Raw genomic sequence first — 243,793 nt, forward strand, 5'->3', positions numbered from 1 at the left:
CAAGTTATAGATATAAGTGTATGCATAGCACGTTGATAAATAAACACATCTGAAGCACAAGTCCGAAGATGTTTGATTTAGTACATGGAGCTGCTGCATGACGACGCGTCAATTACATGTCCCGGTAACAGCCCCTCACTGTGGCTTAGGTTTTTTTTGTTTGTCGAAATCAAGTCACTACAGGTACTAAACGTAATGATGCTTCTGTGAAATCAGAGCCAGTGATTTCCAGGCTTCAGTCAGACTGATCTTAGAGCTCTGACAAAGATGAACTGATCAATTCTTTAGTATTGAAATGAGAGAACAAACACTTTCAGATCAGATTTGATAGTACGACAGTTTGATGATGAGGACCACTGTCTCTATACATCCTGTAAGGCAGTCAGCTGTAATCCAACTTTATTTCCTGAAGACAAGAACACAACAACAGTCGTCTTCACATCAACTCAAACACATGATCACAACAAGCCTCTGGCTGATCTGACTGGCTGACTGTTCTCTTGCTCTTTCTCTGTCTTTCTGTCCGATCCTGAAGTCTGTCACCATTCTCCTTTCACAGTTTCAGTGAGGAAAGCAGCCACTGAGATTGTTGGAGGTTCACCAGGAGATACTGGATCTTTGCTTTGATACTAAATGTGTTTAATACAATGCTGCTGAAACCAGCACGGACTGACTCCAACTCTCCACTGACCTCAGATACTCCAGTCTACAGTGTGGACTCTTCTTCAGATCAGACAGTAGCCTCATGATTGAATAATGCAGGTTGTTTCCTCTCAGATCCAGATCTCTCAGATGGGAGGGGTTGGACTTCAGAGCTGAGTCCAGAGAAGCACAGCTGATCTCTGACAAACTGCAGCCTTTTAAACTGAAAAAAGGATAAATTATGTCACTTTAAAAGACAAAGTTCCTCCTTGAGATCATGTTTCATGATCTGTTCAGAGCTGCAGAGGGTTTAGAATCTAGAAGTTTAGAAAATGGAATCTCCAAACACCTGAACCCAACAGGATGCAGGTTAAAAACTGTCAAATAAAAACAGTGAAAAGAGCTCTCATTATAAATAATATGTTGCCACTTCAATAAAGACATAGTGACTTCACATCTTAAATTCTGCAGTGAATCCATCAATACAAACTCATGTTGTGCAGCCAAACACAAGTAAAAATGCAAAAAGACTAAAACATGACAGCTATATTTTTGGCTTACATGTGCAAAAACTTGAGCAAGAATAAGAAAAGACCTGCATCACTTGCAAGTGTATGGGAGCCTGTAGGGGACTATATTAAAATGATGATGTAAACTTGAAAATGTCATTCTACAATAGCATTATAATTTTCTACATATGAATGCGTTATTTGAGTAAAAATGAAAATGCAATAATCCAATTTGCATTTTAATATACTCATATGGGCATTCTATGGCCATATTAAAATGAAAGTGGAAAAGCTGCTTGACATTTAATTTTCAAAGTCATACCCCACTGTACAGTAGACAATGCTCAAATGTTAATTCGGGTCAAGGCGGGTCTTCAGTTAGGACGTCACTTCTTCGCTCAGTGATTTGGTTCATTAACATTTATAAGTTCTACTGCTGTAGGATGACTGTTAATAGGTCACTTTATCAAGTTTTAAAATTTTTTCATATGATTCCCAATATGTGGTCAGTTTATTCAAATAACAAGAGGAGGGAGATGGAAAGGGTAAGGGTAAGAATATCAGGGTCAGAGCCAATCAGAGGCAGAGTAGGGGCCGATCTTTGCGGAACATCGCCATCCTAGGAAAAAAAACACTTACTGGACATACTCAACTGCCCCACAATGCACAAATGTATTTTTAGAGCTGGATATCGGACCAAAAATGGCGCACATTCAGTTCAATCAGAATTATTCGGCTGGTTCTAGGAGAATCTGAAGTCCAGTCAATTAAAAATATGGGGGGGGGGGGGGGGGGATTCATAACATTATCATAACATGTAATATGAAGTTGGAATGCACTACATACACAATTTGATGTTATACTTAGTATGAATAGTACATCAGTATGCAACTCTGAATACAGCCAGGAGCTATTCACATCACGGTTTATGGGACAGTCGTGACTCAAGGCAGCTAATATAGCAGATAGCATCTACATTACTTTTAAACTTTTTTGGTGCATGTTGTAATAACTTGATTTCCACAAAGTAGACATTTTACACATCATGCTGCTCTAACAGAACCATTTACAACAAGTAACCACTGCATACACACAGCACAGTGCACATGTACACGTTTACTGAGTAAAGGTGCAAATGCAAAGATCAATCTCTGGATTTCAAGGATCAATTATTGATCATTCAAGTAAGAATCACAATTAATCGGAAAATCTATTTTCTCATCCAGCCCTAAAGTTTAAAGGATGTAAACTCATTACACCTGGATCCAGCAGGATGCAGGTTAAAAAACTATCTAATATAAAAGACAAAAAAAAAACAGTGTTTAAGAGGTTCAGAGTGAATTATACAATATCGATTTCTGATGTTATATGAAGGTTTCAAATATGCAGCGCAACATTGTTCTGACACAGTCAATGGACTAAACCACTTAAGAAGAAAATAGACTTTACCATTAAGATACTCAGTATGGATCAATATAATATCAGCTTTATGTCTGCAGTTTAGTGTCACCACGACTTTAACATCATATTCATTTTGGCACAGAACTAACAGAACTAAAAATGGTGTCTGACCTCAGAGTCTCGAGTCTACAGCGTGGACTCTCCAGAAAATCACACAGCAGCTTCACTCCCGAATCCTGTAGCTTGTTGTCACTCAGATCCAACTCTCTCAGATGGGAGGGATTGGACTTCAGAGCTGAGGCCAGAGAAGCACAGCTCATCTCTGACAAACTGCAGCGCCACAATCTGCATAAAGAATAAATGATGTAGATAAAACCCATTTATAATACAATCAGATGTGTTCAGGTTTTAATTGTGTAGTTCAACGTTACTATGTTCTCATCAATGAACTTTTCTCGAAAATGAGTAGAATGACTTTGTCATTGTGTTATTGTGGATCATCATAATGTCAGCCCTCTACAAACATCATCCAATATCACCACAACATTCAGACACCTATTAATGTCAACACTGACTCATAAACAATACTTAAATTTCTCCATTGATCTCTCTGTGGCCCACTGTGTATAAATGGTAAATGGAATGGTAAATGGACTGTACTTGTATAGCGCCTTTCTAGTCTTCCGACCACTCAAAGCGCTTTTTACACTACGAATCACATTCACCCATTCACACACATTCATACGCTGAATGGTACAGGGTCTACCATGCAAGGTCCCAACCTGCCCATCAGTGAAAATCTAATCATTCATACACATCCACACACTGATGGCACAGTGTGTGTGTGCGTGTGTGTTCTAAAGGATCAATAAAAAAATAATAAAGAATTTTTTTTTCCTTCAGCAAGTAAACTTCATCAACTTAAATATTTGTTGATAAGATTGTTGATAAGAAGTACATCTATTAGGTTCAGTTGTAAAACATTAAGATCAACAATAGTAACAAATCAGTGAACTGACCTCAGAGTCTCCAGTCTACAGTGTGGAATCTCCATAAAATCACACAGCAGCTTCACTCCAGAATCCTGCAGCTTGTTGTCACTCAGCTGCAATGCTCTCAGATGGGAGGGGTTGAACTTCAGAGCTGAGACCAGAGAAGCACAGCTTATCTCGGACAAACTGCATGACATCAATCTAAATAAAGAATGTATGATGCAGATTAAAATACATTTATAATCGAATCAGATGTGTTCAGGTTTTAAATGTGTAATTCACCATTACCCTGTCCTAATCAATCAGTGTGTTTACATTCACTGTAGTTACCTGTTTACTGTAAGTCCTTGTGTACATGCAGCAGGTCAGTGATCAGATTTCTCCCCTAAACCTGAACTTATTCTGGAAGCAGGGCTGGAGCTTTTCCTCACAATGTGAGAGTGTCTAAATTTAACAAATATTTAAATGTTCAGGGCTTGAAACCAACGTATTTAGACTTCTACAGGCTGCTTTGTGTTAGTTTCAGTTTTAGTTGGACTTAAGATGGATTTATTTTAAATACAAGGACACATTGCTTCGTGTAATGATCTCTGCTTTCATCCAGCTGCTCTGCTGTTCCTTCATCTGTCTGCAGTCATTTTACCTGCACATGTTCACATGTAAAAAGCTGGTACATGACAGAGAAATCAGAGTTCTACAGGAGAAGTCTACCTGTGGATATCAGGTTTCTTGTTTGTTGTTGTGTAGATAAAATTTAAATTATAATCCAATCAGGTGTGTTCAGGTTTAATATGTGTAATTCAACATTACTGTGTCTCATCAATGAGCTTTTCTCTAAAATGAGTAGAGTGACTTTGTCATTATGTTATTGTGGATCATCATAATGACAGTCTTCTACGGACATCATCCAAATGTTACCACAACATTCAAACACCTATTCATGTCAAAACTGATTATAAAAAGATACTTGCAAAAGACCTGCATTGATCTCTCTGTGTCCCTCTGTGTGTGTGCGTGTGTGTTCTGAAGGATCAATATCAATGATAGGACACCATTCATTAAACACATTAAAATAAACATGAGTGATTTTTTTGTTTTGATCTTTAGCAAGTAATCTTGATCAATTTAAAACAGATATTAGTTGAGAGGATCTTCTGTATAAAGATGTAACTCCAAACAGAAATGAAAAACATTAATTTACTTTAACAACTAACAGTGGGCATTTTTTACAGTTTCTTGAAGAATCAGTCATCTTTTATATGTACAGACTAAATTTTGTACAGTATAAAAAATGAAAATATGGGAAAAAAATACTTCATGGATGTAAGTTATGGATGTAAATTAATTAGTTTCAGTTATTAAACATAAGATCAGTAATAGTAACACACAGTCAGTGAATTGACCTCAGAGTCTTCAGTCTGCAGTGTGGACTCTTCAGAAAATCACACAGCAGCTTCACTCCTGAATCCCGCAGGATGTTGTGACTTAGTTCCAACTCTCTCAGATGGGAGGGGTTGGACTTCAGAGCTGAGACCAGAGAATCACAGCTGATCTCTGACACCTTGCAGTCCCACAATCTGAATAAAGAATAAATGATGTAGATTAAAATACATTTACAATCTAATCAGATGTGTTCAGTTTTTAAATGTGTAGTTCAACATTACTATGTCCTAATCAATGAGCTTTTCCTTAAGATGAGTAGAGTGTCTTTGTATCGTGTTATTGTGCATCATCATAATGTCAGCCTTCTACAGACATCATTTAAATGTCACCACAACATTCAGACACCTATTCATGTAAACACTGTTTTCATAAAATGTTGCAGAACTCAGTCAAGTCTGTAACTAGAGGATCAATATGGAATCAGACATGTTGGACTAAAAACCTGTTCATTATTTATTACATGACCTCCTTCCTGTATTTGATAGTTTAGTGGGTATGTATAATTAAAACATCTTATTTTTGGCATTAATCATTCCTCCTGTCCATACTGACTGTAAAGTGGTATCTTCTTAACACAGCTACACTGTAGGAAATGACTTCATAAGTTCAGCTGCAGCTACTGAGGCTTTGACAGGCTGGTAGACACCCACTTGATTTGTCTAACTCAAAGTTAAAATTCCCTCTTAAGTTATGATCCCTCAACTGCAGCTCAGCAAGGAAACACTGACGAAACACAAAGATACTTACTTGATATGTGTAACTCAGACTTCTGAAGCCTCATATTAGTTTAAACTTGGGAAGTAATTTTTACACAGAAGACTGTGGATTTTGAATTCCTGAAAAAAATTAAATTCTACTGATTTGTACTTGGGCAAATCCTGAAAATGTATGAACCAAACATTTGAAACTTCAGTGAAGGATTTGAATTGAATATATAGAAAAATACTACAAAATCTATAGTCAGTGAAATGACCTCAGAGTCTCCAGTCTACAGTTTGGACTCTCCAGTCCAGCAGACAGCAGGTTCACTCCTGAATCATGCAGGTCATTAGAGCTCAGATCCAGCTCTCTCAGATGGGAGGGGTTGGACTTCAGAGCTGAGGCCACAACTTCACAGTGAGTCTCCGAGAGTCCACAGTGAGAAAGTCTGTCATGAAACATATATTCCAACATATGTTATCATGAAAGAGGACACTTTATATTTACTACATTTGATGACAAGACAGTTTGAGATTCCCTATTTTGATTAAAATTTGCTCTTCACATCAGTGGTTCAGCTAATCATTCAAAGCAAATCAATTTTTTTTCTCTGGGGCATTCTATTCCTTTAATGAGAGAGTGACAGTTTAGAGATAAAAGGAAACAAGAGGAGACAGAGACAGGCAATGACATGCAACAAAGGTCCACTGCCTGAATTGAACAGTAGACATTGCGGTTATATGGCATGTGTCTTAACCAGTGGGCTACCAGAGCACTCCTAGTCCAGCTAATCGTATCTCAGTGTGTTTGAATGAAACATCATAACTCTCTCTCATACCTGCAAAATTTTTGTTTTGCTTTAATTTTGCAGATGAAGGGAGAGAAAATGGAAATACATTGAGGCTTCCATAATGAGCACAGTCTGTCTGTATGATCTGATCCCATGTCTGTCTCCACAAAAGTTATCATCAGGCCATCTTGATTGGAAAACCATTTTTACTGTCTACTATTTTTAATTTGACTCAGAGATATTTTTACTCAGTTCGATTCAGTGAACATTTAGTTGAGAAAGATCATCTCTCTTTGCTGGCTACCTGCTGCTGTCAGCTTCACATCGCTAAGCAGGGAAATTTAGTTGACAAACACAAATGAAACAAATGGCTTGACAACATTAGACCTGTACATAATGAAATATTAATGTAATTAAATATTTAGATGTGCATGACAGATGACTGCATCAAGTTTAGTTGTCAACATTCTTTTCTGAGAATCTGAAAAACTGATTCAGCACAAAAACAGAATTAACAAACCAGTAAGAGTGAATTATTTTTAACATGATGTCATCAGAAAGATGTTATCAAGGTCATAAATGCCTGAGCAATGGGACATGTGGAGCAAATGAATTGCCATTACTCAATTAGGGGAGGTTAAAGTTATGGTTTTGTCTTAAAAATAAACTCATCGTCATACAGTCCCTGCAATCAGGTGATTAAATTTAAGCAGCTTATATCAATGATCATTTACTATTTCTCACCAACAAGAGAGAATCACTTCAGAGTTTCTTTATGCGACAAACAGAATATAAGAAAGGCAAGACTATGTAAAATGACTTCCGTCTTTAAAATAAAAAGTTGAGAAATAAAAGGCACCATCGGTTCAACACACTCAGGGGTTGTGTCGCGTATGACCAGTAGTTAACGGAGGCTATGTTGGTTATTGTTAGCAAACTTTAGACATTGTTGTATATCTGACATTACTGAATCAGTTTGTTGATTTGCTGATCACCCATGCTCACAATAAAATGGCTCATAAACCATTAAGAAAAAAAATGATGATGAAAGCAATTCTCTCTGACCTCAAAAATCACCTTTGGAAAATGATACAGATCTTATTTTAAACTCTTAATCATAGTGGTAAAAAAAAAACAGTGTCTGTCTGATTATATATTATTTGTAGAACCTGATAATAACTTTACTACATTCACTGATAACTGTAAAATACTGATATATGTGGTGATAAAATGCTGCTGTGATAAAACCTCAACCGCAACCTCTAAAGTCCTTCAATTGCTTTACCAGGTTTCGAATGACACCTCCATCACCCATAGGAAGGTAAATAGAAGAAAAAACTGTAAAATCCAATTATTACTAGACATATATAGAGTAACTGTGTTCATTACCTTAACAGAATTATTTGCACTCACAACTTTTGAAACAACTCAAGAACATCTGGGAGTAAAGATAACTGACATATTATTTTGGCTGTAAATAAGTAGAGCATAAAGAGTTTTATATTATTTATATTTGAAAAATTAAACTAATGTTAATAACATCTGGACTCACTGAGCCTTTCTGCAGTTCCTCACAGCTGAGATCAGTCTCCGTGCTCCCTCCTCTGATGTGTTGTACTTCTTCAGGTTCAACTCATCCAAAGCCCCCTCTGACATCTGCAGAATGTAGGCCAGAGCTGAGCATTGGATATCAGAGAGTTTCTTCCTTGACCTGTTCTCTGACGTCAGGAACTTTTGTATCTCCCAATGTGCTGAGTGGTCGTTCATCTCCATCAGACAGTGGAAGATGTTGATGCTTCTATCAGGGGAGATATCACAAGTGTTCATCTTCTTCAGCTTGTTGATGACTCTCTGGATGATTATTGGTCTGTTCTCTGTCTGACCCAGCAGGCCTCCTAAGAGACTCTGGTTGGACTCCAGAGAGAGGCCATGAAGGAAGCGAACAAACAGGTCCAGGTGGCCATTTTTACTTCTGAGAGATTTCTTCATGGCTCTCCTCAGGAAGTCATCCGGAGATGGAAAATGGTAATCGTATCTGTCATCATCATCATCGTCATCTTCATCATCATGATCATCACCATGATCATCATAATCATAATCATAATTATCATCTTCATAATCATCATCTTCATCATCATCATCATCATCTTCTTCTTCTTCTTCTTCACAATCATCATCTTCATAATCATCATCTTCATAATCATCTACATCATGCACATATCCCAGGAAGTCCTCCAGAGTCTCTGTGTTGCTGTTGGTGTAACAGTGGTACATGTAGACTGCAGCCAGAAACTCCTGAACGCTCAGATGAACAAAGCAGTAGACTGTTTTCTGGAAGATCACACTCTCTCTTTTGAAGATCTCTGTACAAAATCCTGATAACACAGAGGCCTCTGTGACATCAAGACCACACTGCTCCAGGTCTTCTTGGTAGAACATGATGTTTCCCTTCTCCAGATGTTCAAAAGCCAGTCTCCCCAGCTTCAGAAGAACTTCCCTGTCAGTCTCAATCAGCTCCTGTGGACTCGTCTCATGTCCCTCATCATACTTGTGCTTCTTCCTCTGTGTCTGAACCAGCAGGAAGTGTGAGTACATGTCAGTCAGGGTCTTTGGCAGCTCTCTTCTCTGGTCTGTAGTCAACATGTGCTCCAAAACTCTAGCAATGATCCAGCAGAAGACTGGGATGTGACACATGATGTGGAGGCTCCTGGATGTCTTGATGTGTGAGATGATTTTTCTGGACAGCTCTTCATCACTGAATCTTCTCCTGAAGTACTCCTCCTTCTGGGCATCAGTAAAGCCTTGTACTTCTGTTACCCTATCAACACCTGTAGGAGGGATCTGATTGGCTGCTGCAGGTCGGGAAGTTATCCAGACGAGAGCCGAGGTAAGCAGATTACCCTCGATGAGGTTTGTCAACAGCACACTGACTGATGACTTCTGTGTGATATCAGACACAACATCATTGTTCTTGAAATCCAGTGAAAGTCTGCTTTCATCCAGGCCGTCAAAGATGAACAAAACTTTACAGACAGCAAGCTTCTCTGCTGTGACCTTCTGTAATGTTGGATGGAAAACATGGATCAGCATGAGGAGACTGTACTGCTCATCTTTGATCAAGTTCAGCTCTCTGAACGAAAGCAGAATCACAAGACTGATATCTTGGTTTTCTAAGCCCTCTGCCCAGTCCAGAGTGAATTTCTGCACTGAGAAGGTTTTTCCAACGCCAGCAACACCGTTTGTCAGAACGACTCTGATGTCTTTCTGTTGGTCAGGTAAGACTTTAAAGATGTCGTGACACTTGATTGGAGTGTCATGAATGGTCTTCATCTTGGAAGCTGTTTCAAGTTGCCTCACCTCATGTTGGGTATTAACCTCTTCGCTCTGTCCCTCTGTGATGTAGAGCTCAGTGTAGATCCTGTTGAGGAGGGTTTCACTTCCTGCTTCATCAGTTCCTTCAGTCACACATTCACATCTCCTCCTCAGATTGATCTTATGTGCATTTAAAACCTCCTGCAGACCACTATCTGCTGAAAGAGAAGAAAAAAAGTCAAAAGAGATATGTCTCACTGCATTAATTTTCAGTAGGATAGAGGAGGTAGATTCCTGTCCTGTTTTCAGAGATGATGACATCAGCAGACAGATCTTCAGTCTTACATTGTACAGTGCTGGTCTGACGGTCTGTCTGCAGTCCACAGCTTGTTCTGGATTTTCCTCCACACTGGGGACAGAAGGACGCTCCTGATAAAGCAGACTGGTCCCAGTATGAGGTGATGCACTGTCTGCAGAACCAGTCTCCACAACTGATAGAGACTGGATCCTTCAGGACGTCCTGACACAAAGAACAGCAGGACAGCTGCTCCTCCACAGAAACATCCCTCCTCTTCCTCTCTCTGTGGAAATTAACATATTCTTTATGACACATCACATTAGTGGTGGTCAACCGACAGCTCACAAGTTGCATGCAGCTCTTTCCCTACATAAACCCTACATAACAGACTGTAAGTAAGAAAGAATTTTCTTCAATTAAAAATTTAAAGTCAGCACTTAGCTTCAATCGATAATGTTAAAAACCACAAACGAAGCCAGAAATCTTGGTGTAGTCATGGACTGAGACCTGAATTTCAACAGCCACATTAAGACAATTACAAAGTCAGCCTACTATCACCTAAAGAATATATCGAGAATTAAAGGATGTGTCAGCAAGATTTGGAAAAACTCAACTACTGTAACAGTGTTATACAAATAAACTTGCCTTGCCTAAGTATTTTGATTTCTTTTCTCTTCAGGCTCTGGGCTTCAGCACATTGAGTTTGAAATAAAATATAAAATTAAAATATATACTACAATTGCCAGGATTCAAAGGTAATTAGACAAAAACAATAATGCACTAGCAAAGGCAGACAAGAAGAAGAAGAGTGCAAGCAAGTAAACATTGATGTAAACAATGCAGGATTCAAAACATTAGGTTGAAAAGGTTGCTTTGAAAGCTTTGTGAATGTTTCATGGGGAGGGAAATGGATTCAACACATTTGTTAGACCACAAGAATTCACACACTTGTTTTGGTAAGTAAGTCCATGTAAACATGACTTTTGTTTGTTAACAAGAAAACTCCACAGGGCTCCTTTAACCCTCTTTGAGCTGTTAAAAGTCAGGAAACATAAGTAGGAGGCAATTGAGTAAAACAGAAAAGTCCACTTGTGAAAAATATGAGGCTGCTGCTCTTTTGTCTTGTGTTGTGGTGCTCAACAGAGAGCTCTGGTACATATCTTCATAATGCATTTTTTCATTGTGTTTGTCTCTCACACTGTTTCTGCTATAATCTCTCTTTTACAGTTTTTACTTTTCCCAAACATTGAATGTCAAACTCAGTTTTCTCTGCTGCAGTGGTCAGTCTGCATCAGCTGCAGCAGGCTGTTTGTATACATTTCCATTACCACTTCCCATAGTTTGCGCCTTTAAACAGGAACGCGTTAAGACACATTCTGTATTGCATGAGACCAAACATTCAGTTTTATTCCATTTTACCTGCACAAAACCCTGGTGCAGTCTTTTAGTTTAGACAGACACAATTTCACTTGTTACTAAATCCTTACTAAATATCACCCTGTGTTACCTGCTACTACTTTTGATTTTTTTAAATATTAGTTGAAGCAAGTAATAAACATTTCAAAACAGCAATCAAGCACTCTTTCCACAAAATTAAAGCTATAAATGAGGAAATAATGCTGTCAGTGCTCAAACAACAAAAAGAACAGTTACTATATTAAAAAAAACAGAATTATAAAAGAATATTGTTGTAATGTGGGTTATCAAATGACATTAAAAACTGAATCATCTTCAGGTCAGTTTACAGAAGAAACAGTCTCTTACTTTGTGTCTGAGGGTCCAGGTTCATTACTGAAGCTTACAGGAATACCTTTAGACCAGTCACTCTTCATAGACCGACAGCTGGATATTAGACCCTCTGCTCCGTCCTCCTCTTCCTCAAAATCATTCATCTTCTGGAGTCTGACAGGTAAACCAGTAACACTGGAGACACACACATACACAGTATAATAAGCACACTCCTTCCTCTCAACTTCGTAGCTTCTTATTAGTTTACATAACTTAAACTACAACCATGTGTGTTTTCTGGCCATCACAAAGATAAACTTTGACTCTGGTTTAAATCCAACAAACAGACTTCAGATAAACATCTGTGGGTACATCTCAAGTCTCTTATTTGAGCTATCCTCCCTCCTTGTGCCTCACCTGAACCGAAATTTGTTCCTGGTGCGCCATTTTGACAGGCGTCTCAAGTCTCTTATTTCTGCTCCGAGGAGCGAGGAAACACAAGAGCAGCCTTCACTGGAAGTCTTTTACCAGCTGACATGCCCCCTTATTGGATCTCAGTTATTGAATGGACACTGCAGCTGATCAGACTGATCTGATACATCACTGCAGTTTCATACCGAAGTGGAGACAGATTACAGATTGTATCAGCCACAAAGTTGTATGTTTTATTTGTTTTCTGATTCATCATCTAGTTAAAAAATCTGTTAATTGTTGGTCTGATCAATAAAAGAACCATAAACAACTTTCTTCATTTATTAGAAAGATTTTACTTTTCATGATGTTATTTCCTCCATTAAACTGTTTCTTGCTGACAGACAGACTCTCAGTGAATTAAATTGTACCTATATTAACAGTTAAACACGTTTATATTTTACATCATTTATCGTCATTTCCATTCAGTCACGTGTGAGGCTGAAAATTCCTGAGCGTCGGGTTTGATATGAGTTACATAATTTCCATTTTCCCTGAAACATACCCTGATCATATTCTGGGCTATTTTACACTCACACACATACATACATACATACATATATATATATATATATTCTGCGAGTAGAAATGGGTCCTGTACCTCTGAGCACGACACAGGTGCACACGAATGCAGGTTTTTATTCATGTTTTTTTTTTGTTTTTTTTATGTGTTTGTTAAACAGGTAACAGCTGCAGAGAGAAAACAGCTGCTCTAGCGGTGATAACTGTGCACCTTTATTAGTATTAACACTGTGCACATGTGTGCAGACAAACTCCATCAGAAGTTTCTACAGCCGTTAAAGCGGACTGACAGCTGGTTCAGCTGTGATCAGCTACCGCCGTCATCAGAAACGGACGTCGCTTCACGTGACACTTCAGAGGAAAGCACGTCTCATGTCTCTAAAAACAAATTTCCTCGTTTCCTCTCTCCTCGCTTGGTTTCCTTGCGTCTCTCCATGCATCCACGTCGGGAGAGACTAAGACGCAAGGAAAAGAGCAAGTGAGGGAAACGTGGATGCAATTTAAGAAACTTTAAGACCCTCTGTCGTTCTTCACTTAGACTTCTCTCTATTTTGACCGCACCCGTGTGCCACGTTACATCGCTGTGAGGACGCAGAAACCAAAAAAAGAAAAAAGGAAACAACGTTTGAAGATATCAACACTGTTTAATCAATTAAAAAATTAATCCGAAAAATAATCGGCAGATTGTTCAATAATGACAGTAGCCTAATCATTATTTACAACCCTAATATTAACACTCACTCTGACTTGCTGTTGACTTTAAAATGGAGTTTGAACAGAATGAGTACTTTTACCTTTGCTCCCTCCCGTGTGTGTGTGGGCTCTTCTCATTTCTCTATTTTGTGCCTCCTCGTCTCCTCTCTCCTCCGTCCTCCTGCCTGTGACCAAGAAACTTATAAATAGGTTCTGTGACCCGGAAATCGATCTCACTGCATCATGTTTAAGGATGTTTCAATTCCTAAAATGCATTCCTAGGAGAGAGGAGCGAGGAGGCTTGCTGGAGGAGCTATGAGCGAGGATACACAGGTGTATCCTTAGTTTTTTCGGAACCCGTGCGGTGACGATAAAAGGGGCACACATCTGGAACATACAACCATTTGTAGTGTGTGTGAAATAAAAAATAACAATGTCTGACATCCATACATTCGTGACACATTATGCAACGTTGTGATTTGAATTAAAAGTAAATAGCTACATCAGTTGCCATGAGCACTGTTATGCTAATTTGACAGAGATCATAAAATACAGCTGTAGTCTAAAACAAAACAATGGACAGATGATGCAGCTGTGGCATATGTCATATTTAATTGACATGACAGCTCTGAACCAATTGGCTGTCTCATTTTATTAAATACCTGTTGCCTGGACTCTTCTTTTCTACTGTCTCTTCCTTGCCTCCTCCGCTCGCATCTCAGGTGGGAGGGACTAGGACGCGAGGGGAGGAGGGAAGGGAAGGAATCGAGGATGTACAATGAGAAATGAGAGGAGGGCAGGCATGTATAAAGAGAACTGGATACAGCGTTGGAGGCGGGGCCCCGTTCATTCCTATGAGAGTTGCTCAATGGTCATGAATCCAAAAAACTTCTTCCGCTTTGCTTCCGCATCTGTGCGGCCCATAGGTCAAGCGCACCAGTGACTTTCGCCGGCCGAGGCGGCTACTTCCAGTTTAGCCCTCCAGCTACTTGAATGGGAGTAAAACAATTCAATCGTGAACGCGGGTGACCTACGCTCAACACTGTACCTGAACGCCTCCTGTGCAGACACACGGGGAAACTGATGAGTTTACTACTGCATTTTTCTGTCATTTATGGTTGCATTAGCTTCTCTGTCCTCTCCTCTGCTCTGTTTGTCGGTGTTTGTGTTTAGCTTAGTTTGTAACGTGTATTAAAATTTGTTAAATTGCTCTAAACTTAGCTACTGGCTGAAACATCCCCTCCTCTCAACCAGCAGCAGGAGGATGAGGAGGAGGACAGGATGAAGATACTGACTGATGTCTGTGTTCTGCATTCTTTCTAAACTTCATTAAGTATTTTAACACCTGCTGAAACAAACAAGATGAAAACTGTTGGTTACGTTACCTTTAGATGCTGAAAATAATCTGAATCAAGCTGATGGATGAAGGTGAAATTAATCAGCAGCTTCAGTCAGGAAACCAACCAGAAGAAGATCAAACATGTAACTGACAGCAGGAGTTTTTTAAGGTCTGTTGATTCACAGTCTCAACTGTGTTCATCTTTAACTTGACATGTTCTTTAAGGAAATCTGATCACAGAACAGCAGCTCTGAACTTTGGAACAAAGGATCTGGAGCAAAAGTGAAATTTTAACAGACAGTATAAATCTTTATCAGTTGGATCATAAAGTCTGATTTGTGCCTTTTATTCCAACAAGAAAATAAAAAGTGCTGAGATGGCATTAATGCAGTCTGTTTTATAACTGTGATATGTGCAAAACGGGATGAATAAATTGTTTGTGGATAAGATAAAGAAAAGTTTTAACCATACCATCCCTACAGCTGGCTGCTGGCTGCAGCCTGATTATTGGAGGATGAGAAAATCACAGTTTGAATCCATTCACTATAAGCCTGTTTTAACAATGTTTTGTGATTATTATTTTTTATGGCACACAGTGCGTTTTTTAATAAAGATTGTAATGATAATGGTCCAAAACTGTGTGAAAATGCATTCTTTTTAGTCAAATAACATCAAATTTTTCTTGAGGGAGGACCCCAAACCCTCCATCCAAAACCCCTGTGGACCTTGGAACTGCTTATTTTATTTGACCGCTGCAGGTCTGATTATTTAATCAACTGGATAGCATTATAATAAACAACAACAATCATATCATATCATCAAAATAGCAAAATGGTGCAGAACAAGAAGAAATGCTGCCACTATTCTATTGAACACCTCAGCTATGGATACACATCCTACACAGACTTTTTCCTTAGTAGGCTGCTCTTATTTTCTGTTGGAACAATTAATAAGAATGCTTCTTGTTTGGCACCAAATTTCCGCTTTCTGATTGTCTGCTGTTTGTGATCAATAACAAGACCTAATAAAAGTTTGACTGTCAAATTTCTAACTGTTGCATTTGTTTAACATAAGTATAATCATAAATATAATTTCTGTGTGGTTTTTATGTATGTCCCGATTGGAAATACAGTATTTACTTCAATAGTAGAGATTACTAAATTGAGGGAATGTAAAAAGTATCCTACATACACAGATTAGAAATTTCAATTCATAATTTGAAGTAAAAATTACAAATATGAGGGAATGATTTGTCAGAATTGCTCCTTCTGATGCTTCAATACAGGAATTGGACCTAAAATAGTATTAAAATCTTCTAAAATACTAATAACGGTGGTTTTTATCTGCGTTACCATCTGAGCAAACATTGCAAAAAATAAACAAAAGCCACACAAAATGTGAAGTGTGAAGAAGGTTTGAGAGATTATAAGATTTTAGATCTGAAACAGTATTTAGACCATCATGAAAGGAGATAAAATGATCATAAAATATTACTGAAAAGTTGAATAAATAAATAACTTGTAGAAAGTTGTCAAACATTCTTAATAAAGGTGAGTTTTTTCGAATTTGTTACACGAAAGGACAAGAATGTGACAGTAAAGTGCAAAGAGTGTCCAGGCCAGAACAACTATCCACTGCTGTGAACACATCACACAGCAGAACCTGCAAAGGCAACATGCTAACACAAAGCTAGTAGCCAAAGACTCCTGGACCCAGTGTGATGCTCAAGCTGAGTGTATGCCGACCACAACCATCTGAGCAAACATTGCAAAAAATAAACAAAAGCCAAACAAAATGCTTGAAAACCATCTTTTATTTGATCTTTATTAAACAAAATACACTCCATATCAAACACACCAAGGCATTGCCAGCGAAACTGGCCTCTGAAACACACATACACAGAGAAAAGAGCACATTAAACCAGCCAGTTCCAGTACTAGTTGAGCCATTAAAATATCACTATCTCCTCTGGAGAAAAAACTATTTTGATCAAATCTGACAGAAACTTTGGCTTTTATTTAGCAAGGCTATCCTGAGAGAAAGTCCATCTGATGAGAAAGAGAAATGAAGAGACGGAGGATACAGAGGGAGACGACACAGCAGAGGAATGTGTTTCCATGGTGATGGTTTGGGATAAAACTGACCAGTCAGAGAAGGTTTGTGTGTCCTGTCAAGTCTGACAATGTTCTGTATTTATTTCTTATTGTCAACAAATCCCATGAAAAGACCAAAACTACCAATGAATAGAAGCTAAAAACAAGTGTGAGTGTATCACAAGCTTGATTTGACTTTTTCCTGTGTTCCAAAGAGCTCCATTGTTGTTCAAAAACTATGAAAAACACATCAATGAGCACACACACTGTAGTTTATATGGATTCAATCCCACATACACCATCCTGCTGCCAGAAATACTCACTAGCCACTGAGAATAGCCCCCAACAAAAGCACTACTTCCTCCTGTTGTAAAAACTGGTAAAAACCACAGTTCCCAGCTGTTTTGGGAAATTACTGAGACTTCTTAAAAATGAAACTACATATTTGTGAGATATTTTTTAAGATTTACATCTGCAGGAGGAACACATGAGCTTTGGGTTCAGAGCTACATAGACACGGGAGAAATCTGAAAGTATATTTTTTCATGGGATTTGTTGACAGTAGAGCTGCAAAGGCTGATCAAATTCTGTAAATGTGACTGTGTTTCAGCAAAACATGAAAACAAATTAAGAGAGATTTAGTATTTTCTACATGGAAGTGTGAAGAAGGTTTGAGAGATTATAAGATTTTAGATCTGAAACAGTATTTAGACCATCATTAAAGGAGATAAAATGATCATAAAATATTACTGAAAAGTTGAGTAAATAAATAACTTGTAGAAAGTTGTCAAACATTCTTAATAAAGGTGAGTTTTTTCGAATCTGTTACACGAAAGGACAAGAATGTGACGGTAAAGTGCAAAGAGTGTCCTGGCCAGAACAACTATCCACTGCTGTGAACACATCACACAGCAGAACCTGCAAAGGCAACATGCTAACACAAAGCTAGTAGCCAAAGACTCCTGGACCCAGTGTGATGCTCAAGCTGAGTGTATGCCGACCACAACCAAGCAGCAAAAGCTTGATTTTCAACAGGTAACGTTAACAAAAGCAGAGATGAATAGGCTTGTAGCATCGTACATAATAGAGGAAATGCTGACTGTTTCTACAGTGGAATCTCCGTCTTTCAGAAACATACTCAGCAAAATACAAATAACAGGGAACGGACGGCCACCATCATCAGACAGGAAAACTTTTTCTTTTGTATGTCCTCCTTATTAAGATAGGGATTTGCTCTGATATGTGGGCATATGTAAGGTTTAACGTTATATTGGTAACTGGCAATTACACGACAATGCATCTCAGGCGTTGTTGCAGAGTAATACAAAAGTAATGTAATGAGTAGTGTAATTAATTACCTTTCACAGGGAGTAATTAAGTAAAGTAATGCATTACTTTTTTAAAAAGTAACGAGTAATGTGTAATGCATTACATTTTTTGAGTAACGACCCCAACACCGATTGCGAGTGGTCTGCAGGGGAAGAACGGACACAAAGCAAACAACCAATCACAAATCAGATTCAACTTGCACTGTCACTACTGCAGGTTAGAAGGTGCAGAGGTGTGTGTGTGTGTGTGTTTAAATGAGATAATGATGCTGCACCTGCGATTAGTCAACTGCTGATTCACATAAAATCACTATTGTTCAGAGAAATGATGAAACTCAGTGAAATTAACTTAGTTTTTGGTAAAATAGACATGAGACAACTTCCTCTCACTCTGTATTCAACCAGTGTGTTAATGTGTGTGTGTGTGTGTGTGTGTGTGTCTGTGTATGTATTAAATATTAACCCTCAAATTGAAATCAAAATTAAGTATTAAATTTAAATTAAATCCATCAGTCACCTTTAAACCAAACTGAAAGAGGAAAGAAGGAATTAAGTCTGACATCTTGAAGGCAACTGATTATGTTTAACTGGAAAATTAACTTGAAATTGACCAAATCCAAAATGATTTCACCTAATAACTCCTTTAGTTTCATTATGATTATGATCTGCTGCTTGTCTTATGTTACTATTTTAAACACCTGATAGAAAGTGAACTAAAATCAGGGATTTTGATGCTACATTTGTTGAATCTCAAAGAACTTTTTTAAAAATTATAATCATTTAATCTAGTAATCTCTGTAAGATTGAGATTTCTTCTGCAGAGAGATTTAAATACTGTAAAAGAAACATTTACAGACAAAAAAATAACTGGTCCAGTAACACATTACGATCGACACACATCGTCAAATTATGGTAAAATTCACTAATCACTAACATCTCACCGATGCGATGAAATTCACATATTTGTAAATCCTTTGTAATTCTTTCTATTTGTCTCCACATCAGGGGACATATTTATCAAATTTCTGCAGCAGTTGGATAAATTCTGGCCCTAGTCCTGTGAATGTTATTTTTGATCAGGACATGTCCTTTAACTCCCACATAAAACAGATTTCAAGTACTGCCTTTTTTCACTTACGTAATATTGCAAAAATCAGGCACATCCTTTCTCAAAAAGATGCAGAAAAAACAGTCCACGCATTTGTTACTTCTAGGCTGGATTATTGCAATTCATTATTATCAGGCTGCCCTAACAAGTCTCTAAAGACTCCAGCTGGTCCAGAGTGCAGCTGCACATATGCTGACAAAAACTATAAAAAGAGATCATATTTCTCCCATCTTAGCTTTGCTGCATTGGCTTCCAGTAAAATCCAGAATTGAATTTAAAATCCTTCTCCTCACCTACAAAGCTCTTAATGGTCAGGCACCATCATATCTTAAAGAGCTTATAGTACCCCATTACCCCACTAGAACACTGCGCTCCTAGAATGCAGGCTTACTTGTGGTTCCTACAGTCTCCAAAAGTAGAATGGGAGGCAGAGCCTTCAGCTATCAGGTTCCTTTCCTGTGGAACCATTGTCCAGATTCGGTCCAGGGAGCAGACACCCTCTCTGCATTTAAGAGTAGGCTTAAAACTTTCCTGTTTTATAAAGCTTATAGTTAAGGCCGACCAAGCTCGCCTTTGGACCAGCCCTTAGTTACGCTGCTATAGGCCTTTGTCTCATGCACATGGAGTATGAGGCCAAACACAGGTTGATCCAGAAGCCTAACAGCAAAGACCATATTTATCTATGCTGGTAATCAGCACTAATTCATTTCCCATCACTTGGTGTGAAGTTATAGAAAAACAAGCTGCATTGATACAAATCGTGGCTTTATTTAATTATTCATTTGTTTTGAATCAAATTATCTCACCTACAAGTTTAAATTATATACTTTTTTGTTAAAGCCACCTGCTTGGCTTACCAGTGTTTACTTACAGCCTAATGCAAATGACATATTAAATATCTGTGAAACCATGTTGCTGAACCAAGATAATTTCATGCAGCTGAGTCAAATTACCTGTTATCTTAATTAACATATGGGCTACATTTATTTCTCAGGCTTTCTTTACAGAGAGTTTTGTTACATAACCTTGGTAAGTTACCTGCCTGGTTACCTGCCTATGCAAGTAATATACCAAATTATAACAGTTTAATATTTCCAGCCCAGACTGTGAGAGAACTACAACACGTCGTCGTTATTTCTACTTTGCTGCTCTGACTGTCATAAAACAGTGACGTCTCACTCTCTCCCAGGAGTAATCCTTCTCATGCTGGCAGTCAGAGTAAATTCTCCTCTGCAATTAGTTTTAGTCCTTGGTTAACTCTCAGTGCGATTCTGAGACAATTGATAAATATGGGCCCGGGGTCAGAGTCTAACTTATAACACCTCTTTTCTGCATCAAACAGCTCATGTATAACAAATTTAGAAAGTGCTGACTTCAACAAAATCCAGAGATAACGGTTCAGTTTGTAGTCAGTTAAGAGACTTAAGTGAAGATGACAAAATCCAGATCCAGACTCTAGTCCAGGTGGATCATCAGGATACAGCTGATCCTCTCTCAACACACTCCTCGATGTTCACTCACACTCTTATAGAGATCAGAACACCCTCCAGCTGATGAGAGAAGAAACAACAGAGGTCATAAATCAGTGTTTAGTGAGATTCATTTCATCAGCTGTCAGTCAATCATGCAGCACATTCAGTATAAAGAGCAGCAGGTACTTCAGTCCTGTTCAGACCAGAAGTGGAACAGCTGTTTAGTGTGTTGGAGTGAACACACTGAGCTCCAAGCTCACAGACCTGGAGCGGCTTTTGGTATCAAGTCTGTTTACTCTGCAGATTTCACTGAAGTACACAGAGGAAATAAACTGCTGAGAGTCATGAACACATTACTGCAGAAACAGAGACATTCACTCACCAGTTTACTGATGGATTTACTGTTGATACATGTGAACTGTTACAAAAGTTTAAAAGCTACAGAGTCTCTGTGGGATTTGAATATCTTTCCTGCTGTTAAATCATCACATAACAATCAGTCAGAGCTCTCAACTAAACACCTGCTGTGATTCCTGGACTTCAGCAGAGGTTCTGATTTGTATAAAAACCACATGGTCTAAACATAATGATGGTTCTGTGAAATCAGAGCCAGTGATTTGCAGGCTTCAGTCAGACGGATCTTAAGATGGATTGATCAATTCTTTAGAGTTGAAATGAGAGAACAAACACTTTCAGATCAGATTTGATGGTACGACGGTTTGATGAATGAGGACCACTGTCTCTATACATCTTGTAAGGTTGTCAGCTTTATTTCCTGCTGACATGAACACAACAACAACAGCTGTCTTCACATCAGCTCAAACACATGATAACAACAAATTTCTGGCTGATCTGATTGGCTGACTGTTCTCTCTCTCTCTGCCTTTAGGTCCAATCCTGAAGCCTGTCATCATTCTCCTCTCACAGCTTCAATTAGAAAAGCAGCCACAGAGACGATTGGAGGTTCACCAGGAAATAAGATCTTTGCTTTGATACTAACTGTGTTTAATACAATACTGTTGAAACCAGCACGGACTGACTCCAACTCTCCACTGACCTCAGAGTCTCCAGTCCACAATGTGGACTTTCTTTAAGATCACACAGCAGCTCCACTTCTGGATCCCGCAGTTCGTTGTTACTCAGATGCAGCTCTCTCAGATGGGAGGGGTTGGACTTCAGAGCTGAGGCCTGAGAAACACAGCTGACCTCTGACAACCTGCAGCGACTCAATCTGAATAAAGAATACATTTTAGATAAAAATCCATTTATTATTCAATCGGATTTGTTCAAGTTTTAAATGTGTAGTTCAGCATTACTATGTCCTAATCAATTAGCTTTTCCCTAAAATGAGTAGAGTGACTTTGTCATTGTGTTATTGTGGCTCATCATAATGTCAGCCTTCTTCAGACACCATCCAAATGTCACCACAACATTCAGACAACTATTCATGTCAACACCGATTCATTAAAAATACTTTAAACACCTGCATTGATCTCTGAGTCCCTCTGTGTGTGTGTGTGTGTGTGTGTGTGTGTGTGTGTGTGTGGATCAATCAATCAAAAGACCAATATCAATGATCAGACATTATTCATTAAAACACATTAAAGAATATAATCAAGAAATATTTCCCCTTCAGCAAATAAACGTAATCAATTTAAACAGATACTGGTATATGAAATCAGACATGTTTATACTCTATGATCATGCAGACAGGATCTCCTTCTTCCTGTAGTTGGTAGTTTAGTAGGTATGTGTAATTATAATATGTTATTGGTGGCAGTAATCATTCCACCTGTCCACACTGACTGTAAAGTACTCTCTTAATACAGCTACACTGTAGGAAATGAGTTCATAAGTTCAGCTGAAGCTAATATGAGGCTTTGACAGTCTGGTAGACACCCACTTGATTTGTCTAACTCAAAGTTACAGGCTATTTAGTAAAAAATTCCATCTTTAGTTACAATCCCTCCACTGCAGCTCAGCAAGGAAACACTGAAGAAACAGAAAGATACTTCCTTGATATCAATATTTATTTAAACTAATATGAGGCTTCAGACTTCTGAAGCCTCATATTAGTTTAAACTTGGGAAGTAATTTTTACATAGAACAAGACTGTGGATTTTGAATTCTTGAAAAAAAATTAAATTCTACAGATTTGTTCTTAGGCAAATCACAAAAAGTGAAAAGAACCAAACGTGAAACTTCAGTGAAGGATTTGAATTGAATACATAGAAAAAAAATTACCAAAGCTACAGTCAGTGAATTGACCTCAGAGTCTCCAGTCTACAGTTTGGACTCTCCAATCCAGCTGACAGCAGGTTCACTCCTGAATCATGCAGCTCATTGCATGCAGCTTTCTCCAGAGAAAGAGGAATGCGCCTGCCACCTTTCAGCATATGATGCACCTGGTGCTGGGGGACGTGTCCTGTTGTAATGTATACCTCGATGACGTGGTGTACTCTCAGAATAAAGTAACTAAGTAACTAAAGTTCTTCATTTGTTTTACCAGGTTTGAATGATGCCCCCGTCACCCAAAGGAAGATAAATAGAAGAAAAAACTGTAAAATCCAATAATTACTAGAAATAAATAGAATAACTGTATTCATTAACTTAACAGCTATAAACACAACCAACTGAAAAATCAACATTATTTTGACTCACAGCATTTGAAACAGCTCAAAAACATCTGTGACTAAATACAACTAACATATTGTTTTGGCTATAAAAAAGTAGAGCATTAATGTAACAATAATAAGAATTTTATACTGTTTAGATTTGAAGAACTAAACTGCTAATCTACACTGATTTATCATGCTAATCACATCTGGACTTACAGAGCCTTTCTGCAGTTCCTCACAGCTGGGATCAGTCTGTGTTGTCCTTCCTCTGATGTGTTGTACTTCTTCAGGTCCAACTCATCCAGAACCTCCTCTGACATCTGCAGCATGTAGGCCAGAGCTGAGCAATGGATCTCAGAAAGTTCCTTCTCTGATCTGTTCTCTGACTTCAGGAACTTTTGGATCTCCTGATGTACTGAGCGGTCATTCATCTCCATTAGACAGTGGAAGATGTTGATGCTTCTGTCAGGAGAGATATCCTCACTTTTCATCTTCTTCAGGTTGTTAATGGCTCTCTGGATGAGTTTTGGACTGTTTTTTGTCCGTCCCAGCAGGCCTCCTAAGAGACTCTGGTTGGACTCCAGAGAGAGGCCATGAAGGAAGCGAACAAACAGGTCAAGGTGGCCATTTTTACTTTTGAGAGATTTCTCCATGGCTCTCCTCAGGAAGTCATCCAGGGATGAATCATGGCTATGATTGTTTCTGAAATTAGCTGAAATCTTCTTGAGGAAAGATTTCGGCTTTGATTCCCTGTGTTTGTAGTCTTTTCGCAGGAAGTCCCCCAGTACCTCTGTGTTGCTGTTGGTGTAACAGTGGTACATGTAGACTGCAGCCAGAAACTCCCGAACGCTCAGATGAACAAAGCAGTAGACTGTTTTCTGGAAGATCACACTCTCTCTTTTGAAGATCTCTGTACAAAATCCTGATAACACAGAGGCCTCTGTGACATCAAGACCACACTGCTCCAGGTCTTCTTGGTAGAATATGATGTTTCCTTTCTCCAGATGTTCAAAAGCCAGCCTCCCCAGCTTCAGAAGAACTTCCCTGTCAGCCTCTGTCAGCTCCTGTGGACTCGTCTCATGTCCCTCATCATACTTGTGCTTCTTCCTCTGTGTCTGAACCAGCAAGAAGTGTGAGAACAGGTCAGTCAGGGTCTTGGGCAGCTCTCCTCTCTGGTCTGTAGTCAACATGTGCTCCAGTACTCTAGCAATGATCCAGCAGAAGACTGGGATGTGACACATGATGTGGAGGCTCCTGGATGTCTTGATATGTGAGATGATACTGCTGCACAGCTCTTCATCACTGAATCTCCTCCTGAAATACTCCTCCTTTTGGGCGTCAGTGAAGCCTCGTACTTCTGTTACCCTGTCAACACATGCAAGAAGAATCTGATTGGCTGCTGAAGGTCGAGAAGTTATCCAGACGAGAGCTGAGGCAAGCAGATTCCCCTTGAAGAGGTTTGTCAACAGCACACTGACTGATGATTTCTGTGTGACATCAGACACGACCTCATTGTTCTTGAAATCCAGTGAAAGTCTGCTTTCATCCAGGCCATCAAAGATGAACAAAACTTTATAGATAGCAAGCTTCTCTGCCGAGACCTTCTGTAATGTTGGATGGAAATCATAGATCAGCATGAGGAGACTGTACTGCTCATCTTTGATCAAGTTCAGCTCCCTGAATGAAAGCAGAATCACCAGACTGATATCTTGGTTTTGTAAGCCCTCTGCCCAGTCCAGAGTGAATTTCTGCACTGAGAAGGTTTTTCCAACGCAAGCAACACCGTTTGTCAGAACGACTCTGATGTCTTTCTGTTGTTCAGGTAAGGCTTTAAAAATGTCATGACACTTGATTGGAGCGTCATGGAGGGTCTTCATCCTGGAAGCTGTTTCAAGTTGCCTCACCTCATGTTGGGTATTAACGTCTTCACTCTGTCCCTCTGTGATGTAGAGCTCAGTGTAGATCCTGTTGAGGAGGGTTTCACTTCCTGCTTCATCAGTTCCTTCAGTCACACATTCACATCTCTTCCTCAGACTGATCTTATGTTCATCTAAAACATCCTGCAGACCACTATCTGCTGAAAGAGAAGAAAAAATGGTATTATTAAAAAGAAATATGTCTCACTGCATTCATTTTCAGTACGATAGAGGAGGTCCTGTTTTCAGAGATGATGACATCAGCAGACAGATCTTCAGTCTTACTTTGTACAGTGCTGGTCTGACTGTCTGTCTGCAGTCCAGGTCTTGTTCTGGATCTTTCTGCACACTGAGGACAGGAGGAGTCTCCTGGTAAAGCAGACTGGTCACAGTATGAGGTGATGCACTGTCTGCAGAACCAGTGTCCACAGCTGGTAGAGACTGGATCCTTCAGGACATCCTGACACAAAGAACAGCAGGACAGCTGCTCCTCCACAGACACACCCCTCCTCTTCCTCTCTCTGTGGACATGAACACATTCTTTACGACACATGACATTAGTGGTGGCCAACCAACAGCTCACAAGTTGCATGCAGGTCTTTCCCTACATAAATAGTCCAGGCTGTAAGTATTTGGACAGTTTTTCTGTTCTTTAGGCTCTGGGCTTCAGCATATTCAGTTTGAAATAAAATAATATAAACTACAATTGCAAGGGTTCAAAAGTAATTAGACAGACAATAACAATGTACCAGCAAAGGCAGAGAAGAAGAAGAAGAGTGTAAGCTAGTAAACATGGATGTAAACAATGCAGGATTCAGAATACTAGGTTCAAATGTTGGCTTTGCAACTGTTTCATGAGGAGGGAAATGGGTTTAACACCTTTGTAAGACCAGTAATTGACAAGTAAGTCAATGTAAACATGACCTTTGTTAACAAGAAAACTCCACAGGGCTCCTTCAACCCTCTTTGAGCCATCAAAAGTCAGGAAAAATAAGCAGGAAGCAACTGAGCAAAACAGAAAAGTCCACTTGTGAAAAATAACAGACTGCTGCTCTTTTGTCTTGGGTTGTGGTGCTGAACAGAGAACTCTGGTAAATATCTTCATAATGCATCTTTTCATTTTTGTTTCTCTCTCTAACTGTTTCTGCTATAATCACTCTCTGTCTGTGTGAGTGTGATACAACAGTTTTACAGATTTTACTTTTCCCAAATGTTAAATGTCAGACTGAGTTTCCTCTGCTACAGTGGTCAGTCTGCATTGATAAATCAGCTCCAGCAGGCTGTTTGTATATATTTCCATTACCTCCTCCCATATTTTCTGCCTTTGAACAGGAACGCATTAAGACACATTCTGTATTGCATGAGACCAAACACTCAATTTTATTCCATTTTACCTGCACAAAACCAATCCTTTAGTGAACAAGGACAGACATAATTTGACTTGTTACTAAATCCTTAGTAAATATCACCCTATCTGACTGAATTATCTTCAAGTCAGTTTACAGTGGACACAGTCTCTTACTTTGTGTCTGAGGGTCCAGGTTCATTACTGAAGTTTAGAGATTCATATATAGACTGGTCACTCTTCATAGACAGTTGGCTGGATATTAGAGACTCTGCTCTCTGTCTGTGGTGCTGACCTCTGGAAACAACAAATGTTTTACATACATCATTACTTATCACTAGTTAATCACAACAGCTGATTGCGTTCATATCTCAGTTTAAATTTTTATTTCTATCTACAGCTGAAAACATATGTGAGAGTGAAGAGATTTGAACTTCTACATGTGGAAACACTGTGAAGGAATATGACACACATCCTGAACATTTATTTCCTGTAAACTCATGACGTGTTTGTAGAGTCTGATTGCAATGCTCTTTCAGTCATGCATGTAGTTTGACTGTATTGTTTACAGACATTTTCATGAGCTGCACAGCTTTGATAAATACATCAGGTGACACTTTATATTTAGATGGATAAACTTTCTGCATAAGATCTTCAGACACTCACTAATAGCGGGTGGAGATGGTTGTAGTAGAGTGTGGGTTGTCAGTGGTGTTTGTTTTTAAGTGACATTTCAACACTGAATCATCTTTGGGTCAGTTTACAGTAGCAACAGTCTCTTACTTTGTATCTGAGGGTCCAGATTCATTACTGAAGTTTAGGGAATAACTTTTAGACCGGTCACTCTTCATAGAAAGACAGCTGGATATTAGAGACTCTGCTCCATCATCCTCTTCCTCCAAATCATTCATCTTCTGGAGTCTGAGAGGTAAAACAGTAACATTGGAGACACACATACATACACAGTATAATAAACTCAGTCCTTTCTCTCAAGTTAATGGCTTCTTATTAGTTTACACAACTTTAAATACAACCATGTGTGTTTTCTAGCCATCACAAAGATCAACTTTGACTCTGGTTTAAATCTGTTACATACTTTCCCCCTGCTGGATGGGATATGTATAGCCCAATATTCTATTGACCATTTGTTTGTGCTCTCTCCTAGGTGGCCCTGATCGGATGATTGAGGGGAGGGCCTATAAAGAGGGAAGGAATGTGGCTTGGTCTCTCTCTTTTCCATTTTCCAGCCTGAGCACCAGCAGCTTTGTTCTTGTGTTTGTTCTGTTATATTTTAGTTTTGCCTTTTTTAGTTTCTTGGTTTGGTTAGTGAGTCTGGTAGTCCCATTTTTGTGGCTTTATTTCTGTTAGGTTTAGTTGTTATGTGGATTTAGGTTAGAGAGGAGAGCCCAGATCCTACGGCCCTTTGTGGGTTGGTCTGGGTGTCTCCTCTTCTTTCTATTCTTTTTGGCCAGCTCACCAGCTTTTGTTGTTTTTTTATTAATAAATTTGTGTAATCATTGTGAAATCCTGACCTTTGTTATGCCTTCTGTGGGCGAGCTGTTTTTAGGGGGTCGTAATAAAATCCAACAAACAGACTTCAGATAAACATCTGTGTCATTCTTCATTATGACTTTGCTCTATTTTGGCAGCACCATCGTGCCACGTACCATCACTGCGAGGACGCAGAAACCAGGGAAAGAAAAAAGGACACAACGTCTGAAGATATCAACCTGTGATTTCACATTTTTCTGACAGTTTAATCAACTAAACAATTAATCCAACAAACAATCAGCAGATTGAACAATAATGACAGTAATCATTATTTGCAGCCCTAATATTAACACTCACGCTGCCTCAGACTTGCTGTTTTCCTCCTTGTGCTCTGTCAACTTTAAAGTGGAGCTTGTAAAGAATGAGTACCTTCACCTTTACTCCCTACCTGTGTGTGTGGGGGGGTGTTTGTATATGTGTTGGAGCCATAATGAACTATGAGCTTTGGTTGTTGGCTCCTTCCCACAATGTCTTTACTGGAAATTGTGTGTGTGTGTGTGTGTGTGTGTGTGTGTGTGTGGTTAAGGTTAGGCGTGAATTGGTTATGGTTATTGTTAGGGTTAGGGTTATGCTGTACAAAATGAAGTGAGTCAGTGCAATGTCCTAACAAGAATAACTGTGCAAACTTGACCCAGTGTTACACACAACAAGCTTTCACTAAAAACTGTCACAAATGTTTTGTTTCTTGTACAAAACAATGTGCATATGACATTCATAAGATACACAAGTTGTTAACAATCAGTAACAAAGTGTGACGTGTAAAAAGAGTAGAGTAGATTATAACAAGCTTTAGTTTGGGTAAAAAAAAAACAATAGTAAAATAAAAAATAACACTGAAACTGGGTCAAAACAACCACTTGTCTTGAGAGGCTTTCTGGGTAACATTAAAGGTTTTATATGTAGGATTGTGAAGCAATTTACATGTATTAATTGTTTTCATTACCAATGAGTGAATGGGTAATAATGTAACGTAAAAAAAATAGACTTTCCCCGACTTTTTTTGCTGTCTGTAAGACCCTGTGGACTGATTTCTATGTGAAAGACCTGGGCCGGATTTTCCGCGAAGACCTTGCCTCTCTCCTGCTAACGTCAACAAACCATTGGCATTACCACACAACAACACAACAAAAACGGTGCTTTCCGAGTAGAAGCACCCTGCAGATATTAGCTCTCCAGCTAATGAGACGGCTAGCTGCGTACATCAACCACTACACATTTCACAACAAAACACCCTCGCAATGACAAGTCACCCACTCTCGACCACACACACAGCTAAAACATTATTTCCTCAACAAAGGAGCAGAAAACAAGCTCCAGAGCGATAGCAGAACATAGTTCTTTTGTTTTTCGTGTTGGAAGCCCAAAAGTTGTAATAAGCACACATTGCATAACAAAACTGCAGCTGTTGCTCCCCAGCCACAGCCTGTTGCTCCCTGGTGTCACAAATCAGCTGGTTTTCTGTTAACTTGTTACCTTTGTTTGTAAACATTGGGCATTTCTCATGGCGGCAGCAGATGTTCCAATCACGGAGAGGAAACATTACTGACCTTGCAATGCCTGATTATGATTTTATATCACTCATAATTTCATAGACTGTCCATCTCATTAATTCAGCTTATGGTTTATGGAGTTAAATGAAACTGTGGGATCAGAAATATTCTTAACCATATTTTCTTCAAAATAAAAACTCCCCAACCGGCAGGGGCAGAGCTAGACTCTCACCACAGAAGGGGCAGAGCATTCTTGAGGGGCCCTTCTGATAAAGTCATTTCAAAATTCACAACTGTAAAATAGCTGATATATCCTGTCCATAAACACAAATTGTCAGTTATCGAGCCAAGCAAGCCTATGTCTAAGAAAACATACAGTGAAGCCACTTTGTCAGACAAGTTTGTTCTGAAGAACAAAAAAAGAAAACAGGTTGCCAGTTGCATTCAAATGTTTCAGCACCAAGGACAGCACATGGTGCTCTATATGCATTGATTAACAAACAGTTCAGCACCACCACTGATAGACAGCGACAGGCTGGGTGTACTGTCTCAGTACCATGTCTTTCTTACACAGAAATAACATTAACATAAAATAGACACAGCGGTCTACGACACCACAGGTAATGACACAGACAGGTGCTGAGATGTGGTAAGCATGGAGGTAATCAACAGATTACCAAAATTTAAGATGATAAAGACTGATTATGGATGTTTGTATCTTCATTGAGCACTGAAAAGGTGAGAATGCCCAGTATTTCCCAAGAAAAGAGCATTGCAATCAGAGAAAAATCTAAAAACAATTAATAGAAATTTCCCTTTCAGGTTTTCAGGTACATTGTTGAGTGTAGGTCACCAGTGTTTTGGAAGCACTCAGAGCCCAACATACAATGACTGTAGTTACGTGTGTAAAACAGAGCAAATACTTGCCATGGGCAGTTCAAAACCAGTTTGTCTCATGTGCTCCAACACCGTGATGCTTGTGAAGTGCCACTACAGACAAAGCACAAATCTTTTGAGCAAACACACCCACTAAAATCAAAACTGAAGCTACAGAAAATAAATGATCTAAGAGCTCAGTATTATCTATCCACTTCATTTTAGTACACACATCATTTTATTTTTTTAATGCAGGCCATATTTTACTTGAAATGAGAAAAGAACATGTATTTGCTTACTTGCTTACTTATGAGTACTTAGCCTGTTATTTATATCATCTGTGTATACTAGAATGTTAGTTTCCTCCATGTTGTTGGTGTATATACTCATTCACACCTCACATCAACTGTGAGGTCAATTTTTTTATGTGTTGAAGTGGTGGCTCACAACCAGGCAATTGGCCCATTCCAAACAGGCACATTTTGACACATTCCCATGAGCTAGTGGGAAACATGAATGTATTAACTTTCACTGATGGAAAAGATACTTATAAGATGTTTGATCTGACATCTGATAGAGAAAAGGATGACAATAATGTATATAAAGGCCAGAAAGAAGACAACAGAATTATTTTTCACTTTGCCCAGATAAGATGTAATGTCATTTTAAGCAAAAAAGCACATTGGCCACCCCGCAAGAAGCTGAACCGGCATCAACTTTTGCCAAGGCGCAACCTGACTAGATGGCGTAAATATATGTCATTTTGGGGCAGCTGACATGACACTGGTGGCATATTGTGTTGTTTCTTTTAGGAGGACAGTCTCTTTTTGTTGAAAGTTGGCTAAAATGTTTGTTTTGTTACCGTCACCGACTGTTGATCAGTGGAATAAAAAAAGTCCATAGCACCACTAGTGGTCAGAAACCCCACAGGATACCTGTAAATCAGGGCTAAAACACTAGTTTTGAGCTTTGAGGATTTAGTGTTTCTGACAAAGCAAAGCAAAGCAAATGGATCCAGGATCAGTCTGCCAGGATGAATCAGACTGTCATATCAATACCCATCTAAAACAGTTACACAGACACAGTGGAATGAAACACACCCCTCATTTATTCCAGCTGAACAGTTAAGCATTTAGAGAAAACTAAGTGTCAGAGTTGAAGCATCTTCTGACTCACCAGAGTTGACATTCTTTCACTTGAAGGAGACTTATAAACAGAGAAACAAGCAATAAGATTCACCTTCAGATAAAATCTCTAGAGAGAAAGGACAGCTGCAAGAGGGAAAACTGAACACTTCAAGCTGTCGCTGACTTCAACCACTGAACGCTAGTTTTCAGAGAATCACAACTCAAATTGTAGATAAGCTTATAGGAAAGGAAGTGGTGCAATGTGCAGCTGATTAATGTCCTGTTTGTGTTTTCTGCTTCACAGAGACAGAAAATGGATTCTGAATCAGAGAAGAATCTCTGCTGTCCTGTCTATCATTGAAGATCCTGTTCTTCTGTCGTGTAGCCACAGCTTCTATAAAGCCTGTCTGAGGAGATGGTGGAGAAAGAAACAAACGTGTGACTGTCCTGTTTGTAAGTGTGCGTCTGTAAGGAAACACTCACCTTGTAACTTGGCCTTAAAAAATCTGTGTGAAGACTACTTGCTGGAGAGAGATCAGAGATCTTCAGCAGGGTCTGAGGCTCTCTGCAGTCTGCGTTCTGAGAGACTCAAACTATTCTGTCTGGACCAGCAGAAGCAGTTCATCTGCAGAGCCTATGTTGCACAGCCTATGTGTCAACGGACACATAGGACAATCTGGTTATTTAAAGGTAAATATAATGCACTATCCCCATCAAATCCAGTCTTATTCTTCCAGTGAGGGAGAAGCTCCAGTTCATCTGGACTGTGACAGAGGAATACAGTCGTTCTCTGATCTGAACACACCTTCTCATTCACTGTCAAGGAGAAGCTGTTCCCACATATAGGCACAAGCGATGAAGTCCCACTGAAGATATTACAAGTTAAAGAGCCCAATAATGCTCATTACTATGATGACAGTGATCAAAATGAAGACTTTTGGCATCATATTATTTATGATGATGATGATTGTGAAGGCTGTGGCATTGTTCTTTGTGATTAAATTTGAGGAAGTGACATAAGATTATACTTTTCTTGATTTATGCAGATGTTGCAGAGATGATCCTCTGACTTTTTCTCCCTTGGCACCTTGAGGCTGACATTTTTGTTTTTTATTGAAATATCTCGACAACCTTTGGATGGATTACAGAGAAATTTGGGACAGATATGAAGGGACGGGTTCACACTGGCAATTAGAAGATCCCTTCATAATGCACAAACAATGTAACTGATGGGGGACAAAATCCACAGTCCTCATGTGCAAAAATGTATTTAAAAGTTTATCTGAAGCTAATATGAAGCTTCAGTCAATTTTTACCCAGATACACTTGTTTAGGTGCCACATAGTTAAAATTTCTCTTGAAATATGTCTTCCGGGTTTCATCAGACCTTAATACTCCCTCATTATACAACCTCAGTAGATTGCTTGTTTAGGCCAGCTATGATCAATATCAATTACTGACATATTCAGCTTTATTAATTAATCTCTCAGTTTTTAAGATGATTTGTTCCATGTTGCTGTCATGCATCACCTAAAATTCCTCTATTAAACTTTAGACAGTGATGGCTGGTAGCAGCATTTTAACTTGCATCCTCATACAAAACAGCGCCAAATTTGTCAAAAAAAAAAAAAGTGTCTTTTACGTCATTGCCATCATCATCTTCAATCTCAAAGTGCATATGACTGTCATCATGGATGTCATTGTCATGCCTACAGCTTGATGTACCATTATCTAATTGTAAAGGGTTCTCCAAGGAGTCCCTGTGTCAAGTCAGCGAACCATACCTGAACCCGGAGTTAGCTAGGTTCCTATGCGTTTTGGTATGGTAGTAAAATCTGGAAAGCGTTCGCACAGATAAATTACATTGCACACAAATGGTGCGACCATCTTCATTGACAGTTACCGCTAACTGTTGCTCTGTAAATAACCAGCAACTGTGAATACCGCGAGCATCATCTGTTGTAACGTAACGTTAGTCTGTTAACGGCAGTAACGTTATCTAACTACTATGAGAGGCTGCTGATTTATTAAAGTAGAGTCAAATAACATTGGTTAACGTTACAACGTTAATTTTTCCCGTTTGCCAAGAGCACTCGACACATTTCTGTGTTTGATTAAAGCAACCGGTCATCTCGTTTCCCTACATCACCACTTACTTTCTTATATTTATCAGTTTAATTAACGTTTACTTCGGTTAATTTAGCTGATGTTAAGTTACTCACCAGTCCATATTACCACCACGGAAAACAGCCAGAAAAAGGCTCCAAAGAAACCTCCAACGTCGCAAACAACACGATCCAGACCACAAACTTGAAAATAAAAGAACAAAAGATGCACTTAAAATTTACTTTTAAAAAACTCCGTGTTTACCAAGAGTTTTGCCTCACTCACTTTCCTCCAGTCAATTACTTTCGTTTGTTGTCAACGTTACCAAAGACTCCTCCTGCTTAACAGTTTTTTAACTTACTTTAAAGAGGCAGAGGAACATAAGTCATACGGTCATTCTAGTAACTGTGCAAAGAAAACATTTACGCCAATAAGAGACAGTTGCAACATGAGATGTGCTACTGAATATGCAAAGATAACCCAGGGAAGTTGGGAAGGGGGGATGATTAGTAATGTCACATTTTGGTTCCCTGTGTGCGATGATTGGAGGCTGCTAGGCCCATTTTTATTGTGAGAAATGTGGAAAATGCTGAGACAGTATTTTTCTAGGCTAGGTGCAATTGATACATGTTAGAGGAGTTTGAGACATCATTGTTTCTGAGATGAATCATGCTTTGATTATTACTAAAGTGTCAAGGTCAAACGATGTGGAGTCTAGCAAATAAGCTCCGCATTAGGAGGGGTTATAAGAGGTATATAACATAATGTTTTATGATTTTGCATTAGGTTCTTTATCCCAGGAACAAGGCCTGGGTTTGCTTTGTATTGTTCTTTATGCACAGTAAACCTAATCACGTTGAACTCTACCAGCTTCAAGTGTATTTCTGTGAGTCTTTCTCTTATAAGTTTTGAGTTTAATGCTAAGTTGTGGGTGACCTGAAGATTTATTGGCCCATCTGAAGATTTCCCACGACAAAACAAAAATGATTAAAAAATAATATTTTGTGGATATTAATAACCAGTGTCAGATAACTAGCTAATAACATTTGTGTTCCTTAGCTAAGTTATAAGCAGGTTAACAGTTAACTTATCTTTTTATCTTTTAGCTAAGGTTACAATAAATAACTGTAAGGCAGTGGGGAAAAAGCAAGTAAACTCGGCTAGAAGTGACTATTTGAAAATGTCTCAGTATTACATAAAATAATAATAGGGGAGAACGGGGTAACATGAGCCACTTTTTACATTTGATGATTTTACTTTCAAAATAAAGGTGTATTTGTTTCAAATAATAGTTACTATATACACCTAAGGTTGTTGTGTACCCATGGAAACAAGTTATCTATTTATTATGGTTTTAAAACAATGACCCATCAAGTCATCAAGTTAGTCCTATGGCACAACTTGCCCCAAAGTGGGGGTAAAATGAGCATGGGGATGGGGTAAATTGAGCACTCTACGGGTAAATAGTGCTACCACTAAATACTGATAAAAAAATGTCACAAAATCAAACAATTTTGAGATACTTTTGAACTTTATTAATGCCATTGATTAAACTGTGATCTTTGCGTGTGAGCTACAGAGAGAATGTGTGTGTAAATGTGCTTTTGTGTATACAGACAGGTGACAAATTAAAGGAAAAACCAGTACAGGCCTGAATACTTGATCCCTACAGTGAGGGGATCTGATGGCTCTGTTATGCTTTGGGGGGCATTTCGCTGGCATGGTTTGGGTCCACTTGTCCCTTTAGAGGGAAGGGTCACTGATGATGAAACATTTCTATCCTGATGGGAGTCAATCAATAAATCAATCAATCAATTTTTATTTATATAGCGCCATATCACAACAAAAGTCATCTCAAGGCACTTTTCACATAGAGCAGGTCAAGACCGTACTCTTTAATTTGCAGAGACCCAACAATCACCCCATGAGCAAGCACTTGGCGACAGCGGTGAGGAAAAACTCCCCTTTAACGGGTAGAAACCTCAAGCAGAACCCGGCTCTTGGTGGGCGGCCATCTGCTTTGACCGGTTGGGTTGAGAGAGAGAAAAAGAGGGAAAGGGGGAGGGGGGACAGAAGAACAACAATCATAACAATAACAATAAGTATAAGCATCAATAGCCAGGGAAGGATGCCATCAGGACTGTGAAGGACCGCAAAGGCTCGGCCCAGAACCCAGGGTTTCCTGTGAGATGAGAAAGCACAAAAAAGAAGAAGCAAAGTTATCGACATGCATTGATGTTACATGAATGCATACAGATGGAGAGGAGGAGGAGGAGAGAGGAGCTCAGTGCATCATGGGAAGTCCCCCAGCAGTCTAGGCCTATAGCAGCATAACTAAGGGCTGATCCAAGGCGAGCCTGGTCGGCCCTAACTATAAGCTTTATCAAAAAGGAAAGTTTTAAGCCTACTCTTAGAGAGGGTAGAGAGGGTGTCTGCCCCCCCGGACCCCGGAAATTGTTTTCCCGAAGTGAATTTAATTCTGTTGAAATGTAAAAGGCATAGGACTGAAGATGCAGGAGTTAAGTTTTGAAATCAGTCTTGCTAACTACAACATCTGTACTGTTGCTAAAATAATGCCTTGTTTCAGCAGCAAGTCAACATTTCTGAGAGCGGAGCTGGACTTGTGATTCTGATGCTCCAAATTACACAGTGAGTTTCATTTTACTTTGTTTTATATGACAACATGCCCAAATAACTTAATTTTATGTCAATAATATCCCATCACTGTCTGTGTAGTGTTGTGTACTTGTAGATTTATTACTCTAGTGGCCTATATGAAACACATCAGCAATTTGCAGCAATATCCCAGTCCTTCAGTGTTGCATTCCTGGATGGATGCAACACTGAAGTGTGCTATTTATACTACTACAGTTTATGATACACACTGTTTTTGTTTTTCAGGTGATTCACAGGGATAAACACTGAGAGGCACCCCGTCCTTTCACTGAAGATGGAGAAAGATGACATCAGTCAACCCTTGTGTGTTCCTAAAGAAACTAATGGACTTTTGAATGACGTTAATAAAGTGAGACATAGTTTGAAAGAAACACTTTGAAGTTGTATAATTTGTCTTAACATTTGAAGTCAAAATTCAAATAGCTGTTTATTCACTGTTGTAAATACTGTCTGAGTAATTATGTCAAGTAACAAGGTTTGTGGAAAAAATATTTAACATTTGAACTCACTGTTAGCAGTCAGTTAGTTAAACACAGTGGTCCGCACTGACGTTTCTGCTGCGCTTATTTTATTGCTCTACTAGTGTCTTTGACAAACCAAATCTACTCAACAGTGACATGTTCCATCTTTGGTTAAAGCATGTCTCAGGTTAAAACTATGAATATATTCCTGCACTACCTTCTAACCTTTGTATCCAGGCAGGCACGTGCATATTTGCGACAAGGTGGTTGACTAAAAACATATATACAACTAACTGCATCATTGTTTTATGTCCCAGAGAACCACATGCTAGAGGACGTGAATAAGTGTCATCGCTCTGCAGGAGAAAGATGTTGGCGGTTTGGCACTGCTGGGGCTATTCGTGGCCGTGCTGCCAGAGTTTTCCACCCGGTCACTTCTGAAATGGATAATTATGAACCTGGAGTCTACACAGAGAAGCTACTGGAGGCCATCAAGTGAGGCGCTCCTCACTAACACAGGTACCACACAAACATTATGTATTGAAACCAAGAACAGTAATGTGTTTGTTTCTGCCAATAGACTGTGCACTTACATGCAAGTGATTTGACCAGTTGTTGAGTATTCAGTTGTTGTTGTTGTTGTTGTTAATTGAAAATCACTGTAGTCCTCACTGTTAGTAGTCAGTTACACAATAGTGTGTCGAGTAGTATGTCGTACATTTTGCTGTTTATGGTAAAAATCTGTATGCCAGTATGCCACTGGATGGATTTACAGTAGAGAAGAATTACTGTAGTAACTGAATGTTTTCCCACAAACCTTTTCTATTTACGGTAATATACTGTACACACGCTTTACAGCATCTTACTGTGCATATTACATTAAAGTACTGTTCAAATTACAAAACTCGGTTACAGTGTATCTTTCAACGTTACAGTCGATTTAGAGCCAAAGTTCCTCTTTTTGTTACTATACTTCCACCTGCAGCTCAACAGGGAAACACTGTCCGAGGAAACACAAAGAGGGAATTTGATGCTAAGAAGACTGTAAATGTGTCAGATATCCACTTGATATGACTAACTCAGACTGATGAAGCCTCATATAAGCTTCACATCAACTTTTAAATGACTGTGTGGACACACTGTTGATTTTGGCCTCCATCACTTCCATTGAAAGCACATTTGAAAGGACTCTTAATATCCAGTATGAACATGAGGAATGAGGAATGATTACGAGGAAAACCTCTTTCACTGTTCATATGGACACCTGACTGCTGTTTGAAAAATTGTGAATTGTGAAGCATGCTGATATTAGCATTTAGCTCAAAGCACCACTGTGACTAAGAGCAGCTAAGATGTTGGTGTGGCTGTAGACTCTTATTCCAATTTCCATTTCCCTTGAAGTTGTAAATTAACTAAAAACATGCGCTGGAATAGTCTGCTCAAAGCACATATCATCAGGGGACAGTTTGACACTATATGAACTATGGTGTTTAGAGCTGCAGCAATCAGTCAATTCATCATTTAGTTGATCGAAATTAATTGGCGACTATTTTGATGTATTATTTTTTTTTTAATAAAGGAAGGGTTGGATAAGAGAAGCAAAAAAAAAGTTTCATACGTTGTGTATACTTTGTATATCATTAATAAAAAGACCTACATCAAAACAACATACATTTACTGTGTGATTTCTGTGTATGTCCACCTGGAAATACAGTATTTACTTCAATGGTAGAGATTACTAAATAGAGGGAATGAAAAAAAGTATCCTACATACAAAGATTAGAAATTTCAATTTGAAGTAAAAATTACTAATTTGAGGGAATGACTTATCAAAATTTCTCCTTCTGATGCTTCATTACAGGAATTAGACTTAAAATAGTATTAAAATCTACTAAAATACTAACAAGAAGGTGGTTTTTACCTGCGTTACCATCTGAGCAAACATTGACAAAGATAAACAAGAGCAACACAAAATGCTTGAAAACTATTTTTTATTTGATCTTTATTAAACAAAATACATTCCATATCAAACACACCAAGGCATTGCCAGCGAAACTGGCCTCTGAAATACACATACACAGAGAAAAGAGCACATTAAACCAGCCAGTTCCAGTACCAGTCGAGCCATTAAAATACCACAATCTCCTCTGGTGGAAAAACTATTTTGATCAAATCTGACAGAAACTTTGGCTTTTATTCAGCGACGCCATCCTGAGAGAAAGTCCATCTGATGAGAAAGAGAAATGAAGAGACGGAGGATACAGAGGGAGACGACACAGCGGAGGAATGTGTTTCCATGGTGATGGTTTGGGATAAAACTGACCAGTCAGAGGAGGTTTATGTGTCCCGTCATCCAGATCTGTTGATGACGTAAAGCTATTTTATACATTTAATTACAAGTCTGACAATATTCTGTATTTATTTCTTATTGTCAACAAATCCCATGAAAAGACCAAAACTACCAATGAATAGATGCTACTAACAAGTGTTGTGTGTGTATCAACAGCTTGATTTAGCGTTTTCCTGTGTGCCAAAGAGCTCCACTGTTGTTCAAAAACTATGAAAAATACATCAATGAGCACACACACTGTAGTTTATATGGATTCAATCCCACGTACAACATCCTGCTGCCAGAAATACTCACCAGCCACTGAGAATAGTCCCCAACAAAAGCACTACTTCCTCCTGTTTGAGTAACATTTGCTAAAAACTACAGTTCCCTGTTTTAGGAAATGTCTGAGACTTATAAAAAAAATTAAACTACATATTTGTGAACTGTTTTTAAAGATTTACATCTTCAGGAGGAACAAATGAGCTCTGGGTTGAGCGCCACAGAAATCTGAGAGTATATTTTTTCATGGGATTTGTTGTCAATCAATTAATCAATTGGTTGATTGACACAAAATTAATCTGCAACCATTTTAATAATGAAATAATCATTTGAGTGATTTTTTAAGAAAACATGCCCAACATTTTCTGGTTCCAGCTTCTCATATGTGACGATTTACTGTCTTTCTTTGTCATATATGACAGTGTTCTGTTAGTCAGACAAGACATCACTGTGGTGTCTACGAAATTGTAAATGCAATTTTCTCACAATTATTTTTTAATATTAATCAAGAAAATAATTGGCAGATTAATTGAATGAAAATAATTGTTAGTTTCAGCCCTAGTTGACAATAAGAAAAATACAGAATATTGCCGGCTTTATCCTGCAACAAGGCTTCAATTTAAAAGCATTGAAGTGTGATGTCGTATTAATAGTATTACATTAGATATTTATCTTATATATTCAGATTAGATTTTAGATTTTTGCTGCTGGTATTTAGGATCTTAAACGACACAAACGACACATCTCTTCCTCTTTAATTATCTTCTGTTATGATTGTTATGAGCAATATTTTGGGCTTTAGTGAAGACTTTGCTCTGTGGTCTTTATGCTGTTTCAGGAATGTATACAGTAAATATTTAATTGTTTTTGCTGTGGCAATGTTCAGAATTTAAGGGAATAGTTTGACATTTTGGTAAATATGCGCATTTGCTTTCTTAAAATGTGTAATGTGAAGCTACAGTCAGCAGCCTGTTAGCTTAGTTTAGCATAAAGACTAGAAACAAAAGGAAGCAGTTAGCCTGGCTCTGTCTAAACTAAGGTAACAAAAGCTGCTACAACTATTTATTGTTATGTATTTAAGTTCCCAGAGTCCTGTTGTCACTCTGCTGCAACAGTCCAGCACATAAACCCCCAAATAAAAACACAATTTGTTGTTTTTACACTTTGGTTGTTGCACAGATTTAAAAAACAAGCTATATTGTGTTAACTAGATTTTTTTTTTTCCAATCTTAATGTTAAGCTAAGCTAACCGACTGATAGCTTTATATTTACCCTACAGCCATGAGTGGTGTCGATCTTCACATTTAACTCTCTGCAAGAAAGAGAGTAAGTGTAATTCTCTAAATTTAGAACAATTGCTTTAAACATCCTGAATCAGAACCTTTTATATAAATTCCCAGGTTGAACTGAGGTCACGTCAAGTCCTGGTCAATATTTCTGTGAATTTGTGAGAGGTTACACTGTTTGCACTGTAAAATTACACACATATTTCACATATAAAGCTTTTTAAGGCTGTTCAAATTCTGAAAATGTGACTGTGTTTCAGCAAAAAATTTAAACAAATGAAGAGATTTAGTTTTTTCTACATGGAAGTGTGAAGAAGGTTTGAGAGATTTGAAGATTTAAGATTTGAAACAACATTTAGACCATCATGAAAGGAGATCAAATTAACATAAAATATTATTGAAAAGTTGAATAAATAAATAACTTGTAGAAAGTCGTCAAACATTCTTAATAAAAGGTGCGTTTATGGACACATGAAACAAGCAACAGAGTGAAGGAAAAGAGAAAGTAGAGAAGTGAAAGAGAGACGGATGAAGTATTTCAAATCTCGCAGCAAAAGTGGAAAAAAAAGAGATGAAATAGCAGGTGTGTGTGTGTGTGTGTGTGTGTGTGTGTGTGTGTGTGTGTGTGTGTGTGTGTGTGTGTGTGTGTGTGTGTGTGTGTGTTTCAGTGGAAGGAGAATCCAGACGCCGGCAGACCGCCACACCACTGGCTGATGAACTTCAGGACGTCCTGACACTCTGGACTGTGAGTGGTCTGCAGGGGAAGAATGGACGCAAAACAAAACGACCAATCACAAATCAGATTCAACTCGCGCTGTCACTACAGCAGGTTAGAAGGTGTAGAGATGTGTGTGTGTGTGTGTGTGTGTGTGTGTGTTTAAATGAGATAATGATGCTGCGCCTGCGATTAGTCGACTGCTGATTCACATAAAATCACTGTTGTTCAGAGAGATGATGAAACTCAGTGAAATTAACTTGTAAAAGAGACATGAGACAACTTCCTCTCACTCTGTATTCACCCAGTGTGTTAATGTGTGTGTGTGTTTTTAAATATTAACCCTCAAATTGAAATCAAAATTAAATATTAAATTTAAATTAAATCCATCAGTCGCCTTTAAACCGAAACTGAAAGAGGAAAGAAGGAATTAAGTCTGACATCTTGAAGGCAACTGATTATGTTTAACTGGAAAACTAACTTGAAATTGACCAAATCCAGAATGATTTTCACTCCTTTAGTTTCATTATGATTATGATCCGCTGCTTGTCTGAAATCAGGGGATTTTGCTGCTACATTTGTTGAATCTCAAAGAACTTTTTTTTTAAATTATAGTCCTTATTTAATCTAGTAATCTCAGTAAGATTGAACTCTCTCTTCTGCAGAGAGACTTAAACACTGTAAAAAGAACTCATTATGATCGACACACATCGTCTGGTTATGGTAAAATCAATCACTAACATCTCATAAATGAGTCCAAAATCAAAGGTTTCAACTCCTAAATGGGATGAAATTCACATATTTGTAAATCCTGTGTAATTCTTTCTATTTGTCTCTAGATCAGGGGATATATTTATCAAATTTCTGCAGCAGTTGGATAAATTCGAGCCCTAGTCCTGTGAATGTTGAGCAGAGTTCTGATGTATTAAGGAAACTTAAGGAGGCACAATGATAGATGATATTAATGAGAAGCCTCAGAGTTCAGGATTATCTCAGAGGTCAAACAGACACGATGGTTAATTACACTTTGCTCTTTGCAGTCTTCAAAAGGAGAAACATAACCCCGTCCGGTCTCACCTTTGTAGCCATGAGGAATTTGTTCCAGTCTTCTTTGTTGGCTGCTTTTCCCACAGACGAGAACTCGATCTTATTCCTTAGGACGGGGTAGCCTGGAGGCAGGAACACCACAGAGTTTATAATCTATATATATATATATGTGTGTGTGTACATTCATGCAGCAAGCTGGAAAACAAACCTAGCAGTCAGGTAATGGTACATTTTGATGAGTATGTTGCAGGTGAATCTATATTTTATACCCACAAGGAATCACTAGATTAATCAAAGGGTCACAGGATAGGATGCAGGGATACAAGCTTTTTTCAAGCTTTTCTTTAATTTTTGCTGTATTTTAGTCTCTAAAGTTATTCAAATGAAACAAAATAAACTAAATAAGCTGCAACCTTAGTTGATTAATCGATCAACAGAAAATTAATTGAAAATCAAATTATCATTTTAGTCATTTTTTTTAAGCAAAAATGGCAAAAATAAGCTGGTTTCAGCTTCTCACGCCTGTTGATTTAATGCTTTTCTTTGTCAAACATGATAATAAACTGAATATCTTTGAGACATCTGAAAACGTGACATTTTTCAGTATTTTCTGACATTTTATGGACAAAATGATCAATCAAGAAAATAATCAGTAACTTAACGGGTGGAATATGGAGCGTGTGACGAAGAGTCCTAAATAGACTTTACTTTATTTTAAGGGGTCACAGGCCAAAAAAGGTTGAGAACCACTGTTTTATGTCATATATTCATTTCAAATCCAAGAATAAACCTCCTTGAGACAAAACAAAAGAAAAAATAAAAAAGTAAAAATGAAAACACCTCGACTCCACCACACGTGATGTTTTCAATTAAATGTGATAACAGCCCACTTTTTGCCTAGAAGTGTCTGAGGAACGTTTTCTTTCTATAACTGATTTTTTTAATCTTTCAGCATCTTCATCATTCATCTCTCCTGGACGTCCTGCAGGTGAAACTGAGAAAACACTCGGCCTCTTTTCTTTGTATCAGAATAAACACATATTTCTTTGGAAAATATTTGCAGCAAAGGGATTTAGGTGCACAGGTGAGGCGTTCAGCTGCAAGTATCAGTTCAAACAAACATCATCAAGGGTACGTCATGTCTGTTCAAAAACCATTTGTACAAACAGATTCAAAACATTATTCGTTATTTCTGTCACTGCGCTGCTCTAATGACACGTCGCCGGCTGCTGGATTCATATTCTCTCATTGTGTCAGGTCTCCTCTGACACAGACGCTCCTAAATCTGTTTTTGTTTGCTGATTAAAATTCATGTTTTTACTCTTCGGTAACATTTTTGTGAGTGAAACTCGTCCACAAACGAAGCGGAACATGTCGCCTTATGTCGACATTTTAGGGGCTTTGCTTATGCTAATGATCAGATCTCACAAACACGCACCTACCTGTGAACAGGTGACATTCATCAGGCTGAAACGAGCAATTTACAACGAGTTCAGGCAGTTAAGAGAATTTGTTGAGTCTGACTTGGAAAACTCATCTGCTCACACCTCACAGAAAAACTGTCTGAGAGTTTAAGGAGAAGAATATGAAAATGCTCTTGCATGAGGCTTGTTGTGTTGTATGATTTGACTGGATCACAGCCAGAGAAAAGGCGACAACAACAACAACAACAACAACAACAACAGTAGATTATGAAAGACAGTGTTATTATTTCAACAGGACATATTCTTTCTGTTTCTATTTGGTTCCTGACAGCTGGTTGTTTTAAACAGACTGTTCATGTAATTTTTCATTATACTTATGATTGAAATGTTGTAATTGTCAAATGTGACCTTCTTCAATGAGGCTCTAAACTGGAGTAAAGCGAGTGTGTGTTTGTGTGTGTGTGTGTTTGTGTGTTACCGGTGAGAATACACGGCAGCGAGCGAAGGCCGGTGCTGGCGGCCACTAGTGAGGCTTCGTACGAGTTCCTCTCGTCACGCGGCAGAACCTGCTCCAACCGATGGTCCATGGACACCATCAACACCCAATCACGGATCTGCTCCCGCTGGGCATCCTGCAACACACACACACACACACACACACACACACACACACACACACACACACACACACACACACACACACAGAGGAAGCAGGAAGAGGCTAAGAGTGAAATACTAAAAAAAGACTATTCAAACAACTTTAACATTATTTATTTCAATATCAATTCAACAATCAACAGTTATTTTGATTATCGATTAATCTGTTGATAATTTTCAAATATTTTAATTTGTCCAGCCAAGACTTCAATAGCCAAAGATATTTAATGTCCAAAGGTATAAAAGAATGTTTTTGATGGATAATAAGGCTGCAACAAATGATTATTTTCATTATCGATGAATATGCAGGTTATTTCTTTGACTATTCAATTAATTGTTTGGTCTATAAAAAACAAGAAAAACAGTGAAAAATGCCGATCACAATATCCTAGAGCACAACATGATGTCATTAAATGTGTTGTTTTGTCCAATAAACAGTATGAAAATCCCAAAATATTAAGTTTATTATACTTTAAGACCAGGAAAAGCAGCAAATTCTCACGTTTTAAGAACCTGGAACCAGAGCTGCAATGATCAATCGATTAGTCTACTGACAGAAAATTAATCATCAACTATTTTGCTATTCAATCATTTGTTTTGAGTCATTTTTAAGAAAAAATGTCCAAATTCTCTGATTCCAGCTTCTCAAATGTGAATATTTTCTGGTTTCTTTTGTCCTTTGTGATAATAAACTGAATATCTTCGGGTTGTGAACTGTTGTTCAGGACAAAAGAAGAAATACGTCGATGTTATCTTAAAAAAAGAATAAAAGTGAATAATATGACAGAAAGTTTCTATAAACTGAGATCATTTAAAAGTTTTCAAACACCAAATTTCAGGCTTTTTAAGGACTTTTAAGGACACTGAGATCTCTATAATATGTGTTCTGGCTACTGTGTCTGTTACATTCTGCAGCTGAATACACGGCAACAGATCTGTCATGTGACTGAAGATCAGCTGATGTGGACGCCATCGATGACTTCCTGTTCCTTCCTGAACCTGCTGAAGCTCCGTTACAGTAACAGTAACTTCTACAGCAGCAGACATGACGGTGACACTAACAGTTTGGGAGGTTTCGTGTGTTTTTGTGATGTGTGTGTTTGATGATGTGACGTCTTACGGTGACGCAGAGTTTGGTGGGAACCGGAACTTCAAAGGGAATGTCGGTGTCCATGAAGTCGGAGTGATCCAGAGCGTCCAGGTTTCCCTCGTCGATGGCCTGGAGACAGAAATTAAAAACTGATTACTTTCTTCAGATTACTAAAGAGATATTCATGATGGAAATTATTATATATTTATTGGACAAGATTAATCAAATACTTCACCTGCTAAAACTAACTTTTTCAATGGTGTCGGTTACGATTTCTGATCCATAAAATACTGATTATCAGAGAAGATAAACTGTTATTTTCTGACGCGTTTTTAGAGGCAACAGAGCTACGAATCATTATTAGAAGATATTAAAAAGATAATATCTTCTAATAATGTTAGAAGATCTGATTGATAAAAGCTGTGACACTGTTGTTTTTTAATGGTATGATGGTGCTTTTATCCTTTTATTGTATTTTTCTACTGATCAATCAATCAATTAATCAATCAATCTTTATTTGTACAGCACCTTTCATACAGGTTGGTGCAATTCAAAGTGCTTCTCAGAAGACTGACAAGCTGATAATAAGACAGAACAAAAGTAAACAGTTAAAATGATTTGAGACTAATTCACACAAAAACGATAAAAATTTAATAAAACAGATTAAAATAAAATAAAATAAGATAAAATAGGTAAAGGACAATGACAAAAAAAAGATCAAATTGAAAACTTTAATACAATTAAATAAGTTATTAAATCAAATAAATAATGTCAATATTAAATATTCTAATCAAATCTGGGCTGAAGGTTTAAAGTTTACATCTATTTCTCTACCTGTTGTTGTTTTTATTATTGAACTCTTATGAGTCACTGAAACCAAAAACTCCAACAACCAGGTGTTGATGTGGAGATAAATACTGAACCTTGAACCTTCATGTTTCGGCCTGTAAACGAGCTGTGATAGTTCACTTACATCACACAGATCCAGAAAGTGGTTGAGAAAGATGAAGGCCATGTTCTCCCAGCCGACAGCCTGTCAGGACGAAAAAATATTATATACAATGATATTCATAATAATAATAATAATAATTGTAATCAGGTACAAAACTTCATGTAGAGAAGAAACATATTTCCTGTGATTCACATTCAAGCTTTTTCCAAAAAAATTCCCAAAAATGTACCCAGAACATTAAATCTGTCCTCAGAAGCTAATCATTGAATTATGATTATTAATAAGATGATGCAGTTGCAGAACATGATTTATATCATGACTCAGACTTCCAAAAAAATGACAAAAAACTAAGTTGAATTCAAACATTTCTATATAGTGTTGAAACATCCTTAAATATTGTGAAATGTTGAAATATAATTAAGACATAAGGGGATATTATTAGTTTTCTGGGGTATTCACAGAATATCAAGGAATTTTACCATCTAGAGGTGTATAAACATATAAACACATATCAGGAACATTTTTAGGACACAAGCCTGCACCCAACACTGACACTGAAGAATGAAAGAGACGTTTTAATGAGCACAGAGACTCTATAGAAGTGGAAGAACTACTGCGGTTCCTCGTGGACTCACCCTGCAGGCCAGCCCGGCCTCGTAGAAAGCCTTGTCTGCAGGAACAAGCTCAGTGTGACGCAGCAGCGACACCGACAGCTTCGCCGTTACACTGATCTGAAAAAAATAAACAGCAGAAGAAGAGAGAATTATTAATAACATAAAAGAAGACAATTGTCAACCTGTCACCACCAGCGAGTTCAGATGTGGAGAGAATAATAGTGCACGGAAAGAGGAAAAGTTGACATAGTTATTGAGAAAAAATTATTTGGCTTTTATTTTGGCATAATGACAATTTTGACCTGGTGGTGAGATCTTCCTGCTTTAAAGGACGTCCAAAAGAAACTAATCAAACTGAATTTTCTGCTTTTTAGATCCAATTTAATTTTGCACATGTGAATTAAGCCCAATTTCTTATTGAAAACTAAACTGAGTCTTCTGTCTAGGCAGGAAGATTGCAAGTCAAAGTAAGAATAAAGCTTTCTGGAATCCTCGCTGACTGTTTCTGTGCTTTCGTTTACCAGCTGCTTGACTCCTTTAGCGGCAGATCTTGTGGCGTAGTAGTGAGAGATCAGCAACATCTGTTCAAAGTCTTCATGAGCTGGAGAGTTGTCCTCGGCTGATTTGGAGACGTTATCACACTAAAATTACATGAAAAAACAAACCACTTACACAACTAAATACATGGACTAACTTTGTTTGATGATAATATTATTTGTTTATTGGAGTTTGTTGTTGTTTTACCAGCTGCAGCAAGAAATTGCGGAGGTCGGCCCATATGCGGTAAGCTTCTGGTCCATCAGTGTCAGGAATGTTTATCAGGTCCAGAAACAGGCGCTTGTAGATGTTGAAGTTCTGAGAGTAAAAATTGTGAAATGTATTTATTGGTTAGATATCTGTGCTGGTAAATAAACACACAGAAAAAAGAAAGGCAAGTAAACAAGAGATGTCTCATATCTGTGATTAACAAGTGAAGCGGCTGGTCTTCAAACTCTGTTTTTTTAACATCAAAACACTTGTGGAGAAGATCGAGACAGTAGAGAGACGACAGGAAACGAGAGAAGAAAGAAGCTGATGAGAGATATCGACAGACACCTGATGGTGTTATTTTACACGTTCATCATAGAATCAGTCCTTATTTTTCTCACTGATCTGTTGTGATGGGAATTTAAATGTATGAAACAAGAATCAATCAGGAAACATAGTCAAGGCAGCGAGTAAAATCACTGGTGAAAAGCAGACAAATCACACAGAAATCCTCTCTTTGAGGAATGTCCCTTCTGGTCAGTCATACAGGTTTACATACATTTGGTGAAAACAGTTTGAAGTTTTCATTTATCCCAAATGCAAGAAGTGCTCTTAACGGCCTCTTGGTTCCTCGCACAACTTAGCACTTTATTTCTCATCTTTATTCGTCCTGTTGCTGTTTTCTTTGCTTTAACGTAACATCTTTATTGTCTGAATTGCATGTATAGTACCAGGTACTTGTAATGTCTTAAAGTCTTGTATTGTTGTCATGGTTTTGTGTTATTATGCTGCCTTGCTGCAAAAAGACTTTCCTCTAACGGGACAATAAAGATCTGAACTGATGTGAACAACATGCAGTAAAGGTCTGATGTCAGAGTCAAACTGCAGACGTTGCAGTTATGTGGCATAAACCTTAAACAGTAGTAAGCTACCGGGGGCAGTAACTGTTTAAGTTTCACAAGGCTAGATACACTACAACTTAAATTTTACAGTCTCATTAAGTGTTTTTTTTATATAAATTCAGCTTTAATGGCAATAAGTGGCATTTAGGAAGGTGAGCTGACATGTACTGAAGCACATGTTTGTGAGAAAACCCTAAAGGAGCGTTTGCAGAACTTTATTCAATCCAAGCTTTCAGGCTGATTTGGCAGCAAAACAGTTTGGAAGATAATAAATGAATGGAAGCCTGTGTGTGTGTGTGTGTGTGTGCACCTGAGGGTTAGGTGGTGCTCCATGCTGTATGTAGAGCTGCAGGGCCTTCGGAGCTTCTTCCTCCTTGATGAGGTGTGTGGCGTACAGAGCGACGTACTTATGGAGGATCTTAAAGTTCTGACAAAGAACAAACAAACAAACGTCTCAGGCATAAGAAGAAGAACTGAAGACTAGTTTTTATGACCAGAACCTCTGACCACACGATATTCACTCTGGTGTGAAAGAAAAACGTACTCAGAGAAATATTTACATTCATGCATTTTTACTTATTAAAATCTTCAAACCACATAACACCATCACCAGCTTTTACTCAAAGGTTAATGGTCAAATGGATGGTTCATGAGCAGATTTTTAACCATTTAAAGGCTTTGTCTGTGATCTAAACTTGACATTTCACAGTTCACATTAAATAATAAAGTACCTGTTTAGATGCTGTATCCAGACATTTCTCCCACTGGCCTCTCTCTGCATACATGTCCAGAGCTGCCATGACGTCCACACCCACCAGCTGAACACACACAGTCATACATGTTAAAGAAACGCCTGTCAGTCAGTTAAGTGACATTTTATGCACATTAGATTAATACTATGGCACTATTTTGTCAATAAAATGACTCGTGTTGGATGCAGTGTGTAACAGAGTGTATATATGTACGTACAGAGTCCACTTTGCCTTGGTTCTTGAGGTGCTCTTTGTATTTCTGGTCCACATAGTCCTCATACCTGCGATACAGAGCAAAGATATTTAAAATTTAATATATTTAAGAGATTTTAAGAGTGTTTAAATAAGTTGGTAGCACATTGAAAATACCCAGAATATCTCTCTTCTTCTAGTAAGTAAGTAAAAAGTTTATAAAACTAAAAAATAACATCACAAAAACAACAAGATAGAATTTATAAAACAGCAAAACATCAGTTTAAAAAAACTCATTTGCTTATGAAGAAAAGAGAAAAATCACAGCAGTAGTTCAGTTAATGAGGGTTTTAAATTCTGGTATTTAAGTATTTTAAGTATTGTTAGTATTTTAAGTTCATGTTTAAAATGACATATTTAGTGTCTGATTGTGTTTGTTTCTGATGTTCATTTTGATTTTAGATGCAGTGTCAGTCTTTGCCACTGTGTCACCTGTCAGTCCCTCCAGGATTTCACAGAGTTTTGTTGTGATTATTGAGGCCAAAATGTTTGATTTTGCAGCAGCTTTTCTTAAAAAATTACAACACAATTTGCAATGTTTTATGTGCTCTTATTGCGGTAATTGGGAAAAATTGCACACAAAGGAAAATAAACTGCTACCAATGAAGAGCCATATATAATCACTTCCTTTGATAAAAAGCATCCTGCATATCACAGAAACAACTATATCTCAGTGCTAACTTTGAATGTATTTTCTGAACATGAGAACCATGGGCTGAAATTTATACAAAAAAAAAACCAAACTCTACTTGAGTTCCATTTATAAGCCTTTATTAAACAATCTTTCACCTCACCGCACCCATTCTTATGTTTGAAGTAGATTATATCTTTGCTGCCTGAACAATATCAGCTTTTGTTCTTCTGACTAACTGAATGCAAACCTCATTTGTGAATTTGGCGACTCTTCCTGTCCATGTGTCAAAGTGTCCTTGAGCAAGACACCGAACCCCGCGTTGCTCCGATGGTCAGGTCAGCACCTTGCATGGCAGCTCTGCCGCCATCAGTGTGTGTGTGTGTGTGTGTGTGTGTGTGTGTGTGTGTGTGTGTGTGTGTGTGTATGTGTTTGTGTGTGTGTGTGTGTGTGTGTGTGTGTGTGTGTGTGTGTTTTATAACCTTGGCTCCAGCTCCTTGGCGACTCTCTTGGCTTTGTTCCACTCCTCGCCCTCAATGAAGACATCGATCGCCTCTTTGATTAGGTCCATGTTTAAGTAGAGCTCAGCAGCCTTGAACATGCAAATCCAAACAAACCATTAGTGAAATCAGATGAATTAAATACATTTATATGGTATCTATAAACATCTGAGGCTGATTCATACCAACAATTTATTAAATGTACAAAATATTTACTCTATTGCTCCTTATTATTAATCAAGGCCAAGGTAGTGTGTGTGTGTGTGTGTGTGTGTGTGTGTGTGTGTGTGTGTTGACCTACAGCATTGTACTTCCTCAGCTGTGTCAGGCGAGGTCCGACCACCTGGATCACCTCCACCGCTCGCTCGCCACTGAGGAACTTGATGGACAACTCTGCTGCCTGGCAACACAAACAAACAACACGCACATGTGAAATACAACACTAACAGAACAAACAGGGTTTAAAACAGTCTGATATTTAACGGGGATATGTAAGTGTTTTAACAGAAACAACACAACAACAGAGGATATTAAAAGAGACTGGGAATAGGAGTTAGACATAGAGATACTGGGAGATATTTTGGAGGAGACATTGAAATATGTTCATTCTTTTTCCATCAATGTTAGACACTGTTTAATACTATTTATATATCTATAATACTGTAGATTGCACTACTCAGGAGTAAAGTTACACAAAATATTTTCAGATGTATCTCCAGTGTGTGAGTAGTGTATGTTTTCTGGGCGATGGTCAACACTTCGGTGGAGAGAAGCACACACGAGCCTTTGATGTCTTAATGCTGAGAATGTTTATTGAAGTTATTTGATCAAGGAGAACCATAAACAGCGAACATCCAAGTTGGTGTAACTCAGATGCTGTCTCTTTCCGTTCTCTCCTCTGAAAGTCTGAGTCTTTGGTCTTTAACCCAAGCAGATCGGCCTACAATATGAAAAATTAATTGGTTCACTAGTGCACCAGTGCAGTCCTAAACAAAGGACTGCACTTTCCCCGTGACATCATTAGTCACGTTGCATTGAGCCTCAGGTCATCGTCAACACATTTTGGCTACACGTTCCACCTATCTGTGTTGTTTAGAAGGCTCCTCTCTGGCCTTGGCTCACCATGGCAATGCTGATATACTCTTTATCAGAGAGGTTTCTGCTTTCACCAAAACATCACAGACAGCTGAGGATTAAGAATTACAGTCTGACCTCAGGGCTCAGTTTTGATCCAATTTGTCACTCAATTTGTAACCCCTAAAGATGGAAAATTCCATAACAGTATAATGTGTCAAATGCAGATTTATTTCATAATTATGCCTTTTGTCCTCAAATACAATACTGGGACCTAAATATATGTCTGTCTTTTCTCAAAGTTGCTCAACATTCACATTAGTCCAGATTAAAAGTCTCCTAAACTCTAAAATGTGTTTTTCTTCTTGTTTCTTCAGTTGGATGTTTGAGCTTCTCTGTGCAGAATATGTTTCCACATTCATCTGCTGAAGTTTCTCTGAGCTCACTGATAATCTGATTTTAAGGGGCGGGTCTATGAGCAGGATTTGTACATCACAAATAGTTTGGAGGCCAATCATGTTCCAATATTCAACTCACACAAGTGTTATATGGAAACTTGAAGCCTCCAGTGCACAAACACTGAGAACGGACTTTACAGTGAAGTAGGAGACATCTTGAACAATATTTACAGATTCATAGATTTTTTTAATGAGGGAGAAGAAGGAGACACCATTTTAAGGATTTGAATGTGTTTTTTTTGTAAAAACTATATAACTCCCTATTGTTCCAAGCAGAGTATCTTTAAATATCTCAATACATCTTTAACGGGGATCTTTAACGTCTGAGGATGTGAGGAAGCTGCAGGTGGCCCAGTGACACTTGCTGTCTGACAATATTCTTAATGCAAAGAAACTGGTGCTGATCTTTTGGAAAAAGTAGGAAGTGCTGTCATTCAGGCAATGGACTCTCTGTTAGATATATTAAGAATTTGAAAAAATTTGGCAGCCACTACTTCTGCACTTCTAAGAATGATTGAGATGGTGTATATTAGATGACTCAGAGCTCTGAAGGAGGACATGGGAATGATGAGGATGTTGTTTTGTTCTATTGTTGTTTAAACTTTGTCTGGGTGGATTTGAAGGGTTGTGTTTTAAGTCTGTTGTACTTGTCCTCAGTTTAAGTTTCATATTGTGTATGCATGCATGGTGTATTGGTTGTTATATATGGAAAAAAGAAGCTTAATGTGTAATACATTACTGATATAAGGTTGCTTCTTAATAAATAACATTTGAAAGCAGTGTTTAAAAGAAACCAGTTGATTTTACTTCCTGGAGAGAAGCAGCAGTAGCTTCATCTATCTGTCCTTTTGTCTGCAATCATCACTGCTTGTAAAACAAGTGATTGGACTGAAATCTAATGTGCATATTCAGGCTCCCTGCAGGATGACCTTTTGACCTCTCCTCGAACACCACCAGGAGACCAAACATTAAATTTTCAAATGAGCCTCCATTATCTCTCTTTCTCACACAGAGGCAACATTTGCTGACTTTATTCAAATTCCCAATTCCCATTTCCCATATTGATCTTTAAGACCCCCTGACCTTTCCTTTAGCACCACTCTCAGACCAACCATTCAAATTTCAAATGATCTGATCTCCATCGCACTAAAGTCAATAACACACAATAGTTGCGGTGCACCTTGAGGCTCCCAGCAGAAGGAAATCTATTGATGCTGGTGACACTTTGACCTTTTCCTTTCTGCCACCATCAGGAAAATGTTGGCTACCATTATGTACCTATCTGTCATATATCCTCTACAATGTAGAATGTGATGCTGATGGCTCATTGGTGAAATTAGATTTTCAGCTTTTATGTTTATGTTGCAGATAAATTAAGCCTGTGTACTGCTTATTATATTTTTTGTTTTCCATTCAATTTATTTCGGCAAAGCTTGTTTTGAGTTGCACTTTCGGTCGATCTTAATATCTCAACAACTATTTAATTGGACTGTCATTAAATTTTGTACAGACATTAATGTTCCCCAGAGGAGAATCCTACTAACTTGTGGTGAACACCTTACATTTCCTCTAGCGCCACCATGAGGTTAAGATTTGTGATTCAAATTGAAACATTTCGAAAACTATTTGATGCATTAACATGAAATTTACAACATATATTCACTGTCTCTGGAAGATAAACTCTTACAACTTTGGTGATCCTCTGACTTTTACTCTTGTGTCACTAGCAGTTTACAGTTTTCACTCATGCTGTGATATACAGTAATTCAACATCTACAGATTGGATCGGTGCTAAATCTGTTACAGACATTCATGGTCACCAGAAGATGTGTTCTACTGACTTTGGGGATCCTCTGACTTTTCCTCTCGCATCACCATTAGCTCGACTTTTTAGTTCTTTATTGAAATATCTTGATGGTAATTGGATGGATTGCTGTGAAATTTAGTTCATACATTCATGGTCGTCAGAGGATAAATTGAACTTTGATTCCCTGACATTTTATTTATTGCTGTCTGGTCAAAATTTCAATTTGTCCAAAACTTGATTTTATAACCAAACACCTGCAAAACTAATGACATTCCCATCAGCCTCTGCTGCACTCTGTGCTAATTAGAAAATGTTTGTATGCTAATGCGCTAAACCAAGATGGTGAACATAGTAAACATTATACCTGATAAATATCAAGATGCTAGCATTATTAGCATGTTAGCATGCATTTAGCTCAAGCACAACCTCATGGAGCTGCTAGCATGGCTGTAAACTCTTAGTCTCATTCATTAGTGTTTCAGAATTGAACGTGGCATTGCAAAGCTCCTTTGTGGAACTGAAACAAGCAGATAAATTATTTCTCTACTAAAACACTTGCAAATGAGCAATACCTACTCTTTTATATAAAAAATATTTTCTATAGATTTATTTGTTTTGCCACCAGGTGGATGTGTATAGTGTTAAATATAATGTTAAACATTGTCAATATAGCAATTAACTAAACTGTATTTATGCTGGACGGACCAGGTGTAAATCTTTTAGACAGACAGAAGGAAGAAAAACTTTACCTTCATCCAGCATTTCTCCATCAGGGCTGTGTTAGAGTCGTCCTTCACTTTGAGGTAACACTCCACTGCCCGACTGTATTCACCCGACTGTTCCCACTCCCTGGCCTGTTCCAGCAGGCCCTCCACACCACTGAACCCAGCAACAAACACACAGACATACATACGGGGAGACACAAACAAATAGGACAATCGTAATGTTGCTTCAGGTATCATTAAGCTCCAACTATAACTGTGTGCTCCAGATCTCATCTTTCCAGAAATCCGATAATCATATCAGGCTCATTTCAGCACTATTTTGAGGTACTACAGTGTCAAATATAAAACAAATCACTATTAAACATGTTGTACAGCCATTTTTTTTTCACCAAAAAGTAAGAATAATTCAATTTAATTCAGCTTTTTTGTCATACTACATACAAAGTCTGGTGATTCTAAGATGAAGATAATAATAAATAAAACATACTCGACAAACTGGCTGCACCAGAGCGTGCCACCAACATTTAACACCAGTCCAATAAATCATTCCAGTATGAGTATCCACTTTTATCATCAGGTATCAATAGATGGTCCAACAGGAAACAGCTTCATTAAGTGTTCCCACTGTTGACTTAATGCAACAGTGTCTTTCAAGAGGAGGGAACACTGTTGTTTCCACTCCAGTTGGGAGCCATTTAATGCAATGCGTGTGGAAAAAACACAGTTTAAATATATTATACATTTAAATCCCAGACTTTCTTGTCTGTATTTCATCACATATTTCCCAATTCCCACTGCACATGACAAGCAGCAACCATGTAGTTCACCCTATTTAATCACTAAGCATATTTATTTTTCCATCTCCTTTTTGTTCTTGATTTCTTTTTCATTAGCTCACATTTCACATCATTTCATGTAACATGCAGATTTAAGCTGAAAGGTTTAAATCTTAAATAAAAAGGCATTAACTAACTAAAGTTCTAACATTGCTTATAGATGCCTAAAAGAAACAGGAAGCTTTGCACTTAGCTGGAGCCTGAGTTTCAAAAATATGCAGAAATAATTGAGTTTTTTTCTCACTTACACTCTCTTCCTCATTCGTTTCCATTGGTAACTTTTGATGTTTTCTCCCACAAGTCATTAAAGAAGAAGAGGAGATGGGAGCATAAGAGCTGCGTGCTGCTGGTTTACTGGCTAACGAGCTATTCCTTGTTGGGAGTTTCAATTTGGGGATAACACACAAGCTGTGTTTTAATAAAGCATCAAACTGACGCTTTGTGCATAGATTATACTGGTGGGCTGGTGGGGAGAGGCTGTAAAATGTTCATAGTGAATTTTGAGGGTTCCCTCTGGAATTTGAGAAGACTCCTAATAAAGACTTGAGACCCCAGAGACACAACAGGTCAACCAAATCCTGTACAAACTCTTAAAGTGATGTCGATAGACAAATAATTAGCTGGTGACATTTTTGTAACTGATCATCATTTTTCCCAGTTTTCCATGACAGTAAACTCAACATCTTTGGGTTTTTGACTGTTGGGCTTCAAGGAATATGGATCCTCATTTTATGACATTATACATTGAACAATCAATTGATAATTAAAGAAAATAACTGTCAGACCTTTTGATAATGAAAATAATTGGTTGCAGTCTTACAGTACTCCAATGATGGAATAATATTACTACTAGTAGTAGTTTTGTTTGTGCAGTTTGATAAAACACAACTTTACAACAATTGTGCTCAATATAAACACAATTATTAAAGTCATACAACTAGATTCCCTCAAGAAGGAGGATGGAGGACGTCTTAAATTCTCACCGGATTCCCTTCTTGGCCGTCTCCTTCTCGTATTCCTCCTGAAGCAACGAGAGCTTGTTGGGGAGGTATTCCTTACAGATACGCATCGCATCGCTCCACATGTCAGCATCCTGAGAAACACAGATACGCAAAAATGTTTGATCAGCAATTTTAGACAAACATGCATCTCCAAAAAGATCTTTTCATAGAAAATATAGGATTTATAGAAAATAAAGTAAAAGTTCTACTTCCACACATGAAAATTTGTGAGTCTTTTATTGTTTTTTTCTAAAGTGAGTTTGGCTGTTACCTTGTAATATTTAACAGCCAGGTCGGGTCTCTGGGCTCGGAGCAGGAAGGCTTCAGCCTTCTGGAAATCTTTCTGTTCAAAGCAGAACTTGGCTTGGCCAACCAGAACCTCAGACACACTCTCTGGATCGTGGCTCTCAGCTACCCGCTGCGCATTGGTCCAGTCTTTGTTGTGGACGTACCTGGAAGAGTCGACACACACATGCCCAGAAAACAATACAATATATCAGCTTTTTTGGGTTAGTTGAAATCCTGTTTCCGTTTCCCTGAATGTCTTTCAACAAGAACAGACACATGAACTCTCAGCTCTCAGCTCAGTGTTAGAAAACCACTTCAAAGCAGCTTTAAACAAGTTGATTTTCATAACTTATTGAAATGAGCTGAAAGCAGAAGCTTGGTGAGTCAGTTAAATCCTCCAGCTCTACAGGGGATGATGCCAGTATTCAGAAAGAACTTCCATCACAGATAGGTGGATGGTTTGACAGCCTGATGTATCTGCAAGCTGACATAAATCTACCCCAACGCTAATAAATCCTGATCAGCTGACATTATTACCACGAATCTAAACAAGTTAGCATGATCAATAAATCCCATCTTCTTCAGTACTCACATGAGCACAGCTTCTTTCGGCTTTCCTGCTTTGATGAACTCAACTTCGGCCTCAGCAAACTTTCCCTGGAAGAGGAAGTGAGAGGATTTTGTGTTAGTAATATTTGCTGAGATGTAGTGACCAGAGCATGACGATGACGAACGCTACTGTATAAAACAGGACTGTGGCAGATTCACCTCATCTTCCAGGTAGATGGCGTGTTTGAGGTGGATCTCAGGGATCTTCTCCTTACATGAAAGACGAGCCAAATCAAAGGCAAAGTCAAATGACCTGGAGAGAAGAGGAAGAGCATAAAATCGCTAACTGTATATTGGATGGATGGATGGATGGATGACCTGCCAACTTATTAAACCCAGCAGATGTGTCTCCTGGGGGATGGACATGTTCTGCTGTCGTTATCAGCAAGACTCTCTTATATGCTTATATCTTTAGCTGAGCAACTTGACAAATCACACTTCTCTTTATGGGACTGATCGACTATCATGGCTGAGGGACCTCAGTAATTTTGAATTTTTATTTGATTTTATTTTAATTCATTTATGGAGATTAAATGCTGAATATTTCCAGCCAGACAACAGAATCACTAAAACCTCTTCAGTTATGAAATGTCTGCATTTTCCTTTGAGTTTTTAAATGGGTCAAATCGATACTCAAGATACGAGTGAATGAAAGTGAATCATGAGATTATATGTAGAACGTGCTGGATCGATGTGCTCTGGTGCAGCTCACAGGTTATTTGAAGCGGATTCGATGGCGTATTCCAGCAGACCGAACTTGTTGAGCAGCTTGACGGCCGCCTCTCCTCCCAGGCTCCTGGCCCACAGATAGGCCACCTGCTTCTGCGCACCTGCACCTCCATGGCTCTTAGCCACCTGACACACACACACACACGTATACATATATGTAAATATATATATATATATATATATATATATATATCACTATGGGAGTCTTTCAGCGGTGTGTCTCTCTGATCCATTACCACAGATAATCCTAGAGAAAATCATTTTGCTATAAAGTTGCAGCGATCCCACATTAGCAATAAATGCAACAATGTTCTTTCTAAGAGGGCTGATCACTCAGGGAACTATATTATAATATAGCAATAAGCATTACACTATTTCAGACTGCCAATATATTTATATGATGAGAAATTTATACAAAAAAATTCACAGCTGAAATAACCTTCTACTACAAAAAAGCAGTATTAATATAAAAATGTGTTTTATCTCTTCCCTGATTATTTTAAGTTCTTTATTACTTTAACTGTGATTTTTAGCTTCTTTCTAATTGTTGAAGTGGAATGTGATAGCCATCTTTTTTTTGTTGTAGAAAACTTGGTGTTTGGATTGAATCAGTAGTGACTCCTACAGCGTCTTTTTGATATTACCACTGAGGGACACTTACGTCTGATGTTTTTTTTTAAATTCAATGCATTGTGCCTTTAATCAAAGGTCACTTAAAGACATATTTTCAATCCATGCTAATCAAAAGACCATGTTTGACAGCCAAGTTAACATTTTTGACTGACATGAAACTTTAATTTGTGTATTTTATTGTATTTATTTTTAGTAAGAAGTACAAGTGTCACTTGCACATCCACCACCAAAGCTTTAGTGTAGTATAACTGACAAGTTGATGTTGTTGTTATTTATTCTCGACCAACAACGTCTCAGAGATGGATGTGGATGAACTGTGAGGGGGTTTAAGACATTAGACGTACAAAACTCTTCACTCTCTTGGAAATGTAAGTGGATTAACAGCTAGCACGCCAACAAAACAAGTGTAGACCGTATGTACCCTGTATGCCTCCTCCCACATATCGTTGACTCGGTACATGTGGACAGCAGCCTTCCACTCTTCAGCCTCCATGAAATGATACTCTGCCTCTGAGAACCTGGATTCAGCCTCCAACTCCTACAAGAAACACATAATATACGACACATATCAGGCACAGCAAGGCCTCACAATCCAACACTGATTATTTTTATAGAGAAAATGATGAGGCGTAAATTTGTAACACGACTATATCTACAGTAGATAATAAGAGCACTAAGGTAGAGTTGAAATATAGTAATAATGCTTTCATATCTCTTCAGCACGTTTTTTTCAAGGAAAACTGCTGACAAAACCCTCTAAAAGCACTAAGTGATGAAATTCTATTGGATTTGTAAGGAATCTTTTTCTTGCATTTATTTATTTATTTGTTATTTATGTGTATTTCTCTCATCCGTTGCTGCCTGAGCTGTGCAAACTGATCTGACATGAGCTACAAGAATTTGAGGATGCTTGAGGATTTTTGTTAATGACCTGAATACGGTCTTGGATTTCTTTGTCTTACTTACAAATTATTAAACAGGCAAAATAATTAAATGTAATTTAAATATGGAAATGACCGCCACAGTGAGTCTTTCCTTTATGAACATTGCCACTGCAATACAGGAACCTATTAATCACTGAATCACTGCCAGCATCCCTGAGTCATTGAGGTTTGGTGTTGTGTCCATTAACTGCTATTTTCACCAGTTGGAGATCAATCAATTTGTTGGAGTTTTGTGGGTGGGATTATGAATTGTGACGTTATTTTCCTTCAAAAGCTATCTAGCTACCTAACTACATCCATGAGAACTAGTAACAGAAATAGTGACAGACAGCTTGGAAGACATCAAAGCAGCTACAGAAGCTGTTAAACCCATTCAGAGGATATAGCCGGCGGTTTCCTATATTTTTCTTATAATCAATGAATCCAAAGCCTGATATATCTTATTCCTCTGTGCAGTAGACCTCCGCTGTTGTCCAAAAACTATTAAAAACACGTCAATGAGCCAAACTGTTGTGCTACATTGTACATTGTAAATAGTTTTAGTTTTCATATGTAGCACAACAAGCTAGCAAAGCTCTGTAAATGAGTGGCGTCTGCCGTACACACAACTGAAAACATGAACATCACTGTTTTAAGTCTTTGGAGCTGTTTCTAAAAAAAAACCTAGTGTGACTGTGATCTTCCTGGTGAAGGAACATGTCACTCAGTGCAGCGGTGTGGTTTTAATGTGCGTTTTTAATAGTTTTTGGAGGCCTTATCCTTTAAGTAGATCTCTCTTAAACCAGGATATTTCTTTGATCAAGGTGAAAAATGTTAAGTCAACTCCTCCTAGCGAACGTCAGCAGGTACGCAAGGTAGAAACATCACTCACCACTGAATGATTAGAGCAGAACAAAACAAAATAACCCCAACTCCCAACACCAAATCAACTAAAATTAACACAATGTCAGGTTGAATGAATGAAGTAAAATGGCAATTTTTGGGGGCATTCTCAAAAGCTTAAATCTCAAGTTATTGATCTCAGAACTAGAGTTCATATTGTAGTCTTGATCACAGTGTTGTACCTTGGCCAGGTGGAGGTGGGTCTCTGTCAGCAGGTCGGGATGATGTTTGGCCACCAAGCGAATAACATCATCAAACATCCGGTTCTTCTTATACATGGTGATGGCGAGATCAGGCTGCTTCACTGTGGCGAACAGCCTGCACAGAAACAAACTCACAATCATTAGCTGATTAACTGTTTTCTGCTTCTTTATCTTTGAGTAACTTATAAAAGACTTGACGTGTGAGGCACCGCCGCGCTTTAGTCTAGAAATAATGGAAAGTCAGACAGCCGTGTCAAAACAGCGTCTGAAATTACCACCTGTCATCTGTCAGATACTTTTAAAACTTTTCTTTTCTTTTCTATAATTGAGGTCAGAGATCGATGCAGCCAACGATGCCGCATATTACTATAAATATAGTGATCTGCATTTACCTCTCAGCCTCCTTGAATTTCCCGTCTCTCTCCAGCTCCTGAGCTCTGCTGACATACAGAGCCATAACTTCCTCCTCTGTCATACACTTCACTGCCAACTGCAAGAAAATACATCCAACAACAACAGCCTTATTATTATTTCTCTGTAAAAATCCACCTCTGATATGAATTTATTCAATCTGACTCATTCAGGATGAAACAAAGGTAGAGTTTTTAGGACTATGGAGGTTAGTAAAAGCAGAGAAAACGATGAATATTTGTCATTTTAGGCTTTAGAACAGTCAAATTTCTTCTTTTTACTTTACATACAGTACATATGTGTGAAGTTTGTGTCCCTACTGACCTTATGAGCCTCCTCCCAGCGTCCTGCAGCGGTGTACATGTCTATGGCATCTTTAATGTGACCTCCTTTCACAAACAGTTGCTCTGCCACCTACAGGCCATTAACACATAAAAACACACACAGACACACACTCGTGAAATGTAAAATACAGCTCATATTATTCTTCAGCACAGCACATGAATATATTGAAAAGGTGTAATCAAAACACAAAAAAGCACTTATGAAAGACATTTCTGAGCCTGTATTTGTACCTATAAGATCATAAAATGGTGTGCTGTTGATGGAAGAATTTCAGAGATTTGTGAGGAGGAAAGGTGAAGCGTCAAACTAGATTTTTGCAACACAAAGGCAAAAAGGATATTGAATTTATTATGCAACAAATGTACGTGCTGCTATTTTGTTCGTCCTGATTAAAACCTGTCTCGTCACTGTTTTCGCTGGATAATTTTTCTATTGAAATCACAGGTGTGTGAGAACTCTCTTTATTGTTTTAGTTTGCACTGAATTATACTTTCCTGCAACTTTCACAAGTTGAAGAGCAAAGAGCTTGTTATCTTAATTACTTTCTGTGAATATGCCGGTGGAGCAAACAGACTGAAATAGCCTGCTATTTTCAGAGCCTGGCAGTCTGTGGAGGCTGTTTGGCTCAGCTGAGCTCATCAGAATAAGCACAGCACACTGCGCTTCACCATCATCTATCGCTTCTTTTTCGCCTTTCTTTGTATTTATGCCTGAATTCTCGCTTTCTCTTCTCCCTTTCAACAGCCTCATATTTCTGGTATTCAGGCAAGTATTGTAACTATTGTTACAACCATCCAACCTGTCATTATTGCCAAAGCATCCTCAAGCAACCCCACTGTGCACTATAGGGACTGAACTAAAGTTGATCCTGGACTCTGACTCTCTGGTTGAAATGTGTATGTGTACAGGGTTGTGTGTGTATATGTGTGTGTCATGGGTGACTGTATATATGTCCCTGAGAGATGTGCAGAAATTATTTGCCAGTGGCAAAATGTCACAGCCTGCTTCATCCCCTCTGGCTGTTTTCATTGCACTGTCCTGTCAAACTCTGCTGTCCACAAGGCCGACTGTAACAGCGTTTAGTCTGGTTTATACATTATCTTTATGAGGTAAGTATGGATAAGAGGATTTATCAAGAAAAGTCAAAATTAGTTTACTGATAATTTAATGTCTACTATCTGTGGGCATGTTTGACAAGAAAAATTAATAAAATCACGTCACCAATAATAGAAAATCTCAAAGCTGCTTTAATTGTTGTTACTGTCGTTTGGGCCACTTGGGGGCAGTGCTGTAAACACAGCATTGATGTCTAATTTTCTAAAGTTGAAAATAAATAAAATAAAAATGTTAGCATATTTACACATCCTGCAGACACAGAGAAACATTGACGCTCTTTTAGCTCCGTTTTGTTCTGCACCAACTCCTGAAGGAAATATCTGTTTTTTTTAACTTGCTAAATGCTTCACTAAGCTCACTAGCTAGTCGCTGACTGCGTCTGTCTGCTGTTTGCTGTTGGTCAGATAGTGAACTGTAGTTTTAGTGCTTTTTCACTGCTTACTGCTGCGGTTGATGAGAGCGGTGAGACTGATAACTAAAACAGTAAAGTTGCTGGTCATAAAAACCAAAATAATTGTCTGAAAAACACTAAAACACTTCTTAGAGCTGAGGGAAACTGCAGAGTCGGGTGATAATTCTCTGAGCTGGTCAGTATAAGCGACTCCTTTCACATTACATGTAGTCACAACAGATTGTTAACATAAAAATATTGATTAGTGTAGCTTTAACAACTGTTTCTATTTGTATACATAATGCTAAGTTCACACTACACGATTGTAGTCCTGAATTGTCACTCGCCGATAGTTTTTGGACAGACAGACTCGTCGGGGATTCCTCCTGGTGAAGGATCTTGTGATGCGTCTGTTGTTGATCAGTAACGTGGTGAGCAAAGCACACAAATAGTGCAAACAGTACAGCGATCTGACAACTTTGAAAGTCATGTAGTAGGGATGTGCAGAGAGCCCAGTATTTGTATTTGTATCTGTATTTGTATTCGAATAAAAGTCAAAAGAGGCTTAAAAATCCTGTTTTTGTTTTTATGACACTTTTAATTTTAGAAAATTAAAGTGTTACAATAAGTGTTCATGAATAAACTACCTTATGAAGGAGGTCCGCACATCGGGTCTTGAACTGGAGTCTCCCAGATCATAGACGACTGCGCTGATTACTGAGATAAAACTTTACTCATCACCTCATTGCAGACAGACCTCTACCTATTTATACACCCGTAACACAATGTAATGTGTAGGGAGGAACTTCAAAAGTGATTCTTGCTTTGCATTTTTCATTTATTGCCTATTTTTTACAACCTAACTTTGTGGAAAGGAGAAGGAGAACAACACGTTATGGAGAGTCTCTTGGGAGCACTTTGCTTGTGTCAGTAGCTCAGCTTTATCTCTGGAGAACACCCCCAACAAATCATTTTTAAAATATTTGTATGAAACAAATGTTCGTATAAAACCCACTATTTGTGCTTTGCCGAATAATGTATTTGTATTTGGGCACACCCCTATCATGTAGTGTGTGCTTGGTATTAGTGAGTCCTCCTATGCTCATCGTACTGTACATCTTCTGGAAGCTAGCCAAACAACTCCAGAGACAAAATGAGTTTTCTAGTGCGACTGTGACACTAAGACCAGAAATATCTGCTGCCTCTTTGTGAACAAAGGGGCACAAGTCGTCGTCAAGCTGGTGAAGCTCGTTCACACCACTGAGAGCAAAACCAATTACATCGGCTGTTTCACTGAGAACACGTCAACGTTCATTATGTTTCATGATGTATACAGCATACATCAGTGATCATCACCAAGGAGGTCGTAGATCAGCTGTGTTTAGTTCAGTTCAACGCATCTTCATTTTCTTCCATATTTATCTCACCTCATAGTCCTGCATGGAGGCGTAGTACTGAGCTATCTTGACGTAGTACGTCCCTGCTGATGAATCCTCCTGTAACTCCAGGATGTGGACGGCTTTCTTCCACTGGCGAGCAGCGATGGCCGCCTCAATGGCTTTCACAGAGCAGCTACGGGGGGCGAGAGGAAGATAATTCATACGTTTTAGCATATTTGTATGCAAATTTCATGAAATAAGCATAAACTCTGGATTGTATATTATGTTCTGTAGATAGTCATTAAGGTCTCCCACCTGATATTATTAATTGGCTGACATTAGGCCAAAATGGAGACACTTTTGGTTAAGGTTAGGATTAAAGTTTAATTTAATAGTTTTAGTGTTTAGTGGCTTTTTCAACCTGCAAAGAATAAAAATCTGGGTGCTGACTACCTGTCTATATTTGGTATTTTTGAAGCATGAATACATGTTTAAAGTTATCTCCTCTCATCTCCCTATTATGGTCTTGGCCATCTCTGTTGGATTGTTTTTTGTTTTTTTTCTCCGTATCATCGTTCCCCCTCTCCATCTGTCCGAATCTTTGTCTCTTCACTCCTCTCTCTCTCTCTCTCTCTCTCTCTCTCTCTCCATCCCTCCCCTACGCGGCGTACCCTGCTTCAATGAAGTGGTTGATGGCGGCGTCCATCTGTTTCTGCTGGACGAGGTAGTCTCCCCAGGCCTCCTCCAGTTTCACCACCTCGGCAGGGAAGGCGAGGCGAGCCAGCTCCACCGCTACAGGAAACAGGAAGGAGAAACTTTATATCAGATACGCCTACCGTACACCTGCACTCAACAATATACAGCCAACATACATCAGGCTTTGTATTAACTTAAATACAGCAAAGATTCTTTATTAGATTTATAATAAAGCTAGCTACATGTCTGATGATTTACCTTTCCTGAAGGCACCTCCTTTGCAGTAGCACTCCAAAGCTCTCTGGTTGTTCCTGATCTTCTCATACAGATCTCCTGCCTGGACACGACAGACAGAGAAAGATCTACTTACTTAGAGGAAATTAAATATTGCTAAGTCAGGATTGTTTGCCACTGATATGGTGGAGAGTTCACCAAACCACCTCAACGTTTATGCACCTTTAAACTGGAACTTTGAGCTTCTTTGTCCCAGTGCAGGGAAATCTTAATGTTACAGTGTGCGATGATATTTTTGGTAACGACTGAGGTACATGGAGTGCAGATCCTCCCTGTTTCCTGTCTGTTTCTCTACTGTCTAATAAAGGCAAAAAAAAAAAGGCTTGCAAACATATCAGCAGGTGTATTAATACCTTTTTAATACCTATGTTTCAGTTTTAATGTCCCACAGTATGAAATTCAGTTTCAGAGGCTTAACTGATGAAACCCTGCACCGTTAGGATACTTTCTGTTCTGAGATTTCATTCTCTTTAAGTCTCTTTCCCACCTGCTGCATAAACACAGATGGCTAGAAGAGAAGAATTTAGTCCTCAGACAAGCAGCGACACAGAGAGAAACACGGAGAACTAACAGGCAGATGGAGGGAGACAGAGTGTAAAAGTGAAAAACAAAGAAAACTGTTGTTCCTCTGTTGATACCTTTCGTCTCCCGGCATCTGTTAGAAGAAGAGAGGAAGACGACGCAAAAGGTGGGAAGGGGCTCAAATAGAGACACGGGAAACTGAAAAAGGGGCGCCTAACCCGCTCACCCTCTCATAAAACTCTCCTTTGATGAGACTGGCGGCGATGCGGCTGACGGTGTCGCTGTTGTTGGTGATCTGCGGCCGGCTGATGGCCAGGCGGGCGGCTTTAGCCGGCAGCCCGGCCTTCAGGTAGAGGTTGATGGCTCCCTGGAAGTCTCCCTCGCTCTCCTTCACCTCGCCGGCCTTCTCGTCCTGACTCGTCTCCGTCAGCCACTGGTAGTAGTTCCCCCGCAGGCTGTCCAGCTCCGGGTGGCCCTGAGGTTATTTTAGGGGTTGAGAGTGGATTTGTTTTAACTTTTCAGGTAATTTTGATTAATCTATAAGTCAATAAATAGAGAATTAGTCAACAACATTTCTGATAATTGCTGCTTTTCTGCTTGTTTTATATAAATGTAAACTGAATTTTCTTTGGGATTTGATTAGTTGAAATGACGATCACTTTGGGCTCTGAGAAACTGTGATGGGCTCTTTTTTTTTTAGGGCTGAGACTAGCTAATTATTTTCATTATCAATTCATTTTCTTGGTTGTTATGTCTAAAAAAAAGCCCAGTGTTATTTTCCAGAGCCCAAGATGAGGTCTTCTAATCGCTTGTTTTATCTGATCATTAATATATTCAGTTTTCTATCATATATGACAAAGATAAGCATCAAATCCTCATATTTGGGAACCTGGAACCAGTCAATATTTGGCATTTTTGCTTAAAAAAATGAAATGAGACATTAAATCAATCAGCTAATTATTTCAGCTCTACTTGTTTTATCATTAAATAATCAACAGATGAATCCATAACTAAATACTGCTGTTACTACGACCCCTATAACTCCAGTCAGGTCATTCCTACCTTGGCTTCAGCCACAGTGATGCAGTCGTCCCACATGTGGAGCTCTTGGTACATCTCTATCGCTTCATCGATGGCGTTCTGCAGAAACACAGAAAACAAGATATGAAACATTTGACTTACGCTGCAAAAATGTATCACGATCACGATCAAGATTTTTGTCTCCTGCGAGTAATTAAACAGCACATTGCAATTAGAGAATAAATAGTTTTTTTTTCTATAGACTTTCTAAGCAAAGTTTGTCATTGGGTTCTGTTATCTGAGATCTCACAGACCTGCTCCATGTAGTGCATCTCAGCCAGTTTAAAGTTCTTATCCAGCATGGCCATGTGGGCTTGGACTTGATAAAACGCCGTCCCATCTCCTCCCTGATCAAAAGAGACGCACACATTAACACACACTGTAACTTGTAAAGCAATCTTTAATGATAAACTACATTTAATTTTAATTATATCAATTCCAGTGGAGACTTTTAGTGAATCTTGAAGTTTCCACGTCCACCAAGACATGCATAAATCTTTTAAAGAAATATTGAATAATTAAGTTTTGATGTGTGAAAATGGCCAAATTTAAATCTAATGATATCTATATCAATACTATCTGTGTAGAATATTGGTATTTAGCTGTTATCTATCATACACATGGTCAGCGTGGAGTTTTAAGGATTTGTGTTTTGTATCTTTGCGTGTCTGAAACACACCATTTCCTTTGAAACTTTGTCTGCAATCTGGTTGGTTTGGTGGAGGAAACGGAGAGTGGAGACGTCTCCCAACGCAGCGAAACACCTAAACAAGAAAAGAGAAATTAAAAAACAGTAAAACTGCAACAACCAAGTAAGCAGGAGATAAAGACAGAGAGAGAAGTAACAAAGAAGGAATCTATTTAGCGCAGTGAAGGAACAAAGCAACACTGGTCGGGCAAAGCTGTGAAAAACTGTTCACTTAATGAACTGAGATAAATTAGAGCTTTTGTCTAATTAGCCTTTAGATATTCTACAGTCTGTGGGTTGAGAAATGAAAAGGTACGTCTTAGCATTTGGCCACGTTATTACCAACTCTCTCCGAACAGTTGCATCAGATTAATGAACAAGTCATGAAAGATAAAAAAAAAAAAAAAAAGTTTAAAAACTCCTTCTGTGCGTGTGTGACTCTTTCTCACTTCCCTCCCTCATTAACATCACTTCTCTCCCTCATTAACAGTACCCACTCCAGACAAAAACGTTTCTTTCCCCGATTTCATGATTTATGCAAATCAAGCCGACGCCTAACGAACAGCATATGCATTATTAATGACAGAGAATTCAAATGTGAAAAGTTTCTCAAAAAGAGAAATAAAGATGGAGAGAAGAGAGAAGAGAAGAAGAAGAAAATGCTTATGATGGAAAATTTAAAAAAAAAAAAAAAACTGTCTTTGATGATTAATGAAGTTAAAGGAGGAGGTCAGGCAGGGACACAGCCATCTGCCGTGTGTGTGTGTGTGTGTGTGTGTGTGTGTGTGTGTGTGTGTGTGTATAAGTGTGTATTTTTCCCTTCCAGGCGACCAAGGTGCCTTTGTTGTCTTCCTTCTGTCCGGTCCCGAAGAAACGTCTCAGTCACAGTAAAGACTGATACAGAATACAATTAATCCACATTTGAACATTAGTTTGCGAGGTTCGTGTGTGTGTGTGTGTGTGTGTGTGTGTGTGTGTGTGTGTGTGTTTCTGTGTGTCTTCCTGACCTTTCTGCGATGTGCAGCTGGCGTGCCTCTACAGCCAGCTTGCTGAGCGTCTTCCACATGGCTTCAGTCTCTGGTGACATCTCCAGAGTCTCAAGGAACGCTGTGGCTCTGTGAAAAAAAAACCCCAAAAAACACACACACACACACACACACACACACACACACAATTTTAATGATGTACATTATTGGGACTTGCTTTTTGTCCCTACAACATGAGTAAGTACACACACACACACACAGAAGTAGAGCTGAGTCACTTATGATAACGTGTCAGCGCAAATCTGCTCTACTTCAGTGTAGAAGTGTATTCAAAAGTCAGAAACGTATATGTTCATCAAACGCTGTCAAAAAAAATACTCGGTAAGTCAGGAGGGGATTGGTTTGAGGTTCAAGGTTCGATGTGGACTTTATTGTGATTCTCTTCATAGACAACACTCAGTGTCCGGGGGAATGATGCTGTGTTCCTTCAGTGCAACAGTGTATTCAATATCAGCAGATACAGTAAAAAGACAATAAGGAGCCTGTAGTTGTGAGTAAAGTGCAACGTCACACATGTAAGGATGTGTCTTGTTTCATTAAAAACAGTAAAATGTTATAATGGACGTAAAAATAATGACAACTGCAATAGTAAAGAAAACCAGTTCAGAGATGAAAACACTGACCACTACTAGGATGTAAAAGGGAACAACTAAAAGGACTCTACAATCTCTCAAATCTTCTGCTGAGGAGGTGCTGCTGCAAGATTTTGGAGCGTCAGAGAGCAAATCTCCACAGCAGAGGTCATCGGGTTAGTTGGAAAGGTCATCGCTGGTTAATAAACTGGTTCCAGTTCAATCAGGAAAGACAACACAAGTAGAGGAGAATGCAGAAGCTTTATATATATAAAGCCTTCAATCTCTTACCTGTAGTAATTACAGATCTAAGTGATGTAAATTAGCAGCCGAATGCTCCTAAAAGCTGGTTTTAGTTTGTGTGGCAGAATTCAGAGCTAGAGCGAGATATTCAGCTGCCGCTCCTCCAAAAAATGAGAGAGGTCAGTTACAACGATTTAGGCATCTGGTAAGAAGGCTTCACGAGAGCATCATTTTCGAGGTCTGCAAAAATCACAACACGCTAAAGAGATTAGATCTCCCAGCTGGCCTGGGAGTGCTGACGAAACCCTCAAGAAGAGCTGGAGGAAGCTGCAGGATAAAAGGACATCTGGCCCTGTTCTGCTCACCCTGCTGTCGCTGTGACTCTGACCCAGAAAAGCAGCGAGTACACGGAGGAGGGATGGACGGATGTTTGATTTGAAGTCATCCGTCAAACTGAATCACATTTTTCATACTAGATGTCGGCGATGGGACCTTTGCGTGGGAGCGATCCTACCTGTCATAGTCTCCGTCGTCGACGGCGGTACCGAACTCAATGAGGCCTTCGTCCAGCGTGTACGTCACGGTGTTGACGCCCTCCGTCACGATCACATCTGTCTTCCCATCTGCCCTTTCCAGATCCACGATGTCTCCCTGCCAACAAGAGGTAAAACTAAGTAAAACCTGAATATCAGAGAGGGATGTTGTGATTATTAGTTAGTAATTATCTCCTGCACACATTCATCTATCTGTGTTAAGTTTAAAAATAAAAATGTCAGGCTCAATAGTGACTGATACACCTTTACAAAAAGAAAAACAGCAAGAGGCTGCTCTGCCTGGTTTCTATTATTAACGGGAACATCAGCAAGTGTTACACGAGCAAGTTTCCATAACGTTTGTCCGCCCAGGGCAACGAACTGCTCCGGGACAGCAGCGCAAAAAAACAGACTTCGCTCACAAGCAGCTCAGAGACACAAAGCTTGAAGAAAGTACAAGTAAAACCAGTAGTTTGGGCATAAAAACTTGAAACCATAAAAAAAAACTACATCCTGTAAAACCTTTGTAGCAAAGACCTCAACATTTTTACCCACAGCATCATTATATGGGAGGTTCATGACAGAGAGATGATTGTAATGGTTTTCAGCCTTTATTTAATAGTTGGCAGTAATGTAAACAGGCACACGTTAACACATATGCACATCATAGAGTCTCACCTTGATTGGGAACATAGTGATGCTCTCTGGACTGTCGATACTGTACCAGATGCAGAGGTTTCCCCTGTTCTGGGCGACCACGACGTCACTGCCGGGCACCCACTGGACATATGAGCAGAAACTGAGCAGCGTGGTCTTTACGGCGCTCTCTATGTCGTACAAATGAAGCTGAGGAGGAAGAAGAAGAGGGAGGAGATGATATATTTTCATTATTGTTGAATCAGTGATTCAGTAAACGTGTTACTTGAACCTTTCTGTCAAAGGGAAAAGCAACATGCCTCTGGTGAGGTTACAAGATATTAAGACAGATTTACTACTAAACTCAATGATTGTACTTATTCTTCATGGCAGGAAGTTTAAGTTTACATGACATATCCAAACTCATTTGGCTTGAACAGAGTTGATTAACTTCCACCAGGTACATGTGAATACTTAAACTGCAATCTGTTCTACTCTGCTCTTAATGAGGTGAGATTAAGTAGATTCTATAATGTGTGTGTGAGAGAGAGAAAGACCACCCGCTGTTGTAATCAGCTACTTTAATTACCCCCCCATCCCACCACCACTACCACCACCACCATGTTTAATACTGCTGCGTCTATAGTTTCACCCTCAGCTGGACAACTTTTAATGCGATGAGGAAGAAAAGCCTGTTGATAAGTTCAAAGCAAGTTTCAAATTAAAAAACAGACTTTTCATGATTTCTTACTGGCAGAATATGCTATGAACATGAATATCAAGACTTGTGAAGTAGCGTAGATCCTTTTCAGTCTGTCGAGTCTATTGAGTTCAATTCTTATCCAGTTAATAGACATCGTCTCATCTTCAGGTTCCTAATTAAAGGGGTAAGATACTTAAAGATTATTCTGTAGCAGTGACATATTTTTTTTTATATTGATTTGATGCAGTATTGTGTGCAGTATTAAGCATAAATGTTGCACTGCACCAGTTACCTTGAAGCTAATTTGCATCTGTAGTCCATTACAATCAAAACATGCAACAGCACAACAACAAACAGTACAAAGCAGGAAAAAAAACCCCAAAAAACCCCCAAAAAACCCCCCAAAAAACAAAAAAGGAGGAGAAGAAAAACACAGTAAAGGTTTTGAATATACCTGTGCAGCAGAAACAACAAGCTAACATGTAGAAACAACTCAAAAGTATTTCTGAATGCATCAGAACCACAAAACCTTACAGAGTGTGAGAACCGTCAGATTGATCACACCGATTTGTCTGTTTCTAGTTGCCTGAAACCTTCCTCTCCATCCTCCACTGCTGCTCTTACAGATGTAACATCTGCCTCTTGCATGTTACATTAAATACATTAGTTGTGCTTTAAATGGTCACTATGTCTAATAGCAAAATCTTTTCATATAGAATATAATTTTGTCAGTAGTTTTACCTTTATTTAATAGTTGTAAGGTGTACATATTTGTGTTATTTTCATTATTTTATGCTGTTATCTTATATTTAATACTTGGCTACATAGTATCCACAGTAACAATGCAGCTATAAAGCATCACCGTGGGAACAAGTCAGACCAGGTGAGTGTGTGACTGTTAACTGGAAACCTGTAAATAATAATGTATAGCTGACCTGAGATAGACTTTATTACTAATTATAATTATATTGACATTCAGAGTGATTATCATCTGTATCAATAATCTGTAATATAGTGAGTTTTTGATCCTGGTCAAGGTTAGAGCGTCGACTCTGTAATTTGTTATTTAACGGTTATTAAGCTTCGTCACAGAAATCATTTATTAGTGTTGTAAGTTTCCTTTGATTATGTTTTTATTTATGTTAAATAGTTTTACTGAGACCGGGCTTGTTTCCCTCAGATCCCGAAATGCTTGTAAGCAATAAACAGACATCACTGAATCGACATCGGAGCGTCTGGGTGTCTTCGTTGGAGTCAACCATCATCATCATCATCACAACACAACGCAGAGACTGTAGGCTGTCACTATTATCAGCAATATAAAGGAAACTTAACTGGGGCATTATAAACTGTGAGGTTAATATAGTCCCCCGTTACACATACATGTTTCACAAATTAATTTTGTACTAAAAAAAATAATTATACATCTGTACCTGAAAGAGAATCTAATTTCAAATAAAACAATCTGTAAATGTCATAGCAAGTCTCACTAGAGTAAAAACTTGGACGCCACTGAGGGATTTCCAATTACTGGAGTTCTGCGAGTCTTTGCCCCTGGGCTTCGACATCAAACCGTTTCATTACCCGAGGCAACGACTGACAACATCTCCCCGCCGCTCTCATCCTGCACACAGCTTCTCAGAGAGCTCCGCAACACCTCCGACTGCAACAACATTTAAACACCTTTTCTACACGTTTTATTCCTGTACTGAGGATATGTTTCTCTATTTAAATCAAAGGAAAAGAACATTAGAAGTTGTCGACGGATGGTGGTACAATTTCGCTTTAGGGTTAGGCGACAAATACCATCAGTTCCTGTGTGCTAAAGAGACGTTTAACCTGACAGCTTGGAAATATTTTGATGTTTGGCAGATATAATGTTTAGATCTGTCTTTGTTCAGCATGTTAGACTGCAAACATGCTAAATGGCACTAAACACAAGAGACAGATGAGGATGATGGAAATGAGTTTTTTGCAGGTATTTAGTCATAAACAACTTAAAATTCTGACCTGATGGTGGCATGAAATGTGATGAAAAGTCATCACCAAAGTTATTACTAATTACTAACCAGTGGGAGAAATGAAAGCATCATGTCAGTCCAACTGATGTTGTTGAGACATTTTACCAAGAAACAGAAATATTAACTTCCTGGTGACACCAGATGAAAGGTCAGAGGTCACCAAAGTCAGCAGGATTCAGATATTTCAGTCTGGACCAAAGCAGAACCAACCAACCTGAGAGCCTCTAACGCTGCCAGAAACTATTAGTTTTATTAATAGTTATTTTTGATTGTATCTCTGAATTTGGTCATTTGAAAAAAGAAGAAGAAATGCAGGTAGGCTGCATGATTTTACTGTTTATATGTGTCACTAATATACAGTCCAGACATTAAGTATGTGGACAGTTGGCACTTCATGGCCAACCCCTAAACTTTGAGTGTTAAAGTTTTATCTTAAAACTTACAAGTCAGATATGAAGATTACTTTTAAAGAAGAGAAAAAATGTTTCAAATTTTTGTTTCTATTTTTTTCTATGTTGGAATTCACTATGAAAAAAGTCGTCAGGTCCATTTGGCCATGACCCTAGAGCAGTGGTTCCCAACCTTAGGGTCTGACCTCTCCTAGGGGTCGCAAAATAAACCGAAGGGGTCGAGAGACAATTAACCTCACGGAAAACTAAAAAACAATGTATGATACACAGAATCATATTCATTTTTAGATGTTTTGTCATGGAGGAATGTTGGGTCTGCTCTATGTGAAACATGCCCTGAGATAACTCACTGTTGTGATTTAGCGCTATATAAATAAAATTAACTTGACTAATCTTTACTTTTTTCCTTTATTGGGTAACTTTATCTCATCAGACCTCTGAGATATAGTCCAATAAATCATGAAAAGACTCATTTTAAGGGGTCACAAGCCAAAAAGGTTGGGAACTACTTCCTGAGAGCACATAAATAAATGTACATGAATGCATGTACATTTATTCAGACCATCATACTACCTGGATGACCGACATACAGCAGCTACACACACAAAGCCTCTAAACATGTTTCAGGTGACGGATGTAGCTGTAACTTCAACCAGAAGTATATTTTCTACTTTCCTAATCATCATCTCGCCTATCATTTTCCTTCTCTGCCTTGTAGCCTTTAGGCCTCTCAGTCACTGTTTCCTCTCTGTCCCTCCAGCTGCCGAGGTTTCATTCTCACCCGCAGCTTCTTGTCCCTGAACAGCAGTTTGCGGCCGGTTTCATTGAGCTCCAGCCAGTCGATCTTGGAGTCGTGGCTGATGGTTCCCAGATTGTAGCCTCCAGCCAGGTCCACTGAGGGGAGGAGAAGAAGAAGAAGCGACGGATTAACTGAGCAGCGGTCAGACTGTTAGCGTGCCAGTGTATCGGGCTAAAATTGGCCTTTTATTCAAGATTAGATATCAGCCAATCACTTTTTTTTAATTATCCATGATTGTATCAGTGTCTCTACTTGCAAAACTTACCTCAACATATTAGTCTGCTGATATATGGGACTTATATCTAAATATTTTTAATTAAAATGAAAATTTAATGAAAATTATGCTGTTTAATTGATTATATAATGCAATTATCATAGTTGTAGGCAATGAGGAGTTCAGTAATCACCGGCAAAGGCTTGACTACTGTGAAAACTAGCTGCCTGGTCCCTTTCCTGTGTAAACAAGATATAATAAATAAATTTATGGAAGAAAAAAAACAACCTAATAATGGCGACATCATCAGCATCCTACAGTGTTCAGATGTCCTGAGCTGACTAACAAAAGCTGCAGATTGAAGCTGTTCAATCAAAGTGACTTTATTTTAGACATTTCACAACAAAAGTGAACACAATAAATCTGCAACTGTTCACAAAAGCTGTTGATTAAAATGAATGACTCGTTATTAGTTGGTCAGATTCACCAACCTGATCTACTCTTGGAGCAAAGAGTTTTCTCACCGACTGGAAATCAAGAACCCCAGTTTACAGCAATGTAAAGTATATATAACTTGTAGTTAATGGGATAAACTCATTAAAACCACTGGTATAGGCCTTTAATAATTCAGGACAGTGGAGCTACAACTAACAATTCTTTATCTTGTGATCTTCCTAATTATTTTCTCAGTTAGTCATTAAATATATCAGAAAATAGTGAAAAATGCCCCAAAACTAAAGGTGAAGCTCATCAAATTGTCTGTTTACCCTTAAAACCAAAGTTATTCACTTTACCATCACATAAGACAAAGAAAAGCAGCAAATGTTTGGCATTTTTGCTTGTAAAATTACTTAAATGTTTAATCACTTATCAGAATAGTTGACAATTAATTTTCATTTTATTGAATAGTCAATCAACTAATCTATTATTCAACTAACTGCTTCAGCTGTACAGGACAGTGCTACTAGTGAACCAGGAGCATCACAACAAACTTCAGCACAAAATATCAGAAATCAGCATTTTCAGTTTGACAGTAAAACATAAAGTTTTAAATCCAAGTGTCCAACACCTCAGTGACCCCATCCCCGTTCACACACACACACACACACACACACACACACACACACACACACACACTCTTACCAACAGCGATGGTCTTTATGTCAATCAGATACGCCAGCTTTTTGTTGTCCTCCACTCCTCTCTGCTTCCTCTCATTCAGACGGACACTGAACACACAGAAACACACCTTTAATAAACCTTTCAACACATCGCTAAATGTAGCATCACTGAATTCAACACATGATTATAAACATGTTAAGTATAAAATCCATCATCAGCTCAGGATAACTGGCCTCAGCTGTTCCTCATCATACTAGAAACCCTGATCATGATGTTGTCATGCTGCAGCGTCCGGCCGGAGGCGAAGAGCAAGTCAGAATCTCCTGAAACCTGCTCGCCTCAACGTTAGTCAGTCACCGAGGGACTGTCGGTCCTGACATGTTTGACAGGTCTGAATACATTAACATGGATGTGTGCTGACTATCAGGCTGAATACATCAGCGCTGATCTCCAATTAATTCCCCTCAGCTTCACTGTAACGACACCTGAGATTTCTGCACGGCTCAATACAGCCATCTACTGGTCAGACATGGAAATACACAGTCTGTTAAGAGGACTGTGGTCAAACTTGTGTAATGAGATTCAAACTGCATATTAAGTATATGAATTTGTTATTGTTTATATGTCATGTTCATTAAAATAATATGATTATGACTATCTGTTCAATAAATGTCTTTTAAGTCGTCTTAATTTGACACGATCCCGGTGGCCTTGTGGTTAAAGGATCTTCTACGCTGTGCAGCTTTGGGTCGAAAGTTGTGACAGTTGTGAGAGAAATGTGGTAAAACCTTTTGTGCGTCAGTCTGACACTGTGATCTAACTGTTAGACATGTCCAACCACAACAAATTTGGCGTTTTGACAACCAAAAACAGCCTGAGGCAAAATTCTGACAGTGTCATAAATTTAAGACCAGACTCTCACAATGAGACACGGATATCAGACATATTGTGACAAGATTTTATGAAAGGCGTCTTGCACAATTTGACACGCAATTAACTTACTATGTAACTTGCAATGTCCTCAATTCTATTCTATTGTTTCTCTACTGTAAGACAATGAAACATATACAGTAATCCTAATAATATATTTATATATCATGTGATTAATCAGATGTTTTGTAAGCAAAATCACTGCTGAAAATCTCCTTTCTCTGTTTCAATTCCCTGTGCAGCTTCAAATCTGGTATTATTTTATAAATCTGACATTCATCAAAACAAGCAGACAGTAGATCAGTAGCAGCTGTCTGCTTGGAGTCACACAGACCTGTTTGGGGGTGTTTCTTTGCAATTTAATGAGATGTGTTTGTTTTGTGTCACTGGACGTACCTGATGAGATGCGGGTTCATGAATTCTGTTCTGACGGAGCCGAGGATCTCGTTGTTGCTGTACTCCACCAGGCTCAGCTCCCCGGCGTTAAATATCATGCACACCTGAAAACGAGCACGAGACGTGACTCAAGACCTGAAATACGAACCTGCTTGGCAGACGTGGTTATGTTCTACTCAATTATAGGCCTTTTGTGCTCCTTGGCACGGCTGATGGGGAAAACAAGCAGGTAAATGTGTTTTTCATGAGAAAGTCTGAACGCTGCCAAGAACACGTTTGGGTACTTACTGTTTCATTTTCAAAAAAGAACTTTTCGTTCCCTCCAGAACCGGGCCACGGCACCTGGAAGAGACGCAGCAGAATTAACATTTGGATTCAAATGTCAGAATAATAGTTGTAGGGGCCAAAATATGTTGTTATTTCTGTTTATATATTGACGTGGGCATCACGTATTGCGTCACTTATGTTGCTTGACACATGGGTCATTTAACCTGTTCACTTAGGTGGTGGCGAGAGTTTTTGGACAAAGGGAGTTGGTAGAGCTCTGATATTTTCTGTTGACCATCACCATTGTCACCATTGCGACCATTGTTACTATCATCACCATCGTCACCATTGCGACCATTGTTACTATCATCACCATTGTCACCATTGCGACCATTGTTACTATCATCACCATTGTCACCATTGCGACCATTGTTACCATCATCACCATCGTCTGTTCATCACTTTATTGTCACAGTCAGATTGCATTTTTTGTATATTTTTTGTGCAACAGCTGATTGTCAGACTCTTTCATGTTTGTTTATTTTTTCAATAAAACATAGTAGATTGAGTTCTGCATGTTTCAAAAAATGTCGTTGATAATAATTAATTGTGCATATATTCTTTGTTTTGAGAATCTTTTTGAAAAAGCGACCTTTGTGAATAAACCATTTTCCCATTATAACCATTATATTTACAATAAAATCAATCTTAGTCTTTGCATTTAAAATATCCTGTAACATCTTTAATATAAAATTTAAAATTATGTTTATGTTGGAAATGAAAACTAAAATGTGACTGATTCATTATCTTTTCTACAAAAACTAATAATAATTAATATCTACGTCAGAAAAACGTGAAACAAAACATTAGTGGGGTTTATGTTATGTTGTATGTTATTTGGGGGTTTTTACGTGTATTTTCTGGTCTCATTGGATGCACAAAATTTATACTGTAATGACCAAGTTTTATTCCAGTCAGTATTCTCGTTGCTGATGTGCACAAAGTGAAATGATGTTTACTGCTTTGTTGTGTTTGTTGTAGCTGAGCTGACATACTTTAACAGACACTAACTACTGTGATGCTGTTCAAAGACAGTTTTCAGTGGAATTACTCATGTAAAATAACTTGTTCATAGTTCATTGGGCTCCTCATATGACATTACATTCATCTGCATTGAATTAGGATGGAGGCAGATATTTCAAATCTATTTTTTGTGATTTGGGTGAACAGATCCTTTAAGTCCTACCTCACTCAGTTTATTTGTCAGCAGGTCTCCCAGCAGCAGCGTGTCGGACGTGTGAGCCACCAGGAAACGATCCTTGCCCATGATTTTAACTTCTTCTATCTCGTAACCGTAGTAGGACTTCAGGACGACCCGCGTCCCCGTGGAAAGGTTCCTCACTATCACCTAGAAGAGGAAGAGGAAGAATTATCAATATTTCATTTGGTTTAGAGGTTAAAATTCTGTGATTTACAGGAATGGATCAACAATCCTTTATGAGTCGAGTTTTAATTGTTTAAATACACACTGCAAATAAGTAAAATAACTATCAGCTGTCTATCAACACCCGGCAGACTGAATCAAATCAAAACTTCTTTAAGGAAGCGACTGCGGTTCATTATTGGAAAGAGTAATTACTGCTCGTCCGCTGTCCGCTTCAAGGAATTTCTCCGTCGTAATCTCATCATTTTTAATTCGTATCTTTTTTTTTTTTTTCAAATCGGTGGCTGCACCATCCGTGTTTTAATTAACTATTTTCCGTTAATCATTAAAGTCCAGATTGATTTCTGAATGAAGTGACTCATTTGTATGTATTTCTATCAGCATTATTATTCTCTGATAATACAAATACAAGAAAGTCTTTCTACCAGTTTCTAAGGTTTATAAAAGACCTAAGATGATAATATTTGCTCTCCAGAATGATGGGATGGTTTGATTAATTTAATGGACAACACAAAATATATATAAATATATATATTTACATTTTGTCCCTAAAACTATCTCCAAACAATTTAGTATAAAAAATATGCATATCAATCAATGCACAATCAATCACACAAAATCAGAGTTGGTGATATTCCTAATAAATATGAATATAAGAAGTACATTTTAACACGTTTATGTTGTGATCGTTTGGTAAACAGCTCGGTTTGACTGGCGGATCCAGATCATGTAAACTAGTTTCTTGTTCATGTAAAATCTGAAATATATTTAGCAGCGAAACAAAAACCTGCATGACTGTTTCCAGAACCTTAATTTGTGTTTCTTAATTATGAAATTGAGATACTGAACTCGTTTTGTATTGAATTAATCAAATCTGAATTATTGGTCTTTCTTGAGCAATCAACTGGACTGTTTTCAATTTCATATCATCTGTTAATTGGCGGGAGGAGGAGAACAAACGAGGGTTTGAATTACTTATTTGTTCCTCTGCTCTGCCAAACTATTTCCCTCATTGTCTCGGTCTCTACCTGGCTCAGGCCAACGTAGGTCATCTCAAACTTGTTCTTATAGATCGTCCTCCGCAGGCAGCAATCAAACAGCTCCACTCCTCCACACAGTGTCCCCTGTCAAACACAGAAAACAACATTTATTCTTTACTGATTTGTGTTTTAGGTCAGATTTTAATCATAACAGCAGCAGCAGAAGAAATGCATTTTAGTGGCTGCATAAAAACACAGTATTTCCATGCAGTAAACTGTTTATTATAAGAGTTAGAGACTAAAACCAGGTTACTTAAGTGGCCATAAAAAGCCTTCTTAGCTTCACAGCTAAGTTATACTGTTACGCTGGATGGTGGCTGGCGTTGAAGTCACACTTGAGATTAAAATTAAAGAAAGTATTTACAGCACAGAGGCGTGATCCGTCCTTCTTCCAGGCCAAGCTGGTGATGGTGTAGAGGTTGAGAATCTCTTTAGGTTTGGCTTCATCCCACACACCTCTCCTCGGAGCCCAGTTAAACACCCGCAACCTGAACCCAGTATCAGGAAGAACTTACTGAACAAATGATCTGAGATGTTGTTTTATTTACATCACTATGGCTGACAGGAACCACAGTGCTGATATTTAATCTGCGTTTTAACCGAGAGGTTAGATACTGACCGGTCATAGCTGCCGAACACGACGGACTGTCCGCTGGGGCTGGTGGCGGCGACGCAGAACTCCCTCTCTGTCTGGTCGCGACTGTAGTCGAAGGTCTGCAGGACGTGACCCTCTCTGCCGTAGGCCACCACCTTCTTGTCGCAGCCGCCCACCATGATGCTGTTTGCGCCCCAGGCCAGCGCGTAGGGCGGGCACGGATGCATCAACAGCTTACCCTGCGTCACAACGTGTCAAGGTGTGTTTTGTTAGTGGCACAGACTAACCTTTACCCTAAAATGTGTCTGTGTGAGGAAAATATTTAAATTAATTCTAAAAAAAAAAACTGCATTAATTACATTTTAATTTATGACTAAGATAGAAAAATACACAAATACACAAATGGTATCAATGGTATCAAGTCCATTCAGTACATGATGGGAGAGTTTGAGTCTGTTAGTACCTGAGACTCTCCTGAGCCTTCATCATCGAAGAAGTAACGAACGACTGTCCCGTCAGCGTGGCCTGACAGGATGCCTTTACCAGAAACACTGAACCATGAGAGAAAGAAAGAAAAACACAAGCAGATCATTTGTAAAAATTGGCGACTGGCTTTGCATTTTGAGAAGGACGACCAGCATGCACGTATCATTTTTTACCCCCAGATGTTTTGGGATTGACAAACCAACGGTGCCACTTATACAATCTGTTAGTTATAGTTTCATATTAATATGTATTTACTTGGATGTCAGTGAGACGACACAGGACTCGGTGCCGTAGATGGTTGACGACTTGTTTGTCTGAGTGTTGGCGAGGCGAACCTGTGAAAAGAATCAGAAACTTCAATATATTTTTCATTTAAACGTGCAAAGTTTCCTTTATCATCCAACCTAAAACGGCTTTTTAAGGCTGATATGTTTGCAACAAGGCAGGTGGCAGTTTTTACAACTGTTCATTAAAATAAAAAAACTGTCTGTTGCTACGTAACAGAATAGCAAGAAATGATTTAAACTCAAGAGTTTGTGTTAAGACAAAAAGATTCAAGTCTTGACAAGGTGAAAAAACACCTTTGACACAAAAATTAGACCACAGGGAACTAAAATGTCAAGATAAACATAGAAGGACACTATCACTACAGCTACAAGCATCATATTACAGATGATAATATATGGAACAAACGTTATGTTAAGTGCACATTAACATGAGGTTTTGGGTTTCTGACGAGTGGTGCGAACATGTCGTTGACTTACTTTGCCGTCAACTAATCCATAAACAAACGCATGTTCTGCAGGCCAAAGCAGACACGTCACAGCGCTCTGAGATAAAGGGAACAACGTGACAAGATCAGGGAACTGATGACAGAAAGCTGGAAATTCAAACTTCATACCTGGAAAAAAAAAAGCTTTTCCAAGAATTAAAACACCATTAAAGTCAGAATTCTAAGTGGGAAAGATGTTAAATACATGATTTCAACATAACATTAGATTACATTATATTAACACAATAAACTGTAAAACCAACACAGCATTATTTCTAACATGTTTATGATCTGTTTTCAGTCTTTGATGACCTCAAATCTACAAAAAAATGTTTTTTACATGTTGATAATAAAACATAGTTTCTGCCTTTTCAAACATTCACTGCTTAAATTAAACATCTACAAGTGCTGACTTACTGTCTGGACAAATTTGTTGCAGATGGCTTTCTTGTCCCCCCTAAAAGTAAAAATAAATAAAACACTGTTTAGTTGCATCAACACAAACAGAAAAATCAAACTTAATGTAACGACATTACCAATCCTCTCCGATTCTGTAGACAAAGATGATGTTGTCAGACTGTCCAATGGCGATTTTGGTGGAGTCCGGTGAGAACACCATGTCATTGACGACATAACTCTGTTTTCCATACTGTCAAAAGATCACAGATCGAAGTATTATTACATAAACCTTTATTCATTCCACTCACTAAGCAAACACTTTAATCCAACAAAGCTTTGTGTCCACTGGAGTCACACTAATGGGTAAAAGTATCAACACAGTAATGTAAAAATACTTAATTACAAGTAAAAGTCCTGCATGAAAAACCCTACTACAGTAAAAGTACATAAGTATTATGAGCTTGATGTAGTTAAAGCATTGCAGTAAAAGTACATAAGTATTATGAGCTTGATGTAGTTAAAGTATTGCAGTAAAAGCACATAAGTATTATGAGCTTGATGTAGTTAAAGTATTGCAGTAAAAGTACATAAGTATTATGAGCTTGATGTAGTTAAAGTATTGCAGTAAAAGTACATAAGTATTATGAGCTTGATGTAGTTAAAGTATTGCAGTAAAAGTAGTGGTTTGGTCCCTCTGACTGATATATTATTATATATGACATCATTAGATTATTAATAGTGAGGCATCAGTGTTAGAGCAGCATGTTACTGTTGTAGCTGCTGGAGGTGGAGCTAGTTTACACTACTTTATATACAGTTAGCTAGTTTAGTCCAGTGGTTCCCAACCTAGGGGTCGGGCCCCTCCAAAGGGTCAGCAGATAAATCTGAGGGGTCGTGAGATGATTAATGGGAGAGGAAAGAAGAAAAAACAAAGTTCTGATACACAAATCTGTTTTCAGTTTTTAGACTTTTTCTCTAATCTTTGATTTTTGCTGAAATATTGGATCATTTGAACATTTATTGAAATGAAAGCATGTGAGAAGTTTAAAGGGAAAATCTGAAAAGTAACTAAAGCTGTCAAATAAATGTAGTGGAGTAGAAAGTACAATATTTCCCTCTGAAATGTAGTGGAGTGGAAGTATAAAGTAGCATCACATGGAAATACTTGAGTAAAGTACAAATATCTCACGTACTGTACAGTACAGAGTAAATGTCTCACTGTCCCACCTTGGAGTCCAGCGGTTTGGTGGAGAACTTGTCTCGTCTCTCTCCCTGCTCATCATAGAGCAGCACCACTCTGTCAACAGTGCAAACAGCAAACTTGGTGTTGTTGGGTGCCCAGGCCATGCACGTCACTTTTGCAGCACCCTCCTATAGAGACGCAGAAAACAAACAGTCACAAGTGATACCTTAGAGCAGTGGTTCCCAACCTGGGGGTCAGGACTATTTTGATAATTGAATAATCGTTTTAGTCATTTTTTTAAGCAAAGAAGATAAGCTGGTTTCAGCTTCTCAAATGTGATGAATTATTGCTTTTCTGTGTCGAACATGACAATAAACTGAATATCTTTGGGTTTGAGGCTGATAGTCAGACAAAACCTTGGATTGTGGGGAACTTTAACGGAATTTTTTTGGTCATTTTCTGACATTTTATGGACAAAACAATTAACTGATGAATCAAGACAATAATCTGTAACTTAACTGGTAGACAATGTAACATGTGAAGAGGGCTCCCAGGTAGACTTTGCTTTATTTTAAAGAGTCACAGGCCAAATAGGTTGGGAAGCACCGCCTCAGAGGAGCGTCTTGTTGGATCGTGATACATCCCGTTATGTTGTGTAAGGACTGGAGCTTGCACTAAACTCCACAGCAGAATTCAAGTATTTAAGCTTATGTGATGTAGTTTATGCTTAAACAACAACTGCACAAACACAACTGTTGATTCTGTGATGAATTTGTTGTCTTTTTTTCAACCCAATAACGCATCACAGTTGCTAGCAAGCAAACTGAGGTAACTGTAAAGAAAAAAATATATTTAAAACAAAATTAAGCGTGGCTCAGTAAAACCACTTAAATACCGAAGTGACAAGAGATAATTCGTGTTTCGTGATAAGATGTTATAAGATCATTAACGCACACTTTTTTTTTACAGTAACTGATCTGGCTCTGTAGCATCAGCTAGCATAAGCTAACCTGTCACTGAACTTACCTGGGGGGTTAAAAGTGTCTTTAGATGCTTCAGTTGCATTTTTGGAAGTCTGTCGGAAGCTCGTTGTTGGGGGAAGAATGATATTAGTGCGGATATAAAGAGGAATCTCTAAATTATGGTCATTTTGTCGACCAGCTCTACAGCTAGCAGGGAGGACATCTTTGTAGTAAACATAACGGTGATCTCCTTAGTTACCGTAGCTGCTGCGTTTAAGACTGTGGGAAATCTCAGCGGTTTGGTCAAATGGGTTTTCTCTGCTGTGTCATTTAGCTTCGAAAAATTTATTTCAGACAGAAATAGAAACTAAAGAAGAACAGTGCGGCTATTGTAAGTAAATGTCGAGTGTACAGGCTGCTTTGGAATGTAAGTAACATGCCATTTCCCCCCAAAGTCGCCATATTCAGCTTGTAACGGTTAACGTTAATTAATTTATCTTAAATTAAGCTAGTTGTCAGAGACAATGCAGAAAGATTCACGACTAAAATCTGTGTTGGAGACAATCTAAACTTCAGTCTTTACGGAGCTTTTCTTAGACTTCATGTCCTTTTTTCAAAGTTGTGACATATCTCCATCATATATAGCGAGCTACGTAATAAATAACTGACACAAACATACAATATTATATGTTTACGTTACATTTGTGACCTTTTCGCAGTTCATAAAAGAGCAGTCCGATGTGTTACACGCTCACATAGCCAAGATTTATCTTTCTGCAACAAGAAAAGATTGTGGAGATGCCGGGGATTGAACCCGGGGCCTCATACATGCAAAGCATGCGCTCTACCACTGAGCTACATCCCCACTCATACTTCCTTAAAAGAAAGTAGCCTATTTATTCGTAGCACTTATATATTTTGCTTTAAATGACTGTGGACACACTGTGGAGTTTGATCCCCATCACTTACATTGAAAGCACATTTGAAGAAGATCTTTTAATATCCAGTATGAACAGGAGGAATGATTACAGCGAGGAAAACCTCTTTCACTGTTCATATGGACACCTGACTGCTGGTTTAAGACACACTTGAAAAATTGAGAACACGTCCTTTACCGACAGACTAGTTGGACTTGAAAGATAAAAGCTATCAGCACATGTTCAGTCCAGATTTGATCTGTTTCTCTGATAAGGGACAAACAGTGTCTGTGTCAGAGCAGGTCACACAGAGTCTGTGGCCTGATTCTGTGACCTGGTTCGGATTTTCCATCGCAGATGCTAAACAGTGCAAAATGGGCTGAGAGTTATAATGTTTGTCCCTTATATTATTTGGGAGACAAACTGAATACAATGGGCCATTTTTGATATTTTAGTCGATTGTAATTGAAAATAATAGCACAATATATAAGTTTGAAGGTACATTTGATGTACTGTTTCAAATAGCAACCAACAATATACATCCCATAAACATAGTAACTTTATTTAAGTAGCTTTTATTTAGTTAAAATATTGAACGGAAACGCGTTATGTTGTTGCGTCAAATTCCAGGTGTTACACAATAATTGGTGACTAGTCAGAGTCTGTGGCCTGCAGTGTTGGAATAAGTACTCACTTCCTTTACTTAAAGTATCAGTGCCACAATGTAAAATTACTTAATTACAAGTAAAAATCCTGCATTTAAAATCCTACTTAAAGTACTAAAGTAAAAGTTCTAATTTTGCAGAAAATGAGTTTATCTGTAAAAGTAGTACTTTAACTTTATTTTTTTAAGTAAATTCATCGGGAATATTCTACACTTTTACTTAAATAGGATTTTAAATGTAGGATTTTTACTTGTAATGAAGTATTTTTACTTTGAGGTACTGATACTTTTACTTAAGTAAAGGATCTGAGCACTTCTTTGTGAGTACCGCAGGTAACAGAATCTGTCTGGTCACCAAATACGGTGTAACACCTGGGTTCGCAATATTTTTTTTCCCCAGGACGGCGAAGTTATGACCCGCCCTACTCTGCCTCTGATTGGCTGACCTTGATATTCTTACTGTGACTCTAACCAATCTCACCCCTCATACCTAAAGCTAACCAACCAAATCCAACGAAGGCAACATCTACTAGCCAATCAGAGGCAGAGGGGGGGCGGGTCATACCTTCGCCATCCTAGGAAAAAAACTTTGCGTAGGGTCGTATGGTTCATGCGGCGGGCCCACTCACTTCCACACTGCTGGCGGCGTGTGGAGCACCTTCTCCCATCCTCCCGTCCGACTAACCGGCAAATTACCTAACAAAACCCCTCTTTTTGCGTCTTATTGTCTTTCGTGTTCACACCGGACCCAGTTAGGACGCGGACAGGGCTCTGCTCGGCCGGCGGTCACATCTGGAGTTTCATCTGCATCTCCTATCTACCGGCGCGGCGTGAGTTTCACGTGTTCACCCGCCGGCCGTAGCTCATTCCGGATCTGAAACATCCCTCAATCTTTTCCGGTAACAGTCATTGAAGTTTAGTTAGCATCTGCTAATCTGAGGAGGGAAAAATGACAAAGATGGCAACCTTGATGTTAGAGGACGGTACGACGTTTAAAGGCCGCCTTTTTGGTGCAGATGTGTCGGTGTCGGGAGAAGTTGGTGAGTGTTAGCTAAACTTTAAAGGCCCCCTCCACTCAAAAATCTGTATTTCCTCTTGTTCTTTCAGTTGATTATTTAATCTTCACTGTGCAGAATGATGTACGTGCAGAGTCGTTTTTTTTTAAACATTCATCTGCTGAAGGATGAAAGTTTCTCTGAGCTCATTAAAAATCCGATTTTTAAGGGGCGGGGTTTGTGACATCACAACTAATTTGGAGCCAATCCTGGTCCAATAATCAATTCACACAAGTGTGATGTGGAAATTTGAATGAAACTTGTGGATTTGCTGTAATCCATAATAAATAAAGCAAAAATTAGAAGAAAGCTTGACAATAAATCAAAATTTTATGTGTCATAAATATGTTTCTTCTTTCTGTATCCTGTCCTGTCCAATCATCTTGCAACCTTTTTGATTAATCTAGCGACCCCTGGTGGTTGGGAACCACTGCTCTGTAGCACCGTGCCAAACTCCATTCAAACATCTGTCAATTAAACGGAATATAACCTTGTCAGCCCACATAGAGATGATCTATCAAGCAGCACGTTTTCAGTATCATTACAACCCTGCTTGTTATCTCACTTTATCACTCAGTCACCTCTTGTGTGTTCAGGGGCGGATTTAGTGATTTGGGGACCCCAGACAAACTCTGACATGCTTTATTTTCAGCCTTTCTCTAACTGGGAATGTTGGTATTTGCTTTTTCTTAAGTAAAACTGAGGCAGTTGTTTAACTTGCCTAACGGTAAATCCGCCCCTGGATGTGTTTTGGCAGATGAATGTGTAGATAAGAACTTGGAATTTTGTGAAAATTGGACTATGTTGTAACAAGCCAAATTGAAGATTAGGCAATAATGACTTGATACAAGGCCACATCATGTTCTACCAGACATGTGCTTGTGCTGCTGTGCAACGCAGCATGAAAGCGATTGATTTTCCAGCGTAGTTTGGTGCGACAGACGACACACTGCTGATGGTTTAATAGAGTCCTTTAACACGTGGACTGCAACCACACCACAAACCACGGCTTTAAACATGAACAAAGAGCTGAATCACTGTGTCACATGTCTGCCTACTCAGGGATAATAAAGTATATCATACTGTATCATGTATTGATGAATATTATGTGTGCTCAGTATTCCAGACAGGAATGGTCGGATACCCCGAAGCTCTCACTGACCCGTCCTACCACTGCCAGCTGCTGACACTCACCTACCCTCTGGTGGGAAACTACGGTGTCCCGAAGGATGAAGAGGGAGAGTTTGGACTGAGCAAGGTGAACAGTTAAAGTTATTTATGGAAACTTGAGATCTCTGTAATTTGGAGAAGAGGAGGAAACGATGATCATAGTATTTCTTAGTGGTGTGAAAGGGTTTTACTATAAAACAAATGAAGATGCTTTTAGGAAGGTTATTACAATCTGTGGTTTACGTAGCACCCTAGAAAACCTCAGGACTAACAGGAACTTTTATTTTGAAGACCAAATGGATTAGAGGACTTGAGATAAATAAAAAAGAAAAACAGATCTTATAGTTGTTTCTGTGTAAAGACGACAGAACAGAGATTTCCTCATATCGGTGCTGCCTGTTGATGTGTTTTTGTTTTGTCGCTCAGTGGTTCGAGTCGTCTAAGATCCACGCTGCAGCTCTGATTATCGGAGAGCTGTCGGAGGATCCCAGTCACTGGAGCTCAGTCAAACCGCTGGACCAGTGGCTGAAAGAACAAGGTGTTCCTGGACTACAAGGTCAGTTGAATGCAATTCATTTAGTAGAACAGAGGTCATAAATAAAGGCAGAATTAAACCTGAGCGTAGCCTTACGCTAGAAATGAAACAGATATTCAAGTTTTAAATGAAGATATAGTTTCAGACCTTATGTTTAAATCATAATTTAAATCATAAATTTAAAAAATAGAGCATTTTACTACTCGACAGACCAGAAAACATCAACAATAAATGGTTTTCTGCTTCTCCAGGCATCGACACTCGCCGTCTGACCAAAAAGATCAGAGAGAAGGGCACCATGCTGGGGAAGCTGGTGGTGGACGGGACTCCTGAAGACAGCGTTCCCTTCGCTAACCCAGACCAGAGGAACCTGGTCCAGGAGGTCTCCATGAAGGTAACTGAACGGTTGCTTGATGTAGTAGACAGAAATAGCACCAGTGAACCCTGTGAGCCACCTACTTACTTTTTGAAGGTGGTTATTTAGTGGAGATTGTGGTTTCTTCTCCTCTGATCGTCTCCAGGAGCCCAAAGTTTTCAATCCCAGCGGTAGTCTGAGAATCACAGTGATGGACTGCGGCATCAAATACAACCAGATCCGCTGCCTGGCTGAGAGAGGAGCCCGTGTTACTGTCGTACCCTGGGATCACCCGCTGGACAGCACAGGTCAACAACACACACACACACACACACACACACACACACACACACACACACACACACACACTGCTACTGCTGCTGATCATGGACTGGATTCTGCAGCTAGAATCTTGACAAAATCCAGAAAATTTGACCATATCACAGCCGTTCTGGCCTCTTCACTGGTGACTGGTGCAAGCTACAGCTGATTTTTAATGTTCTTCTTTTAACTTATAAGGCCTTGCATGGTCTTGCACCACCTTACCTACCAGAGCTAAGTACTCCATATACACCAGCACGCCCTCTGTGCTCTCTCAATGCTGGAGTCCTGGTCGTTCCTTCATTTAACAATAAATCAGTTGGCTTCAGAACATTTTCCCACTGTGCCCCTTTATCTCTGGAACGGCCTCATACATGTTAAAGAAGCAAATCAAGACTGAAAACTTTATTCACTACATTACAGCCTCTCCTAAAACTTAGCCAGGTTTATCACCTTTTAACATCTATTAAACATTGATGTTTTTAATGTGGTTGATTCACTTTTAATACTTACTATTGTAAATGGATTACTGTATGTTGTTCTTTTAACTGTAAAGTGTGTTGGGACCATTCTGCATGGTGACTCTGCACTTTAAATAAATTGAATTAGTGGCAGATATAAATGAGAGCAGAGGAAATAAACGCAGTGACGGTTGTGTTTGAGGCAACTTACAAGATGTAAAGAATGATCACAGTAAACCTGGTCTGTTTGCTCTGGTCTGAGCTGCTAAACTTGTTGCGTTTAAACCTGGTTCGGTTTTCTTTTCACACAGAAAAGTATTCAAGCAAACAGAAATGCATCAGGAAGTAAAAGCCAGGTGTTCATGAGTTAGTTGTATCTTTGGCAGGAACAAGCAGCTCATACATGTAGAGGATTGAGATCTGAGGCCACTTCCTCACAGAGTTTTGGTTCACAGCCGAGTACGATGCTGCGTTTAGACCTGAACAGATTGTACCAAGAGGAGAAAATGAATTAGAGTCAACTGCACTAAACACCTTTTAACACTCTCAGCATTTGCTTATTTGTTAGTCAAACTTGTAAACAAAGAGTTGCACTTTCTGTTTATTTGATTTATTGACAGTGTTTTAATATATAAACTGGTAAAAATGCAACATGTCAGACTTGGATAGAACAGTAAAGTCCTCGACTCGTTTCCATTCGTGTCTCTGCTGTTAACACAGACCACCGACATTTATCACCATGACGACAGGCGTTCGTTATCTGTAGCTGCAGTCGTTGTAAAGGAACTCCCTCGTCTGCTGAAGAATCGCAGACTGGTTCATAAGAACAATAACTGATTTCTTGTCCTATAAATATCAGAAATGTCAAAAACTCACTGTAACTGGAATGAGTCGATGGAGGTGATTGGCTGATTTTTTTTGTGTGTGTGTGTTGTTGTGTTTTCCAGATTTCGACGGTTTGTTCATCAGTAACGGTCCCGGGGATCCGCAGCTCTGCCAGTCCACCATCAACAACGTGAGGAAGGTGGTCTGCGTGGATCGACCCAAACCCGTCTTCGGCATCTGTCTCGGACACCAGCTGCTGTCTTTAGTCATCGGAGCGAAGACCTACAAGATGAAGTCAGTTCCTCAAACACACACTCCGCTCTAACTGACAAATAGTTTTGGTCTAATCTTCTGTATCCTTTTCTTCCTATAATTTATTGATAAACCATGAAGTGAAATGCGTTTAAAACGAGCAGAGCATCAAAGTTCATTTAATTTGGAGCATATTACTGGAATCTCCTCATGTCTGGAGCTCAATCTGTCTCTTGCTGAGCTTATAGAGGATTATTTTGGAACAGGACAAAGACAGAAATGTGTCCCCGGTGACCTGAGCCAGGGACGCTCTTCAAACCCCCGTTACTCTCTACACACACTTTCTTTGGAAGAGCTGTGATGTGAAACTTTCTGCTGTTCTCAGCAGTCTGTAGCGTCGGACTGACTGACTGGACTTGTTATGAATAAGACTGAACAAACACTCGGGCTCACAAGGCGAGGCGGTGCGCTCCTCGCCGCTGAACTCCGCAGCCACATCTGTGGGATTAGAGAGTGCCCCCCCTCCCAACCCCCACCCCTCCCTCCCTCCGAGACGCCACCGGTGGCTGCTTTATCAGGCTCGCTGTGAAGGTCGTGGTGGACGGCGAATGTTCCCAGTACCCCGCTGGAATGTTGTTGGCATCACAACAGAAAACGGGATTGTGGGATTGCAACAAAATTTTTAATCACAGATAGTTGAGGAGACTGCAGGTGTGTCAGTGTTTGTCCCTGATAGACGGTTTGTCTCGATGTGGACTGAAAGACCTCGTCTGTATGAACCTGGATTATAGTCTGGTACATGCACGTCATCAGAGCAAATAACACTTATTTTTATCTGCAATTAATTTGCTGCTGCTGTTTTCTTGACTAATTGATTGATGTTTTATTTACTATTATGTACGACAGAGAAAAGCATGACATCGTCACATTTTAAGAAGCTGAAACCAGCAAATTTTTGGAAATTTTTTGCTTTAAAAAAATCACTAAAACAATTAATTTTCTGTCGATCAACTAATCGATTGATCTTTGCAGCTCTTGAATTATGAAGGATTTGAAAGAAATAGCTTGTCAGAGTTTGTGTTGATGTCATTATGTTCCTCTAATTACACTTAACTACCATTAATATCTCGTTAGGATGTGTTCAGGTTAATGTCTGGAGTGCTGATTAATAAATATACGATACATCATTCTCATATCCTTTATATCAAACACCAACTGGACCAGATATTATTAAACTGTTAAAAGTATTTAATTTAATTTCCGCTCTCTTGTCTGTCAGGTACGGTAACCGTGGTCACAACCAGCCGTGCATCCATAAGGGGACAGACCGCTGCTTCATCACCAGTCAGAACCACGGGTTCGCCGTCGACCCCGACACGCTGCCGACGGACTGGGACGTCCTGTTCACCAACGCCAACGACCACACCAACGAGGGCATCGTCCACAACACGCAACCCATGTTCAGGTAACGGGAGACGCACACGTCTTCACTGTGACGTTATATGTGAGTAAAACATGTGATTAAAGTCTGTGTGATGCGTGTTTTCAGTGTTCAGTTCCACCCGGAGCACATGGCCGGTCCCACTGATCTGGTCAGTCTGTTCGACGTCTTCCTCGACACCGTCAGAGAACACAAAGACGGAAACGCTGCCAAATCTGGTAACGAGGAATTTTAACCACATTATGTCTCTGACGTTAACTTCATGTGTGAAACATGTTCATCACATCTAATTATGTGTCATAAAAGCACAAAACTAAAACACCAAACAGCTGATAATAGATATTTAAAGCAAATTATTTCTTGCTATTCACTTTCCAGTATAACTGTTTATTTTTCAATAATAATAATAATAATAATAATAATAATAATAATAATAATAATAATATATTTATAAAGAGCTTTTCAAAGCACTCAAGTAGACACATGTCAAAATATAATATATTAAAAAAAAAGAGTTATTGGCATGATTTTTCTCTTAAGAGTAAAAATAAACAATGAAAAAAAAATATTACTCTATGATTTAATAATTCATGCATGAAAGGGTTAAAAAAAATCCCCATAAATTGTCAGAAAATGGCAAAAAAAAAAATTTAATTTCCCAGAGTCAAAGATGGCTCCTACAAGTGTCTCGTTTTGTCCGACCAACAGTTCAAAAATAAACCAAATATTCAGTTTTATTTACTATTATATACGACAAAGAAAAACATCACGTTGTCACATTTTAAGAAGCTGAAACAGCAAATTTTGGGGAATTTTTTTGCTTTAAAACTCTCAAGTGGACACACGTCAAAATACAATATATTAAAAAAAAAAAAAAAAAGTTATTGACTTGATTTTTCACTTGTTTAAGAGTAAAAATAAACAATGAAAATATATATTCATAACCAAAAACACATTTTTTTAAATCTACATCAAGCAACCTTAAATTTATCTTAAGAATCAGATTCAGCCTTTATTGACCAGTTTATTGTTTTTTGATAGATATCTGTTGAACAGTATAATATCTCTTATGTTATATTCACCAGACATCGTAGTAATTCTGTGACGCATCACGGCTTCCTGTTTGTTTATTCAACAGTGAAGCAGCGTCTCATGGACCACCTCACCTTCCCGGGTTCCTCGAAGCCTGAGAAGATGTCCCGACCCAGGAAGGTCCTCATCCTGGGCTCTGGAGGACTTTCCATCGGACAGGCGGGAGAGTTCGACTACTCCGGCTCTCAGGTCTGTCAGAGAATCCTGATAGTCTGCAGGTCTGGTTTCTGGTTTCTCTCCGGTATCCCAGCTGACAGGATCTTGTTTTGTTTTCCAGGCTATCAAGGCTCTGAAGGAGGAGAACATCCAGACTGTGCTGATCAACCCGAACATCGCCACTGTCCAGACCTCCAAGGGGCTGGCGGACAAAGTTTACTTCCTGCCAATCACGCCGGAGTATGTCACTCAGGTATAAAAGAACTCTTAATAACTATAATTCACATGATATGCTAATAAGTGATAAGATGAGAGAAGTTATTATTATTGTGAAGTAAGAGCTTCTCTTCTTTTTCACTCTCAGGTGATAAAGAACGAGCGTCCGGACGGCGTTCTCCTGACCTTCGGCGGGCAGACGGCTCTGAACTGCGGCGTGGAGCTGACCAAGCTGGGCGTCCTGGAGAAGTATAACGTCAAGGTTCTGGGAACGCCGGTGGTCTCCATCGAGATGACGGAGGACAGGAAGATCTTCGTGGAGAAGATGGAGGAGATCAATGAACACGTGGCTCCCAGTGAAGCAGCGCTGTCTGTGGAGCAGGTGAGGAGACGCACACACACACGCACACGCACACACACACACACACACACACACACAAATAAACACACACACACACAAATCACATTTATTGTGTTTTCTTCTCCACTCTCTGATGTGTGAATGTGTTTACCTGGTGTCAGGCGGTGGCGGCTGCAGAGCGTCTGGGTTACCCCGTCCTGGTGCGTTCAGCCTTCGCTCTGGGCGGTTTGGGCTCCGGCTTCGCCAACAACCGGGAGGAGCTGACATCTCTGGTGACGTCGGCCTTCGCCCACACCTCCCAGGTGCTGGTGGACAAATCCCTGAAAGGCTGGAAGGAGATCGAGTATGAGGTCGTCCGAGACGCCTACGACAACTGTGTCACTGTGAGTAAAGAAGAGAGTTTTTATAAAGGGATGCACGATATTGGATTTTTTGCCGATATTTCCAACTCATTATGGCCGATACTGATATATGCACATTTTTTTTCCAGCTGGCTGAGGAGACTATTACGCATGCAAGCATAGATTGTACTAAGTATGATTAAGAAAGACAATATATGAAGGAAGAACTTAAGAAGACTGGAGTTCAGGAGCTCAGCATTAAAACTTTAATGAACCTGCCAAGTGGGAGCAGCAGTAGAGTTTTCATTGAGTTTATTAGACAGACAGGATTAATGTGTAGGATTTAATCTCTGGTCCACACTCCGGACCAGAAGGTGGCGCTAATGCACCGAATACGCTGGTTGACAACCGCCGTTATAAACCAAAAAGATTTTTTTTTCCAAACAGAGTGGTGCATCCTGTCAGTTTCCTATCTGCGCAGCCGAATATAGCAGCTCCTCTACAGACTGTTTCACCCTGACAGCCGATACCGATGACGTGCTGATAATATTGTGCATCCCTGTTTATCTGCATTGTTCTTTAATATCACATCTGTGGAAATAATCTCAGTTTTAAGGTAATTCAAAATACATTTGCACATGTACAGGACCTGATGACTACAGTCACAAATAATAACAGTATATTTTAAAGGTTAAGTGTAATATTACTGAACTTAAAATACCAGTTCGCTTCACTGTGGTGTTAAAAGACATTTTGAGAACTTCAACAATTAGTTGATTTCAACAGAAAATTAATCAGAATCTGTTTTGATAATTAATTAAATCGTTTCAGTCTTTTTTGGGTTTTTTTTTTAAGCAAAAATGATGAAATGTGCTGGTTGTAGATTTACAAATGTGAGGATTTTACGCTTTTTATGTGTCAAACATGATAATAAATTGAGTATCTTTAGATTTTAGACTTGATCAGACAAAACATTATAACAATCATTTTTCACTGTATTCTGACATTTTATATACAAAACAATCAATCAGGAAAATAATCTGCAGATGAACTCATTCAGTCTTGTTGTTTAGGTTTGTAACATGGAGAATATCGACCCTCTGGGCATCCATACTGGAGAATCTATCGTGGTGGCGCCCAGTCAGACGCTGAACGACCACGAGTACAACATGCTGAGGAACACGGCCATCAAAGTCATCAGACACCTCGGCATCGTGGGAGAATGTAACATCCAGTACGCCCTCAACCCCGAATCTGAACAGGTGAAGAGTCACAAACACCTTCAGTCTTCATCCCGAAGCACAAACACACGGATTCTGTTGTAATTTGTGTTTTTGAATGTTTTTCAGTATTACATCATCGAGGTGAACGCCCGTCTGTCGAGAAGTTCGGCCCTGGCCAGTAAGGCGACTGGTTATCCTTTAGCTTACGTAGCGGCTAAACTGGGTCTCGGGATCCCGCTGCCTCAACTCAAGTACGTCTGTCACTGTTATTATAATTAACGAGTAAATGTGTCTTTGAGTCGCCGTTCAACCTCTGCTACGTCTGTTTGATTCTAAATAATAGAAAAACATGTACATTCTTGGTAATTTATTGGTATCAAATGTGATTGATATGCGGCTCTACTCGGAGCCACTGTTATTATTTATTTACTTATTTATCTTCATCGATATACATACATTACATATCATTATTAATAATATTGTCACGTGCGTCTGCAGGAACTCTGTTACCAACTCGACCACAGCGAACTTCGAGCCCAGTCTGGACTACTGTGTGGTGAAGGTTCCTCGCTGGGATCTCAGTAAATTCCTCCGAGTTTCCACCAAGATCGGCAGCTCCATGAAGAGCGTCGGTGAGACTGAATGTTGTTATTTTATGTGTTTTTGCTTTAATGAATGAATAGAAAGAAGATACTGTAACGTCATCCTGCTATAATAAGAGGACGCTGTGAACTAAATCACAGACTCGACATGATGAATCCTCGCTGCAGCTGTTCTGCCAGCTGTGATATGTTTCTCAGTGTTTGGATGTTTTTTGGGGACAGGTGAGGTGATGGCTATCGGTCGCAGCTTTGAGGAAGCTTTCCAGAAAGCTCTGAGGATGGTGGATGAGAACTGTGTAGGATTCGACCACACTATCAAACCTGTGTCTGAAAAGGTAAAAACACAGAGATTGTTTCCTCCATTTTTCTGTTTTTATTCATCATGTTGAACTGAATCTGGCTGAACGTGTTCACTGCTGATTGTGTCTTTAAACCTGTAGTGAGTCGCTCAGTGTTGCTCTTCCCATCAAACATCACCAGTGAGGAATGTCAGTAGTTTAGATGAGCTCTGTGTCTTAATGTCTGAATCCTAATTAATTCGAATTTAATTAAATTTCATTAGTATTTTGGAGAAAAGCATTATTTAAAGTCTCCTTCAACTCAAATATTTGTTTAGCTTATTGCTGCTTCACTTGAATGTTTGAGCAGAATGATGTTTGTTTTTATGTTCATAAAACTTTAAAACAAAAACTATATTTGCAAAAAACTTAATCTTACATTTATGAGTGGAAATGATGCAACACTTCCATCTGAAAATCACAAGTTACTGCTTCCTGTCGACATGATAAACAACCATCGTCATGGTGATTTAAACTGGACCAGCAGATGGTGCTGATTGGCTGCTGAGTCTGTACAGTCAGGAGGATCAATCATACTGCTGATGATGCTACAAGACTCTCTGATTAGAGAGGATATTTTTTATTTTACTGTGTGGCTGATATCTACATAAATATATTTACATTTTTTGTTTATTACTCGGCAAGATGCTCCTAGCAGACACATCATGTATCTCAATCAAAATGTTTTTATCAATCACACAATCAGACGTTTCCTTGGTGTGATGGTTCTGTTGTATTAAATTTTATGTTTTATATTATTGTCTCTGATTAATCTGCAACACCAGGATGGAATTTCTCTTCCAGATGTTGTTACTGTATGTTTGGGTTTGAGAGACGGCAGAGACGGTTTGATGAGTGTAACAGATTATTAACGCAGGGGGAAGACGGTCGTTCTTTCATATCCTGTGTGCTTGTAACAAAAACTGATGTAATATCTGGAATGTAAAGTGGAAAATTTTGTACCCAAAAAGTCACAAATTGTGATATCATCATATTTCTCTCTCTGCTCACCAGGAGCTGCAGACTCCGACAGACAAGCGGATCTTCGTTCTGGCGGCGGCGTTCAGAGCCGGATACACGGTGGACCAGCTGTACGAACTCACCAAGATCGACCGCTGGTTCCTGCACAAGATGAAGAACATCGCCGACCACGAGAAGCTGCTGGAGACTTACAACCAGGTGAGTTTAATAACCGCTAACAGCAGCAGCAGTGAAGGTTCAGTTTATTTGATCTTGATGACATTTCTTGATGACGTCACCAGGACGAGAGCGCCATGCCTCCGGAGGTGATGCGTAAGGCCAAACAGCTCGGCTTCTCTGACAAGCAGATAGCACAAGCTGTGCAGAGGTGGGTGGAAAACTCTCTACAGACCTGAGGACTCATTAACGAATCAGTTTTAAGACAGAAGTAGCGAGAATTTGGCTTCACAAACTGTAAATTTGTCGACCAGATTGACTAAATGTCTGCAGTTTTGAGAGTTTAAAAAACAGAACTGATGCTCAGAAGTTTGTTTTTTCTTCTAAATCTGTTTTTTTTCCTCCCTCAGCACTGAGCTGGCGGTGAGAAAGCTGCGTCGCGATTGGTCCATCCTGCCCGTAGTCAAGCAGATCGATACGGTTGCGGCCGAATGGCCCGCCTGCACCAACTACCTGTACCTGACCTATCACGGCACAGAGAACGACCTGAGCTTCGACGACCAGCACGTCATGGTGATCGGATCGGGCGTTTACCGCATCGGCAGCAGCGTGGAGTTTGATTGGTGCGCGGTGGGATGCATCACGGAGCTCAGGAAGGTGAGTCTTCATCGATGCGGATCCTTCATCTCTTATTGATTCAGGTTCAAGTTTGTCTTTATTAAGTGATTCATTTGATTTGAAATGATAAAAACGATATGTGAAACTGTAATGAAAAGCTAATATTTATGTTTTAAATAAAGAACATATTAATTTTTATATAGATATCAGATAAAACAGCTTTTGAATTTTCTTTTACGTCATTTGCTAACATCTCTTCATCAATAAGTCTCTTCCTGTACGGTTTAAACCTTCAACTAAAAAACATGCAGAAACTTTGTCTAATTAAACTTTATCATAAGAGCTGCTGTTATATTTCTGGAAACAGATTCTTCTCATGAAAACAATCTGATTCTTAGCTGTTTTTACGTGTTTGGAGCCAATAAATTAAATATTTTCTGATGTCGTCGTATTTGTTGCAGATGGGTTGTAAGACCATCATGGTGAACTACAACCCCGAGACCGTCAGCACCGACTACGACATGTGTGACCGTCTCTACTTCGATGAAATCTCCTTCGAGGTAACTTTAAACGAACTTTTCATTTAGCTGCAGATGAGTTTTAACCAAACTGTGAGATTTAATGACTCAACTTGATTTTATTCTACTATCTTATAAATAACAATAATAATAAATTACTTTTTTACTATTTCCAATGAGAAAACAGGCAAATTTGTACATTTTTATTCCCATAAAGTCAGAAAAAACAACATGAATCACCGGATATGATGATGGGAGATTATATTTGGGGGCTGATTCGTGAAAAAACGACTTTTTGTGGTCACTTTTGTATAACTTTAATATTAATAGGTGTTATTTTGTTGTTTTTTCTGACTTTATGTGAATGAAAATGTGCAAATTTGCTTGTTTTCCTTTTTGAAAAAGGTAAAAATTCAGAATATAATTGTCCAGGTAACAAAAGCAAAGTTTGAAGGGAGTAATTTTCTATCATTTTTAAGCACACATAATAACACTTAGTACCCAGGAACAAAAACTGTGTTACATGGTGTTATGAGCTTTATAGAAGCAGGGATGTTACTGCGGAGGCGTTATCGATGTAAACGAGTCTTCCCGTCTCAGGTGGTGATGGACATCTACGAGATGGAGAACCCCGAAGGCGTCATCCTGTCTATGGGAGGCCAGCTGCCCAACAACATCGCCATGTCGCTGCACCGCCAGCAGTGTCGCATCCTGGGAACGTCGCCCGAGTTCATCGACTGCGCCGAAAACAGGTTCAAGTTCTCCAGAATGCTGGACACCATCGGCATCAGCCAGCCGCAGTGGAAGGAGCTGTCAGACACCGAGGTACCACGCCGTCACTACAGACCAGAATATAAATATATATGTTTTAAACCTCTTGAAAATTAATTGTTTCCATGACAGTGAAAAGTTAGCTGATAAATTAGCAAATCATCAGCTATTTTGATAATTGAATAATCGTTTAAGTCTTTAAAGATTTGCTGGTTTCAGCTTCTCAAATGTGAAGATTTGAAGCTTTTCTTTGTCATATATAATTATAATCTGAACATCTGATCAGATAAAACATTTGAAGACATCAACTGGATCTGTCAGAACTTATCATTCAGGCATTTTCACTATTTTCTGACATTTTATAGACAAAAAAGGTTAATCGATAAAAATAATCTGCAGATCAATCAGAAATAAAAAATAATCAGTTGCAGCCCTAAAAGAAAAGAAGTCAAAATATAATCATCCAGGTATTTATTCTTTCACCCAGAATGTGTAAAAGAATAAAAAGCCTGCGAATCAACATTTAAACCACTGGAGGCAAAATTCCTGACGACATTTCAATGAGATGATTATCAGGGAATATTTGGCAAACTGTTTAACTGTATTTTAAATTTAAAAAGACACATTTATTTATAATAATGATGATAATAATAATAATAATAATAATAATAATAATAATAATAATAATAATAATAACTTTATTTATATATCACCTTTTTAAAAACAAAGTTTACAAAGTGCTTTGACAGACGAGGCAAAAGCAGAACAATGAAACAGAAAACAGATCCGACCTTAAAAAGATGGCGGCCGAAGGCAAAGAAAGACAATAAAGAGATGATAAAAAGTTTAAAAGAAAGATGATCTAAAGACAACATTACATAAAAGCAAGTCTGTAAAAAAATGGGTTTTAAGAAATGATTTAAAATAAGTTACTGATTCTGCAGCCTTATCTCCTCAGGCGGGTCGTTTTAAAGTCGATGATGGAAAAAGCACCTTTTAGATTTAAGCCTCGACTTTGGAACAGCCTGAAGGACCAACCTGAGGATCTAAGGCTGCGGGCTGCGTATCTGTTATGTAGCTTGGAGCTTCAGACCCAGATGTTCTTTAAAAGTGATCAGTAAAATCTTAAAATCAATTCTAAAACGAACAGGGAGCCAATGGGAGAGAAGCCAGAATCAGGGTGATGATGTGATGTCGTCTGTTAAAACCAGTAAGAAGCTGCTGCTGCTGCTGCTGCGTTCTGGAAAAAATACCAACATATTCATTTTTGTCCTCTTCCTCCAGTCTGCTGCCAAGTTTTGTGAGACTGTGGGTTATCCCTGCCTGGTTCGTCCCTCCTACGTTCTCAGCGGGGCGGCCATGAACGTCGCCTACAGTGACAGCGACCTGGAGAAATACCTGAGCAGCGCCGTCGCCGTGTCCAAAGAACATCCTGTCGTCATCTCCAAATTCATACAGGAAGCCAAGGTTAGATAAAAAAAAGACTGTAGATGAAGTTGAGCTCTTAAGAATTCACCAAACACAGTAATTACAGTAGTTCTTGTATTTGGCAGGAAATAGACGTGGACGCCGTAGCGTGTGACGGAGTAGTGATGGCCATCGCGGTGTCCGAACACGTGGAGAACGCCGGCGTCCACTCCGGTGACGCCACATTAGTGACGCCACCCCAGGACCTCAATCAGAAGACCATAGAGAGGATCAAGATGATCGTCCACGCCATCGGCCAGGAGCTGCAGGTCACCGGACCCTTCAACCTGCAGCTGATCGCCAAGGTGAGGAACACGCCGGAAGACCTGAGTTACAGGAAATAGATCATTCAGTGTCTTAAAGCTGCTATAATCAATAGTTTTATAGAAACAGTGGATAAAATGACTATTTGTGTGTGAAAGGGGGTCGCTGGTAGGAATAATTATCACTAAGCTCTGTGGGGCGTTTTAGCATCTTTCAGCTCATTGTTTTGGTTTTCAAAGACCCGACTTTACTGTTTTGGTTTGTTGTTTCTGTTCTGATCTGTTCTTAACATCAAAAACACAAAGTTTACAACCAGCTGCTGAACATAACGGAGCTTTTAGCAGCTAAAGAGATTTCAGAGATGGTGGAGACCAAAACGGAGCTGAAAGCAGAGTGAATATAGACCTGAAGTTTGTCAGATGGTCAGAAACTCGACGCTAATGTTGCCTCATATCTGCTGAATGTGTGTCGTTATACAGCGACTCCTTCGTTCCTTCTGCCATCAGGCTGTTAAACCTTGATGTCAGTATGTGGAATGAATAATATTTCCATACTCGTGGAGTTTTATTGTCTTAACTAATCATTCTGGGGCTTCTTATTGCTGGGACTAGGATTTTACTTATTTATTATGGATCTATTTTATTTATTTACATGTCTGTGAGTACCTGTGTACTGACTGACTCTGGCATAGATCTGTCTGTTATTTGTTTGTTTGTTTGTTTGTTTCTTATGCGTGGTCTGGGTACACCGCCAAACTGAATTGTCCTTTCAGGATAAATAAAGTTGTCTGAGTCTGAAAAGGCTAAAAAGTATTTATGTTGTACTTTTAATACAGATTAAGATTCTCAGGAATATATTAGAGAATTATATGAAGACTTGTTTTATCTGTTCTGTGCACTCAGCCATCGCTGAGACTCAGTCTGACACAGTGATTGATTTTGAAAGCGTTAATTAAAGCGATGAGTCAGAGGTGGAACGACGGCCAGGAAACAACAGGACAAAAAAAACTCTGTTCATGTTATTTTGTCATTATTAAGTGTTGCTGTGAACCTTGTTTCCAGGACGACCAGCTGAAGGTGATCGAGTGCAACGTCCGAGTCTCCCGCTCCTTTCCTTTCATATCCAAGACGCTGGGTGTCGACCTCGTCGCCCTGGCGACGCAGGTCATCATGGGGGAGGAAGTAGAGCCTGTGGGCCTGATGAGAGGAAAAGGGATTGTGGGCGTCAAGGTAACCGAACCAACCGAGTCCTCATAACTTAAAGCTTATCATGTCAGCTCCATCTAACCATATGTCACATGTCCTTCAGGTTCCTCAGTTCTCGTTCTCTCGGCTGGCCGGCGCTGACGTGGTGCTCGGGGTGGAGATGACCAGTACCGGAGAAGTGGCCTGTTTTGGGGAGAACCGATACGAGGCTTACCTCAAAGCCATGCTCTCCACGGGCTTCAAGATCCCCAAGAAGAACATCCTGCTCTCCATCGGCAGCTATAAGGTATTTTTAGGATGTGACGCAACGATCTGTCAGGTGTCTTTTTGACCTATAAAACTGTAACACACTGATGGATTTGAAGGAGCTGAGAGTTAGACATGTGAACGTTGTGAGCCAGCTGGCAGTTGAAGTAATACATTTTAGAGGAACATATTACTAAAAGTGGCACATTAAAGTACATTTGCAGTCTTGCATAATAATGAACAGATGGTTATTTTTGGTGGAAATGCACCGCGGAACAAGAAATCCTTAACAAAACAAAAGAATTAAGTGTCCTTTGAGTTTTAACTAGTGAATAAATACAGTAATCAAACTGTTCAGAAAGCAATTCAATGATTATTTATTGCAGAAATAAAGAATAACACATTTGAAGCATTTATGTCGGTCAGTTGGTGGTCACATGATTGCTGCATCATTTTATCAATAAGACGTTTAAAGCAGATGTTTTGTGTGTTTTTTACAGAACAAGAGCGAGCTGCTGCCCACCGTTCAGGCTCTGGAGTCTCTGGGTTACGACCTGTACGCCAGTCTGGGAACCGCCGACTTCTACACAGAACACGGAGTCAAGGTGAGAGACGATGTTTATATACCAGCAGTTAACAATGAAAAAGTATATCAATAAATCTGGTGATAAGGATTTATCGGAGCAGGATTTGCAGGTATATTATAGTGCATATCATCACTAAATAAAGTAAAACCAAGGATCTCTGCTGTAACAAACCTTTGTGTTTTAAGTGTTCAGCTTTGTCCTGTAATGACACATGAGCACAAGACTTTGGAAGCTTTTATGACTAATATGTATGACGGTAAACTAGCTGCTTTTTATCTTTGATAGAACAAATTCCAGCTCCTGACTGTCTTTATTTTACAGCTTTATGTTGAAATGTAACATTAAATAATAGATGATGCCAGTTGAACATCTAGTTTTACCTGTAAAAAAAGGATGATTCAGTATTTTAATTTAACTTTAATTTAGTCCCATTGAGGTCAGAAACATCAGGCACAGAAATAAAACAACACTGAAAGCCAGAAAACAAAGTTATAAAGACTAAAACAACAATACTAAGAAAACTCATCTGAGCTAAAAATAGACAATTAATAAAGGAGTCATTGACCTCTTTTCTTTTCTTTTGTCTAATCCGTCGTCGTCTCCAGGTGACGGCGGTGGACTGGCCCTTCGAGGAAGAAGACAGCGAGTGTCCCACCAAGGAGAAGCAGCGCAGCATCATGAACTACTTGGAGGAAAACCACTTCGACCTGGTCATCAACCTCTCCATGAGGAACAGCGGAGGACGCCGGCTGTCCTCCTTCGTCACCAAAGGCTACAGGACGAGACGCATGGCCATCGATTACTCGGTCCCTCTCATCATCGATATCAAATGCACCAAACTTTTTGTTCAGGTGAGTTGATCTTCTTATTCCAGTTTACATCGAATTAATCAAAAGCCAGTTAAACCCTTCATACAGTTAGTTGGCAACATGAGTCATATAAATTGATTTTTTTTTTTGCAGGCACTTCATCAGATCGGTAGAAGTCCACCAGTGAAAACTCACATCGACAGCATGGCCTCGCAGACGCTGGTCCGTCTGCCTGGTGAGTCACTGATAACCAGCAACAAGCAGCTCACTTCTGTTGCAGCTACAAAACTCAGACAACAGACGATTTATTCTTTCTCTTTTTCAGATTTTCATAACGTAATTGGTCGCAGGCTGTAACGAGGCAGACGTGCTGCAAAAATAGACGAAAATCAGTGGAATAATTTAACCGGTTGCTGCAGATGCAACTGTCATAATTGAGGATTTTTTTAAAAGATATTTATTCTTCTGTCTGTTAAAACAAAGTACAACATTGGGAAGGTTTAGTGGACTTTTGTTGGTCCATTGAATAATGTATCTATTGATTCATACACATGGTTATTAATTGTGAGTACTCTACTAATCTCCTGGTTATTATCAGATTTCTGTTCGTGTGGATAGAAACATCACATCCTTCTAGCAGAAACCTGATATTATGAGAATCATATAAGAGTTATAAATATACATCTGTGTGTGTGTGTAATTGTACTTACTGTCTGCTTCCAAATATCACATTTTTCTTTTTCCGGTTGAATCTCAGGTCTGATCGATGTCCATGTTCACTTGCGGGAGCCCGGTGCGACGCACAAGGAGGACTTCTCGTCCGGTACGGCGGCGGCTCTGGCGGGAGGAGTGACCATGGTGTGTGCGATGCCCAACACGTCCCCCGCCATCACCGACCCCAATACTCTGGCTCTGGTGCAGAAGGTACAAATAAAAACAACATGTTTATCTCCTCTTTGGTCTTGTTGATTGTTTTTTGTCAGTTAAAACATGACTCATCAGTCTGAACGGTGACTCATCAAGATCAACTGAATGTTTTACGTGTTAATTTATCGCCTTTGTTTTGTGTCAGATGCTGTTTTTTCACAGTTTTTTCTCCTGGTGAACTGAAAACATAACTCTTATTTCATATTTTTTTTTATCAGCTGGCCAAAGCGGGCTGCCGCTGTGACTACGCTCTGTATGTAGGAGCCGCTTCAGACAACGCCGCCGTCCTGCCGACCATCGCCAGCCAGGCCGCCGGTCTGAAGATGTACCTGAACGACACGTACTCCAACCTCAAGATGGACAACGTGTCTCTGTGGATGGAGGTAGGATCAGTCTGTACTGAACCAGATTCATGACAACACAGAAGAACAATATTTATTTATTTATTTATAATATTTTTAATATTTTGTACTTTTGTTGTTGAAATTCACCTTTAAAAAAAGTGCATAAAGGCAGTTAAAGTGCTGGTCTGCTGTCAGTTCACTACTGTGAGACACTAAACATGTTTATTCCTCACAAGCTTAAAGAGTTAAAAGAGGTTTATTATTTATTTAATTTACAGTTTTATTGTTATGTTCATGTGTTCATCAAAAATATAATTATAGTTTGGTTGAGAAACTGAGATTTATTCCATTAACTTCAGTGTTCAGTATTTAGTGGCTCAGCGTTTCCCCCTCTGAACACTAAACCAACCGTCTGCTCTGTATGAAGCACTTTGAGAAGTGGCCCAAACAGATGCCCATCGTAGCTCACGCTGAGAAGCAGACGGTCGCCGCCATCCTGATGGTGGCGCAGCTCTACCAGCGGCCGGTCCACATCTGCCACGTGGCCAAGAAGGAGGAGGTAAGAGACAGTCAGTGTAGGATGAATGATTCAGTTTATTTGTTTCTTGGATTATTAGTTATTACTGATCTGAATTTCTTAATTTCTTCTTTTTTCAGATCCTGATCATCCGAGCTTCCAAGCAGAAGGGCGTCCAGGTCACGTGCGAGGTGGCGCCTCATCACCTCTTCCTGTGTGAGGAAGACGTTGCCGACATCGGCGACGGACGGGCGCAAGTCCGACCCATGCTGGGAACACGCGAGGACATGGAGGCGCTCTGGGAAAACCTGGACATCATCGACTGCTTCGCCACGGACCACGGTCAGTAAACGCACCGTCTGTCTGATCGCTGACAGCAGAAACTCGACATTTTAGCTCATTTTAACTATTTTATTTTCATCATGTGTCGTTAGCTCCCCACTCCGTCGAGGAGAAGAACGGCGATCATCCTCCTCCAGGTTACCCCGGCCTGGAGACGATGCTGCCGCTGCTGCTGACCGCCGTCAGCGATGGACGTCTGACTCTGGACGATATCATCAGACGTCTTTACGACAACCCGCGCAGGATCTTCAACCTGCCTGTTCAGGAAAACACCTACGTGGAGGTAAATGCACGTCCAGCAGAACATGATGTTTACGTGTCTCTTTGTGTTGCTGCTCACTTAGATTTGAATCATTTAAATCCTCGTCTTTGCCTCGCAGGTGGACTTGGAGCAGGAGTGGGTTATTCCTCAGGCCATGCAGTTCACAAAGTCCAAGTGGACGCCTTTCCAAGGTCTGAAGGTGAAGGGTAAAGTCCGCCGTGTGGTTCTACGAGGAGAGGTGGCGTACATCGACGGACAGGTCAGCACACGCATGCATGTTCACGGATATTTTCATTTCTTTCTACATTTATTGTGTCCAAAACCTCAAATTAAAGGCTTTGAAGTGAAATGAGTAAATCACTGAATCTGTTTTCCCTAAACCTCTTTCCACTTTTATTCAAATACAAATACAAATAATTTTGCTGCCTCAACAAATACAGATACAAATAGTGGGATCTCTGCACATTCCGACTATATACACACAAAAACCTTCAATAAAACTTGTTGTGTACACCCACATGTTGGTCTTTGTCACACACTGATGCCCATTTGTATTTTTATGTATGTCATTTTATTGGTTTAATAAAACCTTTGTGTCTGTCAGGTGTTGGTGCCTCCAGGTTACGGTGAAGATGTGAAGACTTGGCCGTCTGCTTCCATCCTTCCTGCTGAAGCCGTGAAAGAAAGTCCAAAGGTATCAAAGTGAATAAAATAAAGAATAAAATCAAATAATAGATGTATGTTGTTCTCTAGTCGTTCATTTATTCTAACGTGTGTGTGTGTGTTTGTGTGTGTGTGTGTGTGTGTGTGTGTGTGTGTGTTTCAGACTCCGGAGCATCCTCGTCCTACTCCTCCTCGTGAAGGCCCCGTGCGAACCAGAGCACCCAGCCCTCGACGCTCGGCGGCGGGAGAGAGCCGCTACCTGCTGCCTCCCCGCACCCACCGCTCCTCTGATCCTGGACTACCACCAGGTACTACAACTCCCATAATGCACTTCCACATCCTTCAAACTACTCTTTTTATGTCAGTGGAAGCGCCAAAGTTTGACACTGGACTTTTTAAAATGTTTTCTTGTGCAGAGCTTTGAAGCTGCTGGAGACAGCTTTAATCTTATTCAGTAAATTCATATTTTTTTACCTTTTTTAAATAAATATTGTGTCTTCTATCTACTGTCTGTGTATATTATAAGTTTCCTGTATTTAACTGATGGTGACTGACACGTTTCTGCTCTCTGTAGAGATGATCATGCTCCCGCCAGCCGCTGCCGGTGACGGTTACAGCCATCCTCCTCCTCTGTCCAGGCTGATGTCTCCTCAGTCGGTGCCGGGACAGATTCCTGCCGGTCAGATGTCTCACTTCCAGACGTCTCCTCTGCTGCACGTTCTGGTGGGCCAACACATCCTGTCTGTCAGGCAGTTCAGCAAAGAGCAGGTACACAACACACACACACACACACAACACACACACAACACACAAACACACACACACACACACACAAACACACAACACACACACAAACACACACACAAACACACAACACACAACACACACACACACACACACACACACACACACAACACACAAACACACACACACACACACAAACACAAACACACACACACACACACACACAAACACACACACACACAAACACACACACAACACACACACACACACAACACACACACACACACACACAACACACACACACACACACACACACACACACACACACACACACACACACACACACAAACACACACAAACACACACAAACAACACACACAACACACACACAGCAAGTTATTTCTGTCAAGTTGTGTTAATTATTAAAATAATAACTTGTTTGTTTGTTTGTTTCCTGGTTGTTTCAGATTTCTCACCTTTTCAATGTCGCTCACACGTTGCGTTTGATGGTGCAGAAGGAACGAAGTCTGGACATCCTGAAGGTCATTTATTGTGATATTTACTGCACATGAACACCTGTATGTGTGTTTATTCCTATGAAGACTCAAGAACTGCTTCCTCGTTCTCCTTACCGTGCAGGGTAAAGTGATGGCGTCCATGTTCTACGAGGTCAGCACTCGCACCAGCAGCTCCTTCGCCGCCGCCATGCAGCGTCTGGGCGGCTCGGTCGTCCACTTCAGCGAATCCACTTCGTCCACGCAAAAAGGAGAATCGCTGGCCGACTCTGTTCAGACTATGAGCTGCTACGCCGACGTCCTGGTGCTCCGACACCCGACGCCCGGAGCTGTAGAGGTGAGTCTCAGCTCTAAAAACAACCAGAGACTCATGTTAAACCACTGGGCCTTCACCACTCACTACTACTTGAAGTAAAGTATTCTCTCTTTTTTCAGTTTTTTTGCTGAAGAGGAAAAATTGTCACATGATCATAAAGCTCTCTTCAACAAAGGAAACATAAATACTGATGTTAACGTTTATTCAGTTGCTGTCAAATTTTGTCTAAAAATAACAAAAGTGCTCAGATCACCTGTTTAAAGCTTCCTGCACTGGTTTCCAGTTAGTTTTAGGATGATTTTAAGATGTTATATCATAGAGACGCTGCTGAGATGCTGTATATCCCTGATAAAGCTCTCAGATCACTAACAAACCCACAGACTAAGACATAAACGTACTGGGAGCGATAATTGATGCTCCTGTGTTGCACTGCAAGCATCAGATTTGGAATTCCAACACAAACTTTGTCATTTTGTCTTTGTATTAACAGCTGCATCAGTTGGATGTAATGAATGAATGCAGAGGAGGAAAATGAAACATCAGTGTCCACAGTGAATCATCTGTTGACTGTTTGATGGTTATTTATTTGCGCCGTGAAATAATCAGAATATAAAGTTTTATTTCTCATTCAGAGGTTTTGTTCTCTCTACTGCTCGTCTCCTTACTCGACCACCGCCGCGCTCTCTCTCTCTCTCACTCGCTCGCCCATGCTCAGCTGACTTGCGCTATCTCTCTCTCTCTCTTTTTCGGCTGTAGAGAAAACGGCTTCGGTCGCTGGGTTCCTCATTTGACGCTCCAAAAATCGAAACAAGGTTGGAGTAGACGTGTCAAGACAGTTTTACGCGCCTCATAATGCTTCTAGTGCGCGTTCAGCCATTAAAAACAGTAGTTATACTTCAAAACGTGCGCTCCCAGTGCGTTTGAGCCGGAGAGGAAATTTGTCAGATAAAACATAGAACACAGAGATTTAATCACATTCACTAAAGTACATAAAACATGCTTAAAACATAAAAAAACATAAAGAACATGTGTTCATCAAGTGACAACATAAAATCTAGAGTGTGTTTATCCATCATAATCGAATCTAACTATCAAAAGGTTAAAAAAAATAATAATAAATCACCTGCTAACATTGTGACAGTCAGGCTTTTAAGTTCCTGCTACAAACACACATTTTTCTCTCTCTATACTATAATTACATCATGAACAATTGATTGGATTTAAAGCTACTATATGTAGAATTTTCTCATTTCTGAGCTCTTCACCAGGTTTATGGTTCTCTCCAGTTCTGAGGATTTTCAGTGTTTGTGTAACTTCTCTCTGTCTGCGGCTCACAGAGCGCGTCACGTCACTGCCGTAAACCGGTGATCAACGCTGGAGACGGCGTCGGGGAGCATCCGACGCAGGCGCTGCTGGACGTCTTCACCATCAGAGAGGAGCTGGGGACGGTCAACGGCATGACGGTGAGGGACAGGAAGCTTATTATCGTTACGCCGTCCAACTGTTAGCTTTAACTTCTCTGATGTTTGACTGCTGTATAATTGAATCTGGATTGTTTGTGTGTTTCCTGTCAGATAACTATGGTCGGAGACCTGAAACACGGCCGCACGGTTCATTCTCTCGCCAAACTGCTGACTCAGTACCGCATCACGCTGCGCTACGTGGCCCCCAAGAACCTCCACATGCCAGCAGAGATCATCAGCTACGTGGCCTCCAAGGGCATCAAACAGGTTGGGACTGATACAGAGAGCATCAGATACATTTCTGTCTCACATGTGCATTTCTCAAAGGCGACTATTATACATTTACAACTATTTTAATAATCCAATAATCATATTATACATGTTTTTAAGCAGAACTGCCAAACATTTCCTGGTTCCAGCTTCTCTGCTTTTCTCTGTTTTATATGATTGTAAACTGAATATCTTTTGGCATGTGGGAAATTATAACCAACATTTTTACACTTTTTTGCCATTTTTCACATTTTATGGACTAAACAATTAATAGATAATGAGAATAATCAGCCCTGTTTGACTGTATTAATTCTAAATAATGAGCTCTTGATTGTGATCTGAGTTATAAATATAAAGTCCTCTACTGATGACTGATGACTGATGATGTGTGTTTGCGGCTGCGTGCAGGAGGAGTTTGAGAGCATCGAGGAAGCTCTGCCTGAGACCGACGTCCTCTACATGACGAGGATCCAGAAGGAGAGATTCGCATCTGAGGAAGAGTACAAAGCCGTAAGTAACGACGCTCTTCATCTCATCAGCTGATTTAATGTTGTCTCTTTAGATGAAGGAAGATCAGTAGTTTCTTTAAACAGAGTATCTGAAAAACCCTTAAATTTAATTCACAAAGGTTTTTAAATATTATTTCTTACCTGCCACAGAATGCTTCTCACCCCTACTGAACCTGAGCTGTTATATATATATATATATATATATATATATATATATATATATATATATATATATATATATATATATATATATATATATATACACCTGCAGAGCTATTTATAATGTTTTATTCATAATATTTTACACAAGAACATGTCGGCTGGCTGGTCAGAAGTGGAGAACCTGCAGGAGCTTTTAGGCTGAAACAACCACACGCACTCAATAACACAGTCGTTCACTCAGCCAATCAGAGAAGCTCGTTAGACAGAGCAGAGAGAGAGAGAGAGAGAGAGAGAGACACAAGCACACAAACACACAAAACGTTGAGTAAACGAGCTCCCTCTTAATGAAGTGTTGTTGTTGTTTGTTGTTGTCAGTGTTTTGGACAGTTCATCCTCACTCCTCACATCATGACTGTAGCCAAGAAGAAGATGGTGGTGATGCATCCGCTGCCCAGAGTCAACGAGATCAGGTGAGCCTCAGTCCGATACAAAAACCAGGTCCAAGTTGTGGTTCTGCTTGATAGTAATGATGTAAACAGTATTATCACTGTACTAAAATATAATATAATCACTTTACACCATCATCACTTGGATTTTATTCACCGAGCAGCTTCCTGTATGTTACAGTTTTATCCGACTCTGCATAAAGAATTAATAATCAGTTTGAACACTGTGAACAAAAGTAGGTCGATCCAAGTTGACTGGAAACGACTTGAAATGCAGCTCAGAGTCTCAGATTCTACTCACACATTCATGTTTTAGAAAGTCATGATTTTTTCTTCCTGATGAAATTGATCGACTGATTAATGGATAGAACTGTGTCGTAAATGTCATCTGCTGGGTTTTAACAGTTAGATTCATTTTTAAAAGGCTGAAAAGTTTGTAGAAAATAATAAGTTATACTGAACTCTTAAAGGCCTCCTGTGGTTAAACAAAATGAAACTATTATTATTAGAGTGTTTTACTGCAGTATATCATAAAACCAGTATACCAGCACATCTCTACTTGAAATATCCTTTATATTCCACTGACTTCTCTACTACAGACATATATTATTATTATATTATATTATATATTATTTATCTTTCTTTTCTTTTTTATTCTCCTCTTCCAGTGCGGAGGTGGACACCGACCCGAGAGCCGCATATTTCCGTCAGGCAGAGAACGGCATGTACATCCGAATGGCCCTGCTGGCCACCGTACTGGGCAGATAGAGATATATATATACATATATATATACATTTACACATGTGCTTCCTGTTTCTAGTATAAATGAAGTCAAAATCTTAGAGTAAGTTTTAGACACGGTACCTGCATGTTCTTTCTTCTACATTCCACACAGGTTACACATAATACAGTTAAATAACACGTAAAGATTTAAGTGACTCATTAAATGTATAAATGCTGTTGTAGACGGACCACTACCTGTTTGTTTTTTGATCCTTTTCTCACATGTAAAACCTGCTTTTTAACGTCTTAAAACACAATATTTTTTTCCGTGCTTCTTAACTAAGAATAGTTTAGATGCTTTACTGGGACCAGTGATAGTCTGAAACGGACCAACAGTAACTGTGGATCATTGAGACAACTAGAGGAGAGAAGAGGAGGAGGAGGGCGATGAGGGTGATGATGTTGGTTGATGATATGAATCTAAAGCTGCAGCTGCTGTAACGACGAACCTGCTGCAAAGGCAGTTTTTTTTTTTTTTTTTTTTGTCTTTTATCTACTCGAGCGTAGGTGACTTTAAAGGGACCAACCAGGATGTTAAAAGGGAGAAAAGAGAAAACAACTGCTACTTTGATCACTGGAAATTTCCCTGTGATCACACTGACAGCTGCTGGGTTTAAGGGGTTTTTCTCTATTCTGACCAACAATGACACCAGTTCTTTCTATTTGTTTGAGCCTGTTTTTTCTATAATGTTCCTTTTGCTGCTTAATCGTGTAGAATTAACTGAAAACTGGAAAACGCACAAATGTTCTCCAAACTTACACACGGTCTCTGATGGTTTAGGAATAATCGCTTTAACTGTTAGTCATTTCTTATAATAGAGCAGTTTAGAGGCAAAACCTTTTTTTTTTTTTTTTTTAATCCAGATGGGATTTAATGACAGTTGTTAAGTGTTGGTGGTGAACAACTTTGTATTATGTGGAGAAATAAATAATAAAAAAGACAATTTTCCCTTTTGCAGTTGATGTTGTCATTAATATCCACCACAAATCTGACATTAATACATTCAGTCACTGATTAACTGGCACAACAAACGTGTGATTAATTTTGTGTATTAGTGGCAACTTCCTTTATGTGAAGATCCAGATCCATCTTTAGTTCTGCAAACATAATGAAACATAGTGAATCGTGATGATTTTTTTGTGATGTAGGGCAGGATGCCACTGATTGTTCAGCACCTTGCGTGGCAGCTTGCTGTCATCACTGTGTGTGTGTGAACGCTATATAAAAATGCAAATCCTCATTCTGTTTCTGGGTTGACGTGTTTGTGGAAATCTAGAATTAGCAGCTGCAAGAATACACAGCGCTTACATATCCAATATCAAAGTAATATGCCAGATAATTCAGAAAACTGTTGTGAAGGGATTGTGTTGGATTTCTTTTCTTTCTCCCTCCTCATCTCATCCAGGTGATATAAAGATTAAAGGCCACAGATGAGGCAGAACCAGGAACATGGCTGCCTGAAGACATAACATCTGGTGGCCAATTACTTTATCTTAATGTTTATTTCCCTATCATCTGCAAATTATAAATGTGCAATAAAACCTGTCATACTGGGCATACTGTTTGAATTCAAATTTGCATAAACGCTCAGATAGAGAAATAAAAGAGCCGAAGCATACGATTAAAACAAGGTTCACTGTAAACGCTGCATTCAAGAACAGTCAGTAAAATCTAAATTACAACTGTGCATCATGTATGACTCAGCAAAGTTGTTTTTTATCTTAAAAATGTGATGAAATGAAAATCAGTTTAGAAATAGATGTGACACAATGGACAATATAACAAGCTTTTAAAATACAACACATTGTTAAAGATTAAACCAGTGGTTTCCAACCTTTTTACAAAAAGCAGTGTGTAGTCGGGGTCACATTTCACATGTCTATGAGTTGTTAACAGCTCCACCAAATAGTGATTTCTCCCTCTAAACTTCTCACATGCTTTCATTTCAATAAATGTTCAAATGATCCAATATTTCAGCAAAAATCAAAGATTAGAGAAAAAGTTCAAAAAACTGAAAACAGATTTGTGTATCAGAACTTTGTTTTTTCTTCTTTCCTCTCCCATTAATCATCTCACGACCCCTCAGATTTATCTGCTGACCCTTTGGAGGGGCCCGACCCCTAGGTTGGGAACCACTGGACTAAACTAGCTAACTGTATATAAAGTAGTTGAAACTAGCTCCACCTCCAGCAGCTACAACAGTGACAACAGCAGCCAACATGATTGGTTGGATTTAGGAATGAGGAGTGTGATTGGTTAGTTTAGGGTAAGCATGTCATGGTAAGCCAATCAGAGGCAGAGTAGGGCGGGTCGTGACTTCGCCATCCTAGGAAAAACATGTCGCGAAAAAGGAGGGTGAAGATTGTTCATTTGGTTGTAATCTGCAATCTCACCGCTGGATGCCACTAAATCCTAAACACTGGTCCTTTAACAGGCGAAGTTAAAGAAGAAACCTTGAGAGCAACGTCCTGTCAGTCTTCATTTCAGCCAATAACCGTGTCCGTCCTCTGGCGGAGAAAGCCGGCCACACACGGAGAGGCGGCCCGGCGGCTACCACCTCTCTTGCTAACTTACCGGGTGAGCATCACCGTGATCCTGAGCCGTTAACGTTAACCGGGAGTCAGGACATTCAACCGGATGCCTCTATGATCCAGCTAGCACTACAGCGCGATATACAGTGTTCAGTTTGCACAAGGTGAAGTATTTTTTTTGTTGCCGTTTTAAACCAACTAGCTTGAGCTTAGCTAATTGTAGATAGCTGTCACGGGCACAGGCACCAAACTCCACTCAAAAATATGCCAGTTTAAGGTTGACTTGCTTTTCGACAAAACTAGAATATTGTAATTAAATAGCAAGTATATAATGATTCCAAACATCGTATTAAACCTTTGGATGCACTTTAAGTTCACTTAATCGCCGATAAACAAGATAGAAGGTGTTTTTTAAAGCGTAATGCAATATAAATTTGGTGGGCGGAGGCGGCCAACGACTGTGAACGGATCCAAGTGAGGATTTGTGTTTATGTTGATATAAATTCATGCATGTTGAGCTGAATGTGCGCCGAATTGCAGATTTTACTCCTACTGATACTTTAAAAACCTTAATTTTTTTAAAGAAAGCATATGCTGCACAGACAAGGTAGTAAACATTAAATTGACTGAATTTTAAATGCGGTTTGGTGCATCTTTGTCCTCATGCTACTGCGATATCGGGGCTGCTTCTAGCTAGCTGGTAGCTTAATGTAATGGGCCACTATTACATTTTAATGCATATATTTATGAGGTGTTGCCATAGATTAAATACTTTAAGTGGTGAGATGTCACATGTGTCGTCTGGAAGTGAAGTTAGCCGACAGCTAAGCTTCAGCACCGGGCAAAGCGTGACAGTCTCATAAATGATTAAAGATGTCAAGAGAGTTATGGTAGTACTCCGGCTGTGTTCACTTGGACTAAAAGGAAACAGGTCAAATGTTCCTGCTAACGTTGTCTTTTTTTATGAATGGTGAGGTGTAAAACAGAGAGTAGTTAGGTCTCCATGTGCGGAGAGATTAGGGTGGATTAAAGCTCCAACAAGGACAAACAGGCGACAATCACGCGGCGTTCAACCCAACCATCACCGGGCAGTTTGCAGAAGCAGCGGCCTCTTTCACCCCCCCCCCCCACCGACCCCCAACCCCCTGGAGGGACATGTGGCTGGATCATCACTTTATCAAACAGCCATCAGTCTAAAAAGTTCTGCTTTGGTTTAATATCTAAAAACCAAAATCAGGCTCCAGTATGGCAGCTAGTATGTGGTCAATCATCACGGGATCAGTGGTGGAAAGTGTCTCCATACTCACAGACTACACACTGCTGTGTTTGGAAACCACTGGTTTCATCAAGTAGCTCAAATGGAAATACTCAAGTAAAGTACAAGTACCTCAAAATTGTACTCCAGTTCAGTATTTGAGTAAATGTACTTAGTTACTTTCCAGCTCTGCAGGGGATCATGACCCAGTTATGTAAATATGGAGTTTTTGTGCCCTGAGTTTAGCCTCTCAGGAATCTCTATAACCTGACCCAACTCTGCCATTTAAATACTTCAGGTCAGGGGTCAGCAATTAGGTTCAAACATGGGCCAGTTTTTGTTTTTGTTTGTTTGTTTGCTTTTCAGCGCCAGGGTTGCAGCTAACGAATATTTTCATTCGATTTGAAGATGATCTGTCGGTTATTTCCTCCAGTAATCGATTTAATTGTTTGGTCTATAAAATGGTGAAAATGTCTTGTTTTGTCCACAACCACAGACGACTAAAGATACCAGAAAGATACCCTGAAACTGTTCTGTCAATCAGATCATCTATAATGCAGTTATCACAAAATGAATATCAAACAACTGTCAGTCAGAACTGTTTCAAACAGAACTTGTATGTCTGACCTGTGCTGCTGTGATTACACATCTTTTAGAAAGATATTGTTATTTTTAGCTATAAAGAGTCTATTTTAAGAGTTTCTGTCCTTTTTATCTGAGTGAATATTTTCACTCAGTTTTTATCTTCACTTGATTTTCCTCTTTGGTGGATTTTTGACAAACGTCTTTGTCTTGAGCAAAATAAAAAAGCTTTGTGGAGCCGATACTATACAGGATTAAGGTGTTTTTAAGAGTTTAGTTTTAACAGTGAACCACCTCAACTCTTCCCCTGAAGTCAGCCAAGTGTGCCAGAGGTCACAGTCGTATTATTTAGTATAAGACCAGAGTGAAATTAAACACGTGGTGTTATTTCTGTCTGCTAGGAGTCAATAAAACAACTGATCAGTGTAGAAACAACCTTAAAATATAGATGGAAAACTGGTGAATAAAAGCGAAAATAGTGAAAAATGTCCATTTCAGTTCAGGATGATGTCTTCAAATGTCTAATCAGCAGCAAAACCCCCAAAATATTGAGTTTACAATGATATAAAGTAGCAAATCCTCAAACTGTTGATACTGAAAGCAGCAAATGTTTGACTCTTGTGGTTAATCAGTTATCAAAATAGTTGCTGATTAATTTTCTGTCAGCCGACTAATCGATTAATCAACCAGTCGTTTCAGATTTGATGGTTTAAGAGTCTTTGGGTGGGTGTTGGAGGGTCTACGTGTGATCTTTGGTGAAGCAGTTTTCCTGTGAGTGACATGAGATTTTTCCTTTCACCTCCTTCGAGGAACTGAGCTGTCAGGTGAATTTGACTACAGCTTACTGTCATGTTTTATGTTCTACAGCGTCGATGGCTGCAAATATTTACATAAAAACCATGAGTTATTACAGACCGGATCCTGTTTTTTGAAGACCATATGACCTGACTGCCTCTAAATGCACACATACAGGCTCCTTTTCACTCAGCTGACAACCTTTCAGCAAAAATAATCCTGATGAACAGTCGCTAAAGTTAGATAGATATCTGAACACACACACAGTCTTTTGTCTGTGTCTAGTTTTAGTGACTGCACTGAGGCTGGTGTCACGTTACGGTTCATTTTCATAAAATGTATGCTGTTCATGTGATAAACAAAGCTATTTGAATATGTGTATATAAAGACAGGAGAGAGATTAATGGAAACACCAACATAAAGTGTCTTTAGGAAGGTGTTGAACCAGTAGAACAGCTCTAGTGTGACTTGGTGTTGATTGTAGAGTCTCTGAACTCAACACTTTGGTCCAAAATCTCCCGTAAGTGTTCAACTGGTCTAAACTGGGTCTCTTTTTTCTACATGCCACAGAGTGGATGTTAATTGCTTAATTGTATCATGCAGTGCACCTGTGTCGAAGCATTTGTGATGTTCCTCCGCTCGTTTATTCAGCTTTTTCCTTTTTAATGTGTCTACAGGATGGTTTTTTAAAGTCTGCACCACAACGACTGCAGTTGGCTAATTAAGCTAATAGAAACCTGGCGTGGTGGCCGTCTATCGATCGCTCCAGTATGAGCTGCAGGGTGGCGGTTTGATCATCCCGTTTGGCAGTCGGTCACAGAGAGTTTTTACCTACAGAGAAATATCTAAAGCTCCTCTGTTATGTTGTGTGTGTAACTGCTTCCTGACTGCAGACAGTTCGTGCAGCATGTTTGGAGAAGTATTTTCCTCTCTTGGCTTCAGCAGGAACGCCATCTGGACCTGCAGCGTTTCCACCGTCCAGGAAAAATAACCCTAACTGTTTTATTTCAGTGAAGATCCAGACCAGCGTTGGGTTTTTACTGTTGCACACTGACATGCCTTTTGTAGTAGTAGTAGTAGTTTAAACCACGTTGCCATAGCAACTGCACAGGTTGATCAGTGAAAAGAAAATCAGTCATTTTTATTGTTGACAGAAAACCTCATTAATTCAAATATGACAATGTTTTATAGTTATATTATAGATTATTCATATGAATTACAGTATAAATTGGTTAGTTGATCATCAAGAAAGTAACAATTAACAGTTTTGATAATCAATTAAGTCATTTATTTATCAAGCAGAAATATCAAACACTCTGTTTCCAGCTTCTCAAATGTGTTGATTTGCAGATTTTCTGTTTTATGTTAAACTGTGATTTCGATTTTCTGATATTTCATAGTTTCCATCAGAGCTGCAACGATCAGTCGATTAATCGATTCGTCGCCAACTAGTTAATAAGCAACTATTTTGATAATTGATTAATTGTTTGGAGTCATATTTTTGATTGATTCCAGCTTCTCAGATGTGAATATTTTCCGTTTTTTTTTTTAGTCTACTGTGACAGTAAAGTGAATATTTTTGGGTTGTGGACAAAACGAGACATGTGATGACGTCATATTGGGTTTTGGGAAACAGTGATCGTCATTTTTCCGACGTTTTATGGATCAACCAATCCATAATAATGGAGAAAACAATCGATAGAGTAATCTGTAATGAAAATAGTCGTTAGTCGCAGCCCGACTGTTTCATTAATTGGTATTTTTTAGATTCTGCTGTATTTATATTCTGTCATTATTTCTCTGATGTGAACACTATGATTGGCTAGTTGCTCTCTGCATGAGAATGTACTTATAAATGTAGACGGTTTGATTTAAAGAGTAAATAGATATTAATGTTTGTAAGTTGTCACTTGTCTCTGGTTTGGTAAAACAAGTATTTTAAAGGTTTAGTGAGCTCTCTCTCTCTCTCTCTCTCTCTCTCTCTCCCTCCCTCTCTCTGGAGACACACTGATCTCTTTCTGACTGACGTTGTCATCGTACGTTACCATCTGTTACAATTACAAATGCATGTAAGCAGTGTGAAGCTTAATTTTTGTTTTCTCAACAGGAAGCTCTTAACTAATCGGATGAGAGACAATAGAAGCAAAGCTCCTTTTCACTTTGCTCTAATGCAGCAGCACATCCAAGTGAAACTACATATGGAGATAGAATTCAGCTCAGGGATTTACGCAGTAGAAGCAAAAATTAACTTAAAACACAGATGTAAGTGAGTGAGTGAGTGAGGGATGTTCGCTGTCTGACCGGCGTTCAGTGCATGTGGAAGTGTGTCTTTGAGAAGGACAGCCTCGGGACGGGAAGCTAAGTTTAGACATTTTTTAAATGGTTTTGATGTGGACAAAGATCAGTATTGTGTGTGTCTGACTGGCGCAGCAGATATGAATGTGGCGCTTTGCTTGATCTTTAAAGGAGACGTATCAGGCTTCCTGTGATTCGCTGTTATTTATATTCTGTTTATAATGTCAAAGCTCCAAAACTTCAGGTGAATGTATTTTAAAAAAAATGCTGCCTGCAAGTCAAAAACCAGGGCTTCAGCCTGCTCTGAATGACCCGTTTGCGATGTTACCTCTACTTCCTCCTCGTGATGACATCACATTGTTCGCACACGCCCACAAACGGTCGTCTGTTCTGTAGCGTTTTGTTGCTGAAATCTGAACATGTACGGATGTTTGAGGCAGGTTTCCATCTGGAGTAAAGAACAAGAAACGAAAGTGAAATCCTGCTACTATAGTTTGTTTACGTAGCCTTCTGAGCTGAGCTTCCTGAAGCTGACCAATCAGAACAGAGTGGGCTCATCAGGAGGCGGGGCCTTAAAGAGACAGGAGCTAAAACGGCCTGTTTCAGACAGAGGCTGAACTGAGGGGCTGCATTAAGGACCAGTAGAAGATAAATAAGGAGTTTTTAACTGTAAATTATACAAAGATATTCCAGTAGAACCCCAGAATATGAATATAAACCTGGAAATGTGCAGAATATGTGTCCTTTAAGACTTTTCTGTCAGTAAAGGTATCACAAGTATCACAATGAAATCTGATAAACGAGATGTTTAAGCTAGCAGCAGCACTGATGATATTTTCTGTTCGAGTATCTCTGAGTTAATGTCGGTGATATTGTGAAACTTGCTGCGGTTGTTACAGTCTTTGATTTCCCTTAAATCAGTGATGCAACTTGTAAGGTTCCCGCCTCATAATTGCACTCAGCGGCTGTATTTAAAGCTGCAACGATCGTCAGGAAATGAATCGACAACTATTTTGATAATCAAGTAGTTGTTTAAGTACTCTTAAAGCAAAAATGCAGAATATTAGATGCTTACAGGTTCTCAAATGTAAGAATTTGATGTATTTCTGGTTCTTCTGTTACAGTAAATTAAAATATTTTCGGACTATTGGTCGGTCAAAACAAGACACGGCAAGATGTTACACTGAGCTTTATTAGACCAAACAATTGAGAAAATATCAGCTGATTAATATATATATATGTATATATATATATATATATATATATATATTGCTGATTATTTGAGTGTTATTTATAATATTGTATATCAAAGGTTATATTGAAAGGAGGGAAACTGCAGTCTGGACTGATGCTCATATTCTGATTTCTGTGTATAAATATGAGTGAGTTTAGTCAAAGAGAGCAGATGAATTTGTAATAGTGGAATAACTAAAGCTCCATAAAGCTGAGCTGAAATAACAAAAGCCTCATTCACACAGGTCCAGTATTAGTCGGGGGTCACAGTGTGATTTGTAACAATTGCAAAGGCCGTCTGAGTGTTTAATCCTTCACAAATCTGCCTGCTCTGTAATATAGCAAGTAAAATCATTTAGATTGGAGGCGTGTTTTATTTATTTATTAAATGATTTATTTAAGCCACATATAATAATTCACTCTGCTTTTACTTCCTGTTTCCTCAGGATCAAAACTGACAGAGTCTGAATCATATATTGACAGATCGTTACAGTAGGTTTCCCTTTGTTTACACTCCAGGTTATACTCCACAGGTTTTATGATCTGTGGACAGTGTGTGTGTGTGTGTATATACATAGAGTGTGTGTGTATAAAGTGTGTGTGTGTGTGTGTATGACTGTCTAGCCAGACTCTGACCAGGACGTTGGCCCTCTCTCACATGGACTTGGACGGGTAATCTGCGAGATCAGCAAAATGTAATCTTCTTTAGTCAACGACCCGAACAGCATTATTTGTGTGGCTTAGTAAGTGTGTGTGTGTGTGTTTGTACAGTGGCCCTCTTTTTAATACAAATACCTTTTTGTAAATGTAATCACTCTTTCTAGGCTGTCGGACATGACTGTAACGCGCTGCCTCCTTTTAGTAAACAGTAGTAATAAAGGAAACAATTCAAACCTGGTGTCACTGAGAAGTTTAGTGCAGAAACTCTGCAGCAGAAGCACAAAACCTGCAGTTTGTGCTGTAAACGGCTCCTGCAGCAGGCTCTAAATCTACAGCGTCACAGACTGAAAGTGTATTGTTTCCACACGTCCTCCTCTTCTACCTCCTCTTCCTCCTCTGAGGAGATCAAAGTCGGTGTCAGTTGTCATCTTTCGAGCAGGATCGTGATTATTAAACAAGCTGTTAATTTTGTCTCCGCAGTTCAGCCGACGCTCAGAGAGATGCAGTTATTGGCTGTGTGTTGTTCATACAGTAGATAGATGACAGACAGTCTCAGTTAAAACTACTGTAGACCTGAACCCTGACCTGACTTTATTTAACAGAAAAAACAACAACAGGAACAGAAACAGCCTGAATAGACTCGACTGTAAAATGACAACAACGTAATTAGAGGAGGCCGATATGAATAAAACCTCCAATCACAGGACATGTGTTCAGTTTGTGATAATTCAGTTTTTTGTGTATGAATGGAGAGATTCTGAGACTTTAGTGATGTTAATAAAAAAATAAATTAAATTATACTGATAGCGCCAAATGAATAAAGTTACTATTAATGGATTTGGTTGCTCTTATTATAAAAAGATGCTCCTCTGGGGGAACTACTGCTCCCATAATGCTTTGGGGATGTAAACAGGAAGTATAACAGATTCGTTGAGTTAGCTGTGAGCTATAACTTCAGCCTCGTTGTTGTAAGTTTATATTTGTTTACAGTTCGGTCCATTAAAAGTATGTTGTATTAATGGATGAACAGACGACTGTCACTGCATCACTTTGACACTTAAATGTGATGATTCTCAGACAAGTTCTGCAGTTTTTTCTATGATGAAAAATGATTCTCTCATTTTTCACTTTTCATTTCAAGCTGATTGTTTTTTTTTGGTTCATTTTGGTTCAAAGCATGAGAGTTGATTTCCAGCACTCTGTATGTTTCTGACATCCTGTCCCAGTCTGTACTGGTGTAATATTACATAAACTACGCTGCTCCTTCGGTAAACAGTGACGAGACGTTTAAACAAAGTATTTAAGATTAACTGTTCAACTCACAGTCTGTCTGATCTCTCAGCAGATAGTTTGCAAAGTTTGATCTCTGAGTGAATATTTCAGTGATTGATTTTTTTTATTTTATTTTATTCTATGAACAGAGGTGAGCCATGGCTGAACCGAACGCCTCCCGTCCCCAGAGGAAGATGTCCACGGCTGGGGAGAGTGTGTACAAGGTGTTAGGGCTGGAGAAAGGAGCCACGGCCGAGGACATCAAGAAAGCTTACAGGTAAACAGGCTGAACATCAATCTGAATTATTATTATTATTATTAGTTTAATGTACTAGCAGGTGTTTCCTCTCATCAGTGGTCAGAGATGGTGGAAACGTTCCTCCAGCAGACGCTGATTTCCAAAGATTCTCATTATCTGCAGCTGTAGTGTTGTTATTTAATTTATATGTTTGATTCATCTATTAAAGTGAAACTATTTCAATGACTCAATGACTCAGATAGTCAGGTATTACATTTACACTGATATGAAATAGACTAAACCCGGTAAATGTCTGGACTGTGTTTGTCTATAATGTGAATTTCTGGATATTAAATGTTCACCTGCAGGCTTCTGTAGTGGTCCCAGTAATATTTACTGGTAAATTGTACTGAAGTAGAATCACATGACATGATTTAAGCTGCGTTTGAGTCCAAAAAAAAAAGATAATAAATGCAGTCGCAAGAACAAAACTTCCCTCTCATATCTTGTGATGTTTGATTTGAAAGAGAATGTATTTTAATTCTATCTGTTTATCTCCTGCTGCTCTTTCATCTGGTTCTGGGTTTTCAGTGTTTTGTCAGTTGATGTTATTTCGGGTGTTTTAACTGTTCGTTCTCCTTCACGCCTCTATGCACCTTTTTATTCTGCCTCTTTCCTTCCTGATCGATGATCATGGAAATTATAAATAAAAGTTTCGACAGCGTTTTGGGTTCAAATTCAGACAGTTTATCTCCGCCCGGTTAGCGCAGTTACAGTCAAATCAAGCGCACCTGCAGAGCAGCTGCTGCTCACTAAACTGATATAACAGCTACATGATGTTTTTAATGCTGCTGTTCATCTTTTCAAAATAACATAAAACCCTGTTATTAGTTCAGTTATAATCTGATCAACATTTCCTCGAAACATTCCTCAATTTGTCCAAAATATGAAAATATTCAGATTATTATCACATGATCTAAAGAAAATAGTTGGTTGGTTGATTCATTTTCTGTCAATCAGATATTTATTTCAGTTCCAGGTGTTATAAATTCATCTATAAAGTGTTAATCTGTCGTTACAGCAGGAGTTTCCACTGAAGGAGGATTAAATGATGGTTTTTTTAACATTTTTTTGTACACAAATCTTCCTTCCTTCACGTTTGCATCATGTGACCCTTCGTGTGTGCTTCTCTCTCTCTCTCCTCTCATCATCAGGAAACTAGCGCTGAAGTATCACCCGGATAAGAACCCCGACAACCCGGAGGCAGCGGAGAAGTTTAAGGAGATTAACAACGCCAACTCGATTTTAAACGATGAGACCAAGAGGAAGATTTATGACGAGTACGGCTCCATGGGCCTTTACGTGTCCGAGCAGTTCGGAGAGGAAAGCGTCAAATATTACTTCCTCATGTCCAAATGGTGGTTTAAGGTTTGTGCTTTTTATGGTTTTGATTTTTTTTAAAGGTTTCTTGCGTATAGATTATATTTTATGTGGAGCTGCAACGATTAATCGATTAAGTTTTAGTCATTTTTTTTGCAAAAATACTCAAAATCAGCTGATTTGACCTTCTTGAATGTGAGGATTTGAATCTTTTCTGTGTCACTGATGATAATAAACTGAATATCTGCAGATTTGAAACAGTTGATCAGATAAAACAAGACGTTTCACTATTATCTGACATTTGATAGAAAAAAAACGATGAATAGATTAATTGAGAAGATAATCTGCAGATTAATTGATAGTTGCCCAGAATCAGAATGCTGCAATAAAACCACTTCAGGTTTTTTATAGACAGCCAGAACATTATTGATCAATGTTGGAGGAAACAGGAAATGTCCACAGTTTATTTTACAATCACCAACTGTAACGTCTGCAGAACAAGAGACCTGCAATAAACCTTCGTGGAGCTTTAATGTTTAGTTTTTAGTGGATATAAAACAGTTTGTTTTGCTTGTGTACGAGTCAGATTAGTGGATGAAAAACACTCTGAGATGCAACATTTATCACCGTTTTAGATTAAAACTATAAAGTCCTTTTGTCTTTTCTTTTTTTCCATGTAGTTCACACACGTTTATAAATCCTGAATATTCCCGAGAAAATCACGTCTGATCTGTTTTTACAGGATTAAATAAAATCCTCGCTGCTCATAATTTGAATCCCTCCTACTGTTAAAGGTTTGGACAGTTCAGCTGCTTCTGTCTGTTTGATTAATCTGATTATTTTCTCAATAAAACATCATGAAGCTCACAGTGATGTCATCAAATGTCTGGTTTTGTCCAACAAACAGTGTCAAATATTCAATTTAAGCAGCAGATTCTCTTTATTTTAAGAAGTTGGAACCATCAGATGTTTGTTGTTTTGCTTCAAGTGGAAACAAAACGATCACTTGATCATTAAAATAGTTGCTGATTAATTTTCCGTTGATTGACTGATTGTAGTAGAAAAGAGTCGTCAGTCACACAACAACATCCTGAGTCATTAAAGGTCTTATCATATTTGATATTTAAAGGACGTTCTTCGTGTCTCTTGTCTTCCTGCAGGCTCTGGTGGTTTGTTGTACGTTGTTCAGCTGCTGCTGCTGTTGCTGCTGCTGTTGTTTCTGTTGTGGGAAATGCAAACCGCCCGACGACGATGAAAACTACCAATACGTGGACCCTGAAGACCTGGAGGCTCAGATCAAAGCGGAGCAGGACGGAGGTGAGACGCTGCTCAGAGATGGATGATATTAATAATCAGTTACCACTTTCTGTACATTTAACATTCGTCTCGTGCAGGTTTCAAGTCTATTTTTTTAAATTGTTTTATATGTAGATCTATTCTATGTTGCATAACTTTAATTGCTTTGTGATTGACACCTTATGAGTTGTTGTGCAGCGAGGAGACAGTCGACTCCTGTTATTTGAATAATATTTACATACATAGATCAACAGGCAGCAGAGTCCAGTCTGAATATGATCAGCTGTTGATACATGCAGTGACGAGCTGCTACTGACGACACATGTGATGTGAAAATGTCTGAACTCTACTTTTTCAGCTGCTTTAATGCAAACAAAGATACAGATTTCAGTCCTTGAAGAGGAAAAGAAAAAAAGAGACGTGTGAAGCTGCTGCTGTGAACTCAGCTGTTAGACACTAGTTCAGTTTCAGTTATGAACACATGAAGGCTGATGTTGGTTTCATTCTACCGTTCTTGTTTTTTTTTTTTTTTTACTGGAGACTTTCATGTCTAGTAAATAAACATTTTCATATTACAAGTTTCTCTGAACACATAACGTGTCATTATTAACAGATAATTCAGTGCAACAACTCAGTTGCACTACTTGGAGAATAATTAAATTAAACTAATAATAATTAAAACAGGCTGTTTGTGTCCCAACAACTTAAAGAACTCGATTCAAAGCCCCAGTCTTTGTCTTTTTTTCTTTTCTTGGTTTATGATTTAATGTTTAGTTTTATCATCTCAATAAAAACCATCAATAACTGATCTGCTTTGAGGAATAAATGATCTGGTTCAGTGTTTTATCTAAAGTAAGATTATATTTTTATACTTTTCCTTCCAGTTTATTACAGTCTTCATAATCATCTGTGTGTTTACCTGTAGATGAATCTGGTCACCAACGTTGTTCAATCAAACTTTATTTGCACCTTTTTAATAGAGATTAGTGATGACCAACAAGCTGATAATAAGACAGAACAAATGTAACCAGTGAAAACAATTTGAGACTAATGAACACAAAAAAGATAAAAATGTAATAAAACCAACAAAATAATTCAAAATAAAATAACTTTTTATCTTTTAGTCGAGAGACAAGAAACACAGCAGAGATAAGATTTTATTATCTGCCTTTTTTGTATTAAAAATAAATACTAGAACACTTTATCACCACAGTATCTTTACAAGGTGAATTCAGTTTTAAACAGCATCTGTGGGACAGTTGATGTTGACAGTAAAAAAACGACCCGGTGGATTTAACATGCTCTCATGCTGCAGGATTCGTGTTTTCATGCTCCAACCCAACAGGTAACACAGTAATCATAGGCCAGCCCACATCTAATCTGGGTCCAGAAAGCCCAGAAGGCCAAAGTCAGCAGCCCATCCCCCTGCCCATGCCCATGCCTCCACCTGAGCCCCAGTCTGCGACCTCCACCAGTCCAGCAGGGGAAGAAAACCCCGGAGAGACCTTACCAGAGTCGAAATGACTCGTAAGAGCCACCGTGTCTCGTTTGTTTTTGTGTCGTCAGTGTTGGTCTGTACGAGGAGTCGTCTCCCGTCCTCGGTGTTGCTTTGCCAGCTGCCTGCCTCTCTGCCTGGCTGTACGTTGTATCGCTGCTTCTTCACTCATCGATAAACAAACAAAAAAAAACCCGCCCGTGCGTATTTTACTGCCACGTCCATCGTTTGTCCGTCTTGCACCTGCATGTCGCTCTGTGCTGTACATGTGCTTGTTGTCAGTGTTACGTTGAGTCACTGTACTGTTTGCTTGAAATGCTGTCAGAAAATACGCATGAAGGCTGAATTAATTCCACGTTAAAAGGAATTAAACTGACTACACGCTGTGACGGACAGGAAACGCTTTGCTGTCAATGAACTGAAGAAGCCTTTTAGATTAAAGGTGAAACATGAGTACAGTAGTATAGTGTAATGTTGAACCAGTAGTATAATTGTATATTATATAAATATTCATTTAATGAACAGCTTCTTTGTGTTGCATGTCAACATTCATCTTCCTGTTGTCCTGTTATAATCACATTCATTTGCTGGTTGCTTCTTCTGTATGTAAATGTAAGCTGTTTATCAGAAATATGCAGGTTTTTACAGTTTTTAATTTTAATTAAATTAATTTTTGCATTTAAATCAAGATGTGTATTGTAGTGAGCAGTTTAGCACTCTGAAACCTGCAGATTGGTGGTAGTTTGGAGAGAGATTTGGAGATTTGTTAAAGAAATTAAACGTTGTGCTTTGTGTATTGTTATGCGTCATATATGTGATTTTAATGTGGGTGATGTTCTCTCCTCTTACAGGAAAGTGACAGTGTGGACGAGCCTCAACTAGCGGACGCAGGTACTGTTGGTGATTTATTTTATATTTGGATAAAACAAACAAAACTGAGAACAAGTGGAGTCGTTGTGAAAGTGCTGAGAGAAGAAGTTAGATGTTTGAAATTGATACAACTTCATGAAACATTTTTGATCATATTTGTACATAAAAAAATGGAACTTTTACTGGAAACATCGTATTTAGGGACTAGTTTCTTCCAGCAGCCGCAGGTCAGAGGTCGCTGTAGCTGAAGGGGAGACGATGTCGACTCTTTAACTCACTTTGACTCTCTTCTTTATCCTTCAGGCAGTCGAGCCCCCTTTATGATCCAGCCACATCCGACTGCTGCCAGCGACCCAGAGATCAACCAGCCCAAAGCCACCAGCCAGCCCAGGCCCTGATCCTGACCAACCCCCCCCCCCACCTACCCACCCACCCAGTCAACCTACCTGATCTGCCCACTGGACAACACCTGTAAGGTGGGCACTTGAGGGCTCATAGCCCGCCTCCATGGAACTCAAGTTATGGAGGATTATTCATGCAAATTAATCTTCTCGCTGGGCTCTGACGAGGCTACGTTTGGTCCATCATTGAACTCTGCAGTACACAACAAACTGGCCATGTGTTGTGGCTTTACTCCTCTACTGAGCCCCCCCCCTCTCTTCTTCCAGCCTGCCACGTTACTCAGCCTGGGCCAGATATGACCTTGTTAGTCATCCAGGACAAGGGTGGGCAACATGCCTGGACTTCTTACTACCCATTCCAACCAGTAAGGATGTGAAACCGGGCGTGAAAAAACAGCGAAAGCTGGAGGCATGAGGTCACCGAACCTTAAGATGACATCGTGAAATGGTGATGCTTGTTATTTGTTCGCTATCCAGACCGAGACTGGATCTTTCTCTCTGCCCTTCCAGTCTCCCTCCATTATGGACTTTGTTACTGACCAACAGGAGGGCTTTTTTTCTATTTTCCCCCCTTTTAAGCTTTTCACTTGTTTTTGGAGTTGCCTCTCTGAAACGAGAGCAACGAGGCTTGGTGTTTAAAATAACTCCAGTATGGAAACGAGACGCCACATGTGACGTGTACACATCATCAGAAGCCAGCAGCACGACGACGATGAGAGTGTGGAGGGAGCTTTTTTATTCTCTCCTTTTTTTTCCTCCTGTCTTGTTTTAACAAACAATCTCATTTAGTTAAATGTTCCATTACAGCCGTCTGCTGTTGGTCCTTTCTTCAACTCTTCCTTCCGACTGTGGTGGTAAAGGATATTTTTTCGGAGAGGGAGAGCGAGCGAGCGAGCGAGCGAGCGAGGGAGGACGAAACCGTGATTTGGAACACTGATACATCTCACATGAACGCACAATCTGAAGTGTGTGAGGAGGAGGAGGGAGAGTGAACGGAAGAGACGTTAACGAAGCAGAAGTGACTGCACGACTGATATTCAGAGGATGTTTTTGGATTTTTAAATGTCTGAGCCAAAACCCGAAGCTTGAGATTTTTAGAGCATGGATCAGGAGTAGAGTCGAGGCTTCCTTCCTTCCCCTTACCCCCCACCCCTCCAACGTGCATGCATTTTTGTCCGGATGCATGCTCCTTCTGTACAGCACTGAAATACAGACCCCAGCCCAACAAACATGGAAGGACTGTCTACCTTTTGCAGATGTGCAGACTCTGGATAAAAACACACTATATCCAAACAAACACTCGTACCAGCTCCTATGTCACCCACTGCTAAAAAAAAAAATAAAGCCCCCAGTATAATCTATCTACTAAAACAGACAGATGCCATACCCTGGAAAAGAAACTCTGGAGGTTTGACTCGATGACTAACTTTATGTTCATTATATTTTGTCTGATCTACATTATCGTGCTCCGTCTTACGTTGCCGTCGGTTATTTGTTAGACCAAAGCAAACAGCTTCATGTAGCCAGCCAACCAGGCAGATGGTGTCTGGAGACGCCATTTTTGCTCTGTAAAGCCTCAGTTCTGTTTGTTAAAAGCTGTTTGTATAATATGCATCTGGGTCTATGCACCTTGTGAAGCGGGTTTGTTGCTATTTTTTAATGGTTTATTTTTCTAGTCTTGGTTCAGGTTTTATTGTACCTCTTTCTTCCAGAACTACAGAAACCATAAACGTTAAAAGTTACTTGATGAAGATAAACTCAGGTCCAGATTCACTAAGACTGCATCTACTAGCTCCAGTACTCCTCTGTTACTTTGATGTATCAATTGTTTCCTCTATAAAATGTCCATCTTGTTTTCCTGGAGTCCTGCGTGACATCATCAAATATCTTGTTTTAACAGTCTAAACCCCCAAAATATTCAGTTTACAAGGATATAAAGGAAATAAATTTGAGATTTGGTATCTTTACTTAACAATTCATTGATGATCAAAATAGTTGTTTTGACTGACTAATCGATTAATTGATGAATCGACTGGTTGTAATTTGATTTCAGGTCCTTGAAAGGAGCTCTGAGCAAGCAAACAACCGTCTTTATTGCAAATTTCAGGCACTCAAGTTTTTTTACTGGAGGACTAATCCATTAAGTCCTGCGTCTTATCCATAAATCTCCTTTTTTACAATCGCAACGTTCACCAAGTGATCGGTCTCAAGTTTCCAGGACAGAAAACCTTCTCTAATTACAGAAAAAATGTCCTCTACATGTGCAGAAGTATTTTGTAGCTGTAATTATGTTATGATCAGATATACATACAGGTACAAGTACATGATTGGCTTTAATCTGCAGTTGTTGTCTGTGCAAACGTTTGGTGAATCTGGATCTGTGTTATTTTAACTGCAGGGTGTCATGACGACATCGAAGGAATTTACTCATCTAGTGTCAAATGCACTTTTTTTTTTTTTTTTGCAGGTTTTTTTTTGCAGGTTTTTTTTTTTTGCATCTCATTTTCTCTTCACTGTTCACAGAAGGTTTTTACTTTTGGTTTGACATTCTGGTTAGAAGGGAGCATTCACCTGTTGACCTTGGGGGGAAAATGCACCAAGCCTTGTTGTCTGTACGGGACGCTACATGTCTGCTGTTCTGGTACTGAAAAGGGGTTTTTATTTTTTTTTTATGAGCACTGAGTGTATTTAGGGCTATTTAAAGGTTGACAGGGTGTTTTCACCTTTTTAATGAAATCTAATTAGTTAGCTGCCCCAGTTAATTACAGCCGTGTGTGTCAGGTGTCGGCCTTAGTGTGTCGAGCTTAAAAGCAAAAAGCAAACTAGAGAATATCAGAAAATAAACTGTTCACTATGCAAACAGTCAAGATCATGTGAACAGTGTTGAGTAACTCTTTGTTGGAATAAAATAACAAAGCTAAGTGCAACTTTCAAATTTTCATAGTTAACAATTTACCACACAGGTGCTTTGGTAGAATTAACACATTTTACTGCTGAAACATGTAACAGAGTTTCTGCAACCCGACATTTCATGTTATCAATTCCTTCTGAAACCCAAAATTCAAAATGTGTCAACTCTGTCCGGCATGGAGCGTTTATATTTAAAGAGTTTGTGTCTTCTCAAATTATCAAATGAACAGAAACATTCTCATGTGTGAAGTTGCATCAAGTCCTTTTAACAACACTTTGGAAAAAAAGAAGCCAAATCTGTCCATCCTGCAGTATTTTTAAATCAGACTTTTTTTTTTTTTTTTTTTTTTTTTTGCAAAGGACAAAGTTACAAACGTGAGTTTTTCAACATTTTGTTGCCATGCAATGTCAGCTCTCCATTAATTTCATGCAAAACCTTTTTAATATTGTTTACATAAGTCATTTTGAAATTAATAAGTTGATGTGTTAATGTGGAGAATTGTTGTCCAGTGTGGAAGTACTGTTGCTGTTGCTTGTAGGTGTAGGTTTTTTTTTTTTTTTTAATAGATGAAATGTTTCTGGTGACAGGGTGACCTCTGACCTCTGAGGGGTGTTGCTGTGTTTTTCCTCCCGTGATAAATAAAGGCCATAGTGTGTCTGTGTATTAAATGTACTGTTGAAAAGCATCTGACACAAAACCACATTTGAATTCATCTCTCAGCTGCTGAAACGTTTCGATATATTACCCAGCGAACTGCAATAAAATAATAATAATGTAGATCTACATGTAGGACCAGCAAACTACGCTCCTCGTTTCATCTTGTGAATTACAAACAGCTCGTTAAAAAAGTCCATCGCTTCATTTTAGCGTCTTTTAAGGGGCTTCGTATCGGCTTGTATTTCTCACAGGAACTTGAAGGTCGTCGTTTCATCTCAAGTTCTTACGATCAGGAGCCGAAACCTATTTGATCCTCAACATTTCAGGAATCTTTCTTTTTTTTTTGTCCAGATCCTGTCAGATCATTTCAAGGCCATTGAGCACTGAAAGAAGACACATTATTTATTATTTTTTAAATTGTTGTAAATAACTCAAAACTGCAAATTATCTTGACAAAATTCCTTATTGTTAATGGACATGTTTTATTGATTAATGTCTGTTTTAACAGTGTACATACATTTTTAATTTTTTTTTTTTTTAATTTATGTCAAATAGAAATGCTTTAATTTAAATTTTACAAAACGTGATGGTGGTTTGGAGTTCAACTTGTTGGGTCATCTTGGGTGTTAAATCAAGAGCGCACACTCTGAAGTCATTTCTGTGTTCGCTTTAAATGGCGGGCTCAGGCGTTCCTGCTAACGTGTTAGCATACGCCGTGTTAGCAGGTGGACAACTTTGTATCTGTGCTCTTGTCACTGAACGGATAAACTGACCTGTGGGACAATCTACCAAAAAAAAAATTGCTGGATTTCTTTTAAGAGTGACAAGAAAATACTAAAGCTGAACACAAGAGTAGATATGATGAAGTCATTTTATGATGGTGGATGATTTTTTTTTTTTCTTTGTTTTGGGCGTGTCACTTCCTGTGGACGATCTGTAAATGAGTTGTTATGAAATTCAACCAAATAAAAAAAAAAAAAAAAAAAGGGGGATTTTATAACTTTCTGTCTGGTAGTTTGTCTTGTGTTCACACTCGCCTGCATTTACAGTGTGATGCCTCCTGGAAAATATTTTAATTAAAGGATAATTCTTTTGATATTGTCAACAAATTCAATGAAAAGACCAAAACCAACAATGTGTTTTCATTCGTCTCTTAGTTTCTGACTTCCTCTCGCCTGTCTGCGTCCCATTTGTTCAATCGATCAATGTTTCTGCTTAAAAGATGGGTTCATAATTTTTCAAGTGTGTCTTAAAACAACAGTCAGGAGCCCAAATGAACATTAAACATGTTTTTCTTGCTGTAATCATTCCTCCTGTTCATACTGACCATTAGAAGATCCCTTCATAATGTACTTACGATGTAAGTGATGGGGGACAAAATCCACAGTCCTCCTTCTGTGCAAAAATGTTTTTAAAAGTTTATCTGAAGCTAATATGAAGCTTCGGCGTCCAAATTAGTCAAATCAAGTAGATATCTTTCAACGTTACAGTCTTTTTAGTGCCAAAGTCCCTCTTTTTGTTACTATACTTCCACCTGCAGCTCAACAGGGAAACACTGTCCGAGGAAACACAAAGAGGGAATTTGATGCTAAAAAGACTGTAAATGTGTCAGATATCCACTTGATATGACTAACTCAGACTGCTGAAGCTGAATAGAAGCTTCACATCAACTTTTAAATGACTGTGTGGATACGCTGTGGATTTTGGCCTCCATCACTTCCATTGAAATCACATTTGAAGGATCTTTTAATATCCAGTATGAACAGGAGGAATGATTACAGCGAGGAAAACCAATTTCACTGTTCAGATGGACACCTGACTGCTGGTTTAAGACACACAAGTCTTTCTTTAAAGAATTCCACAGTTTGACGCCACATACTCGAATACACATCTGCTTTAAAAGCAGTCCGTGCATACTGATGCTTAAAATTAAATTTCTTTCAATAGTGCTCACCTTGGAGCAACAAACAAACAACTTTTTTAAAAAAAATTTTAGCAGTACACACTGTTGCCCTGTACATAATAATGTCTATAACTCAAACAGATCTTTAAGTTTCAGTCCTGACTTAATAAACAGCCTGTTGGTATGTTCTCTTGAATCCATCTTATTTATAATTCTTACTTCTCTTTCTGTAATATAAACAATGACTTTCACACAGTAACTAAAATATGTCAGAATAAGTGGACAGTACAGAATGTGCATTGTCTTCTAGTTTAACACATACTTTGCTTTGTTCAAAACAGAAATATTCTTGTGAACAGCCGCTCAGAGTAACTGATTTATAGGTCTGTGATGCACAATGATTACCTGAAACCATGAGACCCTGATAGTCCAGCGGCATGAATAGCTGTGCGTGTTAGTATGTTTAGCTTACTCTGCAGTGGCCCACTGCTCCCAAGCCTATAAATAGTCTGGTAATCCCATTAGCGGCTTAGTCTACTTAGCGACTCCATTCTGTTGATTAGCAAATACTTGGTGTGTTCGGTCGCTAGGAACTGACCTCACTGCCGTTTGCTCGCCTATCAGGGAGTTGACAAAGGTCAGAGGGCAGGGACAGTAGTAGAAAGTGACTCTGGGTCATATTGATTGGTTAGGCCAATGCTTTATTTAAAACTGACGCACAATTAAAGGAAAACATGGTCCAGGTCTGAATGCTTGACCCCTACAGTGAGGGGATCTGGTGGCTCTGTTATGCTGTGGGGGGGGCGTTTTTCTGGCATGGTTTGGGTCCACTTGTCCCCTTAGAGGGAAGGGTCACTGATGATGAAACATTTCTATCCTGATGGGAGTGGTCTCTTCCAGGATGACAATGCCCCAATTCACAAGACATGAGGGGTCACTGAATGGTTCGATGAGTATGACGATGATGTGAATCATATGTTATGACCTTCACAGTCACCAGATCTCAACACAACTGAACATCTATGAGAGATTTAGGGCTGACGTGTTAGACAGCGCTCTCCACCACCATCATCACAACACCACATGAGGGAATATCTTTCTGAAGAATGATGTTCATCCCTCCAGAAGAGTTCAGAGACTGTAGGATCAATAACAAGGCTGATGAAGACCAGTCTTCAGAAAGATCTGTCACCCGTCTGTATATACAGTATATATTGTAGTATTTGTCAGTATTTTACTTCTCTAGTTGTCTAAGGTTGATCTTAATTTTAGTGAAATTCCTTTTAATTACTTCTATTTATTTCTGTACTGAATTGCTAAAATAGTGCGTTAGTAATAAATCAATCCATTTATTCATTGAAAGATTTCCAGGAAATAAGGTGTTAGGCGACAGATTCAACTCGTCCTTATAAACATACACAGAAGGGATGATATTTTGTCTCCTGGGAGTCAAAAGGATTTGATTTTTGGTGTAACAGAAGGAATTTTGAGATTATGATTTTTGTAACATAAAGGCTTTTTTTCTTGTGAATTATTGCACTTGCTTGAAACATTGCGATATGTATCCCATACTTGTTTATCTTACATATTTTGTTAAAGATCCAGGTTCAGATTGACACTTATTTTTCTATAATTAAAAGATCATTCATATATTCATGACACCTATATTGATCAGGGTCATAGCCACTATTTGGGATTTTAGAAATACCATTACAGTTTTTAATATTTAATAAGAAAATGTTATTTACCGTCTTATATTTAGTAATTTAATTGTTATGTTATGTTATGTATTCTCTATAAAAAAATCTCTCTACATGACTATCTGTGCTGTTTCAAAGAATTCTCATCACCATTTAATGATTGTTTTTCTCTAAAAACAGTATTTTAAACATAGTGATGGTGTTTCATTTATAGTAGAAGCCTTTTATTATAAGATATTATGTGTAATTTGTTTGTTTTTGTAAAATGAAAACAACTCTGGGCATTAAAATCTGCAAATTTCCAGAAAAAGTACCGATCACATGACCTCATTGGCAGCTAAACGACCCTGTTAGTGATGATTATAAATTTTAAGTCTGTGCTCAAATAACACATCAGTCAACATTTATTTTACATCTACTTCATTATATGTTAAATTGGTGGCTGCACATTCAATACTGTGAAATAACCATAAACATTCAGATGACCTGCTTGATTCACATAAACTAAATTGTAGTTAAATTTTAAAAAAAAAGTTGAATGACTGTTTGTTTTGAAGCTCCCAGTTTGGCCTCCATTTCCATTCAGCTTTATATTAGGATCCAGTTACTGACAGTTTTATTTTCATACAGTCTGTTCTGGCTTGATGACTCAATCGTAAACACTTGTTTTAAATTTAGCACGTCCCCAGCGAGTACAGAATATTAAAAAAGGAACTCCGCATAAAAAAGGAAATGAGATGTGTATGGACTTTATGAATCAAACCACAAAAAAGCCAATGTTGTGGAATTAAAGTCTGATTCAGAATTGGATCATTTAAGATAGGTGGTTGTGGGAAAAAATGAGTATTTTTTTGCATTAAAAAATTAAAAAATGTAGGTCAGTTTCAGTGATGTTACGAAATTCTTTTGTTTCAGGTGTTGATGGTGCTGGTGGTGGTTGAGGAAAATCGGGTGTTCAACAAAGTCAGTAGACGTCATCCTCTGGAGAACATAAATATCTGTACAAATCATCCTGGAAATCCATCCAACAGTTGTAGAAACATTTCAGTCTGGACCAACAAACTGACATCTGTAGATAAATCCCTCTAGCAGAGCTAGTGAAGTTTATATTTCAAATAGGTGAAGTCCTGTCAAATATGCTGCACCTATAGTTCATGATATTGTAGTTTATAAAGCACCTTGTAACTCTAATAGAGTTGACTTGTTTATTTATTAAAGGGAAATCTAATAGTTAATTCCCAATAAACAGTTAATTGAATATTAATCTTAATATTTTATTGGTTTGCATACATTTGTCATATTGTGATGTATCCACATCATTATATCATGAATTTGTAGCCCAGTTGTTTATGCTAACCCACCAAAAAATGAACTACATCTGAAAATCTAAAACTAATAGATATGACAGACTTTGTGTACTGAGTCGACAAAGCAAGTCTTTGTAATATTGTAGATTTACCACTTTTTGTTGTGTGTTCAGATCAGTTTCCCTGAGAACATGTTATGCTATGTTTCAGTGTTATTCTGAAACCGTTAGCTTTAGCTCAGTTAACCTGAAAAAACAAGAGATTTTTGGCATTTAGCTGTTGGTTGGTGACAAACTGGCAAAATGCCCAAGAAACAGGACAACACTAGTAATTATTGCTTTGTTTACAGTAGTCAGATTGTTAGCTAAATGAGATGCTAACAAGAGAGAGCTATGCTAATGTACCCGGCTAAACAATGCAACATTATCTGAATGCAAAGTCAATCCAGTTTATTTGTTTTTTATTGAAGACTTAACTGTAATGAACTTTAGGGACAAACAGAAATCTGAGCTGAGAAGTTGAACTAGCTGTTTACGCTGAGGTGCTAATGACCTCCAACATGGCCGCCAGAGGGTGCGTTACTGTATGTGTGATGTATCAGACTTCATAAAAACATTATCAGTTGAACTGGTAGTGAGCACTGTAGTGACCCTCTGCCACGCCCGGACTTTCCAGTGGTCCCGGCTGTGGCACGCAGTTTAGACAGTAACCCAAGCCAGAACAAACTGAGGAGCTAAAAATAACAACAGTCAACAGTCCCGGCTGCTGTGGGACTCAGACTGGGGGTCTGGGAGGGTCTTTACATGGGGTTTATGCAGGGTGGCAGGGGGGTTAAAGGGATGGGCAGCTGGGTAAAGAGACGACAGCGAGAACTGAAGACAGAGAGAAAAAACAAGTGAATTACTGGGGAAAAAAGTGATAATTTTAACAGTCTTTCAAGGTAGAAAGAGTCAAAACTGATGCCTGCAGAGCTGGATTAATACTGAACTCCACAACAAACAGCTAGAATATCTGGAAACTTCTGCTTGTCTTCTCTGATATTTAAACTCTCCCCCCCCCCGGAGGTGATGAACTTTGCTCTCGGCTTCAAGCCTCCGGCAGCAGGCAGTTCGGGTCCCGGTTCTGGCAGTGGAGCCACCATGGAGAACCTGGAGAAGCAGCTGATCTGCCCGGTCTGCCTGGAGATGTTCTCCAAACCTGTGGTCATCCTGCCCTGCCAGCACAACCTGTGCCGCAAGTGTGCCAACGACATCTTCCAGGTCAGCGTCAAACAACTTTCAGTGTGTCCATTTGTATCCATCAATTTTAAAGGTGTACGCTGCCAAAAAACGTATAATCTGGGTATCACATACTGATCTATTTTGGGTTTGAAATGAGCCTCTGTGGAGGCTCATAGCTGCTGATTTACACAAGAGGGCAACTGTCATCAACCTGGAGTCACAGCAGGTTCACTTGATCCCAGTTTCACAGCCAAACAAATAATAATATAATTAAATTCAATGATGTCTTAACTGTGCTCTAAATTATTATGATATTTTCACAAAAATATGGATAAATTCCATGTGATGAATTAATCTTTATAACAGTCACAAAAATAATGATTAGCTGAATGTCAAAAGCTGATTATAGATGTTTATGTTTGACATTCATAACCATGTAAACAAACTTAGTCCATATCAAACCCATCAAATCTTTATTATCAGTTGCTGTACAATGAAATTCTTACTTTATAGACCAAACAACTAATTGACTGATCAAAATCGATAATGACAATAATTGTTCGTTGTAGCCCTGCTTTCCATTATTTTATATTTTCATGCCCAATAACATATTAATATTTGTTTACTTGCTTGTTATAAAACAAGCAAGTAAACATCAGTCCCAGCCACCATCTTTGCAGGTTAGGAAATGGAGCTGCAGTTTGGGAAACAAGTGTGCATTTAATTGACCTCCTTGGTTTTTTAAACTCAATCAGGGATTTGATCAGTTACTCAAATGAAATTTATATCACATTAGAGGCACAAACTAACAGTTAACACACAATTCAGCTGCAGAAATGTTGTAAACTGGTGGAAAATATTTCGTCAGTACAACACAAACCGATATGTATTCATCATCGGTTCAGCTTAATTTAAATCAAATACGTCCACATGGAAACCTCCATCACAAAGAAAATGGTTTGTCTTTCTCTTGGGAGCTTTTATTGGACCAGATTTTGTCCTTTTCTGACTATACAGCTTTGAGAATCAGAGGGCAAAAGGTCAACGGATGCTTCCTGTTTGAATCATCTTCAGCCGACCTGATAAAAACAGACAGTAGATGTTTACACCAGTTTATCGCCTCTCCTCTTTATACTCTTTCTTTCTCTCTTCTCTCTTTTATATCCAGTCAGCTAACCCTCTCTGGCAGTCCCGCAGCACCTCCAGCATGGCCTCCAGCGGCGGTCGCTTCCGCTGTCCGTCGTGCCGCCATGAGGTGGTGTTGGACCGCCACGGAGTCTACGGCCTGCAGAGGAACCTGCTGGTGGAGAACATCATCGACATCTACAGACAGCAGGAGTCCTCAAGGTGAGTTTGTGTGCACTTCTACTATTTTATTATTATTATTATTATTATTATTATTGTAAGGCTGCTCTGTAGGACATTCTGCAACCAACACCATCACTTCTTTTAATTTACATTTATCTACTTATTTTTTATTTTATTATTTTTTAAGTACTGCTATGATGGTTATGATGGACTTACATGCTAGCGGAAGAACAATCCACTTATCACTTTTATTGCTGCCACTTAGTCACTTAAATATTTTATTCTACCTTTAATATATAGTTATTGTGTGTTGTTGAGTATGATGTACAGTGTCTTACATGCCGGCGCCAAAGACGAATTTCCATTATATTTAAATTTAATGGCCAATGAAGTCTGAATCTGAAAATGCTTATAAAGTCACATTACAGGGACTCAACTTGCGTTTGGGGACTAAAAGATGGTCTCAACAAGGTGAAGCATTAGATTTGAGTAAATCTACAGGAAATCAGTGCAGCGTTGTGTAATACAGTCTGTCCCCACAGAAATGTATTTATTATAGTTTATAAATCATATTAACAGATTAAGGTTTCAAGATTAAATCATATAACATTCAATGTTGGTAAAACTCAACTTTAAGTTCTTCTATTTAGCATTTACAAGTCAAAATGTAATAAATGGTTTATAACACACTATAATGTAGTTGTGAGTATTTATTACTGTATTTGTCAACAGTTAAAACTCCTCCTGTTGGCAGCCATCAGTGTTTACTGCTGTATAAACAAATAATGAATTACAATATAGTAAAACACAGTTGTAATAATATCAAATATGTCTTCATAGGAGAAGAATACGACAAATTCTGTACATTAATAAACACTAATATGCTCTTATATCTGCTTACAACTACATCACAGTCTGTCATGAACCTTTTATTAAATGTTTATTTACTGCTTATTAATACTAAAGTGTTATTTAAATGTTTTCAACATCATTTAAATAATCAAAATTCTACTATTAAATAAAAGTCAGGTGTTTTTTTTCACTGATTGTGTTTGTATTTAGGTCACATGTGACTAACAAGTCTGACAAGATAAAGTCTTTATATAGAAGCTGAATTATAACTAGAATGTGCATGTTGTTGTAATAATGAGTGACCACCAATAGAGAGCAGCATTGTCTTGCACTTCTGTCAGTCTGCAGGTTTATAACATTAGTGCAGAGTCAGTCTGTGAATATGACGGATTTTATCTCCTTTTTTATTGTAGGCAATAGATTCTGCATTTCAGGCTAAATAGTGACAAAATGATGCTCCATTAAATGATTATATACAATCATCTTTATGGGGAAAACAACACAAATGAGACATTTTTCCTAACTTATTGTTGTTTTCTTTAAAATGATCAGAAACAGGAGACATTTTACCTTCAGTTTTTCCTCAATTTTATCAGTGATTTTTAATTAATGCAGCCTCCCTTCACTCATATTGTAACTTAGGCAACACATTTTGTTGCTGTAAACGGATTAAAGGGTCAAATCACACTTCAACAGTTCAATATTTCTAACCAGCTTTGAAACATGTGCAGCCTCTTGATTTCATGAATCCCCCCCTCAGGTGATGAACGCCGTTTTTTTAAATTTGGATTTTGATGCGCAGGTAAAAGACGTGTTGTGTGCACATGGAAAACATAGAGATTATGAAATGTTTGTGTAAAAAGTGTAAAAAGTAAGAAATGGTTTGTCTTTAAATTAAGAAAACAACAGGTTGAAGACATGAAACAGGAGCGACTTTCCTGTCGTGTATCCAGTCATCAGCAGAGATTAACACTCATTTAAATTATCACAATTTAACATCTCTATCACAACTCAACATCCTAACATTTCATCTTAGATAACAGGCTCAAAACCTCCGTATGATCAGTTTTTTATATTTGCCTCCATCTCCGGGTGACGGCCTACTTTCTGTGACCTTTCTTTGGTGTTTTGCTGAGTTGTGACTGCAGGGAGCTGCACAGATTCAGGACAGTTGCATTTTTTTGTACCTTGTGAACCAGCATATTTCATAATTAATCACCTGAAAAATTTCAGCGAAGCAGCTGTTACCTATTATGAGCTTGAATGAACAAATGATTTAACGTCTATTTTGTTGTCTGAAGTCTATTTCTACTCATAATTACTTCATTTAAAGCCTCTTCAGTAAATCTGCCTCTGTTTTTTTAAATGTACACACTTAACTACAAATCTACGCTGATATTTAAATCATCATAAGTGTAGATTTGTCACTTCCACCCCAAAATAGATGCCAGATGAGTCACTGCTAACGATGTTGGCATCCATTAGAAACAGAAGGACAGGAGTCCCTTTATTATCTGTGCCGGTTAAAATAGACGTGATTGTTCACAGTGAGGTTCACAAATGTTTTATAACTTGTAGTTTCTCATCATTTTTTCATGTGTGGAAAAAAAAGTCTCATTATTTAATCATCTTTTCTATCAGAGATACCTACGTCAGAAGGAAAAGGACGATTTAATGAGTAAAGTTTGGTCTCAGCTGTTGTTCTGCAGTGACAAAGACGTCCTCGTCCCAACTGCACACATGCACCAGTGTGAGGTCCTCAAAGCAAACTGCGTCTATCTGTATGATAGTTAGACATTTGGAAGTGAAAAGGATCGTTTACATTATGCATTAGTAATGAAAAAACTGTGTAAAATGGAGTAAAAACATAGAAAAGACCTTTAGAGGTAAATCACATAAAGCTGACTGAGCTATACGTGAGTAGCGACACCCTCTTGGTTCCCAGGTGGCAAAGAAACAATGGCAATCTCAGCCAAACTCTCCCTGTCGTTCTTCCATCATCCATTGACGTCAAAGTGCGTCAGTGATAACAGAAGTGAACTAAGCTCCTTCAACAATACAGACAACATTGCCAAGACTTGTGGACATTGTGCCACTAATGCATGGAAATAAGATTAAAAACTGGCCACGTTTTCCCGTAAGTCTCCCTTTAAGGACGTTTTAAGCACATTATTAATGCATTAAAACGATGGCGACAGAAAACAACACTGTCTGTACTTCTTGTATCCTTTTTGAGAAAGAAGAGAGGCATGACTTCTCCTGTATAAGTTTATCTTTCTAACCTGTATTTTCTGGATGATTCGTGGTGTATTTCTTCCCTTTATTGGTGCTTACAAAGTGATACATAAAGGTGACATATTAGAGTATATAAGTGTAACAAAATAGCGACAATAACACAAAACAGTAAGACGTTGGTACAGATTTTTAGTTGTTTATATTAAAGGAAGAGCTATGTCTTGGTTTTTTGTATTTGTATGTTTGTGTGCATGTATGAAGATGTGTGTATATGTATGTGTATATACACATATGTATAATATACTACTAATAATAATAATGATAATAAGTTGGGTTGTGTTCAGTGCAGCCGGGGAGGGCCGGCAGGGTTTTTCTGTCTCTTTTTCCTTCTTTTAGAAAAAATATTTTATCTTTAATGTCTTAAAGGTCTTCTCTTGATCTACTGATCTACACTACTTGGATTGTACCTCATTTATACATCACTTTGGACAAATGTGTCTGACAAATGAATAAATAATAATGACTTTATTTATATAGTACCTTTTAAAAACAACAAAATACAATGATGCCCAAAGGATAATGTAAAGGAAATGAGATCAATAAGGAAATTAAAACCATGAAGGCTAAAAGATAAAAGACGACATCACATAAAAACACATCTACGTTTTTAGAAGAGATTTAAAAGTGTCTAGTAAATCTGTGAACCTCCGATCGTCTGACAGGCTGTTCCATAATTTTAGGGCCCTGACTGAGAAGGTCCCGTCCCCCTTTGTTATAAATCTGGATTTTGGAAAGGTAAGTAAAGACCTGCCAGAGGATCTATGGCTGCGGACTGGCTCATAAGGAGTCAGCAGGTCTGCGGTGTACGAAGGGGCCCATGAATAGCTTTAAAAGTGATTAGGAAAATTTTAAAATCAATTCTAAAATGGGCTGGCAGCCAGTGGAGGGATCCCAGAACCAGGGACAGGGGTCACAAATTAGCCTTGGCTATAAATCCTATATGCAATACATCTGTTTCATGTTATTTTAACTTGTTACAATGTTTTTTTGCATCGTCCCTGACAAATAAACTAATAAAAAACAAACTGGAGTTATATAATATCTGTTAAAAGCTATTAAATGTAAATCTGACAGGTGTCACTGCTTTGACTCCAGCTTTAGGAGACAGGTAATTGTGAGGAGGCTATTATTTTATTGTTATTTGTATTATATTATTTTAATGTTTCTTTTCTTTCTAATTGTTCTGCCATTTAAGGGGACCCAATCTCCCGCCTATGTCACCCCATTCCAGTCTGGTCTAACAGAGCCCCCCCATCCCATAATACATAATATAACATCCAAAACAAACTTTGGAATGAAACAGTTTGTGCTCTGGTGTTTGTCTAAAGTTAAAAAGAGGTTATTGAAAAGATCAGCTTCATTAAAGGAAATATCCAAATTGGCAAAACCCTCATCAATTCAAGTTTGGTCAAAACGAGCTTCCATAGAGTTGTATAAGTATGGAGTCAGTTGTGAAAATACAACGTTTACCATATGTTGCATTAACCCCTTAACATCCAACGGGTCACCGGCAACCCGCTTAAGCCAGTTGTAAACGGTAGCATCACGCAGTAATGAGTCAAAGCAATTGGCACAATTTAGCCGATTGGAGATGATTGGAGCCACAAACTAAAAACTCCTGAGCTCCCATAAGGTTAGGCCTAGAGGTCTGGAATTTTATACAGGTTGACAAGATGTAGAGGGTTTATGTTGTTCTGCATAGTTGTGGCATAAAGCATGTCCTAATTATTGTTATTCAAATATGACTCATTATAGACGAGGACCAAAAACAGTTTTTTGAGCCTTATTTGAACTGATGTAGTTTTGTTTGTGTTTTAGCCGCATGGTAAACAAACACATTTCCAGAAACTAGAAGATGTCACTTGTCATATGAAGACTAATACATGCATCATGGCCTTACAGTTCTTCTGTTATAAGCTTTTCCATTTGGGTGTGCCAAATAGGTGAAAATTCTATAGGGATTAATGAAACAAAAAATGAACCTTTGATGTTTCATGTAGACTTTCTGTCTCTTCCAGGCTTGTAAATGTGAAGCCGGAGCAGCAGCAGCAGCAGCAGCTGCTGTGTGATGAACATGAAGAAGAGAAGATCAATATCTACTGTCTGTCCTGCCAGACGCCGACCTGCTCCATGTGCAAAGTGTTCGGACAACACAAAGACTGTGATGTGGCTCCGCTCAGCAGCGTCTACATGAGACAGAAGGTTTTTATTCCAGCTCACATCGCTTCAGTTTACTTCACTTCAGCTGATTTTACTTCTAGTTCATTGCATTTCACTGCTCTTTACTTTGTCACTCCTCCTCATCCTCTCATTTCATACCACCATTTCACTAAACTCTACTTTACTCTACTTTACTCTATTCTCCACTTCATTCTACCTCATTTACTCCCTTTCACTTCACACACTCTCCTTTCAATCCTACCTCAATTCACTCCAGTTCACATAATTTCCCTTCACTTTTATGCCACTTCAGTTCATATCATTCCACTTCACACCACTTCACTTCACTCCAGTTCTTTCCGCTTCGCTAAACTCTATTTGACTCTATTCTCCACTTCACTCTCCTCCACGTCATACCCATTCACTTCACATTGCTGTGGTAAATACTCCACTTCACTCCATTTACTCCACTTCACACCACCAAACTCTACCACACTTTACTTTATTCTGTTCTCCACTCATCTGCACGCCACTATATCACACTCTACTTTATTTCACTCCTGGGCACTTCACTTTACTCTACTCCACTGTACTTCATTTAATTCCCATTCACTTCACTTCACTTCACTTCACTTCACTTCACTTCACTTCACTTCACTTCACTTCACTTCACTTCACTTTATTTACTCCATTTCACTTTCCACTCCACCTCACATCAGTCCACTTCATATCACTCCACTAAACTCTACTCCACTCTATTTATACTCTATTCTCCACTCAGCATCACATCACTCCCTTCTACTTCACTTCACATTACTGCACTCCACTCCATTTACTCCACTTCACACCACCAAACACTACCCCACTTCACTTTATTCTGTTCTCCACTCATCTGAACGTCACTACATCACATTCTATGTCATTTCACTCCTGGTCACTTCACTTCACTTCACTTCACTTCACTTCACTTCACTTCACTTCACTTTATTTACTCCATTTCACTTTCCACTCCACCTCAGTCCACTTCATGTCACTCCACTAAACTCTACTATATTCTCCACTCCTCCTCTCTTCACTCTACTTCATTTCACACCTGTTCGCTTCGCATTACTGCACTCCACCTCATTTACTCCATTTCATTTGACACCTCTCCACTCCGCACCAAATCAGTTGATTTTCCACTATTCCACTTAAGTACATTTCAATCTAATTCACTTCACTATAACTCACTCCACTCTATTTCATTTCACTCCACTTTTATTTCCTTCACTTCACTGTCAGGCAACAACAAACCCAAAGATCCAGGAGCAAAGTGAATTCTTTAGGTTGAAAGTTAAATGGATCCTGTTTCCAACTGAAGCTTAATAAGAATTAAAAAAGCAACGACTGTCCAGATTACTTTTAATGGAAGTCTGTGGAGTTGATGGGAAGTGTAAAAAGCATCCGAGGCGCTCTTATTATGAGTTAAAAGTCCTTTATTAATACACGGATGTACCAACATGTTTCGACTCTTCATCAGAGTATGACTGATGACTACTTGCCCTTTTCTTGAAGAGCACCTGTTTTTTTTTTTTTACATTACCAACACTAGTTTCGTGACTCAGTGCAGCACTCCTTATCATTAGTGACTTGAAGCTGAAGCCTGTTTAAAGGTCAAAGAACCAACTACAAGCTAATAAAATACTCTAAAGTCTAACATTTGTCCAAAAAGCGTGTGTGGTTTGAATTCATGTGGGCGGAGATGACGGCCTTCATCTTACTTCTTTCTCCTGTTGCTATTTTTAAAATCTCTCCTCTCTTCATGTTTCTTATTTCGTGTTTGGTATCTTTCTCTCTAAGACACCAAAAGGTCAGTTACAGTGATAGATGTTGTTTTTTTTTTATGCAGAATCAAACCTATACATTAAATATATCACGTAAATATTTATTCTAATCACATTTTTAACACATACAAAGTCACACAAAGACAAAGTTCAGGTCTTTCACAGTCTTGTCATGCAGATGGCGGCAGCAGCGGCGTCCGGCATATTATGGAGCAGTTGGCTTTGTTGACATTTCAGCGCCGCTCTCGCTCATCTCTCACTCTGTCTCTGATTCACTCATCTGAAATTTAGATGAGGTCAGATGAGGAAAGTTGTTGATCCTCTTTGTCTTCGAACAAAAGTTAATTTAAAAAAAAAACAAACAAAAGTTGGTGATTTCATTTCAGCGTACATGAAGGTGTGAATGTTTGTTACACTGAGGACGTTATAAATGATACTAAAACTGTGCAGAAGCTGTAATAATCTATAAACGTGTGCATGATGTCATGCTGGTGACTCATGCTGTGCTTTAGGTGGCGACAGGCTCGCTAATTGGAAAGTACTCAGAGTGCGTTCCTCCACATGATCCTCTACATTTATTTAACAAAAAGTTTATACATTTTAAATTAATATCTGGATCTGCATAAAAATACACATACTGACAGAAAACTATGTTGTTGTTATTTGTGGAGAAAAACAAAATCTTGTCCGGTAATATTAGTTATTTAATCACTGAGTTATGACTATGTAATTATATAACAATGTATTATGTTACTGTAGCATCATCTATAGGTGAGTTGATATGGGTGTATGTTCTGTACATTTGGTGGCAATTGCACAATGTATTCAAGAGCGATAGTTAATATTTTATGTAAAAAAAGTAAAAGTTCAAAACAAAATATCAACACCTGCACACTGTCAGGACTTATGTTAAGGTATTAAATAGCTACGTTTTGGTTAAGAAGCCTTTCATCAGGTTAAATGAAGCATTGACAGAGTGCAGGAGTCCATTTTTTTGTTTTTTCAGTGTCATATGTACAAAATTTGGTGGAAAAGGAGCAGAAGTCATACGTAGACGTCATCAAGTCAGACAGTAAAAAAATAATTCACGTCTTTTTGGGCTGAAGTGTGAGGTCATGATGGTCAATTTATTGATAAAGTCTGAAAGTAAAATCTCTAAAGAAACGTTCAGTTACATTGAATTCAAAGGAATTTGAACACAAGCTTCTGTACTGTGACAAAATAATCAATAATCAACTATTCAATAACAAGAAACAACTGAACTGAGAACATGTATTTTTTATTATTTCACCGTGTCTTAAAGTCAGTTCAGTTAGTTTCAGAGGAAGTTGGTGATTTAATTAACGTCACTGATGTTCTGAATGTTTGCAGACAGAACTGAGCGACGGCATCGCGATCTTGGTCGCCAGTAACGACGGAATCCAGGTAGTCATCTCTCAGATGGAAGAAATCAGCCGCACTATAGAGGTTAGACACACACACACACACACACACACACACACACACACAATTGAGATATTAAAGGAAAGAATGCAATAAAAACCAGGGGTACTTTCACTTTATTTACTGGTAGCAGACCTGAGTGAAACATCTTTACAGTAGGACTGCAACCAACGATTATTTTCATTAAATGTCAATCAATTTATATAGATTTTGTGCAGTTTATTATGTATAGTATGTAAACATTACCTGAACTGTCAGAAATTTAAGTCTGTTTTACTCATTATAGCCTATAAAAAAAGATAATTACCATTTTTATACTTGCTGAAACAGTCTCTGATGCACAATCAGCAACTTGTTTCCATTTTCTTAAGTTTTGTTGCTTTACTTTCTATAACTGGATGTTTTTCTGAGCTCTGCAAGTTTGTAAGATGACTTTTAATTACTTTAAAAACAAACAATCTGATATTTATATTTCTCTACATACAGCTGCACATTGAGCCTAAAATAAGTCTATAATGAGTTAGCAGGTAGTAGGCTGAACGTCATTGATGAAACATTAAGTCTTAACAAGTGCTTCACCATTTATATTTCATATACTGCAAATGTTGAGGACAATAATCTTCTTTTCTCACCTCAGGACAACGGTCACCGACAGACAGAGCAGCTGGTCAACCACTTTGACGGTCTTGTGTCCATTTTGGAGGAGCGGAAACAGGAGCTGGTGGGGCTGATAACCAAAGAACAAGACGACAAACTCAGACTGGTTCGATCCCTCATCCGTCAGCACAGCGATCACCTGGAGGCCGCCGTCACGCTTGTCGAGTTGGCCATTCAGTCCATGGAGGAGCCGCACATGCCGCTGTTCATACAGGTGAGTAAAACTTTTAGATCGGTCACTTCCTGCAGGTTGAAATTACGGGATTAGACTTCATTCATGCTTCAAATACAGGTGACACAGAATCAAGCATCGTCTTATTTTTAATCTAAACAAACTCACCTTTACTTAAAGCTTCCTACCACTCATTGATGTTTTCCATCTATGCTCAGTGGTCCTCAGGCCACATCCTCTGCTGCTATTGATGATGAAGGGCTTTATGTGGAGAGATGAAGGAGGGAAACAGGAGCAGTAAGCCCAGCGGGGTGCCTCCATGTCAGGCTCTCGGCTTCCATAAACCCCCCTGAGGACAGCACATACCTTAACACACCGACAGTATCATCACACACACACACACACACACATGATTAATTCATGCACCTGCAGAGATAATGAAGAGCAGCTCAGTCCCTCCAGTGTGCTGTATCGATCAACCCATCGATCACGTGCACATCCATGTACAAACATATGTTTTGATGGAGAAAACATGCACAAACTCATTCCATCTACTGACTTCTAAATCTCATTTTAAATCGAAGGGTTAAACAAAGAATCATTTTGCTGTAACTCAAGTGTTATAATAGAGAATTTTTAATGTCTCATAGTGTAAATGCTGCTTCAGAGACTTTTCTTCCTTGAAAATGATAAATCTTTGGTTTAAATTTTAGTTTCTGTCCATTAGACAAGACACATATCCGAAGTCACTCCTCATGAACTAACTCTGCAAATCGTACGGTCGACTGTCAGAGTTGTACAGCAGTTGTCTGATGATGTGAATGCTTGTAAGTCATAAACATGGGAATCTTTCCCACATGGCATGCTAGGATTCAGCTGAGGTCACCAAACTAGTAATAATTATTACAAATTAAATTAAATAGTGTTTACAGCAATTTCCAAGTTGTAATTACAACTGAAAAGCTCTGATATATCCGACTTGGCACAAACAAGTATGGACTCCTCACGTCAGCCAAAGCATGTCGTTCAATGTAATTAAAGCTGAATTTAATTCATATATTGTTATATTGTCTGTGCACTGCATCCAGAACATCTCGCCAAAGGACTGCAGCTGAAAATTAGCCAGCTGGCTAACACTGGCACATTTACAGAAATGTTCATTACTGTGCATTGTCCTTATAAATAAATGAATAAAGAAAAGAAAAAGGAAATGCACAGAATTTTAATCCTCACACACTCTGCAATCATACAACTGGGAATCGTTTCCATCTGTCGCATCCATCCCATATGACGTGAACCAGGTATGACACATGCAAGAAATCTTGCAAGGTAGTGACAGAGATGTCTATTAAAGACAGTCTGCACACAGTCCTGAGAAGACGTCTAATCATGGAAATGGAGGTGAAAACACCTGTGAGGGTTGATCATGAGTGTTTACAGCCTTTAAACTTCTCCTCAGGTCTGTGTAGGTTGTAGGGATGTACAGAGAGCCCAGTATTTGTATTTGTATCTGTATTTGTAGAGGCAGCAAAATTATTTGTATTTGTATTTGAATAAAAGTGGAAAGAGGCTTAAAAATTCTGTTTTTGTTTTTATTATGCTTTTAATTTTAGAAAATTAAAGTGTTACATGAAGCATGTGTCAGTAGTTCAGTTTTATCTCTGGGGAACAACCCCGACTCTGACGTCCAAATTAGGAAATGTGCGTCATGTAGCAGGTGGATGTGACTCCCCTCGTTGAGACCTGCTGATAGACGTAACAGCGGAGCAGAGGAGAGACACTGAGATAGTGATGTAACCGACCTGTGCGCTGGTACTTAACATGGTTTATTTTTTTCCCGAAAACAAATAATTTTAAAAATATTTGTATTAAACAAATATTCGTAAAAAACCCACTATTTGTGCTGAATAATGTATTTGTATTAGGGCACACCCCTCGTAGGTTGCTTGACTGACATCTGCCTGACTCGACTGTTACCTCTGTTGTGCCTGTAAATCGCTCCACCCGCCTTTAACCCGAGCAGAGGAGTTTTAATTTATTGATTTAACATGGAAATAAATGGAAACGTCCTTTTTACATGATTGTGTGCCAGTAAGTGTTCGTAGTAATCCATCTTCGACTACCGCTGTAGATGTGTTTTCCACAAATTCACAACATTCAGAGCAACAGAGAGGCGACCTGGTGTGATGACAAAAACAAACACCACGGTTGCATCACAGGAGCTTAAACTGATTCACTTTGAAGGATCTGAAATCAGGATGTTTTTAAGAGTCTTTGAACTTATAATCTCTTGTGAACCATCCGTGCCTCTTCTGTTCTGCCCCACCTGAATGTTTCTGTTTCAACAGAAAGTACATCAAATTGATGGCAATATATATGTTTTGTTGCATCTTTAACCTCTTAAATCAATCACACCCTTTATTTCCAGACTTCTGGTATTATCACTACACGTCTCTGCCTTGGAAAATTAGTTCTTATTAAAGGACAAGTTCACAGTCTGTCTTAAAACAACAGTCAGGTGTCCATATGAACAGTGAAAGAGGTTTCCCTCGCTGTAATCATTCCTCCTGTTCATACTGGATATTAAAAGATCCTTCAAATGTGCTTTCAATGGAAGTGATGGAGGATAAAATCCACAGTTTGTCCACACAGACATTTAAAAGTCTCTGTGAAGCTTATATGAGGCTTCATCAGTCTGAGTTAGTCATATCAAGTGGATATCTGACACATTTACAGTCTTTTTAGCATCAAATTCCCTCTTTGTGTTTCCTCGGACAGTGTTTCCCTGTTGAGCTGCAGGTGGAAGTATAGTAATAAAAACACTAAAAAGACTGTAACGTTGAAAGATATCTACTAGATTTGACTCATTTGGACGCTGAAGCTTCATATTAGCTTTAGATAAACTTTTAAATACATTTTTGCACAGAAGGAGGACTGTGGATTTTGTCCCCCATCACTTCCATTGTAAGGTCATTATGAAGGGATCTTCTAATGGTCAGTATGAACAGGAGGAATGATTACAGCAAGAAAAACAGGTTTAATGTTCATTTGGGCTCCTGACTGTTGGTTTAAGACACATTTTGAAAAACTGCGAACTCGTCCTTTAAGAAAAACTTAAGTTAAAAGTAAAACTTGACTGCAGGAACTTTAACGGTTCCCTCTCAGTTCAGTCCCACTCGTCTCTGAAGAGATTGAAGGCTGATACTAAATTCAGCTTCCTTACTGCTGATGCAACCTGTCTGCGTCACTCCGTCTCCGCTGAGAAAAGTGGTGTGTGTGTGATAGAAAGTATGAGCCTCAGGTGTCACTGTTTTATGTTCAGCTACGTCCTCTGCCAAAGCAGGTGTTAGAGGAGATAGAGTTAGTGGAAGCAGATAGTAAACACCGTGAGGCCATTCTGGCAGCTGGCAGTGTTTCTTCAAATCATGTTTTTATTTTTGCGCGGTGACGTGTCTGACAAATGCTTCTGACTGATGTTGTTGGCACTGAAAACTGAACCACAATGTGATTAACTTTGTCTCTTTTCCTCCATTCTTTCTGTCTGTCTGTCTTCTTCTTCTCTCTCTTTACACTCGCAGAGCGCCACAGATATACTGGAAAAGTAAGTTGTGCGTTTTGTGGTGAAGCTCTGATTGAAGTGAATGTGGTCAAATTTAAAAGAATTTAATTGTAAATGGAAAGTAATTAAGTTCATTTACTCAAGTTCTATCCTTGAGTACAGTTTTTAGATACTTGGGACTGAATTTATGCTACTTTATACATCACTATTCCATCATGTTTTAGAGAAAAATGTACTTTTGGCTCCACTACATTTATCTGACATCTTTTATTACAAGTTACTTTGCAGATAAAGTTTTTAAAAACATATAAGGACTGTAATACAGTACATTAAACTACCCAACAGTATGAACAGCTTCAACATTAATACATATTGAAAACTGACAATATACTTTTACTTTCTATACTTTAAGTACTTTTATTCTTTTACCTCAGCAACATTTTAATGTGTCTTGATATTTTAGACATTGCTGAAAAGTATTAATAATATATAATAATTAAACCAAGAATACTATATGGTATATTATGTATATTATGAATTGTACTTATCAATTGTACTAGGGATGTGCAGAGGGCCCAGTATTTGTTTTTGTATCTGTATTTGTTGAGGCAGCAAAATTATTTGTATTTGAATTCAAAGTGGAAATAGGCTTAAAAATCCTGTTTTTGTTTTTATTACACTTTTAATTTTGGAAAATTTAAGTGTTACAATAAGTGTTCATGAAGTGTTCCCTTGGGAGCACTTCATTTGTGTCAGTAGTTCAGTTTTATCTCTCCCAACTCTGGGAGTGATGTCCAAATCAGGAAATGTGCGTCATGTAGCAGGTGGATGTGACTCCCCTTGTTGAGACCTGCTGATAGACGTAACAGCGGAGCAGAGGAGAGACACTGAGATAGTGATGTAACCGACCTGTGTGCTGCTATTTAACATGTTTTTTTTTTCTTCCCAAAAACGAATAATTTTTAAAATTTTTATATGAAACAAATATTTGTAAAAACCCACTATTTGTGCTTTGCCGAATAATATATTTGTATTTGGGCACACCCCTAAATTGTAGATACTTTCAGTTTCTCCAAGACTTTCAACATTTTGAGATGCTCCCTTAAAAATATTCTTCTTTATTACATTCAGAAAGATTACAACTATGGAACCTTGTCCACTTTATTTGACTAACTCATTATTAATATTATCTTCAGATAAACCTTTAAATACATGTTTGGATTCTGTCCTCCATCACTTACATTGAATCTTTTAATGGTCAAGATGAGCAGGAGGAATAATAACAGCAAGCAAAACCTGTTTCAACGTCCATTTGATCTCCTGACTGTTGTTTTAAGACAGAAAATTGTGAAAAACCTGCCTCTTAAATGAAACCACCAGGCGACATTCAAGTATTTGACATAACTTACATGGATTAATCCAGAAAACGTGAGGACAAACACAACAAACAAACCGAATCTAGAATAAAAGTAGAAACTATTATTCAATTTTAAACATGAGCAGTAACAATAAACTCTCTGTTTACGTTGTATTTAGACCGACTGTGTGTTAACAGTCATCAGCTCTCTGCCAGACGTTTGCTCATCATCTCGTAAACATCATGTAGCAGATGATCCACCTGTTGCCTAGAGAACGAAAAACCAAACAAATCTGCTCTGGATGGCGTCACTGGCATCACTGGTCGGCCATATGAGGATGACTGGAGACCACTGTGTGTGTGTGTGTGTGTGTGTGTGTGTTGGGGACACATTTCAGACTCAAAACCACTTAATTGGGGACAAAAGCCTCGTCCCAATTAGAAAAAAATGTGATTTTTGTGTCAGTGGTTCGGGTTATAATAAGTCTCCAGGAAGCGAATGTGTAATGTCCCTAAAAGTAAACGCGTGTGCGTGTGTGTGTGTGTGGGTAAATTGAGCCAATATTGGCCTTTAATCGACATCAATAACATTCAAAACGGAAGTTTGCCTGTTTAAATATTTATTGTTGAATTTATTGATGTACTAGCTGCAGATTGGAGGCCATTAACCTGAAATGAGTCAAGTATTCCTGAGTGTTCTGCTTTTTAATGTGTCACATCATCTAAAAGTGGTTCACAAAGACTTTTAAACAAACTGGTGATTCATTTCAAAGCAAAATATCAACTATAAGTGAATTTATATCTGGAAGAATATCTACATCAGCTTATAGAAAGCTGGAACTCTGCAATGTCTGGCAATAAATGAACAGTATAAAGTATGTGTTTGATTTAATTTACCAACATTACAACGTCTCACCCAAAAACAGTGGAACTAAAGTAAATATTACATCCCAGTCTGAATTGTGTGTTTTGAATTTGCGTGTATCAATCCTTTGAATCATTCCTAAATTTGTGAAAAATACATTTTAATTTCCTTTAAAATTCAGTTTCAGTTCCAATAAGAAAAATGCATCTTTGCCACAAACTGAAAGTATTTTAAATTGTGTCCTGTGGAGTTGTTGAACTGTTATTTTGAAACAGTTAAAATTTGGGATTTATTTTACCAACCTGTGTGTTTTGACAGAATGGCAGCAACAGCCGGGGCGTCTAGCATGGAGCGTCCAGAGCTCGGTTATGAGAATATGAGCCACTTCGTCGTCGATACCGACGACCTCGCCGACATGCTGAGAAACATCGAGTTCTGCCCCGGTATGTAGAAATATTATATAAGGCAGCTTGGACACATCTGTTTGGCTTTTGGTGGCACTCATTATTTTTATTTATTTATTTTGTTGGACTAGTTGATGAATTGATTAGTCGAGAAGGTGATCAATAGATTGGTTGATGCTGGTTGATCATTAGTTGCAGCACTGCTGATATTTCTCCTCCGGATGTGTTTTGTCTTTTTTCTTCACCTGTTTGAATATATTTTGTGTTATAATGATTTTGCTGTGTATTTGGGTTTTATATGATAATATTATATTATTATTATTATTATTATTATCATTATTATTATTATTATTATTATAATGAAGTCCTTAATGATAAAAAATATTGTGTCAGATGTAAAGTTTCTAACTCTTCTGAAAGTCAAAAATATATTTAATAAACAGTATTGAGAGCAAAAAAACTCCTGTTTTAAGACCAAACCAGTGCAAAAAGTAGAATCTGCTTTTTCTTTTAGTTACTGTTCAACTTTTTATTCAATCACATCTTCTTCAGGCACAAACAGCACTAATAAACATCACATTATACATACTATATATATATCATTTTGAGACATATCTATCTATCTATCTATCTATCTATCTACATATGTATATATAATATAATGTTTTCTGTTTGTGCCTGAAGAAGATCTGATCAATCAATAGATTTTAAAAAAACCCATTGTGGCAGGAGTTTTTTAGATGTTTGTATTTTTATTATATATGAATAAGAATTTTCATCCATAAATGAGCATCTCAGTAAACATCCCACAGCTCTGCAGGAGGATTACACACAATTTCCTTCAGTTTCCATTTACACAGTTTAAATAGCTCTGTTTACTGTATAAATAACACAGCATGTGTGTGTTTACTTGTTTTAATGACATTGTGGGGACATGAGTCTGTGCACATTATGGGGACTTGCCTCCCATTTGGGGCCAAAAAACAGGTAAATTAAGGATTTGGACTATTATTTTTTTTTGGATAAGGTTATATGTTAAAATGTCTTTGTGTATCATCTTCAGGTTTGGGGAATGACAGAGAAGATCCTGAAGAAGGAGGAGAAGAGTCAGAACTTGACTTCTGCTCCAGATATTAAAACCAAAACAGAGGTAGTTTTTATTTTTTTCTGAATGACTGAAGTGCAGATTCTGACCTTTTAAACATGTTTTTGAAAGTAGGACTGATTTGAAAAAGGGATACAAGGTGTGTTTTGCTCCTCTGAATCTCCCTGATGTCCTGTATTGATGAATTGATCAGGGTTTCTTTGTCCAAGGCTTTGCAGTGTCTTTGATTTTGGTGTAGAAAGCGTCAGCCTCTTCCCATTAGTTAATCAGCTTCCAGTTCTCAGTCATCAGCAGCTCTGTCTGCTCTGGTCAGATGTTTTAACGTTAAAGGGGACATATTATGCTTTTTGTGATTCCCTATTATTTTTATCCTATTATGATGTCAGATGTCAGTGTTAAAGCAGCTATAATCAATAATTTTTTATATTAAAAGTGTATGAAATGTCAGTGTGTAATGTGTTGGTTTAGGCTCGTAGTGATGAACCTACAGAGAATTATCAGTGACTCTGCAGCTCCTCTCGGCTTTACGGAGCTTTATAGTGAGTTTCAGCTCATTGTTTATCTGTCCGGCTGCAACTTTACTGTTCTGGTTCACTCTCAGCGCTCTCATAGTGTCGTTTTTGGTCACAGCAGGCAGCTGTTTTCAGAGAAAAAGCTCTAAAAAGCCGCTGTACACTACCTGCTCAGCAACCAAAGGGCAAACAGACACAGTTAGCTGTAGACTAGCTGGTGAACATAGTGGAGCATTTAGCAGCTAAAGAGCCAGATATTTCCCTCAGGAGTTGGTAGAGAGCAAAAACAGCTAAAAGAGAGTGAATATTGGACTTACATTCACCAGGTGGACAGAAACACGACTCCACATGAATGATAATGTTGCTCCGTAACTGCTGGATGTGGAAATAAGCAACTGTTTGCTAACAAGTTCAACATATCAACTTAAAAGCTGATAATATGACAGTGTTGTGTTCACAACTTGTTTTCTGCTGCCTCCGAGTCAAAAAATCTGTTAATGCAGGTTTAACCCTCCTGTTGTCTTCCTGTCGACCATGCAACTTTTGTCATCCCGGGTCAATTTTGACTTGGCAGGACAAAAGTCCACAGATGCTATAAATTTTAATAAAACACCCAAAATTCCATGAAAGTAGTGATCATTACTTTTACTTGCAAAGTGTTTGATATGGAACCATCCATGTGATTTTCAGGCAATTAGATGAGAGAAATTCATATTTCTGATATAAAAACATTTGAAAACGGGTTAAATTTGACAACAGGAGGGTTAAACATGGTCAAAGGTCAAAACTTGAGGTGAACGTACTGGATGTAAAAATGCTCCCTGCAAGTCAACAGTCAGGGCTTCAGCCTGCTCTGAACACTTCGTTTGCAAAGTTATCTCTACTTCCTCTTCATGATGATGTCAGCTCGTCGTGCATGCCCACAAATTGCTGTCCGTTCCATAGTCTTTGTTGTTAAGGTTTTGTCCACGTTGTGTACTCGCATATGTCGGTCTGGATTCGGGCTTGAACATATACGGATGTATTTGAGAAGTTTCCATCTCAGGTAAAGAGCAAGAAAAAGAAGTGAAATCCTGCTACTATAGTTTGTTTAATTAGACTCCGGAGCCAGAGGAAGTCTGCTGAGACCCAGCCTCAGGAAGCTGACCAATCAGAACAGAGTGGGTTCATCAGGAGGCGGGGCCTTAAAGAGACAGGAGCTAAAATGGCCTGTTTCAGACAGAGGCTGAACTGAGGGGCTTCATAAAGAGCCAGTAGAAGATAAATAAGGAGTTTTTAACTGGAAATCATGTAAAGATATTCCAGTAGAGCCCCAGAATATAAATATAGACCTGGAAATATGCAGAATATGTCTATTTTAAAGCGCAAAAACAGACTCATAGAAGACTGCAGAGCCAATTTGATATTCTAATTTAGTTCTGAATTATAGAACTCTACACTGTATGTAGTGAGAATAAAAACTACAATATTCACAAAAGAAAATCTTTCAGATGCTCTTACCGTCCTCATCAGTGGATTGCTCATTCATGGAGGTCATTCGATGGGACAGAGGTCACTAAACTTTTTGCCCTTGAAATGTATAAGAATGCAGTTATTTTTGTGCTTCATTGTGGACTTATATGTGTAAAACTTGCCATATTCAGACAGCATGAGGCTTGTTGAGCTTATAAAGAAAGAACAGTACCGACAGCTCTCAAACTGAAGTCGTGCAAATGTGTCAGAGCCTGTTTATAGATGTTCTTGTTGCTCTGCTGATGAATTTTAACTTTTGGAAATGTGCACAGTCTGAAGCCAGCAGTCAGCGGCTCACTGTGTATCGTACAGAGGGAATGTGTGAAATCATCTAACAAGATCACTTATGTAAAAGAGCGCTGCAGAGAGCGAAGGATTCCCCTCATTCACAGCATCAGTGTATTCATGCTGACTCAGTCAAAGGCAACAACCGCGACAGCATCCTCCTCCATGCTTGTATTTGTGTGGAACGGGGACATCAGGCCGAGCAGTTGGAGAGTCACCAGTGATTGTTTAGACGTGGGATGGTGACACTGATCTCATGATATTCATCTTTTGTTCTTTTCTCAAGGTCCCTGCAGTCCTGATGAAACGTACAACACAGAGACGGAAGTAGAGGTTTACCATAATCCTCCAGAAGAAAGAAGAAAAACCCCTAAAATGATAAAAATCATACGTTTATATACATTATCTATCTGTGTTTTGTCCCTCAGCAGCCCAGATGCAGGAAGACTGACATGCACAGATTTTCGCCTCCTACATTTGTTGCTTTTTGTCTTGTAAAATAAAAGCCTGTGTATTGTGTGTAAATATATCTACCCATATATAGCTCACAGGAAATTTTCATAATGGATTGAGCACTGTATTCTGCGTTGTGGGAGGAAAAGTAAAAAGATTTTTGTTCATGTGTGTCTTTTTACATCAGGATTTAAAGCCCTTATATAGCTTTCTGCTACAATACTTTCTACAGCCTTCCGTAAAGAGAATTATAAGACTGAGAAAATGCAGAAACTGTTAAGATTATGTGTATTATGTACATTAAAAAAAGAATAGGATTAAAGAATAAAACAGAAGTGGTTTGTTTTAGAGTGGACACATTTTAAAATTCTTATTTAACAAGAAAAGTTAGCAACTGAAAACTGGAGACAGCGACGCATGGAGCAAACTGTATGTTGTAACGTTGTGGTTCATTTACATGTTTTTAATAGTTTTTGGACAACAACAGGGGTCACAGAGGAATAAGATATATCAGGCTTTAGATACACACACAATACTTGTAAGTAGATCAATTCATTCTTGTTTTGGCTCAACATATGTGATTTGACAATAAGAAAAACATAGAAAATCACCTTTAAAGGGAACATATTATGCATATTTCCAGGTGTATATTTTTAATTTGGGGCTCTAGTGGAATATTTTTCCATATCTTAATTTATACTGACTCCTCAGCAGACTTCCAGCGGCTCCAGACGCTACATCAACAAACAGTAGTGGTAGGATTTATGTTCTTTACTCAAAATGTCAACTTCTCAAAAACATCCGTACATGTTCGAGCCTGAATATGATCCAAAATATGAGAGTTAACAACGTGAACAGCCTTAGAAACAAAAGCTACGGAACAGACGGCCGTTTATGCACAAGGTAGGAAAAACTCAGTGTTCAGAGCAGGTTGAAGCAGGTTGGTTTCTGACTTGCAGTGAGCATTTCTATGTATGTTAACCTCAAAGTTTTGGGACTTTCACCATGTTTAACATAGATAAACAACATCATAACAGTACATAAATAACAGAAAATCACAAAAAGCATAACATGTCCCATTTAAACACATCAGTGAACCACATCGTTATACTGGGTGATATATTCCTTCGTTACCATGAACACACACACTGTAGTCCTGCTGCCAGAAATACTCACTACAGCACCAAATGTATAAATGTATTCATCCACTGCTGAAAATAGTTCCCCAAAAAATGCACTCTTTGCTCCTGTTAGAGTAATGTTTGTTAAAAACTACAGTGCCCAGATGTTTTAGGACATTACTGAGCCTTTTTAAAAAAATAAATTCTACTATATATTTGTGAGCTGTTGAATGAATGACCTTGGGTCTGAGTGCCACAGACAGAGTAGGGAAATCAGGAAAGTACTGAGATGGACCAACATATTGTCCATTTTGATTGTTTCAGGAGATGTTTTTTACGTTACTCCAGCCTTACACTTTAAAGTTAAACTTCAAGTTAAACTTCAAGTTAAACAGCCTTGATGATGATGGTTGGTGAAATGACTCAACAGTTGAGGTGGGCAGAAGTGGAGGAAGAGGTTGTGGATTTGCAGAGAGATGTCAATGCTTTTATTTTCTCTTACGTGGACTAATTTTTTTGACGCTGGTATCAGTCAGGGCTCCTCTGGTGCCAACTGGGTCAGAATGAATCATCAGTGACACAGATGAATGATCATCTCCTGTGCCAGCTATTGCATCGATTTTTTAAAAATGATACTTCTAACTTTTGAGACCTTGCAGACATTGCTCCAAAATATATTATTGATCTGTTTCCCCTTGTAGACAGAGTCCTGGTGGTTGTTTCTAGGTCAGGTGACAAAGGCTGATTTTTAAATTTGAGGTCACAGCTTTCTGGACAGCTCTTATCCTTTCTTACAACTTTTTAATTAAAGCAATGTAGACATAGTATGGTTTTATTTCTCATACAATGCTATATTTTCATGTTTCATATATAAATATGCTGCTTGTATTTTTATTTTTACTGGTGAGGTTTTTATTACGTCTGATTGCATGATTTTTTGTCTGTAATTTTGTAAATACACTAGCACATCGTCTGTAAACAGACTTATTTAATAATATATTTTGGTGATTTGTACTGTTTTATGTAATTTCACTGGTGCATGACTGCGGTGAGTGTTTAATAAAAGTTAAGTGGAAAAAGTGTCTTATCCTCTTTTGTAAAACTCAGTGACATTACAGTAGGATATTGATTGTGACTGTGGCCACTTTGTTTCATAAAGATATTACAATAATAATATTACGTAAAATGAAGCACAAATATATACTAAAGCCACTGTTATATTTTAGTCTTTTTAAATTTAATTAACTATTATATAATGCTTGTTGCACTGTGAACCATCTCTGGTCTTGTTTTTGAGTTCTGCAGTTTTGCTTTAATCTACAAAGTGATGTGTAATGACAGACAAGACAATGAGGGAGATTAAACTGAACCAATACACACAGTCACACATACACATGGAGGGTGATAAGGCAGAAGAGTCACCAACACACCCACAGTTTGGACTGAGTCATAAAAACAAAAAGTGCCCAGAGGCTGTTTTGACTTCTGTGCTTGTTACTTCTTCTTCTTCTTCTCTTTTATCTGTTTCAGCTACTAGGACAAGAAACCATCAGCTGTCACCTCATCATCACGTCTGAGCCGCCACACTAAAAGGATCGTAAAAACGCTTCAGTGATAAAAGTTAACAAGCGGGTTTAACGTGATGACAAAGTGTTTAGTCACATTTGATCTGAATTCATCAAATTAGAGAAATGAACACTTCCTGTTCTTTCAGCTGAAGCTGCTCGTTAACAATCAAACGAAAACATTTGAACTCTAGTTGCTTCTCTGCTTCCTTCCTGTTGTCTATTTTACTTTATCAGTCCTTTGCTCCTCCTTTCCCTGAATGTTTTTTTCTTATTTTACTTAGTATGTATTGTTGTTAACTATTCTATATTGTGTTGTGACATTGTTTGATTGGTGGATATGTGCGGTTTATAGTCTGTGCGTATTAATTATGTTGTATGCCATGAAATTTACTAGACGTCATTTTATTCTAGGTTTAGGTTGCCTTTTTCAACATCTGGTCAGGGACACATGATGAAAATGAGCCTCCTAGACTAACTCAGGCTCATTCACAGTTATTTTTCTGTTGATTAATGAGTGTTGTCCCTGTCAAATAAATAAAATTTTAAAAATTCTACACTTCAACAGCTAGTCTAGTTGAGTTGTATTTAATTTTCAGTCTGTATCACATACTGAACAGCTAAAAAATGAATGAACTGAGCCACATTAAGCTGTTTTTTACAGGACTGAATGCAATCGATAGTGATCGATAGTCCATCGATACAGAAACCAGACGCTCAAACGTTGCTCCCTTGTTCAGAGTTTGTCAGAGATGGAACGATAAAGTCCAGAACTTATTTCTATCGTTGTCTGTGGTGTTTTCACAGCCCATCAACCGTTTAACAAGATGGCGACAGGTGAACTTCCATGAAATCTGATTAATCAAACTATCCACAAGAAATGTTAAAATGTAATTGTCAGTCTTTGAAATTTACTATCAATTTCAGACACTCCATAAACTTCCTCTGTTCAGTATTTCAATGTTTTGTCAGACAACAAAGGTCCCCGATGTTTGAGGCTTTCATTTTAAACTGGCAAAAACACCTGAATGTAAATATAAAGTTTTCTCTGTGGGTCATTTCACATCTATTTTTGCACCTTAAATCAAAAAATAGTAAAAGCACATATCAGAAGGGTTCATTCTCTTGGAAATATGAATATATTCAGCAGAATTCATGGAATTAGCTTCATCCTGCAGAAAAAGCTTGTGGGGTATATACAGTTGAAAGTAAAAATTAAATTTTTAATTTTTTTTTTTTTTTTTTAACTTTCTTGTGTACATGTGGAACAATTTGCCTGATGGTAGCATTGGAGGAGAAGTTGTCAGGTTACCAAAACTTTTGGATTCATATCAGATTTCATGGAAATCCAGCCGTTTGTTTTTTAGGTATTTGGTGGAAATTTTGACCTGATGGTGGCACAAGACTAAAGATCAGACGGTTTCCCCCAAAATCATTAAGAATCATCCTCTTGGGACCATAAATATCAGAACCAAATTTCATGGAAATCTGTCCAGTAGGTGTTGAGATCTTGTTCTAGACGTGAGGTGAATTTTTGGATTTTGTGGTCAGATTACAGCAGGACATTCAGGTATGTTGGGGAAAGATCGTATTATAGAAAAACATTGGATCAATATATAGCAGCCACAAGAAGTTATATTTTTTGTTGATCAATACAGATTCATAATCAGTACAATTACAGAATCAAAAACAACGATTTTTACTTCAAACTTTTTTATTACAAAATATAAATGGCAAAAAAGCTTTTTTTTAACTCTTGCTAAAACAAAGACGATGTGATCAGTGTCAGACAGAAATGTTTACAGTAAAATAAAGCTTCTTTTTTTTGTTCTTTTTTTTCGTAGGTTAGCATGCTACAGTTGATACAGTACAGGTGATAGTGCTCCTGCTCAAAGGAAATGACAGAAAAGAAGTTGAAGGGAAGGTGCAGAAATACATAATCGTGTAGTTTTTTCTTTTACTTCACCTCTGCTTTCAAACCAAATCCAATCAATCAATGAACATTTGATCAGAGTGACACATAAGAGTTGGAGAACCACAGCAGTTACAATACATAGTGGTGAATGTTTTTAGAGGTTTCTTATGGGCTAATTAGTCTCTTTAACTGGCCAAATGTCTCTGATAGTCTTAATAACAGCGACTCTGTTGGGAAACTTCTTGTTCAGGATTAAACCACAGTTGAATCATTTATGGTGCCAATGAGAAACCCTGTCAAAGAGGTTTTCTGCAGGTGCTGAAATGAACCTTTTAGAAGTGTTTAAAATCATAGCTTAGATAAATTTATCAGAGGAAGGAACAAAGCAAAACACAGCCTATTATCATTATAGTCTGACATTTAGGTGTATTTGTTTACTTTAATGTGATCATTAACTGGAGGTCAGAGCTTACAAATGTTTTAATTTACCAGAACAATTCACTAAAAATGTGCAGAAATGACTGCTTGTGAAATAGTTTGTGAAATAGTTTCAGTAGTTTTGACTGAATACCCATAATGCACCTCTCATTATTCAGAATAATTTGGTTGCTGAGGCCACAAATAGCCATACAAACAACATCATGGTCACCCAGATTGCTGACCAGAAACTGGTTCTGTTTGGGATGCAAAAGTCAAACTGTTATTGAAGTATTTAAATCAAACATGTCAAAACCCAGTCAGTGATTTAAGGAGTGCAGGGTTTGCACCGCAAAGACATTTTCATTTCTAGATTAAACCATGTCCAAACATCAGAGTGTGAAATCCAATTAGACTCGACAGTTTCCGGATAGCGTCAAGTCCACCAAAAGTCGAAAAGTCGAGTATGGAGGAGACTTTGTGTGTGTTCAGAGGGGGAGGATGAGGGTGAAGCCAGAGAATGATGGAGGGGACGGAAGGGTCTGAGAAGTCCGTTTCCATATTTTCCAACTAAGTCTCAAAATAATAATTTACATTTTTATCGCGGTTGCTGTGATGCGTAAATTGGCACCATCTGTGCGTAAAATGATGTGGAGAGGAAGGCAGGCGCACGAACAAAAACTAATGTCAGAGGTCTTGAATACTGAGACAGCGGTTGGGCTGTTTTTAACGAGGCATTTTTTCAAAAAGTAGAGCTTTACTTCCCGACCTCGTCGAGGACTTTGCGGTTGAGCAGAGCCTGCTCCCTCTGGTTCTCCATCTTGGCCATCTGGATCATATTCCTCAGCAGGTGGAAGGTCAGGTCGATGGACAGCGGCGGTTCTTCGCTGCGTTTCAGCAGCTGCGACGCCGTCCTCAGTGCTTCTTTCTCCCTATCCTCGCTCTCCTCGTCTGGTGGCAGCCAGTGGACAGAGTCCGGGTTCCTCTCCTGGAGAAACCTCAGGATGTTGTCGCCCACTATCTGTGAGGCGGCGCTGTCTCCGGCGGCGGCCGCTCTGAGGAGCACTTCGTCCAGCTGCTGCGTCTGGAAGCGGCCGCTGCCATCCAGCCAGCCGGGAAGGATGCGCGGTCTGCCGGCGGCGGGGCGGAGGTGTGACGAGAGGAGGACCGAGGAGAGGAGCAGGAGCAAGGGGGCTGACTTCATGTCCTGCAACCAGAAGAATTCATTTAGCTGACATCAAAACTCTTACACAGAAATATCGATACAACCTTCTGTTGCGCAATTTTATAGTTTATCCATGTTTTTACACTGATATGAATCTTTGAGGCAAACTTACAGTATATTTACCAGGCATAATAGTCAACATAGGCACTGGGTAGTGATGACTTACCCATGTATTGGTTCAAACTATAAACTAAATTATGATATCTTATAGGCCTACGTGTTATGTTTTAGTTTAGTTATGTTTAGATCATTCTGCTGCAGCAAAAAAGAAGTCCGCGCGTAAAAAAGCTGATTCATAAACTAAAGATTAAACTTTACTAAAAAGACACAAAAATGACAAAAAGTATTATCTGCATTAAATATGTTTTATTTGATGCAGCTGAGTACAAGACAGTCACAATTTAAGCTTCTCTAAAAGTCATATTTATATAGATCTGGCTGCAGTATTGTTTGGCACAGTGGCGCAGACAAACCGATTCAACCAAACTTTAAACAGAATACAAAGCAAATCGAAACTACTCACTTTATTCTCTCCAGATGCTGCAGCTAAACTTCGTGGTCGGCCGGAGAGAGATCAAGTCGGAGAACCAGGCTGCAGAGTCCCTGTGAGCGGCGACTAGAGAGGACGGAGGGTTTTATACATCCAGCCTGCTGCTTTGACGTCAATGCAAGCACACATATCGGTTTGGAAATTGGACAACTATCGAGACACGAGGCAATATAGTCCTGAGGGACAGCTGGGGATGCTGTGATGGACAGAAAATAAAGGTTGCCCCCACCCCACCCCTCCTAGGTTTATGTCTTATCAATCCCAGTTGGGTTATGAAGTGGGATGAGGGAACTCCCAGAGGAGGATATAGGGGCGCTTGAAGAGACTTTTCAGGTTGGGAATTGCTTGAGTTTAGTTAAAGTTAGTTAAAAGGTTACTAGAATCTAAAACTGTTATCTTTTCTAGCACAGTTCTGAAATTACAAGCTCAATATGATCAATTTGAAATTTGTGACAAGAAAATACTTGACAACATCTCATCTTTTAGTGTATATAAGAGGTTATCAATCTATCAATAATTTTGTCATCCTGTTTTTCCAAACAGTAATTTTTCTATCTTTGTCTGTTCTGTACACAAAACATCTATTTCCTGTCTGTCCTCATGGAAGAGGATCCTCCTCTGTTGCTCTTCCTGAGGTTTCTTCCATTTTCCTTCATAAAAGGTTTTTTGGGGGAGTTTTTTCTTATTTGAATTGAAGGTCTAAGGATAAAGGATGTCATATGCTGTACAGATTGTAAAGCCCTCTGAGGCAAATTTGTGATTCTGGCCTCTATAAATAAAAACTGACTTGACTTTAGTCAAAATAAGGTTGTTTCACCTTGATCAGTTACAATAAAAGAGCAACTTGAGGATTACACATAGTGCTGTAGTTCATGTGAAGTCACACGGAAGCAACAAGAAGAAAAACATAAAAAAAAACATTTAAAAAAACAGTTTCAGTCCATTTGAGTTAACAGTCTTTGAACCAGCTGCCATGTAGAGCAAAATTATCTCTCACGACTCCCAAACAACCATCTAATGAAATAACTTTTAGACTCTGAAACATGAAATCTGTCCACTCAGGTTAGAATGAATGCAGGAGCTGTCCGCGGTGCTGAACCTGCTGCTTTACTGCTTGCATGCCTGCAAGTTCGTACTTTAGACACCCGTAAAGATAGATTATTTTAAGCTGAATGGATCAAGTTTTCTAAACTGTTTTCATAGTTGGCACTCAAATAATTTCAAATAATTTCACACTGGATAAATAACCTCATTAACATCCACATGGGAAGACTGTAGTGGCTGTTGAGTTAGTGTTGAATTGTAGAGCTACATGTATGTGGACAGATAACAGTTACCAAACACATTCTGTATGTTCTGATTGAAAAAACATTTGGTGAATTTTATCATCAAAATCAAAATTTTGATTCAAGACTGGAGCTTAATTACTTCTGGATTATCCTCAAGCAAACATACACATCCAGTAATGATGCACTAATTAAAGGATCAGGCTGTTATTACACTTACTGTGCATTTACATTTTCAAGACCAGATGCAATTAGTGAAAATTACATTTGTTTTAGAAACAACTAGTCGATTATTTGATTAGTCAATCAAGAGAAAATAAATCTGAAGCTATTTTGATAATCGGTTCATCTTTTGAATCATTTTAAAAGCAAAACTTACAAAAATTTGCTGGTTTCAGCTTCTCAAATGTGAGGATTTGTTGTTTTTCTCTGTTTTATGTCACTGTTAATGAAATCTTTAGGTTTTGGACTGTTAGTGGAACAAAACAAGTAGTTTGAAAATGTAGTTTTGGGCTTTAGGCAGTGGAAAGTAACTAAGTACATTTACTCAAGTACTGCACATAGTACAGTTTTGAGGTACTTTATGCTATTTTATACTTCAGAGGAAAATATTGTACTTTTTACTCCACTACATTTATTTCACAGCTATAGTCACTAGTTACTTAACAGATCAATATTTTACACGTAAAACAGATAATGTATTCTATGTTTAGAATACATTAACCCTAACCCTAACCCTTATATTTGTAATTAATTTAGATCACATTGTAGTATTGACTTTAAAGGATCAAAAAATCCACTTTTTTGATTCAATGTTTTAAGACAACAAAACATGATAAATTCCAAGAGTGGTGAATATTTACAGGCTCTGTGTATCTCTATACAATATACAGTATATAATAAATATAATAGTGAGTGTGGTCATTTTGTTGTAAGTACTTTTACTTTCAATACTTTAAGTACATTTTTAAACTAATAGTTTTATACATTTACTTAATATTATAATGCAGGACTTTTACTTGTAATCGAGTACTTTTAAGGTTTTGGTGTCGTTACTTTTACTTGAGTCAAAGATCAATACTTCTCATTTTTTCACATTTTTTGATGTTGCACAGACTAAACAATCAACTGAGAAAATAATTATCACATTAATCACTAACCTAAGTAATCTGCAATTCCAACCTTATTTATAACAGTTTCAATGTTAAATTGAAATACAGCATTTAGTGTAATAATGACCTCAATGTTGTTTCATTTATTTTGTTTTTACCACCCCTCAGTAGAAACCAGCTTGAAACACTGAAGGTTTTTTTCATCCTTGTGCTGGTTAGGATACAAATGACAACATGACCGTCACAATCATATAATCTGAACACAAATATTATTATTATTATCATTAAAGGTGCTCACATGGTTCATATCAAACCCAACATGAAGTGTTGGCCTGTACTGAGTCCCGCTTGAACTGTGAACATTTAAACACATGAAAGCTTGATCTTGCTTCATGTACGGGTTAGAGTGCTACTGTATCTTAATTTAATTAGCTTGGCATGCATTTAAAACACAGCAAGCCTGTGTGCTGAATGAAAAACTGAGCTCCAACTTTCTGGGGAGAGGCTCATAATCCCAGAGGGGGAAGACAATATTTGGCGGATTTTCAAAGGATTCGTCAGACTTTTTCCGCTCCCTGTTATAGCCCAAGTGTGTTTGTGTAGGAAAACAGTTAATTTGGTTGAAAGCCGAGCTCAGCAGCCTCCACATCTCCCTCCAAACACCCCCCCCCCCCACCCATCCATCCATCCACAGCTCAATTACCCACCAAAGTTAGTTAGGTCAAACACACCATTGACATCACCACATGTAAAACTTTATTAGTGTTTACCCCAAAGAGGTCTATGTTATTAAAAATGTGCACATTGTGAATAAAAAGACTCTGTACATTGATAATTAAGCAAAGATCTATAACTCTGATTGTCAACAATGCATCAATGAGTCCAAAATGTTTACTGGCAAATTTCTAGCAGCTTCAATGCAGCTTAATTCAAAAATATTTCAACGAATTTGACTTTTAATATCAAGTTTTGTTATTGCTCCTTCAGCATGAAACCATACAGCTTGTTTCCAGAGTCCTGACTGATGTTAGTTGCTTCATCTTCATCTATAACCAAAATCTAAACAAAACTAAGAGTCTTCAGTCATGCTTTTAGCTCTGTGAGGCTTTAGTTAAATGCTAACATGCTAATGTTTAGCAGGTGTAATGTTCACCATCTTAGCTTAGCCTGTTAGCATGCTAACTTATTTTTACTAGCACTAAATGCAAAGTACAGTTGATGACTGATGTGAATATTATTAGTTTTGCTGGGATTGTCGTAAACACAAAGTACTGGACAAATAAACAATCTGACCTCATGATTGTGCAACAGTAACCAAAGATCACCAAAGATATTACAATTCATATTTCAATATGAATGTCTGTACCAAATCTCCTGACAATCCATCCAACAGTTGTTTCAATTAACACCAAAACAAATGTTAACCTCATGGTGGCGCTAGAGGAGAAGTCAGAGGTTTCATCCACTACGTAACATGTATATCTGTACTGAATATCATGGCAACCAATTGGATAGTTGTTGAGATATTTTAGTCTGGATCATCACTAGCGAGGCTGAAAATGGAAAAGAAAAAATAATTGTGGGAAGACAGAAACTAAATCTGAGGTATGTAAATGAGGCAGGTGGGTAAATCAAGTAGATTATAATATATTATCAAATATTGTGGAATGTATTGAAAAGCACAGAATAAAGAGATGAAGAACATGTAATCTCAGTTTAAACTTTGCTTTACAATAAAACAAAAACATGGAACAATTAACTTTCAACAAATCCTTCAGTTAATTATTTCAAGTGATTAACAACAGATTAAACAACCAGTAGGTGTTAATATATGAGTGTGTGTGTGTGTGTTTGTGCGTATGTGTGGCTACACTGTGGCACCACTGCCAAATCCCATTTCCATAAATAACACACTTTCACAGACATTTCTGCAAATGCAAGTTTGACTTTCAAGTGTGAATTTGTCATTCAGAGAAGACAAACATTTCTCCCGACCTTCATGAATGACTCAGTCACAGTTTTACACATCGGAAATATCAGAAGAGTAAGTAGCATCAAGTAAACGAGACCAGAACGGCTCATGTCACACACTACAGATGAGTTTAAAATCATCATCATCATCAGGCTGGACTTGATCATTCTTCATATCTTATTGGCCTTCCAGGTCAGGTAGGAGTTCCAAGCAACAGCAACAATCTGGACGACAGCCAACCTGTAAACGGGAGGAATCAAACATTATGAACTTAGGATACAATTCACCAAAATATCTGATAGTTTAATCAAGAGGAAATTAAGGATTTTTAAGACAATTAGAATATTTTACAATTGATGTACAATTTAAAATAGTTCTTCTCTGCACTTTAACACAAACTTTACTTTAATCAGATTGTTTCTGTCTCTTACCGGTGCTGCAGTGGGATGAAGTAGAAGTTGGCGATCTGGACCGGCGGCCACAGCTGAAACACAAACACGCAGCAGTCAAGTCACTCTTCTGATTCACAATAAGAAATGATTTATTTCCATTTAATGGTTCATTAATGACTAAACAAGACACAGATATTCAGTTTACATGCAAATATCAATACAATTAAGAACCACAAAGGGAAACTTACATAGTAATTTGAGATCAGGGCATCTGTATAGTCCTGTAAAAAGATTTTAAAAAGTTAAAATAAACATAATGAGGAAAACATCAACAGTCACTTTCAATGAAGGCTCTGAGTCTGTTGGATATGTAGCTGAGAACTTCTTGGACAAAATGCATTTTGGTTCATTTCTGAAGGTTGACAATGATTTAAGGTTGGAAGAAATCTCTCTGTTGCACATAAAACTGAAAGTCTACCATTTAGTTTAGTTAGGAACAGTTCAACACTGGTTCTGTTGACCATGTTTGGTCTGAAGTTGCAGATCGCTGAGTTTGTGTTAATATGAAATATCTGATTAGAAAGTGTAAAACTTTTGGCCTCCTGCTCAGGTCTCAGGTTGACTGAACAGTTGAAGCTGCCGGTGGGGGATGAAGTGAGAAATGTTGATGTGCTGAAACTCCAGTTGGTGGAGTTTTATTCCAAAACAGAGCAAGATGAAGAGAAGCTTTGAAGCCAAATATCTCCAGTATGCTCCAGTATGGGAAGTCCTTCCTTCTCTGTCCTACATGACCTCCATTAATTGGTGTTTGATACATATTTAGATACAAGAGTTTAAGACAAACAGAAAGAAAAAAAATACAGTAAGAATCTCAAATCTGTTGTATATATGATCACATGTAGATACTGTAAATGCACCTTAACCCTAACCCCTAACCCCTAACCCTAACCTTAACCCTAACCTTAACCCTAACCTTAACCCCAACCTTGACCCCTAACCCTAACCTTAACCCTAACCCCTAACCCTAACCTTAACCCTTAACCCTAACCTTAACCCCTAACCCTAACCTTAACCCTAACCCCAACCTTAACCCCTAACCCTAACCTTAACCCTAACCTTAACCCCTAACCCTAACCTTAACCCTAACCCCAACCTTAACCCCTAACCCTAACCTTAATCCTAACCTTAACCCCTAACCCTAACCTTAACCCTAACCCCAACCTTAACCCCTAACCTTAACCCCTAACCCTAACCCTTAACCCTAACACCTAACCCTAACCTTAACCCTTAACCCTAACCTTAACCCCTAACCCCCAACCGTAACCTTAACCCCTAACCCTAACCTTAACCCTAACCTTAACTCTAACCCCAACTCAGTAGTCAGATCCGTAAAGTTTGTCTCATCAATGGATGGTCAGCTTCGGGATAAAAGAGGTCATCATTGTCAAGCAAGGAACAACCTGCGCTGGGTCAAATGAAAAAGGCAAAGTTCATCCTCTTGCGCAGGAAAGCCAGGTATTTCACTGTAGAGGGGCACGTGATAGATATATATATATATATAGTTAATTAAATGATTATATATAAAACATTTAGTAGAACACACCTACTAACATCTTGGTTGATAAGAGCTTATTACTACATATTATTTCTTAAAGGATTTAAACTGTATGCACGTGAATGGAGAAGAGAGACAGAGAAAGTTAATGTGGTCAAACATTACTGGAAAACATGCTGATATTACCAAAAAATATTATATATATGTATAAGTATACAGTTTAAGTACTTATATAAGTGAACATTTGTGTAACATCATAAAAAGTTCTATTAGTTTTCTTTCTTAATGATGAAACAAAAGGTTCTTCGTGGTAGATGTTGACTTTTTGACTCCACGGTAAATATGAAAGGTGTGCGTGTTGTTTATACACAAACAACACACACACACACACACACAAAATCACTGTGTCATCTACTTAAAGGTCACCTCAACATGTCTCGACATATAAAAAACAACAAGCCAATGTTCCTGTTAGAATCTTTTTTCTGTTAGATTCTTTTTTTTTCAGGTTGAAACTGTTTTCTAATTATGACCAAACAAGCTTTTTTTGCCACCTGAGGTGAAATTACATCGCTGATCGCTGCGTCAGAGACTCGTCAAAATATTTCCTCCCACACTGAGGAGAGGACGAGACCTTTCTCACCTCTGCCGGCTGCAGTTAGCATGAAAGACATTAATATACTTTAGTGTTTTATATATAGCGGATATCATTTAAACTGTGAAGTTGGATACAACTTACACTAAAGAAAAAGCTAAAGAAAGTTCAGTTTTTCCCAAAGATTTAATGTTTAATCTTTCTGACATGTTCCTGGAGCTGTCTGACCACCGACCACAGTTTATTTTAATCATTTTGTAGTGCAGTCGAACTAGAAAAATGACAAAAGTTTGTTTAAAACTTGATTTTTTTGAGTGTGCTGTTGATGTAGACGACTATCCGAGAATGCAAAGAACAAAGGAAACAGAGGAACTACTCACAGATTTGAAAAATTAAAATAAATTGCACAAAATAATAATTAAATTTTTGGGGAAACATTTAGCTTTACAGTTTATATGTAGACAGTGAATGAGTCCATCAATACCACACATTCAATAATCAAGACAATTTAGTGTATATACTAAAGATATTTGAGTCAGTTGCTGAAATTTTGTTTTTTCTGACCTTCTCACTGAGCTGCAGTGATGTACAGGTGTACTTCAGGTACACTGTGACATCATAGCTGGGTGTGGTTACAGGTGCAACAGACTTAAAACCTGTTTAGCCTGGCACTAAAGGACAGGTTCACAATTTTTTTTCCAAATATGATCATTGAAACACATTTTCCTCCTGTTCATACTGACCATCAAAAGATCTCCTTTAAGTGAGCTCTCAGTGTAAGTGATGTGGACAAATATCCACAGTTCTCCTTTTGTGCAAAATTATATTCAGTTTATCTAAAGCTAATATGAAGCTTCAGCATCCAAATGAGTCAAATCAAGAGGATATCTTGATTATTTTCCATAAATTTCCCTCTTTTTGTTACTATCCTCCCACTGCAGGTCAACAAGGAAACACTGTCCAGGAGATAATTTGGTTCTAAGAAGTTATTCGACATTTGAAGATATTTGATTTGACTCATTTGAAGCCTCATGTGAGGTACATTGTAAGGTCATTATGAAGGGATCTGCTAATGGTCAGTATGAACAGGAGGAATGATTACAGCAAGAAAAACAGGTTTCAATGTTCATATTGGAATCTGACTATTGTTTTAAGACAGATTTTGCACACTTCGCAATATCTCAAAAATCCACTCTCTGCTTAGTATGGCGGATGCTGAAATTCTAACACATGCCTTTGTTTCCTCAAGACTGGATTACTGTAATATCCTATTCTCTGGTCTACGTAGCTGCAGTATTAAAAAATTACAACTTGTCCAAAATGCTGCCGTCAGAATACCATCTAGAACTAGAAAATTTGACCGTATCACTCCAGTCCTAATCTCCCTCCACTGGCTCCCAATCCAAGCCAGATCTGATTTTAAGGTGCTTCTCTTAGCTTATAAATCTTTACATAGGCTTGCACCCTCATATCTTTCTGACCCCATCACCCCTTATACTCCCCCTTGTGCACTCCGATCACATGATGCTGGATATCTTACTGTTCATAGAATCAAGAAAAAAATCAGTAGGCAGTCGAGTTTTCTCCTACCGAGCTACTTCTGTTGAAATCTTTAAATCTAGACTCAAAACATACTTATTCTTGCAATCATATGACCCGCCTTAAACAACATTGACATGGGTTGACATAGTCTTTTCCCTCACCCCATCTTCTTTTTTTTTTTCTCCTTTTGTGTGTGTTGTCCCTCCTCGATTCTCTGAATATTGGTCGATTGTTTTAATATTTTTTGCTGCTGTAAAGTGTATTGAGACACCCTGGTGTGATTTTGCACTTTAAATAAAATAAACTTTACTTTATCTGAAAAACTGTGAACCCGTCCTTTAAGTTTCTCTCCGTTTTGCAGAGTGAACTGGTTAAAGTCAGTCTGTAGTACAGGAGACAGCTGGGAACAACAGAGAACTTGACTGGAGCTTTAACAAACAGAGCGGCTCCATTAATTTTCATCTCACATTTCCTCAGTGCCGGTCCTGTTGTGTAATGAGCACATTTGTCATTTATTTTCTGTCCTTTCTGACATTTACCGCGTTGGCCTTTCAGGTCCGCACGTCTCCTCTCGTAAGTAATTGATGGTGATCGGCGGCACGTTGGGTAAGCAAGGTGGTGACGGACGTTTGAGCGGCTTGTACAAGATGACAGTTAGCTCTGACCAGGCATACAAATACACACTTCAATACACACACAATATATATATATATATATATATATATATATATACATATATACATATATATATATATATATATATATATATATATATATATATATATATATATATATATATATATATACATATATATATATATATATATATATATATATATATATATATATACATACATATATATATATACATATATACATATATATATATATATATATATATATATATATATATATATATATATATATATATATATATATATATACATATATATATATATATATATATATGAAGGTATGAGTCACTCGGGCTATTTCCACAGTCCCTCCCTCGCTCTCTTTCTCTCTTTCTCTCTTCCTCCATCACAGGAAATAGTTTCTAATAATAATGAGAGGTTAGTTCTGCAGGTCAGATACTGAACCAAACTTCCTCTCTGTGTACTGATGTTTACTTTTGGTTCTGTTCACAGAGAAAACATTCAACTCTTTGGCCTGAGAAATGACCAAGTCAAGTCAAGTCTAAATACAGAATACCAGGTTCAGTTAGATCAGAAGAAATGAAGGTCCAGTACGACTAAATATCTGAAATTCAAAAAAAGAAAAAAAATCTTGTTCAATGGTTAAAAGTCATGTTGATGTTGAAAACAAACCATTTTGCAGATATTGCAGTTGAAAGCCATGAGGAAGGCAGAACAGAGGTGAATGAGAAAGATTTGAACTGCTACTGGTGCGCAAAACTGTGAATGATAAATTAAACTTAAGACTTTTTAAGACCTTTTTAATGTGGCATTCAGGTGGTGTCGGAAAAATTGGAAAAATGAATTCCCAACTGGAAAAATTCACATTAAGTCTGCAAAAATTTTGGCACAAGTCTTGCTGAAAGTTGACGTCATTTACACAGAAACATGGCAGACAAAAGTAAATATCTGGTTGATGGCAGTATTGCATATCAATTTTTTCCTCACATGTAATTTGTAATTTGGTTTTAGGTTCTAACCTGTTAATAGTAGAGTGACATGTAGAGTGACCTAGATTAGTTAGGAAAGTTATTTATTAGCATTAACCCTGATAACAAGTCAGGTAAAACAATATTTTTGTGGTTTAGGGAATGAACTGATGCAGCAACAAGTCTGGGACAAAATACAACAAAATACATCATCTTGTTGTTTCCACATTATGACTTAAAAGCTCATGAACACATCGAAGTCAGAAGAACGACTTCCTGACTTGAGGAGCAAGTGAACGCAGCATAAGACCACATAGAATAAAATTTAATAACTATAACATGATAAATATTGGTCAAAGAACGACAGAAAACCAGTACAAACAATAAGACCTACAATTAGTTATCAAGTACATTCAATTATTGACATTTATATCCCATTTCTCATAGTATTATAATTAATATAATTAAATCAATTAATGTGATCTGGCCCCAGAAACATGGCAGAAAACTGATTGATTTGTTACATAAATGAGTTTTTTTCCATCATATTTGAGAAAAACTGACACTTGTCCATCATCTGTCACTGAGCTTCCTGCTGGATCTGACAGCTTTACTCCACAAAAAAAAAGATTAAACAGCTTCCTGCAGCTCAATCCGCTGTTGTATAACGTCTCTCTGTTCTGTCAACGACAGGCAAGAAAAATTAATTCACAAAAGTCTTTTTTAAGTTTTTTTAATACGTTTTAAGGCCTTTTATGAGGGAACTGATTTAAATAATTCTTAAAACTTTCTAAGTCCTGCAGATACAAATATCAAAGTAAATCAAGATTAAATTAAAGGAATTTTACTGAGTTTTTGTTTCTTATTGTTTTAATTCGAGTTTTAAAATATTTCATTTAATTTTCAGCGATGTTCTAGCAGAGAGCAGAGCAGACAGTCTGTCACGCCTCATGAATGAGAGATGAGTCGAGGACACATCAGGTCAAACTCTGAACTTCTACCTCGAGCTGGTTTTGACCAAAAGTCTCAAAAGGTTCAACAAACTGAAGTCACCTGGAAAATGTTTCTGCTCTGACACAGACGGGCTTCACTCGACACGAGAGTAATCACGTAGGGAAAACACTAAAAATGGTTTTAGACTATTTTAGTATTTCAAGGAGGACGGAGATTAGAAGGTTTGTAGGATGCACTAATGAAACTCAGGAGGAACTCCCCAAAGATCAAAGATGGGATGAAGGATCGTACCCAGGACCTCGTGGCTGTGAGGACCACGTGTCTCTGAGCCTCTGAGGGATTAACGCTACGATGTAGTTATTAATAAAGATAACTCACCCTCTTGAGCTTAGTGACGTTCTCCTCCACCGTCAGTCCGTTCAGAGCGCCGGAGATGGAGAGGAAAGCTCCCAAAAAACACGGAGCAAAACACAACTACACAAACACAAATAAGAAAACAACAGGATCAAACTTAAACTGAGGGATTGATTTTTAATAGAAACAGTAATGGGACAGAGCAAATAAAATAAACATATAAAACTGTGAAAAGTCTTTTGTGTCTCCAGTGTGAAATCTGATAAATTGCCTCAAGTGATGTCACTTGAGTCAGCGTCGGCTGAAGAGTTTGAAAAAGTAAAAAAACATCTGGTGTTGGACAGAAGTGAGGTGACCAGACCTCTCTGCTCGTTTGAGGCTACATTAGCTGCTGCTAGCATTACACACCTGAATCTGTACAGTTGAGTGAATCGAGACCAGCTGCATTGTGGGTAACGTAGGCACCAGGTTTTGACAAGGAAGAAGAAGACGCATAAAATAAAAAAAGACTGTTGCTGTGTCTCAAATCGCATACTTCTGTACTTACACTTAACATTTTGAGTGCACAAGTGCGTTCACACTGGGAAGTATGGGAAATGCAGTGCACTGTGAGAACCCGGATGGTGCGCTCAAAACGGTCAAAAAGTTGAGTGTAGAACTATGAGCACTTCTCGTCTTCAATGGTCGCCATCTTGGCTACGTAGCGGAAGGGGAGGGACCGATTTTCAAACTGGAAATGGTGTCCGGGTACGTTGTAACTACGGTGAACATCACCGCATTATACAAATGTCGTCATACATGTGTTTTTATCACTAAGCACCACTATACTGCTGTCAGATATAAGACATCAGTATGTTTATTGGGTTAATTTACCAGTCTGTAATGATTTGGTAGCGCTAACGATAACGCGAATGCTAACGCTAGCTAATGCTAATTTCCGGTAAGTGCACGGCTGTCCCTGTCAAAATTTGCACACTACGCCAGTAATATATAGTGTACACACTGTACTACAATGAAGTGTACCAACAAAAATATGTGATTTGAGACACAGCTTATATCTCTGGTTCTGCTGCATCGATTTTGATCCTTTTTTTTGGTTTTAAACTGTCTATTGTACGGTGGCCCACACACAATGCAACTTAAGAAAACACATGCAAATATAACAACACAACACATTACAGTAACGGCAGTGGAAGTGGTTCCAGAGGACACTTAAGAGAAATGAACACGTCAATAATTCATAAGAGAAACGTTGTTAAAACCCAATGAAATAAGGTGAAAATAAGGTTGTAGCTTGTTGTCTACGTTACTACAGTAGGAAAGAGGCGTCATTTGTGTTTTAACAACATTTTCGCTTATGAATTATTGATGTGTTCATCTCTCTTAAGTGTCCTCTGGAAACACTTCCATTATCGTTTCTGTAATGTGTTGTGTTGTTATATTTGCATGTGTTTTCTTAAGTTGCAGCGTGTTTGCTCTTGTGGGCCACCGTACCTTTGTGAGTCTGAAAACCTTATAGGAATAAACACTGATGATACTCAAAGAAGATTTTAAATAGTTGCATTCGAGAGACTGATTTGTGCTCGGCTGTTTACAGTGAAGTGACGCTCGCTGCTTCTTCCATATTAAACTTACATAAAAGGGTCACTTGACTTTCATCTGTTATTCAAGTATGACGCAGATCAACGCCGCAGCTGCATCACCTTAAATCTTTCAAATCACCAAATGGCACTTCAGATATTACATAGAGGGAGGCAGAGGGGAGCAGCGCTCAGTGTGACCACATCACTATTCAAGCGTAGGAGCGGACACTTTGCTGCAGTAAATATTTCATTAAAAGGCAGATACTGAAAGCTCTGAAGTCTTGTTCTGTGGTGGTTTTACTTTAAACCTGCATTTGTCCGGATGTGATTTGACTAAATCAAATACCAGAGGGCCTCGTCTTTGGTTTGTAGCATCTGATTTATTTTTACAGTGCAGTAGAAGTGAGTTTTGTGTGTGCATCTGTTGATAAAAATGGTCTTTATTCAAAATTGCATATTTAATTTCTTTGTGAAACTTGTAAGTAAACATGAATTTAGTCCCAGTCAGTTTACAGAATGTGTTTTGTTCTTGTTTCCATTTGATTTGTTATCATATTTTCATTCTGGCTTCAATCTGTTCACTTGGTTGACTGATTGTTTTATGCTGTTTTCTTCTGTAAAGCACTTTGTAATCACTGGTTTTCATTTAAGCTACATAAATAAACTAAATTCTATTCTGCAGCACGATATCACAGTTTTCTGTAAGATGTATCGACAGGCTGCTTTGGTGAAAATAATCTTTAGTTGCAGCCGAACTTTACAGCTGAGTTTCCTCCAGTCCAGCGTGATAAGAGAAGATCGAATCAAACATCCACAGTTAAGCACTAGTGAGCTGACTCCACTTTGAGTTTTACTTTTCAGTATTATTACAGACGGAGAGATGAAGGGCGGTGAGGGAGAGGAGGATGAATAAAGGTCTTCAGCTGGACTTGAACCAGGGACGTTCATGGTTTTTGTCTGAACCCTTTAATCTACATACAAACAATGGTCTTTACAACAAGTAGCAGAAGAAGAGGAAGAAGGAGAAGAAGGAGGAGGAGAAGAAGAAGAAGAAGAAGAAGAAGGAGAAGGAGAAGAAGGAGGAGGAGAAGACGGAGGAGGAGGAGGAGAAGAAGAAGGAGAAGAAGAAGAAGAAGAAGAAGAAGATCACTCACCTGATCAACCAGCATCTTCTTCATGGCGGCACTTTTACTTCCTCCAACCACCAGTTTGTCCAAAACTTTGTACCAGCTGCCGATAACTGGACCCTTTATTGTGAAGAAAATATATAAACAGATCAATCAGATGACATCAGTGTCGGAGCCAGAAATATATATTTTATTAATGCATTGTAGCTCTAAAATAAAGTAAATGATGGATTTGCACCTTAAAAAAACAAACAAATTCAGTCTCATTAAAGGAACCTCGTTGTCTTTCTGTGGATGTTTCCTGCAGATTGATTGAATCTAAACTAACAAATATATTATTAATGTTTGGACGACTGATACATGAAGCATGAATTATGAAACGGCTCCTGGATGAATGAATGTAAATACAGCTGCCGGTAAACATGTTAGTTTAGTGTCTTTTCAAGTCGATACGTCGTCTCTCTATAATTTAAAAGGACGAGGCGGCTGATTGGTGGAGCATAAGACGATTACGGAAATATAAATAAATGTTGAGACATGAAAGAACGCCGTCACACGAGTTGACGGGTGAATTAAGACGAATTCACAAACATATAAAGGCGTGAATGTAACGTGGATCAGTGTCTCCATGCACAGAAATATAAATCCATCATTCATAAACACTTTAATTGTGCTTTTCATTTCCTTTCTCGTTTTAGACAAATAAGCAAACAGGCAACATTTAATGCACATATTTTATATAAAAATTCAAAGATGCCTTTTACACCTGATCATTTAACATCCACATTATATCTGCTGCATCTTTTCATTTTAATTCACCGTGAAAATGAATTTACTGAGACTGGAGACATGTTGGAGACGGCTGATCCTCTCCAGACATGTTTGAAGACATAAAAACACTTTGCTTTGAATAATAGTTTGTATCTGATATGATTTTTAAACAAAAAAAGTTCAATTATCCAGTTAAAATGTCTTGAAATGACGTCCAGACTGTGTTAGTTGAATACTGGGCTGTGATTGGATCCAAACCAGTTGTGATGTCACAAATCGAAGGTGAACACAGAGAAACTTTCTAGTGTCAAACATCATTCTAGAGCTGCAACGATTAGTCGATTAATTAATTAGCTGATCAACAGAAGATTAATCAACTATTTTGATGATGGATTTAACGTTTTGAGTCATTTTTTAAAGACAGAAATACTCAAATTCTCTGGTTTCAGCTTCTTAAATGTGAATATTTTATGATAATAAACTGAATTTCTTTGGTTTGTGGACTGTTGATCGGAACAAAATGACATTTTCTGACTTTTTAAAGACCAAACAACTAACTGATCAATTGAGACAATAACTGACAGATTAATTGATAGTGAAAATAATTGATAGTTGCAGCCGTACATCATCCTGCACAGTGAAGCTCAAACAGTTCAATGAAGTAATAATGAAAAAAAAACACATTTTTAAGTGGAGGAGATTTTAAAAACACTCACATCGGTTTATTCAGACATCACAAGTATATTTCTGGTGAATATTTGAACAAGTGTGTTAACGAGAGAATAAAAACCATCCCGTCACGGTCGTACTTTCACACAACACATACAACACTTACTGAGAGGACACTCACCACGAAGAAGAAACCGATACTCATCATCTTGGCCGTCCGCCGCACGTTGTGATGAGCCAATCCTCGTCTCTCGATCAGCTGTTGGGAGATGACATCACCGACGCCCACTAGAGAGCCTGGAGGACAAACGAGAGGAGGGAAACTGTGTCTCAGTCTAATACAGGAAATATATTCAGGATACAAATGTGTTTGAACTGCAGCTACGAGAGAGTTTTGTCTCCTGTATTTGAATCGTATCATGTAAAGACTGTAAATACAAGCAGGCAAGTGGAAAAACTGGATCATAAAAGTTAGTTTATAACATTCATCACATCTCCTCATCAATGAAAACACAACAGAACTGCTGCGAAGCCACAATCACATCCAGTTACATTAAAAGACAATAATCAATGCAGTCTGTTTATATCTGGTTTCACTTCTTAACTAAGTGCCACAAATTTGCCAATAATTTTTTGTTTGTTTGTAAACTGTTTGTACAATTATCTTACCAGAGAATGTTTGTGTATGTTTATGCAGCAAAATCAATAAAATATAAATTGCAACAAAAAAGAGGCTCATTTAGGCTACGTTATCTATTTATTTGCTGTGAATATGGTGTCAGTAATCATCTTCATTATTAATTCATCTGTTGATTATTTTCTTTTTTCTTTTAATCAGTTTTTTGATCCATAAAGTCAGAAAATTGTGATAAATGTCGAACAGTTTCCCAAAATCCAAGATGCAACTTAAATGTCTTGTTTTGTCCTGACGACCCAAAGATGTTCAGTTTACTCATAAAATATTTAAGAAGCTGGAAACTTGTTTAAAACAATCAATACAAACGACTCAAAACAATTAAAACGATGATCGCTGATTAATTTTCAGTCGATCAAATAACGGATGCAGCTCTATAATATAATATAATATAATATAATATAATATAATATAATATATAATGTGGGCAACACTGTTCAACACTGGATTAATGCCGTCGACGCAGCGTGAAAACAACCTGAGCATCAACGGACCAGAATGCATTGCAGCTAGAAAACATTTAGGTTCTGATAAACGGACATGATGCAAGACGAGGAATGAAAACTATGTAAGTGCAGAATATTCAAGTAAACTAAGATATAGTGACAGACGTTCTAATAACTGTCTTGTCTTTCCAGTCGTCCCAGTATAGAATAATTTTCACTGGTGTCCTCACCAGTCGACTGTCGTTTCCTACAGCTGTTCACGTCTTTATTGTCCCACAAGAGGAAATTCTGTTTGCAGCTTAAAAATACAAAACCATGAAAATATGAGCACAATAAAAACACAACAAGACAATAAAAGACGTTAAAAGTGCCGACAGGAAAAACACAAATTCTTCTGACGACACTTTTAAAGTTGTATTAAATCATTTTTGGATGAGAAGAAACTGACACAAAACACCGACATAATATCACAGAATAAAGTTGCCTGTTTACAGAACAACATCACACATTATTGGAGTGTTTGTGTCCATCTGAGAGTCCAATATTCACCAAAATAATGAGTTAAAAGAGGCTTCAAAGCTCAGTAGGTGATTATTCTCTGCAGGTTCGTTACTACAAGTGACCGATTTTCCATTTCATGTAGTAATTTGATCCAATTTTTTTGTAAAAATTAACTTAACATCTACACGGTGCAAGAAAACACAACCACAGCTGTTAATTTAACCCCTTTTAAGAAGATATTAAGTGTTAATTTTATGTCCCAGCTCATAAAAAGACATTAAACACACCGTCAGCTGGTTGGAAAAGCTGCCGTCCACTAAATCTAAACCGTACTAACATTAAATCAGCCGCTGCAGCCCACGTACCACATAATGTAATAACAGACCAGCTGAACGAGACGTAACCTTTCCTTAAAATGTCACAGGAGAACTAATAAAGATAGTTGAGGTGACACACGTTCGCTTTCATAACAGAAAAATGTCAACTGTTCACCTTAAGAGCCATAAATACAATCATGTCCTTCGTCACTTTGACTCAGAGACGAGTTGATGGGCAGTAAAACGCAGAGAGAGACGACTGAGAGGACTTTAGTTTCAATCAATACTGTCAAACTCCTCAAATACAGACAAACAGAAAGACTCAACAGAGTATCAAAGATGTTTTTATTTCTTTTCTGGCAAATCTGAGTCCAATCTCGAATCCTTGAGGTTTCAAACAACTTAAAAACTTGAACCTCATAACTAAAGTACAAGTGAAGATTCAACTCTTCTTCTGTGAAAGTGTTAAAGTCTGTTTATGTTTAAGATGTTCAGACTAGAAGCAGGTGAGTCTCAACAGGAAGCTGCAGGACTTTAAAACTGGTGGATTATAAAGATTTTCTCTTTAAAAAATGATGCAACTTGCCAGAAGCTGATCATGTTAATGGTTATCAATGCGCTAAATATCATCATCATATATAAACATGAAGCTTCCAGCATCCAGATGTCAGTTTAAAAAGACAAAACCACATCTAAAGCATCCGGGGCAGTAGTATATGCAGGATAATCAGTGTAAAAAAGGTTAATAATGCATAAAATCTTAATTATTATAATTATTATAATTCTATTAACACTATATGTATGGTGAGCACAGATCAAGTATCCCTAAACTGCACATATATGCAGTAACTTTTCAAACTGAGAGACGACAAATAACAAATATTTAAAACTAGATCAATTAACATTTTCTACTAAATATAACAACAACAAGCAAATAGAAGATATCACAGTGACACTACTTACGCTAATTTAAAATATAAATAAGAAAAAATATAATCTCAATGATTGATGACTGATTTTCTTCTTCAGTGAGTATCATATGTTTGATGAGCTTTGTCTCCATCTAGTGGCCATAAAACTGTAAAACACTGAAGCAGCGACTCAAACACTCATGTTTGTGTTCACGACACATCCAGAATCTGACTGGAGGCCAAACACTGGTTTTATGTTTCACAAAAATATTTTAAACTGCAGAAGGAGGAAAAAAGAAGAGAAATGAGCTCAAACTGAGACGTCTGCACGCTATTAAAGGTGCGTTCAAGGACCTCCAGTTAGATTAAAACTCAGCATTCAAACATTATGGAACAAAACAATGTGTAAGAAACAGATTAAAGTACATTATACATAATATATCAGCTGTTAGGAAATATTAGCTGCTACAGCTGAAACAAAATGAATCGCCAACTATTTTAACTCCGACATAATGTTCATATTTTAACAGCATCACTTCATAATAAGTCTTTATACCAAACTTCTGAGCCATGAATCTATTTTCTATCCATCATAAATACTCATCAGTCATTAATAAACTGATGATTAATCCTTAGAGAAGTTTTCAGAGAACAGAAATAGTTTATTTTTAGGTTTTACACTATTTGTTCTGATGCTAAAACAGGAGAACATAACAGTCATAATTAGATTAAGATTTATTGAACGTTATTGTTTATTTGTGAATAAAAACCGGTCAAATTTAACCTGAAACACTTTATGTATAAAAAAGTATTTTTTTATAGTCTGGGTCACTTGAGTTAAAGAAAATTAGTGTTTAGTGTATTTTTATTGCTCTCGATTGTAAAAACAGGTCAAATATGAACCGTGTGGGCGTAAATAATCGATTAATTGTTTTGAGTCATTTTTTAAGAAAAAAGCCCAGAATTCTCTTTATGTTTCTCAAATATGAACTATGAGTTACTTTCAGTCTCTATGACAGTAAACTGAATATCTTTGACTTGTGGACTGTTGATCAGGACAAAACAAGATATTTGACAACCTTTGGACGACAGTGATCAGCATTTTTCACCATTTCCTGACATTATACAGACTAAACAATTAATTGATTAATTGATAATGAAGAATCATAACACATTTCTGAGTGGAGGAGCTTTAACGTGTATCAACTTTTACTTTTTGTCAGATTTAAATGATTGTGACTATTTTTAAGACTCAGATTTATACACATATTCACCAAAGCTCTAACATACTGTAAACTGACTTTCAGAAGACAGGAAGTAACTTCAGGACCTGTTCAGCCTCTGAGAGACTCTCAGTCTGTAACCTGTCAGTGATCTCTCAGCTCAAAGGCCTCTTTTTGTTGACTCTGAAACTTAAAAGTTCATTCTGTCAACTGGAGCAAAGGTCACCGTATGTGACCCCAGTACACTTCAACAGCCTAAACCATTAGAATACCACAGTATTCTGTATGAAGACCTGAAGTCTGTGAGTTTTTCCTACCAGCCGTCACTATCTGGACTGTCCAGGGGTATCTGTTCATCAGGGCCTGGTAGGATCTCCACAGACCTGCCATCCTCCCTGATCTGGAGGGAAAGAAACACTAAATAAACACACTGTTAAAACCTTCATCCCCCCCCCCCCCCCCCCAACTGACCCCGCCCACCGATAACCAATGTGACTCAAATCAAGCGCCTCTGCTCTGCTAATCTGCTCCGTTATATTGTCGATTACAGTTTGTTTAACTCGTCTGCTTCTTTCAGACTAAACTAGAACTTAACCTGCTTATAAAACTGACAATTTAACATATATAACTTTATATATACCATTAAAAACACGCTCTTCTAATCAATATGAAAAGAAAAAGGTGCTTCATGTCTATACAAACTATCAATAAAATTTTAAATTTAAGTCAATTTCGACATAGTTTGTTCAGCCGAATTAAAAAGTGGCTTTTAAGAGTTAAAATAAACATTTTAATCTGGTTGTGACGGATAAACAGACTTAAAATAACCAACTAAGCTTTAAAATGTCAGATTTTTCAATGACTTTCTGTCTTGTGGTTGAAAACTTGACTGAACTGCGAGTTAAATATTGTCTGGACGTCTTTATAATAATAATAATAATACGACTATAAATCTGCAGCAGCAGTTTGTGAATCAAAGAAAGTTTCAGTAACATCCTGAAGGAAACAACCGGTGACATCACGTCTCTGTAAACGTCCGTTAAAGTCTGACAAGAGTTCACAAACAGCGACTCACTACTGTCACCATCATATATTCATCTGCTTTAATGTCTGTTAACGCTCGATATAAGAAAAACAATCAATAATTAGTGAATGAAATGCGCACATGCCTGTTAATGAGCCTCCGCTGTGTGAGCTGCCGGTGATGCCTTCACGTCCCTTCAACCGGCTCAGACTTCTGGCTTCCTGCTTTAAAAAAAAAAACAAAACAAAACAAAAAAAACCCCCAAACAAATAAATGTGGCTCGTTTCTTGAGTTGCAAATTATAAATTGAATAAACAATATCAGAAAAAGTAAACACACTGATTTAATTTTTGGTGATCAGGAGGATCAGATCTCTTCTTGCTGAAATTAAATTAATATAAAATTGCAACGGAATTAGAAAACTATTATAGCAAGAAAAAGAAAAAAAAAGCCAAGAGAACTAAAATACATTAGATTAAATTAAAATGCCTTTATATTGAAGTTAAAAAATAAATTAAAGATGCTGCACCAGCATGTTACTGCTCAGTCAGGTGATATTAATAATATATTTTAATATTAAAACACAACTGATTGATTAAACAGTAAAAATGAGTAAAAAAAAAAAAAAAAAAAGAATTTGCTTCTGCACATCTTTAAGAAAGAAACAAATAAATGTATTATATTGTCAGTTAATATGGCTTCAATATAATCTGCCATTATAGAGAAACAGTTAACTTTTAGATTATTATTTTATATTTTATTTTATGTGCATAGAAACAAACTTTATGGAGTCCTCTTCTTTTCTTGTAAAGAATGAACATTTCTTACTCACCTCGTCCTGTTTGCCCTTTATAAGATCATTACTGAACAGCAAACGTTGTAAAAAAAATGATAATTTCCTACAACACTGGAAGGCAGCACGGACGCTGCAGAGTGCGTCACATCCGCTGTAAACAAGTCAAACTGACACAGAGCCTCCTCTAGTGGACAAAACAAACACTTCACACACAACCGCTCCAAACAACAGGAAGTAGTTTTAAGTTAACAGTTTTATTCTGTACAGAAGTGACGTCGCAACAACTAAATTAACAAAAAAAACAAAAACAAACAAGCGACAGAAGCTCGTTAAGTCACCAAACACAGATTTACCTAATAAACATTAATCACGGCTGCCTTCCGCTCAGGTATCACTTCTACCTGCTTTAAGTGCTTCCACGAATGAAAAAGTCTCGTTTACACATTAAGATTTGCCACAAGTTCAAACAGTTTCATGTAAATCGCTGATGTCAGAACAAACAGAGCAGAGAAAAGTGATTATTTGTTGTAATAAGCTCTCAGTTACATGTAAAAAAATGTTTATTTTAAAGCTGGACAGACGGCTGGATTTTTACAGAACTGATGTTACGATGCATTTTTCTCACATTTTAACTTTTTCTAGAAGAAAAAGCAACAAAATTCACTGATGATGAATTTTGTTGTCAGTAAGGCATCATGTAAAATATCAGAACAGAAGCACCTGAAGTCACATTATTCAAGTAAAACTGTTATTTACAAGTTAAACTATCCAAAAAACAAACAAACAATTAAATCCGGTAATGTTTGGATAAATGGCTGTAATGTAAAATAAATCTGTAGATTCTTGCAAATGACATAATAAATAAATAAAAACATTTTTTTAAAAAACAACACGGAAGCCGGTTTCTGCATTATATTCAGAAAAAAAAATATAGAAAAATAAAAACTTCACACACATGACAAAGTAAATGTGGAAATACCCATCTGATGGTAACACAAGTGCTGTTTTGTTTATCATCTTTAATTGATGATATTTGACTCCTGGTTTATTTTTACATCACTGGTTTCTACGCAGCACAAAGTCTGAGAAGCGAGCTGAACGTTGACTTTATTAGCAGCGAAGCGAAGTTTAATATTCTTTCTTTAAAGCAGCAGTTTAAGAGTTTATTGTAACTTTAAAGGACGAGTTCACAGTTTTCCAAGTCTGTCTTATAACAGCAGTAAGGTATAAACACTGAACATACAGACGGGAGACAAATTAAAAGGAGAAACACATCAAACACAGATGTTTCTGCTCATCACTGAAGGCTTTTGATGAGGATGACGATGATCTCCACCCAGCTGACACACAGCTGTGAGACGACGTTCTCCACCATCGTCTCCACGAGACCAAAATGATATAATATAAACTTTCATCTGGTCTCTGATGCTGCTGTTTATGTTCCTTTTTGTTGTCAGGCTGTTTGTTTACTTCCTGTCTGCAGCGCTCAGGTCTCCTGTCCTGATCCCAGTGAGATTAAATAAAGGTCGTATATATAAATACGTTAATATCTTGTAGAGGAATGTTGATCATCACTGGAGGCTGGTGGTGGTTTGACTCCATATTGAGACACTTTATGTTTAATTTGTCTCACCATCTGCAGGTTTTGCTCTGCTATAAGATAAAATATAAACATTTAAACACATTTTTTGCACAAATAGATAAGCTGATCTTGTAACAGCCGTGTTCATGTCGACACCTGACTGCTGTTATAAGACGGACATGAAAAACAGTGAACTCGTCCTTTAAAAGGAGTTTTCAACTTATGAAAGATGTTTACAACCTGACAGAATGAGCTCTGTGTCACTGCCGTTGTAACCGACTGCAGTAAAATATGAGAAGATTTAAAAAGCTGATAAATAAAAGTTGTAACAGAGAAATAACTGACGATATGAGACCGTTTCCCCTCCATCATCAGTCTTCTGGTTCAAGTATGGAGCTTTGTTTGTTCCCTTTCAGTCAGAGTCGCCTGAGATAAAAAGAAGTTTACTGTGCAAAAAAAAAAAATCCTGAAAGGAGATTTTCAAGGTTTTTCCAGTAAACTGACAGTTCGTCTACGCAGCTTCAGCGACACATTAAAACACATTATTACTGAAAACATCCAGGTCGAGCCTTTTTCATCATTGCAGCGGAATAATTACAACTTGAAATTGTCTTTTTTGGGGGAAAGTCATCCAGAGTGGACCCGGCTGGATGTGAGACGGTAACTCTGTCAATGGAGGATGGAAGAAACCACTGAACCCAGTCTGGTTTAAACTGGAAATCTCCGTCAGCGTCACCTCGTCGGTCAGGAGGACAGCGATGGAGCGGTGAGAGATGGATAAGTGCTTTTTGTAACAACCCTCCACTTCTCTGATTGTCTCTCTCTCTCTCTCTTCAGAAGTCCATCCCTTCATCGCTTTCACACCAGTCTGAAGGAGCGTCAGTGCCAAAGTAACGATCGCCGAAATTACCTTCAGAGAAGAAGAGAAGGAAAAAGCAGGTGAAATGAGAAATAAAAGACAGAGGAGGTTCTTCAGATTAAGACCTGCAGACTCAAGTGGGAGGCAAAAGGTGAAAGAAGACCAACAAGTTTGCCACAAAAACAACAACAACAACAAAAAAACAACAGCAGCTGTAATTATGACTGGATTAGGAGTGAAAAACTAGACTCATAAACGCGCTCCGGTCTGGATTAAGATCAAATCCAGCTACCTGATCCAGTTCAAACTGGGCTTTAGTGTCATTAAATTAAAAACATCAGCAGCTGTTTCATCCAGATGTTAAAGGTGACGTTAATACAGCAGCTCACAGAGCAGCAGTGGGATTTAGTGTTGATTTACTGGTTAAAACCTATTTATGGATCCATATATATCACCTTTTTTCTTACAGTGAGGGTTAAAGATTACCCATAAAGCTTTGCACCAGCTGGTTCTGGCGTTCATAACTGAGCTGTTGAGCTTTGACAGCTCTGTGAGGTCAGTTAGGTTTCCTTTGACATTGACAGAGTCACTGATGATCACTGTAGGTTCATCACTACGAGCGATGCCTTCGACATTAAACACTGTAATTTGATATATTTTTATCATGATAAGTATTGATCCTCCTCACCGATGCCTGGTATGATGTGGAACTGGTCGTTGACCTCCTTGTCTACGGCCGTGGTGATGATGCGGACTTTAGGGAAGGCGTACGCCACCGAGTGGACACCCATCTCCGCCATTAGCAGGGACAACAGGAAGATCTTATCCTCCGCTACGTCGTGGTCCTTCACAGAGGAGAAGAAGAATGAAAACACCAGTGAACGGTTGGATGAATACATTTACTACTGCTGGTTGAAAAGCTTAACAACGCTGCTGGAAACACATTTCTCATTGGCTGTTTAAGGTTTGGACTGATCTTCAGGTTAACGTCTTACACTGAGCCGTAGAGTTTTATAAACCTACCAGCAGAACTCTGACGGCCATCAGAGCAGCGGCTCCGGTGGACACGGTGCTGTCCATCAGTATGACGTAGTCTTCACTGATGTCTTTGGGCAGACGAAGGTAGTGAAGCTGGAAGAAGGAAAGGAGACGGTCAGTAACGTTAAAATAGACATTCACCAATTTAACATCCTATGAACACCGTCAGACTCCAAATGGACAGTTTAAAAAACTAAATGAGCAGATACGTCGTTCTACTCATTCTTCTTTCTTGTCTAACTTGCCGCCTACATTACGTCACACTGTCACCTGCATTATGTGGAAGTGACATCACAGCTCCCTCTGCTGTTAAACTACTTTTACACATGTGCAGTATTACTCCCAACAGCTGGAAACACACTTTAAAGTGTAAAACTGGTGGAATTTTCCTTTAAGAACGTGCAGCTCTGATAGAAACCAGAATCACTGAATCAGACTGTTATAATCTGATACAAATGATTAATTATCAGTTATGATTAATTATTGACAAACACACCCTGAAACAGCTTTTATAGAGAAACATTTTGCTTAAAACATGACAACTAGAGACCGAATAAACCGTATCAATCAAAAAACTGTAGAGAAATATCACAGATATGTTTTGAAACTAATTAGGAGCAGTGACGAGTCTGTAAAACGTCCAACAATCAAACAAATTTAAGGGAATCTCAGCAAAAATGCTTATTTATTACGTGGGTTGTGTCTGATTTTTTTAAACTCTCAACTATCAGTATTGGTATCAGCAGCTTTCTGCCTCCATGATGTCGCCTGTGAAAAGATATTTAAGCTAAAGGAGAATAAATGAAAAGAAAAGAGCAAAAGTGTTGTGATATCAGGAGCAACATAAGACACTTAAACTTTATTAAAACATTTGCAGATGAATGATTGAAACTAAGATGACAAAGATATAAAAGCAACATTACAAGACAGTCGTGTAAGAGAAGAAACACAAAGCAATAAGTGGAAATGTTCTGCACGACTGACTCTGTTCTGTGGTCGAAAATGGGTTTTTTAACACTTAACTGAGCACTTTGAACCTCGTTAAACTCTCTGAAAAGACGAGATGAAAAGTTCCTGATCGTTAAAACTCTCTCACCTCTTTGTTACAAACGTATTTCATCTTAAAAAAGGACAAAAACACAGATTATTATTATTATTATTATTATTATTAGACTCTCGTACCTCTGGTTCACCTGTGTCGTGGTTGGTCTGGATGAGGATTTTTCCCAGTCGGATGTCTTTACACACGGCCATCAGAGCCTGCTCCATGGTCTCGCCCGCTCTCAGGATGGAAACACCCGTGATCTACAAACACAGAAGAAGAAATTCATGTTTTGGTGTTGAGGAACGAATGAAAACATCTTGCATCAAAGATTCTTCTGGTAGTTCAAAGACACCAAAATCTTCACAAATACAAGATGTTCTAGATCGTAATATTTAGGAAAATAACTAACATAAGAGTTACATCGTTTAATATTCTAGATGTGATAATATATTTTTTATTCTAATACACACTCATCATCTGTATTTGCACTTTATTTTCCTCATAAATAATTCTTTCTATGGCTGGAACTAACGATTATTGTTATTATTGATAAAAACTGTCAGGAAATAGTGAGAAATGTCTGTTTTATAATTTCTAAGATCCGATGGTGACGTTTGATCAACAGCCTGAAATCCAAAGAAACTCAGTTTACTATCATGTATGAGACAGAAAAACTTCAAATCCTCACGTCTGAGAAGCTGAAACCAGCAAATGTTTTTGACATTTTATTTAACAAAATGAGTAAAATGTAGGGATGCATGATATTATCGGCACGTCATCAGTGTCTAATGAACTCAATGAAAACTCTACTGCTGCTCCCACTCGGCAGGTTCATTAAAGTTTTAATGCTGAGCTCCTGAATCCAGTCTTCCTCAGTTCTTCCTTCATATATTGTCTTTCTTGATCATACTTAGTACAATCTATGCTTGCATGCATAATAGTGCATGTATTGGAAATAGTTGCAGATTAATTTCCTCTTCTTCTGTCTTCCGTCGCTTGCTATACTCACAGATGTAAACTGTAGGTCGGTGACGGTGGACTAAACATGGACTTTAACTTAGTGACTACAAAGACGTTGTCATTCAGTCATGTATTTCTGTTCCTTCACCGCGACGAGGTGAACTGCAGCATAAAAGCAAACTTACTCTTTTACCGCTCAGCCTCTTGCCTTCATAGGTTCCACCCTGAGGCGTCTCCACAGATATCGGCTGGAGGACAGAAAAATATATTAAATACAGAATAAGAAATGATTGAAAAGACACAACGACTTCTAAATCCCCCAAACTCTCCTGCCACTTTGACTCCTTTACCAGGCAACTGGTTGTTTGGAAATAAACACGTAATAAACTGCTGATTTATGCTCAAACTTGTAGATTAAACCTTGTAACTGGGTCAGATTGAAGTTGGATCGGGTGGGGAAAACAAACCAATTGAACCAGTATCGTTACAGAAGAGAAAAACATCCTGTACTTGTTTATTCTGCAGAGATTCAACCTTCAAATGAGCTCAAAAGTTCAGTTAATAATCTTCACACTTGTATGACAAACTGACCTTGAGAGGCAGGAAGGAGAGGGCATGTTCTATCAGAAGCCTCATTAATCTCTTGGAGTAGAAGATAAACTCATCTCGGTTCGTCTCCTTGTTCCTACGGAAACACACACAGAGGACGAAGAAGAAGAAGAAGAAGGTAAGAAAACAACTTGTGCAGCATCTGCTCCCAAACTCTGAATACTGAGTAACAGATTTTCAGTTTGACAGTAAATATTATGTGCAAAATTTCTCTTTTTTAAGCTAATTTCTTGTGAAATGTGTGTGTGTGTGTGTTCTGACCTGATGATGGTGTGCATGCCGCGGACCTGTGGCGTGCTCTCCATCACGCTGAGGGTTTTGGGTAACGGTTGCCCCTGATGAGCCGAAGCCAGAGCCGATCTGTGGACGAACAAACACAAAGTTATACACAAACACAGTGACTGCAGGAGAGAGATACAGTAACATACTGACGCAGCAGGAAAGAACCAATCAGATCGCTTCATTAATTTAACTTCTGATCCCAGAGACTTTTTAATAGAGTAGTTTCATACTGGTTTCATGATTATACCAGTCAAAGTATTAAAGTATGATGGAAAACAAAGGAGTGACAAGCAGGAATAATTTATTATAGATTTATTTATTATTCTATCTTTTTTCTCTCAATACTCTCCAGCATTAATACAATAACTCATAATAATAATAATGATATCAACCTCGATAAATCAATTAACCAATTAAAATTGATTAAGCAATTTAAAACTAACCCTCGGCCCATGATGAGACCATTAGCTTCTTAGCTACTGTAGCTAACAGTGATGACTGTTTATTAGGCTGCAGGTCTGACTGAAACAGATTTAATTTGACAATGAGACGTCTTCCTGATTCATTATATGGTAACTATGACAAAATAAACGTCGTCTGCTCCTCTACGTTATGAGTCGGTTTGGTTAATCTGAAGAAAGCTGCTGATTTGTTGACGAGTCGTCGGGCTAACTGACTCTTTTTTACAACGTTTTGTCAAAGCAGGAAAAGCACATGTGGAAGTAATAACATTAACGACGGCTGCGTTACATTTATATGAGCCAGATCCAGCCACTAACTGACACGGCTTACTGGGAGACCATACCCAGTTACACCTGAGCTTTTCCTGCTTTGACGACTCATCATATCTGCCATGATAACGGTCTATTTATCAAATAAAAAATAAAATAATGAACTACTACTGGCCTCTACATACAGCATGTTGCTTCTGATACACATGTTAGCTACCTGCAGTGCAAACCAGATGATTTATAACATGTTGTTTATAAGTTTGGCAGATATGTTCATCTGCTGATAATGTTGCTCCTTCTACAACCTTCTTATAAAACTACAAATTAAGCCACTTCCTGGTGTTTTATGTCAGCAGGTGGAACAGATTGTCTTTATTTCTGTGCAACTCACTTTATAGACCTTCCTCGTGTATCATTCTGAGGATTGTTGTGTTGTGTGTGAGTATATCGAGAGCCACTAAACTGGAGTCTAATTCCTTGTATTTTTAAACATATTTGGCCAGTGAAGATGATTCTGATTCTGTAGAGCATTGGTCTAATGTTCAGTATCTTTCTGGGCTCCAGATTCTGCGGTTAGACGAACATGTTTTCTGCTTCGATGGCTTAGTCAAGAAGAACGATCAGTTGTTTCTTGCCATGCTTACAAGCAGCTAAAGGTGTTGGTGCTTCATCTAAAAGTTCATTACTGCTCAGTTTCCTTCAGCCAAAGCTTCCTCTAACAACTTCTATTCTAACTCAATTATACACATCAGAAGTTGAGCAGTAAGCTGCTGCAGTTGTCATCATATTAATGACAAAAAGCAGCTGGGTGTTGATGTATTGTTGTTGCCAATAAACTAACACAGTGTGTGTTCAATCACCTTAAGCCAACAAAATGCAAAAAAAAAAAAAAAAAAAAAAACTCATGTAGCACAAACACTTTCAAACACATGCTTACAACGTTACAGAGCAATGAAACAAGCTGACATGTGTATGTCTGCTGCCGTCTCACAGCTGTAATGTGTTTGCTGCATGCTCCGTCTCTACTTAACAAGAAATAAAACATGCTTTTACTTTAACATCCGTAATTACAAATCAGCTTTTCTGCCAAAACAACTCTAGTGTTTCATTATCAAATTTTTGGCTACAAAAAGCGTAAAAAAAACCAGAAAACAAGCGTGTTGACTTTTCTGTTGTGAAGGTTTTCATTCAGTTAAAAAAAAAAATGCAGAGCATGTTTTATCAAGTTAAAAAAAAGTGCATCAAAATGATAAGACTATGATACTGAGAGAATATGCACGAGGTGAGCCTCACATATCCCAGCGGAGCTTCCTCTGAAGAAGGTGACCGATATTCATATGATGAGATATAAAAGTGGTGGAAACACAGGAGAAGGAAAATATACAAAAAGGACAAAGAGGAGGAGGAGGAGGAGGAGAAAAAATAAATAAAAAAAGGAAGAGAAAGAACAGTGTAAGAGCAGTGAAACAGCTTCACTACATCACTGCTGAACAAATAACCTTATAGTTCTGGTCAAAGGAGCAACGATTCATTGATCTCATAAGTGGGATCATTTCAGGTGACTCAGTTCGTTCCTTCTCTCTAAGTCGGCTACTTTAAAGGCTGAAAATATAGATCAGTTGTTCTTTACTGCTCAGCTATGCAAGCAGGAGGCTTTATAAACAGATCTCAGACCAGTAAGAGCTGCTGCACATTTAACTAATCGATCTAAGAATTGATTGAAGCGTTTCCAGACAAGTTCATCCAAAACCCTGCTCACTGCTGGACTGAATCTGATTAAACCTATTTACCTTCGTTTTTGCTACAACTGGTACCATTTAACCAAGAGCCTGTGAGCACCTGTGACCATCATATTTAGGTGTTTGTTCCCAGTATTTCATAGAGCATTGGTTCCCAGCCTAACGAATGGGATTACTGGATCGTTTTACCTCTTCAGGCCTTTAAAAAGTATTTAAATACGACAATCTGAGAATAATCTGGCAATAATCAGCCCACAGACATAAAGTATACTGTACAACCTGTGTAGAGGGGTCACAGGTTCGTTTTTAAGGGGTCACAAGTCAAAAAGGTTGGGAACCACTGACCTAGAGGACAAACACCCACCCATGTAAGACATTTAAGAGCTGTTGGACTATAACTGTAATTTAAAAATGTTATCAGGTGACTTTTTTATGTACCAGAATCCATCTCTCATGGACTTGAGTTCAATACCAGATGTGAGAAGTCCCAGTTTTCTGTCCTGGATGTGTTTTAGTGTGGTTGTGTGAACATGGCCTGTGAAACTGTGAAGTTCACCCCAATGTTTAAAACAATGAGGATGTTTAACTTTAAGAGCACGAGCGGCTCGAGCCTCGTAGAGGATAAATAAGGACTAAAGAGTGGCCGATACGCACGGATGGCAGTGACCAATTTCATGGTCGTTAACTCTCCATTTTTATATTTTTTAACCAGTAATTTAATGGCTGTGGCCGCTCAGCAGCAGCAGCTCTGATGAGAAACCATTTTTTAACAGAAAGAAATGTGAAGCTATTATCTAAATCTGAAGAGTTAAATGTTCTAAATCTGAATTAAAACTCTGAATTGCAATTAACATGCAGAAAATAAATAGGAATACTTGTGTGTGCACTTGTGTGTTATGACATCAATTCAACTGCTTAAAAAGACAATATTCCAGTTAGGGCTGCAGTCTGCTGGTCGACTGGTCGATTAGTTGGTCGATATGCTCTCGTCCGACTAAATTCTTATTGGTCAAATAATCTCCGTGATATTTTCATAAGTAGAAAAGTGCTACATCAACAGCTTTCCAGGATTAATCCATTATTTCCTGCGGCGGGGGGGACAGACTAACAAATTACCAACTTTGAACTCACCCAACCTAATGGAGACTGCAGGGTCTAACTGTACTCAACGTTTACTGAGCGTTTACTGAATCAGTGTTTCTCCTATAATTATAACAACAAGAACTCCCGCCAGGCCAAAAAAAATTTTTTTAATGTCAAAAATAACGCCAAGTATCCATTGATTCGGAAATCAATAGTGTTTGTGAGTCTCTGACTCACGTACCGGAACAGCGCTGCACAACCTGTGTCGTTGCCTCGTTGCCTGGGAAACTATTGGTACCGTAACTCCGTTAAAGAGTACGTCATTGCGTAGCACGTTTGCGTAGCGACCGAGAAAGAGTGAGCGGCAGGAAAGTGACGGTGGAAGCGAGCGGAGCAGAAGAAAAGGTTAGCGGTAAGTTGTCAGTCTGGCAGTAAATGTACAGTACAGACTCCAGTGTGTCAGTTAATAAATGCTAAAAAGTCACGTCTGTTGTTTCCCCAACTGCTGGAAAAGTGAAGGCGGTTAGCTCCAAAGTTAGCAACAATGGGTTAGCCTAACCGACGCGGAGAAAGGTGTGACTGCGGAGTTCACTCTCTGTCCATGGATGTATAAAGAGAACTGGATACAGCGTCGGAGGCGGGGCCCCGTTCATTCCTATGAAAGTTGCTCAGTGGCGCATGAAGCCAAAAAAAAATCGACTTCCCAATATGAAAGTACCGGATCTTCCGCATTGTGCGGCCCATCGAGCATGCGTACTAGTGACTTTCGCTGACCGAGTCGGCTACTTCCGATTTAGCCCTCCGGCTAACTTCAATGGGGATAAAACAATTCAATCATGTGGCTCTTGAAAAAAGCTCTTGCTTTTGAAATGTGATCGGACCGAACGGATTTAATTCTGATAGTGAGACAAGTCATTTCGCGAGGGTTAGAAAAAATTATCCGCTGATTTACAGAGGTCTCTTTCACAATGTAAGTCTACGGGAAAAAGTCTTTTTGCCCCCCTCCCGCGACTAATCGATTAGTTGAAGATTATGTACGATTTCAGTCGACCAAGATTTTCTTTGGTTGACTACAGCCCTAATTCCAGTACACTCTTCAGGTCAGTTACTGTAGATTAGAGATAAAATAGTACTGATGGTATCCAGAGTTTAGCAGAGAGACTCTTCACAAAAGCAGCAGTACAATCATGTGAAATGTGACTGTCATGAGAAATTAACCTTTCCACATTTAAACGACCTGGAGGAGCCAAGTGAGGAAATATCGACACTGACCCTTCCAAGCTGTTTGGTGATGTATTTTTTTTCTCATTCCTATGAATAACTGTCCTTGTGTTTTCACAAAGAGATCCAATATTTTCCACCGTAGAGCACAATCGACAATCACACAGAGGCAGAAATCAATCGTAGAAGAGACAGAAATAATCAATGTGTGCTCTGACAGCAGGATGAAACTCACTCTGGGAAATATTTTAAAATAAAAGTCAAAGTACTTGCAGAAGTAAACAAGACAATTATTCATTTTGTCTTTGTTTTCAAAAGAAGTTATGGTTGAAAACAGATTGAACACTTAAAGGATTCGGCTGCTGACTTTCTAGATTTTTCTTATTGTCAACAAATCTAAAGATATGTGGCTCTTTGACATGTTTTTAATAGTTTTTAGGCGACAGCGGAGCTCTACAGCACAGAGGAATATGATACCAGGCTTTGGATACACACACAATACATGTTAGTAGATCAGTTCAGTGTCGGTTCGTCTCTGCACAGGAGGTTTGTTGACAATAAGACAAATATAGAAAATCACCAGCCATGTCTTATAACAATGCAGGAAGGGAAATAGGAAGGAGAGGTAATAAAAAAAAAAGCACAAACAGTCGTACCTCACAGTGATCTCACGCTGGAATGGTTACACAGCATTCAGCCAGGCAAGGGGGGTCGCACAAGGAGACACACACACACACACACATACACACACATATATATGTGTGCAAACAGTGACAAACATAAGAAACAAACATGAGATAAAGCATTTCTGAGAAAAGTATAAACCACAACATAAAAGCATCCAAAAACAAAGGCTTTAAATAAATGTTTGTATGTTAAAATGTAATATTAACAACATCCCACCTTCAACTGACCATAATGACTGATTGTTTTTAGGGCTGCAATTTGGCAATTATTTTCTCCATTAATTGTTTAGACAATTGTATTAAAAAAATAGTGAAAAAAGGAGCCTATAGTGAGGTCTTCACTTTGCTCTTTTTGTCTGACTTACAGTCCAAAACATAAAGATATTTAATTTTCTGTCATATATGACAAAGAAAAATTGAAAATTGTCACATTTGAAAAGCTGGAACCAAAGAACATTTGTTTTTTTTTTGTTTTTTTTTTTTGGGGACTAATTGTTGCAGCTCTAATTGTTTATTCAAAATTAAAAACAAAATAGTTCTTGTGTTTTGTTCTAATCATTTAAAAAGCAAAATCAAGAAAAAGGCAGTGACACACTTAACAAACAACAAAGATTAAAGTTACAGCTACGACTTTTAAACATTTCATCAACAGATAAGTTATTATTATCTTCTTTACTAATAAAACGTTGTGATGCACATAAACTACTTTGTGGAAAATATGATAAAACAATCAGCAATGCAGAGTTTAACCCTTTACTTAACAAACTGGAACTGACTCCTTAGCAAGCAGATGAAATTTTAAACATTATTAAAGAAACACAAGCATGAAGTCACTGTACACCTGAAAAAGATACACCTGAATGTTAATGTTAATAAATAAGCTTTGCAATGTGAGAAGCAGCTCTGATAGAGAGTCATTCATGCATTTATCCCATTAATCAGCACAGATCACAGATCAATATACAAACCCATCGATGAAACAAAAGGAGAAAAAAAGAAATGAATGGGAATTTAACAAAAACAGGAGTGTGTCATGCTGACCTGTGTGTGTGTGTGTGTGTGTGTGTGTGTGTGTGTGTGTGTGTGTAGAAGACGTGTCTGTGAATGAATATGTTGAAGGTGGAACAGATCATCATTCGCTACCGTTCATAAAGCGGTCTGACGACAGTGACGAGCGGGGTGAAGAAAGATGGAGGACGCCTCTCTGGATTTACGAGATCATTAATCTCAGGTACCCGGACCTCCGTCTCACCCAGTTCAATGAGTCGTAGAGTAGAGGAGGAAAAAAGTGATATTGAGACCTCGGAAACGTTAAAGCTGCTGTTTGAGTTTGAAGAAACTTCCTCCAGGAAATGAACCTGTGGTTTGTTTTTAAGTTTGGTGCTCACTGTGACTTCTGTGCATAATTCAGGATTTAAAGGTCAGAACACTGTGATAAATCAGGAAGTAATAAGCCAAATGTTTTTTTTCTCTCATGCTGAGAACGACAGGAAAAACCTGACCATCAGTTACCTCCTTCAACTAGCAGAGGAGGAGGAAGTGGTCACCTTTGGACATTTTCCCATTCACTTCAATGTCTATATATAAGCTGCCAACTGGTGGAAAAAAAATCATATATAACTCTACTGTAACTACAAGCAAAGAGCTGCACAAAAATAATATAAATGTGACAGCAAAAAGATTTGTTCCACTTCTACGAGCACGAAGTGAGCGAGACGTAAAACCCATTTCATGGAATATGAAACGTATTTTTTCTGATCATAAATCTGAAGGATGTTAGAGCTCAGTCTTGTGTATTAATATTACATATTGTACTTGTTCAGGTTTGCATGTACAGGTGACCCTCAGGATTGGTTTGCTTTCATAGCATCACAGACCGTGTTCACACTGTTCCACACCGCCATGCTTTATTTATCTATTTATTTATCCGTCACCTTTCTGACTGTAGAGTTAATAGAGGTAAAGGAGCAAAGCAGACCTTCTAAACTTTAGGAAACTTTTGAGCATGTTGTTACTGTGCATCATTTATAAATTAATCTGTCAATCAGTTTCTCAATTAATCAATTAGTCGTTTGCGCTATAAGATGTCAGAAAATGGTGAAAAATGTCAATTTGATGTTTCCCAAAGTCCAAGATACAACTTAACCCAAAGATGTTAAAGAAGCTGGAACCAGAGAAGTTCAGCATTTATCAATTATCAAAATAGTTGGAGATTCATTTTCTGTCGTTCGACTAATTGATTAACCGATGAATCATCTAGCAGTAGATATTATGATCATTATGAAGCCCATAAGCTGGATTATTGAGCTTCTGGCTGTTGTGTTAGAAATAATCTTTTGCTCAGCAGCTGCAAAAAAAAAAAAATCAAACAAACTGTGTTGCTCTTATCAGCACAACATGCAGTTGAGGCAGCAATTTTTTGTACCTTCGCAGTGTGAACAGAGACTAACAATCTATACTGTATGGGTGGAAACGGAGATAAAACTAAATGTTAGCTGAATCAGTAAAAATTCTCGTTCGCTCACCTTCTCCAGCTGACTGTGAACATGCTGAACAATCAAATCCAACGCTACAAAGTTCTCTCCGCCTGTAAATAAAAGACACAACCGACAAGAATAAAACCAGAATATTTAACTGAAACTGACAAATAAAAGGTTATTTTGTGCTAAAGCATAATTTCAAGTCAATATCAGTTCCAAGTTTCATCTCAGATATGAGCCAAATGTCTGAAATGCATCAATATTTAATGTCTTAAAGTGAACAGCAGTACTAAAGATTTGCAGCAGAGAAGCTTCATTTAAAGCACAGTAGTTTATATACAGTAAAAGCCTGATAACATCAGCGTCAGGCTACAGGGAACAAGTGTTAAGTTGTACTGGTGTAATAATATTTATCTCCACTGACCTCTCGGCACCACGATGTCGGCGACCTGCACCGTGGGTTCGATGTACTGCTCGAACGCCGGCTTCACAAACTTATTGTATTGTTTGATGATGCCGCTGATGTCCCGTCCGCGCTGTGAAATGTCCCTCTTCAGCCTCCGTATGAGGCGGATGTCCGAATCTGTGTCTACAAACACCTTCATGTCCAGAAGCTGGCAGATACAGAAGAAGAGAGATCGGACTAATTAATCTGAGATATTTTGTTCTATGTACAAACTTTTTGTACGTTTCTTATACAACATTACAGTTTTGGGTTTGTACAGAACACATATATAACAGCACAAACACCTGCGCAGGGTAACGTAACACAGTAGTTGTGGAATAAACCTCATGTAAAGTTTAGCTTAGATACTTTCATTATTACTCCAAAGTGTCAGATAAAGGTGGAATTTGTGTTTGACTAATTAACTGCACAATAAATTATACTATAGATGTGTTATTATGAATAAGAATAAGCTGTTTGGCATTTGGCAGAGAAGATTTGGCAAATTTTTCATGGGTGCAACCCACATACTCAGCTCTGCTGCTCATCCCACAAATGCATGTTTCTTACAAATGTGGCTCCATTTAAAAGGGAAATAAACAGGCTTTCCAACAGTATAAGATTTATTGTCAAGAAGCATCGTTACAACAAAGAAATAATCTACCAAACACAAATTTCCTTACTTTTTGTGCTAATTTTATTTAGTATCATACAGGACAAACCTAAAGGAGAAATTATTTGGCATTTTTGCTTGAAGCATAATTTAAATGATTAACCAAATATCAAAACTGCTGCAGATTGATTGACTTATCGCTTAATCGACTAATTGTTTCAGCTCTAAAGCCTATACTTGTTCTGAAAAGGGCTTAAATTGGTCCAAGTATGTGTGTGTATATGTGTGTGTGCAGACAGTATTTAATGTATTAAAGGCAGACAAATAGAAACAAACCGGCTTCATTTTCCAGTTCAGTCACAGAAGCCGACAGTCAGTTTCCCTGTGCACTGAGAGTCAGTGAGAAGCTGCGTCGAGCTGCTTCCACCATTTGACATTTTTACTGCTGACATGATGCGCCGCGGCTCAGGACACGTTGAAGAATGGAGCGTAAACCGAGGAGACATCAGTTATCATCATCGTCACTTTAAAAGAGAAAGTCGGCCGATGATCCGTCCAGTAAGCTCCATTAAACTGAACCTCAACTCAGCAAAACCAGGAAAAATCAATGAGGCGGCGTCACAACGACGACGACGACAACGAGGCCTCACTCACAAAAAAAAAGAACTATTGATGACCGGTGGAATAAAAAAAAAAAAAAAAAAGGAGTTTAGAGTGATTTAGATGGAGGATGACAGTGGTGGAAGGTGCAGGTATAACTCAGATGCACAACAAGCCAAGTGGATTTTTGTCTGCTGTAAATCTGACAAACTGACCAACCTAAAGATGTTGCTGGATAAGCACGGCTGTCAGCCTGCAGGAGGAGCTGAATGAGGAGTGGGGATTGTTCCCAAAAGGTTAAGGAGCAAGGCTGCGGCTGTACATCATTTACTAATCTGCTCCAACAGGAAGGCGTTCACAGTTTCTCTTTTTACGACGACGACGACCAAAACGGCAAAACTGTGAGAGGAGGCTGTTATCTGTTCACAGCTGCTCTGTCTCTGAGTGTTTTTAATTAAGCTTTTTAAATTATTTTATGTAGCTAAGTTTTCTGCTTGTGAAGTGTCCTCGGGTTACATGAAAGGTGCTTAAAATCAAATGTATTATTATTATCTTATGTATGTGTTCCACAGAAGTCTGCACTGTGCAAAAGTTTTAGTTTTAGTTGAGTAAACAGCAGAAACAAAGTAAATCAGTATCTGCTGTGAGCAACTTTGCCTTTCAAGCAGCAGCAGTTCTCAGTGTTTCAGGTTCTCGACTGTATCCATGATGTTGAGATCAGAGACCATCTGCTGCAGGACTCCTTCTTCTTCTTCTGGTTTATGAAGATGGTTTTCTTTATGACTCTGGATGGATGTTCAGGCTCGTCGTCCTGCTGCAGATGATCAGACGCCTCCCTGAAGAAGAGTCTAAATATCTAAAGTGCCTAAAACTTTTGCACAGTTCTGTATTTCATTTTGTCGTTAAAGCTCTGAAGAAGACGTGCTGTTATTTAAAACGTCAGTGTCCGTCAAAGTGCCTCTTTGCATGTTTGCTATTACCTAATGTATCATCTGACAAGTAGTATCAATGATGTATGACTCATCAACCTCAACTAGTAACCAAGGAAAACAATAAAATGGTTTTCACAGTATACGTGTGGGTCTCTGTGTTTGTTGATGAAAACACCTGAAAGAGCTTTATCCTTCCTGTGTGAGATGAAAACCTCATGAAACTTTACAAAAATGCTTTGAAGGATTTAGAAAAGACAAAGAAACCAGTTTAATAAAACACTAATGATTTGTTTGGTCTCAGTGTTAAGTGCTGCTGCACCTGCAGGCAGCTTATTACAGAGATGCTTCTATCATAGTAGATGTAATTATATAATGTGATATTGATACACAGTATATCCTGATTTTGAATTTAGATATAAACAGTGACGTTAAATTCAGTTGACTAAACATTTAAAACACATCTGGGGACTTTTTTATTAATAACTTCGTTTAAAAATGTCAGAATGTAGTAAAGATACCGAGATGATGTCTTCAAATGGCTTATTTTGTAAAAAAAAATCCACACATATTCAATGATATTAAAGAGTGAAAAGCTGCAAATCCTCACATATGAGAACCAGAGAATGTTTTTATTTCATAAATGATTGAAACAATTTATCAGAATATTTAGAACCAGATAGGAATGTCTTATTATTGTCCAGTTCAGAGAGTTAAATACCTGACAAATAAAGCTTCTTCATCACATTGATGCAAAAATCCTACAAACACAATTTCACCATAAAGCTCCTTATATGCACATAACACATAAGATATTAAAGAGAAGCTAATTCCGTATTAACAGTACAACAAAATCTGTGATGTTTGATGTATTTTTACTCTCTCACAGTATTTCTGATAATATCAACCAATCCCAGCGCTGCATTACGTCTTAAAGCAGAACTCACTACATTAACATATCAGATCTGCAGCTGGAACTGACTTCAATTACAACCTCGGACACAAAACACAATTAATCACCGCAGACGACAGCTGTTATTAACCGAATCAGACAGTAATCAACTTACACACAGCCGAGTCTCTGGGGAGGCTGCACGTCTTATCAGCACGCTCCAGCTCACACACACACACACTCACACACACACACACACACACTTTATATAAGGCTGAAGAGAGCGATGAACAGCAGCATCACTCTGCTATAAAGAATTCTCCCTTTTTTCATTTATATGGATTTCCTCTGATGCATCAACAGCCTCATTATTAAAACTACAGGATTCATTACCGCTTCATAAATCAGGTCAAATCTTCACATGCACACAAAAATAGGTGCAAATATCAGTTTTGAATCAATCACTATGTCCAAAAATGTAAAAAAAACGTTAATAATTTAATTACCTATAAAAGATATAAAGATTCTTCTTGTTGACCTCAGAGAGGAAAAGTGAATGTTTTTATTGTGCTGACATGAGTTCCACTTTGTTTTCTATTGTTCTTTCTACTGTGATCTGTGCAATACTTTGTTTAATAAGATTAAAACACATATTGATTTTGTATGGATGACTGAGTTGGATGTTTACATATAAATGAACCTGAACAGTTCGTTCATAAGCTTTTGTGGTTTTTTTCTTCTTCTACATGCTTTTATATCACTGGAAGATGCAAATTTTGTAAAACAGCTCATGTGGGATCAGCCAGACGCCGAAAAAAACTAATCAAGAACTAAACTGAACTAAAACATTAATTCATAATTAAATTAGATCATCAGCCTCAGCAGAGAACATGTGAAATTCTTCTTCTATGATGTAAAATACGCCTCAGAATCGATTCATGCTAAAGGATTTCCAGACAGTCGGTGCAGCTATTGATCAATTATCTAATAAATACTGAATCAAACAAGCCATCGGATCTGGACCAGAACCTGGTTTAATGAAGGATCTGCTGCTGAGTGATAAATCTGTGACGCTCATAGACGTGTACAACGTGCTCATAAACACAAAAGCGGTTTTCTGATTTAATATTCCTTCTAGGAATCATTCATCAGCGTGTTGGTTGTCTCTGAGCCGACAGATATATTAATAGGTCTGATACAAGAACAGAGACGAATAAAACTATTAAAATATGATTCCAAAATGCCTCGTTTAAGGTTCATAAACATTTTTACCAGTAAATTTCCATGACTTCTCCAGGCCTTTGAGGCAAATTTGACCATATGTGACCATATGTTCTCTGAAACATCTGCGTAAACCCACGTTACCCCACGCAGAGAACCAGAGCCGTTGATAGAGAGAGTTGTGTCGACTCCAAAGACTCCAATAGGATCAATTATTCCACAACAACGGCGGATTATAGAGGCCGGAATAGTTTATAACAGCAGCTACAGTTAGCACAAGCAGCGTTTGCCGTCCTTTGACGTATATCCGAAGAAAAAATATCCAGCAACAACATAAAAAGTTGAATCAGTCTGATTTCTTAATATTCAACTTGCTAGATCAGTCAGGGATTCATTTTTCATCATTTAGCTGCAGTGTCTAAAAGCTTTGAGGGAAAATCAGCTTTTATATTTAAACAAACAAAACAAGTCTTCAATATATCATCACTATATTAGACCAAGCGGCAACCTCCGGGGCTGTAAGATGAAGCCAACAGGAAGTGCCAAAAGCTGCTCCAAAAGCGAGTCAATCTCCATAGACCCCCATGTTAAAATGCCCAACTTTACAGCAGAAATAAACATGTTTATGGTACAAACAACGGTTTTGGTCTCTGTAGCTAATTTCCTCTTTCATGACAACTGTACGGGGGGTGAATTATTTTATAACTCACCCGTTTAAATTTTATTAAGCCATAAAGTTCTGCATAATGAAGGACATGGCTGCTTTGAGTGACAGGTCCGCCAGCCGCTAGGTGGCTTGTTTCAGCCATTCGGCCCCGCCTCTTTGCCCATTTTTGATTGGCTGGAGGTTAGGTAGAGTCACACACTGCCAAGATGGCGACGGCTGGAGCGGCTCACTTTGAGCTTCAGAAACCAACGGGTGACGTCACGGTAACTACGCCCATATTTTTATAGAGTCCATGTATTAGACTGACAATAGCCAGACTAACAGCTAGCTAATGTTGGTTGAATAGTGAAAACATTATCTAGCTAGAGAGCTAATGATAGCTAACATCAGCTATTAGCTACCTATCGACAGCTCTGATCTGTCTTTAATCAATCAATAAAGATTTTTCTCAGTTGATCTTAACTGAACTACATATATTCTATAATACAGATATTTGTGACTTTTCCCAAAACTTTTGGGGTTTATTTATTTTTCCTGAACGTCTCCAGGCCTGGAAATCACTATTTTCAAATTCCATGATATTTCCAGGTTTTTCATACGATCCCTGTTTGTTGCATTAAAATGAATTGAAATGATCGAATCTGATCAGTTTTGGTTTTAATAGTGTGGAATGATTCGATCAGTCACAGAAACACAAAGACTTTCTGAAAGGACGATAAAGGAAACTAACGAATCTAAGAGTGAAAACTTGAACAGGAAGTGACTCCGCTCTCACCTTCAGCAGCTCCTTGTTGGCGAAGGCCAGAATGCCCTCGAAGATGACCACGTTGGCTCCGTACACGGTTTTCTGTAAAGAAGAAGAAACAGAAATAGATTCAATAGAGACGTTTTCAAATGATTCGATGAATCATCTTAATATCAATAAAGGAGATAAAACATGGTTATATGAGCATTTTATGTAAATAAAACTAATTTGTCCCATTTTACATTATGGTGAGAAGATCAACATCTTAACACAGTAATAAAACTGTGTTTTAAAGACACAAAAGCTTTTTTTAAAATAATGAATCTTTAATGAAAAAAAATTTAAAAATGGAAACAATAAATGTGACAAAATTCTGATGTTTTTTTGCCTTTTGAAATTAAACCATTTCACTAACTGAGCCTCCGTCTAGTTTTTACATCAGAGCATCAGGTGGCTGTTTACCAGCAGAGCTGCAACAATTACTTTATTAATTGATTAATCAATCAACAGCAAATTATTCAGCAACTATTTTGATAATCAATCAGTCTTTCAGGTCATTTTTTTAAGCAGAAATGTTAAATATTTGATGGTTTCAGCTCCTCAGATCTGAGAATTTTCTGCTATTTGTTGTCTGACATCATAGTAAACTGATTATTTTTGGATTTTGGACGTTTGATCGGACAAAAAAAGACACTTTGGGCTCAAGAACATCATGATGGAAACATTTGACTGTTTTCAGATATTTTTACACCAAACAGTTAATCGATTAATTAAAAATATAACAGGCAGATTAACTAATGACCCGTCAGCCATTATGTTCATTATCCATTAATCTGTCAATTATTGTCTCAATTCATTGATGAGTTGTTTGGTCTTTAAAATGTCAGAAAATGGTCGACCACCATTTATTAAAGTCCATCATGCAACATAAAAACTCAAAGATATTCAGTTTATTATCAACGACGACTAAAAGAAACCAGAAAATACTCACATTTAAGAAGCTGGAACCAAGAGAGAAGTTTAACATTTCTTCATCAAAAATGACTCAAAATGATGAATCGCTATCAAAATAATTGATAACACATTAATATTCTGTCAAACAACTGATTGATTAACTAATCGTTCGTTGCAGCTTTACTCACCAGAAGGAAAAAAGAGAAAATGCTGCATTACACACAGACAACATCGACCTGCTGTATTCATGTTCTTCATCGTTATCTGATGAACCTCATCGTGAACCTGCTTTACTACCAGGAGAGTGTGTGTGTGTGTGTGTGTGTGTGTGTGTGTGTGAGATTAATCACCGCCTCAATCAAAGACAAAATGCTGCTGAGTATGTCACAATCCTATTACCTTCCTCTGACCAGCTTCACGCTGAAGTCAATGGACTGAACACTTCAGTATTGATTTTGAGAGAAAGAGAGCAAAGAGAGAAAAGAAGAAACAAAGAGAGCGAGCCGGCGACGGTTGTGTGTGTGTGTGTGTGTGTGTGTGTGTGTGTGTGTGTGTGTGTGAAGAAGAAAGTGAATCCTAAAGAAACAGATGAGTGTTTATCGATTTGTTCATTTCCTTGTTCTCTGCTAAGAGATGATTTAGTGGGGAACATATTAAAGTGTAGATGCTCTGAGAGAGAAGGTGACCTCTAGTTTTACCACCGAAGAAGAAGAAGAAGACTCAACTGCATCCTGTGATTACAGACAAACACACACTGAGGATATACAGCCTCAGGCTAGCTGCCCCCGAGCAGCTTAATTACAATCACTCCAAAAAAAAAAAAAAAAAAAAAAAAAAAGGCTCCATAAAGTGATTTCTGCGTCACGAGTCGTGATCGGCGTTTTCTCCGTGTGCTGTTGCGCCTTTCAGCCATGAAATTACATCGCAAAGGAATAGTGAGCGGTTGTCAGAGTGCGCCGCCGCCGCATTGATTCTTCACGATGCTTTCGGGAGGGGGATTCGAGCTCTTTTGCGGGGTAAAGTCCCCGTACGATAAATCCTTAATAATTAGCAAATTAGCAGGCGTCTTAATTGGCATCAGCTCATGCGGCTAATACAGAGCATCCCTGAGGGGGTTTAGTGATCTGTGAGCGCTGTTAAAATCCTGAAAATTACAAAACGCAGCACAGATTACTTCTTCTTTTTGGTTTTTGATGTTAATAGATTAACTCTTACAAAAGGTCTCAGTTTTTTAACTATAATTAAAGCAACAGAAATATTGAATCAATACAGATTGGATGATGAATTCTGCTCCATCTGATTAAGAAGCAGCGACAGTATTGTTGTTTTTTATAGGATTAAATGATCATCCTGACGATACGGTGAAATTCTGCTTAAAGAGGACCAGAAGTTATAAAGTCCGATGCTGCCTTCAAGTCAAAACTCAGGGCTTCAACCTGCTCTGAACGCTTTGTTTGTAAAGTGACCTCCACTTCCTCATCAAAGTGATGCCAGATTGTTTGCATCTTTGTTGCTAAGGTTGTTTCCGTGTGTCGTTCACGTCGTTCACTCACATATTTTAGATCAGATTCAGCTCCAACGTGTACAGATGGGTTTGAGAAGTTTATGTTTTGAGTAAAGAACAAGAAAAAGAAGTGAAATCCTGCTGCTATAGTTTGTTTACGTAGCCTCCGGAGCCTGAGGAAGCTTCCTGAAGCTGACCAATCAGAACAGAGTGGGCTCATCAGGAGGCGGGCCTTAAAGAGACAGGAGCTAAAACGGCCTGTTTCAGACAGAGGCTGAACTGAGGGGCTGCATAAAGGACCAGTAGAAGATTAATAAGGAACTTTTAACTGTAAATCATGCAAAGATATTCCAGTAGAGCCCCAGAATATAAATATAGACCTGGAAATGTGCATGAAACAGCCATAAAAACTTATTAAGACTTATTATCACCAACATTCACTAATTTTTTTAGTCTTAATAATCTGAAAAGTGCACATTTTTTAACATTTAAGTAAACATAACAGACAACACAGGTAGACAATTAGAGTAATGCAACCACCAGGTCCTGTAAGAACACAAAATCTAATGTTCACATCCACCAACAAGCAGCTTGAGTTGCTTATTCACGCTGCAGTTTGCGTTGAGAACTGGGAAAACACACACTGTAAACTCTGTCAACAGCAACTTGGTTTTTATAGGTTGTGACGCCTCATTCAAACGGTCCGGAACAAACAAATCCCATCTAAAAACAGCAGTTAGCAAACAGTCGGCTCAGTTAGTGAGAAAGTCTTTTACCCATTCTTTGCGTCTGCAGTGAGACGTGAAGTCGTAAACCGGGACTTTGATGCTTTTTCCTTTCTTCAGCTTTCTGAGGACGGTGACCAGCAGCTCAAAGTCAAAGGCGTCAGGATGGTCGAAGTTATACTCGTTTTTGGCTGCGAGCTCCTGCTCCTCTTTATTCAACACCTGAGACACAAACAAACACAAACAGTAAACGACGACAGGGTGTAATCATGAGTAAACCATGGTTGGTTTCTTAACATACATTTCATACAAAAATGACTAAATGAGACATTTAGTTTAGCATCTCCTACAATACTTGCATGTTATCTCGATCTTTCTATCTATATTTGTCCTGATACCCTTTACTGTCGTCTACTGAACACACAGCTTGTGAAAGTTTACTTCCTCATCTGTAAAATTTAATTTAAAGGAGGCTCAATGCTGCGTTCAAAATAAAGATGCTGCTACCAAAAACTCTTCATTCTGCTGGTGGTGAAAACTGTGTATAAAACATCAGAAATTTAAATCTAACTATGTGAAGGATTAATTATCCCTCCCTACTTATTTCATTTCATCCACAGAGACATAACGGCTCTCGGATTCAGTGAGCAGAGCGAAGCATCGACGTCTGTTCTCAGAGGAGAGCGATATATAACGGATATGAAGCGTTCAGTCGGTCAGGGGCTTTTACTCCTTATGCTGAAATCAGCACGAATGTCCTGCTGTCTACAAGGCTTTACATCAATTTAATGTTTAATTTACACCAACTAGGCGCATTATTTTAAAATCAAAGGCTGATTAATTATTGTGGAACAGTGAGTTTAAAATGCTGAGTGACTGATCTGACAGATTACAGAGTTTTTATTGTTGTCATAAGTAAAAATGCTAAAATGCTAAATTAATCAAAGCTCTTATTTACATTTTAAATGAAGCTTTACTTTTACTGTCAGCTGGGTTTTTGTACCTTGTAGAAAGAGTCCATGGAGAGCAGAACCACCCAGGGAACATCCAGCGCTTCAATGATCTTATTGGCAACTGTGGTTTTCCCAGAAGCACTTCCTCCACACAGACCTGTGGCGGGGAAACACCGAGAACCACAACAACACCGTCACTGACGCAGATCAATCAAACAGAAGATGCTTCATTAACAGTGATTCACAGAGAAATAAAAAACATTAAATCCTCACATTTGAGAAATTAATACCAGAAAATTTTGGCATTTTTCGTCAAAACACGACTTAAATGATGTATCACTTATCAAAATAGTAAAAAAAATAAAAATAATGATAATTTCCAGTCAATCAACTAATTTAAAAGCTGATCATCAGAGAAAATGAATCAGCAACTATTTTATTAATCAAATAATCATATTAGCAATAATTTTTCAAGCAAAAATGAGACGTATTTGGTGGTTGCAGCTTCCTGAATGCAGGGTTTCTGCCAGTGTTCTGCTCGCCAGGCCTGAGCAACGAGACCCAGAGAGACACGAGAGCAGCTGCTCGCTAACAGCTCCGTGTGTTTACAGCAGAGAGCAGGAGGGAGGAAAGACGTCTCACTCTGCTGCTGCTGCAGACACCTTCAGTTTTAGTGTCCGCCATCCGACTAAGTGTTGATAACACGCTCAGTATTTTACAAATTAAATTTTTTTTTTTAAATTTGATGAACCTGGGCGCTGATACATGAAAATGAACTAAATGGGTTGCTGTTTCAGTGCTGCGAGCAGTGGTCCTGAAGCTCAGCAGGAACCACCTTCTCCAAACACCGTGGACAGGAAAGACAGGTTGGAGATGCAACTGCTAGCAAGAACTTGTGGGTCCATGGTGGGCTTCTTGAGGAGGGGGCGGATGACTTGGACCTCGAGAGCAGGTGGGACACTACCAGTTTGAAGTGAGAGGTTGACGGTTTGGGGGATCAGGAGGCTGAGACTGAGGGTCGATGACAGGAGGAGGCAGAGAGGGTTGCCAGGATTGTTATTAATTAGGTTTAATTAGAACTCTGAGCATCTTTAAGGGATTTGGAGTCCTTTGATGTTCACGGAAGGCCAGTTAATGGACAGCGAGCCCAGAGCGTCGATCCGGGAAGCGTCCAGCTGCTTTTATTTTCCTGCAGGTCATGACTGAACCGGGGAGCAGAGCGTGAAAAATTGACCTCACGTGTCTTGACAAGAGCAAGAAGATCACAGACGCTGCTCAGAGATCTACTGTAGAGCTCCACCAGTTCAACCACTGATGCAGAAGCTGGGCAGGTGATGTGCTGGAGGTCATGATGGCTCAGTCAACGGGACGCTTAGGTTTACTTCGGGATGACGGGACGGTCAAATGTGTCAAATCAGACACCTGTAGGTTGATGATGGGGGGCGGAGTCAGTGATGACCAGGTCAGGTGCGCCCCCTGGTGTTAGCAGGGACACCAACATGCTGCTTCAGGCCAAGACACTCAATCAGACTAATTAACTCTAGTGCGTAATGACAGCAGGGGTTGTTGACAACAACAACTACAATGTTGGAGATTTCACCTCACTGATGTTGATTCTGCTTCCCTGGTGAGTTTGTTCCTCCTTCTCACATCTAAAAAACTGTCTGTGAAAAATTGGAATAGATCACAAGCTGTAGACGGTGACAGATTCAGGATGGTTCTCTTATAGAGGAACACGACCACCTCACACCTGCAGCTGTCAGTCGTATCTGCTGCTGCTGCTGCTGCACTGCAGCCGCTCAGGAAGTAGAACCACGTCAGTTCTGCCACTTTAATGAACTCTCATGAACGCTGCTGCTGTTGTTTTCTTCCTTTTACCATTGGTCACAGAAATTAAACATATTTTCTTCTGACCAGATTATGTAATATATCCACCAAAACCACCTACAAAAAAATGGAATCGTCTCAGAGTTGCAACTAACGATTGTTTTCATGATTAATTTATCTGCTGATTATGTTCTTGATTAGTCTAGTAATCATTTAAAAATACTGAAAACAATGATTTTCACAGTTTCTCAGAGGCCACCGTGATGTCTAACACTCTGAAATGTTCAATTAACTGTCATATATTTAAAGGAAAAACAGTAAATCTTCACATTTTGAGAAGCAGGAACCGTCAAACATTTGGCGGTTTTGCTTGAAAAACTGAAACAATTGAAGAGACGCATCATGCATCATCATTTCCAGTTCTATATCTTTATACTGGAGCTCTACTGGAATATCTTTGCATGATTTACAGTTATTAAATTAAATTCCTTATTTATCCTCTACTGGCCCTTTATGCAGCTCCTCAGTTCAGCCTCTTGTCAATGTGGAAAAAAAATAGCAACATCACAACTTTGAAAAAAAACAAAAAAAACGATGTTGTCTCAAAGATATTTGAGTTTAAATCATATAAAACAGAGAAAAGACCATATCTAACATTAGAGCAGCTACTTTTGCTTGATAAATTAGTCAAATGTTTGGTGATTAACGTTCTGTCGGGTTTATTAACTCTTCCTTTCAGCTCTCTCTTCTTGCTTGGCACTGCAGAAAATATGTGAGTGCAACCATATTTCTGAAGTCAAAAAAAAAAAAAACGTGTCGTAGTTTAGTGCCAGTGATGTAAAACAAAAGCTAGTGTGGAGCGCTGCTTTCCTCTCTCTCTCTTGACCTCCTGGGTTACAGACCACAACAGCAATCCCTCAGGACCACCATCTCTGGGAACCGGGCCAAGACTACGAGCTTGTTGGCTGGCAAGAGGGTGAAAAACAGGATGCATTTCCTAGGAAGAGTCGTGTGTGTAGTGCATATGTGTGTGTGTGTGTGTGCAGGAGCAGAAATAGCCTACGGAGCTACTTCTGTGGTATAAACAACTCCCAGTGAAATGTTGGACTGGGATTTTTCTGCTCAGGTAAAACTTATCAAGGTCAAAACTGCTGACTGGGAGGAAGAAGCCCGTTTCTACACATGATTACAGCTCTGGAAAAGGCTTGTAGAAATACTAGTTCTCACTTGTAAATTCATACATTAAAAAAGGAGCTCAAAGCTTATTGATTCAGCATAAATGACAGATTTTAAAGTCTGCCACCCAGCAAGTGAAGCTCGGCCAATGAAACGAGCTGCTACGGCAGATAAAACCTTTTCTATTAGCAATAAAACCAGACTGAAGAGATAGCAAACAACCTTTGGTATCTATGACGCTTCACTGTGTTGTTTTTGCTGTCCTCACTTCACCTCTTCTTCACTTCTCCTTTTGTTCAGGCGTTTTTTGCCATCTCTGCATCTTCTAAACCCTCCCCTTAGCTCCTTTTTTTTAACTCTAATACTCCTCATTGTTTATCCGTCTTTCACTCCTTTCTCTTTATTTTCTGTTGACCTTTAATGCAGCTTTGCTGTGTCCAGTTCTCCTGCTTTTACACAGTCTGGTCCTTTTAAAGCCGGAGCCTCATCGACCTCAGTACAGCCGAGTGTGAAATTGTAACCAGTCATTGCGACCTATTGACAATAACAGATTGCCTACTAAAGATAATGTCCACCCACCTCCCCCCCCGACCCCCACGTATTCCCACTCATGCCAATCTGATGTGTTTAACCACGGAACATCAAACACACACACACACACACACACACAGCTTCTCTGTCACGCTTCATTTTACTGCTGCTCGTCCTGAGGCGGATATTTTACTGTGCTGATCAGCAAGATGCTGTAAAAACGCCTGTAGTGACGCCAGAGCGCTCAAAAATAATGCCTGAGCATTTTTTACATTTATTGTAGTTTTAAAAAATTGTAATACTAGTTTTATATATATATATATATATATATATATATATATATATATATATTATATTATATATTATATATATATATATATATATTATTGTATTGTACATATGTTGATTGGAGAGGTTCGGGGACACCACAAACTAAAAACTCCCTAGTTGACAAGATGTAGAGGGTTTATGGTGTTCTGCATAGTTGTGGCATAAAGCATGTCCTAATTATTGTTATTCGAATATGACTCACTTATTTGAACTGATGTAGTTTTGTTTGTGTTTTAGCTGCATGCTAAACAAACACATTTCCAGAAACTAGAAGATGTCGAATGAAGCCTGATACAGGCATCATGGCCTCACAGTTCTTCTGTTAGAAGCTTTTCCATTTGGGTATTTGGCCAATAATTCTATAAAAAGGGTGGATGTTAAGGGGTTAACTATTCACCTGAACAGTTTATGATGTTGTATATGGTATCATTGTAATCCTTGACCATCAGAACATGTGGGTAGACATCACCTTTTCTGTGTTATCATGTCTGGTTCAGGTGATTTGGTGCAAAATACGTAATCCGCTTATGGGTGGAAAGCAAAATGGCCGCCATGGCCGCCACAAAGTGTTTTTGCGATGGCTCCGTTTCTGAAAATGTTCAGGTACCCAAACTGTACAAGTTTGCCAAGTTTCATGCTTTTATGAGAAAGTGAACATAATTTTCACGTATCACCTGGACTACATCTCATTCTGTGATGTTGGATGTTCTCTCACCGATGACGAAGGCCTCTTTGAAGGTCGTCCCGGTGACGTTGTACCACGGCGGTCTGCCGGCGGTGTAGATGGTCCTTTTATTGGTCCTCAGCAGCGGAGGCTCTGTCTTTGATTGGCTCGTGGTCCGTTTCCGTGGCGATAAGGAAGGGGTCAAAGGGCAGCGGGGAACGTGTTTCGGTAAACCGTCCAGAGAATCATCTCCACTCCCGCTGAAAGACAGAAAGATGACAGACGTCTGCGGTGCAATACTTTAATTTCATCTTAACTAATATAAACTTACATAACATCATATTTGCAGATTTTACTACAGAATTGATCAGATATGGATCTGATCCAGAGCGATTAGAAAATTAATCAGAAACTATTTTGATAATCAAGTCATCATTTGCGTCAAAAATGCCAAATATTCTTTGGTTCCAGATTCTTAGATGTGAAGATTTTCTGTTTTCCTTCAACAGATATAAAAGTCATTTGAAATGAAGTCGTCACACAGCTGTAAGAAGCTATGAACGGCAGTTTTTCACAATTTTATAATATCTGATAAACCAAACGATTAATTGAGAAAATAATGGTTAGTTGCAGCTCTGATCTGATCTAATGAATGTATGATAGATATTCAGTTTACTATCCTAGAAGACTAAATAAACCAGAAAATAATCATATTTGAGAAGCTGGAATCAGAGAAAATGACTTAAAACGATCAATGGTTGCAGCTCTAATCTAATCCCTGTGACTGGTTGCTTATTGTCATATTTATTTATTTTGTGTGTTTGCTTGTTGCCATCAGAGATGCCTTGTTAGCTCATAGTTGACCCCCGTGCTGCTGCTCCAATAGACATTTTAGTAAACACAAGATATCTACAGGTTCCACAAAGCTTAATACAAGAAAGTCTGAAATTTAAAAAGCAAATTACGACCAAAAAAATGTTTTAAATGCTATAAAAATCAGCTTATTTCTGAATAAAACACATCTAAATCACATTTATGAAGCCATATATGAGCAGCTAATTGCTACGATATTTAAATAATTGGCTTTGTGAGGACCTGCAGACAGTCTGTCCTGCAGAGAGATGAGAGGGAGTCTGTTCTCTCTGGTGTCTCGCTCTGAACTCTCCACAGTGAAGTTCCTGCTGTCGGTGTGGTTGAGGGGGAGGAAGGAGGAACTTGCCAACACTCCCCAGGAAATCACACCGCTGCCCTGGACGCAGCTCGGCACACGATGGGGGGGGGGGTCACCGTTCACATGAGTAAGGCTGTCATCACTTGGCTGAAATACTTTGTGACAAGTCTCCTATCGTTTTGAGTCACTTTTTGAATAGAAAATGTCCAAATTCTCTGATTCCAGCTTCTTAAATGTGAATATTTTTTGGTTTATTTAGTCCTCTGTGACAGTAAACTGAATATCTTTGGGTTGTGGACAAAAAACAAGACATTTGAGGACGTCATCTTGGACTTTTTCACCATTTTCTGATCATTTATGGACCAAAAAAACGAATCGATTAATCAAGAAAACAACTGACAGATAATGAAAATAATCATTAGTTGCAGCCTTAAAGTCTCCAGTTCCTATTACTATAATCTCTGTGTCCTATTCTGTCCTGTATTTGGAGAATATCAGGTTAAATTTAATTCTAATTATCCTTATCTTATCCTTTTACAAATGAGTTTAGTGTGCTGGTTTCTCACTGGGCATGACTTCATTTAGATAAGATGCTTATCTAAACTTCCCGCTGCCCTTCAGCGTCTACTTCTGCACAGTCTAATGAGAGAAAGTGCGGCGGGCGGATCGGGTGTAATCGGGCAGCTGTAGAAGCTCAGGTGGTGGAGCAGAAGACGCCATTAATTGTGGGGTTGGTGGATCAATCCCCACCATCCCTCCCCGTCTGCACGTCAAAGTGTCCTTGAACAAGATGATGAACCCAAACAATATAAGCAACTTTAGACAAAATTACTGTTTGTACTGTAAATATAAGCTTTCCTCCAACTGATTTGTGTAAATTATTGAAGTAATAATTTATTTCTTAACCTGCTGCAATAATGCAAATGCTCAAATCCTATTTCACCTACTGATTTTGCATTTTTAAATATTAAAAGTGTGTTTATCTGCGCAGCAAGTGCCCTCATTAGTATTTAGAGAGGAAAATGGAAAAGCTAATACTTAAATATCTGCCTACAACAAAAAAAGCAGCAAATGATTTATGCATGAGTGAAGGATAAATGCTTCAATTGTCTACATTTCTCCTTTTGTGCCCAGTTCTACATAATCCTCGTGGGTGATGTAATACTGTATTAAAGCACAAATAACCTGAGTGGGCACGTGTTGGCAGCTATCCTGATTCACACACACACATCCAGGTCAGACAGACACCTGATCCCTCTGCGCATCCTTAGTGCTACGTGTTATGAATGAGCTGGTTGACGATGTGCAAAACTCGCTTCAATTTCCTGTCTAAACTAGTCGGTTGTCTCGCTCATTGTTGTCGGGTTTTTTCCCACCAGAATATGCTCTCACAAGGCAGGGTGAAGGTAATTGAGGGTGATGGGTGATGTGTAGTCATGCCGAATTAATCGAGCCGTATTGATACGACGTTAAATGACGTTATGTCCGTTATAAAGCTTCAATAACGAGCGGTTGTGCATAAATCGTCATTTTTTCAGTGAAGTCTGGCGTGAAGTCTCCCTGAAGCTGGACCGGACCGTTAAAAGCGCTGAGAGAGGATAGCTAGCTTTCACAAAGATGTACGTTTCAACAGACTTCTTACAGATATAAAAGGATTCAGTCTCAAACACTTTATTGTTGGTTTAATGTGGTTAAAATTAAATGTCTCGCGTGTGTGTGTGTATGTCAGCGTCTTCATTTACAGCCACGCTCACAAACAATGCGTGGGACGGGAGCTAGCCGGCTAGCTGCGTCAGCTCGCCGACACGGCCTGTTTATTCGCGGCGGAGCGACGTTCACAGCCGCGCCACAGACGTTTCATAGTCTGTACTTTACCTGTCGGACCTGGACATCGACCTGTCCGCCTCCATGCCATCGTCTGGCTGCTGCTGCTCCTCCGGTTTCGTGTCACTGCTGCTTGTTTCCATGTCGTCTCGGCGCGGCGCGGAAACCAAACACTGGAAGCGTCATGACGTCAGGACGCGTAAACTGGCGGTGCATTTAATGTAGTCAGGAAAAATGAAAAATTAAATGTACAGACATGTATCACATTGTGGTTCCCAACCTGGGGGTCGGGACCCCTATAAAGGTTCACTGGATCTATCTGAGGGGTCGCAAAATGATAAGACGGGATAGGACAACAGAAAAAAAGAGCATATTTCTGACATCTTTTTCAAACTTTCCTCAAATATTTGCGTTATTTATTAAGAATTACTGTGTTTTATCTCCTCGAGCCTCTATAAGTTATTGAAATAAAACAAAATAAGTCATTTGCGTGTGACGAGGGCCTCATGTAGAATTTGCTTCATTTTAAGGGGTCACAAACCATAAAGGTTGGGAATCACAAATAAAATTTAAAAATACTTTGTTTGGAACAATAATGTGTGTCTGATTTGTTTTATTGTTGTTGTTTTATTTATTTATTTATTTTTTACAAAAAAGGTATAATTGATCCGTTAAAATCCTTAAGACAGATGTTTTTTCCTTCTTGTTCCTTCAGTTGGATGTTTGTTCTTCTTCTCTGTGCAGAATGATGTATGTGCAGAGTTTGTTTTCACATTCATCTGCTGAGGGAGGAAAGTTTCTCTGAGCTCATTAAAAATCCAATTTTTAAGGGGGCGGGACTACAAGCATGATTTGTGACATCACAACTAGATTGAAGTCAATCATGGTCCAATATTCAACTTACACAACTATCTATCTATCTATCTATCTATCTATCTATCTATCTATCTATCTATCTATCTATTTAGGCCTATATTTAATCTTGACATGAATATGTTTATCTTGTTGGATGGACACAATTCTGTTAATCTTTTGAAAATTTTAAGTATTCTATAATTCATCTTTTAGTATCTTTATGCATTTTTAGATGGACATGCATGTTTATCTTTTTAGAGACAGACAAATATTATTTTTTATCTTTTAAATTCTCTTAAGACTGATCTGTGATAAACGTCTGTATATCTTTTCCTGTAAATCTGCTCAGCTTTTTACATTAAATCAAACTGATGTCAATATAAGTGACATAAAGGCAGATATGATGTATGATGAAAATCATTTATCTTTTTTAACCTGATACATAAAATAAAACTGTGTCAGCGTCAGATTGTGCAGTGAAATGAAAACAAACTGTAGTCTGTAGACAATAAATCTGTTAAATATTATTTAACATATATCATTTTAAAGTATTTTTTCCATATTATTGTTGTAATCTGTATGAGTAAAAACGACATAAAGCTCGCGCACATGTGTGTTTCTGTGTATGAATTGATTTTGGTTGATATTGATGATGATGAATGTCCTATTAGAGCTCGTGGCTGCAGCGTTGAACAGACAGCAGCTGCAGTGTGAAGATCTGCTGCTGCTGCTGCTGCTGCATGTCTGAGGCTACAACTCCAACCAAATTTAAAAAAAAAAAAAAAAAAACCTCCCTCAGACATCCCGCATGTGGTTTCCTCCTCCTGCCTCCCAACAACCGCAATGAAGGATTTTTTTTTTGTGCGTTTTGTTGTGAAGTCTCAGTGCTGCTCACTACGAGGTCTCGGCTGACTTTTCCCCGCGTCGAGTGAACATCAGGACCTGTCGATTCTCACCTGCAGCATCCTCCTAAAGGAAAAAAAACAACAACACACCACACCTTTAATTCTTTCCTTTTAAAAGCAGACTGGACACCGACTGCAGGCTGAACACATGGATACTAACGCTGCAAATTCGGAGAAATCTCACCTGATACACGAGAAGAATGCTAAAATGTATTCTCTCAAACTACAGAGGTGAGGACACGTTTCATTTAACTGCAGCTGCATGAAGAGCTGCGTGTTGCTGTGATAAGTTTATGCATTTAAAAAAAATAATAATAATGAGATCAACTATTTAATCAAGTTTACAGAAAGTGACAGAAGCTTTAAGAAGGAAGCGAATCTGCTTTTCTGTGATTCTATGTAGTGAGAAAGTGAATCTCACGATCTCTGTTCTAATCATTGTGATTATGTGTTGGGAGCAGTTGTTACTGTGCTGCATGTTAAGCAGGCGGACGCTCTTGCGGGCTGTTTTATGTGAATGAACAAATTCATTTCCATGCTTGGCTTGTTTCTGGACAGCCTGTGACAAATGGCCCCGGGGCCCAGTTCACTGAGCAATGCTAAAAACTCATCATCTGTCATTAGAGAGGCAGCAGCAGCAGCAGCAGCAGCTCCTGCACGGTCACATGGAGACATTCACCTGTACGGAACCACAGCAACTTCATGTGTGTGTAAGAAAATTATAGGCTATTTAAAAAAAAAAAAAAAAATTCTTTGGCCTGTAATTATTAAAACAGTGTGTCCTTATGTCAGGATCCTGCTGCAACATTTGATTTATCTACATCTGAAGGAAATATTATACGTCTAAAATCTGGATTTATGGTCATAAAAATGTAAAAAATAATCTGGTTCAAAATAATATTTAAAGATCTTGTCAAATAAAAACAATAAAATAAGAGACTTGAAAATATTCGGCTTTTTTTTTCGTCACCAAAAAAAAAAAAAAAAAATCACAAATGAATAATATTTCTTCTGCTCAGTAAAATAAATAAATTAATTAATTAATAAGAAGGAAGCAGCTTTGTTTGCTGCTGCAGAAACACACCTGGAGGTTTAAAACATAATAAATATAAACTATAATAAAATCATTTTTTTTTTTTTTTTATTATAGTAAATTCGCTCAAGCTTTGAATTTAAATAATAATATTCATCATCATGTCGGAGTGATTTTTTTTTTTAACCATTTTAAATCTGATCGTCTTTAGGCCTCGTGATGCATCTGATTTCATCCATCTGATCAATAACCGCGTTAATGATCTCATATATTTATATATCGATCTCAGGAGAGCTCAGACTGAACTGATCAACACTTTTAAAGCTGTTTATGTCCGTTTTTTAAGGCGATTTGAGCAAAAAAAAAAAAAAAAAAAAAAAAAAGATGTCAGCTGTTAGAAATTTTACACGAAGCAAAGAAGAGAAACATTTATTAATAATATCAGGCTGAAAGGCCTCAGTGATGATATTTAATCCACTAACAGTCCAGATAAATATCCAGTTCATCCTGATAAATATTAATTTACTGATTTATATGTAAATAATAAAATAAAGACAAATAGAAATGGAGTTTATTAAAGAGAGAGAGAGAGAGGTACATATGGCACTACATTTGGTATTTCATGCACCATTTGCACCGTGCGTGTGCGCGTGTATGTGCGCGCGCGCCTGTGTATGCGTGCGTGTAGCTTTCAGTCCCAGCTGGCAGCGCGGTGACGTCGATCCTTTATCATAAATACTGTAAATTCACTTCGTTTCTGATCGAATCCGCAGAACAAACATCAAAAACAAGAATCCGTTTATGAAAAGCTTTATAAAGTGTAACTAAAGGTTTAATAATTCTTTATAGATCAGTTTTATCGATGGGAACAGCTCTCTAGTTCTCCCTGACTGTTGAGTCATTAATAGTCATCAATAAAGGGTCAAAAGAGTTTCTCACTTTCTAATCAGCCATCAGCAACATTAAGAGACTCATCAATAATTATTAATGTCAATAAATCCTTTATGAAAGTTTCAGGTTTGGTTGTGCTGCTTTTCCTCTGAAGATGATCAATCAGTTCTGTTAGAGAGGAACTAACGAGCTGAAAACACCAGGCCTGTAACTAATGATTCATCTCACTATTCATTCATCCACTGATTTTTTTTTGTTGATAAATTGATCAATAATTTATCTATAAAATGTCAGAGACCAAGACGACATCTTCAGTCAAAAACCCAAAAGATGAGATAGACGACCAGCGAAACCATCAAATATTCACATCTGAGAAGCTGGAACCAGTGAAGTTTACTGAAAAATGACTTCAATGATCAATCAATTATCAGAACTGTTGACTGGTTGACTAATCAATTAATCAACTAATTGCTGATCCTCTAAAAAAGACAAATCTAAGAGTCATGATGGATAAACACGGACCACAACCTGCCAACCCAAAATATATCTCTTATAATATAAGAGATCAATATGTTTATTAAACATTATTACAGTCATTAGTTACAACATATAAACTATTAATTAAGGACGATTCATAGAAACAAACAACATCTGAAAAATGAACACAGACACAAACATTTGATCTTCAGATGTTTTCTGTGTTCATGTTCAGACTGTTGATGATGTTTCTGATTTTCTGGCTGCAGTTTGATTTGATGACGTCAGCAGATTTGCAGCTCTGCAGGACTCACTGATAGAAGAGAAGAAGGTTTAATGAAGCTGCAACTAACAGTTGTTTCCATTATTGAATAATTTGCTGATTATTTTCTCAATTTATGAGTTAAGTGATTAAGATGCATAAATATACTGTCATCATAACGTTCTTTAATTGCAGAGTCATTCTCTCTCTTCCTCCTGGTTTCCTGAGAGATGAGAAATAAAAAGTGTCAGAATATTGTGAAAAATGTCACCAAACCCAAAGAAAAAGAGAGAAAAGCGAATAAATCTTCACATTTAAGAAGATGAACCAACTAATGTTCTGCAGTTTTACTTGAAAAACAACTAAAGCGATTATCAGTTATCAATAATGGTTGTCGATTAATTCTCTGTTGATCAGCTAATTGATTTAATCAACGGATCGTTTCAGCTCTAGTTTAAATTAACTCGACTAATCACCTGTGAGTGAGGAGCTTCAACATGAAGGTGCAGTTAACAGCAGAGATTCATCAATATGCACCAATAAATGTTGTCTTGAACACACGAGACATGTGGAGGTTTGAATCCAAACTCAACTCCTGACTAAAGCTGAAATAACAAGTTCGTACTGTATCAGTCAGCAAAGAGTTGCTTTATACAGCAGAAGCAACATAAGCAGCAGTTATATAAATGATGCTTTCAGCTGATTCTGATAAAAACAAATGAATTTCATCATTATTTATTGATCTGTCTTTATGATTTCACCCTGCTGCTTGTTTACTGGGCTGTAGTGAAACTGTCTGTAGGTTAATGGGAGTCTGGTCCAGTGAAACCAGTCAGGCTCTTTATGGACTTCTCTCACCAGTTCAATATCTGGTGGTGTAATATTCTCACAATCAAGATCTAATGTTTGTTGTGATTTCATGTTTTCCAAATAAATGTAGTTTAGGTACAAGGACGGACTTACTTAAGGTTTTCCACATCTCCATATATATATATATATGTATATATATATATATATATATATATATATATATATATATATATATATATAAAACCTATTGACACTGTTTAAGTTCTTCCTGTTCGAGGTTCATTCATGGCTGTTGGAAAAACAACCAATCAGAGATCAGGAGTCTTATCTTCCTTTGAAAGAGCCAAAAACATAGTAAAAAACAGCAACAGACAAATGGCCCCAAAAACACACAAAATAAGAGAAAAATAGCAAATTAAAACTTGCGACAGGAGTGGATGAGATCAGACCAGCTGCTGTACAAGTCGTTGTTTCAGGAGACTCAAAGTGTTCAATATTAAAATAAATACCTAAAACAGCTGATCACATGAAAAAATCAAAAAATCAAAAAATGAAAACAAACTGAAAAAGAAGATTTTAAAATGAAAATGATCTGCTCTGTTATTGTGAAAAGAAGCAGGAACGTTTCATGCTTATATTATAGATTTTATCGGCATGTATTCATATTTATCTCATAATGTCTCACTGATTTATTTATTTAATATTAAACACTTCAAGTCTCCATAATTGAGAGGCAAGAAAGGAAATGCAGGTTTATTTGTAAAGCACCTTTAAACAACAAGCAAGATGCTTTACTGAAGACATAAAAACACATTATAAGAGGTTTAAGATGTAAAAAGAAAACATATTTATCTCTTAGACTGACATTAAATACACTAACTGTTCCAGTCACTGCAAGGCAACATAACTCCCAAACATGAAGGGTAATTCAGTGATTATCAGGCTACAAAAACATCCTCACAGGAGCTAAAACAACAAGCGTAAGATGATGATCAGATGGTTATCGTCACTCTGTCTGGTCTGTTGAAGCAGCTGAACCGACGCTCATCTCCTCAAAAGACACGACGTTGTTTAATTCTGCTCTGCAGCGATACCGTCTCACTGCAGGCTTTGATACGTCAGCTACAAAACCTGCTGTACGGTGCTCTGATACAGCAGAATGCAGCTGTAATTAAAGGCTCTTTCAGTGGACACGTCTTGTATCTCATCCTTTCACAGATCACTGAACATCCCCTCAGGTCTCTACACCGCTGAGAGTCAACAAACAGAGCACACCTGCCCTGCAGGGTATCGACTGACTAACAGATGAACCCTTTCCCAAAATTAAATCTAATATTCATAACATTTAGGAGACTAAATATGTGCTCACTCGTTGTTATTCTGCTGACCGAGCACTCGAAACGCTGATGTTGCAGGATGCTGCTGCTGCTCAAACCACCTTTGACTCTGTTAGACATTAAGAATAAATATGAGCCGTAATGCAACAACAATAACTGTAAAGCTGTAATCTGCAGCTCCAACCAACACAACTCACCGACTATTTAAATAAGAAAGTGTGAAACAGAGGATAGCTGCTTCTGCAAAGTGTTAAATCTGAGTGGATTATCTAACATATACAGTAGGGGTGTGCCCCAACACAAAGCACAAATAGTGTTTTTGGGGTTTTTTTACAAATATTTGTTTCATACAAATAATTTCAAAAATTATTTGTTTTCAGGAAGAAAAATAAACCATGACATCACTATCTCAGTGTCTCTCCTCTGCTCCGCTGTGACGTCTATCAGCAGGTCTCAGTGAGGGGAGTCACATCCACCTGCTACATGACAACCCAGTCGCTAGAAGAAAACGTCGGCATTGAACGTTTCTGCAAACCACAGAAACATTGAATATCTACGTTTCAACACGTGAATTACGTATCATATCAACATTTCTACAAACGTAGCATGTCTCACTAAAAAAAGCCGGTTTTCTCCTGACGTCTCGCTAAAAACACCTGCTAGTGTCAGTTGAAACAGGAAGCAGACATTGGTTTCGGTTTCGAGGTGGTCTCGAACCGGCTTCTCTACTGATTTCCAACTTTCCAACAAACTTACTAACCATCCAACTGCTCCTCCTCCTCCTATATAGGAAAGATCAACTCATATAGATCACATGTGAACTACGTCACTTTAGAAATGTTGAGATGATACGTTTTGTTGAAATGTTAATATGCTACGTGTTTTCACATGTTGAAACGTAGATATTCAACGTTTCTGTGGTTTGCAGAAACGTACAGTGCCAATGTTTTATTCTGGCGACCAGGCTGTACATGACGCACATTTCCTAATTTGGACATCACTCCGGGAGTTGGAAGAACAAGCTTCATGAACACTTATTGTAACACTTTAATTTTCTAAAATTAAAAGCGTAATAAAAACAAAAACAGGATTTTTTAAGCCTCTTTCCACTTTTATTCGAATACAAATACAAATAATTTTGCTGCCTCAACAAATACAGATACAAATACAAATACTGGGCTCTCTCCCTAACATACAGTCAAATAAGAACATCCTTTTATAATTTTTAACATTTCAGACTGTCAGAAGGAAAAAAGTAATAGCTCTCAAACTGCGAACATATTTGGCTCACTTTCATCTAACTTGACTTTACGTGACATTATATCACCTCTCATTTCTCATTAGAGGAGATTTAACAGCACAGGTATTAAAGGAGTTTTGGCAGGAAGAGCTTTGAGCTTGTCAGTAATTAGTGCTCAGTGTTTCAGTCATTCATCGTTACAGCCGCAGTGTTGCTACAGGAAAGTACAGCTTACCTACCATGAAATATAATCACACGCAGAGATAAACTCATATTAACACATTTCAGCAAATTACTAGAAACCGATTAGTGGATTATTTGAAAATTACAGACTTTGTTTCTCCCTGGTAGTGAAAGACAGTACAGTAAAATCAAAACTACATTCAGTGAGCATTTTATTAGGAACACCTGCGCAATCTAATACAACTCTGACATAAATTCTACTTTTATGAAGCTTATATATTTAGTAGAGTTATCACCTTTCTGACATTGTCAACAAAAACCTGAAAATATATGAGCTTCATAAAAGTAGAATTTACGGCAGACATGTTGGATTGCACACGTGTTGAGGATATTTTGTCCAAATCTTTTTAGACGTTTATATTTGAACATAATGTTCCCTGAAGGCTTCAGAGCTCTAGTTTGAGTGTGTATCTGTGTTGTATGTAGGTGTGTGTGTGTGTGTTTGGGGAGTGTTTGCTCTTATGTCCCAGTGGTATAATTGAAGAGAATCTGTTTTCCACTTGGCTGATTCTTTTCAGCTTGGACATCCCCTAAGACGCACGTGGTGTGTGTGTGTGTGTGTGTGTGTGTGTGTGTGTGTGATAAAGTCTAATCACGGACCACTGGCAATCTCCTATATGAGGTGTGTGACATAAAGTGTGAGTATGTGTGTGTGTGTGTGTGTGTGTTTGGTTATCTCAAGTGAGCCCAAATTAGTTTTTTTCCACCTCATTAGCCGCATCATCGCAGCAGCTCCCCCTCACTGCACACGGCAAGAACAGCGACCTGAGTGTGTGTGTGTGTGTGTGTGTGTGTGTGTGTGTGTGTGAGGAAAACGGAGAAGTCAGCATTTTGTTTTGTTCTCATGATTAAAATCCAGGTCAGTGTATGTCGTGTCACAGCTGAAGTATTGTGTACATGTGTAATCTCAGGGTTCAACACTATATTATTTATGATTCAATCACTGTAACCAGACAATAAAATGATGCTGTTTGATAGAAAACAAACTATATTTATGGAAAAAAAAAAAAAACTAATAACACTGTAGTTGACATCAGAACAGAACAGAAATAATGTATTATTAACTATTAGTGATATATTTTGTAAAATTAGTGGTAGTAAAGGTGCAGGTCAGCCATATTGTTCTTGAATCACAACAGGAAATGGGAATTATCTATGAGATTTTCATTTCATGTCTGTGTAAAACTCAGAGGACATTGACTTGGTGAGTTGACATCTTAAAACTGGACTAAATGTTTTAGACGTTACACAGGTATAAATGTTGTTTCAACAGCATTTTAATTATTATTATTTCAACAACTAGATTCAAGATTCAAGAGACTTTACTGGCATTTGCACAGGCACACTGGAATTATTGTGCATTGAACTCAATCAGATAAATAAAAGAAACAAATTTACAATAAATTAAGTTGAAAATTAAATTAAAAAAGAGGAACAAAGATCTGAGAGAGATTACATTGTTTACAACAATTATCTCCAAGGAGCAATGTACAGTACGGATATTACACCACAGCATAGCAGCATGTAAACCAGGATATAAATAAGGGTTCAGACTAATTAGGACTTAATTACACTGTAATATATTAATTTAAATGCCTTTGAAATAATGGTTATTTGTAACCTGGATGTCAAAGCATCTCTTGACCTCTAAATCGATGCTTTTGGGTGCCAGCAGATGCACTGAATTTAGTATTTTAAGATAATGCGTATAGTCAAGTCAATTTTACATACAAACATAACATAGAAAACAATGTTGAGTGTTGTAAAGAGGACGAGTCTATTATGATCTGACCAGATACTGAAAGCTTCACCTCAGCATCAGCATTAAATGATTTTAGTTTAGTTCTTTACTGTCTGAACTGATGAACTGTCTTACAACTTTTCCACTTTAGTGAACACTGAGTACTGTTGTACACTTTGTCAGCTCTGCTGCCGTATTTACTCAGAAAATCTATTCACTAAACATCTATTAAAATGAAGATTTGTTGCTATTACAGGGTGAACAAACATCTGTATTCCGATACAGCCTGCCAGAAGTTGACACTGGTCTGACGTTGAGTAACCCGACCTGAAATTGTGTAGAAAAATACAATTTTCTACTACAAACAATGTATCGACTCGTAATCCTTCTCAATCATCACTTATGACCCACTAGAAGTGTGTGGTGTATTTATCTGCAGAGACTCTGCCCTCTGCCTGTATTTTCATATTTTTTTTAATTATTTTGCTGTGGGTGTGTAGCTCCCAGCCAATAAGAGCACAAGGTGTGAGGTTGGGATTCATAGCATCCCAATCTGGAGCATAGGTCCAGACAACATTTCTACCAATGCATTCCACCTATTTCACTCCCCAAATGGACCTGCATACAACCAAAGCATGTTCCTGTAGAAACTGCCAGGATGGAAACGGAAACTAGATGTTTCCAATCCCAAAATCTTGTCCCTTGCCTACAGATCCTGCTTTGTTTATCCGTCCGGCTGCGACTTTACTGTTCTGGTTCACTCTCAGCGCTCTCATAGCGTCGTTTTGGGCCACAGCAGGCAGCTGTTTTCAGAGAAAAAGCTCAAAAAAGCCACTGTACACTACCTGCTCAGCACCAAACGGCAAACAGACACAGTTAGCTGTAGACTAGCTGGTGAACATAGTGGAGCATTTAGCAGCTAAAGAGCCAGATATTTCAGTTGTTAGAGAGAAAAAAGGTGGACAGAAACAAATGAAAAATGAATGATAATGTTACTCTGTAATGTGGAAATAAGCAACTGTTTCCTAACAAGATCAACATATCAATTTAAAAGGTGATCATACAATATGTGATTATGTGATATGCTGCCCCCAAGTGGCCAAAAATCAGTTAATGCAGGTTTAAAGATTAGAGAGCGACCGTACCAACACTTGGCAGTCGTACTTCTGTAGAAAATGGAAATAGAAAATTAGCCACATTGTCGATCTTGATACCATTACTATAGACAGGAAGGTTCAATCTTATTTCACTTATAGGGGCTTTAAAAAACTTCATAAATGAAAGTGATTGACCATCTCTGTCTTCATTCACACATACCTTCCTTTGTACCCCTGCAGCGCCTTTCCAGACTCCAAAGAGCAGTATCCCGACTTCCCTTTTAAGAACGGCGACGTGTCTGGTGCCATCGAGCTCAAACGACCCGTCGGCGTCCACTGCCACCGCACCAAAGCCTTGGCATGTGAGGACAGTGTGGACAGGCTGCTGGCCCAGAAGAAACTCTACATCGCTTCAGCCGTCTGCCTCGTCTTCATGATTGGCGAGGTCATAGGTATAAGTTTAGAAGTTCAAACATCAGGGATTAAAGAGAAAAAACAGAAGGTCAGACCTTTGTGTTTCTTGCTTACAGAACTGATATTGTTTGAAAGCGTATTTTCTAATACATAATCAAAATCTCAATAATGTGAATTTTCAAATACAAGAGTCAAAACAACCACCCATTTTATCACTTATAATACCGACAAAATCTATCTTCACATGCCCACAAATGGCCATCCATCTGTAGCCTTTGTTGCTGCTTTGCATATTTTGGATCAGATTTTGGCTCGAACATGTACAGATGTATTTGAGAAGTTGACATTTGTAGTAAAGAAGGAGAAAAAGAAGTGAAATCCTGCTACTTTAGTTTGTTTACGTAGCCTCAAGAGCCAGAGGAAGCTTCCTGAAGCTGACCAATCAGAACAGAGTGGGCTCATCAGGAGGCGGGGCCTTAAAGAGACAGGAGCTAAAACGGCCTGTTTGAGACAGAGGCTGAACTGAGGGGCTGCATAAATGACCAGTAGAAGATAAATAAGGAAATTTTAACTGTAAATCATGAAAAGATATTCCAGTAGAGCCCCAGAATATAAATATAGAGCTGGAAATGTGCAGAATATGTTCACTTTAAATGCTATGTGCTATGAATTTGTCTTTATTTTTGTAATGTGTTTAAAGCTTATAAATTAGATATTAAACAACTAAAATTGTGGGAACATTGAGTTTATTCATATTTACCCTCCATACCATCAACTATGAGAGTCTTTGAAAAACCAAAAAGTATTTGACATAGACAATGATTAGACACAACCTTCTCAGATATTCTGACTACATGAAATCAAATGAATTTGTTAGATGGATGAAACTGACATTTTAGGGATGAAGCAAGAGCTGTTGTTTTAAGTATAGCAGCTGCAGCAGACTTCTCATTCCCAGAGCTTTTTAGAGGCACTGACAGTTTTCCCTCATGGACATCAAGAGTAGTAATAGCTAATAGTGCTGACAGTCATTTGTCAGAGGAAGCTTTGTGATCTTTCCCCCAGGCAGATGAGGGATAGCTGTTTGTTGAGTCTGGGTTTTTATTAAGTTTTACCACAACAGAGTTTACATCAAGCATCAGAGAAGCCTGTTTTGTAGAAGCTGGAAGCTGATGTGGAAGTTTTTTAGCACAAAAAATGGAGTGAGCACAAACAAATTTAAGAATTTCTTTATTCTTTACTGTTAGCTTCCACAGAGTAGTCGCTAGTCTTTTTACGGTCCACACAAAAACAGCAACAATGAAACAAACAGCAATTTAAAATCACACAGTATTTCTAGAGAGAAGCTGACAGGTTTTCAATGGGAGTCAGTTGGAGCATCTGGCGGACGTCGGTGGCACTTTCAGGTGTTTCTGCATTGCTGCTTGATTGTGACTAACAGGCTGTGAGATACAATTTGGGAGCACACAGGGACAGTTTGTACTGTATGAGAAAAACAGCCTTTGAGCCCAAAAAAGGACAGAATCATGACAATGATAGATGTTTTGAGGACACAAAATGATTGGTGTGACAACATTTGAGTGAGCAGTACAGCTTCCTTTCCTCTCTTCATCTTTAAAGTTAACCCTCAGTTTTAGTAGTTTGTAAAGTAACATCAAGCTTCTTCCCACTGTGACCACTTGTTCACAGGCAAAAATCTGACATAAATTAACATAAACTAATGCAGAAAGAAGTGTGAACCAGATTTTTAACAATGTATTTGTGCTAAAAACTTGTTCTGTGGTCTCAGTCTATTTCTGCTAATTGATTGTTGATTGAATTTGTTTTGTGCTCACTCAATATTTTTGTCATGAATAAACTTCCATATGTTTGTGGTTCATGCAATCAGTAATTCCAAATTTCTCTGTAAAACAAATCAGATACAAAGATTCTCTTTTTTAAAAATTACAAAACTTATTTCATAAAAGCATAAAATGGTGATTCATGGCTGATCGCCGAGATGTTTGTCATGATATGAAAGAATATCACATCTTTTCTGCCCGATGTATTATTCAGAAAAAGAAGGTCTCAGTGTTAATACATATATATGTATTATGGTTTCCAGCTGCACTAAATTACAGGCTTTATTAACCTTTAAATGGCTAAAATAGATGTGATTAAATGTTGAGGGTGTTATTGCTCAGAAGATTGTCTCACAGTTGGTGGCACACTCCTTATAAGCAAGTTTTCAAAGTCTGTTTTTTTCCAATTACCATATTCATTAGATCATTAAATAATTAATGTACCATAGAACTACCATAAAAACAAACAAACTAGTCTTCAGTGTCTGGAGAGAAAGATGGAGTAAGATTTACTTAAGATTCACCTGTCGATGCAATTTAATGACGATAGCTGAACGTCCCTTTATAAACCTTAAAACAGTTACTACTAATATTTGTTATTATTATATAATATTACTTTTATAGCAGTAATGTAACAGTTGTGTATACTTAGACAGTGGATCACAGGATTAGTGAGGAAGATTTCTCACAATCAAGTTGATCAAGTTGTTTTCTGACTCCCTGTAGGAGGCTACCTGGCCCACAGCCTGGCCATCATGACGGACGCTGCCCACCTCCTGACAGACTTTGGCAGTATGATGGTGAGCCTGTTCTCCCTGTGGATCTCCTCCAGACCGCCCACCAAAACCATGAACTTTGGTTGGCACAGATCAGGTCAGGACGAGAGATAAGATTCCTCTGAGTGGATGGATGGAGAGAGGAAAGAGGAGAGGCAGATGGATGGATGTTTGGATGAACAATTTAGTATATTTATTCATTTATATATAAATTAAGAGTCACTGAATAGGAGAAGACTGGTGCAAACCTGTTCTTTTCTGTGTGGAGTTTGCATGCTGAAGTTTCAGTCCAACCTGTGCCATTCAAAGGTAGTTTTGATTGTGCCAAATGCAGGCGATGAGTTTTATAAGTGTAGTTTTTTCCTTTTTCAGTAAGTGGCAGCCATGTTCAAACTGCAGCAGCTAGCTTACTTTCTTACTTTCTTTGCCTGAAGGTGGCAGCATCGACACATCTACATCTGTGGCTGTTAGCATTGTTTTCCTCAGTTGGCGCAGTGTGGAGCTAACAGCTCTACTGTGTGGAGAACCTTAAACCTGGTTTCAGTGTTATTGAGTGGATTTGTGAGTTAACCAGCTGCTCATTTCACAAAATTTGTAAAAAAAAATACAAGCTGTGATTTGTGACATAATTTCCTCTCAATTTAACTTTGACGTGTTTCACTTATCAAAACAAACAGTATTTTTAACTAATGCTGAAGAATGCTGAAGTCCTCCATGTATCAAACAACTATCTGCAGATAGATTTTGCAAAAATGTATGAATTTTGATGATGCCACAATTTCAGTCTAGAAAGACCTTTTCTTTAAACCTATAAAAAGTGAACATACTGTATAACTACGGTATATGTAGAGTGATGAGTAATTCATATTAAAGGTGCAGTACGTAGAATTTAGCAGCATCTAGTGTAACTCGGCAGAAATGGAATATAATATTCATAAGTATGTTTAAATTAGTGTATAATCACCTGAAATTAAGAATCATTGTGTTTTCATTACCTTAGAATGAGCCTTTATATCTACATAGGGAGCAGGTCCTCTTCCACAGAGCCCGCCATCTTTCTACAGTAGCCCAGAACAGACAAACCAGACACTGATTCTAGAGAGAGACTTTCACGTTTTTCACGACTTTCACGGCCACCGTAGGTTCTCCTACACGCTTGGAAGGGGAGGGGTATTCAGATGGTTGCAATCTGCAACCTCACCACTAGATGCCACTAAATCCTACAGACTGGCTGCGTCAGGACTGGGCGTCCTGACGCAGCCTCTCATTTACTTGAATGGGGGCAGTGAATGAGTCTATGTGGTTAATTTATAGTCTTGACTTCTGTCTGAATAGTATTTGATGTTGAAGCTCTGTTGTCTCTGAGGCATGTGGTTGATTATAGAACTTCAAACAGAGATGTGCTGTCTTGTACTGTGTGTGATGAACTCTATAACTATGATGAAGTGATGAAGATTTATGCTTTGGCTTCTTCTCTTGTCTCCACAGAGATTCTGGGAGCATTAGTCTCAGTCATGTCCATCTGGATTGTTACGGGGGCTCTGGTCTATTTAGCCATCGAGAGGATTGTGCGCAACGACTATGAGATTGATGGTCATGTGATGTTAGTCACCTCTGGTTGTGCCGTCATTGTCAATATCATGTGAGTACCTTTCAGAGTGGTAATACAGTACATTTAATCTTATGGTGGTCCTGTTTTAAAAAGTGTTAAATGCAAAAACTAAAGTAATTATCTCAGGTGATTATTTCTGAATTGTGAAATCAATAAAAAATAACTTGTTAAAAATTGGAAATTATTTATTGATTGTAATTAAAACGACCATATTAATTATTTTATGATTACATTTAAAATGCAATTATAAGACTAAATTACTTCTTGGAATTTTGGTTTCTGGGTGACGTTACGATTTAGTTTTTCCTTCACTGTCATACTTTCTACTAGGGATGTGCAGATGGCCCAATATTTGTATTTGTATCTGTATTTGTTGAGGCAGCAAAATCATTCGTATTTGTATTTGAATAAAGGTGGAAAGAGGCTTAAAAATCCTGTTTTTGTTTTTATAAGGCTTTTAATTTTAGAAAATTAAAGTGTTATGATAAATGTTCATGAAGCGTGTGTCAGTAGTTCAGCTTTATCTCTGGGGAACACCCCCAACTCCGGGAGTGATGTCCAAATTAGGAAATGTGCATCATGTAGCAGGTGGATGTGACTCCCCTCACTGAGACCTGCTGATAGACGTACCAGCAGAGCAGAGGACAGAGACTAAGATAGTGATGTAACCGACCTGCGCGCTGGTATTTGACATGTTTTTTTGTTTTTTTCTTCCCCGAAAACAAATAATTTTTAAAATATTTGTATGAAACAAATATTTGTAAAAACTCCACTTTTTGTTCCTTTGTCAAATAACGTATTTGTACTTTCTACTATTCTACTTCTTCAATGTCAAACTATTTTATATTTTTTCTTATTTTGTCACCTATGGAAGCCATGAAGTGGTTGCAAGACATTTTAAATAATTTTTTTAAGGTTACCTTGAAATAATGTATTTTTATCAGGATTACAGAGGGATTTTTTTTCATGATAACGGGTTAATTATCCCAATTGTTTTTGTTTCTTGAGAAAGATAAAGATTTCCTTTTCACAAAACAGAAAAGGTTGTTGCCTCAAGGTTACAAGTTTTATCTCAAGAAAACAAGTTAATGACCCTGAGATAGTGAGATAATTAACTTGAGATAATAAATAATTAAAAGTATTGCACCAGGGCTCTTCTTGGCTTCCGTATTCATCCCTTAAAGGAGAAATACTGCATATTGTATTTCTGGAATGCAAACATGCATTTTTATGCAGACTTTAACGTGAACGCAGTCGTTTCCTGTGTGCCTTTGAGCAAGGCAGTCAATAAAACACCCCTTTTTTCTCTCTGCAGCATGGCCTACATCCTCCATCACTCCACCACCTTCCACGCTCACGGCAGCGGCTACCACCAGATCGACGAGGACGGTCAGAGTCCCGTCTCTCACGGTCACTCTCACACGCTCCTCAGTGGCCACGGCAACACCAGCGTCCGCGCCGCGTTCATCCACGTGGTCGGCGACCTGCTGCAGAGTGTCGGCGTCATGGTGGCGGCGACCATCATCTACTTTCGGGTCAGATATAGATCACATTCATGTTAGGGTGAGACTGAAACGTCAGTTGATATTGGCCCTTTAATAAAAATCAAATATGATTCAGTCAACTACAACTCTTCTATCTTATAACAATAATAATAATAATAATAATAATAATAATAATAATAATAATAATAATAGAGTTTTGACTTGTTTATGGTCTAAATTATGTTCAAGGGCTTTTGGTATATTTATTAAATATTTACTATAATATATCTTATAATACTTTATACCAAAAACAGTCACTTCATTGGGCATTATGTCAGTCACAAGTGTCATTTAAAAGTATATTTTAAAGTGTACAAAAGTGGCAAAGAAAGCTTGTTTATTGGAAAGGAAAAAGTGAAATTCTCCCATCATCGTTCAAGATGTTCCCCTGTTTCTGCCCTGAGCATCTTCATGTCACATGACTGTGGTAAAAACACCATCTGATGTCTTTTTACTCAAACTTTCAAGTCTCCAAAACCTTTTTTTTTTCTCTCTTTCAGCCTGAGTACAAAGTTGCAGATCCCATCTGTACCTTCCTGTTCTCTGTCTTCGTCCTCTGCACCACCATCACCATCCTCAGAGATGTCTTCAGGATACTCATGGAAGGTATTCATCTTCATCAGCTTCCTCTGCTTAAAAAAGTCAATTTTTAGAGGGGAATGGTGAAAAATGTTGTAGTCATGTGGTTCTGGTAATACTGACAAGGACACTAAGTTATGACAAACAAGTCTACTGTACTGAGCTAAATGTTAACACCAACACTGTAGCATACTCACAATGAATGAAATGTATTTTATTCCAATAACAGAACAGAACAGAAATAATTAGGTCATATATATATATATATATATATATATATATATATATATATATATATATATATATATATATAAATTCATACATACTGTGCATAAACGTATAAAAAAGGCAGATACTCAAATACCACAGTTGAAAACAACACAATAACACAACTTAAAGATTTCTAGTGTGAAAAAGGTGCTGAAGCTTTTCACAACAACACTTCCTGTTTGACCTCAAACAACAGAAACATAAAAAACAAAAACTTACATATTCTGTACCAGATCCTTCTATGCCGATGTTTCTTTCTGATCATCCGTTTTTATATTTGTTCAGTAAGTTATATTTTTTAAAACTTGCTAAGTGTAGCATGATGCTAACATCCTGACGTCTAGCAGGTGGGTTTACCATGTTCTGAGTTAAAGGAGAGTAATTAAGCTTTTAAAAATCAGCATCAATAACAGTAACGTCAACAGTTTGAAACCATCTCTCTCCTGTCATCTGCTGTCATATCAACACTGTCCCTCTAACAAACGCATCAAAAACACTGATATATAATAGTTTGTTCAACACATAAACAGAAGAGTTTCTTAAAAAATTACTCAAAACGCTGAATTGATTATCAAAATAGTTGCCAATTAACCTTTAATCAACTAATTGTTGCAGCTCTAATCTTTTCATCTAACACTTATAAATATAAAAGCAAATAAGTGAATTTCCCAAAATGTTGAACTATTCCTTTAAGATGATATTTCTGACCAGTTGTTTTTCTCGCCTGCAGCCACGACCGAGCTGTTCAGGGCCTGACCTGATCTGACAAGGTCAACATATGATGCCAGAAGCCTTCATGTTCTGTGCTCTCATGTGAAAACTTAAAGCCTAATTTGAATGAAATACAGGCAAAAATGACTTTCTTGACTAAATCATATTAAAAAAATATACTGTGGGTTCATGAATTGAAACTAGCAGCAGGATTTTGTCCTAAAGTGATTGTTAGGACTCGATTCGCTGCTCCAACGTCAGTTGATGCAGAACAAACATGAGATGAACCAGAGCAGATACTCACATCCTGGGGAAGATTTTATGAAGTTCACCACAAAAATCCCAAGATCTTTGGGAACATTTTTAAAATCCTCTTTGCACATCAGTGAACTTCCTGAAGACGAGTCAACCAGAAGTAGCACCTGAGGCATCTTTTAAAAACATTTTCGGACAACATGAATGAGTAGAGAAGAGTCAAGGCTGCAGCTTCTGTCATTAACTTCATATAATTTTCAGTATATACAGTTTATATACACTTCAGTTAAGAAAACAGAATGTGACTTTGCTCATATTATTACCAGTATTTGACTAACTGAATGTAAACCTATTGATCAGTTACTGCAAAGTACCGGAGACAATTTAATATAGTGCAGCTAACTTTGTAGTATCATGAGGTTGTTGTTTGAATCATTGTAAGTAAACTTTAAGTGCACATTAACATGTACTCTCTCTAGTCTGAAACCGACTTTTACCTTGTAAAATGAGCCACAAATTCACAGAAATACTGCAGGACTTGTTTATTAATTTATGGCTTGTTTTTTTTTCAGGGTCTCCAAAAGGAATAGAGTTCAACTCGGTGAAAGAGGTGCTGATGTCTGTGAAAGCTGTGAAGTCCATACACTGTCTGCACCTCTGGGCTCTGACTCTGGGCCAGTCGTTGGTCTCCGTCCACCTGGCCATCGGTAAACTAACATCTGATCTACAAACACTATACGATGGTAGAGGACAGAGTTTGGCTCAGTAAATCAGCAGAATGTTAGAAATAAAATGCAACAAAACAGCGGAAAGCAGAGTAGAATACAAAAAGAGACAGAATAGAAAAGAATCTGACAAGAGTACAATACGGTACTGTAATGGAAAAGAGAAAAAATGCAGTAAACAAGAGTAACTAGCAGAGAGAGATTACTGCAACCAGAGATACTACTACAACTGTGATAATTTGAATTTGTGCAATTTATATTCATATTGATGAATATGAGCAGTGAACACAGTTTAGGCGATTTGTAAGATATGAATGAAAATATATTTAAATAAAGATGTTAAACTGAGCTGAATTCAGTAGAACATTGAAAACCTGTATAGACATGTATGTTACGTAAGTTTTCTTTCAGCCACATTCAGCTCTAACCCTCCTGTTGTCCTCGGGTCAATTTTGACCCGGGAGGACAACAGGTGTCATTATGTGCCGTCATCAAAAAAAATGAAATGGTTTTAAAACAGTATCCTGACTAAACTTTTACATAAACCAGTCTGCAATAATCCATCAACATATTTTCCTCTGATCTCAACTATAGTTAAAATAATTCATAATTTCTTTGTCAGGATACTGTTTTGAAACCATTTCAATCACATAATGACACCTGTTGGGTCAATTTTGACCCGGGGACAACAGGAGGGTTAGAGCTGATGCTGGTCTGCAGTGAAAATGTTACTTTCACAGGTAACATGAATGCAAATATTTAATTTAACTGACCACCAAGTGTAACAAACCTCATCACCAGTGGAGTGACTTTGTGTCAAGACACTGCAACATATAGATTTATATAAGAATGATATATAATTAAGAGACGTATTGCAGCTTTAATTTATCTATAATCTATAGAAATCTGAAGGACGAATGGTTAAGTGTTAGTGCATCACAAAAATGTGCATTTGGGTGAAATGAACCTGCTCATCAGACGCAGTTTCATCTTCATTCTGCATGTTTTCTGATCTGAGCGTTTATTTCAAATGTTGTTTCTATCTGCACTAAGTTCTTTGAATGTTTTACATGCATGAAAAGCAAAGCAAGAAGAGTAGAGAAGAAAGAGCAAAGTACTATAAGAACATCTTATACATCTTGCTTTCTGTTTTCCTGTTTTGCGTCCTCTAGAGGAAGGTGCCGACCCTCAGTCTGTGCTGCAGGAGGCCACTGATCTGCTTCACACTAAGTTCGGTTTCTACAGCATCACCATCCAGGTGGAGCTTTACTCTGAAGACATGAGCCACTGCTCCCACTGCCAGGACCCCTGTGACTGACACCGATACCGGACCGACCACAACATGACGCGGCTCAGACATGTTTTCATTGTTTCTGGAGCATTACTAGCTGTGTTCCCAAAGCAGCGACCTGGAATAGAAGGAAGTGTTTTGGTAGATCGTTATGTTGGCAAACTTCACCGTTAAGTCGTAAGAAAATAGACATCAAAGTCATCTGTGTGTTCATAGTAGAGTGTTAACGCTGGAGCAAACTTAGCCTGTCAGTGGTGTTTGAGCACTAAACTTAACTTCACAAGACATCACAACGAACCAGGAAGTTGCCTTTTGTCACCAAAACACTCAGCACAAGATGACATCACAGCATCATTTAACTGTAACACTTTAAGTCCCCCCTTTACAGCATCTATCAGCACAATATAAACCGTTAAATGGTTTTTATCACATACTGTAATTGAGCTGTAAGCAGTCAACAACTTTAACTCCTCCTGTGGGCTCCCATAAACTGGATGTAGCTGTAATAATGTAAAATATGTCTTCATAAGAGAAGTTGTCATTGGTGACGGATACTCTTCATCAATAAATACTTAAAAATATCCTTATATCTGCTTATAACTACATTACAGTGTGTTATAAACCATCTATTCTGCTTATAAATGCTAAATAGTTGGACTTGAAGTGAAGTATAACTCATTTAACTGACTGCTTAATACTTACTAGATGGGTAAATTATGTATAATGACATGAGATGATGTAACCAGGTTAATTTATGCAACTATTTCAGGAGATAATAACTGTAAACGCTCGCAGTGAGTGATGCTTCAAAAACGTTTAAAAACACTGCCGACTTCTTAATATTTCCTTCAAATTTCAAAAACTGCCAGACTGTTGTTGTTATTATTTACTGTTCAGCTTAAACACTTTTCTCACATTTTAAGACGACGCTGCTTAAACTCAACATTTACTCAGCGTTGCATATTTTAATGTGTAAGAGTTTGAGTCTCGCAGCGGGACACATGGATGACTTTGATGTCTTGGTTTTGATTTCAACGCTAAATTTACCAAAATAGTCCACCGACTGAACCAAACACTCATGACACAGTTCACCGTCATCTTACTGCCGTTACTGAAAGGCCAAACAGGACTCGACAAGTTCTTCACCATTTATTTCTTGACATATGTGCACAAAATAGTTATTTTTGTACCACACTGACTACAGTTGTCGTTTAAGGAAGGAAAGCAGAAATAATCTCTCTAAAAATACAGAAGTGTTCATATTGTTGGTTGTTGCCTTAGAACATCACAGACTGAGGGTCACATCATGTCTTGTGGTTAGAAAAAACAAATGGTCAATTACATGACAAATAAATGAGAAAGTAGGGCAGGTTGAACTATTAGCAGACACTTTTAATCTATGAAAACTGCAATATTTATTTATCCACAGCAGGTATAAATTTAATAGAAGACTGACAGACACAACAACTGACAACCATGATGTCAATGCAGTATTTCAGGCAGTCGTCATAACATCCAATTTTACGTCTTATAAGCTCTGTGACTTGTTCAAGCCCTTTTCTGAATCCCTGAAAATTGTTCTTAAAAACTAAACTCCTAATCTGAACTGTTCTAGTATTCCCTCTGGACATTATACACTGTGTTGTACTTAATCACACCATGCTAGCTCTAATGTGTTATATCTAATTATTCAACAAATTCTGGATTTGACCAAACTCTCTACTGTAATGTACTTTGTGTCATTTTATCACATCATACCAAAGATAAAGAGGATTTTGGGGGGCTTGAAGGTCAGAAAAAGTAAACTATACTAGATTAGTGAACATCTGGATTTAGGCAAAATATAATAGAAATATTACAGTTGGTTGAGATATAATTATTTGTTTTGTAAGAAAGCACCAAACCGGTCACATTAAGGGATATTTATGGTGGTATTTAGCAGAGTCACACACACAAAACTTTACAAAATCCCCCTGAAAGCCAATGACAGTACTTTTAATTGCTCCTTTAATGTGTATCTGAGTGAGAAATGTTTGCCTAGTAGCTGTAAAAGCATCGGCTTGTTCCACCGACCGTCCGAGTCGACATTCAGGTCTGAGGCCAAAAACCATTTAGTCCTGCAGACGGATGATTAGTTTCAGCTTTGTGCTGTCGTCCATCTCATCTATCTTTACTTCCTCCTGTAGCTTCACTGTTACCCATCAATCAGCTGTATGTCTCTGTGTTCCCCGAGCTTTCATCCATCTGTCTGTCTATCTATCTATCTATCTATCTATCTATCTATCTATCTATCTATCTATCAGTGATGATTGATAGATGTGATATGATTTTCAGTTTTTAGCTGACTGTTCCGTTATTTATATGAGACACATAATGTGACATATGTGCTTTCGTTGACAAATACCAATTAATTACATGATCATCATCAGTGCTCCTGTTAGAATATAAAACTTGTATCAACAGTATTATTAAGACTGATGCTGTATTCATGCAAAGAATGGATAAACCTCAC

The 243,793-nt window shown here is 38.3% G+C and overlaps 10 protein-coding genes and 2 non-coding genes across 26 annotated transcripts in view; 4 read left to right on the forward strand and 8 right to left on the reverse strand.

Annotated features, from left to right (window-relative positions):
* LOC121881950 (NACHT, LRR and PYD domains-containing protein 14-like) overlaps positions 1–12,246 on the reverse strand; it is a 14,230-nt gene extending 1,984 nt beyond the window's left edge. The window contains exons 1-11 of the mRNA XM_042389811.1: positions 12,232–12,246; positions 11,851–12,009; positions 10,134–10,369; positions 8,694–10,006; positions 8,579–8,638; positions 8,029–8,501; positions 5,961–6,134; positions 4,948–5,121; positions 3,572–3,745; positions 2,724–2,897; positions 692–865 (exon numbers count right to left, since the gene is read on the reverse strand). Of these exons, the coding sequence (XP_042245745.1) occupies positions 692–865; positions 2,724–2,897; positions 3,572–3,745; positions 4,948–5,121; positions 5,961–6,134; positions 8,029–8,501; positions 8,579–8,638; positions 8,694–10,006; positions 10,134–10,369; positions 11,851–11,978 (3,080 nt within the window). The 5' untranslated portion in view covers positions 11,979–12,009; positions 12,232–12,246. The remainder of the gene's footprint in view (positions 1–691; positions 866–2,723; positions 2,898–3,571; positions 3,746–4,947; positions 5,122–5,960; positions 6,135–8,028; positions 8,502–8,578; positions 8,639–8,693; positions 10,007–10,133; positions 10,370–11,850; positions 12,010–12,231) is intronic.
* A 7,512-nt stretch (positions 12,247–19,758) lies between these two features.
* Positions 19,759–29,015, reverse strand: LOC121881897 (protein NLRC3-like). 2 transcript variants are annotated; one of them, XM_042389708.1, is made up of 6 exons: positions 27,503–29,015; positions 26,897–27,016; positions 25,660–25,895; positions 23,675–25,535; positions 21,898–22,071; positions 19,759–20,918 (listed from the first exon to the last, which is right to left on the reverse strand). In XM_042389708.1, the coding sequence occupies exons 1-6, from the start codon at positions 27,673–27,675 to the stop codon at positions 20,903–20,905; spliced, it is 2,580 nt and encodes an 859-aa protein (XP_042245642.1). In that variant the 5' UTR covers positions 27,676–29,015; the 3' UTR covers positions 19,759–20,902. The 2 variants fall into 2 exon arrangements, with proteins under 2 accessions (XP_042245642.1, XP_042245641.1); XM_042389707.1 differs by lacking the exon at positions 19,759–20,918 and having other exon boundaries at positions 21,739–22,071.
* Positions 29,016–41,105: 12,090 nt separating this feature from the next.
* On the reverse strand, positions 41,106–85,308 carry ift172 (intraflagellar transport 172). The gene is made up of 48 exons (XM_042389835.1): positions 85,135–85,308; positions 84,153–84,296; positions 83,063–83,175; positions 82,944–82,983; positions 82,519–82,584; positions 82,010–82,089; positions 81,732–81,819; positions 81,293–81,507; positions 81,038–81,161; positions 80,662–80,757; positions 79,436–79,597; positions 78,211–78,264; positions 77,923–78,026; positions 76,618–76,703; positions 75,243–75,355; positions 71,370–71,537; positions 70,673–70,809; positions 69,305–69,412; positions 68,289–68,373; positions 67,864–67,956; positions 67,592–67,669; positions 66,756–67,004; positions 65,972–66,050; positions 65,689–65,809; positions 65,066–65,210; positions 62,111–62,200; positions 61,768–61,865; positions 61,355–61,490; positions 59,768–59,884; positions 58,697–58,839; positions 58,144–58,237; positions 57,968–58,032; positions 57,359–57,539; positions 57,070–57,179; positions 55,275–55,404; positions 51,488–51,586; positions 51,169–51,278; positions 50,021–50,084; positions 49,783–49,869; positions 49,362–49,478; positions 48,147–48,257; positions 47,924–48,043; positions 47,424–47,519; positions 46,810–46,869; positions 45,867–45,965; positions 44,568–44,721; positions 42,696–42,787; positions 41,106–41,657 (listed from the first exon to the last, which is right to left on the reverse strand). The coding sequence occupies exons 1-48, from the start codon at positions 85,171–85,173 to the stop codon at positions 41,568–41,570; spliced, it is 5,250 nt and encodes a 1,749-aa protein (XP_042245769.1). The 5' UTR covers positions 85,174–85,308; the 3' UTR covers positions 41,106–41,567.
* Positions 85,309–85,384: 76 nt separating this feature from the next.
* Positions 85,385–114,236, forward strand: cad (carbamoyl-phosphate synthetase 2, aspartate transcarbamylase, and dihydroorotase). 2 transcript variants are annotated; one of them, XM_042389834.1, is made up of 44 exons: positions 85,385–85,461; positions 88,825–88,964; positions 89,303–89,432; positions 89,663–89,805; positions 89,933–90,074; positions 91,496–91,667; positions 92,905–93,090; positions 93,175–93,284; positions 94,205–94,347; positions 94,436–94,567; positions 94,679–94,912; positions 95,053–95,274; positions 96,306–96,494; positions 96,582–96,706; positions 96,954–97,087; positions 97,280–97,392; positions 98,410–98,574; positions 98,658–98,743; positions 98,943–99,189; positions 99,612–99,710; positions 100,269–100,493; positions 101,724–101,906; positions 101,993–102,211; positions 103,232–103,399; positions 103,479–103,661; positions 104,122–104,226; positions 104,814–105,059; positions 105,171–105,252; positions 105,775–105,941; positions 106,163–106,327; positions 106,716–106,847; positions 106,946–107,147; positions 107,240–107,430; positions 107,528–107,668; positions 108,014–108,103; positions 108,236–108,380; positions 108,647–108,840; positions 109,284–109,358; positions 109,456–109,668; positions 110,985–111,110; positions 111,222–111,377; positions 111,789–111,890; positions 112,427–112,521; positions 113,166–114,236. In XM_042389834.1, exons 2-44 carry the CDS (start codon positions 88,839–88,841, stop codon positions 113,263–113,265), a joined length of 6,603 nt encoding a protein of 2,200 aa, XP_042245768.1. In that variant the 5' UTR covers positions 85,385–85,461; positions 88,825–88,838; the 3' UTR covers positions 113,266–114,236. The 2 variants fall into 2 exon arrangements, with proteins under 2 accessions (XP_042245768.1, XP_042245767.1); XM_042389833.1 differs by lacking the exon at positions 85,385–85,461 and adding an exon at positions 87,259–87,691.
* Positions 85,864–85,935, reverse strand: trnaa-ugc. The gene has a single exon. It is a non-coding gene; the product is annotated as a tRNA-Ala (tRNA).
* Positions 114,237–115,604: 1,368 nt separating the features above from the next.
* On the forward strand, positions 115,605–132,857 carry dnajc5ga (DnaJ (Hsp40) homolog, subfamily C, member 5 gamma a). 4 transcript variants are annotated; one of them, XM_042391145.1, is made up of 7 exons: positions 115,605–115,977; positions 124,055–124,182; positions 125,358–125,571; positions 126,684–126,840; positions 128,165–128,346; positions 129,166–129,205; positions 129,488–132,857. In XM_042391145.1, exons 2-5 carry the CDS (start codon positions 124,064–124,066, stop codon positions 128,341–128,343), a joined length of 669 nt encoding a protein of 222 aa, XP_042247079.1. In that variant the 5' UTR covers positions 115,605–115,977; positions 124,055–124,063; the 3' UTR covers positions 128,344–128,346; positions 129,166–129,205; positions 129,488–132,857. The 4 variants fall into 4 exon arrangements, with proteins under 4 accessions (XP_042247079.1, XP_042247080.1, XP_042247082.1 ...); XM_042391146.1 differs by having other exon boundaries at positions 115,605–115,859; XM_042391148.1 differs by lacking the exon at positions 128,165–128,346.
* Positions 132,858–137,662: 4,805 nt separating this feature from the next.
* On the forward strand, positions 137,663–160,499 carry trim54 (tripartite motif containing 54). Of its 5 annotated transcripts, none has more exons than XM_042391491.1 (10): positions 137,663–137,719; positions 139,128–139,322; positions 140,452–140,630; positions 145,757–145,940; positions 149,093–149,188; positions 149,802–150,035; positions 153,572–153,594; positions 156,093–156,217; positions 157,242–157,328; positions 159,879–160,499. In XM_042391491.1, the coding sequence occupies exons 1-9, from the start codon at positions 137,678–137,680 to the stop codon at positions 157,313–157,315; spliced, it is 1,152 nt and encodes a 383-aa protein (XP_042247425.1). In that variant the 5' UTR covers positions 137,663–137,677; the 3' UTR covers positions 157,316–157,328; positions 159,879–160,499. The 5 variants fall into 5 exon arrangements, with proteins under 5 accessions (XP_042247425.1, XP_042247430.1, XP_042247429.1 ...); XM_042391495.1 differs by lacking the exon at positions 137,663–137,719 and adding an exon at positions 138,293–138,390; XM_042391492.1 differs by lacking the exon at positions 137,663–137,719 and adding an exon at positions 138,404–138,646.
* Positions 160,500–165,300: 4,801 nt separating this feature from the next.
* uts1 (urotensin 1) lies at positions 165,301–167,646 on the reverse strand. Its single transcript, XM_042390965.1, has 2 exons — positions 166,812–167,646; positions 165,301–166,270 (listed from the first exon to the last, which is right to left on the reverse strand). The coding sequence occupies exon 2, from the start codon at positions 166,265–166,267 to the stop codon at positions 165,821–165,823; it is 447 nt and encodes a 148-aa protein (XP_042246899.1). The 5' UTR covers positions 166,268–166,270; positions 166,812–167,646; the 3' UTR covers positions 165,301–165,820.
* A 2,323-nt stretch (positions 167,647–169,969) lies between these two features.
* On the reverse strand, positions 169,970–187,714 carry mpv17 (mitochondrial inner membrane protein MPV17). 5 transcript variants are annotated; one of them, XM_042391419.1, is made up of 8 exons: positions 187,636–187,714; positions 186,784–186,866; positions 182,556–182,671; positions 180,962–181,054; positions 178,249–178,344; positions 171,849–171,881; positions 171,640–171,692; positions 169,970–171,448 (listed from the first exon to the last, which is right to left on the reverse strand). In XM_042391419.1, exons 2-8 carry the CDS (start codon positions 186,854–186,856, stop codon positions 171,379–171,381), a joined length of 534 nt encoding a protein of 177 aa, XP_042247353.1. In that variant the 5' UTR covers positions 186,857–186,866; positions 187,636–187,714; the 3' UTR covers positions 169,970–171,378. The 5 variants fall into 5 exon arrangements, with proteins under 5 accessions (XP_042247353.1, XP_042247350.1, XP_042247351.1 ...); XM_042391416.1 differs by lacking the exons at positions 169,970–171,448; positions 171,640–171,692; positions 171,849–171,881 and adding an exon at positions 177,334–177,596 and having other exon boundaries at positions 186,784–186,883; positions 187,636–187,697; XM_042391417.1 differs by lacking the exons at positions 169,970–171,448; positions 171,640–171,692; positions 171,849–171,881 and adding an exon at positions 177,334–177,596 and having other exon boundaries at positions 187,632–187,654.
* Positions 172,971–173,047, reverse strand: LOC121882963. Its single transcript, XR_006092192.1, has one exon. It is a non-coding gene; the product is annotated as a small nucleolar RNA SNORD50 (small nucleolar RNA).
* A 1,916-nt stretch (positions 187,715–189,630) lies between the features above and the next one.
* si:ch211-243j20.2 (uridine-cytidine kinase-like 1) lies at positions 189,631–220,570 on the reverse strand. Its single transcript, XM_042391412.1, has 15 exons — positions 220,424–220,570; positions 217,429–217,637; positions 212,900–213,006; positions 211,948–212,118; positions 208,744–208,815; positions 203,026–203,215; positions 202,647–202,708; positions 200,092–200,108; positions 194,641–194,739; positions 194,362–194,455; positions 193,956–194,018; positions 192,948–193,070; positions 191,751–191,858; positions 191,416–191,572; positions 189,631–190,778 (listed from the first exon to the last, which is right to left on the reverse strand). The coding sequence occupies exons 1-15, from the start codon at positions 220,513–220,515 to the stop codon at positions 190,702–190,704; spliced, it is 1,641 nt and encodes a 546-aa protein (XP_042247346.1). The 5' UTR covers positions 220,516–220,570; the 3' UTR covers positions 189,631–190,701.
* Positions 198,460–243,566, forward strand: slc30a2 (solute carrier family 30 member 2). 2 transcript variants are annotated; one of them, XM_042391413.1, is made up of 10 exons: positions 198,460–198,619; positions 201,211–201,352; positions 222,254–222,363; positions 231,504–231,715; positions 234,245–234,391; positions 235,783–235,936; positions 237,222–237,441; positions 237,951–238,056; positions 239,838–239,972; positions 241,163–243,566. In XM_042391413.1, exons 3-10 carry the CDS (start codon positions 222,281–222,283, stop codon positions 241,306–241,308), a joined length of 1,203 nt encoding a protein of 400 aa, XP_042247347.1. In that variant the 5' UTR covers positions 198,460–198,619; positions 201,211–201,352; positions 222,254–222,280; the 3' UTR covers positions 241,309–243,566. The 2 variants fall into 2 exon arrangements, with proteins under 2 accessions (XP_042247347.1, XP_042247348.1); XM_042391414.1 differs by lacking the exon at positions 222,254–222,363 and having other exon boundaries at positions 198,528–198,626.
* The last annotated feature ends 227 nt before the right edge of the window (positions 243,567–243,793 follow it).

Source organism: Thunnus maccoyii, chromosome 17, assembly GCF_910596095.1.
Source record: "Thunnus maccoyii chromosome 17, fThuMac1.1, whole genome shotgun sequence".
Taxonomy (NCBI): Eukaryota; Metazoa; Chordata; class Actinopteri; order Scombriformes; family Scombridae; genus Thunnus; species Thunnus maccoyii.

Excerpts from the sequence above, each read along its gene's own strand:
- LOC121881897 (XM_042389707.1), bottom strand. The coding sequence starts at position 27,675 with ATGTGTGTCTCCAATGTTACTGTTTTACCTCTCAGACTCCAGAAGATG. Across the intron at positions 25,896-26,896 it reads CCTGGACCCTCAGACACAAA|AGAGAGGAAGAGGAGGGGTG; the intron begins GTAAGAGACTGT and ends TCATGTCCACAG. Across the intron at positions 22,072-23,674 it reads AGGAACTGCAGAAAGGCTCT|ATTGAGTCGCTGCAGGTTGT; the intron begins GTAAGTCCAGAT and ends TTCTTTATTCAG.
- mpv17 (XM_042391416.1), bottom strand. The coding sequence starts at position 186,856 with ATGGCAGGTCTGTGGAGATCCTACCAGGCCCTGATGAACAGATACCCC. Across the intron at positions 178,345-180,961 it reads AGAAGATGCTGGTTGATCAG|TTGTGTTTTGCTCCGTGTTT; the intron begins GTGAGTGATCTT and ends GTGTTTGTGTAG. Across the intron at positions 177,597-178,248 it reads ACGTCACTAAGCTCAAGAGG|AACAGAGAGACGTTATACAA; the intron begins GTGAGTTATCTT and ends TGTCGTTGACAG.
- slc30a2 (XM_042391413.1), top strand. The coding sequence starts at position 222,281 with ATGGATACTAACGCTGCAAATTCGGAGAAATCTCACCTGATACACGAG. Across the intron at positions 222,364-231,503 it reads TATTCTCTCAAACTACAGAG|CGCCTTTCCAGACTCCAAAG; the intron begins GTGAGGACACGT and ends GTACCCCTGCAG. Across the intron at positions 235,937-237,221 it reads GCCGTCATTGTCAATATCAT|CATGGCCTACATCCTCCATC; the intron begins GTGAGTACCTTT and ends TTCTCTCTGCAG.
- ift172 (XM_042389835.1), bottom strand. The coding sequence starts at position 85,173 with ATGCAACTGAAGCATCTAAAGACACTTTTAACCCCCCAG. Across the intron at positions 78,027-78,210 it reads TCTTTTTTGAAAATGAAACA|GTGTGCATGATATTTAACGC; the intron begins GTAAGTACCCAA and ends GCTCGTTTTCAG. Across the intron at positions 47,520-47,923 it reads CTAAAGGAGTCAAGCAGCTG|ATCAGTGTAACGGCGAAGCT; the intron begins GTAAACGAAAGC and ends TATTTTTTTCAG.
- cad (XM_042389833.1), top strand. The coding sequence starts at position 87,601 with ATGACAAAGATGGCAACCTTGATGTTAGAGGACGGTACGACGTTTAAA. Across the intron at positions 94,568-94,678 it reads CGCCGGAGTATGTCACTCAG|GTGATAAAGAACGAGCGTCC; the intron begins GTATAAAAGAAC and ends TTTCACTCTCAG. Across the intron at positions 94,913-95,052 it reads CAGCGCTGTCTGTGGAGCAG|GCGGTGGCGGCTGCAGAGCG; the intron begins GTGAGGAGACGC and ends ACCTGGTGTCAG.
- trim54 (XM_042391491.1), top strand. The coding sequence starts at position 137,678 with ATGGTGCTGGTGGTGGTTGAGGAAAATCGGGTGTTCAACAAA. Across the intron at positions 145,941-149,092 it reads GCGTCTACATGAGACAGAAG|ACAGAACTGAGCGACGGCAT; the intron begins GTTTTTATTCCA and ends GAATGTTTGCAG. Across the intron at positions 156,218-157,241 it reads AAACATCGAGTTCTGCCCCG|GTTTGGGGAATGACAGAGAA; the intron begins GTATGTAGAAAT and ends TATCATCTTCAG.
- uts1 (XM_042390965.1), bottom strand. The coding sequence starts at position 166,267 with ATGAAGTCAGCCCCCTTGCTCCTGCTCCTCTCCTCGGTCCTCCTCTCG.
- dnajc5ga (XM_042391145.1), top strand. The coding sequence starts at position 124,064 with ATGGCTGAACCGAACGCCTCCCGTCCCCAGAGGAAGATGTCCACGGCT. Across the intron at positions 125,572-126,683 it reads TGTCCAAATGGTGGTTTAAG|GCTCTGGTGGTTTGTTGTAC; the intron begins GTTTGTGCTTTT and ends GTCTTCCTGCAG. Across the intron at positions 126,841-128,164 it reads CAAAGCGGAGCAGGACGGAG|GTAACACAGTAATCATAGGC; the intron begins GTGAGACGCTGC and ends CCAACCCAACAG.
- si:ch211-243j20.2 (XM_042391412.1), bottom strand. The coding sequence starts at position 220,515 with ATGGAAACAAGCAGCAGTGACACGAAACCGGAGGAGCAGCAGCAGCCA. Across the intron at positions 217,638-220,423 it reads TCGATGTCCAGGTCCGACAG|CGGGAGTGGAGATGATTCTC; the intron begins GTAAAGTACAGA and ends TCTGTCTTTCAG. Across the intron at positions 203,216-208,743 it reads CCAACAAGGAGCTGCTGAAG|CTTCTGGACATGAAGGTGTT; the intron begins GTGAGAGCGGAG and ends TGTATCTGCCAG.